The sequence below is a fragment of the Aplidium turbinatum genome, chromosome 4 (genome assembly GCF_918807975.1).
Source record: "Aplidium turbinatum chromosome 4, kaAplTurb1.1, whole genome shotgun sequence".
NCBI classification, from domain to species: Eukaryota; Metazoa; Chordata; class Ascidiacea; order Aplousobranchia; family Polyclinidae; genus Aplidium; species Aplidium turbinatum.
This window is the reverse complement of record NC_137475.1, coordinates 42,699,401-42,987,758: the sequence shown is the minus strand read 5'-3', so window position 1 is coordinate 42,987,758 and position 288,358 is coordinate 42,699,401. Positions and strand designations below refer to the sequence as shown.

Below are 288,358 nucleotides of genomic sequence, written 5' to 3'. Positions count from 1 at the left end.
GAAGCTTGGGTGGAATGTATCGTAATGGGCTCATGAGCTCTGTACAGATGGGCTGTTTATTTGCACAAAATGTGTTCAGTTGTTTTGCTTGTTTTATGGAATGCTATAAATATTTTGCCATTAAGTTAGTTTGTAGTTATTCGAAATAATGTGTTATGTTATACAACACAACACGGAATTCTTTAAAATGATTTTATGAATGATTCAACTAACCCCACCATGTGATTCAACCAACCCCACCATGTGATTCAACCAACCCCGTTGTCTCAAAAAATAGCGCCTTTTTTGAAATTTGCATCAATTTTAACTGCTTTGTAGTGTCTATATAAAACTATTTTCATCTTGTAGAGTGTATGTCCAAGTATCAGCAGACCAATTTTCACCATGATCTGTAGTCTGTGGCGCCCACAAGCGGAATAAAACCTTAAAATGATTCAACCAACCCCACTCTCCCCCACCCCTTAAAAATAATGTAGCATAAAATGTACGCAATTGAAAAGACAAAACACAACAAACTGTCTGTTCACACTTACAACCATTATTTTACACATTTAAAGCGATGGATGAGGTTGACTAGTAGGCTAAGTCTATTTTGGAAAGTGTTTCAGAAAGCCACACGCGTAGCCTAAATTATTTCGTGTCAAACTAACAGTTTGGCACTATCAATTTCAATACGGTCAATTGTTCCCCGCTTATTAAGCCCACATCCAGGCCGGGCAAACTTGGGCTTATTATGCTGGGGACAATTTTTTGCCACTCCTATACAGTGGCGTAGCTAGGGAATGTGCCGCCCGGGGCGAATTCAGATTTTGCCGCCCCCTTCAAGAAAAAGCATGTGAAAAAGAAATTTTTTTAATTGATCGTAATGTGGAATTATTGTAAGTTTTGAACCAGTAGCGTAGCCAGTAATTTTGAAAGGAGGGGTTTTAAGGGCCGGCGGGCGAAGCCTGACGGCGTCCTCGCCAAAGACGACACCCAGCGGCGGAGAGTCTGGGGGGCCTCCCCCAGAAATTTTTGAAAAATTACTTTGGATTTGGTGCATTCTGAGAGCATTTTCAACAAAAATGTGGGTATAAATCCTCTAGTATAAATATTCCTGCAAAATGGTGCTGTCCGGTGGCATAGCAAAAGGATAAGATCATGCTTTCTTGGGAATTTTTCGGTAACTTAATAAAGCTAAGTCTCTATGTTTTCTTGTTGCTAATTCCTGGCTGAGATATTTGAATGTTTGGTATTGGCAAAACTCGCTCTTTTAATGGAGTTTTGTTTAAAATTAGGCAAACTTTGTTTTAGAGACATAGAGACTGAAAGCATCATTCTCAATATCGTGACGTCACATGCGTGCCAAAGGGGGGGTTGTAACCCCCAAACCTCTCCTCCCCCTTGGCTACGCCACTGTTTTGAACGTTGCCATTCTGTTTGCTTTTATTTTCCGTGTACTTTCGCATTATAAACAAAACAAAAAAAACGTCCTGTCTAAAAGTGCCGCCCCCCAGACGTGCCGCCCGGGGCGCAACTTTGTAAAAGGTACCATAAAAAAATCCCCTCTGAGCAACAAAGGAAAACGTATATTCTAGCTCAGTTTAGTCATTCGTTCCCCATCGGCTGGCTTGGCGCATTGGGTTAGGGCGGTGGTAGTAATTATATAGTAATTACATTGACGTGGGTTTGATTCCCATCACAGCTGTTGCTCTTTTTTCTTCTGTAATTACCAAACCAAGTTGAAAGGGGATTTTATAATGGTACCTTTTCAAAAGTTGCGCCCGGGGCGGTCCGCCCCCCCCCCGCCCCCTAGCTACGCCACTGCTCCTATACCTTCAGTAATTCCGGAATGGACCAAATTGGGTACAATAAGGAGATGGACCTGTTAACCGTGGGCTTAATAAGCCGTGACTAGGCTACTAGGCCTACTATTGAAAGTATAAATTTTCTTGTACAAAATTGTATGCAAATTAACACCTCAAAGAGTAGCCTATATAACTGTATTTATTTTTGCCAAATAAGTCATATTGATACTAAGTTTAAACTATATTGCGACTAGAGTTGTAAACGCACAAAAACGAACCGTTTTTTTTTTTTAAAAACGTGTTTTTTTTCAAAAAAAAATTGGGCCAAAAAAAACACTCGTTTTTTTTTTCATATTTTTCTGAAAAAGTTGCGAATTTTTTACAATTTGCAGTTTAGTTTCATTACAGTGCTCTTGAAAAACGTTAAACTAGTAAAAATGGTTTTATGGTTGTGCTAAAATTCCTAAGTGTTTGTGCTTGGCAGCAGCATAGCCTATGTTCAGGGGCGCCGGAACGATTTTTGACTGGGGGGGCAAGATTACGAAAAAAGGGCACTTTTGTTTACTAAAAGGCCAATTTTTTTTCAAGTTTTAAGATAAGACATAGCGATAATGCTAATCTATTAGCTCACTATGTATTGAGTAATGATAGCCTACCGGTGTCCGGTATACAAAGAAGGGCATTATGCTATGTTATCATGATGTAACCTACTGTCAAGCCTTAAAGCAGCCTGCAGCCATGGCCGCTAAGTAGTGCTTGAATGACCGCCGGTGCTACCTCCTCAATCGGCCAAGTTTGGCCGTCGGTCTCTTCTAGCCAATTATTTAATTTCGCAATAGAATGATCGTGGATTAACTGTGGAAAATATGTAGTATCAAAGAGTGGCGCAAAATTAGGTCAGCGCGTCATAATCGCCACTGTTGCATTGTGCGGGAATATTGATGGAATATATCCATCTGCGATCACCAGATATAAGTCTTGTTTGTAATTCCCGACGTTTATTTTAACAAAGTCTTAATCCAAAATGCTAATTTACATCGGCTGGCAATATTGTCGTTTTTATGTCGATTCGATGTTGTCGGACATTGAATCGTTGTTAAAAAGGAGAACTAGGTTAGTTGACATCCAAGGGGAAAACATTTTTGGATCATATTATGCAAAAATTATGCTTCTTTTAGTAATGTCCTTCACATCATTGAAATACTTATTTTATTACCTTGCCGTCATCGTCAACATATGTCGAAAGTTGTTTTTCGTTGCTAAAAAAAATTCTAGGGGAGTGGCGAACTTTAAAATCAGCCACATTGGAGACACTCGTGCGAGTGTCGTTAGATAGTCCCGCAGTACTGGATTACAATCTATTGCGTGGTGCAACGATTCTATTGTAGGACGTCGCCCAGGCCTAGACTTCAACAACGCTAAGTGATCATTTTAGCACTGTTGCAAGTTTAATTCTATTTACTTGTGCTATCGTTATTTTTTTTTTGTATTTTGGTCTCCAAGCACGCAGATTTGGCCGCCGAGAAGGAGCACCCGGTAGGCCACGATGGCTGCCGGAAAAAAACGAGTTTTAAGGCCTGTAGCCTACTGTGTTGCAAAATTTTGTGCCGTAAATATTATTTTGAAGCAAAAATGAAAGATTATAATTAGGCTAAAAGCGAATAGCAGAAATTGTTATAATGCAAAATGTGCAGTAGCTTACTTGACTTTAAAAAGGCACCATTGCCCCCCTGCCCCTCCATCTGCAGAAAAACTGAGGGCAGGGGGGCATCCGCCCCCCCGCTTCCGGCGCCCCTGCGCTATGTTTTTTGCATAGTCCTACGTTGTTTCGCTTTCTTCTTCATTCTCATGCATGTTTGTGGCAGTAGACCTGACAAACATTGAATTAATGCAATTTGATACATGACATAATGTAGATGTGTTAACTTCTTTTTCCTTTTAAGGAAGTTAGCCTACGATGTTAGTAGGCCTATACCGGGACTGGTTATTCTTGTACACACTCAATGGGTTGACGAATTTTTGGCAAAAACAAGATGGCAGTACTCAGAACACACCAGTGACGTTCGGTGGCTTAAACCATTGGGAAAGCAACTTGGAAATATGCTGCAGCAAGGTAGTAGGCACGAAGGGCGTAACCGTCGGGCGAAGCCCGAAGGCGTGTTGCCGAAGGCAACACTTCCAGCGGGGGTCTGGGGGGCCTCCCCCAGAAATTTTTGAAAAACACTTCCAATTTGGTGCGCTCTGAGAGCACTTCCAAAACAAATAAAAAATAAAAATCTGTCAAATTGTGCTTCGCCTATGTCGTGATCATACATCCATTTAATGTTTAGAAGTCATGAACAATCTTAATTTAAACGTTGCAGGACCAAAATCCTGTGTTAGACATGGAATAATAGTTGTCTAAATGTTTAATTCGTCATGAATGTTCATTCTCAGATATTCAGTTAAGCCTACACTACAAAAACTAACACTTAGGCCTAAACATTACAACCGCAAGCAATTTGTACAAAAAGCTGGATAAGTTTGCCTCCTGCGTATAGAAGCTTAACAAACTAAATATTGCATCCGCACCTGAACGTTCATTGGCGAAGTAACGTTATATCAACGCTGTAAAAAGGGCAAAGGCATGACTATGAAAGCTAGTACAGTAGGCTAAAGTACATGGCGAGGAGACATCAAAAAACAGCAACAAGCTTTTTAGCATTGTGATGCTGTGCGTGTACCGTGACGAGATACCATTCTGACGAGTTAGTCTAGTCGCTCTAGCGAATGTACGCATTGACGTCACTGGGAAAGCACAACTAACCTACCATAACCATAACACATCTGATTGGCTAAGCAGCTGGTGACGTTTTGCAAAACGGGTGAAGATTGGTTAAAACGAAGGCGTTTTTTGACATTTTTGAATCTGGGAAAGCAAGTTTGATAGTTGCTAGGGACGGTACATTACGGGACGCGCAACTCCGTTGTTCCTTCAACATTAGAAGGGTCAATTGCTAATTTGACATTTTTTTTACGCTTTGCTGCTGGCTTGCTTTCAACTAAAAACCTTAAATTACTTTACAACCAACTTCACTCTTCTTATATAACCCATAAAAAGTAAAATATTTTGTAAATTACAAAAAAACGTAACCCTTCTAGTGTTGCGGATAAGCCAAAAGCGGATGAAGTTTCGCATCCCTATGATCTACAATCCCTAGATAGTTGCTTACCTGGAGCCTCAGTGATTGTTTCTGACAGAAGCGTTTGCGTCAATTGGCATTTATAGGCAAGACATGCGGTTTGGTGAGGACTTAGACTACTCACAAGCGTTACGAGTAATTCTAGTCACGAATACAGTAATTTTCAATTTAAAATAGACGTGATAAAAATAATAAGTTAAACCTAGAATTCAGTCATTATATTTTGCATAGTTTTTGCTAAGGTAAGCACTGCTTTCCTTGCTTTCCCTCACCGATCGTCACTGGCTGGCGCAAACAATTCAAGCATTTGCCAGCTTTTACAATAACATCTCTCCGATCTTTAGGTGTCAAGCGCAAAGAATCTTTACAATTAGACAAAAAATGATATTCAACTTGACCACGTGACGAACAATAAAAACATGCCGGTATGTCACTACGTCTGGTCACACCACCGCGCGGTGCGCCAACAGCAGTCGAGTACTGCGAACTCCCTGAAATCACATTATCATGGGGTTTTACCGACGTCTGCCTAACCGGACATGAAGGCAATTTTCCTTTGCCAAACTTTTTAAAATGCTGCGACTCCCCAGAATCGCCCATTAGCATAATGCTAAAATCATTCGACTTGCGCGTTTCTTCCCGTACTACAAATTCAAACAAACTCTGAAAAGTAGGCTCATCAGTGCCATCATACTGATCACCTAAAAAGTCAAGATAACGTTGCTTAGCGTCAAACGGGAGTCGCTTAGCCAAATCCAAAACAAAACGTCCTTCTAATTTATCACGCTGACCATAAGCTTGCGCGTAAAGCAGACACTGCGACAATTCATCTTTAAACTCTTTCAAATCACTGGAAGAGATCGAAGTTAATTTGCTACCATAGCGATACTTTCTAATTTCCGGTTCGGCGAAAAGACCTTCACGAACTCCAAAATGTTGGGACAAGCGAGCTAACGACATTTCTATCCTGTCTTCCCCTGACAAGCCAGGAGTGTCAGAAACCAAATTAGCAATCGTTTGCGCAGCTGTCCTAACACAAGCTGCTTGTAACAAAGTTGTTCCAGACAATTGTTCATCTAATCAAACGTCATATAAAAACCGTTCAGGTCTACTGAATCTTAGCGTATTACGTCATGGAATTTTTCCTAAAAATGATGCAAAATTGCACCATCGTTCGTAAGACTTGTGTCAAACCTGTTTGAACATGAAACATTGCATCACCAATTTTGAACACCTGTTAGAATTGCGTGACAATGTCTTTCATTATTGCGTCACAGTTACTGTTTACGTGAGTTTGAGATATCGCAAATTATTCTAGTCATTTTAAAATTGTTGCTTGAAAAGGTTGGTGCTTGGATTATTATTTGATTATTATTATTATATATATTTGATTAGGCTTGTCAGCTGGACGAAAATTTCCGTCTTTTATCCAAGTAATCTGTTCTGTAGTGACAAGTTTTTAGTGGTGTATCGCGTTTCACCCCATTTTCGACAGCTTTGAGGCTATTTTTACAGAAATACAATTCTCGAATAGACATTTCCTGAAGAGTGTTTCTTTTCAGTCATTACATACAGACGAACGGATCTGGGAATCTTATGTTACAATTTTCCCACGAAGAGATTATGGTTTACCGCTGTGACCAAAAGTCAAACGAGTTCCTTTAAAGGGCGAAGCTGCCATCAAGGCCGTAACACGATTTTTAAAGAAGATAAATGGCATATTATTACCATCGTAACCAATCAAGGCCGCCTTATCGAAAAACGTCCTACTATTTGGTACCGTATTCAAAAAAGCAATCCTGCTGCTGAGAACTCGATTTAGCGGAGAAGACAAGCTGTATCCCTTAAGGGGCTGAGGGGACTCAGTCACATGCACAGCCCGATCACGATCCTCACAAACGTTAAAATCAGTAGATGCGACTCGCCTCTCACAACCACTGAAATTACGTGTAGCTGGGCGATCAAAAACAAAATTATTGTAACATAAGATTTTCGGATCCGTTCGTCTGTATGCAATGACCGAAAAAGAAACACTCCTTTGAAACGTCTATTCAAAAAGTGTATTTCTGTAAATTTAGCCCGCGGCTATCGAAAATGGGGTGCAACACGGTACACCACTAAAAACTTGTCACTACAATCCAATCTACTTAGATAAAAGAGGGAAATTTTGTCCAGCTAGCAAGCAATAAGCAAAACAGTTAAATATGCGACCAACTTCCAAGTAACAATTTTAAGAATGATCAGAATACATGGCAATATCTCAAACGTACATAAGCAGTTAATGTGACGCAATAATGAAAGGAATTGTGAAGCAATTCTCAACAGATGTTCAAAGGCGTTGATGCAATGTTTCATCAGGTCTTACGAACGATGGTGCAATCTTGCATCATTTTTTAGGAAAAATTCCATGACGTAATACGCTAAGATTCAGTAGACCTGAACGGTTTTATATGACGTTTGATTTGAAAATTGTCCGTAACAATCTAAGAACAATCTAACAATCTAACTTTTTTTGCGTGATCTTGATGTTGAAGAATAAGATCAGTTTAAAATTGAAGTTTACTTTCAAGATAGAAGCAGTTTTTTAAAACTTGTATTGTATAAAGCAGGTGGCAATTACTAATATTAAGTCACTATAAATGTGATATGTGTCCAAGAAAAGTCGATTTGAATAATTAATGATTCGGTCAGTGCTGCCATTTCAAAATTTAAAAAGTTTTCAGAGATGGTTATAATAAATAAGTCAACTTCTGCATATATTTTATGTTGATGTATCATAAAAAAGAAAATAATTCAACTTTGTTCACAATTCTGTTTTTGTGAATTCTAAAAAAACCTTTGCCTTCATTGACTCAATTTTAGATGTTTAGGCTAAAAGGTTTTGAATGGCGGTGCTAAGCAAATTGGATTCAGTAGCCAACTTTGGTCATGTAAAGTGGTTAATTGCAAAAAATAAACCAGATTAATAATTGTTTAAACTTTAAAGACAAAAAAACAAGACAAAAAAACAAAAAGACAAAAAAACAAAATGCATGACTATCTCCAAACAAAGTCCTGAACCCCACTTTGTACTTCACCAGGGAGGCAACACAATTGAACAGGTGTCTTCTTTCAACTATCTTGGTTCTCTCTTAACAGCGGACGCACGATGTAGGAAAGAGATACGAAGAAGAATAGGCCTAGCTAAAGACGCTTTTAATAGACTACGACCTATTCTATTGGATCGCAAGCTTTCTATTCTTCTGAAGGTGCGACTTCTCAAAGTGTTAGTGTGGTCTGTTCTCCAGTATGGTTGTGAAACATGGACTTTCAACACAGAAACCAGGCGTAACATTGAAGCAGCAGAAATGTGGTTTTACAGAAGAATGCTCAGGATTTCATATACTGATCACATCACAAATGCAGAAGTTTTGAACCAAGTACATCAAGATAAGGAACTATTGAACAACATAACTCAAAGGCAACTCAAATTTCTCGGTCACATTATCAGAAAGGAAGATTTCGAAAATCTCTGTCTAAGCGGCCGCCTTCTCGGGAAACGTGCTCGTGGCAGACAAAGAACAACATTTATATCCAATTTCAATACATCAATCAGCCAACCAAGAACACTTTGGGACACTGCGCGACAAAGGGAACACTGGAAAAAATTTACGAACTGAGCATCTAGTTCATCAAAGGCCGCATCGGCTATGATACTGTTGATGATGAAACTTTAAAGTCTGAGTATAAACGAATAGCATATATTAACTTTAAGAACATGTGCTACTTCTTTTTTGCATAGTTTTTTAATTTTTTTTTGGAGCGATTTATCTGATCTCAGACCTCTTAACGTTTTTGATACGGTAGCGCAAACTGTATGCGGACAACAGTATCAAAGTTGCCAGATGGGTAAATGGTGCAATAAACATTGATATAATTCGCTGAAAGTTGAAAATACTTATAGTAATAATAATAATAACCGTGTTTTTATTTGCGCCTATTGCGATAACATAGGCTACAGTAGGCCTACACTGCGATTACATATGCGATACAACAGACGACAGGTAGCAGCGAAGTGACATATAGTCTTCGAGTCAACTGCTCCCCTTATTTTGGCTTGCCATTAAGTGTCTTTGCTGAGACACAGCCGCGTGCTCTTGAGCGGTGTCGAAGTCACGTCCTTTCGAACGTCGCGCAGACGTAACATAATAAATAAAACATTCCCATGTAAACCAGACAAAAATTTGATGAAAAATTATGGTAGTTCAAAGATGTTTTTTTTAATTAAAAAGCATGAAACTAATAGCAAATTTTGTGACTTCTTCAGTAGCCTACTGTCATTACCCTCGGCCTTGGGTGTGACGTTGTAATTCTACGCAAACTACGACAACGATTCATGGGCCTAATATAGGCTAGCAACAATCACTATAACTTATTACAATTCTTAGGCCAGCGATCGAGAAGTTAAAAGCCACAGTTAGCAATAGGCTACCAATTACCTTTACCCAGGTTGCTTGTAATAAAATTCAGATTTTTTGCAACATTATTGATCAAAAACTTCAATTTTTCAATTTAGAAAAAGGGATCTTGATCTTCATGATCTTGATCTTCAAGATTACGTATTTGGTATTCCTGGTGATCTGATCTTGATCTTTTAGATCACCAAAGCTGGTGATCTTGCCCATCTCTGACTATCAGTTCAATTTGTTTTTATTTCTGACCATCACAACGAAAAAGCAATATAAAACAAACATAGCAGAGGTCTAGAAAAAAGTAGAAGCGACAAAACGCGGACGTTATAACGTGCATGATACCAAAGTAGGACAACAGTTTAAAATATGAATGCTATAGGTAAAACTATCTGGACAAAAGGATAACCTTCGCCAACAGCCAATTAAAAACATTATTTGCACTTGCAAAAGTTCATTAACAACATAAAGTCCAAGGCAAAATTCCCACCGAACATACAAAGACTGTCTTCAGCATACAAAAACAAAAACGTCGCACGAAAAATGACGCATGTTTGTTTCCTTTTACTATTCACGATAGGAATACAATTTCTGGTGTGAATGGTAAAAAGAAACATATATTGCAGATTTAAGTAATTCATGATGAGGGCAAACCATGGGACAAACCAGTAGCGCAGCCAGGAATATTGAAAGGGGAGGGGGTTTTCGCCTAAGACGACAGCCAGCGGGAGGGGGTCTGGGGGGCCTCCCCCAGAAAATTTTGAAAAATTACATTGAATTTGGTGCACTCTATGAGCATTTTCAACAAAAATGTGGGTATGAATATTCCTGAAAAAGGGTAGGCTACTGTCCGGTGGCATAGCAAAAGGATAAAATCATGTTTTCTTCGGCATTTTTCGGAAATAAATATAGGCTAAGTCTTTATGTTTTCTTGTTTCTAATTCCTGGCTGAGATGTTTGGTATTGGCAAAACTCGCTTTTTTAATGCAGATTTGTTTAAAATTAGCCTATGCAAATCGTTTGTAGACTGAAAGCATCATTCTCAATATCGTGACGTCACGCACGTGCCAAAGTGGGGGTTGCAACCCCCAAAACCCCCCTTGGCTACGCCACTGGGACAACCGTACGTGTCGAAATTGTTTGAGTTGATTATTTTTTTTAGTTATATTATATTTCTTTGTAATAAAACGTGCTAAACCCGGTAAAGTTACTCTGTTTTGTTTGTCTGTGTTTGAAAAGGACTATAGCTTATGTAAAGTCGAAAGCGTTAGCTATTTTAATTTTTTTTATAATATTAAATGTTGTGGTGTTGCTAGGCATTAATGGTTTATTAATTTATATGTTCTGCAGGAGGAAAAGCAGAAGTGCCACTGTACCGATTTTATTGTGACTGCTTGCCCTCCAACTATTTCCAAAAAATAATTCACGCGTCAATGATTTGGGTCAAAGGTTACAATGTCGGAAACCAACCACGTTGAAGAATGAACATTGAATTCACAGTTTACGATTTCAAATATTTTAAAAGTTTGATCAGTTAGCTGGAAAATTGACAAGTATTTGTATTTTTGCAGTTGGTGTAGGCAATATGAATAAGATTTACATTGGAAATTTACCACAAGACGTTACGCAAACTTCTCTTTGTGAAGTTTTTAATTCAAATCATATTGAACTTACAAACGTTGTTGTTAATCAAAAAGGATTTGCATTTGCCGACTGCAAAGACGCAGCAACAGTTGATAGGGCAATTGAGCATTTGAACGGGCATATGTTTAATGGAAAGGAAATGAGTGTGGAACATTCTGTGCCACGAGGATCAAGAAGCAGGAAAATTCAGGTCCGTAATATTCCATCTCATCTCAACTGGGAAGAACTTGACAAAGTGCTTGCAGAGTTTGGCACAGTGGTTACTTGTGAACAAGTTTCAACTGAATCAGATACTGCAACTGTAAAAGTCACTTACAGCACTAGGGCAGAAGCACAAGCAGCAATTAATGACTTGAATGGTAAAACAGTAGAAGGTGGTGTTCTAAAAGTTGCATTACTTCCAGATCCATCAGATACCGGTATGTCACGTCCTTCTCGAGGTAATCGAAATAATGCAGGTTACAATGGTCCATTCAACCCAGGACAAAGTCGACCAAAGAACATACGTGAATTACCTACTCGTATGCTGGTGCCCAGTCAATATGTTGGGGCTATTATTGGCAAAGGTGGTGAATCAATTCGTAATATCACTAACAATAGTCAAGCTCGTATTGATGTTCATCGAAAAGATAATGTTGGAAGTAATGAAAAATCCATAACTATCAATGGTACACCAGAAGCATGTGGTAAAGCTGTAGCTGCTATTCATGAAATTGTAAGAGAAGAAGATCGCAATGCTCGTATGGCTAATGGCACTGGGAATGATGATGAAGTTCCACTAAAAATTCTTGCTCATAACTCATTGATTGGGCGATTAATTGGAAAAGAAGGTCGAAATTTAAAAGCAGTCCAAGATAAAGTTGATGCCAAAATTGCAATTTCCAACAGTATAGCAGATATGCACAATTACAATGCTGAAAGAACAATTGCTATTCAAGGTGACAATGAAAAATGTGCAAAAGCAATGGTGCTTTTAATGGAAAAACTTCGTTCTTGTTATGAGAATGACATGTTGGCTGCTCACCAACAACCTCAGCAATATCCTGGTTTAAATCAGGTTAACATGTTTCAAGGGGGATATGGTCCATCAATGCATGATTCCATGTATGGCATGTCTGGAAACTATAATAGTTCAGGTTATCGTGGGCAAGGAAACTTTGGCCCTGAGCAGCAGTCTTCAAACAGTGAATCCTGTACATTGTACATTCCGTCTGATGCTGTTGGGGCAATGATAGGAAGCAAAGGTACACACATACGTAACATATCACGTATTGCTAATGCTTCAATTAAGATCATTCCTCCTGAAGAAGGTGATGATGAAAAACAGAGGCGGGTTACCATCATTGGCAATCCAGAAGGTCAATGGAGATCTCAGTTTTGCATTTTTGATAAATTAAAACAAGAAGGATTCTTCAGTGGAGATGATGAACGTCTGACATCAGAAATGACCATTCCTGCTTCAATTGTTGGACGAGTTATTGGAAAAGGAGGGAATAATGTGCGTGAACTTCAACGTCTTACAAGTTCAGAAGTTGTTATTCCACGTCAAAGTGAGACAGAAGGTATGAATGAGGTTCCAGTCAAAATTGTTGGCCATTTTTTTGCCATTCAGTCTGCTCAGCGCAAAATTAGAGAGCTTCTTGCTAAGACAAAAGAATCTGAAAGATCTGCCAAGCTACATGATCGTCAAAACTTGATTCCTGCTGGCCACTAAATGGCAATTTTGAACAGCATTTCTATACATAAATTTCTTTCCGCCACTGCATTGCATAAAAACAATTGATGACTGCATGAAAACAGTACTGGTATTAATGTGATGGCAGTAATGAATTACGTTTATTGAAATGGTGCTTTTATGTTCAACTTTTGCTGTCCGTTTAAGTACTAATCTGAAGTACCGTCAAATATTTAGTTTTTGAGCCAGAATTATTTTCAAAAGAAGTTTTGCATGCTCATTGTGTTAATTATTGTGTATGAAATGATACACAAATAACAGATCTAAAGCAGTGTGGCACAGATTAGTTATAAGCTGGTATATATATTTGTTTAAGTTTTAATCTTTTTCTGAAACATGGAATGGCAACATTTAAAGGGGTTTATTTTAAGGTATTGTTCCTACCTCTGTTACTTTAAATGTTTGCATTGTGGGAAGAGGATTGCTGTGCAGTTGCAGTATGTAACTTTTTTTTTATGTTAAATTTATACTTTTTTATAAAGCTGATAGTTTTAACGCTGCCCATTTTGTGTATATACATGTTTATTTGTATTTGGAACTCTGTAAACTGGATATTGTTTGACCCTGTTTCGTTATGGCTTGTTGACTGAACCTTCAACTCGTATCTGTTAACTTCAGAGAAACAAAAGAAACTACATCTTATGTTGATTGTTGAGTAATACATTGCAGTATAATTACACCTATGTTATAGAAACATCAGTATATATCATACTTGCTTGCTGTTATGCTAACATTTCGGATAAAAAATCAAGCTGTCTGCTAGCTTGCAAAGAGTGACATTTCTTGGTGATAATGGTCGAGTGGAAGTTTGGTGAATTTCACATTTTGTTTTGTAAGTTTTATGTTTGAGACAAAACTTAAAAAGCTTAGCACAAGTGTATTTTTCTGATTTCGTCAAATGTCTGAATGTTTGGCAGATTCTTGTAAATACTTTTAATTGCAGTCATTGATGTTTGCTTAAAAATTGTTTTGTGTATCAGTTCAGTAGGGTTAACAGTTTATGTAAGGTGTTGCTAATTTGCTGCTTTAAATATGCAATGCTGTGACAAGAATGAAAACATGTATTGAAACACTGAGAAGATGATGCAATCCTGGAAGGAGGGAAGGAAGAAAAGGTTTCAGGATGATGAGTGTTGCTGATATTCATCAAAGAAGGTCAGGTTTATAAACATTTTGTAAAAATAATGGATCTTTGCTGAAAATCTTCAAACTTGTAGAAGCTTGGAAACAAACTGTTTCAGCTGTCTGAACTTCTAGCGGCAAAACCATCTGGTTTGGTTTTGAATCTTTATCCTCGGAGTGACGAAGTCTTGGTAGGTTATTCTAGGTAGTTCCGCATACTTCTAGAGGCTTTTGACGTAGGGCCGGTTGCCCGGTTACCGAGATTGACAGAGTGAAGTTTTCCGATAGTTGAAATGTTGTCGGAAAATTATTTCATCAATTGGGTGCCACTGAATGGAGAGCAGTCCTTAGAATGCATTGCTGAAGTGCACACCCCGAGAGACGAACCAGCACCGCTTGATCAACCAACTGAGATATCGGGGTGGACGACACTGATATTGTGACATTGCTCTAAAACTTGACATTTGTTCAATTGGTAACAAGCATATTTTGACACTTTTGAAAAAAATATCAGAGGTGCTGGGTGGATACATGAATGTCTTACCATTGTTGCGTTTAACTTACACAATTATATATTGTAGCTATAAATACAGAATATAAAATATTTATGTTTTATTGTAGATGGATTTACAAAAATCTCATCATTGGAACAACATTCGCAGCGAAGAAATAATGAATAATCTTGAAGATTATCGAAAGAACTTGTTAGGAAGAACTGTTACTTGTAATAGGCTGTTGTGAGTGTTTTCCAATATTGCGTCCTTACTGATAATCGTACATCCATTTTAATTGAAGTGGAAGAAAGCGATAATTAATTCTTAAGCATACTAAGACTTATAGCCTCCTTTACAGTGTACACATTTGCAATTTTATAATAAAGTGCTTGTGTAATAAACATTCAAATTTATGCAAATGTAAGAAAATACATGGAAACAGGGTAAGAGTTGATTGATGGTTGGCAAGTATTTCGGACCTAAATTTAAGCAAGTAGTCTGTATGTATAATGTTAGTCTAGAGACCTACTTTGAGGTGTTTTTGCTGATCAGTTCCCATGCAAACATCACATGATATTTCAACAGCCTCTTACACAAAGGTACTGTACTTCGATCTTAATCAAAACAACGCATCTGATCGCATGAGTCCACGTTTGTATGAAAACTACTTCATCTTAAATAAAGTAGTAACAATGGTAGTTGGTTTTGATCATTGAACTGACAAAGCCTTGATAGGTTATCTTGGTAGTTTCGCTTACTTGTAGAGGCTCTTGACGCAGGGACGGTTATCGAGATTGACAGTGAAGTTTCCGATTGTTGCCAGGAATTGATATTTTAATTCAGCTGTTTGTAGGTGGTGGCGCTATTGTGTATCTTTAAAATAATATTTTTTTTTGCCTCAAAGAAGCCTGGTCTTATCCCGAAACATCAGAGTCGACCAATACATGTTATTCGCTTTAAAACATCAGCGCATTGATTTGAAGAATAGCAACACACATGAATCGCCATGACGGCCTAACAGGGTTGTACCTGACAAGATTGAACCGCAAGATAAATGTTAAAACTTTGGGCGAAAAATATTGCTTGAGAGTAGCAGACCGGCGCTCTTCAAGAGTTGTGGGTTCGATGACTGCAGAAAGAACGCCCCACCAGATATTGTCACCACTGTGACATCAGACGTGGAGAGATAAAATTTATTTGCGTTACAGTTTTTCACCAAGCGTATAGAACAGTACAGAGATTAGGATAAGTGAACACAAACAACTTTCAGTATTGACCGAACTGAAAACAACGAGAAAGTTTACATGCAAACACACATGTAATTTTATAAAAAAAACACTGATGGAAAGGAATTTTGAATTTCATGCTTTGAATGAAACGCAGCAATGAGTTTCATTGTACAAGATAAGGCCCGCAAAATTTTTTCAGGTAATACGTATTGCTTTGTTTGTCGTATCCAGGCTTACACCCGGTGGGTGAAGATTTAAATTAACGGGAAGGCAAGGCAGCCAATATCGTGTCCACCTTCAGGCATGCCTTTAAGTGTCCAGTCAGACACAGCCGCACTTGCTTTCAAATGATAAACACTCTTCAAAACACACAGCTATACATATGCCGATATTCTATGCACAGTAAGGAATATATTACTTTTCTTTGTACACTGATGATTATGTACAGACCGGTTCGCGTTAACTTGGTAAAAATAGTAAATTGAAACAAGTTTTACAATGTACAATTTGTACATCTATACAAAAATATAAATAACAAATCAACCAAAAGAAAACTTTCCTCAACCAATGCAAATTAAGATCACGCAAGTTACATTTGTACACTGTACAGGCTGGTTCACCTTGGTAAAAGTATTATTAAATTTCTGACTTGAAACAAATTAGCCTGCAGTGTACATTTATATAAATATAATACACAATATAACAAATCATCCAAAAGAAAACTTTTCTCAACCAATGCAAATAAAATGAAACATATTTCGGCTTCCTCGAACAGAGAGGATGTAGCTAATCACTGAAAAATCAACCATACCAGTTGGGTCATTCAAGACGTAAGTTTCAGTGAAGGCATCTTTGCTTAAGGGTAGGCTACAATTAAAGGCAAAATTTTATGAGTATAGCTGACGATACTCTCCATCGCCGTATTGTACGTCACATCAATTTTATAACAACCCAACCAACAAAACCCGTCGCTGTTAGTAACAATTTAAAGGCGGTAACTTTTCCAGCTGGGAAGGCATATCGCGTTGTTTGGTAAAACTCACCGCATATTGTAATTGAACAAAGTAACAAAACGTGAGGTAAAAGTTAACATAGTGTGGAAAATAAAAAAAACGTCAGTCTTGAAAGCTTCTTTTTATTGCAACACGCGGATAGGCTTCTCGCAGCTGTTGCACAATGTCGACAGTGAAACAGAAACAAAAGGATAGATCGAGGAACTCCAGATTAGGGCAGCGACTCAACAAGTTTTCAATCGAACGCACAGTGACTAACCGCGTCCCAAGAATGTCCAGTTGGCTAAAAGAGAAATTTTAAACTCCCGTGAGAAAGCGTTGTGTTACGGCGACCGCTGGATAGTTCACTCTGCATTTTTCTTCAAGGAGGCCAAGCATTCACACCGAAACCTCATGGTATAGGGCTAGGCTATAGGCAACATTATTACGGTAGGCACTTTAACGTATTCCACTGCACCAACGCAGTCATGCGTGACATGACATCACTGATGTTTGAGGTAGGCACTTTAACGTATCACTCTTCGAATTCATAACGCAATCCATGCGTAACGTATATGACATTACTGGTGTTTTAGTCACAATTTTTCTCATAAACTCCATTGATTGCAGTCACTACGATCCTTCGTGCACTCAGTTCAGTTGCAGAAGAAAAAAATAGTATTAGCAGAGGGTGGGAATCGAACCCATGCAATCGAAATTACTACTCCTTTGCCCTAACCCATTAGGAAACGCTGGTTGTGGCGATGCATTCAGTTAAACTTCTTTGTATCAAAATCTTTCGATAAAGACGACCAGATAATCACGTGTTGAGTCATGTCACGCATGATAGCGCTACCAACATCAGCGATGTCGTATGTCACGCATGGTTGCGGTTACCCTTTCTAGAAGTGTAATGCGTTAAAGTGCCTACCGATGTTTGAAACCACCTGATTGCAGCCAAAGATTCTATTTATACTCAGTTCAATTACAGAAAATAAAAGAGTAAAGACAGGAGGTGGGAATAGAACCTAGTAAACAAAAATTACAACTGCACCAAGTCGGCTATAGCGTAAATATTTGTACGCTAAAAGTATCATCTGGCAAAAAACGGACTTTTCGATCATGGAAAAACGAATTCCAGACTCTGCTCCACTGACTCCTGTCGAAAACCGAGAATCCGGCTCCTTGTTTCTCCAAAACTCCAGCTCCTGTGCACCTCTAGTTACCGCCAATTGCATAGGTTTCCAGATATTTATGAGGCCTGAGGCTTTCCTGAGGTTACGTCTTCATGTAGGACGGACCGCAGGAATCCTTAATAACTCAGCCATTTTGCTACCGGTACCCAATTTGGCTTAGCTAGGCTATAGCTTTAATTTTGAAAAAAAATTGTAGGCTATAACAAATGTTCGTATAAGTAGAAACAAATTTGTATTTAGATACAGATATAGGCTATATAATTATCAAATTACATAACTGAAAATTAGATAAAGTTATCAAAAATAATAACATTTTTTTATTGCTCGAATGTTATCTTTTAAAAGTTTGAGCAAAACCTCACAAATCAGCCTTACCGAAGTTTGGGGCATAGTTGTGCAAATAGATCAATTTCTGTATCGGATATTGTGCGATTCGTTGTAAGAAACAACTTAGTTAGATTGGGACAAGATTTTGCCAAGTTGGTAAAACAACCGCTTGAGCTCTGCAGCGTGCTACACCTGTAAAGATATACAGTATTTTGGTTATAGGCAAATTGTTCGTAAGCAATTGTTCGTAAAGCAATTGTTCGTAATCAATTGTTCGTAAAACAATTGTTCGTAAACAGTTTTTCGTAAAATGAAATCCGTAAAACAATTCTTCGTAAAGCATTTCTTCGTATACATCAAATTTTAACTGCATGCACAAAAAAATGCTTTAGGAAGAATTGTTTTACGAAGAATTAATTTTACGAACAATTGTTTTACGAACAATTGCCTACGAACAATTGCTTTACGAACAATTGCTTACGAACAATTTGTCGGACACCAGTATTTTGGTGAACAGAGGTTGTCCTGAACAGAGTGGATACGTTCGGATATCAATAGTTTTTACTCCTTTCAAAAAATAAAAAATTGTAATTTCTAAAAGTGATATTGTGTTTTTATATGAGAACGTAGTGGGCACAGCATAAAATTTGAACCAACGGAATAGGCTACCAATGCCCCGATAAAGTTTATTTGAGAAGCATTGATACCATAAAGCACAAACTGACAAAACAACCCTGTCCTATAACTAGGCATGTTGATTTGTTTGTTTGTTTTTCATATCTTTATCCTGCATTGCGGGAAAGCGGACTTGAGCGCTATGCATCGGTGTGCGCCTTCCGACGTACACCTGACCCACGCTGCAGCCGACAGCAATGTCTGTTTCCGGTTGTCTATGACTTAAATTTGGTATTACCCATTACTCGACATCGATTACTGGGTAGGGGAAGACGGGGCAAAGCGGGACATCGCGATTTCTCACGTTTTGTATTCTTTGGCTCCCTCTAACCGGAAGCACTAATTAGGCAACTATAAACTGTATTTGCTGTGAAAAAATGGCGACTGGCAGAGCACAACGCGTGTCGTGAGGAAGTAAAATGTGTTTTGGCATGGTTTGTTATAAGAGATGGAAAAGTAGCTACCACATTCGTTAGCATAAGCGAATTTGTTGGTAGCTTTGTTTTTATCTTAGACATTGAGACAGTATTTGTTGGTAACAAAAGCAACTTTTACCTAAAACTTTACAGGTTTCAGCAGAGATGTTATTTTCTAAAGGCTATACTCTGGGGCAAAGTGGGACAGCTGTAGCCTATTAGGGCAAACTGGGACAGTGCATTAGGGCAACATGAGACTCTAGAAGTCTAGATTATATCTGTGGTTCTTTTGTTGATTGAATTTTTGTTTATAACTCTTTTAGCCTTCAAGATTGTAAAATATTTATCAGCATTCATTTATATTGTACCGGTAGGCCTACACAATTTAATTCTGACAATGGTTCGTCGCTATAAGAGAAAAAATGAAATAGGTAAATGGACGGATAGGCTATCAATATTAAGAATTCAATAGAAGATGTGAAAAGCAAGAAGTTGTCTTTGAGAGAAGCGGCTAAACAGTACCAAATCATGCAAAAATGAAGTGTCCCGCTTTGCCCCACGGCTGGGGCAAAGCGGGACATTTAAAAAAAAATTCTTTTTTGATTTGTACTATAACAGTAGAAAGATTCCGCTTGATCTTCGAACCAAATATGCTGACCAACTAAGGCTTTCGATTAAAAAAGAAATTAACTAAATCCAACCATCACTGCTGCTGAAATTACGTTTTTACGAAAAGTGTCCCGCTTTGCCCCGTCTTCCCCTAGAGACAATTATCGTAAAGTTTCTTGCCCAGAAAAACAACAGCAAGTGCGGGTGGCTGGAGTCGAACATGCAGGCTCTCGACTGCGAGCCAACGCGCTAACCACTCGGCCAATTCCCGGGACACAGGCTTTGTAGCCTAGTATGGCTTGTGTATTGCTGCGTGTTTTAGATGCATTGTACGTACATGGTAGGCCTATTTATGTATTTATCTTAAAGTTAAAAAAATATATCCCTCTGAAAATAGGTCCCTTTTAGTGTCGAAAATGAAAACCGTTCTGTATTAAATGCGCATTTGTTGCACAATTACAAACCAATACGCACGTTTCAATGAAAATATACTGTTACTGTACAAGGCAAATCTATTTGAATATTGTTTGACTTCAATTTTATATTATTAATTGATTCTATTTGAATAAGTTCCTTCCGTTGATCCTATTGAGGTGAAACAGGCTGTTAAGATTTTTAATGAACTAGTAACTAACTTTGATGTGAGGCGGATCTAGGAATTTACAAAAAGTTTGGCCTGAGCAGTGCAATTGCATGTTTGACACTCAGTAGGTTAGTTACCAGCCAACGTCTAATTCTTCTAGGTATTTGCATTTAGACGCCAGTGCATTCAACCCGTGGCTGGTAAGGCTTCTAGCTCGCCAAGTGTCCAATGCTTTTAAGTTTACACAATGCTGTGACAACTCCAGAAGTACCCTGCACAATAACATATAAAAAATTAGCCCATAAATTGATGTGTAGTAAGGCTAGAATAAGGACACAATAAGAAAGGATACTTCAACGTTTTTCGTGCGCAATGAGTCAGTTCTAGAATTAGCAGAAACCTATTTCATAATTTAAAAAGAATGTTCCATATGACTTTGTTTGGATATGAAAACTACCAACCATAAGAATAGTATGAGAATCTGTGTCTGGGAGCAGGGACGTAGCCAACGGGGGCATAAGGGAGTAATCGCCCCGCCCCCGAAAATGGGTTTTTAATGCTATTGTAACGTTTTAATGACATTTGTATTACATGATGACGTTTCGTAATTTAAACAAACTGTTTATTTCAAGTGTTACAATGTGTGCTCCCCCACCAGTTGCCTTAAACGGCACCGGCTGTGATGATGACATATGACGACGATTGCGTGCTCAAATAAAATATCATTTTGATTCTTTTTGTTAACTTTGTTTCAAACAAAAGAAACGAGTTACCTGTCGAAGTTACGTATTTCGTTGCAGCTTCCCAAGTTGAGACAGGTGAGGTCTGGGTTGGTGTGGATGACGCATATGATGCCGGCATCGTCAACCTGGTAGGGACATGTATGAAATCATGCTTGGATGAAACCACGAGGTAACAAAACATATTGATCATAGTCCACCATTTATTGGACCTGGTCCCGGGATAATTTTATCGGGCCGTAACCTTCCTAAGGGACCTGGGAACTTGAAGAAACCAGCGCGTATTTTTTGGATGTGGTGTGTTTTTCTAGGTCTAGGGTTCGTCTTGGTCTGGGGCTCGAAGATCTCGTTGGTACCGGACCCAAATTATCCTCTCAACGGCCGCGTTTGTCATAATCCACTACTTTATGACTGGGCGTGTAAAGCTTTCACATTGTGCGTCTGCATCGCTGTACCGTCTTGTGTGGTACCGGTAACAATCAAGTAAACATTTGTCCTACGAAAATATAGTATAAGTTAGCCATTATAGCAAGCAATAAAACATGAAAAAGTTTACCTTGGATCGGTATAAGTTGAGTGTCTTCAGTTTCCTAAGACGGTGGAGAATTCTGATGCCTTCAGCAGTAGTTTTGTCGCAGGACTGCAGATCAAGGTGAGCCACATTGGAAGCAACATCAACGATGGTGGACAGGACAGAGTCGGTGACGCTCGGGGACGACGCAAGGTTGAGATACGTCAGATTTTGAAAGTTGCACAATTTAAAAAAAGAACCCAATTGCTCCGAAGTGACAATGTCACCTCCTCCCAGCCACTTCAAGTTGAGCGTTTGAATATTTCCATTGGGTACACAGTCGAAATTGCATCGAGAAAGGATGCTATCAAGTGCATTGTTATTTATAACATGCCAATGTGAATGCAGGTCAATGCGGATTAGTTGAGAAGGGTCATGGCTATGCAACCGAAACAACTTGCAGACACATGCCACTTTACAGAAGTCGGGGAATGGCAAGTAGCTAAATATTTTGCTGATTATCTCTGGAGGCAAGCAACTGAAGTGTCCGTTAGGATGCATTTCTTCAGAAACTTTCTCGTCACTTGACGTTTCATAGGCATCAGTGATGATTTCAGATCGCCTTAGCCTATAATCCACTTTAGACTCCGCATAGGCCAAATCTTCGGAGCTTGAGTTGGGAGTAATAGGAGGAGAGAGTGTCAAACTGCTCATGGATACCGTAGGGGGATCCACAGGAGATGAAGAACTGTACTGAAACGTTCCTGAATAAACATAGGAATACATTGAAACATTCGAATAAAAACAAAGCACTGTAGTTTAAGTTATAATTGTTTAAAGAATAAAAAGGGCATATTTCCTGGCTGTGCTGACGTGTTTCTGAGGCGTGTCATTTATTGCTGGGCATGTAGATTTTAACACTTTTTGCACATTGGCAAAGTTAGTCGTGTAGACTGACGAAACGTAGAAAATACAATATTTTGTGATAGCTTGTCTTATAGCAGCCAGAAGAAGGTAAAAATATCTCAGGTTAGTAAATAATAAAATCAGAAAACAAGCTCGTCAACGTAACCGAGAAGCAAATAAGAATGAATTTTAAAAGTGATGATACCGCAAGTCATAACATAAGCTTCCGTCGAGTTAGATTTACCACAATCTGCACTTGCAACGAGCCATGACTTGTGAGAGTCGTGAAAGAAAGCATCAAGCATCCACTAACCTGTCAACTCAACCGCATCCAGTTCTGTGTAATAATCAAGATGCGTGTGACAAAACTCTAATCTGATTATCCGGCTGAGGTGGTTGATTTCTCGAAGTATCGGCGCGAACATCCTCGCCTCTGTGGGCACATTAGACTGCGTTGTTGGGCAACTCCATAGCACCTCCCAGTGGGTATATTTATCAACCATAGGAAGTGGAATTGCCTTTCCACTGATGGAAGGATCACAACCTTCTGAGTTTTCTTCTTCGCTTCAAAGAAATACAACTTTGGTAGATAAATTACTTTGTCCAACCAAGAACATAAAAAAAAACAAAAACAACATAGTATTTATCATGTTAAAAAATAGTTACCTGTAGAAAATTACAGCTTTTTAAAACGATATTTTTTGACTAGTAACAGCTTTACCATTGTTAGAATTCAAAGAGCTTTTATTGATTACAAAACATTTACTTAAACCAAGAAAAGTCTCTGAAAAAGCATTCAGTAAATATCTAGAGTAGGCTATCTCATATATGATTGGGGATGTCTTGAAGTTTACACTTGTAGTTGATATATTGTTGCCTATGAGCTGTACTATGGACTTGGTGCTGCTGAATAGAGATTGGAGAGCTATCCTTGAATGGTCTTGCCCAATAAAACACTCCGAGGGCCGAGTCACTTTTTGTTTGATGAAAAAACATATAGGGTGTAAATTTTGGTGGTTACTAGGAAAAGTTATTCATACATATTCAACATAAGATGCTACAAAGTGATGCAAACAGGAAATTACATGCGGCTGTGATGCGGGAATTGTGTGGTAAGAACAAGCAGCCAAGCGCATCAGTGCTTGGGACTGTGCGTCATTTAACGTGTTAATCACAACACTGTGATGTCAAAACTATTAGTCAACGTGGACTGTTGAAAAGTTGATATCATACCACATCAGAATACAGAGAATGCGTCTTTCATCAATTGGGGCAAAAAAGTAAACGCTAACAGTAAAATCTTTGAATTTTTAAAAACATAAAAAATGGTGGTAAAACTTGGTTCACATTTCAAATGAGCAATTTGACAGTTTGTGTACTGTACAATTGCAACGTTTTTGATTTAAAAACAAATGAGTACCGGTATCATCTTGTTTAAGATTCGTACCCAACACTGCATTGTTAAAAATAGTTTCCATGTGAAGTGGTGCAAAACAACACGGTCGTGTGATGATTGCATGTTTGTCATGCTTAGTAATAACTCATATCACACACCTTCTGTAGGTCTACCTCTCAGGGCTATTTCAAAGATAGCACGCTAAGTTCCATTAAAAATATAAATAACCTCCCCAACCTGTGGAACTTTGTCATTGGACATACATATTACGTTTGGCCAGTAGAGTTGACAGGGCGTTCAAAAGGCACATTTAGACCCGGGCTTTGGATTACTTTATGAGCTCACCAATCTTTCTAAGCGTCTGGAAAATCAAGAAATCACCTTGTATTCTTTGAATGTAGTATGTTTTTCTTTGAAGTATCTTAGTTTGGGGCCTGAGGATTTTATTGGTACCGGCTCAAGTTTTCCTTTTAGCGGCCCTGCATTTGGCACTTCATTTTTCAAACCATGGCATTTGTTTTTTTTTCACCTAAAGCTTTTAAACTTTCAAAAAAATTATGAGATTATCCAATCACAATGTGAACCAAATTTTAGAATGATGCTTTTATAGTTCGGTTCTTGAACAATTCGAAATTTAAAAGTGTTAGTCTTTTTTTGCGCAACTCAATGCACACGCATATCTACAGTAAAAGAAAATACATTAACCTTTACTTCTCATCCAAATTCAAATATTAGTGATTTTTTACTGCTTTCAAAACCAAGGAAGTCTTACTTAAATACACTAGGGTGATTATGATGGTGACAAGCATACATTACATTGTCGACTACAACCAACTTGATAGATGAAAAATGGTGAAAAGGAAGGTAGTTTATATCTCACAGTACTTTTGTCTAACTCTCTTCAGTAACTTGTTATCAAAACAAATAATTTCATGTTAGACAGAGAGTACTTGTCGCATAAACTACCTTAACACCATCTTTAAACTTTGAACCACCAACTATGTAACTTTTAAGCAAGGTTTTTTAAATAATTATTTGAAACAGTAGCAGCGGACATACATATTGATGGAAATCGATGATGTCATCATCATTACTCGAGGTTGATTATCTTGGTTGATATATATTGATTGTTGCTGAATAGGTCCCTAGGTTAAGTTCAGTGGTTACGCGTCCAGCTCAAGACCATGCGACGCAAGTTCGACTCTCGGGGTGTGCGCTTGAGCAACGCATTTTCAGGACTGCTCTCCATTCAGCGGCACCTAGTTAATGGAATAATTCCCTGGCAACAGCACTTCAGCAATCGGAAAACTTCACTCTGCCAATCTCGGCAACCGGCCCTGTATCAAGAGCCTCTTGTAGGCGAAACTACCAAGAATAACCAAGCAAGGCTTTGTCAGTCCGAGGATAAAGATTCAAAACCAACCAACCACTTGTCTTCTAAACAAAGGAATGGCAAGATCAAACGGTGCTGGTTTGGCTCTGTGGTGTACCTACAATTGAGCAAAACACTATAAAATCAGCTCTGCATCCTGCAGAACCTAATGGAAGAGGTAATTTGCAGACAAATAAACTTAAACAACAAGTAGAAGTTTTATTCTCTCAATCTCTGTACTTGGGCCTGTGTCAGTAGTTTTAAAGCAGTGGTTCCCAACCTTTTTTTGGCTGTTACCCTAATCTCCACCCTGAAGTGAGCCAATTACCCCAACGATCAATTTTCAAAAACAAAAATGTTTATTGCTATGTATTTCAAAGGGCTAACTATGACAATCAAAATGCAATACAATACTGAATATAAGATAACAATGCATGGTAAACATTCAATGCGAAGGTCAGGCCTGGACTTCAGGCGCCAGCTTTGTGATCCTGGGCTTTGTGGTAGGCTACTGAGGACAATTCTTGTGTCGCTTTCGACATTCTGGCAATTGCGCTTCTTTGTCTTCCTTCCCAAGACAGTTAAAAATCCTTGTTCACAGTGATACGTTGTTGAAAAAGATGTCAGGATATTTAATGCCCGTGTCGCTAATGTTGGTGCGTCCTGGAGTCTGCTAAACCAGAAGGTTTCTAAGCCTTTCCCATTGAAATCAAGTTTCAACGCTTTGTTCATTCGGAGAGTGATAAATTCTTCTTAGGCCGAAAAGTCGTCATCATCCACCTGGCTGTCATCACATGTGAAGGGCTCAGTGCACCATTGAAAACTAGCCGTGTTCAAATTTGGAAAGTAGTTGTCCATCTTCTTGGCTAGCTGGCCTAAGTGGTCAGCTATGTCCTTCTTCAACGCCGCTGTCAACTCAAGTCCATTGCCTCCGAGATACATGTCAAACGTCTAAAACTGTGCTTCTTCCAACTCGCTTGTTCCACAATTTAACCTTTGCGATAAATGCTGCTCCGGCTACTTTGGTGTCAATCACAGTTACATTCTTGCCTTGAATTAAAAGATTGCCTTTGTTCGATTCACCAAAGATATCAGCCAGGTAGCACAGCTAGGAAATCCACTGTTGGTTAGAGAAGTATTCAGTCAAGTCGGACTTCTTTTCTATCAGAAAAACATGGACAGCCTCACGAAGTTCGACCAGGCGGGTTATCCTTTGCCATGAGACAGCCATCATGCTTCTGTGTGGTACAGTAATACTTCGTATATTTCTCCCATCTTCTTGCACAGTTCCTTGTAAAGACGACTGTTCCATTCCTTCGTTTTTATAAAGTTTACAACCTCCGGTCTCGTTACCCGCCGAAAACAGGCAAATTACCCCCCGGGGGTAATTTACCCCCAGGTTGGGAAACACTGTTTTAAAGCTTCCACAAGTATGCAAAACTGTAGAGATTCAACCTCCAAAGCGCCAATGGAAAATAAACCGTCTTGTCATCAATCAAGCGTGGCCCAAAAAGTAAATAACAAAAACAATAGCCATATACTACCTCAAATTTTGTTGCTTTGGAAACTCTTGACAAAGGGCTAAAATACGAACAACTGCTCCTGGATTGTACGTTTCATATATGGCAATAGACCAAGGATAAACAGGTTGGTCAAATATTACATCCACATAATCTTGACTAAGAAATCCTGAAGACCTAAGAACAACAAACATATATACTTTTAGTTTTACTTGCCCTAGTTGCAACTGGCATAATTATGCAATTTGATAGTTCATCCATGCAATTGTGCATTGTGGAATTGATAGAAGGATCATATTAACAAACAGGGCAAAACACCCAGTTTTATCAAACAGCTGTTATATGCCTTTGACACAGCATGAAATAGTTGTTTAAGGATTTAAAATGGAACACAGAGGGGGGGATGTCGGACAATAGCTTTTTTGTACTCTGGTAACTTGTGAGGATTAAGGATTGTAACCATTAAAGTTCTCATCCAGATTTTCAGAATTTTGAGGTGGTGCAAGCAGGAAGAAAGGAATCTATGTAACCAGGACAATATAGTAATTCATAATATAAGAATACACAAAAGATAGCTTACTTTGGTCTATTGTCAGTTTTGCATGTAACAGTTTGACATCGATCCCACCAAGGGCCATAAGTCCGCATCACTGCTGCTTGTGTGTAATCACCATACTTTGGAAATATCCGAGGCTCGCCAATTATGTTGCTAACAGAATAGGAAAAGCTTCGTGGGTTTTCTCCTCCATATTGAGAGCTATAATCAATAACTCCAACAGCGTATTGCTTGATGTATCGAGGCATACCTTCCTTCATACTACAATTTTGATGAACATATAGAGTATAGGCACATTACTAATAACTATACAATAATACTATTATTGATAATTGTGATTATTTCATCTTTAGTTCCTATGATCTGTTATACAAAATCTTGAAATTGGCTAAGTCTGAATAACAGAATAAATGGGTTATTAAATATGACTTTTTGAAAGAAACACCTGATAACAACCATTCACAACACAGTCGGCTGCATAGCCGAGTGGTGAGAGCACTGGAACGGCAATCGAAAGTGCGCCGGTTTGACACCGCTCAAGGGCATGTGGCTGTGTCTTGGGCAGGACACTTAAAGGCATGCCTTAAGGTAGACATAAAGATTGGCTTCCTTGCCTTCGCGTCCACTTAATCTAAATCTTCAACCACCAGGTGTAAGCCTGGATACGACAAACAAACAAACCCTGTTTAATTGATAAGCATCCAATTTAGGATTCCAGTCACAGACTTGTGACAAAATCTTTTACATCAAATTTTTCACATCCATGTTTGCCAGCCAATTTTTGCACTAAAATAAACTTTAGGAAGCTCGCACTAAACACTAATTGCTTATAACAACTAAATCTGAAAACACCAATGGTAAGTCATCAGCTGCAAAACTCTACTTCAACTATATGTCTAAGTGGGTAATCCGTACAAATCCTCAGGCAAACCCACCCTCAAAAGCCTTTCCACAGCACAAATTGTTCCAACAATATTAGGGGGGAAGTTTACTGGGGTGCTTTTTTACCAAAGTGGAATTATTTTTTTAATGTAGATACTTTATGGGAATATTTTCCGGAGGGATAACCTATTTATTTACATTTATCTAACTGCAACGGAATTGGTATTTTGAAGTTTACCAGCAGTTTTATCATCACAATATTACTGACATATGTCGCTATGTGAAATTGTCCTGTAAAAGCATTATAATTATAACCATGCTGAATTTCTTAATACTGTAGTCTTATGCAAAATATCCATTCTTGCTATTTGCTTTCAAGTTCTGAAACTACAGAAACTAGCTAGCATAAACAGAACATATTTATCTCTCATATGTTATCTTGCTAAACACTTCCTTTGTGAGTTGTCCAATCATCTTACTTTAACGCCGTAAGCTAAGTGGCATCACTCTATTGAAAAAACTTTATAAATTGCTTGTAAACAGTTAGGCACCACATATGAGATGTGCACACCATATGACACATTGAAAAAGTTGTTCCGGTACCGGAATGGCCCGTTTCGGTGAGTCCGATTCGGTGAGTCCGATTCGGTAAGTCCGATTTGGTAAGTCCGATTCGGTGAGTCCGATCCCTTAACGAGGGATTTTTTCAATTTTTTTTTAAAAATTATTGGGTACTGTAGCCTAATTATCATTGCCGTTTTAGAGTTAGGGGTTTGGGTTAGAGGTTAGGAACTCACCGAATCAGACTCACCGAACCGGACTCACTAAATAGTAGCAGACCCTTCCGGTACCGTACTCAAGAAAAGTCATTCAATTTTTTCACTTTCAATGTTCAAGAAAAAGAAAAGAAACGCTTTGTACTTAGTCACCAGCAATAAATTTAGTGGGTGGTGAGATTAAAACTCTTAGCATAAATCGGATCTAAAAACTAGGCATAAAAGTAAACCATTTGTTAGATTAAAACAACCTTTGTAAAGTTTTCTTACATTTTTCTTGATATTAGATAGGCTAATCAACTTCAAGAAATTGAGGACTACACACTACAGAGAAACAGATTAATTTGATAACATCACTTTTTTAACCTTTGTCCGGTGTCATAATTTGACAGCGCTAACAGACAGCATAAGTACAATTGTACTTTTATATATGTTGCATCAAAATCAGCAGTTTTCTGCCTGATTTTTATTGGTCCAAACGTTTCAATACATTACACTCAGACATATCCTATCATGACTGTTGGTAGTCATAGGCGCCGGGTTTTGAAAATTGCCGGGGGGGCAAACTTTCCAGCCGACTGATTGCTTACATTCAAAATGCTGATGTTTGTTTGTCGGCATTGATGTTTGTTTGCGTCTATCTGCCATTGTATATCGCCAAGCTTTATAATGTAGGTTCAGGCCTCGAAATTCACGGCGGACATGTCCGTCGTCACAGCATGTGATGTCCGCGGGAAGTACCATCTAGATCGGTCATATTTGTCCGCCGAGAAATAACACAGGAACTAGCGATACAAATCGTTATTGCATAGCACGAACAATTGTTGCAATAATATATTTTCCAGCGCATTCTAGCGCGCATCTAGAAAATGTGAATACTGTACCCCTTAGCTTCCATTCAAGGAGTAAAACTTTCAATTTTTACGTTGCTTCAACGATTGATGACATTGAATGAAGCAGCGTAACAAAGGTGAATTCTTCGCTAAGAATCGATAGGAGTACAGGTACTTCTACACTAATCTGTTAATCACGCGCAATTTAGTTCAAGTTTTACGTCACATATTGTCTGGCTTTGATCTCCGAGTAATAATGATACGGCAAGTTTGGTTACTAAATTAGATTATACGAGTAGGCTATTACAGCAAGATGCAACACAATTTGTTAAGTTTTGGTATTACAGTAAGGAAGAAAAGACCCAAGGAAAATTCACTTTCGCTCACATGACACGCAAAAATAAACTTAAAGAATAAAGCCTGTGAAACTTTGCACAGCAGAAAATAGTAGCGTTGGTGTAGAAATTTTCCGACTCCTGCCCAGAGTATTGTGACGCAATAAGCCACACGACCTCATTCAGGGGAAGTTAATCAGTTATGTGACGTATTGACCAGCTACACGGCGCTTTGACTCTTCAAGCGCAAGTCGTTGGTCTGATGAAAGCCTTTCAGAGTGACTTTTCTGATTTTTTAAAAAGCCTTCTAAAACCGTAGTTACAGCTACCGCAAAATGACTTGAGACCTACCTTATTTTTAAAGAAAAACACAGGTTTATTTGTTATGAACGCTTTTATTGAAAATAGTCACTTTTGTTAATATTTTGTCATATTGCCCTTGTTTTTGATAACCATTTGCAAGCGTTTGGGCATAGAGACGCTTAAATTTCTAAAATAATCCGGTGTCATTTCCAGGCACCACAGTTTTTTCAGCTCTTCTTTAAGAGTATCCAGGTTAGGAGTTTTTTTTCGGTCATTGTTCTCTTCATTTTGTGCCAGCAATTTTCGATGGGATTTAAATCCGGGCTGTTGCCAGTCCATTCAAGAACATTTATCTGTTGCTGTTCAAGGAATCTTGTTACTTTTTTGGCTTTGTGGCAAGGTGCACTATCATGCATGAACACCTTGAAGCCATGAATGGGGAAGAAAATGAGCATATGCTCCTCCAAAACTTGCATATAGAGATCAGCGTTCATTTTTTTGTTTTTTGGAAGAAAGTGCAGGCCTCCCCTTCCCTTGTCTCCAGAAAAACTTCTCCACAGCATGACTGACTGTGGGTGTTTAACAGTCGGAACCGTATATCGAGGATCAAAACGATCAGATGATCTTGGACGCCGCACCATAGTAGACCCCATCTTAAAGACCTGGAAGTTGCTCTCATCAGAGAACATTTCTTTTCTCCATTGTTCAGTGGTCCAATGGGCATATTTCTTGGCAAATGCTAGCCGTTGTTTTTTCATCCGCTCATTGATAATCCACCTCCGAAAACTTTTACTTTAGATTCTCTTATGCTTTCAAATTAACTATGATTCTCCCAGAACTTCCTTGAATTCTCATCACTATTTTATTCTAATAAAATGCCCAAAGCAATTCTACAGTAACATTGTCTTGCTAATAGCCCATTGTGTACATATTATACATCATAATTGATTTGAGTGAAACAATTGCCTTTTATGCAATACACAATGGTTTAATACTTATTGCAATTAAAAACGTGTGAAAATGATCGAGGTCTCAAGTCATTTTGCGGTAGCTGTATAGTTCTGAAATGGCGAAGAATTATTATCAAGATAAAGTGATTAAGCATGACGATCGACGGCTAAAACTGGTGTGTCCGCCGTGAGACTTAATTTGTCCGCCGAGATAGCTGCTCAGACCGGACACGTTTGTCCGCCGTCAACAAAAACGAATTTCGAGGCCTGTAGGCTACTTCGAATTATATCCTAGTCACTTTGAACTTTAGCTCTTAATACGGGTAGATACTAAACTGAGCAAACTGCACCTCGTTATTGACACTCCCAAGAAAAACAAAGTGGAAGAAATCAAGAAAAACGTTTTTCAATCATTGTTACTATGCTTCAACGGCACCATGCTGGCGTTTATCAGCTACCGTACTTCTGTTTTTTTTTGTTACCTTAGGAGCAGCGCTCTTGTTGCAACAAGTAGATCTTTTAATTGAGATTGATCCGCAATGAAGGTCAGACTAACGCAAATTTGAACTTACAAACATTTGCTTTAGGATTTTTTTTAAATAATTTGCGGGGGGGGCAGCCACCCCGAGCTAAATTCACGGGGGGGGCGCCGCCCCTCCGCCCCCCCGGAGTCGGCGCCTATGTTGGTAGTTGCTATGTCCGCCGAGGTCGGAAACAATGTAAAGCTAGGAAAACTGTGTGGGTTGGTTCAGAATCTTTTTCCTCGAACAGACAAAGCCATTGGTTATTCCTGGTAGATTAGCATACTTGTACCTAGATTGCCAGAGTGGAGTTTCTGATTTTTGAAACATCTTGTTTGCGTCCAACCTCAGACAAAATTAACATGAAAAACGTTTGTTATTTATGAATCTAAAAGATTTCTAAATTATTTTTAAAATTGTAAATTGTGTTGTATTCAGTTTAATTATTTTTTCGACTGGAGAATAAACAAAAATATACACAACACAATAAACAAAAATTCTGTTGTTATAACAAAATAATTCCCTCAAAAATATTACCGATATGTATTTTTTTCTTGCATTAATTCTATACAAAATGTGTGAAGATACAATGTTTCACCTGTTAAGAGAGTAAAAACAACTCAGTCCATTATCTTGGGAACATAAACTGATTTTTTTTGTGAAATTTGGCCTACGCAATCTATTTAAAAAATGTAGAGATGTCACGAAACTTCAGGTTAATACGGCTTCCAGTAAAAATGTTATCACAATTTAAAATGAAAGAGTTACAATTGGACCTATGCTGCTGTACTATGCCGAGGATAAAGATTCAATAAATCAATCAACCAACAGTCTGATTGGGCTACGTCCGTGATGGTTTCTGACTGTTTTGACAAATTTGACTAGCCTACTTAAAACACAATCAACCCCTTCCTAGAATGGTAGGCTGTCAACTCAGCCTTCTTTTAAAAAAAAATCAATGGTTTAACCCAGGGCTACTCAACTGGCGAACCGCAGTCCGAATCCGGACTTTCTGGGTGTTGAAGGTGGACCTTAGTCTTCTGGAAGAATAACCTCATTGCCACATTTAGGGCCTCTTTAAACAGATTTCCATTAGGGAAAAGCAATTTTTTGTGATTTATATCCAAGGAGCTGGGGGCTTCGCCCCCAGATCCCCCAACGCTTTGCCGTCTGCTCTGATGTGCGATCCACACAGCTACACTACAAAGAAACCCAATACATTTTTCCTTTTTTTATTTCTTTGTTTGTGTCAGACAAAAATCCAAGTCACGTTACATAGCCTACTACCTGAAAAGTGTTTCGGTGCTCGTAGACTACTGGTTGTTTAATTTTTGTGGTTGCATATGAAATATTCACCGGACCGCAAAAACATTCAACTTGTCAAAATGGACCTTTGCTAACATTAGTTGAGTAGCCCTGGTTTAACCAGTTTGTTTTCATTCAATGTTTTTTGGTGATTAAGCTACAGTACTTTTTTCACTCTTGCTACAGCTGTAGGCTATCAAAAGGTTTTTCAGCTGTTTTGATGTAAAACAACGTTTTACACACTTAACACAATTGGTTCTTGTCGCTTGTGCGTCGAGAATTCGGCACGAAACCTTCTTGCCAATTCATTTCAGTCCATGACCTGCTGCTCCTTCTTTGCAGCAATCGCCTTTTACCAGCAAATCAGCTGGTGTTATTGTTTTTTGGAAACGTCACGGCAACAAAGAAAGGAGATCGTGTTGCCGCCCCAATTTTTTTCGAATGAATCGAACTGCGAACTTCCGAAATTCATGCGTGGCATAAAAAGTCCAAAATTTTCGATTCAAAGTTGTCTTTTAAACGGAAAAGATGTTCAAAATGAAACCTTACTGGAATTCTGAATCCGTTAAAGCAGCCACCGGCGAGCCTGCATAAAGCAATAATAATAATTTATTTGCATCAGACAAAGCTGTCCATATCCAAAACAAAACAACAAAATAATACACAAACTGCAAATGCACAAATAACGAACAACAACAACGAAATAACATCAAAAAATAACAAAATAATACACAAACTGCAAATGCACAAAATCTCAATAAATAGGCTATCTACTGTTACAAGTTTACAGACAATGGTACGGTAGCGTTACAAGAACTGAAAGTATTGAGAACGATAAAAACAATCAATCAATCAATCAATCAATCAATCAATGTTTTATTTGTCAGTAACAGGAACATAGGTACATGTTTGAAATATGCAATATACACAGTACAAAAGTTACACAAGTTCCCATACCGACAGGGAGACAACGAGACGACCATACGGTCTACTAGTCAATTGCCACCCTACGGAAATTACGATTTTGCCATTTAAAATAAGCTTACAAGAGAAAAATAATAATTGAAACGTTCCCGCGCTTCAACAACAGCATACGCACAAAAAAAAAACATATTGATGATAACGTAGGCCAAAACACAAAATTCCATGAAGCAAGCAGAGAATTATAAAGTTTCCGAAGCAACTGACAAGTTGGTTTCCATAACATATCACTTACGATGCACTGTAGCTTTGTAAAATTAACGTTTTGATCTCTTTTTTGAAACAATGAAATGATAAGTTTTTTAGCCTGCTTGGAACCTCTGACCAGAGCATTGGTCCCAATACCTGCATGGACTTCTTGCCAAATTCTGTGTTTGATCTGTTTATAAAATAATTGTTGCCTGTTTGATATCTTGTGTTATGCTGATGAATAGATGAAGCATTTGTAAATAAATCACAATACGTAGATGGATACTCATTCATATGAACTTTGTACATATGTTTTTTTATTTCAATGTTATGTATGTCTTTTAGTTTCAAGATGTTCATTTTGAAAAATAAAAAATTAGTGTGAGCATAGTAATTTTGTTTCGTAATTATTCTTATAACCTTTTTTTGTAATTTTATTAATGGATCCAGTGCACTGTCACAGGCCTTTCCCCAGCTTGAAATACAATATTGCAAATGACAGTAAATCAAAGCGTGATACACATCTTTTAAAGTGTCTGTGTTGACATAATTTCTGAGTTTAAGCAACGCCCATGAACCTTTTGCTACTTTTCCGCAAATTTTATCTATGTGATATTTCCATGTTAATTTGTTATCTATGTAAACGCCAAGGTATTTTATTTGATCTTTTTGTTGAATGCTTGTGTTACCAATGTTAATGTTAAAATGTAATCAGATGACATGGCAGCCATCAAAACTAGTTAATAGCATACATAGAATTATTATAAAATACACAAACATATTTATTTTCAGAGATCGATTTTGATCTGATGGATTATCTTGAGAGAGAGTGAAAGCTGATATTTTGTCTGTTTCAATAATAGCATGGTACCATGGCCGTAGGAGAGTAAAACATTTTAGGAGGGCGAACAAATTTGCCCAAATTTTGTCTTTGCAAATATACGGTAGGCCTACTTTCAAAAACGCAACGTACTCTCAACGATCAGTCTCGGATGTGATGTACTGGTCTAAAATACAGCTACATTTTGGAAATGGATTTCCATAAGAATTACTGTATATTATAATGCTTAACATTTAATACAACTAACATTTAGTGGCAGGTGATGAGTTGTAAAAGTGGGGTGATGTGTTTTTTGAAGATGAGAAAAACAGTGGGGGTATGGCAGACCTCACCCAGAAATTTTTGAAAAAATGCATTTAATTTGCTGTATTCTGAGCATATTTTCAGCTTTAAGTTTTAATGAAAGTTAAGATAATACTTTCTGTGAGCCAGATGCCGCCACAAAAAGCCATATATGGCTCGTGAGTTATGGGTTCTCGACCCCTGGTCTAATAACTCCACAGTTATCAACTAGACAGTGTACGAAAACACAGGCAATAAAACATTAAACTTAGGTAAACAAGGCCAATTTAACTTTGATCTACACTCATAGACCTGATTGATTGATTGAATCTTTATCCTCGGACTGGGAAAGCTTCTTGCAGAGCTTAATCCTGGCAGTTTTGCATACTTGTAGAGGCTTTGAATCACTGACGCAGGCCCGGTCACCGAGATTGACAGCTAGTAAAGTTTCCGATTGTTGAAGTCTTGTTGCCGGGGAACTATTCCATCCATTAGATGCCGCTGAATGGAGAGCAGTTCTTAACGTGCGTTGCTCAAGCGCACACCCCGAGAGTCGAACCAGCGCCGCTTGATCTTGAAGCTTCTTCGTTCCAGAAGTGACGCGCTAACCAATTGAGCTATCGGGGCGGATTGAGCTATATGAACTATCCTGCCTGTGTTTCAATTGCCATAAATAAACAATCAACTGGAATTTTTCTTGCATCAAACTTGCACCTTTGTACTAGACTACGGTACTTTTAATATATATGTATATATAATTGATGTAATATTACAATGAAATTATAGTCAGTGTTCTTTCAGTACCATAGTTACGTAATTGGACATTTTTGCAAATAACTGCATTAGTAGAATATGGACAAAAAATCAAAATACCTAAACATGTTTTCGATGCTAAAACAGAAACCTCATAAGGTTACCAATAGGCCTATTAAGCAGGCTTTTGAATCCTATGCTTGAGGAAATGTGGCCTACATGCTAGTGAATAAGCTTATCTCTGCTCGCCAATTGTGCTCCTTTATACTGTATATACTTCTTTTCTGCCAATGTTAAATCCCGGGACTTGAACTACGGATGGGGAATCGAAAAAAATTATATACTGAGTTTTTCGCAGCAGGAGCAGGGTTAGTCTGCAACTGCGGAAGACTGTCATACGATAAGCACATTTTGTTCTGGACAGTACCTATCTTTTTTTGCGCTTGTTTGTAGCATTCAAGTAGGCGAAACATAATAGTTTCAGTTTAGGTAGAATAAACTGAAATAAATATGTTTTCTCTAAGGCAGGGCTACTCAACTAGCGGACTGCGGTCCGAATCCGGACCTTCTGGGTGTTGATGATGGACCTCGAGCTTCTTGAAGATGAAGAATAACCTCATTGCCATGTTTCAGGACCTTTTTAAACAGATTTCTACTTGAAAAAAACAAAATTTTCTGTGATTATCTTAGTAGCTAAGCCATCAATACCCTTGAACACTTTGACACAAATTCAAGTCGAGAACCCTGGCTCCAGGCTTTCTTTTTTGCAGCTGGGAAACGCATGTTGTTGGTTCAATTCTTGGAGTATGCTAGAGCTATGCAATTTAGAGAGCTGTTATTGAAGCAAAGTGCTTATCCACTGGGCTGTCATGGCAGACTATTTTAAGATCACAGCGAGTAGCGTAGTTGGTGGTTGACACACCTTCAACGACCTGGGTTCAAAGCTCACTGTTGCTGGAAAGCTTCTTATCTAATTTTACTTTTAGTATAATATTTCTTTCTAATTACTGTCTTATAGCCAGTAAAAATTAAATTTTAGTTTTGTTCATTTGTTTAATTCTACATGATATGTATCGGTACTGCATGCTTTTATTTCTGTTATCTCCATATTAAAAGAGAGAATATCAATATTTTTTGCACTGCATGGTGTCTTCAGCATACATGCATTACTTAGGTGACTCTTTTTGTTTATATATATTATATATATGCATTATGCAATAAGCATGTTATGCCAAACTTGTTTATGAAATTGGTTTGCAAATTGCAGACACGTGGTTTCATAACATTGGGTAGTAGTCCTTTACTGATTAATTTTTAGGAAATGACTGTATGTAGTAAACTTGTTTCTGATGAAACAACTGTGAGCCTTTTTCACATTGCTTCATGTACGTGCTATGAAGCTTCTCATACTTATGAACCAAGTTGCATCAAAGCTATTTTTGGGTTGTTCAAAATTACATTTGCCAAATCTGCAAAAATGTACATTTTGTTTTATCTGGTAGGTACCGGTAGCCAATGTGTTTGTTTCTAGAAAATTGTTATGATTATTGAAGCGTAATTTAGCCAATTTTCTGCAAAGTTTTTTGCATTTACAACGCTTATTTACGCTTTTATGTACCGGCACTATTAGTGTGAGTCATATACGAAAATTGAATGAAACTGGCTTACGTTATGTCATAAATGTAGCCACTTTTGATTTTGCATTGCTTATGTATTAAAGTGCTTGAAAATACTTGTGAAACCTTGTTAAAGAAAAATTATACTTCTTAGTTTTATTTTGAAATGGCATTTGATTAGTCTATAACAAGGCTAAATTTAACTTATGAGTCTGCTGGTTGCAATTGTAGATCATGTTAACATAAAGCCAATATTTTTTTAAAGTTGTGTTTCCGTGCCTGTTTTGGATAAATAAATCATTGATTGATTCAATGTGCTGTGATTGAAGTGAAATTTCATGCATAATTTTTTGATTTTTTCTAACATTTATTCAACTATTTATATTCATTTATTGACGTTTTAGGCTACATCTTTGTTGCAAAAGCCTTGGAAAGAATGGAAAACATACAAACAAATAAGAAAACTTTGCATGAATATCCTGAGATCAAGTCTCTTTTTGTCTTCTCATGGTGCAATGGTTATGGCAGAAACTTGTGTTACTTGGTCTGTAATGTATTTCAAAACTTTTCTATATTGTAACATTATGGTAACTTGATTGAGGGAATCCTTATCGTCAGACAAAAGTCCTTTTTGAAAGGTTAATCTTGGTAGCTATTTACATAGGTCAGGTCACTGAGACGGACAGAGTGAAGTTCCCGCTTCTTTTGGCAGCATTGAGAACTGCAAATTATTTTATTTACTAATTGCTGCTCAATCGAAAACTGGCCTTGAAATGCGTTGGTTGAGCACACAGCATGAGAGTTGTACCAGCCCATTGCTTCATTATTTTTGTTTAGGAAGTCAGGCACTTATGCTATTTTTCCAACTTAAAATGTTGAAAATAATTTCTTTCAGTAATTTAAGAACTCCACAGTTCGAAAGCAGACAACAAATTGTTGGCCTATGATGGGATGACATATCATTATTCAATTTGCTATCTGTTATTTCTCTGTCTTTGGTTTTGAAAAATATTATTGCTTTTCTCCCAAAGTTATACTGTAATTTCATGTTTGAGAATGACGTCTAAACAGAGTGGATTTTTGCTTTGCACATTTATAATACTTAAAATTGTTTAAATTTATGCGTTTTGATTTTTTAGCCATGCCTTAGGAGGAGTTTATCGTTTTCATGGATTAACAAATGGTTTTCTAACTGGGTACTTTTTGCTTGATCTGGAAACTAATTCAAGGTATTTCTTGTGGTTTTGTGCTTATTTTTATTCAAATGTGATTTGACATATGACATTTTGTAACTTTTTCAGAAAGGATTTAATTGCTCTAGCAACTGCAATATGGGTGAGAGTTTATTTTTGATTTGATTGCAAATCTTGTTTGATTTTCCATAATGCTTGATCTGAATGGCCTAAACGAGTGTTGGGTAAATATTGTGCATGATCTAATTCGGCAAGTCAATGCAAGAGAATATTGGTTTATGAAAGCAGCGATGGTTTGATATTGATGCTAATTGATTTATGTTAGGCCAATGATTTGCTTTTAATTTGCTTATTTTGAAAAAATTTTTTTAGCACAATATTTCATTTTTTTAGGCAGCTGAAACTTTATTTAGAATGGCTGTATTCAGAAAGTGGGTACAACCACTGCCGAATGGAGAGGTAAATATGCTTCTATAAGATGTAGTCATGCTCTGCATTTATTGTTAACTCTGCACCTACATTCTTATAAACTTGTTTGTGCAGGTAGCTGTGTTCTGCATTGCAACTTCAGGTCTCATGGCTTTGTACAGGTAAGAGGCATAAACTGCCGATTTATTTAATTTGTTTCATCATCCTTTTATTAGGTTTTATAGTGTTTTTGATGAGCTATAAAAATGATAATTTATGTGTTTTAAGTTAACATGTGTTAAGTGAGGGCATGGTAGCGGTGGAACTGTAGAAACAGATGTGGCAATATTGGAAATACTGAAAGTAAATAATTTGCACTGGTGACTTTGTTTATTGGCATCAAGGCTAATGTAATAAAAGAAGTACTCTAAGAAAGATTGCAAACTAAAATTTAAAACTAATCTGTTGATAGTAAATATTGCTTCATTTAGTTTACGAAAATAAAAGTTTATTTATTGGCTGGTTGTGGTACTTTAAAATCTTTTTATTGACAGAAAATCTGAAAAACTTTCCAAATCCATGCAAAGTTTCCTTCAAATTTTTCTTGGAAATTGTGAACGAAGAGAACAGGTGGTTGACGATGTCACTAAAAAATATTTCCGGTTCCTTCCAAAAATTTTTCAGTATTTGTTAAACAGGTAAGCTTAAAAAACACTGAATGGATCAGTTACAATTTGTCATTACACAGAGCGCTATGGTATACGTAGCCAACTGGGTCTATGACAATTCGGAGACAACCCATTTTGGAGACGATCGTTTTGATGCGGACTTTGTCAAAAATTCTGTTTTGATGTTGCTTCTGTTTATTTGGAGAAATTCTAGGAATTAGTTGGGTAGGCTGCAAAAAATATTACAATTTTCGGTAAGCAACCGAAACGTTTTTGAAAATTAATCAATATTCTACACGGTAGTTTTCTATTGGTTGCAAACAGGCAGCATATTTGTAATCTGCAGGTTGCTACCGCAGATGGGCTGTTTTGACCAATTAGAAGGCAGGATTTAACGCGGCTGACGTGTTCATAAGCTGGTACGGTAAATTTTCCAAACAGTGTTTATCATCTTGTATTTCTTTGGTGAATTGCCGCCTGAGCAAGCAGTCTTTGAGGCAATTGTTCTGGTTTCAAAATGTCTCACCCAGCAAAATGTCTCATTCTTGCAAATTTTATTAGATGTTTCTTGACTAAACACAACTACACATTGACAATCATTTGCTAAATCGTGTTATGCAAACAGATTGCTTGTTGGCTTAGGTTTTATTTTTTATGGATAACCTTTAGCTGTGGTTTACAGCCTTGATCACTCAATTCACACAAGCAAGATTTTTCCAAATGTTATTGGTACTGCTGAAACAACCATAGGCACTCTTTGAATCGTTTTACCGTTTTTCGTTGGCTGTTGTTCGGGTATATTCATATGTGTTCAGTGTAGGAGAATTTAAGTAATATACTTTTAAATTTATTCAATCATGATAAGCTGGAATTGCTTTAAAGAAAAACTTTGTGATCAATATTAATCAATTGTTTATTTTATCAACAACAAAAAACACAAAAGAGACAAAAAACAATAATACATAGGCTACGATGTTTAAGTAAAGCGTATAATTTATATGTTTAGATTGCAACTCTGTCATCCCAGCCATCGCACCTGCCTTCACAATCATTCGTGTGCGCATTATGTGTTAGAGGTGAAGGGTTTGTATTATAACGTAGAAGTTTTTGGCCCTTGGATGCATGTTTTTACCTATTTTTATGTTTTTGCATTGCCCCCTCTTAGTCATTATGAAAGAAGTAATTTAAGAACACCACATAGCAAACTGTAAACAAATGTAAAATGGTCAAAATGATGATAGATCTTGTACATTATGACGTGATCATTCTGGTCAACTTAAAAAATAAGTTAGTAATGCGTAAAACAATTACAAAAAATATGTTCAGATTTTTATCACCTGTTTTATTCCAGGGTTTCACTAGAAATGCCCTATTGGGGTGTGGAGCGGATTTGATTCTTCAGTTGATGCAAATACTTCGTGGAAGAAAGAAACCTGCATCTTTTCTTCAAAAAATTTCTTTGACATTTTTTTTTGGAGGATATTCAGCACTTTTTCGAGTACGACAGTAAAATTATAGGTAGAAGTAACGCAGTCGAACGGTGGCTGCATGGCGTATACTACATGTCACGTCTTAGCCTACCTTTTATTTATTTACCTTGTTGACGGCATTGGATACACAGGATTTCAGCAGTGGATTTAAGGGGTAGAAATTACTTACGTACTCCTGAAGAACTAAGAAAGCAATGCAACATACCAAAGTACCCAAATAACTCATTCAATTAGTAAACAATTAAGTTGATTTATATCAGTGTATGAGTTGTGAGATAAAATGTGCCTTGTACACTAGGGGAAGGTTGGGCCATCAGTAAAATTTTTCTATGTTCGTGAAAGAAAAAATGTTGAAAACCTAACTTCAATTTTCAACTAGCATTTGTAACTCAATATTCTACGCAAGCCCAGTTTTGATGAATTTGGTCAAATACAAAGTGTAAGTCTCGATCAAAAAAGATTATTATGCCTCAAAAACAGAACAAGATTAAATTTTCCAAATGCTATCTTGGGGCAAGCCCCCCACGAGCCTACTATTATGTTATTTGGACATCAACCCTTATATTATCCATGTTCTCTTGCAAATTTTACTTCATTGAAGCTTTGCTGTCCCCCAAAAATTTTTTCCTGATCCGCTACAAAGTAATCACATGAAACCTGTAAAGAAATTCTGAGTGTCTTCGACCTTGAGACCAAAACCTGGCAGCTGTTCAATAGCATCTCTATTTATGCGATTGACTCATTGCAAATTCTAGAGTGCTAAAGGATAGACTCTCTAAGAGTGCTAAAGGATAGATAGACTAAAAGGATAGACTCTCTGCTCTAAAGGCTCAAACGACGGCGAAGCAAGTTGTACCAATGACCTTTTGAGCTAACCAAAAATGTAAATGCTTATTAAAACGCGCAAGCTTTGACATCACTGGATATATCATACGTTCCCAGGCTTGTAACTGTTTACTGAGGTGGATGAGGAACAAGGATTCCCCAGCAATCCATGGAGCAGTTGCCGGAGCTGTGGCAGGGATCTCATCTTGGTTTTATAAAAGTTCAACTATATCTCTCTACTTCCTCTTCAAGTTGCTTGAGGTAAGGCTCCTGGCCAAGAGGCATCTCAAACTCCATTATTGGAACATCAGAACCACATCGTTCGCGTTTCCACATAGAGTTTGATGAAGGGCCAAGTCTAAGTGATGATGTAATTCGCCCTCTCGAGAATGTTGTTTCTTGATTAAATTGTCATGAAACTACCACAATACCACATGGTAGCTCATATTAACAAAGCAAGTCAAGTATGAAATTCTTAAATTTGTACCGATTAATAATAATAAGCATGTCATATTTTGTGAAAGCCGGGTATCATTCTTAACATCAGATGGTAACCTAGTATAGTCACCAGAAGAACGCAAGTCATTTTATTTGTCATATGACTGGTGAACAGTCTCTGTATTTATGTTTTGTTGCTTGTAGCACTGGTAACTATGTATCTTAATTCACCCAGACAGAAAAATCCGTCATTTTTATCTTGATTCAACGTCTGTTTAAATGTTTAATCTAAAAATGACAGATTTTGCGTCTGTTTAGAAGCATTTATCTTAATTTGCATGCAAGATGTACATAATGCGCAATATTTAATTTAAGAATGGGTTGTTATTTCTTTATAATATTGTTCATTCTAGGTATTAGCTCACAAGGCAGTTCATGACGGTGTTATAGCTGGTTGGAAGCAAGGATATCGGTATCTTTACGCGATTTCATTGGCTATTATCTTGCACTCGGTGGGTGTGGCGTTTCTTGCTACAATGTTTGTATTTTTTTTGTGGTTGTCACAATGGTAGAAAATAACGTGAAATGTCATTACGTTATTTCAATTTTGAATAGCCGATTGTTTTTTGTTATTATTGCATCGTTGCTCATGTCAGCATGGGTGAACAAGTACTGGTATAACGTATATATATATAATACAGTAGTGCCCGTTTATTATTTAAGCATTTGGGCATGCAAGTGAGTACAAATTTGTTCCAACATAAATATTTCAGTATACGAAGAAGATTTTAGCACAAAATAACTATATTTCAGGTATATTTTGAGCCTCATAATACAGCACCAAAGTTCATGAAGTTGTCAAATGACTTGTGCGATGGAAGGTGAGAAAAGTGTTGATATAATTGTCTTGTGGAATTATTGACTTGTAAACAACGGGCTAATGGTTATTATTGTAGTATATGTAATAATTGTTAACCTACTAGAGTAGAATTCACAGCCAGTAAATCAATGCTCTTTACTCTAAGTTCAGATCGACTATACATTTGCATTACATTTCAATGCATTAAAGGAGATTAACTTTCAGGACTTTAATTCTAGAAGTACTGGATATAATATGCTTCACCCGTTTTGAAGTAAATGTTTTTCTTCACAAGGGCTTCGTTTAACCGGCGTCAGTAATATGTAAAGCAATGTACTATGTAACCTACTTTCCAGGAAAATATAACTTTGAAGCGCCATTGTGTAGACTTAGCCTAATGTTGCATTGCTGTTCGACTTTCATGTGATGTATCTTGGGAGTAGGCTATACAAAGTAATGAAAATATACATCGCATTTTCATGTGACCTTATCTACAACATTTAAATTTGTGTTAGCATTTGTTCATAATTATCAATTCTCTGTAACTAAACCAAAAATGTGCCTTTTCTCACACCTTATCTGCTTAATCGTAGGCTATGCTATCTAACATTCTAAAGTCTAAACTCTCTGCAGCGTTTAGTGATACATAATATTACATTGCTGGGACGCAAACTATTTGTCATATACTTTCATGTTATTGCAGACTAAACAAGGTATTTCGAAAACTGGTGGATGTTTTTGGCACCAGTGCCTCGGCAGCGCGACCCGATTTCATTCCAACTTTGGATCGACGTTTCGTGCGAACACCGCGTGTCATCGATATTCTTACTGCACATGGAAAGCTCAAATAACTTTGTAGGTTCACGCAATTAATGGTATTGCATTCAATTTTATTTGAAATTGTGTAGATGGCGAGTTCATGTCAGCAGAATATGTTTCTGCAGTTGGGTTTTGTGCAATGCTCGTGTAGTTTTCGTAATGGACTTTTGCTGCGAAATTTTAGCCTTTGTGTTTTGTACTACATAGCGTTCGCTCTAGCGTTCAGAAAAAAGCTGAGTGCCCACTGCAACAGCCAATATTCCATTGACGCCTTTGAACAAATTAGGCTACCATAAACTTGTGTGAGTACTTAAGCATTTGTCAGTGCAACACACAGACCTTACCACATTGTTTATGCTTTTGATTGCTTTTTTTAAACTTTGTGTATAAACCACACACCAATCATAAAGATTATTATTCATAATGTTTTTGCTATTCGGCCTATGCAATGTGTTTGTAATGTCTATATGACCGAGAGTTAGATATTTTTGCGTTTTAATCCTACTTTTAGCCTAGGCTATTTCTTTTGTAAATGGATTTCACATCTCCAAAGCCAAATTTTGTGAGTTATTCTATTTAATTGAATTATCGTATCTGATAATATTTAGCCTACTAATTGTTTTACAAAAACTTTTTATGCCTCATCACTGTAACGGTATGCATTGTCTTTATCGTTCCTCTTGTATCATCATCACAACTGCAGTAGATTTTCGCTGATTTCGTGTCGGGAATTTGGCGACGTGCTTGTCGTTTTCACTGTTAATTTAGCCACAGGTTACTGTTACGTATTTGTGGTCGCGTGCTTACATTTGGAGTTTTTTTGCGTCATTTAATTTGTGCCGTACGGAGTACCATGTTCTCGCCACTAAACCCTGGGCTTTTAAGTTTTAATAGACCAAATATTTATTGTCTAAAACGGAATTATGGAGCTATGATTAGAAGAATAGCCTATGCGATGAATAGCCTACAAATAGCCAGATGGTGCTTAACCAACCGAGCCATCGTGGCGGATCATAAAACTAACTAAATACAACACAAGAAACATAGCCTACAGAGATTAGGCTACCAAAATTTCTGAGTAGGCCTAAACATTTCTAAATCCATGTGAAATTTTTTTTTTATGAAGTTATAGCCTACAACTAACTTTTACCCCGATAGCTCAGTTGGTTAAGCGCCTGACTTTGCAAACGAAGAAACTGCAAGATCAGTAGCGCTGGTTTGACTCTGGGGTTGTGCGCTTGAGCAACGCATTTCCAGGACTGCTCTTTATTCAACGGCACCTGGTAGATGGAATAATTCACAGACAACAACACTTCAGCAATCGGAAACTTCACTTTGTCATGGCCAAACTCGGTGACCGGCCTGCGTAATGGTTCAAAGCCTCTACATGTAGGGCTATGCAAATTTTCTAGGATTAAGCTATCAAAGAAGCTTTCTCAGGCCAAGAATGTAAATACTACCTTTGCAACACTTTGCCCAAAAGTTTTTATAAACATCTGGCAACATACCTAAACATTTTTTGTTGGCAACTTGGGACGCGAAGCTATAGAGTTGAATTAAAATAGAATTTGCGAACGGCTTTTTTCTTGTACGGTATTTCATATTATGCCAGAGATTTGGTTTACTCACACCACTGTAATAACTTCAATTTCTTGTTAAGCTAGCTTAGTTTAGTACCCTACAACATGTTTATTGGAAGTTTATATTATTACCTTGCAGTAGCGCACCCAGAAAAAAATTTAGGGGGGGGCTAATTTAAAAATGTTGGCCGAGTGATTTGCGACAATAGTGACAGTAGGCCAATGCCCATCCCTTTGATTAATATTTAAAGACACTCACGGCCCACAACCCACCGGTTACCGATACATCAGGATTCGTTCTCTCAATCAGATTAGAAGTTGGCGTAGTGAACTCCATGCCATTAGAACCATCAGCACTCTCATCCCTACGTCCACTCTCACAATCTTCTATAGACCTCGACTTTTTCGTCATGTAGGCTATGACAAAATAGAATTAGCTTTCCGTTTGCCAACACAAATAAGTGCGATAACAACAACTAGCACGAAAACAGTTTGAAACAAAACACTAATTTGTAAACAGTAAATTTGATGTGGACATTTTTCCTACCGTACTTACAAAACATTCAAAATTAGTTCGTATTTTCAATTGAAGTCCCAGACGCCTTTGTCTCTCTGCTCAAATGTCATATACGGTACAGATTTACACGTCCGTGTGATTCGGCATTGACGTACGGTACATCGGTATGTCTATTGTCCAGTCCACCAGACATTTGACCACGAACGTACGGGAGCATCTCAATTTTAGGGACTCTTAACGTTAAGCTTGAAAACGTTAAAGCAAGAAAAACGTTAGTCAACGTTAAGAAAAATGCCACCAAAGACTGTGCGCGAACGGGCTACTTGTTCACTTTTCTTTCTTCGGTCTCAGTTTTCAACGACTTGCAAAATGAAGAGAAACAATAATGGTGCACTTTTGTTTTATTAATTCAGTTTCTTCTCTCTCGTGATAAGCAAAAAATGAATAACCGTCCTGTAACTCAACCAACTTAAAACTGATGCATTTTTCTCAACCTAGTCAAAAAATGAAACGTGTAACTTACAAAAAATGTGAGATCATCTGAAGGCAAGCGCGAGACTAATTTAGTTTCTCGCGCGGGCTTGCGGTGATCGAAGCCAAACGTCACACCAGCCCTCCCCCAGATGAACCATGTGATATTCCAAACAAAAATGGTGAATTGACAAAACATATGTGATGTGCACAAATGAAATCACTGGATGAACAGAAGAGATGACCATGGTACTTTTGCACGAAAGAACAAAGTACTTCCATTACATATCACTTTTTTTTTTTGCTACGGACAAATTGGTTTTTTGGGCGGATTACATAAATCACTTTTGAGAACGTTTTTTGTCCTGCGAATCAGCAAGAAATTGATGTTTAATTAACACATGCTAAAAGATACAGTATTTCTATCAAAACCCATGACTTTAAATAATCACTAAAAAGTAACAATCTCATATTACAAAAATAATGATGAACTACATGAGCTTTTGCAAAAAACGCAAAAACCTTCAGACAACATAAGAGTACACTAAGTCAACATGAAATCTAACTACACAATTCTTACTTTAGCTAACATGCTATGCAAAGGACGCAGAACACAATGTAAAACAAAAACCAACGCAATATATATAACTACTGTGACACAAAATAGCACTGACATCAAAAAGCATCTTCAATCATTGAAGTGAATCCTTTTTCAAAAAAGAAAACTATTTTCTCTGAACTTTACTTTGTTAAAATGTGTATTTGTGTCAGTGCGTACATATAACAATGAATTTTTCAACAAAATCTAATCACAAAGCATCAGTTTTGATCCGCAACATGCAAGTTGGATGACATTGCTTTATGTAGAAGATTTCCATTTGAAACTAGCATAAATATTGCCATAACATCTCCAATTACAGTACAGTATGGTAAACATTTTAAAGCATAAATCTAAAATAAATCACATGCATATCCATCAAAACCATCAGGAATGGTTATAAAAGACATTTGAGGCCTGAACTCTTGAATTTTAAAGAAAAAACTAAACAAATTTATCAACTCTTGATTACCAATAGAATGAATAAAGATAGAATGTTTCGTTGTTATCGGGGTTTACCAGACAAATTGATCCACCAACTAAGAACGGCCATGCAACCTTCCTGCAGAAAGAGAAAACGAAATCAAAGAGACTGTCGAAGACAACCCTCGAATGTTTTTATTTGTCAGCTTAGATCTCATCGGCCACGAATCCATTCTTTCTGGATGTGCCACAGCGATCTGGAATTATAAATCTGACTGGTGTGATGCCGCCAGGATTGCTATTCCTTACTTCCTGCCAGTATATCGCAATCGATCGCAGTTCTGTTATAAACTGAAATCACGTGAAAAGGATCACGTCGGGGTCACCAATGTGCGCGAACGGGCTACTTGTTCACTTTTCTTTCTTCGGTCTCAGTTTTCAACGACTTGCAAAATGAAGAGAAACAATAATGGTGCACTTTTGTTTTATTAATTCAGTTTCTTCTCTCTCGTGATAAGCAAAAAATGAATAACCGTCCTGTAACTCAACCAACTTAAAACTGATGCATTTTTCTCAACCTAGTCAAAAAATGAAACGTGTAACTTACAAAAAATGTGAGATCATCTGAAGGCAACCGCGAGACTAATTTAGTTTCTCGCGCGGGCTTGCGGTGATCGAAGCCAAACGTCACAAGACCAGGGGTGCCGGAAGCGGGGGGCAGGGGAGGCGGATGCACCCCCTGCCCTCAATTTTTCTGTGAATGGGGGGCAATGGTGCCCTTATAAGGTCATGTAAGACTGCACATTTTGCAATATAACAAGTTCTGCTATTCGCTTTTAGCCTAATTATAATCTTTCGCTTTTGCCTCAAAATAATATTCACGGCACAAAATTCTGCACCACAGTACGTAGGTTACATCATTATAACGTAGCATGAAGCCCTTCTTTGTATACCGGACACTTGTATCATTACTCGAATACTCGATAGTGAGCTGATAGATGAGCATTATCGCTATATCTTATCTCAAAACTTTAAAAAATTGGCCTTTTAGCAACAAAAGTGCCCTTTTTTCATAATGCTGCCCCCCAGTCAAAAATCGTTCCGGCGCCCCTGCCAAAGACCTTATCATGGAGTGTTCTTTTTGCACAGATCAAAAATTCTCTGCTGACTCATTTAAACTTTACGCAAAGGCAAATCCCAATTTGACACCAAAATCCAGGAAGCACTGTTAAGGCTACAACCAGGCGCGGATCTAGGAGTTTTTTTTGGGGGGGGCCAGAAAATTTGAAAATGAATTAAAAAGTAAGAAAAAACAGATATGAACAACCAGTAGCGTAGCCAGGAATTTGGGGGATTTGACGCCAGCGGCGGGGGGTCTGGGGGGCCTTCCCCAGAAAATTTTGAAAAATTACTTTGAATTTGGTGCATTCTGAGAGCATTTTCAACAAAAATATGGGTATAAATATTCCTGTGAAATGGTGCTGTCCGGTGGCATAACAAAAGGATAAGATCATGTTTTCTTCGGCATTTTTTCGGTAATAAAGCTAAGTCTCTATGTTTTCTTGTTGGTAATTCCTGGCTGAGATGTTTGAATGTTTGGTATTGGCAAAACTCGCTCTTTTAATGCAGTTTCGTTTAAAATTAGGCAAGCTTTGTTTTAGAGACATGGAGACTGAAAGCATCATTCTCAATATCGTGACCTCACACGCGTGCCAAAGGGGGGTTGTAAGTCCGCTGTGAGACTAATATCAGCTGTTTAGAAGCATATCAAACCATTCAATAATTTCTCACAAAATTTCGGGGGGGGCCCGGGCCCCTTGGGCCCCCCCCATAAATCCGCGCCTGGCTACAACCCAAATTTAAACAAACAATTATTTGCTGGAGGCGCGTCCATTCTCCTTAACATTTACTTGATGTAGCCTATCACGTTCCCTGTGATGCAAATTTTTTGTAGTTATTTATGTAGCCTAGTTGTCTTTTCCTAATGTAAATTTACCTTCAAGAAGTTGAAATTTATTGCATTTTGTAATTATTTTCATATTCCTGATGAGGGCTTAAAGTTAAGTCGAAAACGTTCGACTGTTAAAACTATTTGTGAAATGTAAAATATAAGGCATATGAAGCTAATAAGGCCCGGCCAGTAATAAGGCCCACCCCCTGGATCTCCGTTGTTACAAATCTTTTAAACAAAATTGGGAGCTCTGATTGCTGCTATGGTGAATTGAGACTAACTGGTAAAGTTTCACAGCCTAAAGTTGAGAACTTTTTGAGTTACGGAAAGTTGAAGTTTGGGGGGACTGAAATTGAGTGGTTTTATTAATTTTCACATATTTTAGACTGTTCTGCAGTTAACAAACCGCTTTGACTTCCTTTTTTTTTGGATTTTATGTGAAAGATATGTGCATGCTGATGCAGTAAAACCAATAAATTTAAACTTTTTTTCTAATTAAAGCAAGACTGATAATGATGATCAGACTAGGCTAATTTTGGTAATGAGGCCCCTGGGGTAACGTTGTGCACCCCTGGTTAAGAAAGTGAGGGTTAAAGACTTGAGTGGCCTAAACAATTCTTGTTACACCATTAATCCAATTTGTTATTGCAATGGAAATATCATAATTTCAGAATCAAAATACTTTATCATCCCCACCATATCTAAAAACACCATGTCGCTTTTTAAAAAATGGAGCATGGGGCGGGGGAGGGAATAATTGTCACTGTGTATTTAATTATGGCAGTGGCTATTTGACCGGCTCCGGTCTTTGAATCTGAAACACTATTTGACCGGTCATGACGTCACTACATAAGCACTTTTTTCTTTTCTCTTTCAAAGCAAAAGACGTGAAGCGCCGAAATAAGTTCTAAATTCAACACGTTTTCTTCAACTCAGTCTGTGGCGCGTAGGTTACGTCTCCGACTGCCATTCTAGAGGGGATGAGTTCGATACTATCCGGAAGCATTCTTTTTTTTCATTTTTTTATCTAAATTTTGACCCGAAGCGCATTTTTGTGGTCAATTTTTAATTTGAGTAGCCTACAGCCCATTTTTTTATGTCTTTTCAAATGTGAGTAATAAAGTTAGAGTTTTTTTAATTTGCTGGAATTTGAGAATTTCTTTTGGTAATTTTCCGATCGTCATAAGTGACCGTGTTTGCCGAACGACCAATTACATTTTTGCTCTCAAGTTAGTTATATACAATACTTTTTTAAAAAATGGTTTTACCTTTACCATTTTTTTTAAAAGGTCACTTATGGTCGTTCGGCAAACACGGTTTGAAAAGATATAAAAAAAATGGGCTGTAGGCTACTCAAATTAAAAATTGACCACAAAAATGCGCTTTGGGTCAAAATTTAGATAAAAAAAAAATGAAAAAAAAGAATGCTTCCGGATAGTATCGAACTCATCCCCTCTAGAATGGCAGTCGGAGACGTAACCTACGCGCCACAGACTGAGTTGAAGAAAACGTGTTGAATTTAGAACTTATTTCGGCGCTTCACGTCTTTTGCTTTGAAAGAGAAAAAGAAAAAAGTGCTTATGTAGTGACGTCATGACCGGTCAAATAGTGTTTCAGATTCAAAGACCGGAGCCGGTCAAATAGCCACTGCCTTTAATTATTAGTTATGTGCCTGTGTTGTAGATTAGAATTTGTTTTGTGGTGTTGTGATAGTGAAAATACACCTTTTCCATCACTTTTGGTGCTAATTCAAACCGGGCCTTATTCACAACACGTGCATCTAATAAGGCCCGCTTGAGATTTTTTTTATTTTTTTAATATTTTACAACCCCTTTTACTTAGAAACTTGTTTCATAGATATGTTGTTTAGATAGACCCAAAGTATCCTCATTCCAAGTTTCGTTCAAAATTATGCAGTATTTAGAAAAATATTGAGGTTTGAAAATTAGCGGGCCTTATTAGCTGCAGGTGCCTTAGTGTTATAATGCTCAGCCCTGTTGTATTGTTGTGTCTTATTCATGTCTAACCTGTGAGCAAAAGGTATAAATGGGGAACATACAAAAGTCAAAAACTTCATTTTTTGTGGCGGGTTTTGGGGGAGCGGTTTGAGCCCCCATAGCCCCATGCTGGGTGCGCTACTGTTACCTTGAAATCCCCACCCCAGTGCATGGTTTTGTGATAGGTTCAATCAATCATTTTATTTTTCGTCATTACCGCGTCCGGGACGAAAAAGATACTAACTACTGTACAAAAATCGATATAAACCTACCAGCACGTTAACGAACGGGAAAAGGTGGCAAAACCTTGAAAGGTTTAAAACGTGCCTGAATGAAAAATTATGTAGCCTAGTAGGTGTAGCAGACGCTGCTTTCAGCATATCCACCCATACACAGCCATCAGTGGGATGGCAACATTCCTGGGCGAAGTCGGCAAGGAATGATAGGACACGAGGTCGACTACGCTGCTGTATTGTTGCTAATTCAAACTCAGAAGATCGATGCTTGCTCACAACGTAATTGTTTATAGGTTTTAATCTTCGATCCAGCAACACAGAAAGTAAAGGAAAACACCAGAATCATTAAAGCTCCACCACCAACAACTTGATTACAAATAGAATCAGTAACAACAACGAAACTGATATATTGCTTTAGAATTACCAAGACTGATTTCTTGATACTGGTTTTAAGTTCTGATTTTAGATATTGCATTCAACTGATTTTCATATTGAAAGAACCGACTTTTCATATTGAACAAAAACTCAACAAACTGATTTTACATATTGCAAAACTCGACAAAAGACTGATTTTCACATAGCAAAAGACTCTTAGCAACACACTCTGATAATTCTGATCGCTCTGATAACTCATAGCGCAAAACTTAACACACTCTGATTTAAAATCATGAGCTAAACTCCTTTAAGAAGGTTTTAGTGTGGGATTGCGAGTTTTACATACGATCACACAACGCAACACGACTGCAAATCTACCTAACGATGAACCAAGGTAGGAATTCGGCATAGTGAAGTTGATTACTGAAGTTGCATTCCCGATTACTGGATTGAATTCCCGAGACGTGCAGTTATGCGCTCAAGGCGGAGCCTTCTGGACAAATCTAGTGACGTGTGACGTCAGAGACGACAGAGCTCTCTAGCGCTACATAGGCTATATATCAGTAGTTAGCACGGCCACAAAACCCAAAAAAAAACAAATAGCAAAAAATAAAACAAAAACAGAGAGAAGCACACATGTAGTAATGAATGACAGGTTTATGCATATCTGACAAATTGTGCATTTAAGATGGTACACCTTTTGTGGTAACTGTGGCTATATTCAGTCGCCTGAAGCAGACTTTGCATCAACATGGGTCATTTGCTTCCACGAGTCACGATTTTAAATTAGCTTACCCGGTGTCGCCAAATTGACAAGCCCATGCCTAGTGGAGGTTGCCATGCCATCGTCTTGGTGGTCTGCCTCTTTTTTTTATTGACTTTTCTTTCCATGCAGATTTTACTGACTTTGCATTTTGATCTTTTAGTATGGCTGAACAGTTTCAGAACTTTTGATTTTCTTTTGCCTTCGTACGGCATTAAGTAGGCTACTGTATTTTGTGAACGGTAAAGACGTTTCTTGTGAACAGATAACAGCTGCTATTTTGAGCTTGGTACCATACTGGTATTGAGCTAAAACCTCAATTGCTAAGGTAACAGGGATCAGTTGTCAGTAGATGTTACAGAAAATATATTTCGCACTTATTCAGTGCATCGTCAGTTCTGATAAAGGGCAGTTAAAACCTACAAGTAATGTTTTAAACAACATTACAGTGACGCAATAATGCCAAAACATGAGCGTAAAAAATTGAAAAAGCAAAAGCGTAAATATTGAAAAAATGCTGAATGAAAACTAAACCAAGCCGGCAGTAAAGTAAATTACGTATCAAATATAAATTATAAACTAGAAATGATGAAAGAGCGATGAGCAAAGCCTGCAAATGTAGCGTTGTGACAAATTACGGCAAAGAAAATAAATTATATGCGGAACACGGCAGTCAAAGGCAGTGATAAACAAACTAAGTACAGCGATAAATAATTAAATGGAGCGTCTTGGAAAACACAAAATGTAGCGTTGTGGAAAAAAGAGTAGGCAAAGACGGCAGTGAATAATAAGGCAGTAAAATATTGAAAAAATACCAAAAATGTAGTGGAGCGTCAAAAAATTAAACTTGTGGCAGAATTAATTTTTGGATATTTATTTTGGCATGTATCCTATGTATCCACTTATCTTCACAAGCATCTAGATTATCAATATTGGGTTGTTCAACAAATGTGACATTGTAGCATTGGGAAAGTTGTGGTTCAGTACTTAGATCATGAAATATAGCAAAATCTTTTAATAACGCAGCCCTGTCATTATTAGAGGAAAAATCGAAAGTGTTCCAAGTTGCACGATGGCCTGACCAGCGAACCGAAAATTTATTAACCGTCTGTCCAACATATTGTTCATGGCAAAGTAAACATGTTGCTACATAAATCCCATAATTGCTGCAATTGAGTTCCTGTTTTAACTTAAAAAGTCTTTGCGGAGTGCTCAATGTCGTTTTATGTGAAACCATTGACAAACGATGATGACCATGGTTACCACACAACGCACAGCGACCACAAGGGGCAGAATAACCTCTTTGTAGAACAGAAGATTGGATTTTTTTTGATAGATCTTTGTAGTTTGTAACATAATTTCCAATTGTTTTTGGCCTTGTGTATGTGATCATGACATCAGGTTTAAGTTCCTTTTCTTTTTCACTCATTTTTAATAAAGCTGGGAAAGCAGTAGCCCACACAGTCTTGCTGTTTTTCTTTTAAAGAAAAACAGCAAGACTGTGTGGGCTACTGCTTTCCCAGCTTTATTAAAAATGAGTGAAAAAGAAAAGGAACTTAAACCTGATGTCATGATCACATACACAAGGCCAAAAACAATTGGAAATTATGTTACAAACTACAAAGATCTATCAAAAAAAATCCAATCTTCTGTTCTACAAAGAGGTTATTCTGCCCCTTGTGGTCGCTGTGCGTTGTGTGGTAACCATGGTCATCATCGTTTGTCAATGGTTTCACATAAAACGACATTGAGCACTCCGCAAAGACTTTTTAAGTTAAAACAGGAACTCAATTGCAGCAATTATGGGATTTATGTAGCAACATGTTTACTTTGCCATGAACAATATGTTGGACAGACGGTTAATAAATTTTCGGTTCGCTGGTCAGGCCATCGTGCAACTTGGAACACTTTCGATTTTTCCTCTAATAATGACAGGGCTGCGTTATTAAAACATTTTGCTATATTTCATGATCTAAGTACTGAACCACAACTTTCCCAATGCTACAATGTCACATTTGTTGAACAACCCAATATTGATAATCTAGATGCTTGTGAAGATAAGTGGATACATAGGATACATGCCAAAATAAATATCCAAAAATTAATTCTGCCACAAGTTTAATTTTTTGACGCTCCACTACATTTTTGGTATTTTTTCAATATTTTACTGCCTTATTATTCACTGCCGTCTTTGCCTACTCTTTTTTCCACAACGCTACATTTTGTGTTTTCCAAGACGCTCCATTTAATTATTTATCGCTGTACTTAGTTTGTTTATCACTGCCTTTGACTGCCGTGTTCCGCATATAATTTATTTTCTTTGCCGTAATTTGTCACAACGCTACATTTGCAGGCTTTGCTCATCGCTCTTTCATCATTTCTAGTTTATAATTTATATTTGATACGTAATTTACTTTACTGCCGGCTTGGTTTAGTTTTCATTCAGCATTTTTTCAATATTTACGCTTTTGCTTTTTCAATTTTTTACGCTCATGTTTTGGCATTATTGCGTCACTGTAATGTTGTTTAAAACATTACTTGTAGGTTTTAACTGCCCTTTATCAGAACTGACGATGCACTGAATAAGTGCGAAATATATTTTCTGTAACATCTACTGACAACTGATCCCTGTTACCTTAGCAATTGAGGTTTTAGCTTTCTAGATATGGAACAGGGATCGTTTCAGAATAAGACTAGGTCAGAAAGCGAGGCAGACTCCGACGAAGCTCAGCATCAGCCAAGAGCAGTTAGATACTGGTATTGATTTACAATAAACGATGGAAAACCATGTTGTACGGTAGTAGTTCTCACCAGCTTCAATGAACAGATAATGCACAAATGCTGTGATTTTAGACGAAAACAGTCTCATAGGTTTTTTAGACATTGTTTTTTTTTTTATGCTAAGAGGTGATAAAAAGCTTCAAGAAAAAAGCAAAAAAAGCTCTTGTTCAAAATAAAAAATTGATTTTTTTATGGCTTGGTAGCATTTTACTACGGTACTTAAAAACCTCTATCAGATAGGATTAATTAGCCTAGATCAGACAGAGGCCAAGAAAACATGATTCATTCATGCTGATCAAATATAATCTTCATTGTTTCAGGTCCATTTTAGTAGTGGTGAAGATGCCAGTTAAGTCAGTGCTTTTTGTTTGTTATGGAAACACATGTAGATCTCCCATGGCGCAGGCTTGTTTCATGGAGCTGCTTTCTAAAGCCAATGCCTTAACAAGTTGTTATGTGGACAGTGCAGGAACATCTGAAGCCCAGATTGGAAGTGCACCAAATGAGATTGGTCAACGACGCATGAAGTTTCATGATGTATATCACCATGTTGAAAGCCACCGGGCTAGGAAGATAACTATGGAAGATTTCGAAACGTTTGATATTATTCTGGTAATGGATGAGAATAATATGAGAAACTTGAAGAGAATGCAAGACGGCCAAACATTAAAAGCCAAAATTGAATTTCTTGGTTCCTATGATGAAAATGATGTTGTGAGCATTGAAGACCCATATGGCTCTAGTGATGAGGTTTATGAAAAGGTATATCAACAATGCTTAAGATGTTGCCAAAATGTTTTAAAACAAGTTTTGTCTGCAACTTAAGTCACAGTTATCAATATCAGTGGTGTTATAACTGGTACGAATTCACCAAGCTTGACATATTTCTTTTTTAAAATGGTTTAGAAAATTATTTGGAGAATCACTGTTTTTATCAATAGGGTGCACACTGCACAAATGAAAGCAGCTGACTCTGACTGGACAGTGTTGCCAGATTTTTTGAAAAAAAGAGCCCAAAAATGCGCCAAAGCGATTTAAAAGTAGCCCAATTTGCCGTCGTGACGTCGGCGCAAGCTTTCTAGGGGGGTTTTGGAGCATGCCCCCAAGAGCCATGGACAAACCAACATCTTTGTCCATCATGCTGATTGTGTGGATACAAAATGCATAGGCCTACACTGTTACAACATACAAGAAGTAGAATGTTCAATATTGAATCAAGCATTGTTCAATAGAAAAAAACTTAGACGGGACAAAGCTATACAGACTTCCTACAAATTCCTATTTTCAAATTCAAGATACAAATGGTTCCATAGTAGATGCTAACGCATAGCATAAGCCCGTCAACTCAGATGAACTACTAAGAACCAAGACCCGACAAAATTCTATCATCAACTGCTGAAGCTTCATTTTCATTGTCACGATTTCTTTCTATCTCTTACCAGGAAAAAGACTTGGAAAGATTCAATGACGTAGTTTAATGGGTTATAACCGAAAAGCAGTCAATTAAATGTTGAATAATTCTACTAGCGAAATGATAATCTGACTTCTTGAAGAACTTTAACGAACGGCTTCTCAAATAACTCTAATTTCTGCATCAACTACCAATCCACAACTCATAGCACAACTCTCATAACCAACTCAATAATAATCATCATAATAATAATAATACTCATTACACAAACTACACCACTATTTATATAGTTGGTTGTTCAGTCCAGTAACTTCGAGAAGGTAATGTAGTGTTGCATCACACGAACTCATCGTCGGTCACGTAGCATCGAGCGGCATAAACAAGCAAGTTTAAAGAAATCTAAAGAATGTCACGTAGGGGTAGAGGACTGTTACATAATACAGATTTCGTAATCAGAGGTCCATTCGTAAACAACCTTGTGACATCATGATAAACGATATTGGCAATTGTGAAAACAACAGAACGTTCCAGATACAGAATGATCTAGAATTACGTTGCAGAACAACGACTTCACAATTAGAGGTTACTACCGGTCATTGACCGATAATAACATACCGCCCAAGAATTCCATAATGAAAACAGCACATTCTGTCAAGACGCAAAGCAGCCTGACGTGAGGCCTTGCACATTGATTGTGACATACGCCCCCCCTTAGAATATTGTTGTAAACAATATAACAACACAATCAATACAAAACATATTACAAAACAATTAATTACTCAATAATCAATTCTCATAAGTCCATCGTTGCATGATCTACCAACGATAGCTTTTCTCAAAACAATAGTCACGTTTACTGTGAAAGTTTTCATCGTCCTCAATGTCTTCAGTGCATCGGCGAGCAAGATGACCCATTTTCCTACATCGGAAACACCTCCTCTCCGGACAGTCCTTGGCGAGATGACCTTCTTTATGACAGTTGTAGCAAGCCTTTTCATCAAAAGGGCAGCTCCTGGCTATGTGTCCAATCTCCCCACATCGGTAGCAGTGGTTGTCACGGCAACGTCTGTTTTCCGAATGTCCGCCGTCAGCAACGCACTCCCTGGCGAAGTGTCCGCGTCTACCGCATCTATAGCAAACTCCAAATGGTCGTCGCCTGCCTCTTCTCCTCGGTTCTTTGCGCTCATTGTATCCATGACCGTGAGATTTTCGTTGATTATCTGCAGAACAATCTCGAGCAAAGTGACCATTCTTGCCACAAGAATAACAAGTAACTTCAGAATTTCTCTCAATAACATTTCCGATTATAAGATCAACTAAAGAGTTTTGTAAACATAACGCTTTCACAGTCCCACTACAATACGGAGTTTCGATATATATCTCCGCTAACGATCCTTGGATTGAAGTGTTATTTATCGACATCACAATTCCAGTTTTTCCTGTTAATTGACTGTCTTTAACCAAATCTCTCCTCACTATTATACCAGTAGAACCAGAATCACGTAAAACTTTTACCTTTTTGTTTCCAACTTTTCCATCTACTACTGGCAGGTAATCTTCAGGTATTATTTTTCCGCAAACATCTTCATCCGGTTTCTCCTCGTCAAGCGTGGGTTCAGGAATCATTAACGCACAACCGCATCGATAAACGTCCGTGTCTTTATCTTTTCCAGACTGATTAGGTAAGGAAAACGACTTATCCTTGCATTCCTTCGCTTCGTGTCCTTGCCTATTGCAACGATTGCACCACTTCCTCGATTCCTGATGATTTCTAGTAGTCTTTCTCCGGCAGTTAACAGACTTATGACCTAGGCCATTAAAATTAAAACAACGTACTTCTCTTGGAACAGCACCTCCTTTAGAATTATTTGTTTGCTCCTCGTCATTATCGCATGACAGCGTTTCTTCAGTCGACAACTTCTCATCATGAGCAACTAAATACTGTTCTGCCACACTGGCTATTTCTTCTAGAGTCTTTGGACTTCTCTCCATTAGATAAATAGACAGATCTTTTGAACATAAATCTGTGAATTGTTCCTTAACTATAAGGTTTGCCAATCCGTCCAATGATTGGTCGGCCCCCGAAAGTTCAAACCATTTTAACAAAAGGTTTCTTAAACGTTCAATAAATTGACCTGGGCTTTCGTGTTGTTCAGGCTTTGCCTCACGGAATCTTTGACGGTATCCATGCTCAGTAAAATTGTATCGCTTTAACAGAGCTAACTTTAATCTGTCGTAGTTCATGGCTTCTTCTTGCGAAAGTCTTGAATATACATCAAGAGCTTGTCCCGATAATAACATGCTTAGCTGGGTAGCCCACGTCGACTTCTCTAATTTGGCTATTGTAGCATATCTTTCAAATCTTAACAAATAACTATCCAACTCATCTCTTTCTTCAACAAATGATGGCAAATCTGGACGTCTAACTTGCGCCACAATAACATCTCGAGCATTATCATTAGTAGAATTAGATCGCTCACCAATGTCCAGCTTTTGTCTTTCTAATTCAAGTTTTAACTTTTCCAATTCATATTGCGCTCTTCTTTCTTCAGCTTCTGCTTCGCACTGCGCTTGTTTCTCTTCAGCTTCTCGTTGAGCTTGTTTTTCTTCAGCTTCAGCTTTGCGCTGCGCTTGTTTCTCTTCAGCTTCTCGTTGAGCTTGTTTTTCTTCAGCTTCGCGCTGCGCCCGCTTCTCCTCTGCTTTGCGTTGCGCCCGCTTCTCCTCTGCTTCAGCTTCAAGTTGTGCTCGCTTTTCCTCAGCTTCAAGTTCTGCTTTCCTTATTTCACGAGCAGCTCTTCTATCTTCTCTTTCGTCAGCTTCTTGCTGAGCTTTTTGGGCCATTATCTTGTGATACTCTTCCATCACAAACTGAGACTTTTCATTGTCACTCAGCCCCATTCGTTCAGCCATGCTCCGTAAGTCTTCAATCATCTCATGTTTGACGGCATCCGCCATTTTGACAGCTTGTTGTTAATTTATTATTCTTTCAATAAATCTTTCGGTATTCTTCGGTTTTTCGGTTTTCCCGGACGAGCCCCCAAAATGTCACGATTTCTTTCTATCTCTTACCAGGAAAAAGACTTGGAAAGATTCAATGACGTAGTTTAATGGGTTATAACCGAAAAGCAGTCAATTAAATGTTGAATAATTCTACTAGCGAAATGATAATCTGACTTCTTGAAGAACTTTAACGAACGGCTTCTCAAATAACTCTAATTTCTGCATCAACTACCAATCCACAACTCATAGCACAACTCTCATAACCAACTCAATAATAATCATCATAATAATAATAATACTCATTACACAAACTACACCACTATTTATATAGTTGGTTGTTCAGTCCAGTAACTTCGAGAAGGTAACGTAGTGTTGCATCACACGAACTCATCGTCGGTCACGTAGCATCGAGCGGCATAAACAAGCAAGTTTAAAGAAATCTAAAGAATGTCACGTAGGGGTAGAGGACTGTTACATAATACAGATTTCGTAATCAGAGGTCCATTCGTAAACAACCTTGTGACATCATGACAAACAATATTGGCAATTGTGAAAACAACAGAACGTTCCAGATACAGAATGATCTAGAATTACGTTGCAGAACAACGACTTCACAATTAGAGGTTACTACCGGTCATTGACCGATAATAACATACCGCCCAAGAATTCCATAATGAAAACAGCACATTCTGTCAAGACGCAAAGCAGCCCGACGCGAGGCCTTGCACATTGATTGTGACATTCATAAATAGAGCTGTCATACTTCAGCACTGATGACCGGGGATCAAACAGCATTTTTCCAATTGTTGCAGCAGAGTTCTGATCCTCAAAATCGCTGACAAAAGTTGAAGTCCCATACGATTTTGCAGTTTGGTTTTGATTGCAGAAACTCTCGAAAAGGCTCGCTCAACCAATGCATTTCTGATTGGTATACATTGTTAGTGCCAATTGAGCAACTTCTCTAAATTTATACTCCCCTGCACTGCAGCATTTCTAAACTCGTACACCTTGGTACAAAAAGTAGCCTACAACAATCTATCATTGTTTTTTTATCATATATACAAGGAAGACCAGTTTACATTCAGTAAATTTCTCCACTGACATTCAATTTTTCTAACTTTAATTTATAGCTTAGACACCAATAAAAGCTTCAAAAATTAAACCAAGAAAAATTAAACACTAAACCAAGATCATAACTATAATTTCCGATATTCGATACAAGTGCAATTTCGCTTTCGCCACTCGCCAGCCAGTCCTTCCGTTTTCCCGGATGAAAGTGAATACAGCATTAATGTAACAACAGTCAAAGCTGCTCATGGTCAGCGGTAAAATCAATCCTCATGCCGAATCATAAAAATAACAGCATTTTTTCCGTAATAAACCGAAACTTTACCAACATTTTCAAAGGCTTGTCGGATTCTACCAATTATTCAATTCTGCCAACTCAAAATTCACTGCCAAACAACTTAAAATTCTGCTAAATTTAAGCGCCGTATTGCGCCAAATAAGAGACTGAAAGTAGCCCAAAAAAGCGCAAGTCGCAAACCAACATTTTTTGGCGCCAAGCCCAACTAAAAGTAGCCCAATTGCAGATAAATCGCCCAATCTGACAACACTGTGACTGGATAGTCTATATCATCTTTCCGTGTCTTTAGCTGTTTGTTGTGTTGCATATGGTTCATGATACTGTATGTTGTCATAATCAACATAAATTTAATATTATTCTGTTGTCTGTTTGTTGTCCTGATGTCTTGTTATATGACCTGCCCAGTGCCCATGACCATTTTAATTTTTTGATAGTTATTTCAATATATAATCACAATATCCTATAATTTTGTTTGATTTCGAATCCATTTAGCATTTATTTGTCTTGCCATGTTAGACCCAATATAATCCGTTCTTGTGCTCGTTGATCAAGGATTAATGCAAAGAACACATGGACAAACTATAATATGCAGTGTATTAATATTGCATGCATGTTGCATGGACTCTCTTCCATTTGATTTCATACATATCAACACAATTTTTTTGAGAAGTATCATCCTGGTTGAGCTGCAAATAGTGATTGAACATTTTACAGTTTACACCCTTCCAGGAATGTCTAATTTCTGCAAAAGTATTTTTTCAATGTTGTAATATGTCAAATTGACTATAAAAAATTTGGCTAATAAGGACATTTGATTGATTACTCAATGGTAAAAAGTAATTGGCATTCTTGATTGTTTTAATCTGTATGCATTTTATAGATGATCCTGTCACTCCTTTTATGATATATATATTTTTTATGATTTTTTTACTGGACTTTCATTGTTTTTCCAATGTTCCAAGTCCGACCAACCCTCACAATATGCAGCTCCCAGAATGAAATTTCCTTACAGCCAGATCAGTTTTCCCTCGCATTTGTTATGTTTTTTTACTTTTTGGTTTGTTGTTTTACAATATTGGTACATTATTTTAAAGTTAATTACAAGAGTGACAAATGATAGAAAATGTGTTTTGAATGTGTTCTTGTTTATCAGAAGCAGTAGGTTTGAAGCAATGAGTAAAATATGATTATAAATAAATGACTCTGAAATGCCAGTACAAAGTAAGCCACTCCCACCTGAAAAGTTGTTGAGTTATTTTGATTCCATTCCATATACCTGTCATGAACTTGGACATACGTGGGATCCTAACTGTGCCCGATCGTTGCTGTATGCTTTCAAGGATTCTTTGATCAATGCATTGAAAATCTATATTCCCTTTTACATGGTGAGTGGTTCAATTGTATGGTCACCTGAAAAGTTAAAGCTTGAAATGTCACTTGTAATAAAAAAATTGGTGAATTTTTGAATTGTGTAGATTTTAAACTTCCCACCACGTTGCAGTATGGGAACACCCGTGTTTCATATTTTGGCTAGGTACTTAAAAGCTTTGGTAGAGAGTTTGCATTTTTGAACTATAGACGAGCAAAACAAAGTAACCTTAGCGGGTTTAACATATTGTATTACACACTAAACAAAATATATAACATATTAACATAATGACTTAAACGTTTTCGACAAGTACATGTGTCCTCATCAGGAATTAAATCTGCAATATATACATACATAAAATGAAAAATTGTAAGATAAATTTGACTTTGCACTATAACTGTAATGACATAACTGTAACAACACCCACCGTATATTTTAGTTGTAATCATTCTTGTATCATTTGTTCAGTTTGTGCTTTTCTGTCCATAGTGTCATTACAGTTATAGTGCAAAGTCAAATTTATCTTACAATTTTTCATTTTATGTATATTGCAGATTTAATTACTGATGAGGACACATGTACGGGTCGAAAACGTTTGAGTCATTTCATTATATTATTTATTTTGTTTTGTATGTAATACATTATGTTAATTCCGCTAAGGTTACTTTGTTTTGCTTGGGTATGGTACTTAAAAGCATTGAGACGAAAATTTTCAACTAACAAGTTTTAAAGGTGTATTTTTATTCAATTGGTATTGATTTCATGAATAAGTTTTTTTAGATTACAATTTGCTTGTTTTTGTACTTTAATTGAGGCTTTAAGTTAAATTTTCACTATGGGTAAATAACTTGATTTGACAAAGAATTAGATGTTAATTTCTTTGTGCTAGTAAATTTTCAAAAAATTCTGTTGCAATGTTTCAGTGTTTAAATGTATTTTTAGGTTACATCTTTACCAAAACTACGACGAAGAAAAAATCAAAACCCTAAAGAATTAAAAAGACTTCTTATTAGAATTTTACAATCAAGTATATTTCTGAGTATTCATGGCACTTCATCCCTTGGAGGGTTTTGCATTATAAGGTTTGTTATCTTTCTTGTTATATTGTAAATTTAAGCGGCATATTTTTGGTTAATAATTATTTAGGTGCAGACGCATAGGACATGGAGACATGCGGGGTAGGTGCCCTATTGTGGCATCTCGCGGTGAAGTGCTGCCTCACTTTTGTACCAGACGATTTTGGCACTGTTAGACATGGCTTTGTTTGTTCAGTTGACTGTGCATACTTTTTTTACAACTAGTAAGACAAAATCCTTTCTACATTTGTGACAATAATGTTGTTGGTCTTGGTTGTTTTATGTATGTTATATCACCAAGCTTTCATTATTGTACTGCAGGCACTTACTGGGAAGGTTCTATGGTTGGCATGCACTTGTTATTGGCCTTGTTTTGGGATATTTTGGACTTGATATGGAGACAAAATCAAGGTTTGTTATAGCAGTACCAGTAGTTACTAGTTAGTTGTGTGAAGGATTGATGTGGACAATGATTTTTAGTTTGCTCATTTTTTTTTGTAGAAAAGGATTAATCACCGTAGCAACATCAATATGGGTAAGTTTTTTTGCGCTATGTGCTGAATGGGAGTGATTATATTTAAATAAACTGATTGCGCTAGCCTCAGCGTCAACAAAAAGTTGACGCCGTCAAATTGACGGCATCAACGTACAACACTGGTCTTTGGTAAGACACTTAAAGGCATGCCTGAAGGTTGTCACGAAGATTGGCTTCCTTGCCTTCCCGTCCACTTATTTTAAATCTTCAATCACCGGGCGTGAGCCTGGATACGACAAACAAAAAAAATGGTACATGATTAATTGATTATTAATAACTCAATAATTTGAGAAGTAAACTTACTGCTGTCCAAAACAAAGTTTGTTATTAGCTTCGACACCTCTTGGTAGGTTAACCCATAGCCTACTCACCAGAAGAACATGAAGGATTTAATGATGTGGATGTCTTGTGAACAGTGTCATTCTATATTAAAAGTACTCTGTTACAAAGAAAAATACAAGTGTCATTTTGTTTTGATCGTGAATATTGTTTTTCGTTGTGATAGTCAGAAATAAAACAAACTGAACTGAACAATATCACATGTATCTAAATTAACAAATTAAACATTTGTTCTGCAGGCTTCTGAAGCTTTGGTTAACATGGCAATATCAAGGCAGTTGGCAAGGCCAGTACCAAATACGGAGGTGAAAACTTTTTCCCTGCTTTGAAAGCGAATTTAATCGTAGCACTGTAGTTCGTGAGAATATATTTCAAAATCACTTAAAATTTTTTTATTGTTATTTACAAATTTAATGCTTTCATTTTTTTTTCATTATTTTTATGGACAAATGCAATTGATAAGAAAGTAATTCGAGCATTGTTATTGGCGTTTTGTGACATGTTGGGATATGAGTTTTTGTTCAATCAAACTATATTTAGGTGATGATATTTTGCCTGGCTAGCGCTGGTCTTATGGCGTTGTACAGGTGAGAGATTGGTTCCAAGTTACTTAATAACTTTTAAACTTGTTTATTTCTATAAAGCCAAAATGAACTTTCCATGAATCTTTTCAGGTGGTTTCCTAATTGGAGTCGATGTATAAGTTGTAAGGGTTTACCAACGTTTGATTACCCAACAGATCCCCCCCCCCCCCCCCCGGGTTTTCACAGCCATACATAGCCAGTCATGTCGTTTGGACATATTACTTTGTTTTTTCTTTATACTCTTTCAATTGTCTTTTATTATCGGCGTATGAGCAGATCTTTCCAGGCTAGATTGGAGGGCAGGAAATCATCAGCCACACAACAAATTATTTTTGCTTTTTTAATACACAGATTGAGATGATCATAATGCTTACTCTAAATCAGGGGTCACCAACCTTTTTTGCATGCGGGCCACTTTGGCACTAAGGAGAGCTGTGGCGGGCCGCACTAATAAAATTTTAGGTAGGTTGACTCTTATGTTAGAAAAGAACGCATTTCGTACCCAGTATCCAGCGTTACATGTTGTTCATATTTATGTTAGAATACCGCAGCAACAAAATTAATCGAACAAGGCTACTGCCAGGCCAAGCTCCTTTTACAACACTTTTGACTTTTTTAACAATGCCTAATAAACGAGGCCACTTGTTTTGCGCACTTATAGCGAGGCGAGCGGTTTCATCAGAATATTCATCGCCAAGCAAGAGTGGTGTTGTCACTTCGCTTCACAAAAGATATCTTGCAATTAACAATTTCAGTAAACAAGGAAATGTTTGACACATCGCAATACAGGCAACAATAGTGACCTGCAAACATATCAGCGAAAAATAGGCTCCAATAACAGAGAAAAAGAAACCAGGCACCATGAAACAAACGCTTGTGGAAATCACCGAAAAATCGTAATTCATGAACAGTCTTCCCTCTAAAAAAGCAATGAGTTGGTTTTTCATCCTTTTTGTGAGAGTTTATAAAACCGTCTTTCTTTTATTATAGACAACTGTCATTTGCGGTGCTGATCAGCGTGGCAAGAATTTGTTGATTAACAACATTTTGCTGTACTTGCTTCGGCAGTACATATACTAAAATTGGAACGATACAGAGAAGATTAGCATGGTCCCTGCGCAAGGATGACACGCAAAATCGTGAAGCGTTCCATATTTCTTTAAAAAAAAAACATTTTGCAGTACTAAGCTAAATATTTTCATAATACAATCAGAAAAAGTCTTTAAATTTATATATAATATTTTGCCAATTTGTCATAAATTAACTTATTTAAACAGCTTGAATCAATGGGCCACAAACACAACAGTTAAAACGAACGATTTTATACGAATGGCAAATGACAGAGAAGTTTGGAAGACCATGATCGCCAACGTTTGTATCAGATCAGGCACATAATCATCATCATCATCATAAATTGAGTTGGCGGTGGGCTCTTCAATTGGAACGATACAGAGAAGATTAGCATGGTCCCTGCGCAAGGATGACACGCAAAATCGTGAAGCGTTCCATATTTCTTTAAAAAAAAAACATTTTGCAGTACTAAGCTAAATATTTTCATAATACAATCAGAAAAAGTCTTTAAATTTATATATAATATTTTGCCAATTTATCATAATACAATCAGAAAAAGTCTTTAAATTTATATATAATATTTTGCCAATTTATCATAAATTAACTTATTTAAACAGCTTGAAGCAATGGGCCACAAACACAACAGTTAAAACGAACGATTTTATACGAATGGCAAATGACAGAGAAGTTTGGAAGACCATGATCGCCAACGTCTGTATCAGATCAGGCACATAATCATCATCATAAATTGAATTGGCACACCGACCTATTTTGCCAACAAAAACTTGCATAAAGAAAACACTTTTCGTGAAACACAATAACGGTGAAACGCACACTAGTGTTTACATGACATTTGCAAACTTAAAATAAGCAACCCTATGCTCACAGACAATTTCGAAAACAGACGTTTTAATCAACCACTGGGACAGTATGGCTGGACATCGCATTGGAATAACTTTAAGCAACCCCCACCTAAAACTATAATCTGATTGGTCGGTCGGTGGAATCATATGCAAAGCGAAAATATGCTTCCCGGAAAGTATTTTTTGCCTTCGTGCTCTTTAGCTCCTCAAGAAAAGTGTTTTTGGTTATACTTGTACGCTGATACCTTCCGCGGGCCGCAGCGATACAGCGTGGCGGGCCGCATGCGGCCCGCGGGCCGCCAGTTGGTGACCTCTGCTCTAAATGATTCCTGTTTGTTTGCTGAAATGCTTTCCTCTCCTTGCAGAACTCCTGGCAGTTTATCTGAAGGTTCTCGGTGGGCTCTTCAACTGTTTCTGGGAAGTTGTGAAGCTGACAAGAAGGAAGTTGATGTGATCACTTCCACATGGTCGTCTTGTTGTCCGAAGTTCCCTCAGTCGTTTTCATCATCACTCCACAGGTGAAACATGTGCAGTGATCCGTGGCGAAGCTACGCCTTGAGTTTTATGGACATATCCAAAGGCGGTAGGGTTATGGGGTGGAAATACAGTATATATAGGCTATTAGTATTTCAATTAAAAAATCTGATTTAGCTTTTGTAGTTTGAATTCTTTTAAAAGTGAAGTTTTTTTGCACCACACAAATTAATCGCGGCTGATTTCTCGCATGTTAGAAACCATGAAACTGCGTGAGACATATTGAATTAAGTAGGGCTGTCATATGTCCTCTTTTAAGAGAATGTCCTCTTTTTTGAAGAAAAATAAATTGTCCTCCGAGGACACCCAAAAATGCTCAAATGTCCTCTTTTTTTGCATTTTTAGTTTTCTTGCTCATATTTTCAACAGGATTTCATTGTTATGTGACTTTTTGGCAATTTCCTACCATTTCTGTACCAATGCAACATTCTGATTAATAGATTTGAAAAAAAAACATTGACTTACTATTTGCTCTGCTGTTCTAAACAATCTTAGACGTTCATTGAAACATACTACACGACTTTGCGATTGTCTTAAGTAGCGAAATAGTGGTCAGCAATGAGTGCGAGTGGAAATGCAAATCCACTTGTGAGGAAATTTCCTCATTTGAGGAGATCTGATCAACAAATTTATGAAAAAGAAAAATTGGGACAAACTAAAAAAAAATTGTAAAAATAAAAAAATGAGTAAATCACAAAGAAATAAAACATTAAAAAACGCAAAAACTTGCAAAAAAGTTTGACATATTTACATTTAAAGGTTCTCATAGTTTCACAATAAATTATTATTTTACCTAGATCTAATTTGTCTTGATTCAGCGCTTGTAAACGTTGCTGATTACCAACTTAATAGTTTGGCTAATTTGTCAAGTAAAGCAAATCGAAAAAATAATCCAAAGTGCACTATGCATAACATATAGCCTATTGCAAAATAAATCGTGGCATGGATACTTGCAACTTATGTGGGTGCAAATGTAGATGACTTTAATCTATGATGCAGCCACAATGGTACAAGGAAAGAAACAGCCTTTTAGTTGAGTCTGTCCTTAGCATCTCATTTACGGCCGTGTACAACTGCAATTACATTTCGTGCAAGTAATTTTATGATTTTGTTAAAGCTGATCTTTTTTTTATAAACAAAAGTTAAGGTATGGCTATGATGGCTATAGCTGCAGATACTGCCTGATTTGTCACATTTTTATGACATTATCACATCACATTTTTATTTTATCGCACAAATCTAACAAATCGGCTTTCGAGAAACAAACAAACTTGTCTGTTTTTTTGTGTCAGTTTTTTTTGCTGTAACTTTTGCTGCATAGGGTTATAATTATCCAAAAAGATGTCAAAATTCTTCATACGTAACATTTTACTTGTATTTTATCCGCTGGCAAAACTTGTCCTCTTTTTAAAATATGCGATGAAAATATGGTAGGCCTAAATTAAGACTTTATTGGTACACTACACAGTCTCATTCAATATGTATGCTTGGTGGTCTTGCTGTATATATTTCAGCAACGTAACTATTATATTGGTCTCTATTTCCAGGTCCATGGTCAATAGTTACTTAATAGCCTCATTCTGGTAATTCGTATCGTTACAAATTTTTGTAGCTCATGAAAAAGGTTGCATCGATTTGCGTTTTATCGATTCATCGCTGTTTACATCGAAAAACGAAATCTAAAGAAATTTATTGTTACTCAAGAGCAGTCAAATCACGTAACGCTATGCGTGGTATCTGGCGGCTCGAGTACGAAATTTTCCTAGACAAAAATTTGCTAATTTTACATAGTTTCAACATCTAACCCCGTTGAAATAATGTAAACATGACAACTTTAATGTTTATTGATATTTGATAAAAGCTGTTGACTTTTTAATGGAGATGAGGCTCATTGACATTTATGTCTCTTGATTAGATTGATGCGGCCACATCCATGCCACCGCCTTTGCCGCCATCAGCAGCAGTCGTGCTTGTCTTACACAATTGAGGTAATTGTTCTTTTCAGTTCACTTTATTTCCTTTGTTGGAATGAAATAAGAACAATGACATTGTTTAAATAGAGTGCAGGAACCAAACTAAAAAAAGGAAAATGTAGCAAAACCACAATGTTTTGAGACGTGCACACTACAGATGCTGAAGACCCGCAGTGTATGCAAAGCAATTTTGACGCGACCACCAAACCTAACAATTGTTTTAACGTCTGCAAACGTTGAATTAATGTACAAATTACAGATTTTGCTGTCTGGGTAGGTATAGCCCACTATTGTATAACCACAGGTATAGCAGCCAGTATATATTGATTTGCTGTTAGGGAACCTGTAGCTTTACGCTGCTTATCGTGAATGTGGTTGACACTGCTTGATATATTTTATATGAAATTGCCTTATTAAAGGTTTGTTGCTTTCTTGGATTAAGAATGTCGATGGAAGACCAATCTTAAGTAGTAACTCTGACCGGACACTCCATTCAGCGACAAAGACCACTCTCAACGGGTTGCAAACCTCTGAAGTTATTTGACGTTTATTGCTCAAAATTATCAATGTCGAAATGATGCATTAATTTTTAAGCTTTCGAAGCAATTATGATACTTTATATTGGAATTTGGATTCTTTATATTTTTGACAAACAATGCAATACAACCAATTGGTACCAATTAGCACAAATGATGATGATATTTTTAAGGGTTTTTGCCGGAATTTCCTGATGGGTTTCGGAATCGACTTCGTGTTCCATCTCCTTTTCAGATTTCGTGGGCGGGTGAAAAGCTCACCGTCTCAACATTATTCACTGTCCTTGTTTCTTGGGAGCTACTCAGCACTGTTTAGGGTGAGTTTGTAAATTGATATGGCAACCCTGTTAACATCATAGAAATTTTAGTCACCAGCGCGTTATTATATTAACTCCCTCTTTTTACTTTTTATTTGCTCTCACACTTTCTTGCTCCTTCTTTTCTCCCACTTTTCTTTCTCCTTACTTGCTCTCACTGTATTTATTTCACATTTGCTTTCATTTTAATTTTATCATTGAAAAGGGCTGGCCTCAAAACTTAAAATTGCAAAATTTCAAACAACAGAAACTAAAGACAAGGAAAAAGAGGAGTGACGCAGGATTTGTTAAAAAAAAACAAAAAAAAATAACGACACGGCGATGGATGGAAAAGCACTAGCCTACTTGAAAATAAAAAGTTTGGTTGAAAAAATGCGACATTTTCGACTTTCCTTTCAGTTCCTTCTAATAAGATTATGGGTTTTCAATATTATTTATGGTGTGATATTGGCGAAGACAAGGAGCTAAATAAGAAACTTTTGTAGTAGATTTGTATCTTTTTTTATTTCCAAAATATGCACTGGCCTCCCTGCTGAGGGTACGGGAGAGCGGTCACCATAGCTCTGGAGATGACAGAGGTCGGCCTTCAGTGGCATTGGAGGTCACAAGTGCATCGGTTGCGTGATGGAGATATATCTTACGTTCTCAGGGTTGTAACTGTTTACTGAGGTGGATGAGGAACAAGGATTCCCCAGCAATCCATGGAGCAGTTGCCGGAGCTGTGGCAGGGATCTCATCTTGGTTTTATAAAAGTTCAACTATATCTCTCTACTTCCTCTTCAAGCTGCTTGAGGTGAGGTCATAAATAAAATTTGAATAAAAATGCAATCATTCTTTCTATTGCCTTTATTAATCAGATTCATACAAACCAGGAGGTGATTTCCCTTTATTGAGAGGTTAGAACCGGTTGCCTTTTCATCTCGTTCTAACGCTGTCAGACATTGGATCCGCAAAGAACTACAACTTTTCCAGCGGGGTTGACATATTCGTATTTAATGCCTTTCAAGATACTGTACATGGGCCAAGTGTTTTCTATGAAATAAGTTATGCGAATTAGATCCAGTAGTTTTGCTCTACACCGGGATCTAACCACAAGGGTCGCATTATGCGTGATGAATGTAGGGCTTTTTGATGCAAGTATTTTAGGTATGTCAGTCCACTAGCTATGTTACCAAATCATCCAGTAGGCGACAACTCCTCTATCGTGCATGTTTCATGTTCATCGCAGCACAAGAGCCGTTACCAGGCAAAACAATGTGATGCTTAATATTTCGTTATTAACTTATATTATACATTTTAACATCGTTATCAAATTGTACTTGTTAGGTCCTTGTCCACAAAGGGGTGAAAAAGAAGATGCTGCCTCACATCAACAAAGGATACAATTATATATACTCAATTTCATTGGCTATCTTGTTGAATGCGGTGAGTTAATTATCAGCTGAAGCTTGTGTCCCTGTTTTGGCAACTTTTCAGGAAAAATAAGCTTGGGTCATATTCTGACTGGATTTTCAACGTTATTTTTTCAATACGTCATTTTGAGGCGACACCTAGCGAATTTTGACAGTATCTCGAGAATGGTAAGAGCTGAAACTTGTACCAAAATGACCGGAAGAGTCCACACACTGTTGGCTGATATTTAACCACGGATATCTAAAGGAGAGGTATCTCTAGATATCCCTGTATTTAACCTATCTTTCCGAATACTGTACTGGTTTTATCTTTAGTAAGGTGTCTGTCACCTGATTTTTAATACCGCCTGTTTCGAATTTTAAGGCGCTCCTGGAACCGCACAACTTGCCGCCAAGATTCTGGAAACTTCTCTGCGAGCTCAGCAGTGGAAGGTAAGAACCCAGCCAGTGAAAACCGTCCGTGTCACGATGTTTTTTTGAAGGATTTTACACGTTGAACAATTAAAAACGTTTGACCCACCACTTGAGGTGGACCACTGGACTTTCTAATCCAGCGTTTCCCCCTTGCAGCGCACCAAGAATATATTAAAAAATTCACAGCACACTTACTGTAAAAACAAATCTGTTTTAATTTTTTTTAACGCGATGGGTGTGCCTGTTTTTGGGAGCAAATAAGATTGAAACGAGGCTCCGTCGTTTCCAAGCACACCCGCATTTCGTAGTTAATTTCTGTCAGAGCCACGAAGATGCAAATGGCAAGATTTTTTGACTTTGCACCGATTAATTATTGAATAGGATTTGTAAACAGATGGCTATTCGTATTACAAATAAGTTTTTGGCCTATTTTCTAAAATTCGAAAAAGTTCCGCTGTACACAGTTTGAGAAACAAATATTGCTTTTGGGATTTATCGTGATGATTTATCACGGATTTATCACGATAAATCCCAAAAGCAATATTTGTTTCTCAAACTGTGTACAGCGGAACTTTTTCGAATTTTAGAAAATAGGCCAAAAACTTATTTGTAATACGAATAGCCATCTGTTTACAAATCCTATTCAATAATTAATCGGTGCAAAGTCAAAAAATTAATCTCTTGTCTTGTGACTTGAGAGCAAACTATACCCTCCTACTGGTTTACCTCATCTTGCTATGGAAATGTGCCTTTTATCAAGTCTGAAGGCAAAAGAAATTTCGGGCAGGCAGTTCAATTTTAAACGGAGACCTCTTTATAAGAACCCAGTCAATAAATGCGGCACATGTAGTTACCTTTCATTGAAGTAACCATTTATTGCGAAAGCATTGTTACATTATAATTGCATAACAATTCCTAGGTTTCGTCTTCTCTTTCGCAAGCTTCTCGACGTGTACGGCACTGGCGCATCTACAATCGACCCAGGCTTCGTTCCCACAATGCACCGCGGTTTCGTACGAACACCAGGATTGGCTGAAATACTTTCAGACCACCGGAAGCTCCTCTGACTAATCCCCGCTGGTAACCATCTCAAACCACTGCCTCAACGCCTCGCTGAGTGTCTCGGGGAGAGCGTTGATGTTTCGAATGATGACGTAGAAGGGGAATGGGAAGTCGGACATGTACGATCTTATTTCAATCTGTGGATGAAAAAGGTCATCAGTGCGATGCCGTCATACAAAACAATTTCACAAGTGTAGATACAAACGATATGCAAGACTAGGAAACCGCAGCACCAAGCTAAAACAGGTCGTTTGTATCATGTTGTTGAAAGCAAAACTTGGCCAATAAAAGAGCATGGAAATATTTTTTCTATAATAGGCTATCTTACTGCACTCGTTTTTGTATTTATCTGTTGCACACAAGAATTATTCGTTGAATTTACTTTTCCCGATTCTTTGAAGACAGGAACCTTGATGTCCAATATGGAATCCTTCACTGTGGGGTTATCGAGGATAACGAAGGCGAGGAATATTCGGGCGTTCTTCGCTGCACGCACGGCGGCTTCAACTCTTTCCTTCCCTTCGATGTAGAGACCTCGACCGTCTGCAAGTTCAATGTTGATGCTGTTTATTTGCATTGTTAATTCTATTTAAATTCATTATTTATTCATCCTCTCATCTGATATCCGCACGAATAATAAAATTATTCAAAACATTTAATCTGTTTACTTCATCTGGATTTGTGTCTCATTCATATGAACAATTCGTGCCACCAATTGCTAATTACCTTCAATAATTTTTTAATAAAATCTATTTCTTCATCCCCTCACCTGATATTATCAGCAGCAGTTGCGACAGTCGTGGGTCGGCAGATGACGTGTAGTTTGATTGGGCAGTTTTAAGGAACTTGACACAGGTGTCCAACAGCTGCATGAAGACACAAAGCATCAGCGTATGTGGCACTTACTCTGGATGATGAGTTACCAAGCACATTATTAAACTGAAAATAGATCTGACTATGCTTTTGCTAAGTCAGAGTAAGATTCAGCATCATTTTTAAAAATCCTTGTTTTGACCGGATAGGGTATCGAACCGACTCCGGGGCGGGCGCTCTAACCACTTAGCCGAATGTATGACAAAGCAAAGAGGCGATCCAGAATCGTTTGGTTAAGGTTTAAGTCCAATTCAACGGCTCACCCGAGCCACTTTGGTTTGCTCCTGTTCGAATGAACATTGTTGCAGAACAGAAGCGCCGGACTGGTCAGTGAATGGCTGCGCGAAGTCGTGCAGGAGATGAGTGTCTTCACCGAAGTTGCACACGGCGAGTTGGCCGGCTTCTAACGTCGTCAGAGCAGTGGATATCACAGCGAGAGATTCAAAAGCAAGCTGAAGAAAAACATACAAATGTTAGGACTGTTGCCTTCAGAAGCCACGTGAAGAATTTGAAAATAGTTTTACTAACCGCAAAAATGCAACGGATAGCAAATTCGTGGCACGAGCTAGCTAGACGTTGATATGCTTCTAATTCACAGGAAAGGATCGGAAAATATAAACTAATGATATTTACCTGCTTGGTATGGTTGTCCGCCATACTAGAAGAGTCGTCAATTGCTACCATGATCTGGTACTCCCGCTTGCTAGGCTTCGACCTCCGCAGCCAGATCTTGTCCTTTCTGAAACCGCTTGCGATGTACGGGATTACCTGAAATCAACGCGGTCAATAAGCCAGGCAGACAACCTAAGCGGTTGTTCAAATACCATACGAGGCCATTTTCTGGCTCCCTCCCCATCTAACGCAACGCGATTTTGACATCGCACCCAGATGTGTGAACAGCTCCTAAGCTGTTGTTAATAATGTTTTTCATACTGCGACATAATGAGACTATGGCACGGAACAGCAAACGAGCGCTTTCGTGGCGTCGTTCTTCACTATCACAAAGGATGGCTTGCTTAAGAATGGTGGCAACCAACTAATTTAGTTGAGTCCAGGCTTACGCCAGGTGGTTTAAGGTTAACTGGACCGGAGCAGTGTTCCCTCTAAGGTGCGCAATTGCGCAGTAACACTGGATCATTTGCGCAGTGAAAGTTTCTTCTTGCGCACTTGCAACGCTATAAACTTAAAATAAATAAAAAATTCACTCGCCACTCTGCAAACGCAACCTTAAATCATAATGCGCAAAAAAACATATTTTGAGAAGGACCGATCTTCCTGGCGTCAGCATTACCCGACTACTCACTATAGAACAGCGAGCATTGTGTTTCGCTAACCATACCAGTGTAGCCTCCACACTAGCCATCAAGACTTTTTCCCAAAAACGTGTGTTTCTCGGCAGTCGAGGGTAGCATTGCCGAGACCTGACGCCAGGCAGATCGCTCCTTCTCAACTGTGCAGTGTGCATATCCTTGGCGACAGTTGAAGTCACTGGTACCTTTATCATGTTAAACCGCTGTCAAGAACCCTCTGTCAACACTAGTGGTCACTGGTACCTTTCTCATGTTAAGCCGCTTCCCACTCCTGAAGTCCCCTTTCAACTTCGCGGCTTGTGTCGGTTCCAGGATCAATCGGAGCTGTTCGCTAAGCTGCTGTGAGAGAGGCTGTGTGACACTTTGGTACTGGTGCCACATGGCTTCTGCTGCGGCAGGCTGTAAGAGAATCGTCATAAAAATGACATCTGATTTTTGCTGCCACGTTCCAGAGAGCTTGGAAAGTTTGATTAAAAGCATGCGTGACAAAAGATTATTATCAAACAAGTAATCTTTTGTTTTAGATTGCAAGTGCTATTGCACATTCTAAGGACATTCCGTTCAATCAAGTTAGTGATGAAATAGATTCGTTGATTAGTCTCGAATACGGTATGAAGATTTTATTTGGTAAATTCTTCTGAACCAGAACACACCAACGCATTCCGACTGACTTACATCAGCTTGAGAAGCAGACCGCAAATGTTCCTCCATTTCGAGACGTATCTTTGACACTTCTTCAGGAGTTAACGCCATGAATTCCATCCCAGGCTCCCATTCAGCAACTAAGTAAATAGATATAACAGGAATAAGCTTCACCACTTCTAAAAGATTTTGTTATGACTTGACAGGGAATCAAACTTATGTCTCTTGAGGCAGGTGCGGACGCTCTAACTGTTCTGAACCAGCTCGGTGGCGTAGTAGTTAGTGTGCCAGCCTCCAGTTTGGTAGACGTGTGTTTGATATGCCCAAGACCTTATAAAAATGCTACTACACCTAGATCTTGTTTAGCACTCAGCATTGTGGATTGATTTAGGCAAGGCAGTGTTAATGTATCGGTTGTGCTTGTGGCGGCACGCTGATAATAATCCAACTCGCAAGGCGGCAGCAGCATGGACTACAAGAACCAAACAGCGCTATATGAAAGCGTTTGCTTCTTTCCTCTTATTCACGCAAATATAAACTGAAACTTGCATTATAAAGAAATTCACCATTTTTGTCTTAGCATCAGACCGAGGATTATTCTTGGTTATATGGTAGTTATTATTATAAGAATAATTATTATTTTTTATAAGTATCATGCAGAATATTTTGCAGTTATATCAATTTTCATTTCACTGAAATTGTATCGCTGTTCAACGCATAAAATATGTGGTAGTCAATGCATACAGCAGTAACTCAATTCTGCATCTCACCGTTGGAATGAACGGAAGACATTGGCAAATCTTTCTCTTCGACTTCCTCATTGATGGCGCGAGCAGAGTCCTTCGCCGGTTCTTCCTCGTCGACGTCACCAGCAATCATGGTGTCCGTCTAAGAAAATACTTTCACTTCACACGTCGTCTCAGCGTCAACTCTTACCGAATTTATTTCGTCAATACAGACTACACGCCGGTGATGTAGGCTATATTTTTATTGTTAAATAAATTCAATCGTCAGAGTTTCTTAAAAATATACTGAACAAGAGCAATAGTGCACTAAAGAAGGCGCGAAACCTAATTTACGCTCCAAATTGCAAGTAAATTTGTAGCCCCTACTGCTTTATTCATTGACTGCAAGAGCCAAGCAAAAAAATCCGTTGCCTTGTAGCTCAACAAGTAAAGAAAGCACTACAAAACACATTGTACTAACATTAAACCAACGCACCATATTTCCATTGACGTCACAGGCCGGCTCCTCGTTAGCTGCGTCGACCTCCATTGATGACGCCACATGATCGTCGGCTTTTCCATTCAGCTCGTCATTCACCGGGATTTCCTGGTGTGATGACGACACAATAAAAATAATACGCCATAGCAAAGTGACGCCACAATTGAGTTTCAAAGCGACATTTTGTACTGATTTCAACGAAGACGATATAAACAACGCAAAATTCTGAAGGTGAGCATGAGCGTGTTATAGAATATAGAGGACACAAATTCCTTTTTACTTTGGTAATTGGAAGTCATGCTGCTATAATCAAGTTGTAAAAGTGACTTTGGTTCCGTATCTATAATCCTGCTATCAAAAAAGTTTCGTACCTCTTCTTCATTGTCGTCATCCGCAATAGGCTGTTGGCTAATTTGTTCATCTGTGGCAGCATCTCTTGTTTGAGTGTCATACCTACAAGTATTTAACATGATAAACCACAGGTCATATACCAAGTTTTTATCGTTGAAACTTGTACCTGGTGATAAAGATTCAACTAAAAAGACGACGCTCTTGGTAAGAGTCGAACTTTCGAACCACGCCCTGACGGACTCAGGGTTACCAGTTCCGCAATTTTTGCGCGAAATTGGGCTAGTTTTGGTTTGAAGCGGCGGAAAAATGTTGGCAGTTAGCGGTTGTAATGGTTGTTTTCGTTTTATTTCTAACCAAATTTCACAAAAAATACCATTTCTAGCTAAAAATTTAGTTTTTTGACTTCAACTGGGTGCGCCATGTGTATTACATTAGCGATGAATGAACTACTTACTCTTTGACGTTTTCGGTGATATGTTGATATATCTCCGCGTTCTCGCTTTCTCTGTGTTCAGTTTCATCCGCTTCTTTGATCTCGTCTAAAAGCTTCAGCCGCTTTGGAAGGCAACTCTGCAAGAGATAGCAAACTTGAAAACCACAGAATAGCGCGGCATCTGGCACAAAAGCTCACGAACAAACTTCTTTGTTATTCACGACCACGTTTGATGACGTCACAATGCTCACCGTGGCATCTCCGAGTGTTCGTTTCGAGTCGCTTTGACCAACTTTGTTTTCGTTTTCCGACTGCCGATTTTTGTCTTGGTTGTTGTCGATCACGCTTTGCGTGGTTAAATTTGCTGAGTCATGGCCTTTCTGGTCGGTAGAGGGCGCTGTTCCAGTCGTTTGCTCATCTTTACCTTTCAAAACAAAACTTATATGCAATTGATTGAGTTTCGCTTTTAGCAGCATGATCGTTGCTTACTTCACAGTGTAGATTTTAACGACCTGTTTTAGCCTGATGCTGCGAGTTCGCTGTGGCAATATCGAATTGCACTAGCTTTTGGAACACAGTTCCCTAGTTCGATATTGCCGCAGCGAACTCGCAGCATCAGGCTAAAACAGATCGTTAAAATCTACACTGTGAATAAAACTTATATGACCAGACATGCTATAGCATGTTGTTCATTCCCATAGTCTGCTTACACTGTAAAATTGCATTTAAAAATTTGTAAATAAATATGTCTTACCTTCGTCTTTGGTCTCTTGAGTGGTTTGCTCGTTGGCGTTCTCGCACTGGACAACATCATCTTCAGTGGGGAGGTCTTTAGATCTAACAAGGACACGATCTTAAACTTGTAGCTTTGGCATAAAAGTTTCAACCTTCCACTCGAACTGGAGTGTGATTCATACATTATGCCATAAACAATAAACATGATCAGCATTAGTTTTATCTCTCTGTTTTCAAAATTTACATTAAGTGTACTTCGGGAAGGCAAGGAAGACTATCTTTGTTTTTCCTTCAAGCAAGTTACAAACATAGAAAGTGTCTTTCCATGACACAGTAAGTGTCGAACCCACACCCTAACAAGTATGAGCCAGATGCTCTCCCAGCTCCACCACTCAACCTCATTTACCTTGACGTCTTGTCACGAACTTCCTCCTCTTCAGCTGTGTCTTCCTCCTGAGAAAGCTGAGTTCCAGATGCGGAAGGTTGATCCGGCTCCTTCTATTGGATGATCAAAATATTCGTTTCAAAAGTTCAACAAAAAAGCCGCAAACAAGACGCTTGTATAAGAACAATACATGTTTTGGGAATTACCAAATAAACACAAATACGCATTTTGTGGGTAGAACAATATTAAAACTATCAGGATTAAATTTCCAAAGAGGCTTTCTCAGCTAGAGGATGTATACAATCAGTCCAAACCTTAATAAACCTTTATTGGTGTTGATAACCTACTTTATACATGTACGCACAAATTATTATGGCAAGTAATGGATAACAGTGGGAGATCCTTGTATCTTGTGGCAGCGGAAATCCAGCATAAAGATTTCAAGAAAATCCTTTTAATAATCTAAAGAAGAAAAAGAAATGCTTCACCTGTTGTTTTTCTTCAGTCTCATCATCTTCTTTTTCTTCTTCACTTTCTTTCTTCTCGTTTTCTTGAGTTGCTTTTACCTCTTCCTCCTCATCTCCTTTTTCATCATCTTCTTCTTCCTGAGTCTCTTTGTTTTCAGGATTGGTTTCATTTATCTCGGGCTCCTCCACATCATCACTGTCGTCCTTTCCTTCATCCGACTGATCTTCAATATTTGGATCTTCATCCAGCTCAGTGCCGATGTCATGAGCTTGAAACATAATTTCGTTTAGCAGCCAAGAACTCGCATTAAAATGTTGGCCAGAAACAAGACGTTTGTGTCAAATAGTTCTCATCCATGTTTGTTTATGCTGGCTCTTATTACCATTTATAACTAGCCATAACGTAACAACACGGAAATTGGCAGGTAAAATAAAGACGCAAATCTATAAATTTATACCAGTTTATTTCAGTGGTCTTGCTTGTGCTTTTATGCAAGCTACTTTTTTCAGTGATTATACCAGTTTACTATCATGATATCCGTGGAAGAAATTTACCATCTGTTTCCATTGAATCCTGAACTTCTTCAGATGCCTCTTCTTCATTTTCATTCTCGACTTCTTCTGTTAACAAGATGCATTCGTTTCAAAGCTAAGCCATGCAGGTATGTACTGACCATATTTGGCACAGAAAAGATTATGTTTCCTTTCGCATTTATGAAATCATATTCGCCTACCTCACTACTGGTTTATGACGTAACAATGAAACGTACCTTCTTTTTGTTCATCGTCATTATCTTTCGCTTCGTTTTCGCCGTCCCTTTCAACGTCGTCGGGAAAGTCGAGGGGTTCTGGGGGTTCTTGGGGCTCTTTTTCGTGGGTGTCATCACTACATACATTGTTGATTTTACAATTAACCACTGTTGAAACAGATTACTACAGAAAATCAGCAACATTCATCCATTTATGGCTGGTTTTCTAAATATTAAAAGGAATGAAACGAGACATCCGCAACATAATGACAGTAACAAGTCTGGAGACAACATTGTCTTCACAAATAAACTTCAAATAGCATTACTGCATTATAGCATGGGTTAAAGAAACTTTTTGTCGGGAATGAAGAAAATTGATATAAGAACAAGAAAAGATCGAGCACTATCTGGAGGTGGCAGCGGTGGTGTTATGATGAACAATGTCGCATAATCATAATCACATTTACTCATAGAATAGAAAATCATAACTGGGTTAAATACCGGAAGTGACGTACCGTTCATTGGGATCAAATTCGCTCTGGTCCTCCATGTTTTCTGGCGTTTTTTTTTCCTTTTCCTCTTCATCGTTTCCTTCACCTACCTCGTCATCTTTGGCGGCGAGCTCACTTTGATCCTGAACAGTCACAAGTTAGAAAAAAAATTGGTTCAATGGCCAGTAAATGCTGACAGATTCAAAACTTGCGTTATTTTTTAACATAAATTGACTTGAAGGTTTCGTAAACTGTTCCACTCCAAAATTTGGTATGATGGGATTCCCTAAAAAGGTTAAAAATACTCACAGCATCCATCCCCGCTCCTTTCTCCTCTTTCGTGTCTTTACTTTCTTCCTCATCTTCATCATCTGATCCCCACATCCTTTCATCCAATTTCTCAGTGTCCTCTTCTTTTCCGAGGTCTCCCATCTGCTTATCCAGATCCTGAAATTCCAAACAACGCAAATGTAGAAGTGGTCTATGTAAGCTAGCTCATTCAGCTTCAACCACAAAGTTTTAACTTTTAATAATAAAATAAGAATCCAGCAACTACAAAAATACGACAAAAACAGCGAAAGCTTGATTAAAAAACAATTGCAGCTAAAACAGTTACCATTCACTTTACCATAACTAACACGGAGGAAAATTCCAAGTAGCGATCTTGCTTCACACCACATCACAAATGGTATCAATAGAAGATGATGTTACTGATGTTGATTTCATTTTACCAATTGGTATGACTTTGCAAACGCCTTTAAAGGAGGAGCTCGTCTTGGTTAGATTATGCTTGGTCTTAAAATTAATTTTATTACAAATTTTGTTTTAAAAACCACCTAAAAACACTTTAAAGATTATTAAGCTACCTCCTCTTCATCATCCTCCTCCTCATCACTTTCATTCTTCTCTTCCATTGGAGCGTCATCTTGAAATTTTGCATCAAAGTCATTCGACATTTCGATTGCGTTGTCCTCAGGAGCAACATCTTCATCTTTTTGCTCCTGTGGTTCAGATCCAGGGGCATCCTCAACCTGGACACGGAGGATCATAAATTAAACAATCATCATCATTAAAATCTTTAGGAATGATTATAACCATTGCTAAACATTTTAATGATGATGATTGTTTATTTCATTAATAGCGACGACAGCGTCAGTCGACAAAATGACACGACATCCATCGACAACTCATTACTATGCCCTGACAAAACATTTCAAGGACCTTGAAATTGGACACCAGGCCCCGAAGTTGGCTTCCTTGTCTTTCTGTCCACATAAACAACATCTTTAAGTAGTGCACTGGATGGCAACAAGTAGGCATGATAAGACATTTACTGAGCTAACAATGTAAGAAGATTAACAGCACTTCATAATAAATAGACCACAGCACCTGATTTTCCTCCTCGATTTGATCACTGACGTCTTTCGATCCCTCCCCTTCTCCTATACCGGCATCTTCAACTTCTTTCAATTCTCCTTTGTCGCCTGAACAGACAACTTACATCAACCGATCAGCCTCTGCTGTAACATCCATTATATCAAGTTAACGACTTGGCCTCATAAGAATGGTTAACTGGCGCTATGAAGGGCTCCAGTTCAACACCTCCAGAGAGCACGCTATCTTACTATTTGGTAAGACATTTAATGGCAGGCTCGAAGGTGGAACCTAAGAATAACTTTTTCACCTTCACGTCCACTTAATATGAAATCTTTAGAACCAAGAATGAGCCTCTGGTCTCGGTAAAACAAACTATTTTTTACAACGTAGACTAGATCCACAATGAACACCATGAAAACAAGCAGTGGAAGGAGGTGACAACTAAAGCAAACATGGAATTATACCAGAAATCAAAAGCATCAGTACCATGATAACAACGCTCAAGTACGATCCAACAGCACTTCTAACATTGCTTAAACAAACTCGACCACAATGGCCATTTTCTATTTCCATATCACAACAATACTCAATGATTTCGCTACCATAATAACATGGCAGCTTATGTGAGTCTATAACATTTTGTGATACAAGAAAATAATTCGTTTTCCGATCCCCAGTTTTGAGAGACGCTCTTCATTGGCGTGGTCAGTCAGCAAAGTACAGTACCTGCTAGCTCTTCCTCAAACTCCGCCGGTGGACAAAAACCTTTGCTGGCGACCTCTGCGAAGATGCTGGATAGGACAAAAGTCAGCTTGCAGGTGGAGCGGTGGATGAGGGAAGTGGAGAGCAAAGCATCAGAAGCAAGAGCCTCATACTCCTCAAGGATCGGGAGGAGCGAATAAATAGCCAACGACAAAACCTGAATAATATGTTGTTACACACGCTTGCCAGCATAAAGTGTCAGCCTTTCTGACCGAGGGTTGAGTGCGTCTGACAGGCAATTAAAAGGACATGAGTTTGAAACCCACACAGGGCACGAGGTTGTATATTCGTAAAACACTGAAGACGTTCGTAAAGGTGGACACGAAAATTGGCTTCCTTGCTATTATGTTCACTTAATCTAAACCTTCAACAACGAGGTATAAGCCTTGATAAGACAAAAGAGCATAACAGGTTTCCACAATGCTATAAATTGAAAAACTGTAGTTTCTGAAAGACTGAAGCCGAATGAAGGAAACTGGTCACCGAGCTATCGTTAATGCCAAAGAATTCGTATACTTACAACCTTATCCTCTCATCTCCAAATGTTTGCTGAGTATGGAAATCACTCTTACCTTTAATCCAAAAACCACATACAACAAAACAGCGTTATCGTTGCTCTATAACTCTCCCTTACCGGTTTGCTCTTTTCACATCCCGATATTTTCTTGATGCAGTCAACCACATCCAACAAGCACTCTTTAACTTTTCCTACGTTCAAGTGTCTGAAGTTGTCGTCAGCGCGCCCGTTGATATGCCAGACAAAATGGCTCTCGTACAAACCGTCGTCGGTCAAACTGAAATCCTGAATGGAAAATTGAAAAATATTGAATAAAATCTCTTTCTCTCCAATAGTCCGTCCGGTTAGCTCAGTGGTTACGCGCCCGATTCAAGATCAAGCGGCGCTGGTTCAGTTCTCAGGGTGTGCGCTTGAGCAACGCATTCTAAGGACTGCTCTCCATTCCAGTGGATAGAATAATTTCCCGGCATCAACACTTTAACAACCATCAAAATTCTACTCTGTCAATCTCGGTAACCGGACCTGCGTCACTGATTCAAAGCCCTACAAGTATGCGAAACTGCCACGATCAATCAATCAATCAATTATTGGGAAGAAAGGACAGGCTTTGATAAACCTGTTTGTCCACTGCACTGAATACCCAGTGCTTGTAATATTTCACAGACACATTGATACAGAGCTTTGGAAACTTTGACGTAGCCGGCTGGATTCCTCCCGAAGCCTGCGTTATTGAGAGGTTATTAGCGGACATGCGTTGTTTCCAGTTGCCACAACCATCCAGATGATGATTACGTTTGATAGATTGGCGATCATAGTTTCTAGGTCTCTGTCAATTAAGGGTCTGCTACTATTCGGCGAGTCCAATTTGGCGAGTGCCCTATTCGGCGATTTTTCGATTTTTTTTTTTTAAATATCGGGTACCGTAGCCTAATTATCATTGTCGTTTTTACATTGTTTTAACGTCGCTAAACGTTCAAATAACCCCCTAACCCTTAACCCCCCAATCCTTAACCCTCTAACCCTTAACCCCCTAACCCTTAACCCCTAACCCTTAACCCCCTAACCCTTAACCTCCTAACCCTTAACCTCCTAACCCTTAACCCTTAACCCCCTAACCCTTAACCCCCTAACCTCTAACCCCAACCCTTAACCCTAAAACGGCAATGATAATTACTAGGCTACGGTACCCGATAATTTAAAAAAAAAATTCAAAAAATCGCCGAATAGGGAACTCGCAGAAAAGGGCTCTCGCAGACTCGCCGAAACGGGCCATTCCGGTCAATTAACATGCGTATATGACACCAAAAAAGAATGCATATTGCTTATATTCAAATTTTGGTTTAAAAAAAATTGACCACTATTAAGAACACAAATTATGCCAATGAAGAATAAACTCACATCCATTCCTTCTAAGTTTTTCACCAAGTTTTGCACAGCCAGCATCACTTGAGACAGGAGGCTATTCAATTGATGAAGTGTTACGTCCTGCGATACCAAGGCATCTTGAGTCTCTGTTAAAACATACAACATTAGTGGAAAGACTTCTTCCTGGCCATCAGCACTTGAATATTGCGTTTCGCTAATCATATCGATGTAGCTTTCACTCTAGTCGTAAGACTTCCCATCCGCAATGTGTTCGAAAGTGTAATGAAAGACAATAACGATAGACACAATGTTGTTGATAAAAACTTTGCACTGCGCTGTTGAATATAAAGATATTAAAAAATCCACAATTTTAAATTAAAACTGAAATTGTCTTCGTACTTTTTACGCTTGAGATATGCTGGTAGCATGACTCAACGGTTTTTCTTCCTTGTAAAACATCAGCGATCAAAGGAGAATGAGTCAGCGGATTTTCTGAATGATGAGTAGATGACAGGTCGGCGTTGAAAAGTGACGTCATATCAGCGCAGAACTTAGCGGATGCTTCGCGAAGGTTCCCTATGCTGTCATAGATAGTACTGACGATTGAAGGCAAAAGGAAAACTCCTGTAACGATATGAAAAGGTTCCTTATCAAATAACAGTAAAAATGTGCATACAGATATGAGTCAAGTCAAGATACAAGATACACTCAGTGCATAATCACAAAGAAACAAACACATTTTCCATGTAAGATATTTTGTTAATCCAATTTCTCCACTTCAGTGGATCCAGCACCCATCAAAATCGCATTGTTGCGTGATATGTTAAAACTAAAACAATCCAGACCACAGCTCTAACGCGTACAAAAACACATTGCATTTCTCAAGGTACCCCGTTTCAGCTCCCCTCCTCTTTCGCAAGACTGCTCGATTCTTTGCAGCAGCACGGTTCTTATCTTCTCTGTGACGTCAATTTCTTTTTGAATCGAAGTGAAAATACCTGTCCATACGTCATCGCTTCTCGAACACGTGGCGACTCTTGGAAGAAGAGGTGAAGGCGGGAGGACGATTTCTGGTCCGTCTGGATGGACAATGGACATGATAACATTAACATACAGATCAACAATGAAGACATGCCAGATAGATTAAAATTGACATACCAGTAAACGTGCAGTTCAGCAGCAAATCGAAAGACAATTTCGTATTAGTAAACAAACCTAAGAATCATAAGTAAACAAAATGTAATATCGATTTATCCTCAGAATTAGCAGAACGCAAATCTATATTGAGTTCTTACTCTCTGGTAGCTCGCTTGGAGCAGTCCTACATAACTCCTGGAACTTGGTCAGTGAGCTACGCCATTGATCAGCTGCCTTCTTGCTTGATAAGAGACAGTCGTATGCTTCTTCTTGAAGTGGAAGAGAAGGATCTAATAATTAAACGACAAATAACTGGGTTAAAACAGCACGCCAGGAAATTGAAACTTGCTTTCCAACTACTGTATGAAGGCGGTGACAAGATCAACAAGATAGTTGAGAAAATTTCAAAACAACCCTGAAAAAAAGCCACAAGAATACCAATTATGCTCTCATAAGTGGATTACTCGTTAAAAAAATACGAACGAGAAACCTGAAGCGACAGAGTCGGCACTACTAGGTGACCGCACGGTGGCGCACGAAATCGTATCTACGAAACGTGAATTCCTTTAGAACAAGAAGTTCTATCAAACAAAGGACTTAAGTGCACAATGCCAATGCTTGATTGTGCATTACAAATAAAAATGTTTATCTAGACAATAACTCAACGCCATTTGCAACCATTTCACTTGTAAAAGGTAAAGGTGGTCCCGGTTTGACCCCATCGGTCTAACACTACCAAGACAGGCATGGGTGCGCCTCAACCGTCTCCGTACGGGCGTCGGGCTTTTCCGCTCAACCATGCACCAATGGGGAATGGCCTCTTCCTCCTCCTGTGAATGTGGTGCCGAGGAACAGACCGCAGACCACATCATCAATGACTGCTCCATCTTCAAGCCACCTAATGGAGTGGAAGGTCTGCGTGTCATGGATGACGAAACCAAAGACTGGCTGCTCTCTAGTAGCCTTCCAGTGTAGTCCGGGAACATCGTGAATCTGGGGTGGTAAAAGGATAGACCCTCGGCCCCAGACGCTCACACGACGACGAGGTAAAGGTGGTACTGGTCCCATACTTGATTCAAGTGTCTGGTATAAAAAGACAAGGCTCGGCACTAAGGAGAGTAGAGTAGCCAGTTCCTTTCTCTTGGCCGCCTTTCCTGTAGCAATTATGCCCACCCAATTTATTACACCCTAGGTAGATGTGAGCGATGATTTTAACAACCGGCTGAAGCCGGGAGTCGGACCAGGATTGCATAGTTGGAAAGCCAACGCCTTACCCGTTGTGCCATCCCACCGCCACCACCACCGAAAAACACGTAATTGCAGGTAACACTGTTCTGATAGAGAAGTAAAAGAGTTGGGGTTAAATAATAACTTTCGCACCTTCGCACCCCAAGCACTGGCGCAAATTAGATATTGTTTCCTTCAGCAATGTTCCAACTTCTCTGAGGTCGGTGACATTCTGTCGCTGCTTGATAGCAACGCTGAGCAGGTGGCTGGAGAAACCACTGATGCGGCTGTTGTTCGCACCGCCTACTTCCTATTGAAACAGCAAATAAACGTAACAACACATTAAACAACCGTTAAGAAACAAACTCAATGGCAAGTTGACTTTATTTCATCACAAACACATAAATTGTAGTCGAACAGTGAAAAAAATTTAGGCGTTCATGTGTACAATATCGTCTCTTCAGAAAATTTAGCAAAACACATCTTCTACTGCTTAGAGATAAGAGTGAGAGAGAGATGTTTTTTTGCCCTTCCAACACGAGAAAGCTTAGCCGAGACTCGATAAAGATCGGTCTGTTGAAATACACATGACTAGAAAGCGAAATTGTAATTAAAAATGTAATAGCAAACATTAACGTCATAATACAAAAGTATGGAAACCACATTTTTGGAAGTTTAACGATCCATTTTCGTCTGTTGAAGTTTAACCTTGGTGAGAAAATGCAGCCCTGGTAAGTGATTGAGAATGTGAATGGAATTCATTTGCCAACCGTGCGCCTCTAACCTTGTTTGGCGTCACAAGTGCAGACATCAGGGATGACCATCTTGAAATCATCTTGTAAAAGTATCTCTCGCCAGACAGGATGGAATCGGATGTGACGTCATCGAGATCTGCAGATGCCGCGTCTGTGGCAGCTTCCACAGCGCGCGGCGACGGCGATAACATGATCTCTTTAGACTGGAAAGTTTTCGACCATACCAGGCCCTTCCGGTAAGACAACCCTGCAAAGTATGGAAACCGGAATTTATTACGCTCCACTGTCTTCGTTTAAGCGCCAGTGGGCTATTTCAAATTACTCAATGCGAAGTCACATACGATGATGCGCGCGTACCTAAGAGTCGCAACAGTTTGAAGAGATCCGACAGAGCTCGACGCTTTCTCGCCTGGATGTGCTTCGCTTCTGACAATCGCTTCTTCTGCAACTCCTCGTCACGTGATGTGGGCGTGGCAGGCTCCAGTGTTCGGATAATCTTAAAGTTTTCAATGATGTTCGCTGCAAAAATAAAATCTCTGCATAAAACAGACTCTAAAAAGAGGACCAGCATCTATATTCTATAACTTCTCGGTCAATCAGATCTTTTTTACGTCGATTTAAAATCTGCACACGTTCAATCAAAGTGAAAAATACTGATTTGCAAGCAATAGCTGTAAGCATATTAGTATTGGAAAAAGGTCTAATAATGAAAAAGTTTCAAAGCTGTGGCACCAAAATTTACGCAATGGACTCATTTCAAACCAACAGTTAAGCGTAATTTTCTATTCAGCAGTCAATGATTATAAGAAACGCATTTCGTGTTAAAGAAACATAACAAATGCACCAAAAATCAACAAAATACTTACATGTGTTCTCTTCAAAAGTAATCAGCAGTTGAGGCATAAAAGTATTCGTTTCATGCAACAGAGATTTTCGATGTTGGTTCAGTTTAGACAAGATTGTTGGCAATCTTTGAACTTCACTCGCTTTTGTATCAGAAATGCCAGAAAAAAAGTCACGGATTATACGCGGCAAGTTTTCACTTGGTTTTGAAGCAGATACCATCAAATCGTCGCAGAGGCCCTTCCAGCGTTCACACATCACCAGGCCTTGTGACTGTTCCCCCTATTGAAAGCACAACATGCATGAATTGAACCAATGTGAAACTAACTAAAGTCACTCAACAACACATGATTAGTTCTGGAACGGTCGATGGTAGCCCAGGCACCATGGAAATCACCGCTGTTGAAGAACAAGAACGAAAGCCAAGAGAATTATCCAACAATTTAATAACAAAGAAAATCGTTATTGCGTTCATTGTGGTCATGTACTACGCTCATCTTTGATGGCCAAGTATTCCGCTTAATACGAAATAAAAAAATAACAAACGTAAGTTTGGAGTGCTTGATTTGAATAGCAATGAAACAATGAGAAGGCAATTTCAGACGCAAACCTCCGAAAGTGATGTAAATCCTACAGGAGAGGTGACGAGAACATTCAAGCTGACAGCTTCCAGGAGGGCAGAGGAGAACTTCTTGACGAATTTAAAGAGTGTGCGGTGAGTCCTAAACAAAAGAAGTGGCTCATCACATTAAGGGGTTAAAAAATCAATCGGTTTGAAAGATGTAGGCCAGAAGTAATGTGCGGTAAGTCGTAAATAAAAGAATGTACTCATCACATTGCTTTCATGACAACATCTTTCCTCGCATTTAGTCCAGATCACTGTCTCAATAGTCAAAAAGTGTTCTTCAACCCTTCACCTCAAGAAAAGGATTCATACCAAGGCTACTCGACTGGCGGACCGCGGTCCGAATCCGGACCTTCTAGGTGATGAAGGTGGACCTTCAGCTTTTGGAAGAATAACCTCATTGTCACGTTTCAGGGCTTCTTTAATAGATTTCTACTGGGAGGAAGTATTTTTTACTGTAATTACCCTAGTTGCTGGGGGGCTTCGACTCCCCAACAGTTTCTCAGAAATCCAATTCGAGTTACATTTTACCTACAAAAGTGGTTTGGTACAGATAGTTTAACTTTCGTGGTTGCGTGCCGCTAAAAATATTCAACTTGTCAAACTGGACCTTTGTTAAGATTAGTTGAGTAACCCTGGATTCATAAGAAGAAAGCACCTACTTGTTGACGGACTCCCGCACGGCGTAGAAATTGATGTCATTCCACTTCGCGATTTTGATGAAGTTTTTCAATTCTTTCTCAATTGGATTTCGTAAAGCTTCAATTCGGTCCCGGTTTGACTTAACAAATTGCGTGTAGTAACCATGCAGGTTGAACAGCGCGGCACTGAGAAGGTCTGAAATGTAAAAGAAGTTTGAAATTTGCAATAATTCGGCAAATTTCAATCTCAGCTGGTTACCGACTTCCGCTTTTTACGCTTCAGTCGTTGAAAGTATAGCAGTGTACAAGTGTTGAAGAATGAATACAGAAAATTTTAATAATTCATTATCGGTTAAATCATGATTTAAACCAACAAAAACTTTTCTCAATAGAATCAAAGCAATAATCACGATAAAAACGCGACTGGAATTTAATAGAAATTCAAAGATGAGCGAGCTTTGCTCAATATTCTTGTTGAAAGCCACTAGAAAGAAGACCTCACCAGACAGCAAATCAACGTGATCAAAATTATATTTCCTGAAGTAATTTCGAAACACATACTGGCTAAATTTGCCACAAACCGAAGTCGCGCAACCATAATAGCCTCACCTTTTCCACGCCCCTTGAGCAGACAATGACGATGGAAGACTTCAAGAAGCCTCGTGCGCCCCTCGTATTGTCCAATGTTGGATGATTCCACAAACTTTTGCAAGGAAGTGATTACGTCACACACCAACGCCCGGTAATCCTCTGCAAGATGGTGTAAAGTTCACATTTTAAATAATATTTGGGTGATCAAATGTATAATAATAATATACGTATAAAAACATAACTCAAGGGCAACTCAAATTTCTCGGTCACATCATCAGAAAAGAAGCGTTCGAAGATCTCTGTCTAAGCGGTCGCCTTTCGGGAAACGTGCTCGTGGCAGACAACGAACAACATTTCTATCTAATCTTCAACAAATAAATCAATCAGCCAACCAGGAACACTTTGGAACACTGCACGGCATAGGGAACGCTGGAAAAGTTGACGAACTGAGCATCTAGCTGTAGTTCATTAAAAGCCGCATCGGTTGGCACTGTAGTAGTAGTATTGTAACTACATATTATATTATGACATGTTGTGTATACGGTCGATTCATTCCCATTGTACTTACTGCACTGATGAGGTTTTTAGGCCGAAAGGATGTACCATTGTCTGCGGTTCTATGTATGTTTCATATAACAAACACAACTACTGTGGTAGAGCATCGTACTGTCAAATCAAAAGTTGATAAAAACAAACTATTGGAAAGTTATTTAATGAGCAGTGTACAGAAGTGACAATTACCACCGAATAGTTATCGTTTCAACAAACAGCCTGTCATTGTTTGCTGTTAGTTTTGATATTGTGAGAAATGGTTTTAACGCTCCCAAGTGGCTATTGCACTTTGCATAAAAATTAAAAAAAACAGCTGAAAATACTGTATGTGATGAAGCTTTAGTAGCATGAAATAAGTAATATATTCAACAGCTAGTCAACAAGCAATTACTTGTTGTAGCGTCCGTAGCCGGTCGTTTGGTCGACAGACATTTGGTCGACAGTCATTTGGTCGACAGACATTTGGTCGACAGGACGTTTAGTCGACAAACATTTGATCGACAGACATTTGGTCGACAGGACATTTGGTCGACAGGACATTTGGTCGACAAGACATTTGGTCGACAGGATATTTGGTTAGGGTTAGAGTTGGGGTTAAGGTTAGGGTTAGAGTTAGGGTTAGTTAACCCTAACCCTAAAATGAATCATTCTGTCGACAAAATGTCCAGTCGACCAAATGTCCTGTCGACCACATGTCTTGTCGACCAAATGTCTGTCGACCAAACGTTCTGTCGACCAAATGTCTGTCGACCAAATGACGGTCGACCAAATGACCGGGTACCGTAGCATCAAGTGAACGGGAAGCAACTCTCCAATCATGTCTATCTTAAAGCAGGCCACTGAGTGTCGTGCCAAAGCGGCGTGCTTGCTATAGATGTCGAATCGACGCTTTTCTCAGCGTCGTGCATGGAGCTGGCAAACTACCGATCAGCATACAAGTATCAGCGGAATTCACAAGCAATATATACCTTCGTTCGATTTTGAAAGACAATCTTCGATCAATTGGTAAAGGTAAAACCACCACTTTGTTGTGTCATTCGATGCTTTCAGCTGAGCGTCATCCAATAATTTGTTCCAACTTTTCAATTCCAGACGTCGCCAATCCAGGATGAGATGCGTCACAGCTTCCAAGTGGTTGGCCAACGACACATGATGACTGGCATTCACTTCCCATTCCTAACAAGAAGTTTACCAAAATCCATGATTTGTACAAAAACTTTTTCCGGTATAAAAGAGCAAACGATATCTTAAGATCTCTTAAATACCAACACTATTTGTGCTTTCTATCTAAGTACTAAATCTATCATTTGGAAGCAAATTTATCGTCTGCAAACGTTGAATCAATGCAAGAACCGATTTTGCTGGTTGGGCATCAAAAATAGATTTGCATAAAAAGCAATGTACAAAGACATGAATGTATCATCCCACCTGTGCCTTGGCAAGTAGAAGCTCTAATCCAGTGACGAACTTCATAAGAGGATAAGTAACGGAGAAAGACATAATCCTGTCTATGACGGTGATGAGGATGTTAAGGACAGGGTGGTCAGGCCATTCTGTCAACAACGTGTCCGTGACTGTTGCTCGCATCTCTTCCAAGACCACCAAGCATCTTCCAATTTCAGCAGGTGATCCCTCCGTGTATATGTTCATTGTTTCTCTTTGGATATCTGAATGTTGTGCAAAGCATCAGTTAAATATTACATCACATCTCTCAGTAATGATGACATCACATACGTGTTTGTTTTTATTAAATCTTGAGTTGCAATAAAACTAAACCTTTGTATCATTTAGTTTTGTCTTCTTACTCAAAGCTGTTTGCAGAACTCGGAGAACAAATCAGTTCTTTTTCGACGTTGATTCATCGTCTATGGGCGCTGTGTTGATGTAACTCAGGCAGCTCGCAAATCAGTTCTTTTCAACATTTATTCAACGTGTACCCAGACAGCAAAATTTGTAATTTTTACATTGATTCAACGTCTGCAGAACAATAGCGGATTTTGCTGTCTGTGTATAGACATTATATGCAAGAAATAGTGATTTGTAAGCCGGTTGGGAATATTATCATTCGCTTGTACTTTGTTGGCTGCGTGGACGAGTGGTGAAAACGTTCGAAAGGATGTGGGTTCGACACCGCTCCAAAGCACGCGGCTGTGTCGGCAAAGACACGTAATGGCATGCAAAAATAAAAGGAGTAGCTGACTCGAAGACTATATGTCCCTTCGCTGTTTTCTGTTGTATCTCATTTGTGATCGCAGTGTATACTGTATGTCGTCGCAATGGACGCAAAATAAAACTTGATTATTATTCTTGTGTATTATTAATACCTTGAGAGTTGTCCGAGCCAAGAAACTCTTCCAGTTTGGAGCAGACAACCAGATGGCTCCTCATGAGAGCATGCTCAACTTCTCCTCCATACAATGATCCAAAAACGGGAGCCATGTGAGTTGATGTCATGTAGTGAGAATACAGCATCGGCAGACTGGTCTTTTTTGATGTGGGGGCCGCATCTAAAACTAAATGCAATACAGTGAATGGTGTTCTAAAAATGTAGCAAATCCCCAAACTAAATCTAAACAACCTTCGTAAGTTCGCTTGAAAAATTGAGAGCTTGATTGAAAATTTCGAAAGAATTTTTACAGTTGAACCATAGAGAAATAAAACATAGTAACTTTAGCGGGTTTAGCATACTTTGTTTCACACAAAATATAACATAATTAAAATAAAATAAACTCAAACGTTTTCGACACGTACGTGTGTCCTCGTCAGGAATTAAATCTGCAATACATAAAATGAAAAATCGTAAGATAAATTTGACCATGCACTGTAACTGTAACGACACTCTGGACTGAAAGCACAAACTGAACAAATGATACGAGAATGATTGCGAGTAAATTATGCGGTGGGAAACAGATCACGTGAGGTGTAGACTACAGGCATTTAATCTTGTGTCTGTTATCTCGTGCTCGTTTGGTGAGTTCTGTTGATCAGTTGTTTCAGAAAGAAATCAAGAAATTAAAAAACATGTTTTATTTAAATGGATATCCTTCTCACTTTTTCAATAAAGTCTTAAAGGGATACTAAAGGAAAAACTTGGCTTGGCGATTTTCCACGTTCTTTGTGTTAAACAGGCTACCATAAAACGATTTTCAATAAAATTTTACCCCATTGCGGTCTGACCACCATTGCGCGCGTGCTTTTGTCAGAGCTTTCAAAACGAAATTGACCTGAGCAGCGAAGCGTGCGACCGTACAGTTACGTCACTAAAGACAGTAATCAGCTAATCACGGTAATCAGCTAATCACGCAATAATTGTTACTGCGGGCGATTTGACTGTAGGCTATGTATGCATGTACATCAAAACAACACATTTCAACATCAAAACATCAGACAGTTTGCTCAAAACATCAGATGTGGTAACATGGCTTTTGTTATTGCTGTCTTTAGTGACGTATTCTCGAGCAGTGTTTGCACTTTTTGGTCATTTTGAAAAAATGAAAATAAATGAAACATTGGACTTGGGCCTTACCAGCGCTATTGAAAACAAATTTTTTTCGGTAATTTTTTTTGAAATGTATTCTTGAATGTTCAGTTTACTCATTTTAATGCTTAATTCCGGTTTGAAATTTTGATTTAGTAGGCCTTTAACCACTTTCATGGCTGATGAACCAAAAGACACGCCTGAAGAAGTAGATTTTAGTAATTTTATTAATATACCCTTTCTAGGAAAAGATTCAACAATTTTTGCGAAAAACCTAGCTAAACTTATAAAAAAGAAATTTTCATGTGACATTCGAAAATGGAGAAAAGGGATTAAAACAATTGCTGCGCGGAAACAATCGGCCACCCCCACTAGTGGGGAACAAATCGACGATGGATTATGATGATGATTCATCCTGTGTATAAAACATTTAAAGTGCACCAATATTTTCAACTGAAGTCGCCTACCCCCTTTGCTCTTCAAATGTTGTGTATAAATTTAGTTGTTTGCGTGACGCAAACCAGACATACATTGGTATGTCAATCAGACATTTGTTGACAAGGGCCGGGGAGCACTTAAACCCAAACCTAACAACTAAAAGTGCAATTAAAGAGCACATCGCCTCTTGTGAAACGTGCACTGACAATGTCTCGATCGACCAATATAAAATCATCTCTCGAGGCAGATCTGATTTTCAGACTAAGATCGTGGAAGCCTTAAGAATCAAACGTAACAATCCATCTCTCAACCGGCAGTTATTCGCCTGTGGCTCATCGTTCCTTTTGTGTGTGTTCTAATTGTTTTGTCCAATTCCTGTAGTCTACACCTCACGTGATCTGTTTCCCACCGCATAATTTACTCGCAATCATTCTCGTATCATTTGTTCAGTTTGTGCTTTCAGTCCAGAGTGTCGTTACAGTTACAGTGCATAGTCAAATTTATCTTACGATTTTTCATTTTATGTATTGCAGATTTAATTCCTGATGAGGACACACGTACGTGTCGAAAATGTTTGAGTTTATTTTATTTTAATTATGTTATATTTTGTGTGAAATAAAGTATGCTAAACCCGCTAAAGTTACTATGTTTTATTTCTCTATGGTTCAACAAAGCAAACTCTCTACCAAAGCTTTAATTTTTACAGTGTTGAAAAAAAGCAAGTTTTCTGCGTTTATTGAGATGACAAAGGATTTGAAAGCATGTTGATTTTCAAAGTCTAAGACATCTGTAAAAAAATATGATTTAGTTCATAACCCACTTAGTTTTCGTTTCTTGGCAGCTTTCTTTTGCTTTTTGGTCAAAGGCTTGGAAGTGGGTCGACGAGCATCCAGTGCTTTGGAAGGTAAATTTGCGACAACGTCTGAGTGGATCAATGCGGTCAAGTCAAACAACTGGGCAGACAACTCAACTTCAGCGTTTTCCTTTGCGATTGGAAGATCTTCTTTTTTCACGGGAATGTCGTTCAAGTCATTTGAATCAATAAGATCCGCAATATCCTGATGAAAATAATAAGCATATTACATCGGATAAAACAACATTTGTTCAAGATAAAAATCACACTCATCCAAATCACAAAAGACATCTATCCTCCGCCTTTGAAGTGGTATTACAGTCACAGTTATAGATAAGCGGCGACGAATCAGAACAATTTCATGATATTTGAATGGCTCAATCAAAACTCCCCCTTTTGGTTCCAAACTTGAACACTAAACCTCCCCCGAAACGGAAGTCGGTCGTTTTAACGTTTGTTTCATACGTTGGTGCACGGCGACCTCTCCTGCATGTCAGTGTAGTAGCGCAGAGGAGCAAATACATAATCACATAACTTCTTGTTGCTACAGCTACTCCCCTCCTAATTGGATCACCAACGTAAGACAACACCGACGAAAGCATTGATGAAAACAAATGTGCATCCCTACCTCTTGGAAGGTGGGAAACATAGAGTTGAATTCTTCCTCGATTTCCTCTTCTTCATTATGTTCGTGACTTTGTGCCTTGTACTTGTACAGACTCGCCTTCTCCGCCTCCCTGCAATGCAATGGCTGCACGTGAGAAATAGTCGCGCAAACGTCTTTTATTGAAAAAATGACAAGATTTCGGAAAAACACAGAATACGGAAAAATGCTTCAAAAGAGTGAAAATATCATCCAAAGTTGTGTTTGAAAATGCCACGACACTTAATGTCGTAAAGGAATTTGCTTTAACTTCTGCATCACCGCGATTGAAGGAAATATCTTCTCAAAAACAAGAGTAGAGGAGAGCGTCAAGAACAACACTTTCTTAAACGCTTTTCTGTATTTGTACCGCAAATAATTCATTCAAATTAGTCATTAAGCACTGAAAAACTACAAATAATGATGTCCAAACTGTACCAGACCAGGACACTAAATGGAGTAAGGTTGCCAGTTCCTTTCCTTGAGCAAATACATCGACAGAATCTACTACAAGTTAATGGTGAACGATGCTCTTTCAACGGCTAGCTTTAGCCCAGTGTCGAACCAGGTCCGCATGATTTCCAGCCAAGCTTATAAATCGATGATCAAACAGCCACTCCGAAACACAGTCACATACTTTTGGTCGATGGCTTCTTGCCGCTTGTTCCACAATCCCACGACAGTTTCCACGAGAGCAGACACGGAGCGGTAGTCGAATCGCTCGTTGTTGTTGATGACCACGTCGTGAAGGAAGAGAAGTGCAGTTGATAAAATGCTGAGGGGAAAAATATGCCACAATTCAAACCTAAGTTTCAAGCCTGGTAATTTGAACGATAACGTAACTCTAGTCGGCTTTTAATTGTCAAATTGGAATTATCCCTACACGATAAACGTCCTACGGTGAAGTAAATGTTTCCTGAACAGTTGAATTCGGCTATACTGTAATTACATTTTGCTTTAGTGATACATTTTCGAAGGTCCTTTCAGGTGTCACTATAAGCGAGCAGTTGATTATCAAATATTCAATTGTATAAGCACATTTTTGCAAAGATCATGCTCTGAAGTAACGAAAATAATAACGAAAGGCAGCACAGCAATAGCTGCACTAACCATGGTATAACCCACACAGCAAGTTCTTCTTTTTTACATTGGCTCAATGTCTGCACACGACGATTCGATGTAAAAATGACTGGTTGTGCTAGCAGGAAAGCAGGCTACGGTAACCATGACAGCGAAATTCGTCATTTTCACATTGATTTAACGTCTGCAGAGGTTGAATCAATGTAAAAATGACAGGTTTTGCTGTCTGAGAAGTGACTCACGCGTCGATCATTCTGTCCGCTTTGATACCCTCGTCGTTGGTGGCTATAATAAATAAACAAGTTTAAAAAACATATGTCTAACTTCGATTTCAGACAATCGCATACTGGTTTGATGCAAGGGTTCTCCCCAAGGAGGATAAGTTCGCCTCTGAGGTTAAACTTGATAAAGAAAAGTCGGACTACGTGATGGATGCGCAAAGTCTGATGACAAAAAAAGCTGATGCGAGCAACAGTTCAGACAGTAGTCAAGGATAAACGAGTAGTGACAAGTGTAGAAATTCACATTAATATTTCAAATTTCTCTCAATTTCATGTTTCATCATTAATGTCTCCGCAAAGAAATGGTACGGTCTACGACGCGTGATAATGAGTCACAAGAAAACCTTGATCGATATATTATTAATAATTATATATTATTTATAATATATCAATAATAACATTAATGGCAACGTTAAACTTCAAAAGTCACGACTGATTTTTCCGCCTCATGTAAAACTTCAATTAATGATTTCTCTTTTCTCAAACCGGAAAAGAAACTACAATCCTTCGCGAAGTATTTACCTTCTCCAGTTAGAGACTTGACTAAAGCAATAAACTTTTCGATATCGGAAAGATTGAAGTCGCCATTGATGAACCTGGACAAAAACTCCTCGATTGTGGTGTTTGCTGCTGCTTTCGTCAGTGTTGTCATCTTGTTTTGTTGAATTTGATGAAAGCTTAAAATTTCTGAAGTTTTGCGAAGTAAGCTCAACCCGAATCGGATCTAAGAAGAAAATAGTTTGTCTGTAAAAACATCGTTCAAACATTAAAGTCCGCTTAGGTCACAGCAGAAACTACAAATACAACAAGCCTCAGCACAACACGGACCATTTCAAATGATGGATTAACGGTTGGCGGCAAACTAGCGATGGGCACCTATTGATTATGTTTTGAAACAACTCTACACGTGACACTGGCGACTACAATGATGAAACCCGGCAATCATATTTATCGTATCCGAACTAACACGGTGGTTGAAGATTAAGATTAAATGGACGGAAAGGCAAGGAAGCCAATCTTCGTGTCCACCTTCAGGCATGCCTTTAAGTGTCCTGCCAAAGACACAACCGCATGCTCATGAGCGGTGTCGAACCGGCGCCCTATCGAGCGTGGTGCCAAGGCTCCCACCACTCGGCTATGCAAGCAACAGCAAATCCTTTGAATTTCAAACAGTCTATGGCTTTTCTCCAAAACTAGAACTTCCATTGCATTCACTTTCACAATTTGCCACCTGAGCTACAGCATCCTGCATCGGTTTCACAAAGTCCGGATAAGCTGAGTACTTCTCCTCCAGGACTCGAGCGAACGCGGAAAAGGAATGCTGGACTTTTTCTTCTGTTTTCGCGGCCGCATCTCTGAAGTTCTAAACATTGACAAAAGCGATAAAATTCAGAAGTTAATATCCAAAACCACAAAAAACAATCAGTGCGATAAGTTGCAGTTTAAATTGGAATCAGTGCTGCTACACCGAAATCGTTTGAATACTTTCAACTGATGTTGCTTATTAGTTCTATAAATCTGCGGTGCAAACTAGAAAACATTCAATATGAAGAAAAAAAAACTGACGTCAGTGGCGCGGTGGTGCAATATTTGCACGAACGTGCAGTGACGCTATACCAAGTGGGCGCAGTGGACGCCAAACTACTGCACATGTAATAAATGCCATGCACGTTTCCGTATGGTACTTGCAACCTTAACGCAAAAAACAGAATAGTCAATAGCGAAAAAACAGAAAAATTCCAACATTTTTCAAATCGTCTTCAGCTAACTCCATCGGTCCGGAATTAAAATTACAGATACTCATGAACAAACTCGCGATGATTTCATGAAACAAAGAGCGACAGAGACGATCTAATCGCTATTATAGAACGCGATAAAACCGCGGCTACTTACCTTTGCTTTAAGTTGTTTAACAAGATCGCTCAGTGATGACTGACCAGCTGCGGTTGACATAAAGTTCAAGCATTCTCTCGAAAGCTGATAGAACTGAAAAATAATTTTATAGTTACACAAGTTGTGGTCAAAGTGAATCAAAATCAAACGAGAGTTTTGAAACTGCAACGACCTCTTACTGTAATTTCGCTGAAGGCAGCACTAGACAGCTACATTCTTTAAACTGTAAGCTTAACCGGCAACAAAACTTAAATTTACAGCATTTGAAACTAACCTGAGTTCCAGTGGGACGATAAGCAGTTTTGCTTTGACCCTTCTTGATTTTCCTCTCCAGCTGGCCAACGTGTTGTATTGATGCGTCAATACGAGGATGACAGAAGCCACTTAGGACGACTCGGTCTGTCGTCACAAGGTCATGACCTTTAAGGTTTCTCTCAGACATATTTCGAATCTCCAAATCACAATGCCCTTGCTCACACTGAATCAAGAGAAATGAAGTTAGTCTTGGAAACAATATCAATAAATGTATTTAACTCTAATCAATTCGTGGGTAATGTCGTTTTGCAATGCTTTTTGTTCGAAAAAAAGTAAGACTGTGAGATACTAAAATACTTCGAAAGGAACTGCTTTGACGCAAAGTTCTTTGCCTTGGGTTCGTTGATTTTGTTCTAGTGTTCAAACGAGACGTATTTCGAAAAGTTTCAAAATAAAACCAATTAATCATAGCCTACTTCGAATGATTTTTCTTGAAAAATTCTATTTCGAGTGACCCAAGCATCTAACAAGCATCGAACACGGATTTTATGAAAACATAACATTGTGCCCATACCGAGTATTGAACAAGCACCCATCAGAGCGTCAGGAAAACCCCATGAAATGTAGTTATCACAGATAATAAAATACGTCCTATGAGGCGGTAGGGTGGTGTCAGTTTACGCGTTTTCGAAAATTCTATTACACAATACTATTGAAAAACTCACCTCCGCAGATAGAAACTCTACTTTGGTCCTTTGTCTTTCAATAGGATCGACTGAGCCTCTTGGAGACACAAGGAGCATTTGGAAGTACCCGCTCCAAACCCATGCCTCTCCCATCAAGCGCCAACAATCCAGCACCCAGTGCTTTCTGTCGCATGCATTTCCGTTCTGACACATTACAAACATCGTCACTCAGGTTAATAGGAATGGAAGCTTCGATTGCACTTGCGTTAATTAGCCCTCAAGGATTGGTTAAACCAAGATTTATTGACGTCTCATCGTCTTCCAAAGTAAGAACGATGTAACTTTATGATTAACAACCACTGGGAATTATACAAGTTAAAAAGAACATTGCTTCAATACTACCACAGTTGGAAGTCTGCAGTGCTGATATTTTGCGAGTTCTGGCACTGCAGCACCAGCGTTATCGAGGGTGTCCCTTCATACTGTAGCCTTTGAGAGTCTGGGTACCACAGTTTTTCCAGACAGATCGTTTGTTGTTTGAGAACCAGAAACAAACTCAGTGCCTTAGTCGTATGAACAGCGTTTGGCGCTGCTTGGTGTATGACTACATTCGACCCTCGACCAAGTTACGCCAAATGTTGCAGTATTTGGATCATTATCGATAGCTCAGTAGAAAGAATAACTATCGAGTATAAATTTTTCTCTATTACTAACGTTGTATTTATGTTTCTTACCTCTGCGTCATCAACATTTTGAATCGCTTCCAGCGTCTTGATGACAAGTTGTGAACATTTAGTGAAAGTTGACGTCACAGAATCGAGCCAGACTGATTGAACCTCAACAGCTTCGTTGCTTTCACTTATTATCTTAGCGGCGGTGGCGAGTTCGGTGCAGAGGCGACGCAACCTTGGGTCTACGTTCTCAGAGAACTGCGAAAGATCGTCAGAAAGCTTCTGACAAGCAGTGGCGAACTTTCTGTTTTTGATTAGAGAAAATTTCCCACCAGATTTTTTGCATGCAATCAAAAGAGATTGAAATGATTTAAGCAAACCCACTAAAGAGTTCAGCAATTGTGGAGAGAAGACACAATTACCGCTACCGATTTGTGTCAAAAGAGCTGTATTGTACCACAAGATTTTAGAGAGATTTTTCAACTGGGAAACTTTTTCCGACACATCTCTCAAAGGAATTTTCAAATCGCTCCACAGGTAAAGCTCGTTCAAGTGAGCAAGCGACAGACACTGAGATAGTGTCTTTGGCTCAGCACCGCCATACAACACTGAGGTGACATTCTCAGTAACATGTGGCTTCACAAGGTTACCTATTCCATCTGGTACTTCAGAAAACTGTAGCTTTGAAAGAACATCCGCATTGTCAGAAGGGTCATGCTGTAGGCGATAGTAAGGCCAATTCAAACACTTGGACAAAAGGTATGTTCTCAGAGTGAATGAATCCATAGAGGATTTTTGAAGGAAAGAACTTTTAATGAAAAGTCTTCTCTGTTCCATGACAGCAACGTCGGTGTAATCAGAAAACAAGTTATCAGCGACACTGTCGCTTGAAAAAGCGTTCAGTTCTGACAACAGCAATACAAAGTCAGCTAGAGGCCATAATTGAAGCCTGTGGTCAGGTATGGAAAAGGTGTCATGCACGGCCAAAGAGTCTTTGCCAGTGTTTTTATGAACTGTAATATTTGCTTGTTCAAGCAAATTGATTGTCTTCAAAGATAGGTTGATGCCATTGCCGTAGAAGGCATCAGACAAAGTTTGTATTTCAAGAAGAGAAGGACTTTCAACATCCATGTCCTCAACACCAGATGCTTCGTGATCATTCACGCCGGTGGGTTGCCAAAGATCCGACTGTGTTTTAACCAATTTAGCCACAATCGTGAAAACTTCGCTCCACTTCAACACAGTTTTAGATCTGTCACGAATAATCGCTACAGCGAAATTGGTAAGATCTGTGAGCAACGCCAGACCACAGCAGCGAACCAAACAAGTTACTTCGTCTTGAAAAACTTTCACTGAATCTCCGATGAGTAATGTACGGATCTTGTTTTGAGTCTTATATTCGTCTTCAAAATGTCCATCAATTTGTAAACTTTTGTCCAAGTTCTCAAGAATATCTTGGACTTTTCTCCATAGATCGGACTCGGCCATGACCAAACTGTGCACAAATGAATTCATTTCCTTCTTCAGGTGCAAGTACCAATTTGTGAAGTACGACAAAGTAAATTTACACTCCATGAGTTGCCTGTAAAGTAAACAAGTTACTGGTTAAATGTATTACCGGGATGAATTCATAACAAGCCAGTTAAAAACTAAATACACTCAGTTAACTTTAATCTAAATTGGTTTGTGGTAGCAAAAAAAAATGATGACGCCATCATCATCATCCAAATTCGGTTTCGTCCCAACTAGTGGGGGTGTCCGATTCTTTCCTTGCAGCGATTGCCTTCGCTCCTATTCTCCATGTCGTTCTGTCCGTCGTATCGTCTTCCTTTCGTTTATCTGACTCATTCTTCACCTGCTCCTTCCATGTTCCCTTTGGACGTCTCCGTTTCCTCTTCCCACCTACCTTAAGTCTATGCCTCTCGAAGAAAACTTCCCTCCTTAGTGCATATTATATTCGCCGCATTGCACACACGCGCACACAAACAAACACACACACGAAGCAAACGTTTTTGCAACGAGAAAAGTGGCAATAGCGATGTGAGCATGACGTCCATTGATGTTGTAGGAAAAATAGTACTTTAATCAGAACAGGACACTGGAGTGCAGAAATGTGAGCTACCAAGTCTAATGAGGGACAGGGGAGTTTGAAAAGTTATGTTAACGGTGTCCGGGTAGCGAAATATTTTTTCCCACGAGATTTCTGTCTCATTTACATATTTTGGTAAAAGTTTGTATTAAAACCGTGTGAATGCAACATTCTCTCGTTGGCACGGTTGGTTCAGTGGTATCATCCTCTGCCTAGTAATCGTGAGAACGAGGGTTCGACGCCCGTCGAAGTCAAACTTTTTTTTTTCTTTAAATTAATTTTTGCGGTGCACAAGAGCTTTTCAAAAAAGTAGGGTTAGGGAAAGCTTATATTTTATTATCATTACAGAATTTTATTGGCAAATAGTTATTTCGCAATCTGAATCAACCAATCTATCAAACACTTTCGGAAAATCTTACTTTTAAAGTGACTAAATCAATGAGACAGAAATCTCGTGGGAAAAAAAATTTCGCGTCCGGGTACGCTCGAAGGTACGATGAACTCACACAGAATGAGTGGGATAGGCACTCTGTTACTTACTTCCAAATGTAAGAAATTCTTCTGAGGTTTCCCTCGCAAAGCACAAAGGTGTTCTCATCAGTTACTTGAGCTTCGTCAGACGACAAGATATCATATAGCACGTTGTTCCTAAATATGAGATGTTTTTCAAATACAAACTACGTTTCAGATTGCGTATTATAGACAGGCAACTCAAAAAGACATGATTAAGTTTGGTTGAGGCGAACATTATTACGTATTTCCCAGCGAGATTTGATTGGTTGAAAGTTCACTATTTATCCTCGGACTGAGAAAACTTAATCACTTCAACTACGACATTTGACACTATTAACCAGGGCGATAGGGTCTGCGTTAATGGTTCAAATCCATTACAAGTATTAAAGCCATCAGGGTTAAGCTTATCAAAAAACGTTTAACTCCGATGATTAATACAGTACTTCCTTAATCAATGATGATGATATATAATAATATAATCAATCGACTTTCAAAATCCTCCTGACAGCAAAATCCGCCATTTTTAAATTGATTCAACGTCTGCAGACGTAAAAATGTAATGCAAAGAATGTAAAAATGACCGATTTTGTTGTCTGGGCTTTAGTAGGAAAGTATGGAAGCCACAACGCAGACTACTCACCACGTTCTGTACAAAGGCAAGAGGAAGACAAGGGAGGCGTGGGGAAGATCATTGATGATCAACTTCCCGGAGGAGTATCCGCTGGACAGTTGGAACATAGTGGAGGATTTTTGGTACCTGTTGAAAGTGCGACATAAAGTATGTCTGTGACAGAAAAATCCACTGCAAGACCACTGTTGTGACGCAACTACTTTTTTTAGTTCAAAATTAACTGTAAATTATATTTCAGTCTGAATAAATACCGAAAAAAACATTAAATAAAAATTGAAACTTTAGAACAAAAAGTTTAGAAAACAGTCAACAAAAAGTTTCCGGAATTTATACATTTAAAAAATTACATCAAATTTAGTTACTATTCGCTAACAACCTCTACAGTAACACCCTGTTTCACCTTTGTTTGAAACCATCAGAAGGTCCTTATTTTTTAGGACCTTCTGATGTTCCCCCTTTTACGTTGAAACTGGCTGCAGAGGTTTTAGAAAGTAGTAACTATCACTGATGTAATGGTCTCTGCTTGGCATTGAGCACTTTTTGTAGTATTAATAGTATTTATTGTTTAGTTATTAAAAGAAATAATATGAAGTGTCCTTTCACCCTTTCTTTTTTCGAGAGAAGGACAAACTTTTCTGATCTTCTTCAGCCTTCAAGAGGAGGTTCACTACATGCAACATGATCTTCCTACAAGTTGACGCACCAGCACTGCCAGGGGTGGAACCTAGAAAACCACAAGATGCTAATGAGATGAAACCAAATGGCTCTTCTAGAGGAAAGTGAGTTGTGGTTATTAGCTTACTTATTGGTTGTATGGCAGAGTGATGCGGGAATCCAACCGATGCCAAACACTGGGTTCGACACCCGCCAAAAGCATGGTTGGTTCTTGGCAAGACATTCAATGGAGGCTGCTTGACTAGAAGACCTTCCAGGTCACTTCGCAGCCACCCGTTGCAGTAACCACACATTCTACGTGATCGTTTGCATTGTTTAACTTTGCTTAATGAGTGTGTGTATTTATACTCGCAACAAAAATAAACACCAACCAATCAATAACATGTTTGAAGTTGGACACATAGGATTTTCATGCAATTCTGTCCAATAAATATTTTACTATTAACCAATGCCAAGCATTAACTTGGGTGTCAACAGAGATCAGTTTCCTAATGGGAATACAAGTGCCACTAAGTTTGCAAACTTACAAATGATGAAACCTACTGGGCATGTTATGTTGGCTGTTAGATGCCTACTCTGAGTCTATTCTAACAGTCTATTCTATTCTATTTTAATACGAGTCTACCAGTCTAGTCTAATACTACACGATGCTTAAAAATTGTTAGGTAGAACAAAATACATTCATCTCGCAATGAGACTTTACCAGTTTTCTGCAGAGCCTGAAGATTCCACCGGAGGTCCCAAGATAGATCCGCATGAGAAGCCTATGACATCATAAAACAAAATGTTATTGAAGCATAAACACAACAGGTTTGAATATAAACTAACCAACTGTATGCTTACAGCGTAATGAAACAGCAAACTTAAGTTTATTCATCAACCTTGCTATTCCTTGCTGCTTTCTTTCTTGTCTGGAGATGTTGGAGTTAACTTACAGCGCTTGATAGCAGCACAGACCAACTGCAGTACCTGGATGAACTTACGGGACTGCTACTACCTCATACACAAGACAATTAAGTTACAAAGTTAGTGCTTAAATACTTGTCACAATAAACTGAACTGAGAGCACTTCAGCATTGAGCATCTTTCACAAATTTTCATTGCATTTGGATCACAGCAAGCTTTTTAAGGCAAGCAAATGAACAATATCGAATTGGGGTGCCCAAAGTTTTGCAGCCATTTTGCAAGTTTTGGAGGACCGCAATCACCGCATTGAAGTTTTCACTCATGCTGTCCTTGAAATTCTGCCTCAGCTTCAAGATTATACATTGTGCAGCCCAGAGGGGTGTCATAGATCGTGTTCCCGCGGCCCGTATTTTGGACAACGCTGATATAGAATGTTCTCTTGTATCCACGAATGAACACAACTAGGAATCCCAACATTAGGTTGATATGAAAAAAAAAATCCATGATGACAACATCCAGAATTCAAGACACATGCCACTCACACCAACATCCGACGACGCTTTCCACAGTCGGCTGGCGAAGACAGCGTCGATGACGTTTGCGAACAACTCCACGTAGCGAGTGGCGGCTGAGGAAACACACAGAAGTTTGAAAGGAAACATGAACAGACAACAACTTTCCAGGTTTATGCATAGACAACACATGAGCGCACCATTATGTCAAGAATGTGTAATAGTTTGGGGAAGATAAACACTGAGGGTCTATGGTTAAAAAAATCACCTCTCTACTAAAATTGTATGATAAACAGTAAACACTGAAACCATTAATGGTATGATGCCATTACCATTTATGGGCGTTGGAATCGGGAACTAAACAAAACATTGTGACAAACAATAGTTAGATTATTCACACAATATGGCTGCACTATGAAAACATAAATACCATTGTTTTCAATCATCATCGACGGAAGAATTCGTGCCATGGCCGAGGTTCGGAGGTGTCGGTCGTTCTTTGTCGCTAACTCGATTAAGACGCGGAAGAAGGAGGCCAGACTGGCGGGGAAACTGCTACAACTACAATAAAATAAATATAAATTAGTGGAGTGCAAGATGCAGGGGAAGCAATTACCCACGCACATGCCTAACCAAGTACTTCGGTGTTGTGACAAGTATGTTGTTTTCGCTGCAGAACCACACTGTGCAAACCGTTTTGTTTTCAAACTAAAAAAAGAAATCAAACCTTTTGAGGTTTTCCAAAATTTTAAACTGCTGCATGATGACTGATAGAGTGGGCCTCAAGACAAAATCCTTCACAGATGGAGACCGTACATAAGGGGCGGCTTTTCCCTGATCTTCAATGTGCTCCTGTGACGTAACAAAATCAAATTTTGCTTTATTGCACATTACATTCTCGTACACTTGTTGTTAGAAAAAAAAAACTATTACAAAAACAACCGGTTTAAAAAATGCCCAGCGGAGAGAAGTTGTCTTTTTACATTAACGTAACAAGAATAGATTATGATACTTGGGCGAACGGCTTGAAAAAAATACTTAATCCTCCCAACCAAATCGAAGACAATACTCTTGCTCAGTAGGAAGCACAATATAAACATAGCTCAGTATGTTTTGTTACTTATATCTCCCACCCTTGAAGCGTGCAGGCCATATCGCAATTGTTCAAGCAGGTCTTGGGCAGAACTCATAGCGTCCAACTTGGCAGCAAAGTTACCTGCAATAAAAGTGACGTGGAGAATAGAAATAAGTTTCCGTTCTTTTCCTTAAGACATAAGAGTGGTGTGATTGAAAAGTTAATGAAATCCTCTAAGCCAAGCATTTACAACTAACAACAACCCCTGTCGATAGAATGTTGACCAGTCACCTAAACTAACCTAAGAGCAAGGGGAAATATTTATTGCTTGTCATTGATAGAAAATCTTTATCTCAATGTGAGATTATAAAGCATCGAGACAGGAGCAAATCAATAAATAATAAAATAATAGTGGAACTACAAACACAAGAATAAAATACGTATAGTCGTATACAGTAGGTCTTGAATATCAGTTCAATATCAGAATAGTCGTGAAACTTCTCATTTCCTTTTTCAAGTCAAACCCACCTTCAAATCGCAACGACGTGTCACAAGCTTCCCTTTCATTAGAGGTCGTACATGCTGCTTGGTTGATGAGTTTAACTTCACTCCATGTTAACCCTTGCCAGCTGCTTTGTACATCGAAACTATCGAGTACATCATTGCCAGTGTGCAGATGTACTTCCACACACCTGTTTCGCATTGCCCGAGAAAGTTCTCCATGAAACGGATCCAAAGAAAATATTAATCTAGAAAAATAGTTGTTTTGTATCATATGGACAAAGAATAGATTCCTCTTCACATAAATACATGATATTGATGTGTGGCAACCCTTGCATTCCACACCACCACCTGCTTCCAGATATCCCGCGAACCGTCTTCAGTAACCATGGGTGTTGCAGTAGTGTGGAACAGATACCCAAAAATGGAAAATACCCCAACACCAACAGGGTAAGGATTTGGCCGAGTTCAACGATACAGCAAGAGCTTGCGTGATGCTCTGGGCTAAGGCCGGGTGACACACGATAATGAAAAATGGTCCATTAGTTTTTCAAAGCCCCGAGGAACAAATCAAAAAGCTAAAATTTCCTGACAGTAATATGTCAAATACGTGAACAAGCCAGACCAGTTTTCGAATTCTTAAGTCTGATTCGACTTGAAAATTTGAAAACTGGTTTAACTTGATTCGTCTAACCCAGCTAAAACCACATCAATTCGAAATAAATGTGTTATAAAACTGGAACGCCGGTCTATCGTTCAAATACAACTCAAGCTCTCAGCTGTCACAAACCTGAAATCTTTGTGTGGTTTAATTTCAGAAACATTTCCGTCGATAACTCCTCTTTCAGTGACAGTGAGAGTCCCATTGGGCTCCAATAATGCATTGAGTCTGTCCAGGACCGACGCAGAGCAGAAGTTGGCACCGTCAACAAGAAGCCAGTCTCCTTCTTTCAATGCCTTCACCAGAATACTATCAGACCATTCGTATGTTCCTTTCATGCCCTTCCGAAGATGAAGCTTCTTTATGTCTATCATAACATCTGAAAAGTGAACACGGCGAGATTGAGGCTTTTTAGTCTTTTTAAAAAGTTCAAGATCAAGTGGTTTCATTCGTCAATCGTCATGGGTGAGATCGCTCTGCACGTCTTTTTATAATTAAACTACAATTGCAAGCTGTTTTGAACTGTAACTATTACTAGGTTTTGTGAAGGGTTCGAACAAAGCTTTTCAGTATTAGTCTAAGTATCTGATTGGTTGTCACAACCGAGTTGCCTGTAAAAAAAACGTTTTGTCTGTAGATGGAGGCAGGGTTTCATATAAACAATAACACATTTGAAACGGGAGAAATGTTCATAACAAATATCCGTAAAAATCCCAAAAATGAAACAACGTTAATTATAACCAGAACGAGCCCCTTAATCACTACACAATGCAAAGTCGCTTAACCATTCTGCTAGCTCATCATTACACTCAACCACATGCACACAAAAATGTCTTTATTCAATCGAGCTCTTCTATAAGCAACCTTGATATACTTAATAAAAACTCAACATGCACAAATGGGGAATGGCTCCATCCGCGATTTGTGACTGTGGCAAGGAGGAACAAACCGCAGACCACACCATCTGCAACTGCGCCATTTACCATGCGCCAAATGGTGTGCTTGGTATGCCTGAACTGGATGGAAAGCAATCGGAGAATAAACATTAAACTCTCACGACCGGTAGCTTCACCTTGCAATTGATGGGAAGTGGTTTGATGCACAATTGCAGTTTTTGCCAATTCAATAGCGGAAGATAACTCCCTTTCTATTTGAAGATGGGGGTCATTTTGAGAGCTTTCGGTCATCTTCGACTCTATCATCTCCGTATATTTCCACATCCTTTCAACAGCCTATTTAATGTAAACACAGATTTAAATCAATGGTTTCCTTTCGTTTTATACACCAAAAGACTCTGCACATTTTATCTTGGTCACACGAAGCAATTTACCAACATATTTCCTTTAAAAATGTCTCTTTTTTAGCTACGTAAGATCTTATTCGAGTCAGAGTACGGCACCAAGAAAGCGCTTTTACGGTGACGAAAACTTTTTATCGAAATAGCAAAAGTTACTGAACATATCTGATTTCACTGATCAAATAAAATTACAAATTTTTAGCATCGACGTACTGCAAGTAAATGTTGGACTGCTGTCAGTTTCTTTTCGGAGTCAGCAGCGACAAACTGGTCTTGGCAAGCCGCTAGAAGAATTCTGTAAATACATCATCAGTAGCGTTGATGACTAGACCTAAACAACTTAAACTTTTCTATATGCAAACAAGCATCAGGCTACGATTGAGAAGACGTGCACCACCACTAATGCCTGCAATAATAATGCAAACATAAGCAATAAAGAGGTAAAGCAAAATACGCAGCTTCAAAAAGCATTTAATCAAATACTGGAAAGCTTAATTTATAAAGCTTCATTTGCTGCTGTGGCAATAGTACTCACTTGATAGCTTTGTCCACTAAATCCAAAAAAGTTTTACTGATGTCAGACTGTTCGTAACCACCTAGTAATTCGATGGTGTCCATCGTGCTGTTAGTAGATAAAATTCGTAGTCTCCGTCCAGCCAGGCTGGCGACAAGCTTCACAAGCAGGGATTTCCCCGATTTGGGTCCACCAGTGAGAATACACGGCCAATTCTGGAAAAAGAATAATAACTTTGTTGAAACTTGAAGACTGCATAGCCGAGTGGTGAGAGCACTGGCACAACACTCGAAATGGCGCCGGTTCGACACCGCTCAAGAGCATATGATTGTGTCTTTGGTAAAATACTTAAAGGCACGCCGTCGAATGCAGAGTGGCGCCACTTCGTTTATAGCCCTTGATTTCTCTCATGTATGAACAATGGGCTGCTCTAAAAACAAACGCACACGGCCCTTCTTAGGGCTATGGCCTGCTGAAGTGAAAATTATGTTTCAATCTCCAATACTTAATCAAACAAATAGACTATTTAGTTAATAGAGATTGGGCCAAGGCCTGGTAGAAGCAATTTAGATTAAGTGTAAAAAGGCAATGCAGTCTATCTTCTTATCCACATGCATGAGATATGCAAACACGAAAAAAAATTTAACAGGGAAAACGATGTTTTCAAAAAACTTGAAGGAAAAAAATTTCAATAAACATGAATGAATTCTCTATGTAAAATATCGAATGCATCAAATTTCAACAGTCAAATGTATTAACACGAATAGCTACGGGCCTAGTTTGAAAACTATGTTGCTCACATAGCTATCTCGTTATGCAAGTGTGATCTATTGTGTCGAAAATCATTCAGAGTAACGCATATTTGCGATCGACACAACGTTGTAAAAAAAACAGAATGTATTTACGCAAATCTAGTACAACCAACAACATCTGGTATACAGCAGTAAAAAAGCGGAATCATCACTCAAATAAATGCTAACCTTGTTTAAAGCAGCAACCAAGGACTCTGCAGGTTGGAGCAAACTTGGAGTGATTGGGTTGGCAAGCGAGTTCGATGGATGGTAGTGGTGTCGTCGTGCCATTACAGTGTTACCAATCTAAAAAGAACAAAATAAACATTGTTTTTAAAGCAATGCAGGGGAAGTGATAGCACAACCATACCTCGTAAGTTTCGTAACGGAAACGAGTAACCCACACAGCAAAACCCGTCATTTTTACAATGTAAAAATGACAAGTTTTGCTGCCTGGGAAAGCAAGCGTTCTGTTAGCAATAATAATTCTAAAAAATCTTGTTTACAATGATTCAAGAAATCGGTAATTTTGAAAGTATCCGGCTGACGTGATGAAGACAATTCATTACCACTCACCAGGATATGGTTTGAATCCATGTGAAAATATCTAGTCGGGTAATAAGCCACTTGTCCAAAAACTTCATGAAAGAGAGAAAGCATCTTGAAAAAAAAAGGTCAGAATTGACGTGTTGTCCAGCTGAGTAACCGCTTGTTGTCTACTAGATAGAACTTCCAACATAATCAAAACAATAAATAATTTCAGGCAAGACATGAACTAACTATGGTGAACAGGCCACCTGCTAAAGTCGCGAAGCATACCTACGTTGCACAACATACCTTTTCTTTGTCAGAACGACACCTCAATCGTTCGCAGTAAACCAAATAAACGTATCTGCTGACATCTATCGGCTGGTTCATATTAAAATCATCATCCACGAGGAGGCACCATCGGGTCATATCACGCAAGTTAAATTCCCAAGGTGCGCCTCTGTGACCCCATTTCTTTTCAGTGGTAATTTGTTCATATACCTGATAAATATAAGCAACAGTAAATAAACCGGCGAGTATGCAATAGTTGAAAAACACTGTCCGCTTAAATACCCCAGCAACCATTCACCAAGCTATGCAAACATAAAAAAGTGAAATAAAAAAAAATAATGTTAAAAGGACATCTTTCTGTGTGGTCTTGCAAAACGTTCTATAAATTTGCCTTAAAAACTTGGTAAGCAACATAGATTACATGAAATAAAACTTCTGACTCCTGTGGTACAGAGTTTAAAAGCATTCATAGTGCAAAATGTTGCCATACAACAACATTCAGAATGGTCCTGCAACATAACCTGCATGTTGAAGCAAAAACTGCAGAAGCAAATTAAGATATTTGACTGTAACGTTGCAATAAACTTGCTGACCTTCTGATTGAATTTCACCATGTTTTGCAAGATGCACTGCGGTATTTGTGGAAACGAAGCCGTGAGGATGAAGAGCAAATCATCTCTAGAAAGATTGTCCACATGAACCTGGGCACAAAAATAAAATGTAGAATAATGTGTTTTTATATATCCATCGCAGATATGCGTTGTTGCGCAGCGCTTTACAAAGCACACACTGTTAGTGCAGCCGCATATAGGCGCAGCCGAGTACTTTATTGCCTTGAATCTATTCCTTTTGCCCAGTGCCAAGCAGAAACAAGACTCAGTACCACTTTTAAAAAGTCTTCGGTATGACCCGACAGAGTTTCGAACCCAGGCCTACAGATTCAGAGGTGGACACACCAACCACTAAGCCATCGCACACAGCATTAAAAAATCTACTGGAAAAGTGTGAACTAATACACAAAATTAGAAATAGATTTTTACAAACTCTCACATAATTAAAACCATACAAATACAGAAACAAGCAAAGTGCATTTTTCATGTTTCATGCAAAACAACACTGGCTCGATGACGTATAGCGGAAAACGTTTGCCGGTTTATTTTGTTTTGTAACATGGAAAATAGTGACGTTGCTTGGTACAGTTTCCTTATGTTTCAACAAAGTAAATACTCTAACAAAGTTGAATCACACAATTGGTCTCGCGCTGATGAGACAGACTGTTCAAAACGTGTTTTTGTTCAAAGAAGTAGACCAGCGATCGGAATGGCCCGTTTCGGTGAGTCCGATCCCTTAACGGGGGATTTTTTCAATTTTTTTTTAAATTATTGGGTACCGTAGCCTAATTATCATTGCCGTTTTAGGGTTAGGGGTTAGAGGTTAGGAACTCACCGAATCGGACTAACCGATACAAATCTAATACTAATCTAATAGGACTAATCGGACCCACCGAATCGGACAAATCGGACTAAGCGATACCATAAATCAGCCAGATGCAGATTTCCACACACCTCGTATGGAAATACAACTAAGCAAATAAACAAACTGACACGAATTAAACAATAAACTGTGTTTATGTCTCATAGCATAGTGGCACTGCAAACGGAGAAAAACTTATGGTGCAATTTCATTCAGGTACAATACAACCGCCCAGTAAATTAGACTGTTTTTAGGTTGAGTCGATGATCGCAAACGTCAAAACTGTTCAAAAAAAGGGACTGATTTGTTGTGTGGAAAAGTACTATTGTACAACTTGGTACCGTTTGCAAAGTAGCAGTTCACAAAACACACCTCAGCGTATTTTTTTTTTACAAAAAACCGAGTAATTTTGAATGACATTGGACATTTAAGTATTAAGCGATGATTAACTTCCTATGCAAGTCTCCACATGACGTATTTCAAACCATTGTCGTCATTCATTGAACAGTCACAAAGGCACTGCGGCGATATTTCATTGCACACATTTTCATTGCGTAACGTTGCCTCAAAAATGATTGGAGTTTTGATCGCAACAAATACTCCTCAAAAACTTCCTTTTGGGGAACAATAACTTATTAAAGATATTCTACAATTCCAATCAAATTGATTGGAAAACTATTAATCAAATTAAGAGAAATTGAGAAAAAGTATTTTTCAAGCGAGTTTATTGAAGTAACCACCATAACGTTACTCCAGAAGCACAATACGATTCTTGCACGACGACTACATAAAGCGAAGCAATAATAAAATTATTTCTTATTCAACTAATAAGAGTTGGATGCGCAAACAGTAGATCATCCACAGATTAAGCAAATCTACCGATTCAAAAGAATAATATAATACTGTATTTTTCGCGTATGTACCAATCCGTACTCCGCTGATTAAAACCGCCGTTACTGATCCACAGTTTAAGTTTGCAGGAACTGATTCTCCACTAATCAGGTTGTTAGCTTAATCGGCCGCTAACAAGATCCGCTGTTGGTGAATCTAACTACCAGAATTTGAGCACAGCTTTAATCCATTGTGTAAAAATTGTAGTCAGAAAAACAAAATAAATCTTTTCTTTATGTAGCATTTTGCATTTATTTTGTTTGAGAGATTGCAGCAAGAAATAAAATGTGAAAACAGGAAGAAATGAAAGTGTTCAAAACAGCTTCAGCTGTTACGTTTTATAATTTTATGCTTGCATGGAGTATCTCACAAGCTTTCACTGACAGACTAAACAAAAAAGAAAAGGAAACTAAAAATCAAAGCAGACAATGTATTTTTGGTGTGTGTTTGTGTCAAAGAACCTTCCAGAAAGAGGGTTTAGTTTTGCAATTAGACTGTTCTGCAAGACAAATAAAAAGACTGGACGTATTTTCTTTTCAATACCAAACAGAAAAGTGGAGTTTTTATCTAGAAAATACATCCGATCCTGGAGTTTCTTCACAACGACAAACAAACTCATCTGCTGTACCTCATCATATCGGACTTAATTTAAAGATGAATAGCTTGTGGACGATTAGAAACGAATTTTACGAAATGGATGAGGACACGGCAGAAAATATCGAGTCATTGGAACTTTCTTATAACAAGTAAGGGTGTTATCAATTCACAGTTACGCTTTTTGTTTTTCTGTTTTAGGATGTACGTCTCTCACGTTGGTATACCAGTATGCACTATAAAGCCAACTTTGTTGTGACCGGCATACCACATGTCATACAACTGTAATGTATACAACTGTTTTTATCTTCAATGCTATTGAAAACAGTCTAGTTTTAGTTTTCGAAACGTTAGGTGGAGATGTGTTTAGTATCTATCTAGAGTCTAGACTTTGGGCTTTTTTAAATTTTCATTATAATCATCACTATCATTAATTGCATGTTCCACAGACTTTATTTTGAACTGGGTGAAAATGTGCCCAACCGAAGGTGCTCGGTTTGACACCCCACCCAAGCACTTGGTTGTGGCATTGACACAAGACACAATTCATCTAAATCTTCCTCCTACTGGATTCTACTCTAGATTTAAGCGTGGACGCGTCAACCGAGAGATGTAGCTCGAAGATAGTGAAAGTGTCATAATAATTGTTGCCAACATTTCATACACTTAACCTTGTTTGCAGTATCAAGCAAATCGGGACGAATGCATTTGCACCTCTGCGCAGACTCAGACACCTATCGTTGCGATACAACAGAATAGCAACAATACCAAATCTTTCCACATTATCAAACCTACGAATTGTGGATTTTCGAAACAATTTCTTTTTGAAAGCAGTACCCGGCCATTACATGCCAAGGTCAATAACCCATTTGTATCTCGCCAATATTCCATTGAATCACCTCAGCAGGTAAATTTGATTTTCAACCGTTTTTGATAAGTACATAAATTGGGTGGTGTCGTAATCTGTCGTAATTCGTAACTGTTGCATCGCATCTGTGATCGCAATGTACTGTATGTTATCGCAATGGGCGCAAATAAAAGCATGATTGTTATTATTATTATTCATGAAACAAAAACAAAATGACTTCACAGTGTAAACACCATTGGTTTTCCGTATTTTACAACATTTTACATCATACAGAGTCGTTCAGCTAAGCAAAAGAAAGGCATAACATCAATCTTAGTTGCATTGTCGGCTGCATACCCGAGTGGTGAGAGCCCTGGAACGGCAATCGAAAGGGCGCAGGTTCGACACCGCTCAAGAGCATGCGGCTGTGTCTTTGGCAGGACACTTAAAGGCATGCCTGAAAGTGGACACGAAGATTGGCTTCCTTGCCTTCCCGTCCACTTAGTCTTAATCTAAATCTCCAACCACCGGGTGTAAGCTTGCATACGACAAAAAAAAATCCTAGTTAAAAAATTAATTCTGGCAATTAAAGTACTTGGTGCCCAAACTCCACTATGTCCACATGTTTAGTTGAAAATAGCCTGCAAGTGCACTGCTTATTAGTTGTTTAAAGATGGCTTCTTTTCGCTATGATTCAGAGAACTTCTTCAAGGCCAAAGAAATATGAAGGTTTTGGATGTATCCAGCGGTCTGGCAACACAAATGAGACACCGGACATTAGCTGACGACGCTTTTGATGACATGCACAATCTTACTATTCTCGACATGTCTTTCACGAACTGGTGGAAACATACTATTAGTGCAAAGCACTTTAAAAGTTTGAACAGTTTAAAGATATTGAAAGCAAGAGGGTAAGGTTTGTTTGCAATAAAGGTTTTGAAACATTTAAAAACTCATTTTTCTAAAATACCGAAAATTTTGGTCTTGTTCGTAAATTTGTTCAAAACTTCGCTTTCTGTCGGAAATTTTAGTTCGTAAAAAAACGGCTTCTGGAACGAAACCAAGCAAATCTTTTCCTTCTATTTTAGATGCTACCTCAGGTCATTTCACCCTTTTATGAATGACTCCCAATATGCCTCACTTACGTTGGAAGAAATCGATTTGTCAGGGAATCGTTTCAACACAGAAAATTTAACAAGTGGACATTTTCCCAAACTCCAGAGACTGTACTTGAACTTCACTATAATTAAAATCCTTCCAAAAGATGCACTGCAGGTATGAAGAGTACGAGCAATATATTACCACCGGGCACGACAACGTTCTAAGCTGGCCATGCAGTCGTTTCGGAATGCTTTTTCAATATTTCGATGTTTTTCATTTTGTTTGTCTTTAAAGATTTGTCTTTTCACAGCCAACTCACACAATTTCACTTTTCATAAAACTCGGCTATTTTTCGGTAACAGCAAACTTCAAGCGACTACCTACGCTGCTGTTGAGGCAGGTGGTATCTTCGTCGCAGAAATTTTTGAACTCCTCGCAAGTAACTGTATTGTATTTTATGGGTGCTTCAATATTTTCAGAACATGCCACTATTGCAAGAACTACACATTAGTGGTGTGAGGCTGTCCACTTCAAGCGTACACACTTTGAACAACCATCCAACCATAAGGTAAAAACAAAAATTTTGCACAAACTATTTTTTGTGAACTATGTAATATTTCAAATAGTAGCTTTTAAAGCTTTACTGTTTGATAACTTATAACCAATGACCAACTGCCGCAATTGCGCCATTTAATGGTATGTAACAGCAATTACGTGTTGCCACACCGAAAGCAAAATGAAAAGTTACTTTTCCAAAATATGACAGCTAATTTCACAAGTGTAGATAGAACGATCTATTCCATCCTAATGCTGCGGGTTCGATGTGTTTCGAAAGCTAGTGCGAACCGCTACTACCACAGAGAATTCGCAGCATTAGGCTGAAACAGGCCGTTTGCATCAACAGTTGCGGAATAAGTAACGATCATGCTACTGAAAATGAAACCCAATCTATTATGTATATGACAGCTAATTAGAACATTAAAACCGAAACAAATTCAGTCATTTAACTTTTTTAAAACTATGGTATTTGCATGGTTAGATCCATACGCGCCGACTTCCGGGGGGGGGGGGGGGGGGGGGGCCGCGACCTGTTTATGACGCCATCGCCTTTCTCGCCCCCAAGGTTTTTTGAAAAGTCGGTGCCTATGGTTAGATCAATAAACCCAACCCTCTAAGACAAGTTGATGATATTGGAATAACATTTGTTTAGATATTTGGACTTGAGCCACAACAAGCTAATGAACTTTCCAGAATTGTCATCAATACTACATGGCATCAATGTGAAAGGAAATAAACTAAAGGTGATCCGCCGACGGATATTCTTCCGCGCAAACTCCTTGTCATCTTTGGATCTCTCTGGTATGCGGTGGTGAAGCAATTCAGTGCTCAATGGCTTGAGTTAGGAGGAGATTTCATTAAGCTTTTGTGGTTTTCAGGTGTTTCAAACTTCATGACTTGTTTCATAAACTTTATTTCAAGGAAGTTTGTTGAATTTTTTCAGACCAACAAATCACAACTATAGAAGAGTACTCGTTCCTTGATGATGTGACCAACCAAACAAAAAAACTGAGTTATTTGAACCTAAGAAGAAATAACATACAATCTGTTTCATACAACCAGTTGATTGGGCTAGAAAATCTGGTGGAACTTGATTTAGACGGTGAGGGTTGATTGTACTGGCAATTAATGGATAACGGTTACCCGAATTTATAGTAGGAAAGGTAAAGGTGTTCCCATACTTGATTCAAGTGTTGAGTATGAAAAGATAAGGTTCTCATTGTACTAAGCTTTCCACACTAAGAAGAGTAGGGCGGCCAGTTCCTTTCTCTCGGCCGTCTTTCCTGCAGCTATTATGCCCAGCCCACCCAATTTATTACACTCTGGGTAGAGGTGAGCGGTGTTTTTAACAAGCAGCTGAAGCCGGGAGTCGAACCAGGTTTGCATAATTGGAAAGACAACGCCTTATCCGTTGCGCAATCCCACCGCCACTTTGTAGCACATTATAAAAATTCCAACTGTGTTTAAATCTGACGTTATTAGAAGAGTGGTATGTCTTAAAATATTGTACTTTTCTAATCACGATACATTTCAGGAAACTCGGTTCATTATCTAGAAAGGTTTTCCTTGCCAAAACTTGAGATTTTAAAACTTTCCAACAATATGATCCACGAAGTCAATGTAGAAACTTTCAGCACTTTGCAATATCTCAAACACCTCGATATATCTAGCAATGAAATATCTCACATAGACCCAGCTATAGGTAAGTCATAAATTCATGGTTAATGATAATAAATACATCGAACGTTTTCAGCTTACTTGGAGCCCTCATCAGGAATCTAAATTAACAATAAACAAGTAAGATATAAAAGATAAACGCGAAAGGAAAAGATCACAACCAAGAAAACATACAAAAGGAGCGGCAAAAACACAATTTGAAGAGCATCTGAAAATAAGACTTTTTGTCCTTGAAAGTGGACTTTTACCGACTGGACGTAGCAAAAATACATCACCGAAGGAGCAATTGTGTGTTCTTACGTATCCATACCAACCATATGTACAATACATATTTAATAACTAACAAAATCTCTACTGGTACTGTAGCAACATATATTTTGCATTGCATTTATCACATCTTGATGTGCATTTTTTCTAAGCATGTGTAATATTTTGGGGGTATGGTATAGCCATGGAAGCTCCATGAAATCTAAAAAGTACGATTTATTTTTTACAGAATAAAACTGCTTTTAAACTCTGTGATAAATGAAGCGAATTTGCTCCCTATGTTTCTGCAAAAACTGACTAAACTTATTTTCCGTTTTGATTATTTTTTACTTTGACATGCTAACGAAAAATCGATAAGCAAATGCTATTCAAAAAACAAATGCTTGATTTTCCAGAAATAAAAACAGAAACATATTGTATTTATTTTACCAAAATAAATTGTATTTGATTATCTCACAGACCTCCATGCTCTGCAGTACCTAAACCTTACTGGAAACAACCTCACGTTAGACAGAGGTTTTCCTAGGATGAGAAGTCTCCAATATCTCTCATTAGACCACAACAATGTAACAGAGATGACTGTGCAAACACTTGGAAACTGCTGTCTCTCACTACGGATTCTAAAGACAGCACACAACAATATAAACACGATTGCGAACGGCAGTTTTCAGTACCTGCGCAATTTATCGGAGCTCGATATGAGTTTTAATCAATTTGCCTCTCCCAGTTATCACGTAAGTTGCATTCACGACTACAGCCACAAGTCAACAAGGTATAACGTGTTCTAGAGAGACCCCGACTAGTTACACTGTGCTGTTACGTGAGAGAAAAAGGTCAGAAATAATCGAGTGAAATAGAGTCTTGTCTACCTAATTTTCGTACTTCCCTGGGCCATTACAGTGGACCAATGCACAACGAGCTCTGAGTCTTAATATACTTATGTTCTGGTAGAAAATAGTATTGTTAGCAATATAATCCATATATCGCATTACTACATGTATGACAAATAAAACGTGTTTACATCGCAGCTTGATTATCGTTTGCAGGCTTTTCAAGACCTTCAAAACTTGGAAAAACTTAAACTCATGTATGGAAAACTGAAAGCATTCCTCGGAGTGCCACTTCAAAACCTAAAACATCTTGATTTTTTTAAAAACAAACTGGATTCTTTGGGAAATATTCGCATATGTGATTTGGCACCAAGCATTGAGTATTTAGACCTGAGCTCCAATGACATAACATATATACAGGTAACATCGTGAGTTTTATTGAATTAAAACTGTGAGTTTTATTGAATTACATTAAAAGGAGAAAATTTGATTTAAAACTGGACCACCAGAGCAGTTCATATAAACGTTGTTTCTCAAAGCCATTACGTTACTGAAAAGACGACAATGGACTGCACACATCAGCCAGTTCATATCACACATACCACATATCAACTCAACTTCTGCAGTACAAAAATAGGACTGCCAGTACAAAAGTGCCAATGTGATGGTATACAGTGCGTAAACTTCCCGTTTCTACATTTTAAAATGTGAAATATATCTTCAGCCGGGGATGCTAGATGGTCTAGCTCATCTGAAAATCATCAACCTAAAGTACAACAACTTTCAATGTCCTTGCAATGATGATAATAGTATGTACGCAAATTCCTATCACTATGCAAAGGAATGGCTGATAAGTTTTGCTCATTCAGAACAGGCAGACAAGTCAATGCTCATGGTAAGTGTGATTCTGAAATATTCCAGCGACATTCTAATGTTTGGGTTATAAATGAGAGTTGCAAAGTATGAAAGAATGACCTTTAAACTTTAACGCCTTTGTCGGTAACACAGAATTACGTTCAGTGCTTGAACGACAATATTATAGACTTTGTCCATAACAAAATCCTATCCATGTAAACCTTTTGAAAATAAAAAGCTTCCCAAACATGGATGACGTCATACTACCCAGCCCTAATATTATTTTCCTGCTTGCAGGAAATAGAAGCGGAAAAAGTCAGCCCGGTACCAGCATATTTCTGCACAAAAGAAAACTCTGTAATGATGCCATTCTTCGACGAGCCATGTCAGCAAAACGCGATTGATATTTTGAAAAAGTTTTTTGAAGTAAGTATCGAAGTAGGGAAAAAATCACAGTCGATCTGGTTGTGTCATATGTATAAACTAAAAATGACGCATAATAACAAATTGTTTGCAATACACAAACCTTTAAGACCTCAAATTTACCCAAAATATTCTTTCGCTATTGAACCACCGAACAGAAGCTTGTTAGGACCATCAAAAGGCTGCAAAATCACTGACACATTCTATTGACAGCCAATTTATCTTTCTTCAGTAGCTACACCACCTTCAATTTCCACCTTTTTAGCCATTACTTTAGATAGGGAGCGGACAATAGACATGCTATTGTGATTCAGAAATGAAAATTGAAAAAGCCCAATTGAAAATATAGTTCAAGACAACGGTACTTCTGGTTTGAGACTACCATCTTGAAACAATGGTTAACTTCGTTTAAGATCTTTTTCTTTTAATTCAAGCGATTGGTGTTTATTCTAACAATGTTTCTGTACTGCAGGTAACGAATCTTGAAGGATATGAAGAATATATATCCTCAATAATCAACGGAACGACTGGAGACGAAGAAGTGAGTTAGCAACAATGTCTCAACTAGAAGTATTTTATTTTAAATCGATGGAAACTCTTTATCTTGGTTTTGTTACAAAAAGAGGAAGTTAGTTTGTTGTAAATTCGAAACTTAGTGCATTGCTTCATTATTCAGGGCTCCAATTATTCGAAAAAATATATTTCAAAATGCTTTGTTTTGACAAAAAATTATCGTGATGATTTCAACTTAATCAATTTTCTTCACAAAAAATTTTGTTTCGGTTCGGCCAAAACTATTTCCTTCCAAGAACCCTTTAAAATATGTTATGCAATTCAATATAAACTTGCATATTGCGAAGTGTTTAAGTCGCCCCATAGTTTAAACGGGGTGTTAACACGCTAAAAAAGATGTAGAAAATCAGCAAAATAAAAACAGAAACACGAAATTGTTATTTGTACCTCAATGACGAACAAAATCTGTCTCATGGTTCCATGATTATGGGCATGCCCGAGTAATAGATGCCTGTGAGTTTCTTACCGCTAGCACCAAGTATAAATTTTTAATTAGTTTATTGCCATTGAAATATCTCAGACATATACCACATATTGATCTCATGATAAAGTTCAAAAACCTTTTTTTTTTTTTAATTTTCTCACCTTAATTCTGTCTGTTTCGATTATTACTTTTTAAACTTGTCTCTCACTAGCTCTGTTAACAGCCAATCTGTTTACAGGGCTCCTCTCAAGATTATGATTACGGAGACTACGAAGAGTATCTTCTGCAAATCTAAACAAATTCTGCAACGATGGCGTGTAAGGTACCCACAGGAGGGCGCTGAACAAGGCTCCAGAAACATTGTTGAAGGCCGCTCCCTTGCTGATGGTTACCCCGATCAAGTGTCAATGAGGTGTTCTTGAGTCGGCCCATCAACAATCTCTATTAATAGACAAGCGGCCGAACAGCGGACGCGTGCTACACGGGTTGCTAATGGCTGTCTCAAATACAAGCAATAGATGTACTGGACCAGCTCTGACTGGTATTTGTCATTTCTTTATCATAGTTTCGGGTCAAAGGTCATGATGTTACAAGTCTGCAGAACTAACACATTTACTGTACTTGTGTATTCATAACCTACCCTTTAAACACAGTTTCACAAATGCGTGTCACGAACGGATGAGTGCTACTATAGTTTTCTTTTGTCAATGCTTTCAAAAAGGGATGATTACTTTTAAAATACATAACTTTGTTACCTCGTTTAAATACTGCCTCCAGATAGTCCGAAGACCTGTTTCGGTTTATAAGTCAACACTCAGGATAGGGTTGTGAGGGCCTTACTCGACACATAATAGAGATATTAGATTGCAAAAAAATATCAAGCCGGCATAGATTGTTCCAAAATTAACCGTTCCTTGTTATATCAATGAGCTGCAATATTGCAGATTCGTATCTGGTTCATTTATTACAATTCTGGTGATCAACAGTGCAATGTCTCTCCGTGTGAACGACACATTTACGATCAGATATCAGAAATGGCCACCTCAGTAAGAAGGTAAATAACCCTTCAAGTAATCACGCAACGCGGCTATGTGACATGGTAGAAAGAGCGTTCAGCCAATCGAATAAAAAATAAGTTATTATCAAAACGGAGAGCGTGCCACATCTCACCAGTACAAGCAATATTACCATCGGTAAACCAACGAAAGCACAAAATAAATCTGATTCTTGGAAAAACTCAGCCAGACTGCAAGTAGAACTTTGCAAAGTCTGTAAGATGTGACAAATCACACTGTATCTACCACGGCGGCAAAAATCCGTCATTTTTAAATTGATTCAACGTCTGCAAACGTTAAATCAATGTACAAATAACTGATCTTCCTGTCTGGGTAGGTGCAGTATAACCACAGGTATAGTAGCCATAGTCTGCTATAATAGAGGCTAAGGGTCAGGTTCTTGGCCATTACCTGCGTAAATCGGTTCAGGAAACTTTTGGGAAGCCCCTTCCTTCCGCCGCCTTCCTGCAAAGGATTTTGGCAGGCGAATATCTTGGTCTGCCTCCGATCAACCATGAAGGAGCGGCCAAGCTCAGGGACGAAGAGCTCCCCACGATGATCGAAAACACTGTTGAGACTCTCCAAGACCGATTGTGAGGCGAGGTTCAGCTGAAACAGGTTTTATTGGTTGAAGCAACAACGTCCGATATGAAGAAACTGGTGACGTCATAATGACGACACGCGAGGTTTCCAACCCTTTCCATGACACATTGATATTGGTTCTAAAATTGAGAAACCTAGTAGTTGCTCAAGGGTAAACAGTAAAAGCATGAAACGGAAATTTTTACTACCATGAATACATAAAAGGTTTAAATGTAAATAAATTTACCTCATCGAGAACAACCCAATTGCCGGCCTTCATTGCGGCAAGCAGAGGGCCATCTCGCCAGGAAAACTCGCCGCCTTTGCCATTCTCAACTGGAAGGTCTGCACCAAACAGATCAGAAGCATCCTGAAATGTTTTAAAGTCATTGGTTGAGGGATGTCAAGCTGAGGTGAATGTAACCCTGTGGAGACAAATGTTGTCTACCAGGAGAATAATTCGCTGAAACTGGAAAGATAGTGTGTGTCATACATGCACTGATTCTAATTTAAAAATAGCTGATAGGCGTAAATTAGTCTTAACAAGATGGTAAGGAGTTAAAGAAAGTAAAAAGGTTGGGAATCCTTGGAAGAGCCGAACCAGCGTTTCCAGTTTTCTAAACTTAAAAGGAAGCTACAAACAGTCCCGGCTTTACAATTCATCGAGTTTTTCTAGATTTCCATTTTAAAGATAGGAAGCAACTTGAAAACTAAAATCTGCAGTACGTGTACGAGCACTTAGAGCAAGTTATTAACCGTCAATCGTTTTAAAACTATGCCTACACATAATTAATAAGACAAGACATTCCTCGCAACAACGCAAAGTGATTCTGAAGCAGGCAAACGTTTTAATTGACTGTTTGATCTTTTACGCTAACATAATGCCTAACCAACAGGAAGATGGGATAAACACATAGCCCTCTTCAGTTACTGTTACAGGCTTCGTACACGTGCGCCATTTTTTTGTGACTGGAGGCAACATTTTGCTGAATCAGCAGTTTTTGTCTGGAATCGTTTTAAGAGTTTAAGTTAGGCCGCTGTATAAAGAAGGTCATGGATAAACACTAAACATTTCTGAGATTGAAGTAGAAAAACAAATCGGATGGAGTTTCATTTGGGAACAAAAAGATCGTCAGCTACAGTGACCACTGTCCAAGTAAGACAGAGTGTGTTGCACGAAAAACCTTCTCAAATTTAGTCCGCCCGATAGCTCAGTGGTTACGCGCCCGGCTCAAGATCACGCGGCGCAGGTTCGACTCTCGGGGGTGCGCTTGAGCAACGCATTTCAGGACTGCTCTCTATTCAGCGGCACCTAGTAAATGGAATAATTCCCTGGCAACAACACTTTAACAATCGGAAAACTTCACTCTACCAATCTCGGTAACCGCCCCTACGTCAAGAGCCTCTACATGCATGCGAAGCTACCAGGAATAACCAATCAAGGCTTTGTCAGTCCTAGGATAAAGATTCAAAAACCAAACCAAATTACCGTTTGTTCGGACAGATTAATGCGCACGAGATTATAACCGGCAGCTTCAGCGATGGCGGCAACCAGGCTAGTCTTCCCTCCGCCGGGAGAACCTTCCAGAAGAACGGGCCGAGATAGTTGCAAAGCCCGGAGAACGCGCATCGCGTTAACAGAAGTGGTGTGCGCGTTGAACGAAAACGACTCATTAGCAGAACTTTGCTCCGAACCTGAAAAGTAAACAAAACAGTATTAGCTTCAAATTATTGGTTACCCATTTAAGTCAGACATTTCTGCCTGAAATGCAATTATCTTTTTCCAACCCCGATGAAACAACATGCAAGACATTTCGTTGCTGTTTCGACGAGCAGATCTCTTCGCGTCCTTTTATTTTGCAGTGTTTCTAAATCAAAATTTTGATCTATTTTCGTTCACTAACACAAAATGGAGGTACTCGGTTTCTAGAAATTGGTCCATTCTTTTCTATCTATCCTATTTTGACCATATAACCAAGGTTCTTATTATGACAAAACCACTTTTTAAATATGTTAGTTGGAAACGCTGAATTTGACAGAATATTCAGAACCAGGTCAATCAAAAGGCCACGTCAGCTGTGAGGCATACGACGACGATTGTGCGCTTACCTGCTGCTATGGTAAAGGGAGCGATTCCAAACTCTTCTTTGTTTCTGATAATCTGCTTTTCTGTGTCACTCTTTCCAGTGATCTCACTCTCGACCCACGACCGAGAGTAGTCGGACATCAATGAGATCTGATTAGAGGATACGAGCTGAGAGACGATGAACTTTAAACATTCCGAATGGGATTGCAGACTCTGCGAGGCAAAAGATCCGGACAAACCTAAAGACAAACAACTTAGCGAGAAACAATAAAATAATCAACAATACCAAAAAGTGACGAATGCCAAGCAGAGCAAATTATGTTAAATATAGTTAGTAATCTCTAAAAACCTTATTTAATAAGAGCCTTCTGAAGATCCCCAGAGTGAAACAAGCTTAGCAACAATGTGGATTTGAAGCCTAGCAACAACGAAGGCTACATTTAGAGTCTCTAAATGTAGCCTTTGTTGTCTAAATCGTAAGTTTAAATTTTAGACTAACAACCACTCACCGGAACCAAGGCCATCGATGTACACCAGGCATGCCGCATGAACGTAAGTTGAAGGAAGATCAAGACGATGACATGACGTGCTCATGAACCGTGACCACGTGATCAAATCTCGAACGGATATCACAAATCTAAAAAACACAACAACTCTAATATAATAGATTTGTGGAGCTAAAGCAAATAACAATTATTGAAAACACTGCAACAGACAGTATGCACCAGAGCTGCCCACTGTTCACTCCGACCAAAGTAGAATAGATTATGTAAGTGAATTCCTTGCAATATCCAAACAACACAACATCCTGTAACATATTAATGGAGCCTCAAGAGGTACCAAGACGTTTATGGCTGCATTTTTTCATATCAACCTTTTAAGATGGTGATCTCAAAACATCACTCACCGTTTTCCAAATACTGTAGATTTGAACCAAGTGACAAAACCAACGACCAATGCAGAGTATGTCTTTGCATTATCAGGAGTTATCGGTGTGCACTGCAATGGAATCATAAAGGTACCACTCTAAAGTTGTCATAAGCAGCTCAAAATCGTATAAACAGTAAACACACACCTTAATCTAGTAAACAAAGCTTTGAAAACTGAACAAAAAACACAATTTTTTTCTCCATCTCTTATTCCACATTCTCGATAAATCTGATGCAAAAAGAAATTATAGCAATGTGTCTTGAAAGAGTATAAATCGCTACTGGATACGCTTTCTGGTAAAAACTTCAGTTTTATTCTACAAGCCGGTAACTTTACTTTGGATCACTGGTACTTACCCCAGGTGGGGTTAGTTGAAGGTTGTGCTGAACAATCGCTGTTAGGTCGTCCTCCCTGTGGGCAACACTGCACCAGATCTCGGTCATTCGGTTCCGTAAGGCTGGTGATAACTGGAGGAAAACAAGCTCTTTATGCATTACATAATTATGTAATAATAGTAAATATAACATGTACGAACTAGAATGATAAATAAATGGTAGAAATGGTTTAGAAATAAAATAAAAACTAGCTAAAATGGTAGATAAATGGTAAAAATAGTCAGTAAATATAATATTATACCAAATAAAATGATAGCAGATGATAAAAATAGCAAATAGATATTAGATATATGATAAAAGCAACACTGTACTAATGTGGCACAAGACGTAGAAAGAAATTAGCTGATTGCAATTTAAGATCTTTTGGTAGGTAGCGTATTGTCACACGAACGATCGATACCGGCTTGGTGACATGAAAAACAATTTATCAATAATAATTACATAGTTCAAATAAAGTATGCAGCATAATGAGAAATGCTTTGGGAATTTTTTCACACATTGTTAGCAATAATTGCGTTTCAACCGAACTCACCTCTTTTTTACCATAATCCCCTCCAGGATTCATTGTAGCCAGAAACTGAAATCCGGTTTTAGCTGCCACAAACTGGCTTTCGTTGGGTTCTTTGTCCATAGTCTGTGTTCACGCAAGAATTAGTGTAAACGATTTGAAAACACAACAACCAGTTTAAAAAGGACAGTTAAAAAAGTTTAGTTAGCACACAAAGCTTCAAAAAATATGTGAAATGTTACCGTGCGCGGACATTTTGCCGAAAGGACTAAGGTTGTAAACAATAGACTAAAACACATTGTGGAGAATATCGATACATATAACACAAAAATGAGTTTCGGCAAAATGTCCGTTCAGCAAAATGTCCTTTCGGCAAAATTTCGGGGTACCAATGTTACAAAGTGTCTCAATTAGCAAAATCCATCCGTTTTACAAGCTGTGGAACAAGGGTCTCAAACACACGTCCCGCGAGGACTCTTGAAGCGGCCCGCGGTGCATTTTCAAACGTTGAAATGGTTAACAATCACAGTACATATTTTTTCTATGGATTAAGAAAATAAAATTCACTCTTAAATTGCTCAAAAAATCCGAAAATGACCATCAAACTTCAAACGAATTTTCAGCACTACTGTCGCGTCATTTGATTGCGTGCGAGAAACTATTGTGTCGTTATCACAATAGTAGCCTTGGTGTTTGCTGAAGTCAGTTCTTTCAGGGTTTAGTTTTTTCCGCGCTTTTGAAAGTTGATTGCTAGAGTTTTACTCTCCAGGTCCATCGTTTCGTTTGCGTTCTTTTTCGTTTGCGTTTTTTCTTGCGTTTGTACAGTGTTTTATCCTCTCTTTGTTCTTGCTACTTTTTCTTGCAATCTAACGTTCTTAGTGCGTTCTTTTTATTGCGTTTTAACTGGGTTATTTTGTTTATTGACTTCTAATTGTGTATTGCTGCCCTCGGATTAACTTACAAGTGTTCATTTGGCCCTCGGAGCAAGTTGAGTTTGAGACCGTTGCTGTAGAATATAGACTCAACCTCTGCAAACTTTCAATATAAAAACAGCGAGCTACACTAACTGGGATAAGACTGTGTTTTTTGTTTGCAAAATTAAGATTTAAAAGACAGTGGTGACAAAATTAATGTTCATATGTTTTCCATCAGACAACATGAATTGTGCGTACCAGCGAAGCTTTGTCAGGAATAACAAGCGTCCGTTCGGGTTCCAAGACGCTGTTCAGCCTTTCCAAGACCGAATCATCAGCCAGGGATATCTCATCCACTAGAATATGGCTTCCCTCCAACATGTTTGTCACTAACGGTCCATCCACCCATTCAAACAGTTTCAAAGACTTTTCGTCGGAACAGCTTCCATTCTCCTCTGTGACGTCACAATGGCGTGCCTACGACATAAAGCAATGATGTAAGTGCAATCAGCTCACAGTATATTTTTTGAATAGCTGTGAGAAACAATCGGGAAAAAGAATCTTTTAATATAGTGATATGTACATTTTTATAAATGCAATTTAAGAAAAGCAACGCTAGTTGTATGTGTTTCTCGGCAGTCGTTGCATGATCAATTAAAGGAAGAACTCCAGAACAACTAAGATAAAGCAATTTAGACTAAATATTCAATAGCAACACTAAAAATTTTAATGGCATAATGTAATAGGCTAAGAGGTTTAAGTAGGTTAGGTGACCACATAGACTAGTGCTAAAGAATCATGCGTTAAACTATTCATGCGGAAGCATAAAAAACACTTAGCTACATTAATGGGAGTGCTGTTCCGAACGAATTATATTTCTGATTATCATTTCTATCTTAAACGCCCCTTCGTCATTTCAACAGACCAACCTATCTTGTTTAAAAAAATTCATTTCCTTTTATCAAGTTCAGCAATAGCGTAAAGAAGGAAACTTAAAATCAAAAGTTAAGGAGCGTGTATCTACCTACAGTAAGCTATAGGGTAACTAAGCAGAGTTCACAGAAACTGGTCAGCAAGCCAAGTTTTACTCACAGGTCGCAAACCACCAATAAAATCAGCCGCTTCCGTGTTGGCGTGGCAGTTGATGATTGAGAGCTTCCGTTTCAAAATTGCAGATATCATCTGACAAGCGGTAGTTTTGCCACCACCGGTGTCGCCAATGAGCAATACCGGTTCGTCGAATCGTAGAGCGCGTTCAAGCGTAACAAACAGTCTGAATTAAGGAAGTGAAAATATGCCATTATCAGTTAACCTTTTCATCAGAGTTAGAAAAATTGCACTGGTTGCAACAATTGGGAGATGTTGCCTGAATTACTGCCTCATAAGCAAGAAGAAGCAAAATCTAGCCCTCTAACATTCATTTGACGTCTCCCATACATTGAATCAATGAAAAAGAGGACTTTGTGAAATAGGTGCAATACCAAACGAGCTTACCAACAATATTCGTGTTAAAATACTAAGAATGAATGCAAATAAAATTTATTGAAAGTAAATCTGCAATCCCAAAAGTGTATGTTTATCACACGTCATTGATTTACAATGCTTTGCAACAGCACCTCGGCTCAATATGGCATCAAGTCAAAAGATTTTGTTATGTTTACATGCTTCGCTTGCCCGTTTAAGAAAGTATCGTGACGCAATCTAAATAAAAAATGGAAAGAAAATTCTACAGTTAATAGTCACCTTCTCATTGGTTGAGTCCAAACCACGTGATTAAATTCAGCAGGAAGATCGCCAACGATTTGCTTCACCGCCTCGACACTGAACAGCCGATGATGGTCTATGGAACGGCCGAAGTGCTTTTGCAGCACTTCTTCAATCACCTATGACAACTTTCTATTTGAATAAGATAAAGAAACCGCCTTTACGCAAGCTAAAGCTTTATGAATAAATGATACAAGTTTCCGAACTTGACTGATTTTGTGTAATTGTTATGTACTAACGAAGACATATTTTTAAAGCATCCAAATGATCATCGCAATTGGCGGCAGCTTTTAATAAGAGCTGAAACAAAGTTTTAATTATTTCATTTGAAAAAATAATATCTGCATTGCTCACGAATAAAATAGCCTTCACATTTGTTGTTCACGGGAACAACACCGGATTAAAACTGGATTACTACGACAACTAGTGTCATTTCCGTTACCTTTTCTTCTTCTTCCTTCCGCACTTTTCCAGCAAGCAACAAGAAACCATCGTCCACTAGGTGCTGCTCCCAATCATAAAATTCACTCGGTTCAATCTGAGAACAATATCGACTGTCAAGGAATCTGATTGGCTTTTACATTTCCATAACGCAACAACGAACCCGATCGATGTTTTCACAAGCTCTGTCAGCTTCAGACTAAACACTCGCACAAATTTCTTTCTCTAATTATTGGGCGATTGCTTCAAAACATTATCTCGATTGGAAAATGAAAATCGGTTTTAAAACTGTTCAAAAACAGAGAAGAATGGATAAGAGGTTGACGTGAACGAACTGCAACCGCTATCACTTTTTATTATCAGCATACTTTCATTTGCAGTTCTATGTTCTGTACTTCAGAAGTGGATTCTTACCGAGTGCAAACAACCCAATTCAGTCAAGGCTCGTTGTTATGACGTCATACCTGGTGTCTTCTGTGTCTTTCCGCCCATCTGAACAAATCTCTCAAGGTCATGAAGCCGTGCTTTCCAGAAAACAATCCCGACGCTCTTCTGCGTGCCTTGGAATAAAAAGTTAGCAATCATGTTGTCAAATACAAACTCAATACGTCGAAAACTTGCTAGAGCGGGCAGCTCAGTTAGTTTTATACAGATTGAAACCTCAAGTCAACAGCCAACAGCATACCAAGTTACGACAGACAGTTGTAAGAAATAAAAACCTTCCAACAGGGCATCGCATAGTGAGAACTTTAGATGGTCGCTATTCGTTAATAATATCATCATTATTATCACTATTTGTCGTGGAAGCAAACTTTTTTAGTAGAAAGCATAAAATTACTTCTTTATTGTACAATGTACAATTGTACATACACGTTTTCAATATAACTGATATTGGCAATATTTACGCTGAAAGTATGAGCAAAAGTGTTCTGCGTTATTAATAACATGCAATTTCACAAACAATTTACTGGAGAATTACTAGAATTACGAGATATTACTGGAGAAAAGAAAGCCAAACTTGAAGCGCTAAAACTCTTGGTGATACATGCAGACTTTCTATCTTACGAAGAACACCTACTTGTAATTCTAACATCACTTTGACCATTTTAGAGCAGTGGGTAGGTGCAAGGTCACATCGCTTGTGCAGAATCGTTCTCAGTTCATCGGTTGGGATCTCGTTGAAGTGGAGTTCAACGAAACGGTTTCGGAATGCTCTAGAGAGCACTTTACGTCCACCGTACAAGCCTGGAGGATTCTGAGTCGCAAAAAGCATAAATCTGCAAAAGTACATTGAAAACCATTAAATTCAAGTAACAAAAATCCTGCTTAAGTCTAATAAAGTATCAGAAACATGTCACCTCTGTCAGGGTGCGCGACACCTCATGCTGTTTCCATTAGCGGCCCAGAAGCAATTCATTGATGTATACAGTATACACATAACACGATTACACATTTATCACGCAATTGGGTATAAAAAAACGACGCCATGGAAGTAAATTTGCCCCGACAGCTAATTTCAATTTCGAAAACCTACATGTATCAAACGTTTGTTTTCCTGCCTCGTCGCATGCATAATTTTGATGGGTGCGTGTGCTTTAACTTGTTTGGGTTATACCCATGAATAACTAAATTGTTTGGGTACTCCTATGAGGTACATTTGTTTTGAGTTACCATCATTGGATAAGTTGTTCTTAAAGCAAAATTTAGTGTCAGAAGATATGGGTGACCTGGAATGGGCTTGCACCACTTCTTGAGTTTCTGTAATGAACAATTCCCTGTTGTCATCCAGAACACGATTCAAAGCTTCCAAGATATCGGTGGGCGCCAGGTTTAATTCGTCCAATATGACCCAGTAACCCTCTCGCATGGCTGTTACCAAAGGCCCGTCTTGGAAGACCAGTTTTCCTACAAAAGAAAAGCGCATGTTTACTTTAAGAATTAGCAAATAAAACGCTGGAAGAATCCATTCAGCCTCCTCATTGTCAACGGAGGCTACAAGAGGTTAAGACAAATCTCTAAACGGAACAAAAGTCGAAGTTTTATATATTTGTTAAAATGTAACTTAATGATTGTAGCTTGTCAGGAAGTGCAAATTTTGGTTTGTATCAGCTACTTGAAAGGAAATATGTTCATCAGAAAAAAATGACCAAAATAAATAAAAAAATGACCGAATTTTTTCAAGTCATTTCGGACAAATGACCGAAAAGTCTCAGCGAAAAAAAAACCAGGTCCCGAACAGAATGGGGATTCCAAACTGAGCAGTGCATACCAACAATCAGCTGAAGCCGGAAGTCGAACAAGGATTGCATGATTGGAAAGCGAGCGCCTTATCTGCTGCGCTACCCCATCGCCTAAAAAACTAAGAATCTTACCACTGCTGTCAGATGCATAGCTTCCAACGTATTCCTGGAGGTCGGTGTGTTCGTGGTTGTTTATCCGAATCACTTTGTTACCCGTGGCAGACGCCAGGTACTTTATCAAACTCGTTTTACCGGTCGATGTTTCGCCCTGGATCAGGATCGGGTATTTTCCATATGCCACTGGACTACAAATATTAATCATCAAAGTTAGCTCACTAGCAGGGTTCTATAGGTTCATAGCTGGAGTCCACAGGGTTTTTCGAAAGGTTCAAAGAGCTCGATGAAAGCTCAATAATATTACGAAGCACAACGAGAAACAGACGAAGTCGAATGAGTTGTCGCAAAAATAATTTGTAGTAATAAAATTCCTGGCAAACGCCAAAAAGTTATAAAATCTTTTTTAACAAAAAGAGTTAGGAAACACCGTCTATGTTACTTAGGAGACACCGTCTGACTTACTAACGAACCAGTGGTTTTCAAACCCGTTTCGGATCTGAGCGGGAAGTTTTAGAAAATTAATGAGCCTAATTAAGAAAATGCACAGACTGTAATAAAACTACCGAGGTACAAAACTACAGAGCTTGTGTTGAAAAGTAAAAGCGCCTAAAGTAGTTTGTGTTTTATACTTCCTTGGATGGTCGATTCTTTCCACAGCCCCTCGTAGATTACTGACACAGTCACAAAAATTTTACGAAACACAACATTCATCCTAAAACCAACCACAATCGCATATAAAAGTAATGAATACCTGGAAAGGTCCCGTAGATTGTCTTGAACCGACTCAGTGATGATGTAGTGAGGCATGCGGTGCGGTTGTGACTGGCCGCATCGTATGTGATGACCTTCGACGGTCACACAAGGGTAGTCAGGTTTTGGCAGCGTTTGAGATAATATCGATCTAAACGACAATAATGTGGTCATGAGACTGGTAGTGTACATGAAGGTAGGATTAGCAACCAGATAACATAACCTGTTCTGTCGACTGTTATAACGCTACATGCGTAATGTTCTAAAAAAAAAATTTGTTTTCAATTCGAAACAAGTTTTGTTTCTATGCAAATTCGAATATATTCAACCTCAACAATCAACTAACTTCAGATTTTTCTTTCCAACCACGTAATTAGTGATCAGGTCAATGACAAGAGGATGTGACGAGCGATCTAGCGCGGTCAGGAATGACAAACAGAATCCCTCATACAAAGCTTTCTCCAATGGAACGTTGGAATTATCCACTACGTAGCGCAAGGATCTGTGAAAACAGAGCTTTGTGACTCCTTTTAGAAAATGTAGAATAATCTCTTTTATGAATGAATTCTTCAGCTTTCTGAAAGCAAAACAAAATAAAAACGGAAACTCATAGGTTTACTGCCAATCTCTGTCACCGAATCTGCGACAGTAGTTCAAAGATTCGAAACAACAGTATTTTTTTTCAAAAAAGAAAAATTTTCCAAAATATTAATCACTAAAGGCAAAGTCTTATATCGCAAAACTACACTACTGTTTAGTCATTAACAATTATTAATTATGTAGTCATTAACGATCATTAATTATGTAGTCATTACCAATTAGTCATTAATACTACTGTGTAATCATTACGTCAGTAACAATTATCTACCTGTTATGAAGTGCAGATCCGGCTGTACAGTGTACAGTTACAGTGTTAGTGAAGCTTTGAGTTTGACGGTTTTTAAATAAAAATGTATAATGAATATTAAAAGAGATAGGCTACATTTCGTAGAACACTGAAGAACCTGCAAAGAGTCCTCAAAGAATAATGAGGTTTCCGTCCAGCTCCGTCCACCAGTTTCTGGTTGGCAAGCTTCCGGACTTCACTGTAGAAAGTCACAATCCCACTGACAGCAGAGGTCCCTCCGATCTGGAGAGGAAAATAGTAGTAAACATGCAACAGTCAGACAGCAAAATCCGCCATTATTACATTAATTCAACGTCTGCAGACGTTGAATTCATGCAAAAATCGACTGATTTGCTCTCTAGGTTCTCGTGCGTTGGATATCACAAGTTGATTTAGCAGGAAAACCACGTTATAATTAAGGAAAATACTGCTTCGTGAACCTAGCAAAAGTAAAAAATAAATAAAATGATAAATATAAATAATATAAGTATATACTATAATATATACTATATACTATAATATATATAATAACTATAATATATATAATAACTATATATAATAACTATAATATATACTATATACTATAATATATGTAATAACTATAATATATATAATAACTATAATATAAATATACGTAATATAAGTCTAAACAAAAGAAATGATGATGTTAACTGTCTACTCTACAATAGGGCGGATATAACGGCCCAATGCACAGAAAAGGGTTTGAGGCGTAAGGTGTTAGCGAAAATCAAAAAGATGTCACCCTTGTTTTTTTGTACCCAGTAGCTACCCAGACAGCAAAAGCCGTCATTTTTACATTGATTCAACGTCTGCGGACGTTGCTGTCCGGGTAAAGATAACATTAACATAGAGAAATCAATATTAATAATAAACAATGTTAGGAAATGAAATTGTAGTGTCAAGTGACAACATATAGAACAAATTGATAACTACAAATCAGTGAAGCATCAACTTCAAAATATTCCATCAGATGACACATGATTGTACAACCGTGGACGTTATCTAATGATTGTACATTGTACAACCGTGGGCGTTATTTCAAGAAGAAACAAGAGTTATACAAGCAAAAGAGAAAGTTTACTTTCAAATTCCACTCACAAAACAGCCAGTTCACTGATTTTATTCCATGTGCAGAGAAGCCAACAAAAGTTAAGAAGCTTTACTGCGTGTCCAGCTATCAAGGGTTCTGTGATTTTTGTTACAAACTTTATGTTTTCTGCAAATGAGTGGAACAGCAGTTAAAACTATATGCACTTTGGCACATTGCGAGATGGTGGATGCGTTTGCTTGGGACTAGCTCATCTGTGAAGAAGCTCATCATCTAGAAGCAAGCTGCAATAGATACATGCAAGAAATCGTGTGGTATTATACCGTTCGCTTCTTCAAATAGTAATCCACGATGGTGGATATGTCACCAGCCTCTGTGGGTTCGTCCACAAATATTTCGGTGAATCGATTTTGGACGCCCTCGGACAGGTTCCGCTTCCCGACATCCGTTGCTGGATTCATTGCGGCGAAAAGCCTGAAAGGAACGCTCCGGTCAATTTTATGACAACTGGATAACAAAAGTTTTTTGGTTAATTGATTTCATATTGGTTTATTTATAAAAGATATAGAGTAGATAGCACAATGCATTTCAGCGTGAAGCGACACCTAAACATGCCAGTCCTTCTGACAGAGAGACAACGAACCAACAATACGGTCTTCAAGTTAGTTACCACCCAAAAGAAATAAAACGACAACAAGTTGGCAAAAACAACATGAACGCGCTATGGAAAAGGTTTACGCAAAAATAATGCAAACGAGTCATGGATTTATCAACCAGACATAAAGTATCCATAATGCACAGAAATAATGAGCAACCAAACCTGAATTCTTTGTGTCTTATTATAGGTTTGGCATCTCCACGTTCCATCAAAACAATGGACCCGGATTCCGATTCGAGTAGTCCGCTCAAGCATTCAAGTGTGTCCGACCCTGCCAGGTTGATCTCATCCAGTAAAAGCCAGTCTCCGTTCTCAATGCATTGAGACAGTTTACCTGGATTGACATCAACAATTGTAAGAAATATTACGCAAATTAGGAGAACTCACCAAAGCCTGGAAAAAGTGTACTGCATATTTTCACACCTGAAGTGTAGTAAATAAGAGAGTTTTAAAAATCCTTTTAACTTTAAATTCTCTCTATATTGAAACAGCCACTAAAACCATAAAGTCTTTGACAAAGCAAGAAACAAAAAGTTTCACTTGTTGAGGATTTTATCGAATTCATGCGAAATCTTTATAACCCTTCCGATTTAACTTTATTGTGATTGAGCAATGAGCATCCAGTGCTAGACATAAACAAACTTGCTTCAGAAAACAATAAACTCATCCAACCTTCGACAAAGTTAAAAGCAATGGGAGAGTCAGTTTTCAGTTTTAACCGAAGGTCTTCGAGTGTGATGGTAAATTGCTTCCACAATCGCAACTGCTTCTTGTCGGCCCTCTGCAAAAGTTGTTGGTGAATCGTTCCATACAAAACAGTTCCTACTTCTTGACGATAGATGCACAAATAGTTTTGTTGTGCAATCACGCCAATCAGAGAAACTCTCACAAAAAATTTCTGATGCTCCTACTTTAGGGTGAAATAGTCAGCAAAGCTGTCTTGTAGAGTAGGGTACAGTTACTTGGTTAGAGTAGTTTGCAGTAGTTTCCTAAACTACGAAACGCGATCAATACAGTAGAGTAGAAACCAAGATAGATGGATGGGATATTAACACCAGTCCACTTGACCACCAAACAAAGTTACCTTGTCACTCGAGAGTCTTTTCAAAGCTGCCTTGCAACTGTGCATCATAAGCTGCCATAAGTCATTGTATCTAAACAGGAAAATATTATAGGAATCTGGTGTCGGTCCCGTGTTTCGCCAGGACAGCAGGAATTGGTTAAGGTTTCAGCACTTCAGCATTGACTTCCAGCGCACCAGAGCGGAGACAGTCAAAAGACAAAACACAATTCAACTGGGGTTACATATAATAATTAAAATGTGAATTCTGAATTTTACAACTTGTATAGTTGTATATTGCAAACATTGGTGACAATATTTTCATAAATCAGATTTTCATAATCAAACACCCCCAGTAAACCAGCTATCTCCAGTTTAAATCTTTATTTTGTTATACAACATCACCGATCATTTATCAGAAACACGTTGTCGTTTTATAATATTTCCCTTTCAGCATTAAATGTAAAGATTTTCGATGTACCTTTTATTTGCAAAGCAGGTTTGTATGTGAGTGAGGAATTTGACGTTTTGTTGCTGGATAAACGTTTTCGAAAATAATTTCTCAAATTCTTCCCTCACAGGCGCAATCAAGTGGAGAAGTTGAGCAGGTTTGTATCCGCCGAGGAGGTCGCTAGAGCTCGATTGTTGGGACATGTTAACAACATGAAGTTGGCGACCTAAAAATTAAAAAATTAAAAATTAAGTTAAAAATTAGTTAAAAATTAAAAGCTAAATAAATGAACCAGCTTGAAATGCTGCAAACGAGAAGTAGTTGACGATGTAGAGGATCCAATTCTACATTTGTCGCTTGGCCTTCGAAACTTTCTTTTTTTTCATAAATTTTGTGGAGTTCGCCTACTTCCAATCCGCTTGCGATGATTGAGCAAACAGTAAATGTGAGTGCAACTCAACAGTATAAAAGCCAACATGGCAGCAAGCTTGGCAACACTGTTAGAAAATGAAACGTTGCTAGGACTCTTGCAATCGGATGTCAAAGCTCTTGTCTTAAAATGTCGAAACAGAAGCCGTTGTATTGATGGTACAACACCAAGCTAATACTACAATAATTGTGAAATAATAAACGAAATTGACCTGTCTCTTGAGCAAGATATTGCAAAGCTGACGTTTTCCCGACACCGGTCTCCCCGACCAGTAGGGCAGGTTCACAAGCTTTGACACAAGTCGCTATTCGTTCCAATAGAATACTCGCATGCCTGCAGCAAAATATTGGCAAGGTCATACGTCAGCCATACTTACGTCATCATCCTCAGCTGCGTTACTACAGTTTGGCGTTCAGTTCAGTTTATTTTTGTTTTGTTGGCGAAAAAGAAAAGAACAAAAATATACAAAAACATAATAAACACAAATAATTCGCACAACAAGGATGGCAGCGAAAGACCAAAAGGTCACCAAAGTCAGCTGCCACCCAAACATTTAAACAAAAGACCCAAAATTAAGAATATTAACACATATAGCACAATACCAACAATTTAGATAATACATTAACAGTGGAGTAACACAGGGCAACATAAAAAAAAAACTGTGCAGAGAAATAAGCAGATGATATGTTTCAGGAGTGATCATTGTACAAATTCTTTAATAAACATTTATATATAAATTTAAAAGCATTATAAGACATTTCCTGTATTTCTTTTGGTATTTGATTCTATAGTTTCACTCCATTAAAACATAGCATCTTCTTACCAGAATTTGACGTTGCAGAAGGCAAATATAAATCATTCTTTTGGTTCTGACGGGTTTTATGATGGCGAATTTCGTTTACAAAAACAAAGCAGCCAGCAAAGGCACGGGGCAGCATTTTGTGCACATATTTGTACATAAATTTTGCAGTCTCTAATTTAATAATATCGTCAATTCTGGGCACATTAAATTGGTGATAAAGAACAGTTGTATTTGTTGACCTCGGCAAAAATAAGCAGGATCGGGATCAAAAATGGCGATATTCTGTATGAGTTGTATTGACAGTTTACATTGAAATTTTTTGCATTCAATGATAATGACCGGTGGAAAAAGTCTTTGTAATCATTATCATTCATGAAACTGTACAAAATAATGCACGCTTCTCAGCACTTGTTCATGTCAGGGCTAGGCTGTCCTTTTATTTTACTTAAACATTACAGTCTGTCGTTGTTTGGTCGTCACATAGACGAATGATGGGACAAATTAGTTGGCAAATAATGTCAGCGATATTCGATTGCAACCGAACAAAACTATCACGTAGCAAAAAATATTTGCAGTACATCAAATGATATTGTTGACTTAAAATAGTAATATTCGACTGCCGAAGAGCAATAGGTTTACAGAAATTTAGCAACGCATGACACACATTTGCACAGTACTTGGATCAGGCAGATTACCTCAGTTAGAAACTAGCAATCGGCAGCATAATTTACCTTGTGGATGCAAAGGGTTGTTTTTTTCTGTTCCAGCCACTTTTTTCAGCAATCTTAATCCGGGATATGGAAGAACGGCCAACAGTAAAAGAGTGTTTCCCAATAGCAATGTCAGGCTTATAAGACTCACAATAGTACTCGGCCTGAAATATGTTCAATCATTAATTCATTTGATACACCCGTAAAGTGGCAACGAAGTATGAAAAGTTTATGCATCATTTGTTGAATATCACATCAGTGGAATTTGACGCCAAAGTATTGTGAAAGATGCAACCAAGTTTTCACAGCAACAGTTCGTTGTGATATGGCACAAGCAAAAGTTCTTTCATAGCTGAGTGGTGACAGCCCTTGCTCAATGTTCGAAAGGGCGCCGGTTCGACACCGCTCAAGAGCATGCGACCGTGTCTTTTGGCAGGACATTTACAGGCAAGCCTGAAGGTGGACATGAAGATTGGCTTCCTGTCTTCCCCCTCCACTGAATCTAAATCTTCAACTATCGGATGTAAGCAGGGGTGAAAAATATTTGACTACGTTTCAAACAAGTCAACAGACTAAAAGAAAACCCAATCACCTTATCACTGGAAATATTCAGTTGCGTCACAATCTCCTCGACCATGAGCAACCTTGCGTTGGGTTTCGCGCAAGACGCGACAAAACAATCAATGGCGGACATTGCGACCGCCGTGCTCATGTCCGAAAGGCCGAACGAGGTGATGAAGCGTGACACGCGATGAGACCACTTCAGCAAATCCCTGGTGATGCACAAACGGTGAATATCGCTTATTGTCAAACAAATTCATTCGCTATGAAACCGATTTGTTTAAGTTTATTATCTTTATGAATTAACCTAGGGAGCAAAATCTATTATTTTTACATTGATTCAACGTCTTTCTCAACATTGATTCAACATTTTGATGTCTGGGAATATACTTAAACAAATCGGTTTCATATTTAATAAAGCCTAGAATTAGATAAAAAGTAGGGGACTAGGGGTAGAACTTCACAAATAACATTGACTAACATTCAGAATGATTGGCGTAATTATAACAGCATTTCTATAGCGCAACATCCACAGTGCAAACCATGCTCATGGCGCTGCACAAGACGGATAAATGTTTAATATAAATGCATAATATGTGGCTAAATTGGTCGAAAAAAATATAAAATATCTCAGCAAATTAATATAAACTGTTATCATGCTTTTTTACGTTTCATACGAAATGACGGTGAATATTCACATTGATCTGAGGGTGCATATTACAATTGATGTATGAAACGTCAGAAAAGTATTCACAATTTAAATTATGTTTCTCGGCAGCTGATTGTAGAAATAATTGACAACGATAGACACCGTGTTTCCCCTATGAGGCTGGGCTCGTCAGTATCGCACCACTATTCATGTCACGGTATACGACCGTCGCTTTTACCAGTCAGTTTAACTCTTATCTTGCATAATTCACAGCGCATTGTATGTTTTCACAATGGGCATAAAAAGTAATAATCACGTACGTATTACACTTACAGTAATTTCGTTGGATAAACACCGTTGTATCTGCTAGAACTGAAGTTTCACTTATTGAGCAATTTTAAAGTATTCAGACAAGAAATGAAGTTGAAACAAAACAGTATATGCTATAGTTTACCTTGTTGAAGGCTTTCGTCGGGTAGCACCATATTTCAGAGTGCTTTTATTTTCTTTCAAGTTTTGATAGATGATGAGAAGTTTATCTACAACTAAACTTAGGTTTGGGAATTTCAGGATAATTATCTGGAAAAAAATTACAAAATTATTGCCAATTCATTATTGACAGGGAAAAGACAAATTTTTATAAGTCCATTTTGTATCTTAGACTCATATACATCAACCCACTACAGCCAGAAAAAAAAAACATAACCAAACATCTGTACTGAGCAGACATGATATGATTTAAACCTGTTTCAAGTCAGCCTCGCAAATAGCGTCCATGGTTAGGGTCCTTGCGTGTTTCAGTAGCATATTTACGCCACTGCTGCTACTGGGGGAGTGAGAGGTGTTGGTTCGTCTGGTCATGAACAGACGAAACTCTGATGACACACTGATGCCTTCATTGAAGTGGCCGGGTATGCTCAATTGACGGGACTCAATCAATGGAAGCAATAAGGAAATCTGAAGACAAATGATGTATACAAGTAATGAGCAAACACATACATAAATCTTAAAATTTTTAAAGACAAAATATCAACTTAAAATTGAAAACATAGAGCAATGTGGAGGACTGTAATTTGCACTGGTGACCCCCACTTGGTGGAAATAAAGCCAAAAGATAAACTAAAAAAAAAATTAAATGAAAAACCAAAATATGTTCTTGACCAGTTCCAGCTATCGCGGTCAACACTGATAGCAGGTTTTATCAGATAAAAAATATTACAAGATGGTTTATTTTCATATTCAGCGAGTACATTTTCACTTTTATATCTTGTCTGCTTTTTATACCAATAGGTGATTGACTTACAACATCCATAGGAGCTCGATCTATATCCTCCATCAACATCCAGTGACCCTTTCTACAAGCCTGTACTAGTAAGCCAGGTTGCCAAAGAAATTCACCTGCAGCAATACAGAGTTATAGAGTTACCGGTAAGGATCGTATCTCTTAACTTGGGGTTAATTATTAGGGTGGGTCGAAATTTGGACTTTTTCTCCGATTTCATTGCTACAAACTTTCTTTCCTGCGAATAGTCATAAAACGACATTCCTGAAAGTTTGAGCTTGATCAGACATCGTCTTCATTTCTAAAAATCGCGATTTATCAAGGTACCTGAAGCGATTTTTTCGAGGCTTGAAAATGCATTATTTTTAATAGGGAGTTGTTTTCATGAGATTTGAAAACGTCATAACTTACTTAATTCTTATTGTAAAAAGATGATTTATGCGTCAACAGATTCAATACAATTAGGAGAATCTAATTCATTGTGTACTGATTCCGGAAAATGATGACGTCATCAATGACGCCATTAAACAGTAATTTGCAAATAACGATAAAACTAATAATCCTACATGCTTCATCTCTAAGTTATTTGATAATGAATTGATGTACTTTCTAAACATAAACATCATGCTGATACTTGATGACGTAATTGATGACGTCATATACATTATTAAATTACATTTCAGTATGATGGCTTCTGGAAAATATTGCGTGTTTGTGATAGATAATGGATCGTTATCAATTAGTTTTGATTGGATTGATTTTAAATAACAATATTGCTCTTCAAAGATTTGTTCCACACTGCCTTTCCGGGTGTGCAAAATAGGCATTCTTTTTAACATATTTCAAGGCAATGTCTCGAATTTTATCAGGCAAAAGTGAACAGCACTGCAATGATGTAAGGATATTCTTAGGTCCGTCTTTGTACAATGGTTCACATTTTATATTGAACCAACATGGGGCATATTGAATGACTATGTGCGCAACAATTATTTTCAAGTTTTCTGCAATGTTACTTGGCAATTTGTGATCACTGATGTATAGTTTGTGGCAACGTGAAACGAAAGTTAGCCACCACGAATGATTTAATGGACCAATCTTTGCGTACATCAGTTTAGAATTAGATGAAACATATCCCTTCCTAATGGCATTGGTAATCTCGTACAGATACCTTTGATCAGTCGATAGATCTTTTACTATGTGCTCCGGTAGCAAACGATTTCCTGGCCCCATCTTCATAGGCACAAATAAAGGGTTGACTTCTTCAAATTCAACTCTACTCAGAAGCTTCCCTATTGGCCCTTTACATGGTCTGTCACCACTGGTAGGTCCATCTAATGTAGCGAAGGCGTGTCGAAGGGGTAACTCATTGGCGTGCAACATGCATATAAACCAACTCACACGATGACCAAGGCGTTGTTCCAGTCCAGTTATCACACCTGATTTAAATCCAGTGTTTACATTCACGGAATCACACCCAACTCCTTTGACACAATGCACCATATTATATTTTTTGATACAGTCCATGAGAGCATTTGTAATATCTTCAGCTGTTCTTGATATTGGACTGACAGCAGTTAAATACTGATTTCCAGGTTTCTGAACAGCACTGTAGTGTTCTACGCGAACAAAATCTTGCCACCTGTTCTTGATGCTATCTTAACAGTTTCATCTTAATAATGTAGATGACGTCATCAAGTACCAGCATGATGTTTATGTTTGGAAAGTACATCAATTCATTATCAAATAACTTAGAGATGAAGCATGTAGGATTATCAGTTTTATCGTTATTTGCAAATTACTGTTTAATGACGTCATTGATGACGTTATCATTTTCCGGATTCAGTACGCAATGAATTAGATTATCCTAATTATATTGAATCTGTTGACGCACAAATCATCTTTTTACAATAAGAATTAAGTAAGTTATGACGTTTTCAAATCTCATGAAAACAACTCCCTATTAAAAACAATGCATTTTCAAGCCAAACCTCGAAAAAATCGCTTCAGGTACCTTTATAAATCGCGATTTTTAGAAATGAAGACGATGTCCGATCAAGCTCAAACTTTCAGGAATGTCGTTTTATGACTATTCGCAGGAAAGAAAGTTTGTAGCAATGAAATCGGAGAAAAAGTCCAAATTTCGACCCACCCTATTAATTATGCTTGTGTAAAAAAAAAAAGGGTGTGCCGACAAACATCAGTCGGATTGGCCAATGATGCAAGAGAAGGATCCACAACTGGTTGTAACTACAGTTTGATAGATAACTTATCACAAAATAATAAAGTTCGTTTTTTGTTGAACCTTGTCGTCTATTCCAACATCTCTATAACAACCATCATCAACTACAAAAAATGGGAAGAAAACCTTTGTTGGTTGACCATGACCAATTGACCATGTAAGGTCAATAACACACTACAACAAGCTTCACCTGATGAATAAGTTATGGCACATCACAGAACTGCAGTACATCTGTGTGCCTACCTGGAATATTTGTGCACACGTATGTTCCTGTTAATGTCTTACTGTCGGTGTCGTCACTGAGTTGGACTTTTGAAATAAACGGAGGACTGGAGTGGCCTAAAAATAAACCTTATTACAACTATAAGCTCTTACCAAAAGATGTTTTAATAACACGCTGTCACTATAGAAATAACACATAGAAAGTTAAGATATGTAACAAATCTGCTAAATGAAAACCAAAGACAATTTTACGATGCTCTGAAGTGCAGTTCAAAAAATGGAATAAACGCAAACAAGAACTGCATTTGTCATTTTATGGCAAAGACTTGGATTATACAGAAAAGGCAAACGGCAATCTTTGTAACAACTTTCCAACATGAAAGTGTCTGGCCAATATACAACTTTGCCAAAGGTCAGTGTCAATCAGAGGTTCAAGCGTTGAATGTGCACTGTCGAACACTTCGTGAAGGGAAAAAAATCTTTTGATGTATTAAAAATATTTGTTTAACAAAGCAACCTGTGATCGTTGCCAGATGTTCCACAAGTGCAGTTTTTCCACAGCCCACCGGTCCTGCAAAATATCAAAATTACAATTTTAGTTGTATTTCTTCGTTGTTTTCACGCATCGATTCATTGATTCACTCGTATAACGATGTCTATGTTTTTGAAACCTTCTTTTTTGTCACATTTCATTCTTGAAACTACGCACTTTTTCAAATGCACCAATATGGCAAATTTTGTACACCAACTTAGCATTAGGAATATAATATAGCAATAAATGCTATTACTACTGTACAGCGAAAATAATTCTAAATAAATTATGTCAAGAGGTTAGATTGTTGTACAAATGTCAGCATTCGATGAAAGTAAACTAGCAGTAAAGCATTGTAAGTAATAAAATCATGGAATTACTAAAGTTATTAGATGTTAAACTTGAATGAATGCATAAGTTACCAAGAATTACCTTCCAACAGCACAGATTTTCCTTCACTAACAGCAACCGCAACGGACTGTACTTTTGGTTGCAAAACCTCAGTAACAACAAAATCCGAACTAAAATTTTCTGAAATACAAATTACTGCCATTAAAATCAATCTATAGTTTAAGTTCGGCTAATCATCCAAGCACAAAAACTTTAGATAGCCTACCTGCTTCACTATTTCCGCTTTTTTGCAGCAAAACTCCACAAGCTGCAACAAGTTTAGGGGACAGATCTGAAGACACAATGGCCCCTTGTGTGTGTGATTGTTTCTTTTCACTTATTTTCACAGTACACCTTGCCTCTTGATCCTTCTCTCCAACGTTTGGAATCTGGCAGTCCAACCTAAATTGAATGCAATTAGGTGCAAAATAGCAAAAAATTTCACATATGAAAACATCACAAGCATTAGAAGGAAGATCATAAGAAAGTTTTAAATTAAATCATTTCTACATACGGACCGTGCGTCCCACCCCAGGTTACATGACTAATTGACTATCTTAACCAGGTGTTAAAGAAGAGTTAAACTTTGGACATTTTCACAAAATCCTTATTTAACGCCAAGCATGTTTTGCTGTCAAACAGTTTGATGCTGAAGTTTTCCACTTTCCAGCAGTGATAAACTTAATCTTGATAAAATTTCTACAATCAAATCTTTTTTTTAAATCACTGCCCAACTTGCAAATAAGAGAAAAAACCTTTTTATTATTGTAAAAACCTATTGTAAAAAAAAGTCGAAGGTGTCCTATTTCGCACACAGCTGTTGTGACAAGTTAATTGCTCTCCAAATGAATATTTCTGAGCGTTTATTCCACTACAGATATAACAACTAAATTAATTCGGTCAATCTTGGTAGTGCTGCACAATAATGATCCCAAAAGTTTGTGTATACGCCATTTTTCGTTTCCTCGAATCGGTAGGCTATCAGTATCAGTTTCATTTGTGTCTGCAAGAAATATGTGGGTGAATTCAGTTTTAGTCTCATTCTTTTCATGAATGAGACTAAAACTGAATTCACCCACATATTTCTTGCAGACACAAATGAAACTGATACTGATAGCCTACCGATTCGAGGAAACGAAAAATGGCGTATACACAAACTTTTGGGATCATTATTGTGCAGCACTGCCGATGTCAAATCCCGCTGCAATTTAGGCAATGTCGCTTTCAGATCACACTGGAAACTATGGAGTAAGAGATCGAGAATCCCATTACAGTTGCGACTAAGATTGTACAACGCGTACTGCATCCCAATTATGATCTACAACTGTAATAGCTGGTCTGTTACCAAAGGAAGTCTTGATTGGATGCCTGCCATCGAAGACATTTACGTGTCATAACTGGTCATACTTGGCCAAACAGTCTTATCTCGAACAAAAATCTCTACAAAATATGCAACAGTGAACCATTGTCTTGCAAGATCTCCACCATGAGATGGAACATGTTTGGACACATCCTGAGACTTCACCAGGACTCACCTCCCCAGAAAGCCCTTGAATTTGCAATAATTGGCAGCAAAAAGTACCAAGGCCGAACCGGACGTCACCGTACCAATTTATTACAACTGCTGAGATCTGACATCAGTAAAGCTGGCCTGGGATCCCTGCTCAGCACACCACATCTCCATCGATTGCAAAACATCGCAAAGGACAAAACCGAATGGAGATCCTATCAACCTTGTTGAAAGACTGATCGAAGCCAGCGGATGCCAAACGATTTGGCTACACTGGCGGCGGAGACAGTTACAATAATAATAATCTTGGTAACCTAAAAATATTCATTTTTTGTTGAATTTTTCTTCAAACCCAATGACGTTGATTCATGCCATTATGAAAGTACTTTACACTGTACACTGTACAGTGTACGTACATAAACAAAAGTAACAATATATACATTAACTGGTTGTGTTCTGAATTGTGCAAGTTCTCTGTGGCATCTTTGCACAATCCAATTCCACATGCAAGTATTTTCTTCAAGTACCAGCATCCATTTGTGCCAACAGCTTCACTTTCGTTTTGCAGACAGCCGACCAACACTGACCATTGCCAATGAAATGATAGCAGAGATGGGTAAAACTGCAAATAAAAAATAAAATGTATAGTGGGAATAATTCATAAATACATCATAAACAACAATGAATCTCTGTAATATTATTCAGACATCTATTCATAAGATTGCTCTATATTTGGCCTTTACTGACTTTTTTGTTGTACGAATATACGGTAACATTAAACTTTAGCTAAGCTTGTCTGATCGCATGCAAAAGTATATGTAATATTGCACCACCAACATGTTGTGGCAATCATAAACAGAACATTGATATTAACAGATTATAAAACTTCTACTGTAATAGTTAAAATGACAATGATGCCTTTCACCATGATAAGATTGTACGTCGCTTCCAAAACATCTCCAAAATGTTGAGGTATCATTTTTTTTCTTTTCTTCAAAACTTTCTTATTAGATTTTAATAGGTGACACAACCTTTTAAAAGGAGCTCCGTGTTTTTCCAGATAAGCAACTGTAAACCTGGCAACAAAAACAAAATTAGATATTTTTGTGCAATAATTTCACGCATATTGACTACTTTAAATTATTGAAGACTTACTGTGCAACACAAGGCAAAGACAAAGAACATAACCATGACAGAACAATGCAGATTTGTTCATGTTTCGATATCCTATCATCCTCAGTCAACTTTGGATTTTCCAATTCTGAAGCACACCTGGAAATACAGATTAATAAAGTAAAACATTGCATGAAACTGTACCTATGTCCTATACACAGTATATATAGACATTAGACAAGCATTAAGCAATCATATGCCAGTGTAACAAAAGCACCAGTAGTCCAGTACCACTATCGTCATCTCCAATAATACTAACACATATAAAATTCATATGGACATCGCATATCAACCAACAGCATACAAGCCTTTGAAAAATATTCAATGATTCTATTCACTTACAAAAGTTTTATCTACCCCCAAATAAAACATGTTACCATAATATAAAGCATCACATTTTAAGGAGATTTTTTGTAAAATGTTTATAGTTTAGGAGCACCTGTGCAGCAAGTCCACAGTTAGTGGTCCAAAGGTTTTACAGATAAGTAAACAAGACATCTTGCTACTAACAAGAAGTACTGAAGATAATGATGAAAGAAGATTCTTCCGATCATCAGATGTCCAAATCTATAAAGCATATGATATTGAGCCTCTGGAACAGATGTCACGAACACAATTATAATGATCACATCTCAGTATTTGTAGTTGAAGAGTAGAGCAAAAAATATGCGAGACACATTTTAAGATAACCTGTAGTGACTGGGTGTGATTGAAATAAATGTTGCATGGGGAAATAAAAGAAATGACTTTTGTGATGAACATCTACTGCTTTACTTTGAAGTCCAGGTCATAAAAATGAATAAGCCTAACCTAGCCTCGCCTCCTGTTGTTTTGCAACAATAAGCAAAATTAGCAAGATTTGAAAAAGTGATGAAGGCTATTTCAAGTATATATATATAGTCTATGTTTTAAATCAAATATAGTTATTACTATCTGAAGCCTTTACAAATTGTTTCACCTAACGGATCATCAGAAGGTCTTATTCAAATAGAATCATTCTATTTGAATAAGACCTTCTGATGATCCGTTAGGTGAAACAATTTGTAAAGGCTTCAGATAGTAATAACTATATTTGATTTAATTCGCTCTGCTTTGCCTTTTTGCTTGGCATTGAGCACTTTTTGTAGTATTAATAGTTTTCATTGTTTTAGTCTATGTTTTAGGTTTACATTATACATACAACATTCTGGTGCAGCAGTCCTGTCACAGAGACACAGCCCAGCTGACTCAATGCAGTACACATATTACAGTGAGACTATTTGGCACAAATTCTACTTCATCCATTAAGCATATCTTGCCTTGTACTGATAGTTTATAGTTAGTACAGATATTTTCATTTACCAGTGTTAAATTCCCATTATAAGTTTTTTCAAGCAACACTTGTGTCATAAACTCATCATGAAACAGTTATTCAATATATATTTGAAACAAAAAGATACAAGCCATGAACCAATAAAAAGTTAACCTATGGGAAATAGGAATTCTAGCCACTAATATAATTATATGCCAAATCGGTAGGACATACTAAACAGTTAAAGTTAAAAATCACTTTAACAGGGCACTTCTGATGGAATATCAATTCAGCACCGAACTTAATAAATTGTTTGAAAAATGTACTTAACTTGTAGAAAACCTATTATACATCTTTAGAAAGAGTATGGAAATTGCATTCAAAATATGGCACTTAAATAGATGAAAAACGCTTCTGTGAAAACAATGTTAATGAAATTATGCAAACATTTTTCCTTTTTTTTTTTCATTTTTACCATTGGTAAAAAATGTAATAAGTCTTAAGGGAGAACTTATAGCATTCCTAACTTTTTGCTGGCATTGTCACCTTCCTTTATCCATATAATGATGAGAGATGTGTTTTTAAAAAAATAAATGAATTTTGAGCTGATGTGCCGTACTGCCGTACTAGAAAAACTTCAGTTCATATATTTGCAATTGCTTTTTAATTTTAAGTGAAACTACACAAAAATCCTCTTATAGATCACTTTTCCAGTATATTGATTAATATGCCTGCAAAATTTCATGCCATTCTGACAAGAATTAAATGAGCAGTTGTAAATTGAGTAGTTGAAAACATTAAAAAATGAGTTTCGAAAAAACAGCATTTGAAAAACACCCATTAAAACACAAGCTACATTACTCACATTTATTACTGATTTGTCCTGAAATGTTTCAAGTTACGGTATGTAGTACTGTAGTAGGCTAGCATCTATTATTTGCTGTTGCACAATGCACAGCTAATAGAAGAATTAAAATGTCATTCTTGGCCTGGTACATTTTTTGCTTTTATATTAATATTTTCCTTATTAATTAGTTATATTAATTTTGAAGGAAGTTAAAATTAATGATTGTAAGCAAACAGATTGTTCTAGCAACTTTTTCATTGAAGAAATTCAAGAGTTCTTTATTTCTAAGTAAGTTTTGACACACAAAGACATTGAATAGAGTCAAAACTTTTCATATGTAGAATCCTGATAAAATTTGCTACTTTTTAGGTACGGTACAAAATGTTTTTTTTTTTATAAAAAATATTTCCATCAGGAGTGTCCCCTTAACCTACCTGTTTAGCTAAATATTTAGACAGAGATTTTCTCGCCAATCCATCTTGTTTACAGACTTTCTGCAATTGTTCTCGAATTTCCATGTAAAAATCCTCCATGATTGTTTTCTTAGTAATACGTCATATCATAACAAAGTTATTAAAATTTAAAGAAACCAACTGTGGTAATAGTGTGAGATAAAATAAGCATGATTTAAAAACTTACAATTAAAAAAAGACAGAAGTTAAAGTTATATGTAGTAGCCATAACTAAAAGCTATGGTTTCCGTAATAATCCATATGTCACTTGAGTCGAGCATATGTCATGCGTTCAAGCATATATTTTTGCAAAGTGTAAGCTTGGGCATGTACCATAATCACACAAAATTGGCACTAACCACTAATAACTGGCACCACTGGTAACCTGCACAGTGCTTCCACTTCTGACAATTGATAAATCCTCTTCAATTTCCTTTTTTGTCCTGAAAAATCCCTTTTTCCTCAGTCGGAAATCTTTCAAAATTTCCTTTGTAGGCGAGGTTATTTTTAACGTTATTTAGGTTAAAAAAGGTGCTAATACAACTTTAAAGTTATTATATATAATCTCTGTTTTATTCAGTAGCACCGGTATGTTGAAGCAACGTTGTTATATTAGAACAGTAGGCTGCACAAAAGCAGCCCATATTTTACAATAACATGGTTTACTTCCTTTGTTCACTGTCCAGCCAAAAAACTGCTTGTCAGTTAGTCGGTTCTGGGACATTTACCACCTGGAGTCCTGGACATCATTTACCAATTACCACTCTCATCTTTCCTACCCAGACTCCTAATCTATCCCTAACAGCAAAAATGTACAGGTGATAAATGTCCAGTAACGAATTATCCATCCATTAACAAATTTATTTTTGTGTTTAGTTTAGTTTTCCTTGATGCGCTAAGCCGCCAACTTAACACTATTGGCTAGGCTATCTCTTTTTTCTCCTTGTCAGTAACGCCTTCACAATCATTTGAGACTGACGAAAAACTCCAGGATACTAGGCCTATTCATGATACTGACTCAGTCTGACTGTGTACCAGTGGCGTAGCCAAGGGGGGGGTTTTGGGGGTTACAACCCCCCCTTTGGCACTTGTATGACGTCACGATATTGAGAATGATGCTTTCAGTCTAATAAAAAATTGCCTAGTTTTAAACAAAATTGCATTAAAAGAGCGAGTTTTGCCAATACCAAACATTCAAACATCTCAGCCAGGAATTAGCAACAAGAAAACACAGAGACTTAGCTTTATTTCCGAAAAATGCCGAAGAAAACATGATCTTATCCTTTTGCTATGCTACCAGACAGCACCATTTTACAGGAATATTCGTACTCACATTTTTGTTGAAAATGCTCTCAGAATGCACCAAATTCAAAGTAATTTTTCAAAATTTTCTGGGGGAGGCCCCCCAGACCCCCCGCCGCTGGGTGGTCAAACCCCCCCCTTTCAAAATTCCTGGCTACGCTACTGCTGTGTACACTATCTATACGGTACATGTTGACGTTGTATACATACTACAGTACATAGCCTCTATTATTATCACACTATCAGTTAGCATAGGCAAAAACTAACTTTTCTAAACATATCACTAGCCTAAGCTTATCATACCTGACTGTACGTCGAACCTCAGTGAACTTTGTCATTGCTACTCAACTTCAACTGTAAATCAACGGATTAGGCTACCTAATTTTAACTCAAAGAATTGAGAACTAACTCTCTCACTACAGTCTGCAATCACGTCCAATTCCCAAAGTGGCGATAAAAGAAATCAAGCGATAGAAAGGCGAGGATGGGAAAAAGTGTAAGCGGGGTTCCGGATGGCGAGTGACGATGGAAACCAGCTGATCATCGTTATTCCAGTCGTTTTTAGAACTTTAGAAAGGGAATATGAATAAAATTTTCTTTAAAATTGCTAAAAAGAACAAATCCCTTTATAAGACAAAATTTCCTTGTAAAATTGTTAAAAATCCCTAAAAAATCCTTTTTTTCTTCAAATCCCTTTTTTATCCTTCGAAGCGTTGAAAAATCCCGATTTCGGGATAAAATCCTTCAAAGTGGAAGCACTGAACCTGCAACTAGAACTACACTTAGTACACTACAGTGTTGTGCGGATATTGAAATTTGATAATCCAATCCAATCCGAAATTTTTTAGAAATATCCGAATCCAATCCTGATCCAAAAATAATAGGAAAAGCAATATCCAATCCATATCCGAATATCTGAAAACTAGCATTACTTATAGCAGACATATTATATATATGTTACAATAACATTTTTTTCTTACCCTACCATCCTTGTCTCAATTGCAGCATAATGAATTTATAATGATATTAAAGTAGCACTTAGCCTACCAGTAATCAATCTGAAACACAACAATAAACGACAATAACAAAACAAAGAAAATAGCAGTGTAAGCATGCACATTGCACAGTTGCACACGCTAATCAAAAGCATACTACTGTTTTTGAATATAATCATACAATTGTCATAATAAGATCAGTGTATAATAAATTGTCACTAATCACATGCTCACTTCCATGAACCATACAGAAATGTAAGTCGTTCAGAAAACTATTCTTCCTCAGACCTAAACACAGAGTTGAGTACAAGTAAAGCATCAACAGTTGATAATGTGAATATAATCTAAAATGTCAAGTCAAAAGTATAATAGTAGGTACTGGACAGCAACAGGAGATCTACTATGGCAAACTTTTTAGCTTCTGCTGGGCACCGGCCAGCACTTTCTAGTACCGAGGTAGGCTACTTTCATCAACCTCTAAGCGTGGCGTGCCTGCCTTTGCTTAGTTTCTGGTTTGCTTCTGCTGACTGCGAGTACCGTACATCAGTATCAGACTAGTGCTGCCAGATCTACGGAGGCTAGCTTCCCTGAAACGAAGAACAGCAACTACATGGAATTTCCTATGTCATTCAATTTATTAAAACTTAACTACACAAAGTTAAACAGATTCGGATAATCCGGCTCCGGATCCAGCTTGGGAAAAATTGAAACCAATCCAATCCGGATCCGAAAAATTTCTTCAAATCCGGCAGGATCAGACTCCAAAAATCCGGATCCTGAACAACACTGGTACACTACCACAGTCCACACGTGAGAATTGGGGATTTCCCGTGTAAGAAATTATCGCGCTTGTTTCATAGAAAAAACAAGGTTTGGTTTTTGAATCTTTATCCTCTGACTGACAAAGCCTTGGTAGGTTACTCCTGGTAGTTTTGCATACTTGTAGAGGCTTTTGACGCAAGACCGGTTGCCGAGATTGAAGTTTTCCGATTATTGAAGTGTTGCTGGGGAATTATTCCATTCATTAGGTGCCGGTGAATAGAGAGCAGTCCTGAGAATGCGTTGCTCAAGCGCACTATCCAAGAGTCGAACCAGCGCCGCTTGATCTTGAAGCTTTTTTGTTCACGAAGCCACACGCTTACCAAGTAAGCTATTGGAGCGGACAAGCTGATACCAATCAGCAGGGCCTCTGAGAGAAATTTTCACTAGGGGTACGAAGAGTCATCCTGGGCCCTCTTTGTCTAGGTTAAAACGCGGGATGTTTGCATAGGCGTATTGCACACCATACAGCAATTTATTGCAGAATTGGACATATTTCTCCTAAATGTAGCCTATAATTATTCCTGATGACACTATGTCGTGTCGAAAATGTTGGATTTAGTAGTTTTTTCTATGTGTTTAATAAAAAATGTTAAATCTGTTAACGTTAGCCTACTGAGTGTTATATGTATACAACAAGTCAAGCTCTGTACTGTTTTGAGTTACAGCATCGATTTATGAAAAAGGTTGTTTTGATGTAAAATATATTTGTAAGGTATCATATAAAATCAACAAATAGGGTAGGCTATTTAAAAAATGAATGACATAAACATGATGCAAAGAAGGTGGATGACGTAGGATAGTGTGTCAATTTTATGTGAGCAAACATTTTAATTTAATAGTTCAAACATTTTTCGCTAAATTTCATTTTAATTTTTTTTTTTTGTCGGAATGCAAAAGAAATGATATTGTGGAATAAAATACAAAATTCTCTAAATAAACAGAAGGCGTCGTTGGATTTTCAAAAAATCGACGAATAAGGAACTCGCCGAAACGGGCCATTCCGATGGAGAGCAGTCCTGAAATGCGTTGCTCAAGCGCACACTCCGAGAGTCGAACCAGTGCTGCGCTATCTTGAGCCGGGCGCGTAACCACTGAGCTATCGGGGCGGACAGCCGGACATGCAACCTCATCACGATATCTTCATCAATGGAAACGGAAGCTCAGCGAATTTGTAGAAAAAGAAACAATAGAAATAAACATACAAAATATACTCAATAACTCAATACGTTATTTAAAGCATAAGAAACACAATCATCAGTGAGATACGCCATCATTGCTTTAAAAAAAATACACACGGAATCAATATCCTGTTCATTGATGTAGTACAAAGTCTATGTCTTTCAAACGTAAAAAAAGAACCATTGGTCGCGATTATTGGTAAAAATGTAGAGAACACATGATAAAATTTATCAGACCTACAGCAGCATAGTTTATATTTACCTTTGCAACGAATTCTTTTTTTCCTCAACTAACTGAATGTGACAGATTAATACACCACATAACTTACTTGAAAAAATCACATCTTTGCAAAACAATTTTAATCGAATAACACAGCAACAAATAACGAGAAATTTGAGTTGGGCATTATGATCGTTTGCGTTGTAGTTACATTTGTTTATAGCACCGCTCTTGCTTTTAACGCAGTTATACGGTTAGACCAATTAGACATTTAGTCATATACCAGCAAAGAACCATGAGACAAGAGTTTCCTTAGAAAATTGTGTACTAATTTTCAGGTAGATAAGAAACCTTGGAAAATTATTGCAGATATAGAAAAGAAATAAAACGTTATTAAATGTGGACTGTAATCAGAACTTCTTACAAACTGAAAAGTTCCGTATGTGACATGACCTCGTACATTAATGACATTAGGCGACTGAACACTGAAACCTTTCGCTAAACGTGATTAAAATTAGCGTTCAAGACTTACAATAGGCAGTTTGCAACGAGAAATGTACGAAAAAAATAGACAAAGTTGCTGTTTAAACATTGTTTGCTCAGAACAGTCATATATATTGACAACAATTGTCATACAGATACAGGAGAATTTCAGTAATTTTAACTTCAAAGAGTCAACAGGTACGATACGTTTTCAGCAAACAGGCTTTGTTTATCAGTGTCACCTGCAACTGAAATTTTTCGAAGTTTGGATGATTTTGGTTTGAATACAACTGAATCTGTGAAAACGTCACTTAAAAATAACCACAGACAATCTGAATCAATTTTGATTAAATGAGTGAAAAGTAAAAGCGCCGCCTCTTGAAGTTCCTTTGGATGACGATTGTTCAAATATCCTAAACACGCAATCGCAGTAGCTTCGGTGTCTTTAAAACTAACTTGAGAATGCAACAACAATGGACCGAGTTTGGTTAGCAAGGTTCGTTGCAATTTGAAAGACATGAAGTGACTATGGATGGCTTTCACAGAACCTACGATCGGAGGCGGGGCATGCTCTTTCAGGAACTCAAGGAGTCTTGGCAACACATCCTTTGTAAAACGACGCTTCATAAAACTTCTGCTAAATTCTCCCATGCAACAAATAATATCAAAAGCTTTAGACACAACTTGTAGCTCTGGATCAGTACATCTTGTTATGACAGGATCCCACAGTTTATGAACTAATGGCAGTAAAACATCATCGTCTTTGGACACTTGTTGGATTCCTTGGTTCACAATCTCCATCACCATCAGACGAATCTGAGGATTCTTATTAGACATTAAATGACAAGCATGGTTTAAGATTTGCTCCGCAACTTTAATTTGAGGGAGAACCTCCTTCTTCGTTTGGTCACTGGTTGAACTTTGATCAGTAACATTGTCATCCTGAAAATTGTCAGGGAAAACTTCTTCATCCTCTAACGTTAAATTAGCAATGTTTAAGGTTTTTTGATATGCATCAAGACAGTCCTCGATTTCTTGAACCTGTTTGGTCTTGTCTACTTCTCCAATGGATTCTTCAATTACTTCATCAGGTTTACGACGCTTAAACCACGCATTGATAGCCTTCACAATGGATAGAAGAACGGGTAAAAATGTAAGCAAGCGTTGAGACTCCAAATGATGGTGATCCATTGTTGCCAATATTTCATCAATCGTATCACGCACCAAAGGAAATACAGTCACATCACTGTGCGACAACATTGCTTGCAAGACAGCAGGACTTTTTGGGTACAAGTCCAAATGGCGTAAATGTATTGAAATAGTACTAACGAGGTAGTCAGCATTGTCATTGATCAAATGAGCTATAGCGTCATAATTGCATGATGATGATATGACTTTTAAAGCATTTAATGCACAACTAGATACCAAGTGATTGTTGTCATTCATTTTTTCAAGAACAGGGTACAAAGATTTTATTAGCTTTTCACGAAAAGCTTCACATAAGATTGAAGAAAAAGTTGAAATAGCTTCCAAATGCAAACAGGTTAAGACTACATTTAAATTTATACTTCTCAGGTTGGTAGTGACGGTATTGTTTTTAACAGAAAGTTCTGAATAATTCAAATTACTGTGTAATCTTTTAGCATAATACCCAGATAAGTGTACTAAGTCAGGACTAGTGCATAGATACCAGTTTTCAGGTGAAGTATAAATATCTAATAAATTGTCTACTTGATCACAGATTACATTGTTTTCACTCTTCAGCGAAAAGCCAAGTAATATCTCATTGATTACCAGAACCACTCCAGTGCAGTTACTTTTGCTTTCATACTTTGTCAACAAGAATTCTGAAATCACATCAAAGTCTCCATGAGTGCCAAGTAATTTACATATTTTTCTCAGCACTTCATAAATTTGACCATTTTGAAAATGTACAAAAGACTTGCGAAATATCCCATGCTTGCATTGGCCATGAAAGAACGATGAAATTGCAGTGTCATAATCTTCTGTTTCAGGTGAAATCTCTTCAATGTTGTGCACGTTTGAACAATCAACTTTAAAGCATGTCAAAATAGCTTTTAAAAGGTTACTTAGATGTGCAGATGAACAAAAAATAACTGGTAGCTTTAGTTTCAAAACATCAATGTAACCCAATAACAGATATAGATGAGACAGTTTTTCATCATCTGAACTTTTAGCGATGATGTGTGGTAAGGCAGAACACAAATCAAATAACTGGTTTTCCAAAATGTCAACAACGTCATTATGTTTGTGCAACAACAAAGAAAAATCTTCTATTTGCTGCCTGCTTTGCTTTGAAACATTTTCGTCATTGCCATGCAAAAGTTTGATGGGTATCTTTAGCAAGGTCCCAATACTACCTTTTAGTGCATTCTTACAACAGTGCATGAGCAATACGTGGCTAAAATTTAGGAGAGTCATTTTCACACGGCAATCAGCATGGTCAGTGGCATTTAACATATGGTTGATAATTACATCAAGCTTAGGAGCAATTTCTTTAACCCATTTTTCATTACGCTCAACTTTAAAAGACAACAAACGTTCTTCAACTGAGAAGGTGTTGATTAGTTTTAACATATTAGGATCATTAGCAAGTTCAATTTCTTGGTCTCCAACTGAAAGTTTTAACAGTTTTGCTATAGCAGAAATAGCTGTACATTTCATAGCTTGTCCTTGTGTAATATCACCAGATGCCACTTTTACAAGAGAAGATAGGATTCCAGGCAGAAATGCCAACATAAAGTTACCCATTATAACAATCAACACATTCTTTTCTGTAACCAAGTCCAAATAAGAAGGCATACACAAGCACTCTATAAATGAAATTGCTGCTTTCTTAAGAGTTCGGTTCTTTTCTTTGTCTATGATAGACAAGCAAATGGAAACCATGTGGCCAACAAAAGGAACACTGTTTGTTTGGTAAAGCTTCATCCACAAAAGTGATGAGGATACATTAATTAAGTGTATCATAGCTTTAACTATAGATAATTTCACATGTTCACTGCCATAAGGTAGTATTTGGCCATTCTCTGCTGTTGTTATTAGTTCAACTAAAATGTTGAAAATGTCTCTAAATAAACTCCATTCATTCAATGATACTTTGGATAAAATATATCCCAAACAGTCAACGGTTGCAATAATTACATCTTCTTTAGGTTTCTGCTTTTGAATAAGAATCACTCTTAAAGGAAATAAAAGATATTCATGCAATTCTTGAATTGATACTTCAGCAGATTTTTCAAGCAATGCATAAAGATTTGCTACGGAAAATTTATCCTTGTTTTGACTAACTTCAATGCAAGCAGGTTTGAAAACCAAAAATGCTCTTCTTGCTTCGGCACTCATTTTCTTCAACAAATGTGCATTTTAAATACAATTCTAAAACACATACAAAAAAATTGAAAATGAAAACTATTAATACTACAAAAAGTGCTCAATGCTAAGCAAAAAGGCAAAGCAGAGCGAATTAAATCAAATATAGTTATTACTATCTGAAGCCTTTACAAATTGTTTCACCTAACGGATCATCAGAAGGTCTGAAAAACATGCAGAAAAAGTAATGAACCGATAATTCCTGAAAAGAAATTAAATATTACAACTGTAATTTAATCTGCAAAAAAAAACCTTTAAACCTGTACTTCCTGAAAAGATATTAAATATTATAACCGTAATCCAATCTGCAGAAAAAAAACCTCAGAATTACTAAGGGCTGCCTCCATCCACTACTACAAAGTTTCAATTAATTTGTCCAACTGGAAACCAAGCAACTTGATGGCAACATCTATGACATCACAAAAAAGCAAAATGCAGTTTTGATGATCAATGCAACCTGTAGTAACCTGAACAAAATAAATAAAAATTGTTTTTTTAAAAAACCTGTAAAAATTAAATGAGATTTATAACCTGTAAGAATCAAATGAAATTTAATTTTTTCAAAATTATAACCTGTGAAAATCACAAGGAATTGTGATGATGTAACCTGTAGTAACCTGAACAAATGAAATGAAATCTGTTTTTAAAACCTGTAAAAATTAAATGAGATTTATAACCTGTAAAAATCAAATGAAAATTTTTTAAAAATAACCTGTGAAAATCAAAAGGAATTTATTTTATTTTGAAGTACTTGAGTTTAAATTTTTTTCTATGACGACATTTACCCACCAGTTCGGAACGCTTGTTCAAAAGATGGCCACTATCAGCCTTCAGAATGGCCAGCTTTTCAGCCAAACATAGGCCACAATTATTACGACCACCTCCACTATAAGGCCGAGCACAGCTGTGGATGGACCAAGTTATTTTAGGATCAACACCCTTGTCCTTTAGGTCCCAAACTGCCTTAGATAGTTCGGTGCTGTTTCGTTTAGACCTATCCAATGAAGGTACATTTATGGTTGAAAAAGCGTTTTTTAAAAGTAGTTTCACAACAACCAATGTAATTAAGAACCTTCGGGCCAGTGGCTTTATAAACAACGGCCTTGTGCAAGCATTGCCCATTCAAAGGACAATCTGGCTTCACCCTACAATTGCAACCAGGCTGTGATGGTTCATTATCAGCCTGCAATATTGCTTTATTGTGGGAGGATATGATGCTTGCAACATTCGGAGTACAACTGTAGCTCAGCTTAATAGTATTACGGTTGAATATTTTGTGCAATCTATGATGGGGCGGAAAGTGTATGGAAACAAGTTTGAAAAGTTCTTTACCAATATTGCTATCAACCTGCAAGCTGAAAGGAGGGTTAAACCATAAAATTTTCCGACTCTATTTCCTAGATGTTTGTAAGTTATTAGCAGGGTTGTAGCAAACTCTCTCCGCAAAACCACTTTTCAATAGGGCATCATTATAAACAGATGCGGTCTTATCAAATTCATTTTGGCCAAACGATGTGGCGGACAATCGCTTCTTGCAATCATAGTCGGGATTTGTCTCTAATGTTGGGTGGGTGATTGGACTGGGCATGGATGTAAATTGGATCATTATTGGGTTTTCGATAAGGCAAGAATTTACCAGATAGCAAATTCAAAGTGACGTCAAGAAAGTCAGTTTCAATTAGGTTAAGCCATGTTGTTTAAATAATTGAATGACATTTTTTCTCAAACGATCAACTTTAGGGCCAGATAAATTACGCAAAATAGCCAGACCATCATCACGATATAACCCAAGCATGTCTCTGTCAACAATAGCAGAAAGTTTGTTCAAAAGAAACAAGCCGACCAACTCACAAATCTCAGCACCATCAAATGAGCCCAGTGTAACATCGAACAAACCATCTTTCTTAGCCCAAGTTTCACCACCATCAAAAAGGAACGATTTCCTAGCATGGAAAATTGTTTGCATGATACAATCATCCAAATCCATAAATGGTTTGGCAAACTCAATTGCTTTACACAAAAGTTCCTCCGTAATGGATGGGTAAAAATCAACAATGTCAAATTTTAAAAAGGTGCATTGACATTTAGATGGAATAGCCTTAAACCAGGATAACACAGAGTCTGTGTTTTTCCATTGATTCAGTCGTGATGCATCACGAATGGTTACATTAATAGAGTCCAAGTATACCGTAGTTTACTTATACGGCCAATCTGGGACTTGGAAGGGTTAATCAACCTGCATTTAGGGTACGATGTAAAGTTAGGTTTATGATCTTTTAGTGTAATAAACGCTGGGTTGCTTGATACTTTTTCAACCCGATCATCAACCTTTAACGCCTTGGCAATCTTTTTAGCCTCAGTATTGATTGTGTCACTGATAGCAGGATTCACCTTTTTGTATTTGGCCGATACATAATCATTAAATAATTTTTTGTAATCCTGGGTTTTAACTTTGTATAAGTTGGTGGCTTTATCTGCTGATATCAACAGATCCGTAAAGTTATTGATGTTCTTAATGTCATTAGTTAGTTTTCTCTGAAAAGAACTGTAAATGGGTTTGAACTTAATATTATGAACCATCTCGTATAAACTAATAATTGGGTGCAAGGTGCAATTTGTTGACCAGGGTGGCGGATTCTATACTTGCACCTTACCTAGTGAAAAACTTGTATTGAGAAATAAGGTGTTCTTCTTCTTATTTTGCATGAACCGTTGTTTTTTTTTGGACTACATTTCATTAGGGTCAAATGTCCGGGCATTCTTTGAGCATCCACTTGATTGTAGAGTCCTCCAGCATTGACAAGCCAACTGCCCTTGGAGAAGTAAACGTCGGGCAATGGTAGAGGATGTGATCTGCTGTGTGTTCCTCTGCACCACAGTTGCATGCCGCAGATGTTGATACAGGGATATCTAAAGAAGGGGATACGAAGGCTTTTATTACGTCTGACAATAGAAGGTAGGGGCAGTGGAATACCGGGACGACTCACTTTAATGATTTTTCTTGCAAAATGGACAGCTGGAGGGTTACTAAGAAGTTCAAAAATTAGCAGAACTGCACAACGTTTTCTTTGATTTTAGGTAAATTCATTCTCATCAAATGAATTGCTATATTTGGTTAAAATTTTGGGTGGTAGAAAATCTGCAAAACCTTACTGCAGCAGTGTGAGGCTACGTACCGTTACCACTGTAGCATGAAGTCTACCCCTGCATTATCATAATTTGAATACTATTAAATAAACATGATATTACATATTTTTATACATTCGTTTTGGCGATACAAACTTTGTACACACGTGGGCAGGTCATATAAACTGCACCTGAGTATGCGACATTATGGCAGTAGACCTCAAGCTGTAGTTGCATCAAATTTTGTCATAACATTGTGACCCTCCAGTTGTCCACCTGAATTTTGAGTAAGCAATCCCCTACTTCTACCATCCCTAATAGAAGGGCTTTTGTTTACCGTAAATAATCTGTGTTTATCGTAAAATTACAATTGGCACCGATAGTAGTTTAATAAATCTTGTTATGATAACTTGCATTGCGCTATTAACATCAGGCCTGGATATTCACAGCATGCTCGTGGTTACTTGTTAATTCAACTACCCATATACTTGCTTTACATCTAGCCTCCTGCAAAGGCTTTGTTATAAAAAACAGCTTACTGGTAACTTTTCAACTGTCTTTGTGAACAAGTATTCTTTAAATATACTCTACGTAACATTTGCTAAATGTCTTCTGTAGCTTATTGTACCAGCTGCACTACAAAACTTTCTATAATTTTAAGAAGAACCACATGTTTAAAGCACTACAAACTACCGCCCTAGTAGTATCATGAGAATAAGGCAATTGCTGCGAGCCTTCATATCCCCTTCTCTAAATATCCCTGTGTTGATAGGCCCCATTTGTGAATCAAGGAAGCGAAGCGCCCAAACAAACAGTTTTTATTGCTAAGGAAATATTTTGTATCAATCAATCAATCAATCAATCAATGTTTTATTTGTCAGTAACAGGAACATAGGTACATGTTTGAAATATGCAATATACACAGTACAAAAGTTACACAGGTTCCCATACCGACAGGGAGACAACGAGACGACCATACGGTCTACTAGTCAATTGCCACCCTACGGAAATTACGATTTTGCCATTTAAAATAAGCTTACAAGAGAAAAATAATAATTGAAACGTTCCCGCGCTTCAATAACAGCATACGCACAAAAAAAACATATTGATGATAACGTAGGCCAAAACACAAAATTCCATGAAGCAAGCAGAGAATAATAAAGTTGTATGTCCTGTAGCAACCAAAGAAATGTATATAATTAGGTGCCTGATAAACACGCAAACTCCATGTTTTGAAAAATAAATGAAGCTGGTAAGTAACCTGGAACCTGGTTCAAGTGGTACCACTACCAGGAGCTAAGGAAGGTGATCAAGAGGAGATAAAAGTCCCTAGATGGGGTAGTTATGTGGGAGCAATTTGATTAAGCAGAGGCTATAAATACCATAAATGATAATCATGTGTTAATTGGCCGGAAATGTTTATCGCTTCTGCTACCTCTGTCAGGCCAAACTTTCCCCAGAAGAGCGAACCATTGCCGATTACATTTTAATTCTCCAGCCGAGCGATTTGGAAATTTTTCTAAAATGAGGAACAATTTATCTGGCAACACTGAAATATTGTGCATTAGTGCGTAAAACAACTACAATTTGTAGTTGAGTCCAGAGACTGTGGTTGAGTGATTATTTTTTCTCACCCCATTCGGGGATTGATTGAAGTGGCAAGTTTACGATTGGGTGATAATTTTTTTTCTGTATAGCTTACTGTGCGTAAGCTACTGTAGCAAATACAAATAATAAAAACAAAGTTAGGTTTCTATTTATTTGCTAATTTATTTTGATTATTTTCTTTGCTTGGTGACCCAGGTAACAAGTGTAGCGATCCATTATTTCAACATATAAGTTTTCCTGCCTTTTACTAAAGTTTCTGTAATTTTCCATGCAACTGCTCCCAAAGAAAATAGAAAAAAGGGCGCACACAATAAAATGGTTTGTTTCATGGGCGTCTGCACATAGGGGCAAATGGGGTCAACTGACCCCCCCTGGAAAATTGTTGGATGAAAAATGAAAAAGCGAGAACATGCAAAAATAGGCATGAATTCACTGAAGCTGTTCGTAACATTGAATCATACAGAAAAGAACAATCAGCCACCAATTTAGTTAATCAGTTTCTGAATAAAAAGTGAAGTCGACGTGGGTCTTTGCCAAATTTTTCGATGACTTTTTGGATGAACGAATTTTTGTCCGAGTTTATTCGGCTTCTGTGGACACTCATCATACACAGCCCAGATAGCCTGTCGTCAGACATGGTTGATCTGAGCCATGTTTTGACCCGGCTCATTGTGCTGAATGATCTTTCTACCGTACAAGTAGTGGCGGGGAGGGTCAGTAGCCTAATGTTATCATCGCTTGACGTAGGCTACAGCTGGAAAAAGTTCCATATTTTTTACCAAGTCCAAAAATTCCAATTCTTCCTGGTCTCGGACTGAGGAAATTTTCCTTTTATGGTTAGGCTATGTCATACTCATACCACGACATGGCGTCGTGCTGAAAATTGTCAAAGTTGTAGAATAGGTGTATGGTTTTGACCAGGGCATTGTAGTCTGAACGGTCAAATTCCTCCATCTGCGCTGGATGCAGTCGGTATAACATGAATGACGGCATGTTTGTTCGTCTCTGAGAAGCGGTTTTTCAGAGACTGGATTAAAGAGTCCATGTAGGCTAAGGAACGTAAATGGAGCGGCGATAGTATTCCTCACTGGTGCCACCAGTAGCCTATTTGCTCTGAATACTTGACGGACACATTGCCGTGGGACAGATATGGTGACACAGATTTCTTCGGCTGACTTCAATGCCGCTGTATAAATGTTTTCTGCAAAACGTGTTTCTGCATTTTGCAGATGATCACAAAACATTGATACGAGCTTGTCAATGTGCTTCTTGACACCTAACATGTTCAGTTGGACTGCCTTGAAGGGCTTGGGTGACAGACTCCAAAACCTATAGCGTTACTACAAAAGTAGCGGATTAGGCATCTTCGTTTCGGACTCTCTCTAAAAAAAATTTATTATAGTCTTCACTTTTCCAATAGTGTTCCGTACATCCAAAACTGCATTCAGATCGTTGACCACGAGGTTAAGGCGATGAGCTGAACATTGGACAAAATAAAATACTGCCAACGGATGCTCGCTTCTAATACGTGCCTGCGTACTCCATTTTCTTTGCTTGCCATAGTGGAGCATCAATCGCGTATCCTTGACCATGTAGTTTATTTAAATTTAGACCGGAGGCTACTTATTACACTGATTTATTATTGTCCCTGCAATCGTTTCTGTGTCCATTTCGTTCAGTGACGCAAAACCAAGAAACTCTTCTTAAATGACGAGATTTTTTCGTCGAAAAACCTCACTCCAATAGCCAGTTGCTCTTTTCCTGAAATGTCAGCGGTCTCATCCGCTAAGATTGAGAAGCCAACGGAATTGTTTGCTTCAGTAACAATTTCATCTCTAACCGTTTCTTCACACAAACTTATCATCTCGTTTTGTATAGGCCTACGAGCCGATGTATACTTAGCATTGTCACTTGCGTGCTCCATGTGATCTTTCAAAATTCCATCACCAGCTTCAATTATAAAACTTAATAAATCATTCAGATTACCGTACTTGGAATCCTTGACGGTGAAAGTAAACCCACCTTGACCCCTCCTAACCGAAAACCTGCGGACGCCCATGGTTTGTTCGTCCTTTGACCAGAGCTCTATCAAATCGGACGAGCTCACATCAAACCAGCCCAGTTAGACCAGTTCAGCTCTCAGAAAACATTAAATTGATTGTTTAGTTAAAAATGTAATGATTTGTAATAATGTTTCCCTGTTCCGTAATATTTTGTCAATGGAGCAAGGCATTCCGCTAATTTAGGTATGTGGGCATGATAATAATTGATCAATCCTAAATAACCTCGAAGTTGTTTGATGGATTTCGGTAAGGGAAACTTGTTTATAGCATCAATTTTAAACTTATATGTTGAAATAATGGATCGCTACACAAGCACCGGAAATTAATGAGAGAAATAAATTTATTTGCCGATCAGATTCTATAGTGGTACGGTACGGTACACAATAAGCTGACACCACAATAACACACTATTCATAAACATGGAGAAGCGTATAAGTACGGTCATTGTTGAAAATATTTAATCTGATAATTGTGATTAGGCATACGAAGCCGAGCAACGTGATCAAGTTTAACATCTTCAAGTTTATTACATTTACATAAACATAAAACTACGCAACAAATTAAGTATCGAACGTTTTCGACATCACAAGATGTCCTCTTCAGGAATAATATACATACAAATTAACTACATCTGAAAAAAATACAATGGTTAACTAAATCTATAAACATAAAACGTCATAAAAAGTCACTTGTAGATAAAACGTCACAATTCACTTTTGAACAGACAATTGTATGCTTGCGGCTCGTCTTTCTTGCTCTCTGTATTTTAAAATTAGTTTTTTCGCACCTTGCTTTTCTACCATATCATGTGATCTGTTTAACACCTTTTGATGCAGTTACCTTTGATTCTCGTGGAGCCTATGTCGTTGAGTTTGAGCTAGTCAGAAGTACTGTGCAGTTTTTGTCTTTTTCTGTTTGTAGATTTAGTTAGGCTAACCATTGTATTTTTTTCAGATGTAGTTAATTTGTATGTATATTATTCCTGAAGAGGACATCTTGTGATGTCGAAAACATTCGATACTTAATTTGTTGCGTAGTTTTATGTTTATGTAAATGTAATAAACTTGAAGATGTTAAACTTGATCACGTTGCTCGGCTTCGTATGCCTATGGTTCAACAAGACAAACTCTCTACCGAAGCTCTAATTGTGATTAGGCTACTTTTGTAATCCTGTAGCCTGTAGGCCTAGGCCTACTGAGAATGTTTTCGCTTGTGCTATTTATTCGCTTGAACTCTCTTATAAGTTCTTGTTCGTAAATGGTCGCACTGAAGTTTAAGCCACCGAACGTCACTGATTATTTGGGTAGCCCTGGCTTATAGATTATAGCAGACCAGCCGATGAAACCCCACAAAGTCTTACATTCAATTGTTACTTTTGATAGGACCACATTACGGTTGATTTTACAGTGTTGTTTTTGGTCTGGTTTGGTTTTTGAATCTTATCTTCGGACTGACAAAGCCTTGATAGGTTATTCCTGGTAGTTTCGCATACTTGTAGAGGCTTTTGACGCAGGGCCGTTTACCGAGATTGACAGAGTGAAGTTTTCCGATTGTTGAAGTGTTGTTGCCGGGAAATTATTCCATTTACTGGGTGTCGCTGAATGGAGAGCAGTCCTGAAAGGCCATTGCCCAAGCGCACACCCCGAGAGTCGAACCAGCGCTGCGTGACCTGGAGCCGGGCGCGTAACCACTGAGCTAACGGGGCGTACCAACTAAGGTGTTAAACACCCTGTTTTTCACGTAGCAAGTTTAGCACTTTAGCAGTCTAGCTATTGCCTGTTGTTGGCAATTTTACCTTTGCTTTATGGCCTAATAACACATAGCCTACGTCATTTCATTAGACTAAGCAAAATCAACGCTAAATTAATGTCGATATTTAAAACATGAAAGTGTTTGATAATTTGATTTCTCAGAAAGAATAGGCGTGTCATTATTGAGCTAATTTTTGAAAGTGCTGAATGCACATGTTTATACTCGCAGTCTACTCGTGAGCGTCATAATATGGCGGAAGTGACGTAGATATACAGTATCCTTCCTTCTGAATCAAAGCCGCCTGCAGTCTACTGACTGCAATTGAGGTTTTTATGAAAGGTCTTCAGCTGCCAATGAAATTTATCAATAGATTTCGTAAGAACTTCATACACATGGTGGCATAGCTCAAAAGTAGGCTTCACCAGCAAGGTGGACTAGCCACTTTTGTAAGATATAAATCTGGGTTGTACAAATCTGTGATGTCATGGACATAGGCCAAGCCAAATCGTTGGCAAGAAGTTTTTTGCAACTAGTCATGTCGCGAGGTTTGGCAAAAAGAACAGAATGAAATGATAATAAGTTAATTTGATACAGAATATCCTAAACGCTGTGTGAGAATGACAAATCTGCAATAGATTTGGTTCTAAATAAAAGTGTTGACAAGTGTTAGTAAGATCTCTTGGGTAAATGTGTTATTCTAGTTCAGGTAGGCTGTTACCGGGAATAAAGGAATGTTAAAACCACCGCACAATCAGCTTGATATTACATATTACAAAAATTTTGCTGCGCATTATCATGAATAAAAAAAATTAGAACATCTCTTTCTCATATGCAAAATTGAAAGCGAAGCGTGCCCACTGCCCAAGACAGACAAAGATTAACCTACTTAAACCAACAAACCGACAAAATCAAAACCAACATACACCTAATAGCCTACACACAGCAAAAGACAGAGAATCCTGAAAATTTTTATACAACAGGCAGTGCAGTGCTTGGAATTAAGTAGCCTACGACAATGAAAGAACAAGAAAGCTATTACCCCAGGTCACGTCCTACCAAGCCTTGAAAAACTATCAATCTATGTCTCTGAAAGGAAGAGTGGCCGATTGCTGAAGGTTTAAGCCACGTTTCAAAGGTTTTTGCTCTTTGCTATGAGCTAAACGCATCAAGACGTGTTCCCCTTACGACCATCAGCACTCTTGATAACGCACCATGGCCGATCTTCATAGCAACTGTCCATACAAATCTTCAATATATCAGCTAAAGTTATGTAGGCTAATAAAGTTATAGCCTATAGGCTATATGTTTATTTGTTTTGTAACATTTTTTATTTTTTTTATTTTCCCTTTATATCTTAAATTTTTCTGAAGGTGTTGCGACCGTGCCAAATTTTTTTCAACTCAATAACTTACTTCGATCACAAGCACGTTTTAACGTTCGCGTTTTGTCGCTTCTACCTTTTTCTTGACCTTTGCTATGTTGATGTGTATTGTTTTGATATGATGGTCAGAAATAAAAAAAACAACTGAACTGAACTGAACTGAACTGATGCTGGTAAGATGCACACTTTATGCATCGAGCAGGGTTTTGAAACATGATTAATTACTGCGCAGGTAGCTTAGGTTCAATAGCTTGGCTTCTCATTCACTCAATTAACCCAAATATGTCACTCCCTAAAAAAAGGCCAATCCCGACACAATTTTCATATTGCGGCTATAAATATCACCTACAAAGTTGAGTCATTTTTTTATGTTATATAAATAGACTAAGAAAACTTCCAGCTCTGCTACAGAAAGCCTGCTAGGTTAGGCGACTGTCAAACGACCACCATTTCGATTTTTTCGAAATGAGTCAGATGAGATTGAGAATAAAGGTTAGATGAGTGTATCGATTATAATTTGCTTTGTAGACTGTTGCTGACACTTAATATAGGCTAGTACGCAATTAAAAAAGTTATTTTTTCCTTGAGATGTTCCGGTATTGCAATGTGAGACGTTGCTAATGCAAGTGGTGTTCAGTTCAGTAGGCTATAGTCCTAAGAAGGTTCGTAGGCATTTCTCCTAGGGCAGGGTACTGTTGCCCTAGGATGAGCGAGAAATGAGAGAAATTAAGGGCTATACTCGGAGACGCCACTTCGCCATTGACGGCATGCCTCCAAGTGTCTTGCCAAAGACCCTATCACATGCTATTAAGCGGTGTCGAACCGGCGCCCTATCGAACGTCAAACCAGGATTTTCACCATTCGGCTGTGCACTTGTGCAGCAGACTGATGAACCGAAGTTGCTCCCACGCAAGTGTTGTAGCAAATTGCAATGGAAATAAATCCGACTTTTTCTTGGAAATGCTGTAGTGGAAAGATTGTAACAATCATGCATGGATCAAGGCTTCTAAGCTATTTAGACTATTCATTTTCAATCTCTTTGTCAGCTTTGAAATGGCATATAATTTGATTTACTCCAACAAATGCCAGACCTTGGTCTGGCGGCCTCAACTGATAAAGAAATGTACCGCTAAATCTTGTTGAAACATTAAAAGACTCTGTGAAGAAAGGGGCGTTCTTCCCGGCTATCAGCACAAGGCTGAGCACTCACTAGTACAGCGAGCAGCTGCGATTCGCCAACCATAACGGTGTAGCTTCCACGCTAGCCATTCAGACCATCCAATCAACAATATGTTTCTCGGCAGCCGATTTGTAGCAAGAAAGGCCGGTTTCTTAAAGTCTTCGACCTGGCTATGTTTGTTTGTACTCTTGCGAATAAAACAGTTCAACACTTGACAGCGATAGACACGTGTTTCGCCCATGTGTTAAACTGTTTTATTTGCATCAACAGCGCACGGGTACAAATAATTGACACGGCGAGAGAGCACAAACAAACATAGCCAGGTCAAAGACTTTCAGAAACCGGCCTGCCACACCCCGCGGCGGCGGGGAGCGGCGTGATTTATGGGGTGACGATGCACCCGGAGGGTTAAGTCCACCAGCTTAGGTCGCGAGGGCCAGGCTGGGGAGTCGAGGTACCTGTGGAGGGAGAGTGTGGATCGAAAAACTTGGGCTAATCAGTATCGCACCGTATTCTGCCACAAATTTATTCGACCACCGCTTTACCAGTCAGTTTAACTCTTATCTTTGTGGAAACAAAGAAAGAGCCAACAAAACCTGCAGGCGCCAGGGCAGAGGACATTGTGAAGAAAGGGGCGTTCTTTGAGCCCAGCCTCATGGGCGAAACACGTGTCTATCTCTGTCAATTCTTGCTACAAATCGGCTGCCGAGAAACATATTGTTGATTGGATGGTCTGAATGGCTAGCGTGGAAGCTACACCGTTATGGTTGGCGAATCGCAGCTGCTCGCTGTACTAGTGAGTGCTCAGCCTTGTGCTGATAGCCGGGAAGAACGCCCCTTTCTTCACAATGTCCTCTGCCCTGGCGCCTGCTGGTTTTGTTGGCTCTTTCTTTGTTTCCACAAAGATAAGAGTTAAACTGACTGGTAAAGCGGTGGTCGAATAAATTTGTGGCAGGATACGGTGCGATACTGATGAGCCCAGCCTCATGGGCGAAACACGTGTCTATCGCTGTCAATTCTTGCTACAAATCGGCTGCCGAGAAACATATTAAAAGACTCCTTGAAAATATAAACTCAATATTTTGCCAAAACCAATCAGTCTCCGTTGCAGCTACGTTTGTAGGCTACAAGCCTGCATGGTGTCTTGCGCAAAGCCTGTCGTTTCTGTGGGAATCAGCGCTTCCACTTTTGTAGTAATTACCACAATTGTGGAATTTTCATCATGCTTGTGGTAATGAAAAATTTGTGGTAAAAATGTGGTAATATGGAAATTTTGTGTGGAAATGTTGCCAAAATGTGGAAATTATAAATTTTGAAAATTTGACATAAAATACTATCAATAAATAAGAGCATTTAAACTGTTGTCCTCCAAAATTGAACAGATACCGGTATGCAAAAAACTACTTATAATAACATGTGACTATAGTATGTTCCGCTGTTTTCGGTTTGATTTTGGAATGCGTCCTGACTTTTGACTTTGAAGGTAGGGTGACCATGTGATCATATTCATAGTCAAGATGTCTTTCAGATTCTAGCTGCGGTGTCAAGTACAGTACTTTGCAGTGGCGTAGCCAGGAGGGGGGTTTGGGGGTTACAACCCCACCTTTGGCATGCATGTGACGTCACGATATTGAGAATGATGCTTTCAGTCTCTATGTCTCTAAAACAAAGTTTGCCTAATTTTAAACGAAACTGCATTAAAGAGCGAGTTTTGCGAATACTAAACATTCAAATATCTCAGCCAGGAATTAGCAACAAGAAAACATAGAGACTTAGCTTTATTACCGAAAAATGCCCAAGAAACCATGATCTTATTCTTTTGCTATGCCACCAGACAGCACCATTTTACAGGATTATTTATACCCACATTTTTGTTGAAAATGCTCTCAGAATGCACCAAATTTAAATTAATTTTTCAAAATTTTCTGGGGAGGCCCCCCAGACCCCTCGCCGCTGGGTGTCGCCTTTGGCGAAGAGGCCGGCGGGCGAAGCCCGGCGGCCGTCAAAAACCCCCTTTCAAAATTCCTGGCTAAGCTGCTGGTACTTTGCTTTCTTATTTTGGACTTTCTGTTAATAAACTGAGTAGTTGTTTTAGGCCTTATTTTACACTATATAGTGTAAATATAACCAAATAATAGCGTTGCCGGATAAGGAATTCTGTCGTAATTTGAGAAAAGTTTAAAGCTGTTGAAAACAAAAACTTGCATTTTAGAAAATTTTTTAGTTCTGGGTAAAGATCAAAACCCTAACCTTATTCCTAAGTCTTACCTTAAACCCCTTACTAACTTTAATCCTATCTCTGACAACACCTGATAGTAACTATGGCAACAAGTGGGTAAAAATAGCCAGCACTGTGTTAATGTAAAAGTAAGTCGAAATACGATTAAGATCGGGTAAAAAATCACAGTAAAAAATGTGGTAATCTGAGGACAAATGTGGTAATACAAGTGGTAATCTAGCTTTGTAAAAGTGGAAGCACTGGTGGGAATGCAAAATCAAAACGACGTTTGATTTATATGCATAACCTAGCATCCTAGCTTACAGTAGGCTATAGCCTCGGTAGGCCTACATTCAAGGGTACAATGGCTTGCAAACTTAATAGCTACACTTACAGCAAACCAATCTTGTTGAGGGCGGCTGCTTGACTAGAAGACCTTCCAGGTCACTTAGCAGCCACCCGTTGCAGTAACCACACATTCTACGTGATCGTTTGTATTATTTGACATTGCTTAATGAATGGATTTATACTCGCAACAAAAATAAATACCAATCAATCAAATTGTAACTGAGTTAATCCTTTTGGAAATATTTTGCTTTAAACATATGAGTTTTAGGTCGAAAAAGCGGCCAGTGGGATTATTTTATCCACGTCAGACCTGTAGTCTATAATTCTATTGATCAGAGACGCATCTAACTGGAGGAAATAATGGAGAAAATATTTTTTTAATTGGCCTGAATAACTGACGCACGCCCATACAGCACACGCGTTTGTTTAAAACAAATCGTCGTATTTCAGCTGAAGAAATTACAAGAAAACTTGTACCCAATACACAATGCACATTGGAATTGCTGTATCATGAAATCATCTAAAGCTGTCCTTCTGCAAAGTGCCATTGCTGTCTTTGGGGTTTTTCATCTTTCATCTCAAAATATTTCCGTCTTCCATTCCTTCCCAAATCTTATTGATCAGATAGAATTCTTTTTGCAAATTCTCCTACTGTGACGTTGTCGTTTAATGGATTTGTTTCAAAGTTACCAGTCGTTGTTTTACTTTTAATAACAATCTGCAAAGCCGTTGTCAATTTTGGCTTTATCTGTTAATTTTGGTTTTATCTTTTTTTTTAGTCAAGAAACAAATAGGTTAAACGTCAACAATTAGAAAAGAAACAATTAAAATCGATTGAATGGCTCCGGGACGGACCCTAAAATCCTCCTGGACCAGGATCCAAAAGTTCCCCCACGAATCTTCCTACCAAGGTTACGGTGCATGTTTTTTAACCTTTCGAAAATAGGTTTATAAAAACTAGGGGTAGCTACCATCCCTAATAAAAATATTCGACAAATCTTTAGGATTTATAATTGCAAATCTCAAAAGCACCAGAGAAGCTTAGCCATGTTAAGAATATAGGTCTACTGTGCTATATGTTTGCACAGGACTAAGTGGCCCACTGACATTAAAAAAAAATTTGCGTCATTCAGCAAAGAGCTACTTTAAGAATATTGAGGTCACGTTGTTGTTGCTTACGTATTATCCAGAACCGAGCACGATTTTGCTGCCAGTTCGGTTGAAGAAAACTGCCCAGGCTGACGCCATTTTTTGTTGAAGCATGACACAACTCACATTAAGCCTGCTGCACCCTACATTAACTGTAGCACCCACAATATCTGCTGTGGTGAATTCGTCACTTTATCTACTTGATAAAAACGTAGTCATTCGTTTTAACTAGTAGGCCTAATGTTAGGTCGTGATAGATTGAAAGACAATGGGTTGAGAAAAAGAATTAAAACTTGATTTGATAGAAAACTGGTTTATCAGAAGATGGTTGCTTTTAGCATGTGGGGAGGAAATTTAGCAATCAGAAAACAGGTGATTTTTGAAAGGCTGACATAAATCTTGTTAGTAAAACAATTAAAAAGAGGTAGTCTAGGTTGAAAAGATGTATCTAAGATGATTAAACAAATAACCTCTGCATATCAGCTCAAAAAATTGCAAATTAGATACTGTTTCTATTACCGGTAGCCTATCTTACATATTGTATCCTACTTCGAAGTGTGAGGCTGAAAAGGAAATTGTGTGGAGACGTAACCCTAGTTTGCCTACCACAGCTGATATAGTTGCATACGGTAGCTTACACGAAAAACGTAAGCCTTATGTTTTTCTTTCAGGACTTAACAAAATATTAGCTTGTAGTTTAAGTATCTTTCTATATGTTGGCAAAAGAAAAGAAATGTGCATGAAATGACAAATTTATGGAGCTACTTCTAATATACAACACCAGACTGTAAACAAAATCGGTGGCAATATCTTTGCAGTTGGTAAGTGTAAAACAATTGCGTTTGTATCTATCCCCCAAACAGTAGCGTACCTAGAGTATGGCAGGCATGGCTCGAGCCATGGGCGCCACATTGATATGGGCGCAAAAATCGGTTGGTAAAAATTAAAATTTGTGACTTACACTGTCTTCAAAATCTAATTTGCGCCCAATACAATACAAACGTCAAAAAGGAGTCTTTCTTTTACTGTAGTAATTGTTAAACAATGGAATTGTGTCGTTCATTTTTATAAGAACTAATAAATCTAATCTGTTGTAGGCCTATGACTTCAGTTTGGCCTGACCATAGCACTCATTCTGTTCTAGGAAGAAATTAGCATTAAAGTATTATTGAGCCTATAAGCATGATTATATGAAATTTTGAGACCAAGAATTAGGCTACAGGTATGATTTAATTTTACGTGCTGTGCTGGCCTGCCTAGCACTTAGCAGTCTGCCGTTTTGACGCTGATTCACAACTTCACAGGCTGTGGTTTATAAATATACGGTACCGTACTTTTACCTGACTTTTTCAAGTTATCAAACGGATAAAATGAACACAATTCGTAGTAGAACACACCAGTGTTAGGATTGAAAATGATTCGCTACGGTATCAGTTTCTTCAATCTCTAACTTAGTTAGCATACAACCCAACGGTCACAAAACCCGCCGACATGCCAACAAATGTCGGCGACAAATTAAATTAATTAATATTAGTTTTTGAAAAAAAATATTCATAAAAGACTTGCAATATTTAACTTCAATTTGTTAAAAAGGGCGCACATTTGAACTTTGCCATGGGCGCCATTTTGCATAGGTACGCCACTGCCCCCAAACAAACTAAATATAAAAAATGCCTTGTTTCTTATTGCTTTTATCTTGCTCCAAAAATGTGACCAGCATGCCAGAATACTTTGCAGAAAATCCGTGAATATAAAAAGGTTGAGAGCCACTGGTCTACAGTCAAAAAATGGTGCATTGAATATATTTGAGCTTTAGAATAGGCTAATTATACTGTATTTCAGTCATTTATTATTAACGTTTTACATATATTTGTTGTTTTGTTCAGATGCTCGCTGTTCTATAGTGAGTAGTCAGGTAGTGCTGACGCCAGGAAGATCGCTCCTTCTCAGCAGATGAATTAAGTTATTTTCCTGATGAGGGCAGAAAGTTTTGCGAAAAAGTTCTATTATACTGTTATATTTGAAAAATTAATTCTTTACTTAACCTTACAGGAACAAGTTATGACAAGTTTTCCTTTATTTATATTTGAAAAATTAATTCTTTACTTAACCTTACAGGAACAAGTTATGACAAGTTTTCCTTTATTTTAAAGATTCTTTTAAAGATGGCGCAAACAAGTTTATTAAGCCATTCCCCTCTTCATCGAAAAGTGTCCCCTGACATTTCAGTTACAAACTACGACGACGAGGACTCAACAACAGAATCGTCGGATAAAAATGCGTCGCGACGATCAACCTTAGTCCCCCCTTCAATTGACCAAAAAGGAAACCTGAGCGAGAGCGACAGGTAAGATCAAGAGCTTTCTGGTTTATATTATTGTTTCTTTTGCAATAGGTAGCAACTCCAATCAATGTTTGATCACTGCGATTAAAGATTTTTTTCGTTTAATATTTCATTAAAGCTGTGTTTCATTCTCTTTTTTTTTTCTTGATGAGGCCTACCGTTTGGTACCTTAGTTGGTTCATAGAGTATAGTATATACCGTTGGGTTTGCAGGAATATCCTGTAGAGTTATATACTGTACCAAACATCTTTTTTAAAATGCTATTAAATCTCAGTTGGTTTAGCAGAGGGCATTAAAAAATTGTGATGTGAATACTATACACTCTGCTGAATTGAAACTGTCTGTCTCCTAAAGATGCGAGGGCAGCTTCTTGTCCGTTTAACGCTATTGAAAAATATACAAAATGCCATGTTGACAATTTATCGTGGTCTGTGGCGATCAGGATACTGTAGCGTACCGTACATGGTTGCAATTACAGTAATGGTTAATAGCATCATATGATTTGTTATCAATTTATCTAGCACAAAAGTAAAATTACAGCATTATTTCTACTTACAGTAGATACAGTTTGCTGATTTATTTTAAATTACAAATAAAATTATTTTTAATACGAAACTATGATATTATATTTTAGTGGTGCTTTGCTCTTGCGAAATGTCAACAAATATGATTTTGCGATGCAGAATGTGGATGTTGTTACAGATATTACACGGCTTCATCAGGAGAAGATTACGATGATGATGATGATGAAGGATTGTGCATTCGATTAGATAGTGACGATGATGACAATCAAAGTTAGTTAATTTTATTTTTTTGTTTGATAATAATTTTTAATTGCATTGTTACCAAAACCAATCAAGGGCACCCGGATGTTGAAAAAACATCGCATATATTTTTTTTCTAATAAAATTTTTTTAGTGGTGTTTTGTTTGAGGCCTGAGAGTGTCATTGGTACCAAGCCCACACTGGCCTTTCGTCGGGTCTGCCTTTTGCTCTGTGTAATTGTAGGCTACAACAACAATCACACAACATCATACACAACGTAAACATGTATACAACGACACAGGTAAATAGACAATGGGGTGTGACATTGATCATTTTGTTTTCATTATTCACTCATTAAACTAACACAAATTGTATGAAACTAACGTAGTGTGGCGGAGTGGTTCCATTCTTCTCGCTGCATTATTTCACATAGTTAGTTTTGAATTTTTTTTAATGTAGCATCTGGTGACATTATTCTCTACTTCTGTAGCCTATTTGTGGCTTTATCGTTACCCGAATTTTGAAGCATTGGTAACAATTAATTAAAGACTCAATGGTGCATTTAAGCTTGATAAACAACATGTTTTGCTGCAAATGAAAAATAACCTTAAACACCAATAGAAAGGTAAAGGTGAGTCCTATACTTGAATCCAAACATCGGGGAATGAGAAGATAAGGTTCTCATTATACTAAGCCTTCGGCACTAAAGAGAGTAGGGTGGCCAGTTCCTTTCTCTCGGCCGCCTTTACTTCAGCAACTACGCCCACCCAATTTATTACACCCTGGGTAGAGATGAGCGGTGTTTTTTAACAACCAGCTTTAAGCTGGGAGTCGAACCAAGATTACATGATTGGGAAGCGAGCGCCTTATCCGCTGCGCCATCCCACCGCTAAATAAACTATTAACACCAATACTAATGGTTTCGGGCTCTCAAAATCATATCGAGTCGGCGGTGCAAAGGTGTCCTTTAACCCCCCTGTCAACGCTACCGGCTATAAGTTTAAGTAAAATATTCAGAGAATAGGCTAATGTCGAAATAACACGTTATTTCAAACACACTACTCGCCAAGTAACCTATATACCAAAACTTGTGTCATCTCGTTAAACGTTGAGACGAAGCAGATGTTTTGCATAAATCTTGTTGTCATACATGCAATGTATAGTTTTATAACTTAGCTTATATAACTTAGCTTTTTATAACTCGTTGACTTAGCGTTGACTTAGCGTTGACTTAGCGTTGACTTAGCGTTGACTTAGCCGTATTGATCAGCTGATATTCGATGAATTGTCATAGTTGTTGGTAAACTGTTTCATGAAACCAACAATAAAATAAATAACTGGAAGTACAATCACTAAAGTACCGTAATTTTAGCAAGTACAGCATACTGCCTGTGTTTAATCGATTTTATGTTATATGCATAATTATACAAGCTAACAAACAAGAGTTAGCTTTTTGCTGACTACTATGCTTTTTTCGACAACTTTTGAGTGATTGTTACATTACATTTCCTTGTGCTATTGATTCGAATGTATAATTCTCTGCTTTCCTACTTTGACAGGTCTTTCAGGAATGCGGATAAACCTGAAAACCTTACAAGCAGTTTCTTCAATGCTTGCCCATTATAATCCTATCATTCAGGTAACTGGTGATAGGAAAACCGAAAATAATGATAATAATAACATATTGATAGGAATCATTTTATATTGCATCTGTTGTTCAAAAACTACAATGCAATTTGCAGATGAAACGCAACAACAAAATACTAACTTATATAGCCAAATGTAACCTAATTAAAGGACATCTATGCTGCTAATGGCCGGTGGACCAAGCTAAGGTTTCCTACGCACGGAGGCAAGAACATTTTTGCAATACAGATGACTCCAGAACATGATCCGTCCAGATCGCATTGGATATTGAATTAGAAAGGCATTCAAATGTAAAAAAGCAAAATTTATAATGGTTATTTTATATAGGCTACTGTAATTAACTTATAAGCTACGCTACTATCCATACTTTTCCGCACCGACAGCAACACATTAATCATTATGAGTATATCTGAGCAATAAATTAATAGCAGTTTTTTTCTCACATGCACCATGAGTTAGTTCTAAATGGCCATTTTAAAACTATAAATGTGAATTTGTATTTTCACAACAGAGTGACGCTTTTGGAAATCCTATGTTTGTTGCTCCTCCACCCCCTTCAGAGGATGACTACACAACAGAAGAGGAAGCGCCAGAAGCCGCTACCACTTCGGCAAGTTGTTCACTGTCAAATCGAAATTATGAAACCCACAGACAAGTCAGCAACCAATCAACAAGTAAGTAACTGAGATTTTAGACAAATTTACAGAAAGCCATTCATCTTTCATGTGCCGATAGTGAGTTCACATTCATCGTAACTTAATAGGGCTTTTTTTGCCAAATTGCGCTTGAGCAACGCACGTTAAGGACTGCTCTCCATTCAGCGGCATCTAATGGATGGAATAATTCCCGGCAACAAGATTTCAACCATCGGAAATTTCACTCTGTCAATCTCGGAAACCGGACCTGCGTCAGTGATTCAGAGCCTCTAGTCTAGAAGTATACGAAACTGCCAGGATTAAGTAGGCCTACTGCAAGAAGTTTTCTTAGTCCGAGGATAAAGATTCAATCAATCAAATGAATGAGAGCAGAATTGACTAGATTACTTTTTTAAGTAAAGGCTAGGCCCACCGCCAATAACTGTGGTTAGCGTCAGGAAGGGCATCCGGCTGGAAAATCTTTGCTCCAAAATATTATTATTTATGATGAAGTTGCTGAAAAGGTTTGAGACAAAAATAAAAATCTTAAATATATGCCAACTCATTCTCACTGCTTTCGGTGAAAAAAATATCGATTTTTAACATTCTTGGCATAAGACTTAAAATCCAATTTCGGACCTCCCACCAGTGAAAGAGTCACGCTTCAATCATCCACTGAACTGGACTTTAGTTTCCGACCGGGTAACGCGCACTAAACAAAATCTCACAAAAAAACTGCCTTTCTTCACCATACAGTATTCTAATTCGTCTTGTGACTTGAAGCATACACTAAAGATTATAAGAACACAATTACTGTAACTATAAACTGCAGTGGGCTGTTGAGTTTACCACTGAACGCTTCGAATGTGATTTTTTTATTGTTTGGAAACCTGAAAATGTCAAAATTAAATGGATTTTTTAAAACGTTTTAGCTTATAACCAGCAATGCAGTCCCATTTTGCATTGATTTAACGTTTGGAGCTGTTGAAGCAATGTACAAAAGAGCTGAGTTTTGTCTGGTTTGTAGCCTGCAACCCACACCAATCATTGTTTACGCTGTGGAGTGTGATTGACAGCAAAATCTTAAGAACAGGCACAGGAGGTTATTGATGAGGCGTGCACGTCGCTGAAATATAATAATCCTGTTATACTTATTGCGACGTCCAAGGATGAGGCCAAGGGCAGAAACAGAAACTACCTATCACTTTTTTCTTCTCATAGGAGTCTGATGACGTATTGTTGTCATTGATAAAACGTAACATGTCGTTGGAAAGCAAATAATAAAACTCGTCAGTTCATAATAAAACTCGTGCATCAGTACACTTTGGTTGGTTGGTTTTGAATCTTTATCCTCGGACTGACAAAGCCTTGATTGGTTATTCCTGGTAGTTTCGCATACTTGTGCAGGCTCTTGACGCAGGGCTGGCTACCGAGATTGACAGAGTGAAGTTTTCCGGTTGTTGAAGTGTTGTTGCCGGGAAATTATTCCATCAATTTGAATTCAGGTGTCGCTGAATGGAGAACAGTCCTTAGAATGCGTTGCTCAAGCGCACAACCCGAGAGTCGAACCAGCGCCGCTTGATATCGAAGCTTCTTCCTTTACGAAGTCACGCGCTAACCAACTGAGCTATCCGGGCAGACTGTGTGTGTGTATACAGGTTTACGGCCAACGTCAAGATGAAAAGCTTTTTATTCTGGAGCTAAACACTTCTATGATAAATTAATTTTAATGTTATTTTAATATTAATTTTATATTATGATATTTATGTTAATATTAATTTTATTGTACGAAATTTTCAGCAACCGGTGACGACGACTACCACTGCGCTATTCAAGAACTAGAAGATGTTTTGATTGCACAAGATAAAACATTGTTTTCCGATGCTATGACAGAACTAACCGATGTCATGGAAAAAATGACTAAATTTCCAGAGGACAACAAGGAATGACGTTTTAACAAGATCGTGCGCAGATGCATTCCATAGTGGAATACTTTCTGAATTGCTTATCCACGACCTACTAGAACACGGCCAAATATGTTGCTATTTGAGGAAATTTCTAAGAGTCTGAATTGTTACAATCATAGCTATGATAAACCTGTCATCTTCCCATTACCAGAAGTAAGTAAAATAAGCAATATTTGCACCTAGACATATGTTTGGCTTGTTTAATCGGAGATTAGGTATGTACGTTGAGCACAATTTACACAATAATAATAATGTAATATGTAAGACTTTTCAACTGCACCCTGGAGGTAGTATCGTTTGGTGTAATTGCATGTTCCATTTAAAATATCAAGGATTTTTTAGGGATTTTATGTTGTAAGCTGTTCAGTGTTCATTTGATGTGTCAATTTAAATTGTAATTTGTTTGTTCTTCGCCAAGTTTAGTTTTGCAAGTAAAATATGGCTATTGGCGAAAGATCCTGCTTTATAAAAAAAAACCTAACGACTGTATGGTCTGTATGATGAGACTACCGCCTGGATGCAGTTGGAAAGTGTTACATATTTTACATTATTATTGCAAAAATTGTGCTTAACATACATATCTAATCTCTGGCAAAACAAGCCAAAAATATGTCTAGATGCAAATGTTGCTTGTTTTTACATACGTCTGCAAGTGGGAAAAGACAGGTTTATCATGGTTATGATTGTAACAATTCAGACTCTTAGAAATTTTCCCAAATAGCAACATATTTGGCCGTGTTTTAGTAGGCCGTGGCTTATCTTATTCGAGCATGATCAAGTTGCTATAACAAAGTTAAGCACTACTCAAGTCTTTATTTTCAAGTCACAACTAGGCTTATTAGCTAATTTTATTCTTCTGCTAGCTTATATTCCTTTCGGAGTCACTGTCCCAATTTCCGACCTCCAACCACCTCAGTCAAACGCCAGTTTGTCAGTCATTCCGAGAATAGCTATGTCGTTGTGACACAGTCTTGTCATCTTTATTTGGAAAGGCCACGTCACCTGCATCTAAAACCTTCCAGATTATTGATATTATAGCCGATTTTCTCCTTGTCACCAGGCTCTTTCCTTTTGTCAAGGGTTGAAGGCAATGAAACGCTTTTCTGCTTTGGGATATTTTAATTGCAGTTTTGAATTTTTATCTTATTATAATAGATTTTGTTAGAAATTTGCGACTAGGAAGCAATGTCTTAGCACATTTCTGCGTTTTATCGATTTTATGTTACATCAGCCAGCAAATTTATATTGTTTTTTACTAGGGTTGGGCAAACAACATCACTTTTTTTACAAGGAGTGTTTTTTATGGCCATTTTTCACGCTGATCACGAATCCGTTGAAATTATTGACTTAGGATGATGTCTTAGGTTGGTAAAATGCAAAAATTCAAAACGGCCGCCAAATTCACGCATTTTTCACATAAAATTTGATAATTATGTCTTATTAGGTCATGTAATATGTCATTTTTTATGTTTTCAGGGTCACTGATATCGAATATAAGGTCAAAACAGTGATACATAATGGCTTTATACAGTTATAGCTAAAACTGTGTATTTTTTATTGAAAAATACTTACTTTTTATTTTCAGAACCATTTTTGAGTTGATTAATTTACTATATCCTTTGTTTTTGATGTTGTACGTTTTTCGTGTCGTTACAGATAATCAACAGTGATGTCTGAAACTAGTTATACACTTAATACACAAAGTGACTTTGTGAAAAAAACGTTGTATGGGATAGTTTACCATGAGGAACCTGAAATAAAGACGTTGAGTAAATTACCCGATGGAAGATACATCCTCGGTCGCATGTTAAATGTATGCAAAACAAAGAAAGGACAGAAACAACTGACACTAGTAGATAGCAGCAAAATAGTTGCAACTGAACTTTGCAAAGATTGGGTGGAAAAGAATGTATACCCAGAGCATGAAAGCGTGGTATCCAAAAAAATCAAACATGACTATGAACTTCTGAGAAATTTGTGCAAACAAGCTAACAATACAAGGTACAAGAAAACGGATGCGTGGATTAGTAAAGTAATGAGTTTTAATGAGAGAATGACTAAAAATGCATACAATGTTCGAACAAAAAACAGCGACTATCAAGCGAAATTAGAAAAGCAGTTTGGAGTAAAAATGACTCCAGAAGATGAAGAATTCTACTGTGATAACTGCTTTGGAAGTTATAAAGCTATTTGTCTATCTACTGTTTCAAGTTCCTGGCGAAAACAAAAGCACCGACAAGATACACGCCAATTATCAGCTGAGAAGAATAGAGAAGAAATAAAATCTTCTACAATGCGAGAAATGGAGGGTAGAAAGTTGCAGTATGAGGAATCATTGTCTCTGGCTGATGGCGATAATCAATCAGTCATGATCAGCGGTGAGCAGAAACAAGATGTGGGTTTTTCAATGGATAATCTGAACTTTCGTACGTCTTCATCTTCTTCCATCACTACCCGTAGTAAGAATTCGTCCAGTTTACCTGATACTCTGGACAGTGTCAATGACTTCTACAGTGATCGTTTCCCAAAAGTCAAGGTCAGAGAAAGTCGCAATAAACTCAACGAAAAAATAGTGCGATGTACAGTGCAATGTTTCTCGGATTATAAAGTGAGTGCTGCGGATTTAGCCGGTATAATAGTACAAACTGCTAACTTGATATTTGATCAAAACTGGGAGTTGAGCACTGAAGGAAATGAAGAAGATGATGATGAATCGGATTCTGAAAGCCAAGAACTAATCTCTTCGCTTCCAAGCGGAAGCTCCGAAGCCGAGACACTTGCACAAAAACGACGAAAATGTACCAAAGATTTGACCTTCGTTTTCCCAAGTAGGAGAACTCTCAACAGATATTTGGAGGATGCCTCACATATGAATTTGGAGATGGTCGCTAATATACTTCTAGAGAAAGGAGACAGTGTTGTAACTGTCGGCCTCGATGACACTACTAAAGCGGCCGGCCATCGGTTGTATGATGTAAAGGCCGACCACATTACAATATCGGGACCCAGTCGAGACAGATGTACCATGACTACTGGTTACACAGAGAATCTAAGTCACGCAGGAGCAGATGGCGCTGCAGCATACGAGTACAAGCTTAAATGCTTGGCAGCATTGTCAAATTCAACCGTTGATGAAATCAAGGGTGCCATTGATTTTTGGATGTCCGACAGAGCAGGTGACTGTACCACGCTCTTGCAACATCTAGGTATTGAAGCGGAGAAGATGATAAAATGCTGTGCCCATGTAATTTTGGGAATTGACCATGCTTGCGATAAGGTTTTTCGTAATATAGAGCAAAAGATTGGTGTTCAGAAGTTGCTACACGTATCTGCTGGTGAGAAAGTATTCACATCTCCCAGCACCAGCGTCCATACTTTGGCACAGATAGCAATCGCCAAATTGTTGTCGCCTAGCCACGCTGCACATTCAATATCACTTTATAATGATTATAAAAATTGGATGGATGCTCAGGGGATTAAACACGACGGTTTCAAAGGCTTTACTGGAAATCGTTTTGGGCGTATCGCGGAAATAGCCAGGGAATACTTGAGTCGCCGTCAGTCAATATTAGATTTCTTCGACGCTATTGTTGATCCTAATGCCAACAAACTAGTACTCGCAGTTTCCACGTACATCCAAAACGATTGGTTCTTGTGTTGTGCTGAAGTTTACCGAATGCTTGGTGATGAGCTGATTATGCCGCTGATGGGACTGCTTGGTATTGATAAACGTGAAGATGAAACGGGTAGTGAGAGAACTTGGGAAGGTGTCAGGTCGTTTTTCGATAAGAAAACACCAGAAATTAGAGCCAAGCAAGAGGAGTGCATAAACGCGGAGAGGGGTCAAGTCCGATTGTATGGTGCTATACTGAATGAAGTTCTAGATGCAATGGACAGACAGTTGTCCGAGATGAACTTTTTTGCAGGTCAAAGTAGTGACGACGTCAAATTGAAACATGCACCATTGACAAATTTAGGATGCGAATCCGAATTCGCCAAACTTGATAACCGTATAACTTTCAGTGGTGGATCGACGACAGTGAGAACTCATTCAAGGAAGAATGTAGTTTCAACGGATAAATTTCTCATAGATTCGTCGTTTACAGATCTCAGTGAAGATGAGAAGTTGAAGAAGTGGAAATGGGCAAGGTGCTCAGAAGAAGTTACCCAGGCGAAAAAGCTTGAACTAGACTTTATTGTTAAGTTAAAAACAAGTCAACAACTTGCGCTTCTGAAGAAGCAAGAAGCGAAGAAGAAAATGTCCAAAGTGCTACTGGTACTTGAAGAGTGTAAGAAGCATGGAGGTCCGGCGACTCCAAATACCCTTGACTCTCTTAATAGACTTAATGAATCCCAACTGCTCAAAGAAATTGGTTACCTTAGATCGACAGTGGCGCCCGATACACGCCAAAAGCGTAGAGTTAAATGTGCCGACGGTATAAAAACATTCACGTTTGAGAAGTTCAGTGTAGACGAACTGAAAACATCCATCAGAAATGCTATCAAGCCAGAAGACAATGTTTCTGTTGATGTCGATATCCTGCTGAAAAATATCCTTTGAAATGCAAAGGACTCTTGTACAAACAAAGTTGTTGACATGCTGGTATCCAGATGTTGAAGTGAAAATTAAAGTAGCTTATGGAAATTTATATCGTAATTTTTTCCTTTGAAATTATGGTTCTGCTCACATTTTTGTGCAGATTTTATCGCAATATGTATCTGGAGCGATCCAGTTGACATGTACGAGTTTAAAAACATGATTATCGATATCAGTGACCCTGAAAACAGAAGAAATGACATATTACATGACCTAGTAAGACATAATTATCAAATTTTAGCTGAAAAATGTGTAAATTTGGCAGCCATTTTGAATTTTACCAACCTAAAACATCATCATAGATCAAAAATTTCAACGGATTCGTGATCAGCGTCAAAAATGGCCATAAAAAACACTCCTTTTAATGGGACAACAGAGAAAAAGTCTATGTGTGCCCAACCCTATTTTTACATTGATTTAGCGCACAAACTTTAAAGGTAGCCTATATAAAAAAGCATTAGTTTTTTTACCGACTAGGATCTAGGCCCCAATCGTACCGCAATGTAGCTGAAGAGGGAATTTTAGAGTTCATAAACCACAATTTCCTTTCTGGCCACACCACTGCTAAACGGATTCGTTCTTTGGATTTGTTGACGTTCTTTTTCTTGATCAATAAATCGGTGTCACATCTGCTGTGTAGGCTACATTAGAGATTATGGCTCGCCATATTGTTTCTATTCACAAGCTCTTGGTTCCGTTGCCAAGCTGTTGCTGACAAATAAGACAACATTTTTTTATTTTTCATTGATCATGGTTAAAGTAGGATAAAGCGCACAGATTGTGTTTAAAAACAGTTTTTTTTAGGGATGAACTTTGTGAAGCATAGTTTAATCCAAAGGTATCCTAAATGCGTCCAGAGGAAACACTATTTGGGGCCCTCGTCTGGGCTCGCAATATATATTTTTAAACCTTAGGCCAAATTTTAAAGACAAAATTGAGTTAAATTTTAATGCGGCCCGCCAAGACTCAAGAAAAACGAAATATAGAATGTAACTATAGAATTTTGGGCACTCCTAGATTAATTATTTGACCAACAACGAAGCTAGCCATTTTGCAATGAAAGCTTTTTAAAAACTTGGTGAGGTGAAAAAACAGCAGGTACAATGGTACATGATACATCACCACCTCAATTGATGCATCATGTACCTGCTGCTTTTAAAAAATATCTGTTTTATTGATAAATATCAAATATTTGAAATTGTGCACATCAACCTCGGAATGAAGGTTTGCTTTTACAATTATACAACAGGAAAGACAATTATGCACTTGAGCAACGCGTTTTGAAGACAGCATTCCATTCAACGGCACCCAGTAGATCGAACAACTTACAAACAACAATACGTCAACAAACCGAAACCTTACTCCGTCAATCTTAGTAACTGAGGCTGAGTCTATGATTCAAAACATCTCTGATCTGTTTGCTGTTTGTATGTTGTGCATGATGTATAGTCGTCTACATCGCAGTTTTTGCGCACCGAGTCTATACAAGTATGCGAAACTATCAGGATTAAGCTTTCCCGGTCTGAGGTTTCCCTGGGATAAAGACTCTCATAATCCATCGATCGTTTGCAACATAGAAGGATCAAATATTCAAATACTGACTAATTTACTTCACAATGTAGATTCAAACGATCTGTTATTGCCTGATGCTGCGGGTTGTTTTTGGCAATATCAAATTACACTAGCTTTCGGAACACAGTTCCCTAGTCATGTGCTATGACGAGTAATAATAATAATGTTATGGTTTTATTTATTGTCGCTCTACAACAGCTAAGGTCTTTTAGCGACAGGGCTCATTTTTAATTTATATCAGGTTTACGATGTTATCACATTATTACCCGACTCATTCTCACTGCGCTATGCAGGATAGAACACAATCGGTACCGTTTTTAAAGTCTTCGGTTTGACCCGACCTGGAATCGATCTCAGATCTACCAGCACCAGAGCCGAAGGCGAAGCCACTCGGCCACTGAGCTGGTTTTATGACGAATGGTGTTGAAGTCAGTGAGTGGTTCTTTAAAGTGGCTCTTTGGTTTAGCTTGAGGCTGCCGGCTGTTGAGTTTCTGTGCTGTTAGGCGTTATTGCTGTGAGGTTTTGTTGGATCAGTTGATTAGTAGATTAGGTGACGTAGTTCTTCCCTTTCGGTGCGGTTGTTGATTTTAGGATTTTGTCTGCTTATGAATATGGCCTCTTTGAAACGTAATTGTACCGCGTCATTTTCTCTTGCAATAATTTTAAATTCAAAGTCTGCGTGGCATTGTTGTTGGTGATCAAATACCGAACTTTTATCCGAGCTGAGATGTTCTTTGAGGCGGGAATGGAGTGGGCGGATCGTGCTGCCCATGTAGCTTTCCCTGCATTTTTTGCATATAATCTTATAGACACAGTTCTAGATGTTGCACATGTCGTCGTTCCGTAGTTGGCAGTTTTGCATCCGGCAGGGTTCGGGTTTTTGTGGTTTTTTAAGTGCGTTTCGGAGGGTTCATTCACTCATTCAACTACTGAATAATTTATTATGACTAACAAACGACGATGCAAAAACGATTTTATAATATTTGCTGTATATCAAATTTACACAAGAGTCAACGCAAATAAATAGTTCACAGAATTGAAAAAACAATTATACTATATAAATAATAACAAATATCGCAAAAGTCTTAGGGCTACTTGTCCTATCCAGTTATTGCTTTTTCACTTCATTCGCTCTTCAATCTCACACTGTCTGCTCTCTGTAGTTGTTGCAATGTGCACTGCGAAGAAACATCGCTTACCTTTGGTGGTAAACAATTCTCGGCCACAATGGCTCAAGTAACAAAACATATGTGATTATTTTAACACAGCAACCACGGCAATGGAAACACGATATCCAAAGTCTACTTTATACATCAAATTAGGTGACTGCTTGCTTCGAGATATAACACTGCAAGAACATTTAAACGGATAGGCAACAAAACAAATTGAAGTTAAGAAAAAGAAACAAACAATAGGCTACGCGTTTTGTTAAACATAAAACAACGAAAACCACCAGAATATTTTTAGCACAGCAGTTAAAAGCAAGACATGACAGCACAGATGTGTAACAGTCTCCCATGTAACGCGCTTCCCATTATGAAAACATAAAAGTTCTTGATTTAGCACAAGAAAGCAAGGACAATAGAAATGTTAAAACAGTGTTTCCACTGATTTTCGTAGTCATGATATTGATGCGACATCAACAAAGCGTCGATGCTCAAATAACGAATTTTGTTTTTCAGTATTACGACAACAGCCTCTTGGATAAATAATCTCGCCTTTTCTGGCCCTTTTTATTTTTTCTCCGACTTGAAAACAAGGCCTCAAATCTATTATATTTGGTAGAACAGTATAATCGATTTATCGTTTGCACTATTTCTGTAGGCCTATATACTAGGTCTACTCCTCGATTGCGATTTTCGTTCACTAACGTTCATAGTCAAGAAGATGAACTCCTCGGAAAGACTTAGTGTTGGACTTTTCATCGAGTTCAACATCACAACTTTCTTGATACTTTTCCACATGATTGTGAACTACATTCGGACAAGCCTTTTTGACATAAATGACAAGTTGGCAAGGCTAGAATTAGGCGTTTCCCTATTTTGCATTTTATATTAGTCTTTGAAATTTGTTCATGCAGCGGGGAGATCGTAAACACTTGAGCAAGTGGGTCTGCTTCATCATTTTCTTGCTCGCGTATTTAATATATTTCTGCAGATCCTTATTAATCTCTGTAAACAGGTCTTCTAGCTTTCTTTGGATAAACATAGCATTTGCAAAACCCTTTTTTATCATTCCATTTAAAACGTAGGCTAAAAATGTTTAATGGAAAAAGAAGGCGGGTATTCTTTGAAGAAATGGAGAAATATTTAGACTTGAATTGCCCACGGTTTTGTGTCAGTGTCTTCTTCTTCCTTGGAATGGTGAGAATACTGAAATATGATCTCGTTATTAATAGAGAAAATGTAGCCTAATACAAATGATAAAAACAAAAATTCCTACGTGTAGAAATTAAACTTATCTTCAACAAGCGCTTTAAAAACTACACTTGTTTCATCTTCATAGCTTATAAATGAAAAAAATTAATTTATTTTTTAATTCAATATTAAAATATCTCAATGTAAATTTAAAAAATTCTAAGCACAAATCATTGATGACGTCAATGGAGGATCTTTTAAACGGCCTATTAAAGTATCTGTCAGATTGATATTCAAGAGTCAGTTTGAGTAACGTTCATCTGCGATTAGTAGGCCTAATCGGAAATTCTATTTAAGGTATTCTTCTTCTTCAATTGCCTTGCCTGAACCAGGCATCGACGGCCTCAGATGAATAATTAGACCAAGTATTACGGTTGGTGTTTAAGAAAAATAGTTAGTGCCCGGAATGAAATGATCTGTTGTGATCTGCTGTGGGAAGTAGAGGCTACCGTTGACAAGGGAGGTCTAGATGGTACTTATCGACCCGGGATAATATTAAAAGCCCGGAAGGAGTCCGGGAAGCAACTTTCCAAAAGGTACCATTAAAAAATCCCCTTTGAAGTTTGTTTGGTAATTGCAAAAGAAAAAATAGCAATATCAGTGTTGGAAATCAAACCTATGTCAATGAAATGACTACCACCGCCCTAACCCTCTGCGCCAAGCCAGCCGATGGCAAACCGACAACTTAATTTAGCTAGTATTTGCGTTTTTCTTTTGTTGCTCAAAGGGGATTTGTTGATGATACCTTTTGGAAAGTTGCGTCCGGGAACTTGAAGAAACCACCGCGCATTCTTTAGATATGGTGTGTTTTTCTTAGAAGTGTCTTGTTTTGAGCTTGAGAATATCATTAGTACACGCCCCTAATTATCCTGTCAACGGCCCTGGCTGTGGGTTCAACCCAAAGTGTGTGGTTAATCGCAACAACCACTCTAAAGCTTCAACAGCACAATAGCCTATATGGATATGAAATTGTAAACCTGTGAAGTGAATCCATCTCCACAAGCCATTCTGATTCTTTCAGCGGTAGCCGGAGAATCAATTTGAAACCAACCAGAAAGGCCAGAATCTTTTCGGGCAAAGCTGATTGCGTGTTTGATAGCAAAGAAAGCAGATGCAGCTAAGCAAACTGATGGTTCACCAACACCCTGAAGAAACAATGTGATTGTGATAAAAGCTTGGTTCAATGTTTCACAAGGTTATGTATGATGTGCTTTGAATGGCTGCAGCAAGACTTTGCTATCACAGTGGGAGAGCTCATCAAGGATTTACTCTGGGTCCGTATCTTCACAAAAAAAGAGTCTACACAAAACAGATCATCGTAGAAAAAAGAGATCAACCCAAAAGGACAAAAACATAATAGTTTTAATACAAAGTGCAGGGCTTATTTGTGATATGTTATTGCTATTTGTACAACAAATGTCGCTACAAGTTTTTGTTTGCATGTTTTTGAGACAACATTGTATTTGCAATGGTTGGTTTTGAATTTTTATCCTTGGACTGACAAAGCCTTGATAGGTAGTTTCGGTAGTTCTCGATATTCCTGGAATGCCAAGTGGGAACGAAATTAGGTTGGTTGGTTTTGAATCTTTATTCTCGGACTGACAAAGCTTTGATAGGTTGTTCCTGGTAGTGTCGCATGCTTGTAGAGGCTCTTGACACAGGGCCGGTTACCGAGATTGACAGAATGAAGTTTTCCGATTGTTGAAGTGTTTCTGCCGGGAAATTATTCCATTCATTAGGTGCGCTGAATGGAGAGCAGTCCTGAAATGTGTTGCTCAAGCGCACACCACGAGAGTCGAACCAGCTCCGTGTGATCTTGAGCAGGGCGCGTAACTACTGAGCTAACAGGGGGATAAAAACGGTATGTTTATCATTACATGAGTGTGTTGAAGAGTTTGACGGTATGATTAAAAATTATCATGAAACTGCTTTGCTGCTATTTTAATGGTAGGCTAGTGTCATCATTTTAATACGCTAATGAAACAAACAAAGTGATTTAAATGATATTTCATCACTACCCCTACGATGTTTTTTGGTATTCATTTGATTTTTTTGTTGAGTTTTTCTGAATAAAAACTTTAAAATTACCTTCGATGAGAAAATAGCTTTCGGATTTTCTGACTTTTCTACGAAATGTACATGGAACTGGCGAGGGCAATCCCCAAAGCCAGGAATTTTGTAGGCTCCCGGGCCACGTGTTATCAAACTTCCACTTGGGGAGTAAAGTGGTTGCTCCAATGTGTACATTCCGTAAATTTGAAGAAACCCTCCTTCAACCTAAAATACATGGACAAAAACATTGGTGCCTCTATTTCAACCGCTAATGGATAAATTATTATAAACATTGACTTTGAAGGCAGATGAGAAGAAAACATAAAGAAGTCCAAACCGAGCATAGAAAGAACAGGTGAAGGATAAGGCAGACAAGGTCAGACTGAATGAAGAAGATGCGATGGATAGAATAACAGGAAAAATAAGGGATGAAGACAAGTGCTGAAAGAAACGTATCGGCCTCCTCCACTAATGGGGAATTTACCGAACTTGGACAGCGAATCATGATCAAACATCGGGAGCTAAAATAGCACATTTCCTTTAGCCCATTATAGCTAGGTTACGTTCTTAACTGACCAGAACTACTAATAATTATTGTTTATCCAGCGTTCATTTTAAGGGCGATATGTTGGTTTTTTCCTATAAATATATTCATTTTTAATACTCTTTCTTAATAGGCTACACTACTTAAATCGTCAAAACGTTAACTCATCATTTGTCGGCAGCCGTGGCCGAGTGGTTAGCGCGTTGGGCTCGCAGTCGAGAGCCTGCGTGTTCGACTCCAGCCACCCGCACTTGCTGTTGTTTCTCTGGGCAAGAAACTTTACGATAATTGCCTCTACCCAGTGATCGATTTCGAGTAATGGGTAGTACCAAATTTAAGTCATAAGTAGAGTAGACAACCGGAAACAGACATTGCAGTCGGGTGCAGCGTGGGTCAGGTGTATGTCGGAAGGCGTACACCGATGCATAGCGCTCAAGTCCGCTTTCCGCAATGCAGGATAAAGATAAATAAACAAACAAACAAGACAACTTCCAATTCTTAGTCCAATAAAACTTTAACAATCTCAACAAATCACCTGTCCAACATCAATTGTTGGGTTTAGACTTTTTCCTACATCCATTACTATATCGGTCCGCAAAAGAGTGTGGTCACCAGTCAAGCAATCAATTTCTACTTCTGACACGGCAACACCGCAAGCAAGGTAAGCGAAAGGTTTACCGGAAATTTTTCCGCTTTCAAAGTCCCATGTTCCATCCAAGTCAGGTGTCCTAGAATATGCGATATCTGTCAGCTCAAAATAAGACTGCCAACTGTTGTATCAACATTAACACAGTTATATGCAGTTAATTGGTAAACTGTAGAATCTGCCTCTCATGCGGTGCCAGGGTCAGAAATGTATTTCCAGACTGCAAAATCAGTCATTTTTACATTGATTCGACGTCTGCGACGTTGAATTAATGTAAAAATGACGGATTTTGCAGTCTATGCAAGAACTCATGGTTCATCTTCGTGGAAAGTTCTCTAAAGGTTGTAGAAGCTTAAGATAAATCCTCTTATACGTCGCATTCAATTGTGGAAAGAAAGATAATCGCAGACAGTTGTCTCAGCATTGCTTGTAGTTACCAAGCCCTCTCCCTTTTACATTGATTCGGCATTTGTGTAAAGACTTACAGTCTACGTCTGTAGAAAGTAAGTTTTTTTTTTACGGACGTTGAATCAACGTAAAAATGACAGATTTTGTTGGGTAGGTGTGGACTTTTTTTAAATTGTTCAGGTTTGTTCCATTAAAGCTAACGGACCACTTTTAGCATAAAGTGTTTTGTTGTTCTGTATTGCTTCCACGTAGTTTTGAACCGGTGGAGACAAAATGATGTTTCATTGCCGAATGTTATGTCCTTAAGAGAGAAATTGTTGTGTTTCAGGAAGAGATCCTTAAAACTCCCTCCTCTTATGAGTAAAGAGGAGGAAGTTTTAAGGATCTCATCCTGGATTAAGGAATCCAACAAAACATATATCCAACTTTTTAGGCTTCGAAGGATCTCTTTTTAAAATATTATAATTGTTTAAAGCCTAAAAAGCTGGATATATGTTTAACATTAAATTTAACGAAACATATATCCAGATTTTTAGGCTTCACGTATTTAACAACAAATCATGGACCGGACTCAACTTGACGACACTGGGCGAGTTGGCTCAAAATCGCCACTCTTGGAAGCAAATAACCCATGTTGATGCGCAATCTGCTGCAGGCGGAGATGACGACTGATGATGATTCAATAATTAATTAACATTAAATTTAACAAATGTTGCTTGGTTCGCAGTTCTAATACATGAAAGCAATCTTCTCATTGAAGCTTTTTATTTTTAACCAAACAAACAGACAAAAAATAAATGAATCCAACTATCACAAACAAAACGAAACGAGTAAAATAAATTACTTGTAGAAGCCGTTTGCCGACAAGCTAACTCTGTCTTGGTAGGCTTTCATTACAAGCTCCGTCCAACTTAAATCTGGATTTGCTTCTTTGATTGGTCTGAGACGATTCATGATGCGTTCGCATGCGACCTAGGCAAACACAGGTGCAAGCTATTAAAGGTGTTGCTTGACAAAAAAAACAACACAGAAACAAATGCGTCGATCGAATTCTAAACATGCCTCGCTGGTTTGAAATCTGGCTACGACGCACGTTAAACACATTATTAACGCTTGTTTAAATTATTCTAGGCCTAGCCTTTTTAATAGTAACCTAACGTTCAATGGCTGACTAAGGAACAACCTTTACTTTTCACTAACACCAACAATACGACAATGACACGATACAAACTGCTGAGTTCCAAGTTGGCGAAAGTGTGCCTAATCACGATCGTTTTTGAACATTAGCCGCAAGCTTCTAAGGTACCTGATAAAGGAAAATTACCTTCACGGCAGCTCCATTCAAATCCGAAGCTGTACTTCCTGAAGTGGCGGTTGTATTGGGAACTGTGTTGGTGCTGGTTTCAGAAATGTGGACGAGGGAAATAGGAATCTCAAGACATTGACTAGCAACCTGAAAATACAAAGAAAAAAAGAATAATTGTCAGGGAGTGACACCTTCTTTTTTATTGTGGCGATGAGCAACAGATTGCTAACCATACCGTCCAGATTGCCGACCAGGGAGTATACTTTTGGCGAAAGCATCATCTTACACCCAACAATTTGAGAAAAAGGAAATAACGTTGACAAGGGGTCTAGTGGGTACTTTTTAATTAGGGTCAAGGTGATTTAAGGGGCCCGGAATCAAGAAATCATCGCGTATTCATTGGATGTAACGGTTTTCATAGCAATGTTTTGATTTGTGGCCCGAGGATCTCATTGTTACTGGGTATAAATTATCCTCTCAACTGCACTGGAAAGAGGATCGCGTATGTTTGATAAAGAGACCAAAAATTTTGCTTTTCAGTAGCTTCTTAGAGCAGCCGCAGAAACGTGCCAACACCGGGTCTTAAAAAGATGGACTCTTGGCCTCAAAGACTTATCAGACCACAACAAAAAATAGTGGTTTTCTTTAAAACTTGATTGTCATTTTGAGATGTGTAGCCTAGATCTGAGTAAAGTTCGCAAGTACCACTTCAGTTTGTTGCCATTCTGACCATTACAACGAAAAATAATATAATATGCCAAACATAACAGGGGTAGAAGAAAAAGGTAGAAGCGACAGCCAATATTTCTAAAACGTTTTACCTGTATCATTTTTGTGTGCAGTCCTTGACCCATCTCAGTGCCTCCGTGGGTGAGCAAAACTGAACCATCTCGATAAATGTGGACCAGTGCTCCTGCTTGGTTTAAAAATTTTGCAGGAAAATAACCAATTCCATGTTGCGTCGAAGTGCAACAAATGCCCCTCTTTCGCCACCTAAAGGGATGTGCAAGGCAAAGATAGCATTCTAACAAAATTGGAACCCAATATACAACGGAGATTGCTTTTACATATTAATAGGTCGTCACACCACTCGGCATACGACAACTCAGCAAGTGCTTCAACTCAGCAAGTACATTTTAGCTAATGCCAAGTCAGCAAATGAGATTTACTTGCTCAGTTCGAACTTGCTTGGTCATCGCTTGTTAAACTCATTTTGCTGACTTGTGACATTCCCAGTTTCGACTTGCTCAGCTGTTAGTTGCTCATCGTCAATTGCCCAAATTCAGCCACTTTGCTAGCTCAAATGTTGTTACTATGCTTTGCTAGCTCAAATGTTGCTAGCTCAGTTGTCACTTGCTCAAATACCATTTGCCGAGTTCACAGCTGCTGACTTACAACAGTCAGACTCTTTGTATATATGAGTTGGAAATCACTAGCTGCTAAACCTTAACACAGAAATATTGCACAGCAAACCTGCTCTTTGCATTGAAACTTTCAACGGCAGTCTTTCTTTCTTTGAAGTTAGATTTTTCCATGCATTCCTTCCAACATCGATGGAGAGGAAAGTTTTCCAGAGTTTGCCCATAAAATGTGTCATCGCTTTCGTTGAGCAAGTTTTGCTGTCGAAGCTGAACACAATAAAATGATGTCAATCGTTTGAATTTTCCAAATCGGTTTCATCTTTTCAAGCTTTTGGATTTTTCTAACCCTGTTTACTGCATGAAGTTGTTAGGCTACAACACAGAAATGCAAACAACTTAGGAGCAAAATGGTTAAATCGGGTCAAAGATCCCAGCCTATCTTATCTTAGTGAACCAATATAGAACGTTACAAAGTGAATTTTAAATAATCTAATTAAATGAACTGTAGACATGAGCTACAAACGAAAAATAAATTACCAAAAAGCGTCTTTTAAAATTATTTCAACTAGCTTCGAAAGGCAATTCATTTAAAAGAGGATTCGATTGAAGTGAAAAATCACTTTAACCACAGCAATGCAAATGATTGAGATACAAACAGAAACAACTAGGGATCTCTTAAAACAAACACTTAATATCAGTTTGTAACATGTTGTCAGTTATCTTCCAACCAACGGATGAATGAAGTAATGCGAACGGACTGTTATTATCAATCTTTGTATATTAAATAATAGGAGATGTTCTACTGGTGCAAATTGAGCTCAACTATCACAAGATGTATACAGTGACAATTTGCTTTTATTCCGACGTTTCGTCAATCAGACACGACTGACTTCTTCAAGGGGCTAGACCAGGTAGTGACTACCTGTCTAGCATGGCAAAACACAGGACCATGTTGTTGAAACCAACTAAACACGCAAAATGAAAATTCAACTCTAGACAAAATTATCGCGCGCAAAGTTTGAATTAAGTTAGAAAAAAGGAAAGATTTAAATTTTAACAATTAACAACCCAGACAAAAATCTGTCATTCTTACATCTACCCAACGTCCGCAGACGTTGAATCAATGTAAAAATGATGGATTCTGCTGTCAGGGAAGAAACTGAAATACTGACAAGAGAGGAGGATGAACGGCATGAGTCATGATGAAACGAGTTTAAAAACGCACTACTGCACAGTTTTACAATCAGCGTGAAACCAATTTAAAAAACGTAAAATAACCACTTACAATAGTTTTTTGTAGATAGCAGGAAAAGAGATGCCATCATTGCGATTCATTACATGAGGCTTTTGATTGATGAACCAACTTTCAGAAAACATTCGCTTTCTATAATCACTTTCAACTTTTAGAATTTTAGAATTGCTCCAAGTTATTCTATGGTCTGAAGTTATGGCATGCATGCAAGGAGCAGAATGACAGATTTTTGTCTGGGTTGTTAATTGTTAAAATTTAAATCTTTCCTTTTTTCTAACTTAATTCAAACTTTGCGCGCGATAATTTTGTCTAGAGTTGAATTTTCATTTTGCGTGTTTAGTTGGTTTCAACAACATGGTCCTGTGTTTTGCCATGCTAGACAGGTAGTCACTACCTGGTCTAGCCCCTTGAAGAAGTCAGTCGTGTCTGATTGACGAAACGTCGGAATAAAAGCAAATTGTCACTGTATACATCTTGTGATAGTTGAGCTCAATTTGCACCAGTAGAACATCTCCTATTATTTAATTTAATGCCTGGTGAACAGCCTCATTCAATTTTCAGAATCTTTGTATATGGTACATAATGACACAGCTCTTCGGAGTTCAGCACGGTAGTTGCTTTGTTTTAGTTTTTATGTGTGCATGTAATATGGACCATCTTGAATATGATGAAAATACAAATAAATAAATTAAAAGTGGTTCTCTGTGTTGTTCTCATGTCCTATATATCTGCAATTTTTGTATTATTTTGTTATTTTAAATATGGGCTGCTTTATCTAAACTTAAAGGAATGCGACATTTGACGGTTTATTTGTGTGTTTCATTTTTTTAAGTGATTTCACAACTTCGGATGTTTGTGATGCGTAATCCAGACAGCGACTTAATCTGTTAAAACTTCACCGGATCTGGTCAAAATCTGTAACAGTTTAAGTCATGGCGTAATATAGTAAGCCACGGTTTAAGTAGATATCAGGAAAAGTATTTTGTTGTGGTCAAAACAAAATGAAACGAACCTGTTCTGGAGGCATTTTGAGGAAGGCTGCAACTTGGTCCATCAGGTCTTCGGCTGCCAGGATGGCTTGTGGCCTTCCAAACCCGCGAAAAGCTGTGTTTGAAGGGACGTTGGTACGGCATGCATAGCCTGTCATCTTCACGTTCGGAATCCTGAAACATAAACTTAATGCTTTGATTGTTTATGAGAACTTTAATGCTTGACTGAGGTAGTCTGTCTATAAGTTTAATCCTGGATGTTTAGCATACTTGCAGTTGAATGCTCTGAACCATTGACACAGGCTTGATCACTGTGATTGACATATGAATAATACATCACAGAAAGGAAAAGGAAGCTGTTGTGATAAATATTTCGGCATAGTTTAACGACATAGGCTGAAAATTAAAGGCAAAAAATTATGATGCATTATGTTAAAATTATGAGGAAAAATGCAACAAAAGAATTTCAAATTGGACTTTGTCTCACTTTTATGCATGTACTCTAAAAGGTCGTCGTTTATATTATAGTGTTCATATTTTTCTCAAATTTTTGATGCTTTTGTATCTGCTTTACGCGGATCCCCGATTGACTTTACGTTGATACGGGTTTAAAGTAATCGCCTCTTTTTTTTAAATAATTAGTTAGAAGTAGCTTGCATCCGCTAGTTCGGATCATGTAATTGTAACAGGAGGCTGGCTTGACTGGTCCCAGGCTTTGGCGTATGTCAGCTTGACTGACCCCATTGTTTGTTGTTTACATTTAAATACTTCGCCGAATGCTTAATATTCTCGTACTTTTTATTGTTGCAACTATAGTTTGTCACTTTAGCCTATGACCTAATTACCTTCATAATTTGCATAAAAATTGTCATTATTACTGCTCGTAGACTAATTTGTTTCTTAGCAACCAAATAACATTTTTAGTCATTTTTTTAAAGTGATCTGGTGTAAATTTTACTGTACTATGCTGTTGATAAAAGTTGTACTGAAGAGGGTTAAATACCCGAAATCGCGCGATATGCAACATAAGAATTTCTAACTGGAAAAATGCAACAAAAGAATTTCAAATTGGACTTTGTCTTACTTTTATGCATGTACTCTAAAAGGTCGTCGTTTATATTATAGTGTTCATATTTTTCTCAAAAAATTATGGATTTGATTTAATAGATTTGACATTGCAGTGATTTTTCGTAACGCGTCAACTTTTTCATTCAGCAATGTGGTCGTCGGTTGAGCGGAGTGACGAGACCCTTGCTGGTTCGACGTTCAAAAGGCCAACGGTTCGTCACCGCTCAAGAGCATGCGGTTGTGTCTTTGACAAAACACTTAAAACCAGCATGTGGAAGTGGATAAAAAGATTAACTTCTCGTCCACTTAAACAAAATGTTCAACCACCTGGCGTAAGCCTGGATAGGACAAAAAGCAGTCCATTTTCACATTGATTCAGGGTGTATACACTGAGCATTAGGTGGAAAGGTTAGACCTTATTCATTATGTTTAAGATGTTTCTACAAATACAGTACATCAAAGTAGCTTCTTATACGTTACTTAGTTTAGGCCTTACCTTAATACATTGACTGAGCTTTTGGGTAAGTGTACAAGCTCAATTTAAGTTGTAAGTGACAGAGAGAATTATGACAAAAACAACCAAACCAACCACAATCAATTTTCTTTTCTTGACCGGTTTCAGATGAATTATCATCGAACTAAACAGTAGTTCGATGAATTGTCTTTTTATTCCATTATAGAGTGGGCCACAGTGGGCACTGTGCAACAAACAGGTGCACAATGCTCTGCTGAAGAATGGACAAGCGGTTATGGCTGCTGTGCTCAATGTGTCATCCTTCGCCGTCAGTTTGGGATTGCCTGACCCAACGATGTTGTGGAACAAGAAGACAGGTTTGTTACGTTGTGAGGTTGCAGTCACAATTCATTCATTGTTGGTTGAGAATGCACAATTGTTACAATTTACAATTCATACATTGTTATTTGAAAATGCACATCTGACAGCAAGCGAACCTGTAATTGCTTTCAGCGTGCAACATACCGATCATCAGCACAGATAAAGAAACATCCAGGGTATTTCCAGAGTTACAGTAATGTTGGTTGATGATAGAAACCAACTTACCAGTTTTCATAAATCCAACCTAAAAATATCTTGTCATTTTAATTACTCTAGTGTAGACAGTCCCATATTCGGTTGGTACCGTCGAGAATAAGGTAAAATCCCCACTACAGATAAAATCCCCAATACACGACGACACTAACTGGCCATATTTACTTTAGCCACTGCATCCACCCAAATTATTGCACACTGGATGGATGGTCAATGTCTTACAAGACCCGCCACAGGCGAGAGTCCATCCACGCAACCACGACCTAGTTTACAAATCAATCAAGCACTATATAATGGCCGATTTCGGTTCTCACTCCAGACAGGTCATTAAAAAAAATTGAGAAATTTTTTTGTAAACCAAATTTTTGAACTTTTTGAGCCTCAAACACAAACAATTTAGGAGCAAAATAGTTGGAACGTCTGGTTTATCTAATAAAAAATATAGAGCCTAAAATGTAGATACTAAAGTCATGTTCAGCAAACGTTTTGAAAATTAAACTGTCTTCATCTTCAGTGCAATGTAATGTTATAAATTTACAGCACTGAAGATGAAGACAGTTTAGTTTTCAAAACGTTTGCTGAACATGACTTTAGTATCTACATTTTGGGCTCTATATTTTCATTATGTCTACTAGTCTTCCGACCTTGTACTTCACTAAAAAAGGATTCCTTCCTCCAGTCATAAGCATGTCTTCTTGTCTTGAGAGCATACAACGGATTGGCTTTCCGCATCTGCACAAAATGTTACTAAATAGTTTTTTTTTATATGAACAGTAGCTTACGGCATATCAGCTTTATATTCATAAAATTGCTTGATCCAGAGATGGTTTGATCATGCAATATCCCTAAAAAACTCAGATTTAGGTAATCAAGTAAAAATGTAAGTTGTTTAGTTACTTTTTGAAAATCTATCGGGGCCTGTGGGCCCGTCCTTTTTTTTTTTTAAAGAACACTAATTTGGCCTGTTTATTTTTGTCTGCAGACGTTAAATCAGTGTAAAAATGACGGATTTTGCTGTCTGGGAGGTTATATCGTCGGCAACATTTTATTCAAAATCTAGACTTTTTAGAGTCCCAAGTTTGCACATCCTTGATATAATACATTGACTCAAAATTTTTTGAAATATTATAACCTAATCCTTCGCATGGCTTAATACTTTTACCTGTGAGCTGCCACGACGGCTGGGTAAGTGAAAACGTGAAATCTGAGCTCTTTTCCTCCGAAACCCCCTCCCATTCTTTTCACCCTTACATTTACTTTGTTAGCCGCAACACCAAGAATTTTTGCAGCCTGAGGGACAAAACGTACGTTGTAAATAAGTAGATAACACAAATGGGCTAGCCTACTGGTATGTTTCAGAAAACATTGTTACCTAGAATAAAATGCAAACTAGTCTAGTAAAACCTCAAAATGCAGTTAAAATACTTCTTCGAGCATTGTTCATTCTCCGGAAATCAAAAATCGTTACTAACAAAGAAATTAAAACCACAACAAATAATGAAGAAATCTAATTAAGTGAAAGATTTGTTGTGCTTTTTAAAAAAAGACGAACCAGTGTTCCTAAAGACCAATGTTTCGCGAATTGCCGTATAAATTAAGCTGCTCTATTGAAACATTTTAAAAGGTTGGTTTATATCGAAAATAAAACATTAAGAACCTAGCGATTGGGAGTCAGTTGAAACACTTGCTAATGAGTATTTATTTCAACAGCTTTTATTCTATTTCAATAATGATTCTATTTAACTGGATAAGATCTTATTGCTCGAAGCCTTCTTTAGTCCAATATGATTAAACTCTTTAATTTATATGATAATAGTTATTGTTGATTTATGTGATACTCTATTAAAGCACTTTAAAGGGTTAATTTTTATCGAACATAAGGCATTAAAAATCCGGTGATTGGGAGTCAGCTGGAACATTTGCAAACGCTTATGAGGAAACAATTATATAAGTAACAACAAACACAGCAGGAACAATACATTAAATAAATATAAAAACTTGGAAAGTCACTTACATCGTGTTGAAGCATAGTAGGGCTTTGGGTAGAAGCATAAATTTCCATCTCCCCATCTTCACCTTTAGGAACAACCAAGCAAGCTTGTGTTTCCATGTAGAAGTGTTCCTGGCCTCCGATCCTAAAATAATTCTATTCGGGCTCGGTGGCTTAGTGGTTTGTGCACCTGCCTCTGAATCGGTAGGCATGGGTTCGATACCCTGTCCGGTCATACCAAAGACTTTTATGAAAAGGTACTCTTATTCCTGCTAGGCACTGAGCACTGGAATGGATTCGGAGAATATGTACTCCGTTGCGCCTATATACGGCTGCACTGACACTGTCTACTTTGTACAGTAAAGCGCTGAGGAGCAACGCATATCTGCGATGAACAGAGCGCTATATATCAGCAAGCATTATATTTTAAATGTTAAACTAGGAACCTTAAACTTTATCTCATAATTAAGTGATAAAAGTTTTAGCTGGAAATACTCTTAAACCACAAAGACCATGCAGAGACGTAAACCAACGATACGTAATTAATACAGCATAGCTTTCACACCACTTGAAACACTTAAGTTAAAAAACATAGACTATGAGTGACTTTCAAACGTCTCAATTATGATCCCAATATGACAATCGCACTTTCCAGTCGTTGCTGCCAGCAGCTGCTGGAATTGTTTACCTAGTCGTGCAAAGGGAGCGGAAAATTTAAATGAATAAAAAAATTTTACTGTATGCAGCCTATATGCAATCTTGGTGTTTGTGAATCAACAATCATAATTTAAAAAAAAGCAAGAATACCTGATTTCTCCTTCTATGACATGGTCACATTTTTCCATTGCCTCTTCTGCATCACCGGAAACTATATTCAAGATAGGCTTGTAGTAGGACTGGTGTTTTATGGCATCCTAAGACGTTTAAGTGTGTTGTAGATTTACAGTATTTTGTTGAAGTAACGTGGCATATCACTATCATGTTGCTGGTATGTAGTCTATCTGAGTCATGAAACAAGTATAGATGTACAGGCACAGACGAGCTAAGCCACAACGCTGCTTAACAACATCCGTAAAAGATAGAAAAAAATCTTGGGGCTGAGCAACATAGGCCTTCTGCTTTTAGTGGCAATCAATCAATCAATCAATGCAGAACGTACGCGTGAAAAACAGCGTCTTAATCTCTTTAAAAACGCACCGTTCGTCTTCATGCTCCAACGGACACCACTTATTTAATTATTAAATTTAGAAAATACCTAAAACTACAGTATTTTTTGCTTGTTTTTTAAAAAGCAAAGTAAGTTACATGGTTTACGTGTATGCGAGTTTTTCAACGATTTTTATGTAACCTCAGAATGTAAATCTTCTTTTAAGCATGGAAATACACTTCTACCTCTATTGTGATGATAGCTGGATGAATATCTTCGTAGTTTATCTTCACAAGCCGTGCCGCTGTGTTGGCGTGCACTTGAGTGTCTGCCACAACAACACCAATCACTTGGCCAACACAGGTAACCTGTGTTAAAAAATGTTTTACTGGGATGCCCTACCATTAGTATTCCAAATAATAAGTTTAGTGCAGCAGATCATAACCATAAGAAGGGCCATAGGCATTTCTCTCTAGAGCAACGTACTGTTCACATTTCTCAATCATGAGAAAAATCAAGGGCTATAGTGGAAAGGGCGCTACTTCTCAATCGATGGCACGCCAGTGTCTTGCCAAAGACACAGTCACATGCTTTTGAGCGGTGTCGAGCCGGCGCTCTTTCGAACGTCGAACCAGGGCTCACAACACTCTTTTATGCAGACGACGTGATATAATGAATTATTAGAACATTAACTACATGAAACTGTCTTCTCTTAGCCAGCATCAAGCAGTTATTACGGTGTAGCAGTCCAAGAGTTACTGCAGGCCAAAAGTTACCAGGGTTGCCAAATATTTCATTTAAATTTTATTTAATTTTGTTTTGAAAAATAAATAAATTTTTAACCTCTCAAAAGGTCAGATTAATAATTATAAGTATTTTGTAATGTTAACTGAAAAGCTTGCATTAGTTTGAGAGCAATGAATCCATTACACTTAGTTAAAGCAATTGCCGCTTTTTATCGTTTGCGAAAACGCCGGGCACCCCTGGTAACTTCTGGACTGACAGGAATTTCCAGACTGCAACGCCGCAGAAGCAGTCCAAAAGTTACTGCTATTGTAAGTGGGTGTGCTTTTTCGAAATTTGTTTGGGAAAACTTGTAAATGGATTGAAAGTTTTGCAGTTAAAACTGTTTTTTAACTGCAATTAAAATTCTGCAGCTTATACTTCACTTGATTAGTAAATTAAACCCTATGCAAGTAGCCTATGCGAAAGATCAATCCCAAGAATAAATATTCTCACCACGAAACCATTATTCTTGACTTTAAGTTTCGTGCCACGTGTTTTCGATGGGAATCCAACGGAAATTCATTGGAATTTCAAAGTGCTCAACACTTTCGTAAAAGTTAAAGCCTTCCCCACGTGTGAGACTGTGATATTTACTGAAGGTTGACGGAGTTTTGACTACCGGTTGGCCTAGCCTACATGTAGCCTAAGTTACTTTATTTTTTTTTAAAAACGGTAGTTATGAAAAACCAGACCAAAAATAGGCTCAGTGCTTCATTCACTAGAAAGCTTTGATTTTAACTTTCATGAAATACATAAAATATAGTCAAAGACTATGTTCGTCAACTACAACTCAAGACAAGCGGCTAACAAGTCAGCCATCAAATGCAAAATTTGCACGATCTATTAAGGCCTGTAGCCTATTAGATGCAATGAAATGGTGGATAAGTCTTCAAGTTCAACATGTTTGCAATGTTAAAATCATGAATACAAATCTGCTTCAAGTGTCAAATCTGACAACCCTGTTTTAGTAACTTCTTGACTGGCAGTAACTTTCAGACCGCGTATAAGCGGTCCAGAAGTTACGGTAACTTTCAGACCGCAGTAACTCCTGGACCGTTACAACGGTAAACCACGATGAACCCATGCTTCAAGTACAGTTATGTTTGCAATGTAAAATAGAGGTGCATTCCAATTACATCTCAAGTCACACTGCAATATTTCATATGCTACACCGGTCTTAACAACATTTTTTGGTCAAAATAAAAAAAAATATTCTGATCTTACTGAAGTTTCAAAATGATGAAAAAGTAAATTAGACAGGAGACAAATGGTTGAAACGATTTTCTTTCGAATATTCGCAAGCTTGAATAATAATAATTGGTAAATATTTGAAGTACTTCCATTTCTTCTTCTTCTTCATCGTGTGTCACACGGCCGTAGCTCAAAGCAACACAGAACTTCCATAAATCGTGAGCCAGTTAATAAAAGTAAACAATCAAAAACACGATCACCTAAAGCCACTACTTGTAAGAAACATAAAATGCTCTTTTATCAAACTTACAATATTTTCAGCAAACGTTGGCCCCAGCCTAAATAACTCATTGCAAGCAGGCACGTCATGATAGTCCACCCAAGTCACAAAGCCTGGAGATGCTTTAGCGAGTTCGACGTTGACGCTTTTGATATGAGCGTGAGCTCTTGCACTTGTTACAAAGCCCATGAAAAGTTCATCTGAAATGATGGAATATATTTCAATCAACAATATCGCTGTTTGAGCTTCAATTTTATTACTTCCCTACACATATTAACCTCTATTTTTAAAATCAAGTATTATAGAAAAAAAGCTTAGACACGACAAAATACAAAATATTTATAAAAAGAAATTTTCATATGTTCATATGTCAATGTTCATAGAGTTTGGTGAACAGGGGAAGGGGTATTTATAGGTATTTCTTTGTAACTTCAAATAACATAGAACAGCTTCATGATCAGAAAAGTAAAAAAGTTTTCTTAAAAAAAATAACGGGACTAGCTGGCTTGCTGTAAGTTTGTAAAACTTTAACATTTCGCTCCAAAATAAAACCTTCGCATGGAATAGCTTCTTGATGTAGCACAACAGTAACGTCTTTAAAAAAAGAACAGGTCTTGCTGGTTTGCTGGCATGAAAAGTAAAGTTTATAAATTTTGTTTCAAAATGAAATTTTTGACAAAACTCCACAAACACATACAGTAGTGTTGACAGGAGAAGGGGTCCAGAGGGTACTTTTGACCCCAGGCCCAGATTTATTTTAGGGGCCTGCAACCCTTTCCAAGGGACCCGGGAACGAAGAAAGTACCGGGTATTCTTTGAACGTAGCGCGTTTTTCTTGTAGTGTCTTGATTTAAGGACTAAAGGATCTCATTTGGTATCAAGCCCAAATTATCCTCTTAACGTACCTGAGCACAGAACATTGAGAGAAAGAATTTGTACCTGCAAGTGGTGGCATATCATCGAGGTAGATGGCTTCTCCAGTGGCTTGCTTCTCAGCGGCAACGTGAACTATAGGTCTCCCTACAACTTCATGTTTGGGTTGGTTTGCTGGAATCTGTTCAAGTCAGTTGTTTTTATTTCTGGCCATACCAGCGAAAACAATGTATGCCAACATAGCAAAGGTGTAGAAAAAAAGTAAAATCGACGAAATGCAAGAAACGTGCTTGAGATCAAAATGAGTTATCAAGGTGAAAAATTTGGCACGTTTCCAACACCTTTAAAAAATAAAAAAATTAAAAGAAAAGCATCAATACAACTCGTTTGGCGTGTGAGATGCTGCATGTGAAAAACTATTGATCCGCAGTTTAACTGTTCCAGTGTCAACTTAGAATGAGATAGCTTCCTGCCTAGTTATTTTCTTATCTTAATCGTAGTTATGAAAGCAATAGCTTACTTCTTGCCAAGTTTGAGTAGCTTCAAATTCATGATGATGTCCTCCATGTGGTACCATTGTGGACCTTTCTGCTTCACTAATGCGTTCCTATACATTTACAAATAGTTTATTGATTTTCAATGTGAATAAGATTAATACTCGTAACTGGTAAGTTAGATAAAGAGGTTTGGTAAAAGCAGGTTGCAGTGGGATGAAAGGCCCGGGGCACCTGCACCCTCTGCCCCCCCCCCTGAATCCGGGCCTGCTTGTTATTAAAGTTAATCTTGGCTATTCTTGCCTCAATAACTCCATGCTTTGCCAAACAATCCTTCACGTAAATGAAGAACTTGAAGAAGAAACTGGCAGCGAGAGCCTCCCGATACTCCACCATTCCTCCAGGAGCATCAAACGTTAAAGGAAGATCTTCTCTTAATGATTTAATCGCATCATCCAGTAGACTTTCATCCCACTCTCTAAAGAACAGAAGATAACCGTTGTTTACGTAGACAATTTCTATCACGTTTTTATATCCATAACCCGACTCAACCAAGTTTATATTTTATTTTACAGTAATAGTTGCTATTTTTGTAGTTATAAAATAAGCCACTGGTATTTTATGTTGACAAAAATTACAGCGATTTCTTCATTGTAGCAATTTTTAAATTATAATCTCTCTCAAACATATAGGTTATAAGAAACATGGAACACCATTTTTTCAATTTACATAATTTATTTTCGGAAAGCGTTACAACTAAATCGGTTTGGCAAATATTGAAAGCAGTAAGTTAATATTTGATACGTTTACACTTGATGGATTCACTGGCCAACAAAAAAAACTTTTTTTCGAGTGCCGAAGATATTTTAACGGTTTCTGGGCAATTTTGGGCCACTGAATCCGAAAATAACATCCTTTTCTTTAAATTGGCTCCATTTTTTGAGATATCAATATTTTCAAATTTTGGTCTAGATGAGCTAGATGATTAAGGGGTCATTTCATTATAATAGGAACATTGGTTGGCACCACCTAATTTTTTGTTGGCTTCAAACATGCTTCTCACTTTTCTGAGAAGAATGGTGCAAATTTGATGAAAATTAGATAAGCGGTTCTCGAGTTATAAGTGAAATAACCCTTAGCCACTAGGTGGCTTCATAGATAAGGAGCAAAAGAAAAACGGCAATATCTCAAGAACCGCTCAACATATTTGGATAATTTTTAACTCTACCCCATGTTTTCTGGGGTGGGCTATCTGTTTATGAACAGTAAAACAAGTTTTGGCTTCTACCTTTTGAGATAAAAAGAAATTGACCTCTTGTCGTTCTTCACCACTAAAACCATGAGTAAAACCAAAACCACGACCTGTGTCTCACTGTATGCAAGTGCCTGTGCCTGAATTTAGTGATTTACTTGACATAGCCATGGGATATGATGAAAGAAAGAGGTAGAAAGCTCTGCAAGTGACAGCGGTGGAAATGTGTTTGAAAGTAATTCAGCTATTCCAGAGACATTCAAACAGGAGAAGCTGAGTGATCTCATCAGGCATCTCAACCTATCCAAATAAGCAGCAGAAATTACAGCATCCCGACTCAAAGACAAAAATTGTCTTGGAACCAGAGCTTCCATAATATTTTATTTGCGAGTGAAAAGGAATTGCTTTCATATTTTTGCCAGCAAGATGAATCTGTTTACTGTAAAGACATCGCAGGGCTTCTGCTGTAAATGAGAGTACCGCATTATAGAGCTCAAGAGTGGAGCTTGATCATAGACAGTTCAAAAGGAAGTTTAAAGTGTGTATTGTTACATAACGGTAACATATATCCATCTCTCCCAATTGGCCATTCAACAAAACTAAAAGAAGAATACAATAACATTAAAAGGATATTACAGAAACTGGATTACGACTCTCACCAATCATTAATTTGTGTAGACTTGAAAGTGGTAATTTTTTTGCTTGGCCAGCAAAACAAAATATCCATGTTTCATCTACTTGTGGGACAGCCAAGCTCGTAATAATCACTGGGTGAAAAAAAGGTGGCCACATGCAGATTCCATGAGAGTTGTTGAAGGTAACATCATCAATGGGCCTTTAGTTGACTGAGAGAAAATCATCATTCCACCATTACACATCACACTTGGTTTGATGAAGCAGTTTATAAAAGCCTTGCCTATGACTGGCGACTGCTTTTTAATAATTATGTTTGCAGAGCATTTCCTGATTTGACCATCGAAAAGCTGAAAACAGGTATTTTTTATGGCCCTCAGATCCGCAAACTCATAAAAGATACACGTTTTGTGCAGTCTATGACAGACAAGAAGTCTGTTGCATGGCAATCGTTTGATTTAGTTACACAGAAATTCCTTGGGAACAAAAAAGCTGAAAATTACCAAAAATTGGTAAAAGATATGCTTTCCAAGTTCAAAGATTTAGGTGTGAAGATGAGTATCAAGGTTCACTATCTCTTCAGCCACTTAGATCGTTTTCCTGCGAACCTTGGTGACCTAAGTGAAGAGCACGGAGAAAGGTTCCACCAGGACATTAAGGTCATAGAAGAGCGGTACAAGGGCAGGTGGGATGCCTATTGCCTACATGATGGCTGACTACTGTTGGAGTCTTCAACGTGACTGTTTGGCCACATCACATTCAGAAAGTCTTACAAAAGAAAATTTGTAAACATCGACAAATCTTTTCGCATCATATAAATGATTAATGTGCTTTAACAATTTACGAAATGTAGACTACTTCGATTGATACTAAAAGTAGTGTTTGTGCTTTGACGCCACCTGTTTTTGCAAACAGAAAATCTGTTACTTACTGCTAATATTGTTTAATTTTTTGAATTTTTGCTTGATTTTCACATAAAACATGATTTGCCTATGGAAGGCTCTCTGCAATAACATTGGTCATATTTCACAGAATCACATCAAAAATGTAAAAATAAGGTATGGACATGCTTGTAAAAGACAGACAAGGTCTCATCAAAGTTATAGCATAAAGAAAATACTAATGTCAAAATTTGCATATTTTTAGCACTTTTTGGAGTACAACCATGGAATATCTCAAAAATTAGAGCCAATTCGTAAAAACCAAGGCCATTTTCGAATTCAGCGGCATCAAAATACCTTAAAACCGTTAAAACTTTCTTAGCACCAAAATGTGTGTTGACCAGTGTTATAAATGCAATGATATTCAGATGGCTTGGCCCAAAAGCTGCTTTTCAGTAATACAGTATACAACAGACAGAAATAAATTGACTAAAATTCCATCACCGGGAAAGCACGTCTTTCGTTTTGTTCCTGTTCATAGTCGTCAACTGTGTTTTTTTGTTGTTGAAACAATATTACGCAAGTTGCTTTAAAAATCGAATGAGTCAGTTCACCATCATTTAAAAATATGTCACGTTTTTCTGGTAGCATAATGATGTAGCCTAGATGGTATACCGTACATTAAAATAAGTTTTCTTTTACCTGTTGATCATGTTTTTCATAGTTTTTTCTGGCATCACAGTCGTAGCTGCCATGCCTCCGAATGCTGCGACAAACTTCTTGACTTTCCTTGTGTCTGAGTAGAACTGAACTTTCATGGCGGCATTAACTATAGCAATGTCATCTTCTCTCCTCTTGGACTGCATGTAAGCTTTCATGTATTCGTTCTAAACAAGAAACAAATTGATAGACGGATAGCCTACAATCAAAAGAAACGCTTGTTCTGTATACGTCGCAAAATTCTGCAGGAATGACTCAATATTTTACGTTTTATCAGTTTGTTTTGTTTTTCACGTACTAAACACGTAAATTAAAATTAGGCACCAACAAATGAAAGCTTTATTTTAACACTTAACTACATTACGGTATCACTTTTATCGCTATGACTTATAACTACAATCAATAAGTAAATTAAAGTTTAAGCCAAGTTGGGCTAAGTCTACCAAATCGAGTTATATTATCAATTTCACCTTTAAACATAACGGAAGATGCACTGATGACAAAACTTCTCCTTCTTTTACACACGTTTTCCGGTAACTTGGAAAGAAAGACTGATCCATGATGACTTTTCGTTCTCCTCGAGAATACGACACGAAAGAAGCCTCGCTCTCACAAGCCATGAATATGGGGTTTAGATCGGAGATAGGGCTGGCAGTCATAATATTTCCACCAATTACCTTAGATAAAATATCATTGACAAATAGCGTTCATTATATGCATTGGTCATAACTTTTTTCTTCTCATTCAAACTGTTCAAGAGCATGTGGCTGTGTCATTTGCAAAACACTTGAAGGTATGCCTGAAGGTAGACATGAAGATTGGTTCTCTTATCTTCCGTCCACTTAATCTAAATCTTCAACCACAGAGGGTAAGCCTGGAAAAATTCTAAGCAGACTGTTGCCCAATAACTACAGTAGTTTGACTAACCGCTACGCTTCTGATCTGATTTCCTGCAAACCAGTGAAGCATGTCCAAGATTGCATCCAGTGGTTGAGTCACGTGACGGTCATTTGTTGATATCAGTTCTTTAAATTTACTTTGTACGTCAGCAAGTGTGCAAGCTGCTCCTATGGTTACACCTAAAAAATAATAAGAGGCGGTGATAACACTGGTAAAAACTTTGAGTCTAAACTGGTATATATATATTCCGCTTCATTACAGAAACGATCAAGAAGAAGGAAAAGTCATCTGGTTTAATCTTCCATACGACATCAATGTGAAACTTATTAGTGGAAAACAGCTTCAGTTTATTGTAAAGAAAAACTTAAGATCAAAAAATAAATTTCTGAAACAATTTCACTCTTAAAATTAATTCCTAACCCATGAATTTACCTGAGTTGTTAACCGATATTCGAGACAATTCTTGCACCCCAACTGATGTGATCATAGTGGGAAAACAACGACCTTTGACCCATGTTTCTATTCCAATCTCAGTGTTGCCAACTACCAACGGAGCATCTGGATACTTTTCTTTCAAACTTGTTAGTTGGTCAAGCGTAACTGGTCTATACCAAGTAACCGTCTCTCCAACGAACTTCAGCGGTTTTTGAACAGTTTGCTGTTTTCTTGAAATCTTAAAAAACGCAGTTTCGACATTTAAAGGTTGCCAAATAGGTCTATAAATGTTTTTGATCTAAAACAAGAGACTAGCTGCTAAACGTTTGAACGATCCTGACATTAATTTGTTTTGTCACGTTTTGGAATAAAGATCTTAGCTTAACAAAGAAGATTGATCATTTCTCAGGCAGAATTGTGGGGGTAATAGCTATTGCTTTAACATTTTTATGAGCATATATGTAGGCTACGGTTTTAAAGTTAATAAGAGGCCAAAAAATAAGTTACGGTACATTTCATGTGTGAAGTTTCTTTGAAGATATGTGATGTATTACAGCAATGATTTGCACAATGTAACTAAATCGATCAACCTATTTCACTACTAATCAAATTCTTTTTCCACGCAGTCCAAATTCGTCTTATTTCCAGCTCGGTGGCTTAATGCGTCCGCCTCTGAATCGATAGGCATGGGTTCAACACCCTATCGGGTCATACCAAAGACTTTTAAAAAATGGTACTTAATCTAATTCCTGCTTGGCGCTGAGCAACGGAATGGATTCGGGTAATAATGTACTCAGTTGCGCCTCTATACGACTGAATTGGCACTGTCTGAATTGACAGCGCTGAGGAGCAACGCATTCTGCGATGGATACAGAGCTACTGTATATAAAACAAACATTATTATTTCTTGCAGAAATGACTTTCGAACCCTATTAATTTGCAACCTTGCCTTGCTCTAAATTCTTCTGTAATTCCCTTACAATTGAAGTCTTCGTAGCCCAAATTCCATGTTTCCGCGCCCAAACTTGTGTGGTGATGCTTGTGGTTTGAGAACCGTCCCAGACAGCAAAATCCGTCATTTTAACATTGATTTAAAGTCTGCAGAGGTTGGTCTACTTACAAGCAGCTCTGGTGGAAAGATGACTTCTTGAGTAGGATCGTACTTGTTGAAACCTGTTTGATCCGGTGTGTCAACCAATTCGCCGTTTTCTAAAAATAACCACAGATAACGTTTAGGTTAGATGCAACAACGCGGTTTTGAAGTCAGCCTAACTACCAAATTATTGAATTACAGTGATAACGTTATTTAGACATGAAGCATGATTGGTTTTGAATCTTTATCTTCGGACTGACAAAGCCTTGATGGGTTATTCCTGGTAGTTTCGCATACTTGTAGAGGCTTTTTGACGCAAGATCAGTTACCGAGATTGACAGAGTGAAGTTTTCCGACTGTTGAAGTCTTGTCGCCGGGAATTATTCCATCCATTAGGTGCCGCTGAATGGAGAGCAGTCATTAGAATGCGTTGCTCAAGCGCACACCTCGAGACTCGAACCAGCGCCGCTTGATCTTGAAGCTTCTTCGTTCACGAAGTCACGCGCTAAACAACTGAACTATCAGAGCGAACCTATTTTGAAGCGGTAATAGCTATCTACAGTAGGTGATAGTCTTTCCGAAAGTCTTCAACAAACTCCCACCCTTGAGAGAAGAGAGTGGTGCTGCCTAAATAGAGCCCGCTGCGGAGTCGGGAGAAATAAAAGCAACCTTTTCCGATGAAAGATGACTCCAGACCCTACGTGTGATTGCGGCCTAGACAATCAGACGATGAAGCACATCCTCACCAACTGCCCCCTTAGCCCTTCATGTGATGACAACGACCTCAAGCACATCACAAACAATGCTCTTACCTGGCTCCGACACAGGCGTGACAAGCTATGAATGAATGAAGTACGGTAGGTGATAAGAGGTACGCTGTCAGGTAGCATAGAAATAGTAGACATAAGATTTCATAGATTGCGGTAATAATTAATTATGCGCATACTTGTTGTGAACGCATTCGTCGAAAACACAATCGTAAATATAACAGGCTATTAACAGACTGTCTCGTAAAGGTTTTAGGTCATTATTCAAACTAAAAATGTTTTGAAACTTTTTAGAAATGAAATCTGGTTTCGTTTTAAAGCAAACTTTGCTCGTTTTTATGACACTGCACAATATTTTATTGTTAATAAGATATTCCTGAAAGAAAGATTTTTAACACATAGCTCAACTTACGTTCAGAATGGATAGAGTTTTTTTCTTTGTTTCTGCAGCAATTTTCTCCGGCAAGGCAACCGTAAGAAGGATTTGTGAAAGTTTGGAAAGCTGAAAGAGTTCATACTGATCTTACTTAGCTGAAAACTGCAAAAATAAAATGCTACTTCCAATCTTATATCAGCTTCAAGTAGCCTACAGTTTTCAAACAAAAATATCTTCGAAACTGAAACATTGTAAACAAGATGATGATATCTACAGTTTACAGTTTTTAAATTGGTTAAATTTAAAAATATTAAAAAATATTAAAAATATTATAATAATTAACTATTTTTCATCGTTTCAGAAAGGGACTCATGTTGTCAACCTCCTCGTGGTGAGTCCCCGAAACTGAGCAAAAATCAGATTAATGAAAGCAAACAGAGACGCATCAATGCATCGCAGGGCTAGTAAAAAGACAAATTCTCGGCTCCAGAGGACAAAGAAAGCAACTTTATCAGGTACAAGCTCAACATTCTCCAGCTTAATATTAAAGGCATTATGACATGCAGAATCGGTGTCGTAGAAAGAATAGCTCAACAACAAAATGCCCACGTCACAAACGTTTCATAACCACCCTTCTGTATTTTTTGCTAAGTTGATAAAATAGTTTTTAGTTTCTGTATTTTTAACCCATTTACGGCCGGTGTCCTTTTAAAAGGACATCGTATTGAATGCATCAGTATTGCATCATCTTATTTTGATTGAATCATTTTGGACTTGCTAGTAGTTATTTAGGGTCTGTTTTGGAAGGTGTTGATAAATATTTACGAACAACGTACTTTTTCTGAATTCTGTGAAAGTTTGAAAATTGTTGAAAAATGAGAAGAGCCCGATGAAGTGAAGTGAGGAGGAACATGCACGTTTTATTGCCTATTGGTAATAGATATGAATTATGTTTCTTCATAGCTTGACACTCTATAATATTGTGCTTCCTACTACACTCTAATTTGTGTAAAGTTTTGCTTCTTTTATTTGTTTATTTTGCTTTATATTTATTGTTGCCTTTTAAAAGGACACCGGCCACATGGCCACATTTTTTTGGTTGTTTGTAACACTGTCAAAGAATATTGAACATCGTGTAAAAGCAGCAGATTGTGCCTATGGAAGACTTAACCATCGTGTTTTCAACAATCATGCTATATCTATCCGCACAAAAATTATGGTCCTCCGGGCAGTCGTTCTATCCACCCTTCTCTATGTTTGTGAAACCTGGACATTATACCGCCGTGACATCAAACGTCTTGAAAATTTTCAGCAGAGGAAACTGGGTCAAATGCATAGGCACTCGTTGGGAAGATTGTCTCACCAAAGATGCAATCCTTGATCGCGCTAGGTTGCCCAGTTCAGAAGCCACCATATTGCAACATTGCCTTCGCTGGCCAGGACATGTCATGAGAAGGGACAACGAAGAGGGACAACTAGAGACAAGAAACCCTCCCCCCCCAGAAGACCACAAATGAGATACAAAAATCAGCTGAAAGTCTCCCTCAACCATGCAAACATTGATCTAGATTCATGGGAAAACCTTGCTAGTGACAGATTACTCCGGAGAAAAAGATCTAAGAAAGACACGGAAATTTTCGAAAAAAAAAGATACAAAAAGCCCAAGAAAAACGAACACTAAAAAAGGTAAAACTGCCACGTCCCTCCCTCCATACAATCCATACCCCTCATACAATGTGACTTTTTCCCACGTCTTTTCCATTATACACTGGCCTCCAAAGCCATATATGACATCACCATTCAAAGCCAAATTTGATTTGATGACGAAACCAATGCTCGGTCACGAGCTGGAGCCGACGACTGTCAGTGGCGTATCGCTATGGTTTGTGCCGCCCGCGACGGACCATGATTTTGCACCCCTGAACGCGTAAAGTAGGAACCAGATAAATAGAATTCGAGCCAAATCCGTTTCAAAAAATATTTTTACTATGCTTTTTTGTTTAGGTTTAAAAATATTCTGCCGCCACAAGCTTCCGCCCGGGGGGGGGGGACTGCCTAATGGGGGGCACCCTCCCACTAGCTACGCCGATGGTTATCGTGAATATAATATGTTCATACAATAACTTTGAAACGTCCTTCAAGAAAGATCTGACAAATTTCTACCGAAACGAACACCTTCTTATGTTAAGGTAACGCGAGATTTACATTTGACTATGTGGCCGGTGTCCTTTTAAAAGGCAAACAAAAAAAATGCATCAAAAAAGCAAAAATCATTAAATTTTTTTAAACTAATTCAAAAGTTATGACAATACAACTTTGTGGCTGAAATATTTCCTAAAAAGAGCAATGGGAACTTGTGGCGGCTTTTAATGGGTAAAGTTTCTGTATGTATAAATAGTTTCTGTATTTTTTGCTAAGTTGATAAAATATTGCTAAGTTGATAAAATAGTTTGGAAACAGTACATTTTATTTCATAGGCCTAATTTCTCAATTTTTTTCTAATGGTATTCTAAGTAAAACAAGTTTTTCGACATGCAACAGAAAGGAAATGAATCGGCTACAATAGAATCTTATCCATTGGTGCCTAACTGCTACTTAAATTTTTATTTAAAAATTGGCAGACAACGGGCTTCACGTGCAAAAATGCCATATTTTATTTCATACTTTCTCAATTTTTTTTCCATGTAAATGAGCCATCATCACATCTGACAAAATCCGGTCGTTTGACTTTGCTTAAAGGTTAAATCAATGTCAAAAGGACAGATTTTTCTAATTTAGTAACAGGTTGGTAAAACGTGCGGTGAGTAAAAACTTGCAGTCTTTGATATAACACGTTTGCGTTGTGCAAGTAATTTTGTTCCTTCCTTAGATCTATAAAACGGCGAGCTTCGTCACGAAACCAAACCCGCTGATCTTCGTCGCAAAGAAGCCATTCTGTCTCTCGGTCGACGGACATTGAAAATCAACTATTTTCTCTATTCCAAGATATCTGCTTCCACAAGAGAGCGCCCCCTCGTCTGAAATCAAGACACCCATTCATGCCGGCCGCTCAACTTCTGATCAACGAAGCTGATAGACAAAACATCTCTGCGGCTAATTGGGCAGACCATAAATGGAACTCTCAATGGAAGTCAAACATCATTAGACTCAACCGCCACCAGACTCCATTTGTTCATACATGATACCAACACCCGACCCACCAGCCTGACACTAGAAAGACAGGCATGGGTGCGCCTCAATCGTCTCCGTACGGGCGTCGGGATTTTCCGCTCAACCATGCACCAATGGGGAATGACTTCTCTCCTCTCGTGAATGTGGGGCCAAGGAACAGACTGCAGACCACATCATCAACGATTGCACCATCTTCAAGCCACCTAATGGAGTGGGAAGGTTTGCGTATCTTGAATGATGAAACCAAAGACTGGCTGCTCTCTAGTAGTCTTCCAGCTTAGTCCGGGGACATCGTGAATCTGGAGTGGTAAAAGAATAGACCCTCGGCCCCATAGTCTCACAGGACGACGACGACGATTTATAAAACAAGCTTTTTCTAAAAAGTTTGAGATCTATAGCCCATTTTTGGGTATCGATATAGCCCACGAGTTTGAATCTCATCAATGGTTGCGATAGAGACGTCGGGTTTTGTCGTTTCTACTATTTTCTAGATCTCTGCTATGTTTGGCATGTATTGTTTTTTTCGTTGTGATGGTCAGAAATAAAAACAAACTGAACTGAGAGACTTCAAGTAATTTTTTCTTGTGTTAAATGTAGAAGTGTTTAGGGAAAAATAAATGAAACCTATGAATCATACTCACTGATTGATGTACAGCAGTTGAAAGTGCTTAAGAGCTAAAGTTTTAAAAAGTTGCAAAAAGATACCAAGAGGAGACATAAAGCTGATTTAAAAACAGTAAAAAATTACTTCTGTTTTTCACTAAAAGTTTTGTTGAATATGATATTTATTGCATACATGTGATAGGCTATGTAATGAAAGGTGATCATCATATTTCAAACTTTCACCAGCTATACAGCTGCAAAAGTACGTCCAAGCAAAACCTTAGGCTTGTTATGATCTCTATATTATTATTATTATTAATCGACAGCTTTATAATGAAACTCTCCTAATTATTAAAACTGATCAAAGGCAAACGAAATCAAGGAAGATCAGTTGAAATCATGCGAAGGATTCGATCTCTTACAAAACACATCCGTAAGAACTGTGACAGTTGGCTGAAAATCGCCAATTATGGAGACTTTTTATTGACGTTATTTTGCACCCAACTGGTGCAAAACAAATTATTATCATTATCAATCAACTATTTGGATTATTAAAACCTGCAATAATGGGACGATATCCAGTACAACGGCACAGATTTCCTTGGAGACACATATCAATATCTTCTGATGTTGGAACTGGATTGTTGCGTAGCAAAGCATACATCGACATAACTATTCCTGGTGTGCAAAATCCACATTGCGATCCATGAAACTTGGCAAGCCTTTCCTGAAAAACATTTTTTGACATAATTTTCAAACATCAATAAAAAGGCACAAACCTTGGTAAATGTTTACAAAATAAATCGCTTTTTTCTCTTGATTCAGTTCAATCACATTTAGCTACTACAATAAAATTGTAGCAAGCCTCTTCCTTTGTTTCCTACTGATTGGTAGTCAATGATTGTGATGTAACAACCTGTAACGATGAAGTAAAAAGCGTCACTCACAGGTAATTAGTAGACTGCAGCATCACCATTCAACAAGGGTTGGTATTTTTTAATTTTGAGAATCAATTGTGACTTAATAAATACCTGAACTGCATGCAGCTTTGTCTTGGTGCTTCCAATTCCTTCGACTGTTGTAATCGCACATTCATGCATCGTAACAATGGGCGCTAAGCACGAATTTACAGGAAGATGTCTGAAACAGAACCAGTTCAACGCTTTACTTTGCTTAGCCAGTTAGTCTAGTTCGAAATCTGTTCTCCGCTCAGATAACTTACTTAGATGGTTAAGCGCCTGGCTTCCAAACGAAGAAACTTCAAGATCAAACGGCGCTAGTTCGATTCTCGGGGTAAATATGCATTTTGAAGGACAGCTCTCAATTCGGTGGCACATAGTGAATGTTATGATGGAATGCACAACACTTCAACAAGCAGAAACTTCAGTCTGTTAATCTTGGCAAGCGGCCTACGTCAGTGGTTCAAAGCCTCCTGTAGCCTACAACTAGTCAACTACGTACCGTACCAGTATGCAAAACTGCCAGGACCGAATTCTCAAAGAAGCTTTATCAGTCCGAGGATAAAGATTCAGTTAATCAATCAAATAGAAAACTTTTTTATAGGTTCTAGTCTTGGCTTTCTTGGTTTAATTCCATTTTGAACAATCAACCAAGCAACACGAAGGAATTCATCAAACTATCGCCTAAAAAAAAGCGTTTTCGGCTATACATTTACCTTTCTCAACATCTCAAAAACTTATTCACATTGCACATTACATTACAATAATAATAAGAAGTTAAAATATGTTAAACGCATTGACGTCACTCAGTTTGATATGTCCTACCAAAAAATACATTACGTAAATAAAACGTTAACATTTAGTTAAAAACGTTTAACAGATGAGGCCCCTTTGGCATACAGCTGCCTGTCAAGGGTAGTAACTGTATTTATTGTCACTTTTTGTGACGTAAAAACTTGACTAAGTGCATTCTTCTGAACCCGCTACTAATTTTATGGAAGTTTATTCGATAAGGCCCAACAAAACAGAAGAGTGTATTTAGTAGATCGAATATCTTGCGCTACAAGATAGAGGCAGACTCTGTCCATCAAAATGTGCTGGATTGTGAAGAATGATTTATTTTGTACTGTAAACGATAAATGCTATTAATACTACAAAAAGTGCTTGTCACAATCAATGTGCAAGGGCTCGCGTCGGGCTGCTTTGCGTCTTGACAGAATGTGCTGTTTTCATTATGGAATTTTGAGCGATGTGTTATTATCGGGTATTGACCTGAAGTAACCTTTGAATGAGAAATCTGTAACGCATTTCCAGAATCGTCTGTAAGCATGCAAATCTGGAATGTTCTGTTGTTTTTCATAATTTTTGAGCGTCGTTTGTCATGACGTCATAAGGATGTTTATCAGTAGATGTCCGATTGCGAAATATTTATTATGTAAGAATCTTATACCCTACGTGACATTCTTTAGACTTGTTTAAGCTTCTGCTTGTTGACATTTACTGCAACTTGACAGAACAATGTGACATTACGTAACCTTCTCGATGTTACTAGACCGAAACAACCTTTTATAAATAGTGGTGTAATTTGCGTAATGATTATTGATGATGATTATTATGAGTTGATTATGAGAGATATGTTATGAGTTGTGGATTGGTAGTTTGGTGCAGAAATTATTGTTGATTGAGAGTTGAAGAAATCGAATACAAGTAGATGAGAATTGGTGCTGATATAAATTGTGTTCGAAATTAGGGTTATTTGAGAAGCCGTTCGTTAAAGTCCTTCAAGAAGTTAGATTATCATTTCACTAGTAGAACCATTCGACATTTAATTGACTGCTTTTCGGTTATAACCCATTAAACTACGTCATTGAACCTTTCCAAGTCTTTTTCCTGGTAAGAGATAGAAAGAAATCGTGACAGTGCTCAATGCTAACCAAAAATGCCAAGCACAGCGAATTACATCAATTTGTTGTATTTTGCACTTTATGTTTATGCTATTTCCGGAAATTGCAGTTGCAAGTTGTAGTTGTTGTTCGTGAGTTAAAAACATGTCCTGAGTTACAAGCAAAGGCTGTTTGAAAACATATGCGTAGTATCAGTAATTGTACAGTTTGGCTTACATCGTAAGACATAAAATGATATTGGGTAGGCTATGCTAATAATGTAGATACTGTGATAACAGTTGGTTTGTTTTTTGTTGTTTTTGAATCTTTATCCTCGAACTGACAAAGCCTTGGTAGGTTATTCTAGGTAGTTTCGCATATTTGTAGAATGTAGAGGCTCTTGACATAGGACCGGTTACCGAGATTGGCAGAGTGAAGTTTTTCGTGGGTTGGGGTTGTTGCCGGGGAATTATTACATTCATAAGGTGTCGCTGAATGGAGAGCAGTCCTAGCATGCGTTGCTCAAGCGCACACCCCGAGAGTCGAACCAGCGCTGCGTGATCTTGAGCTAGGCGCGTAACCACTGAGCTAACGGGGACGGTTAACACGATGCAGGAGACTTTTTCTAATATAAAGTTTTAGATTTTCTTAAACAGTTATAAAGTTTCACCTGACTGCACATGTTTCTGCATCCCACTTTGATACCATCACAGTGCAAGCTCCACAACCTCCTTCCCCACATCCGAGCTTGGTTCCAGTGAATCGCACTAAACAGAAACAAACAAGGTTGTCAAGGAAACAATTTGGGGCAGGTAGACTATTAAAAAAACTCTTCGGCTCTAAACAAAATACCTCTAAAAAACAATAGAATTCCAAAGAATATGTTGTGTTTTCTTCTTTCGTAGCTCCCTCTAAAAAATTTCCGGACTCCTAAGAGAATCCCGGGCCGGGTCTAAAAGTACCCTATTCCTGAACATTTTGGACCCCATTTTGCTGCTAAACAGATAGTTTTATCTGTTTTAGTCTGTTTGATAGTCAGTTGTGCTGACTGTCGAAACGTCGGAAATAAATCTGGTTATCCCTCTCAATATTTTGGGATAAACTAATTTGTGGTTACCAGAAGAACGCAAGATATTATGATAAATGCGTGCTGAACACTGAACAATTATATACCTAGTAAATGACCCTTATTGGCTGGAATAATTCCCCGGCAACAACACTTCAACAATCGGAAAACTTCACTCTGCTAATCTCGGTAACCGGCCCTGCGTCAAGAGCCTCTACAACTATGCAAAACTACCAGGAATAACCAATAAAAGCTTTGTCAGACGAGGATAAAGATTGAAAACCACACCACCACTCCGTAGGCTACGATATTGTCTGTTAATAATGCCACTCACAATCAGTTCGTAAATACACAAGAAGAGACACGGCAGGATCAGCATGCTTTTCAATAACCTGGAAAAAGTAACAAATTCATCTCAGTGAACGTTGTCTCTATTGATTTTGGGTCAAATTTGATTGTTGTATTGTAGTACAAAAAGTATTATTTTAAAGTACGGTAACTTGAATAAAAAATGTACCATCTATTAATTCTTTTTGTGATACTGTGGTCGTTAGGCTACTGTATATGGGATGAAGCCTTCTTTGGTTAAAACAGGATTGTTTATTTAAACATGGTAAGGCTAGTGTTTCACCAATAGCGTTTAAAATTGGCTAGTTCTTTCGGCCAAATTTAACATTTAACGGCTGCTGAAAGTATCGAAAACGCATGGAATATAAAATTAAAAGGGCACAATATTGAATACAGAAGGGTAGACTTTGCAAGACAGTGGAAGATCCAAGGTGGTGATCGATCGCCTTACTAAAACAAAGAACAGTAGCTTTATTAACAATATATTGGCAAGGTCGAATTGATGTACTGTAGACCTAAACATCATTATGTTTTGTTGAAATTGTCTCCCCTGCCAGGTTACTTGCTGGAATGCTGGATTCCATGCTATAATGGAAGGTATGGAACTTGAAAAATCCTGTTTGATAATATTCCATAGCATGTTATGCCAACGTATTCAAACAAACCTTTTTGCCATTGACGAAGAAAACTAAATCATCACTCGGCCGTGACCAGATATCATCTACGGTTTTAACCATCTTTGATCAGAACTCAGCTAGTTTTACTCTCAAAACGCAAGAGCACTAATCCTGCAAAACAATATTCTGTATGGCAGCAACACTACGACTGGAGTAGAAGGATTTCGTTCCAGCTACTTCCAATCACCTGCGGACTGAACATTCACTTTCCAGTACTGTATAGTTCATTTATACTCTGTCAATCTCGTTAACTGGCTCTGCGTCAAAAGCCTCTACAAGTATGCGAAACTTTGAGGAATAACCTATCAAGGCTTTGTCAGTCCGAGAAACATTCAAAACTAACCAACCAACCATGCTACAGCGAGCATACTTTCCTTTTACTAGCTATTAATTATTATATTGTAGCTTCCACGCCAGCTTCGAGACGACTACAAAATCAACAATGTAGCAATGCACTGTGCAGCAATAAGACACCAGTTTCTAACTTCAGCTTTCTGATTATATTAGTGCACTGTCCTAGTGATTACCCGGCCTAGTGGTGATGGCTGAGAAAAAAAATGCCTTTTTCTTAATGCCTTGTATAATACAGGATTGTTTTATGTCACATGAACAGCTGTATATAAAACATTTAAAGTGCACCAATATTTTCAACTGAAGTCGCATACCCCCTTTGCTCTTTCTTCAAATATTGTGCATAAGTTTAGTTGTTTGCGTGACGCAAACCAGACATACATTGGCAGTGGCGTACGCAGGGGGGGGGCCATTGGGCCATGCCCCCCCCCCTTAAAAATGTTTTAGTAGTTAACGACGTAGATTAAGGCATTTAATATGTTTTGCATTGCTCTGTCAAAGCAATTACTGTAACAATGTTGTTTTATAGACTAAGCCAATACGAAATACATGGCCCAATCCACCTACCCCACCCCAGGTATGCCAATGTAGCATAGTGTTCTGTAAGCCTATCATAGTGATTAGTGAGAGAGAAATGGATAAAGTCTAAACTAAAACCATACTGGGATATCATAAAGACGTCTGGGATATCAATGGCCAGTGGCATAGCCAAAGGGGGGGGGGGCCTTGGGGGTTACAACCCCACTTTGGCACGCGTGTGACGTCACGATATTGAGAATGATGCTTTCAGCTTCTTTATGCTTGGGAATGATGGTTTCAGTCTAAAAAAACTTGCCTAATTTTAAACAAAACTGCATTAAAGAGCGAGTTTTGCCAATACCAAACATTCAAACATCTCAGCCAGGAATTAACAACAAGAAAACATAGAGACTTAGCTTTATTTCCGAAAAATGCCGAAGAAAACATGATCTTATCCTTTTGCTATGCCACCTGACAGCACCATTTTACAGGAATATTCATATCCACATTTTTGTTGAAAATGCTCTCAGAATGCACCAAATTCAAAGTAATTTTTCAAAATTTTCTTGGGGAGGCCCCCCAGACCCCCCGCCGCTGGGTGTCGTCTTAAGCGAAAACGCCCCTTTCAAAATTCCTGGCTACGCTACTCTCAATGCCCCCCCCCCCCTTGAGAAAATCCTGCGTACGCCACTGTACATTGGTATGTCAACCAGACATTTGTTGACAAGGGCCGGGGAGCACTTACACCTAAACTTAATAACCAAAAGTGCAATTAAAGAGCACATCGTAACGTCCACTGACAATGTCTCGATCGACCAGTTTAAAATCATCTCTGGAGACAGATCTGAATTTCAGACTAAGATCATAGAATGTAATAATCCGTCTATACTCTATATCAACAGGCAGTTATTCGCCTGTGGCTCATCGTTCCTTTTGTGCGTGTTCAATTGTTTGTCACAAGCCTGTACTTTACAATCATGCCTGTACTTTACACATCATGTGATCTGTTTCCCGCCGTATAATTTACTCGTCATCATTCTTGTATCACTTGTTCAGTTTGTGCTTTTCCGTCTGGAGTGTCCTTACAGTTATAGTGCATTGTCAGATTTATCTTATAATTTTCATTTTATGTATATTGCAGATTTTAGTAATTCCTGATGAGGATTGAGGACACACGTACGTGTCGAAAACGTTTAAGTTGATTTTTTAATTAGGCCTATGCTATATCTCTGTAATAAAACATGTAAACCCGCTAAAGTTCTTATTACTGTCAGCAGAGGGTCGCAAGTGTACCGCAAAAGCGTGGCGATTTCAATGTTGCAGCATCCTTGGCATCTTTCTGTGCTTATAAATTTGCGTCAAACATTTCACCTTGATACTAATGTCAACGATGAAGCCACTGTAAAGTGTAAATATGTTCACACAGACCGAAACATCTATCAAGAAACGTATTGAAAACTTGCATTAGTGTCAACTATAGCTGGCACCTGGCAGACCTTGTGAAAACAAGCGGCCTATGACCACTTTTAGCTTTTTGAATAGTGTAACGACCTTGCACAGTCAGGACTTTCAGGTTTTCCTGTACGTGCAGTAGCGTGCTGTTTAGGCCATATTGTTACATAATAAACATATTGTTATATAAATAAATATATTGTTACATAAACACGAAAGGAGCATTGCGTGACATTCTTTATGTAGAAAAGATGGCTATGAAGCATTGTGATGCACCTAGTGGAGTAAACAGGATTTTGCAAGGGGAGGCCAATAAAAATGACTTTCGAATCGAAACAAAAACAAATTTAAAAAATGCTTTTTTGCTTGTAATAACCGGTAGGTTATACAGCATTCTGCATTGAATAAGGTTAGCCTAGCATGCTCAGCTTGCATTGACCATTGACGATATTTTTTAGTTTGCAACAGCTAGTTAATTTATTTGGATTAATTTTGCATTGAAAACAAACAATATGATATAACACTCTTGACGTCGTAGATAACGTTTTACGTAGACGACGTAGTTGGCTAAATGGCTTAGTAAACCCAATGAACTACGCGTATTGGGGGTGCCTTCAGTGACGTTGCCGACTGGTTTCGTCTTCGGCTCTGGTAGGTCTTAGATCGATTCCAGGTCGGGTCAAACCAAAAACTTTGAAAACTGTACCGATTGTATTCTTGCTTGCATAACGCAGTGAGAATGTCAGGTAATAATGTGATGACATTGGAAACCGGATATAAAAATAAAAATGGGCCCTGTCGCAAAAAGACTTTAGCTGTTGTAGAGCGACAATAAATAAAACCATAACATTGTTATTCTAGAATAAGTATTGATCAATAACCTGCTGTCTCAAAAGAATTAACTTGAACATATACAGCCTTATAAAAAGATTTAACTCTGATACATGAATTTTTTTTAGTTGGGAAACCGAGCTTTTGTGCGACACCCTTTGAAATTTTAAACGACGCACCAGGCCGCCGCTTCGAACTGCTTGAAAATCACTGTAATACTGCACTATAGTGTGCACAAATAAAGCTCAAAATAATTCTAAATGTTGTAGTTTTTCATTCGTATTTCAAATTTGAAAACTTTCACGGACCTCCTGAAAACGCTTTGCGGCCCAAGGGGTCCGCGGACCCCGGTTGAGAACCACTGGTCTGGACCAATCTCAAACAATAACAAGCTTGCACTTACTGCACAATCACAACGGCGCTGAAAAACACTCTCAGTAAGAGTAGTAAGCCTATAGTAGGGTAGGCTGGGCATTTTTTTTTCCTTCCCCACGGTTATGGCGCCATTGAGAATATGGGGGAGGTAAAATATGTACACAACATCCAATGCACAACATCCAATGCATGATGCAAAGATGAAATTTCGATTAAAAATAATTTCATCTGCATACGGTAATTTTAAAATATTATCTTATATGTTGAATTCTAATTAAGCTCATCCAAAGAAAATATTGGCTGAAAGAATTGGTTTAAATTTAACATGGACGATTTTAGGCTACATAGCCTACCACAGTAAGATACTGCTATGCAGCCTATATCTTCACATTTGTGTATACCGTAGGCAGTGTTGGGCGCGATAACTCATTTTTCAGTTAAGCGATAACGATAATCGATAAACGAAAAATGCCTAAAGCGATAACGATAAACGATAAATCAAAAAAAAGTTAAGCGATAACGATAAGCGATAAATTATCGCCGATAATGTCCGACAACGATAATTTTTTTTCTTGATTAGCGCTGCCCCATCCCATGCAGCACGAACTGTTTTCATCAACATGACGAAAAATCGAACATAATATGCTGTAAAGGGACAAAACTTTTTGTAAGTTATGCATGAATAGAATCGAATATGCATGAATAGAATCTGGGTCACAGCATAAGGAAAGGCGAACTTGAAGATTTATCTGTGGAAAAATAATAGGAAAACGGTCAAGAGTAGCTCAAAGATTCACATTTTTGCACAATTTTCAACCACAAATCAAAAACCCTACTAAAATTTGGCAAGACGCACGAGATCGATCAAACTGGAACATCATTGTACATCGAGGGCTGTATCAGCCATGATACATACAGAGAGAGAGAATCGCAACAGCGGCAGTAGGTATCGAATCTTCAACTTCTTGATCCAGAATCAAACCAATGAGGTAACCGCCCTGCTTATAATTATACCTTCAGATACCGTACCAGTTGGATGATTTTATCAATTGAGTTACACTGCCGCTTACGTGCAGTAGGAAAAATAATTAAATCAAATGAAAATACCATAAAAAATTCCAAACTTTGTATTTTGCTTTCTGCTTAAAGGGCTGTTTACAGCAAAGTCAGCAATAATTGAAAAAATTCCAAAAAACGCAAAATGCTTGAAAATTTATCAGTAATCTTGAGCGTTATTGGTAGTAAAAATGTGCATACTGTGAAATCCATCAAGCTTGTCAAATTAGTCGTGTTTGTTTAAGAACAATAACATAATTATCGTAATTTACTGATAATTTCAGATAATTTTTTTTGATTTCTTTGTGAACACCATCATTAAAGCAATGGCAGAACGCTGAGTTGTTGAGATAAGAATTACAATATAGGCACTGTATTAGCGGGCATAAAAATATTTGATTGAGGTAGGCTATGTCGCATAGGTAAATGAGAAAGGTTATACTGTATTTAGCATAATTTTACCACGCAACTCGATGCGCCTATTGTCATGCAAAAACTACTACAAGATGCAAAAAATGTGATGTCGGTCTGCATGTCAAATGCTTCAAGCAATATCATATTCCGCAATGACTTGTTTTAGTGATATTGTGTTACTTTGCTAATTTTCATCTTCATATTTTTTGAACTTTCATTTTAATAAAATGCTCGATGACAATAATGACATGACAAAACATGAACAAGACATTTCCCATTTATCACTTTGAGCGATAAGTAAAATGTAATAACGTTTACTTATCGCGGCAAAGACGCATCATATGACGCATCAAGAAAAGACGTTGAGTAAATAAGAAGCACCTGAGGCAAACAACTGTGTATTGAGGCGAGGATTGTATGATTTTATTAGCAAAGCCTCGTGGATTTTAGTGTCGAAATCGGTGGAACATTTACGCATAATTCTATGCATAATTTCTTGATACGTCATATGATGCGTCTTTGCCTCGCGTAATTTAAACGCCATGTGATGTGCCTTTCTCCTATGCTCTGCCGTTTCATTTTGCATTTCGTTTTTCAATTCAGTGTTTAGATCAGTTATTCATTTTCATTGTAGATATGATAAGCAGTTAGTTTTTGTTACTTGATAAGGGCTAACGTGTGTATGGCCAAAAACGTTTGTAGCTTATAGTTTATGTTCAATTTTAATGGATTATGTTAAATGCCGTGTGGTTGCTTGGTTGTATATGTCTGTGGTTGAAGAAAGTGACCTCTTAACCAAAATTGTAGCCTATTATAAAGTCCTGACGTGACAAAAAAAAATTATAGTAAAATGTAGCTCGTTTTTCCAATCTTTGGTAAATATTTGTTTAAAGGAGTTTTCTTTATCAATGCACAAACGATCGAAATGTGAAGAAATGCTTTTCAAAACTTGTCGATCTTAAAACTTTACTAAATTGACTCCATCTAAGCTTATTCGTCTGCATGCCTTGCTATATAGCCTAACAACGCCTCATCATCACCGAGTTTTGCTTTTAACGTGCAGGTCTTAGGCCACGGGGCATTTCTACATTCGTAGGCCTATGCCCCAAGCCCCACTCCATATGACTGGCTAGCTTGCACGCATGGCAGATTGCACATCGGGCCTCCACTTATCACAGTCACAAGGTTCGGATCTACATAAATTCCACTCTCGTCTGTCAGTATTTTCTATTTCCAACGCAGCCTAACTTCGGCCGACCAAACTGCATATCTTTTTGTAATTTGTGGATTGCATGTTAGCAAATAGCTTCACTGCGCTGTTGGATCTTTCTGCACGTCGATACCAACGGAGCCTTTACTTTTCTTTTTGCAACGTATAGCTAAAATAAAAATTTGAAGTTTCAGCAAGCAATGTCACCTCAAGTAACAAGAAAAAGAACAAAACTCGGTCAACCGTAACGAATCAGATTATGAACCTCTTCAAAAGATTGTCGTAAAGTTAAGGCCGGCAAATATTATGATTAAAAAATGAGCTGGTAGCCTGCACCGTTTGTAGCATTGAGTAACAAGTCTTATAATAACTTCAAATGTGTGTATTTTTTGACCATAGTTCTTATATGAAAGCGATTCAGCATTAAATCATCTTTCTAATGAGGATAAAAGATCAATTTTAAACGATTTCAAATTTTTGGCCTATGGGACCTGCTGCCATTATGAAAAAATGGCCAAAACTTACTATTCCCAAAGAAGAATCATAGGGCTTTTTTTTTGGTGATTCCACATCGCCAATCGAACCTCCTGACAAAGTTTCAGCTTAATATTATTTTTTTTCCGGGTCAAATCATTCAGCGACTGCCTATGTAGCGTAATAACAGGTTATCAAAAGTGAGAAAAACTAACTGGAAAAGGTGATCTGGTACAATGACACTTCCTCAAATGGGCGATCGACCTAACACAGAAAGCAATCATTAAGAAAACAAATCAATAGTTTTTTCTCAAGTCTAAACCTTAAACCATTTGACCAGGTAACACTCACAAGTCACAATAGCATTTCAATAAAAAATTTAAATATAATTTATGTTGTGGAACCGGATTTCTTCCATTAGGAGTCATCAGCACAACTGAATCGAAACAAAAATATTACAGGAGCAGGGAAATATCAGCACAAATATTCCAAAAGATTTTTTTACATATTAAATAAATAAAGGTCACTGAATGCTTAAAACCTTCATTTCTTTACTTTATTCTTTTTCATTTCTTTTTTTTCTTCATGGTATTGCTAAATAGGCCAAATACAAAAAATATTGCAACAATCAAATACGGTAACTTACTAAAACTGTCCGTACACGCAGCAGTAAAAAGTAGAATAACTGAGATGAATTTTACAAGTACGATTAAGAAATGCTTATGACGGTGCAATCTAGAACAAACGCTAATTCTAGAATCGTGCAATCTAGAACAAACGCAATATATAGTCCGGCAGCCCGTGACGTATTTGTAACATCATAAGGTACAAAAGGTTTGAGTGTTTTATCAACCTTGCCCCACTGTGGGATGTTCAGAAACCCAGATCCGAGGTTTCACTGCTGGGGCGTTTGGGGGCTACGACCCGGTGAAAAACCCATTTTGGGGGTCAAAAAAACATCATAAGGTACAAGAACAAAACCTATGCCAGATTTTATGCCTTCACTTGTAGACTTTGGAACAAGTCGATCTGGGTGCCCCAAGTGGGGCATTCCCGAATAAGGAGCCCTCAAAGTTGGGGCAAAATACGTAAAAATAACATCATAAGGTACAAAGATGGAACTTCTTTCATCAGTTGGGGCATGTTCCACTGACTACGAAACAACCTTTCTTATGGCCCCAAAGTGGGGCTTAACCTCATTTTGGGGGTAAAACCCCTAAAATTCACAAAATTAACATTATAAGGTACATGGATGAAACCAAGTGTAGGTGATAGTACCTGACTTACGGATTTCAGAACATTAATATTTGGTTGCCCCAGGTGGGGCATTCCCGAATAAGGAGCCCCAAAGTTGGGGAAAAATACGTAAAAATAACATCATAAGGTACAAAGATGGAACTTGTATCATCAGTTAAGGCATGTTCCACTGAGTTCGAAACAACTTTTCTTATGGCCCCAAGGTGGGGCTTAACTTCATTTTGGGGGTAAAACCCCTAAAATTCACAAAATTAACATCATAAGGTACATGGATGGAACCAAGTGTAGGTGATAGTGCCTCACTTACGGATTTCAGAATATTAAAATTTGGTCGCCTCAGGTGGGGCATTTCCGAATAAGGAGCCCCCAAAGTTGGGGCAAAATACGTAAAAATAACATCACAAGGTACAAAGATGGAACTTGTATCATCAGTTGGGGCATGTTCCACTGAGTTCGAAACAACTTTTCTTATGGCTCCAAGGTGGGGCTTAACCTCATTTTGGGGGTATAACCCCTAAAATTCACAAAATTAACATCATAAGGTATAAAACCAAGTGTCTCTCGTATATATTTCAAAACGTCTGCAAATATTTTGGAAAATCAACGAAGCATGTAAGATATAATATCTACACAGCATAACATTTGCTTATTAGGTTAAAATTTATCACTATGAAAATAGATATTGTACGCAAGGATGGATTGGCGGCTAATCATTAGCCTACTGGGAATTCGAGAACGTACCCGGTTGGCCGGTCAGAGGGTTACTGTCCTGTTTTATGTACAGAAGAGAATTTTATTTGAAATATAATAGTCGTAGCGCTATATCCTTATTCTTTGTTTAAATTACACTGACAATGATTCAAGTTACAAATCGAAGCTTGCTATACAAATACGTAGCCTACAATGTCTAATTTTATAGCCTACATCATTTTACGGTGAAAGACTTTTTCTGAAATAAAATAAATTGTTTGTGAAACGAGCATTTTTATGCTAAATCTGTTTTGATAGAAGTGGACCGTGAAAATGGAAGTGGAAATGACCAAAAAGTGCAAACACTGCTCGAGAATACGTCACTATCGACAGCAATAACAAAAACCTCGTTACCACATCTGATGTTTTAACATCAGATCTGAGGTTTTGAGCAAACTGTCTGATGTTTTGATGTTGAAATCTGATGTTTTGATGTACATACATACATAGCCTACAGTTAAATCGCCGGCAGTAACAACTGTTGTGTGATCAGCTGATTGCTAGTCTTTTGTGACGTAGACTGTACAGTCGCACGCTTCGCTGCTCAGGCCCATTCTGGTTTTGAAAGCTCTGACAAAAGTACGCGCGGAATGCTGATCAGACCGCAATGGGGCAAAATTTTACTGAAAATCGTTTTATGGTAGCAAGTTAAACACAAAGAACGTGGAAAATCGCCAAGTCAGGTTTTTCTTTTAGTATCCCTTTGTTTAAGGGATCCTTCGGCCAGAATACCAGCTTCTCTTAGGATGTATGGACCACCTGAACCATCCAAGTACTTACTCATAGCTTTAAAGAACGCCATGCAAATGTGGAAACCACCCAGTAATATGCAGGAGTTATATGAACAAACGGTCATATTTTAGACTTTCTTGCTCTTGAATTGTGAGGGCATGTTTTGCAATGGCCAGATCGTATGTAACACACATGTAGGAGAAGGTCGGGACCTATGATCATGGTGGGAGCCATAAACCACCCCCCTTTTTTTAATATAAAGTATTCTTTTTGCATTTTTTGACGTAATTATGTTTTTTATGCTTGGATAACTTTCCCACAATCCCTTGGTCAAAATTTTACTGAAAAATGAAGGTGCAAAGAGGTCAAAATTTTACTGAAAAATGAAGGTGCAATTTATACTGTAGGTTTTGTGTTAAAAAAGTAAATTTTTTTGACTGAATGTGTTTTAAAATAACTCATTTGTTATGCAAGAAATGTTCATGAACTTTTTTGTAATGGTTAGGTAATGTATTTATGATGAGATTAAGCTGAAAGTTTTTTAGATAGCAAAATTAGTTTTTTTCAGTTGTTGTTTCATTTCTGAAACATCAGGTAGGGAGCCTTGAGTCACCTTGTGTTGGGACCTGCAAGTCATGACAAGTGCCTGTGATAGTAAATGTTAAAGTGTCATATGACATCATTTTTTTGCTTTTCACACCTTTCCATTATGATATATCACAATTCTGACTTTTGTTTCGTTTGCAACTATTAATTATGCTATTTCACATCAAAATTCTGACAACTCATCCCAAGGAATCATTTGAAAATTCTCCATCGCTTATTTCAAAATTTAAAGCTTGGAAGCTGGCTACTACAAGCTGGCTACTACATTTTTTGGCTTATAGCAATTGTGGCTTATCGCTCCCGACACGTGTCTTATCGCTCCCCACATGTGGGGTGCGATAAAACGCTTGTGGCGTGCTTATGTTTTTGAGCGTAAATAAAACATTTGCTGAAATAATAACTTGTGCTTTTGCTGTAGAGTAGGTAACACTACAAGGCATTGCAAAACCAATTTTTAGAGAAAAATATTGAGAAACGTAGAAGATATGCATCTAAAAGAAAAAAGTGGCTTGCAGGTCCCGACCTTCCCCTACTCTTGCTGGCATTCATCTGCGATCTGCAAAGATCTTCTCATTGTTTCAGCAACCACTTGTAGACTGGTGGGAGACTGGTTGATCTGCGGAAGGTACGAGATCTTCTGTTTTTGAAAGTTATCTTTGAATACTTTGGCATATTCCATCCGACCCACATAGGTGTCCTTGGAATACCCAAGGCAAGGGACACCATCCACAATGAATCAATCGTAGGAAAGTTTTGCAAATCCTTCTGCGTTTGAATTCTCTTTTCATCCTTTTCAATAATACTAAACCTTACATTTCTAATGGCGCAGGTTAACTGGCAGTCAGTATGAGAATTTCAGAAACACCACGTGGAGTTCTCTACGCGCTATTATCGTCTTCGGCTCTTGTACGATATAAATATAACCACAAGAGTAGCATATCATTATGTTGTCATACAGAGTAACAGTTAATAGTCTATGACGAAAGCCTGCCTGTTGCGCGAAATCATTATCACATTTTATGCTATTGTACACTACAGTCTTCAACCGGTGAAATATTAAATTATAGCGCAGTTGCTTATTATGGAATTATGACTTTCGCACCCGGTATCAGTCTTTGTGCTAGGAAAAATCCTCAGCTGAAGCAAAAAAAATTTGACGTTTTGCAAACACTTGGTTTCATCCAAATAGGCTACAACCTTGAATTTAGGGGTTGTATATCCTAAAATGAGGTTAAGCCCCACCTTGAAGACATAAGAAAAAAATTTTCGAACTCGGTGGAACGAGTCCCAACTGATGATACAAGTTCCATCTTTTTAGCCTACCTTATGATGTTATTTTTACGTATTTTGCCCCAACTTTGGGGGCTCCTTATTTGGGAATGCTCCACCTGGGGCGACCAAATTTTTTAATGTTCTGAAATCCGTAAGTGAGGTACTATCACCTACACTTGGTTTCGTCCATGTACCTTATGATGTTAATTTTGTGAATTCTAGGGTATACCCCCAAAATGAGGTTAAGCCCCACCTTGGGGCCATAAGAAAAGTTGTTTCGAACTCAGTGGAACATGCCCTAACTGATGATACAAGTTCCATCTTTGTACCTTATGATGTTATTTTTACGTATTTTTCCCCAACTTTGGGGCTCCTTATTCGGGAATGCTCCACCTGGGGCGACCAAATTTTAATGTTCTGAAGTCTGTAAGTCAGGTACTATCACCTACACTTGGTTTCATCCATGTACCTTATGATGTTAATTTTGTGAATTTTAGGGGTTTTACCCCCAAAATGAGGTTAAGCTCCACTTTGGGGCCATAAGAAAGGTTGTTTCGTAGTCAGTGGAACATGCCCCAACTGATGAAAGAAGTTCCATCTTTGTACCTTATGATGTTATTTTTACGTATTTTTCCCCAACTTTGAGGGCTCCTTATTCGGGAATGCCCCACTTGGGGCACCCAGATCGACTTGTTCCAAAGTCTACAAGTGAAGGCATAAAATCTGGCATAGGTTTTGTTCTTGTACCTTATGATGTTTTTTTGACCCCCAAAATGAGTTTTTCACCGGGTCGTAGCCCCCAAACGCCCCAGCAGTGAAACCTCGGATCTGGGTTTCTGAACATCCCACAGTGGGGCAAGGTTGATAAAACACTCAAACCTTTTGTAGCCTACTTTATGATGTTACAAATACGTCACGGGCTGCCGGACTAATAGAACATTGAACCTGGTCAAATGGTTTGAGGTTTAGACTTGAAAAAAAAAACTATTGATTTGTTTTCTTAATAGCAGGTTACTTACAACTTGTCGGCTGCATTGACGAGTGGTGAGACAGTGCCAGTCTTAGGGTATTTCGGGCCCTGGGCGGAATATGCTTTGCGGGCCCCAATGACAATTGATCCAATTCAGTAGCGCAGCTAGGTACTTTGAAAGGGGAGGGGCGGTGGTGGCGGCGTGATCGCCGAAGGCGACAATCAGCGGCGGGGGGTCTGGGGGCCTCCCCCAGAAAATTTTGAAAAATTACTGTGAACTTGGGACATTCTGAGAGCATGTTCAACAAAAATTTAGGTATGAATATTACTGTAAAATGGTGCTGTCCGGTGGCATAGCAAAAGGATAAGATTATGCTTTCTTTGGCATTTTTCGGAAATAAAGCTATGTCTCTATGTTGAGTCTGGATGCAACCTATTTCGTTCCCTGAAATCGTGTAACAAAATTAAATTTCGACCTATTTCGTCCCCTGAAAAGATCGAGAAATTTTGAAATGTTTGCGACAACTCCAATCAGCGTCTTCGGCTATGTCGTGTTTTTTTCTCGATCTTTTCAGGGTACGAAATGTTCAGGTGACGAAATAGGTAGAATTCGTTGAGTCTGTATGTTTTCTTACTGCTAATTCCTTTGTTGAATTTACTTGTTGAATTTTTCCATTGAAAATGACAAAATTACTGCATTTTCTGAGTAAATTGTGGGCCCCCTAATTTGCGGGCCCTGTGCGATCGCACGGTTTGCACATCCCAAAGACCGGCAGTGGGTGAGAGCCCTGGAAAGATGTTCGAAAGAGCGCCGGTTTGACACTGCTCAAGAGCATGCGAATGAATGCTCAAGAGCGTGTCTTTGGCAAGACTCTTAAAAGCATGCCTGAAGGTGGACACGAAGACTGGCTTCCTTGCCTTCTCGTCCACTCAAACAAAATCTTCAATCACCGGGCAATTTTTACCTAGATACGACAAACTTACAACACACCCTGCATACATGAAAATCTTTTATTAAAATCTATGAAAAAAAAAGAAAGAGACATCACAAATCACAAAAGAGCAGGGACGTGCAGTCAGGGGAGGCAGGTGAGGCAGTGCCTCACCTGCCAACATCTGGCAAAGCAAAAGTTATATCAAAGAAATGGTTATCACAGAATAAATATTTTTTGTTAAAAAGTAGTAAATATTGCACGTTTTTAGGTGCTTTAGTTTGTGTAAATTGCTGTAGTCGTGCCCCCTTTCCCCCAAATTTTACGTTTCTACACCCAAACTGTGTTTTAATTTGTTTCTGTTTCTGTGGCGATATTCCTATCGAGCGTTCATGTGATCAAAATCGTTGAAATACGCAAGGAGAGGCAACGCCAGCTTTGCCTCACTTCAGATCAGAAAACTTCCATACACTGCACTATGCGTGCCTTTTTCTTTCGCAAAGTCGTCAGAAATCATCATGAACGATTTAGCTACGATTTGAGGCGCGCCTCAAATGTGACGTCACAGCTATGAAACCTTTTTCGTCAAGCTGGAGTGCCCGCGAGCCTACGTGGTATGTAACTTCTTGCAGCGTAAAGGATCGTTTCTTATAAAATGTAAATAAAATGGAGGAAGATTTAGTATCAAATCTGAGAGATTTTTAAAAACTAAACTTTCAATCCAAAGTTGAAGTCATAAATAAAGGAAGACCTGTTCCAAATTTATAAGGTTTGCATCAGACGACTGAACAAAAAAAAATAACTTGCAACTTTCAAAGAGATTGGTACTCAAAAAAGAAGTGGCTGTGTGGCTATGCTTTAAAATTTGCCTTTTCTGCTTTCCCGTCTCTTATTTTCAATATCTAGTGATAATGTTTGGAGTAAAGAAGGGTCTCTACAACAAAGTCACAGATGTTTTAGTCCAAAAGGATAGGCGCATGGATTTTATTTTTAATAAATGTGAAAGCATGCTGCTAATTTTTTTGATTAGTAAGTTATGACACCGTTTTTGTTGTTAGAAAATTTTATTGTAAAAGTGACTTGAAAAAAGTAGTGCCTCACCATCTAGGAACCTCACCGCACGTCACTGCAAAAGAGACATCACAAAAGAGACATCAGAAATTATAAAAAGGTATTTCTGTAACAGGACAATTGCAGCAGTGGCAACATTTTGCATGAGGCGTCGATAAGTGAAAGTGAACAAACGCGATGACGTCATTGGCTATTCTGTCATGCTTGAGTGTCTTCTTTGTCAATAAGTGCTTTGATTTCTCTGTAAAGGAAATTCAACCTTTAAAAAAAACCGTAAAATTAAACATGAAAAATCATAGCTGGAAGTTGATTGCGTGCAGTGAATTAGACGCAGACATTCACATTTAGATGCAGGTAAAAAAAATGTAGGCTACAAGGCATCATTTGAGATGTTTGGAAAAAACATGACTAGATATAGCCTACGATAAATATGCACAGTGGCGCACGCAGCAACTTTTCATGAGGGGTTTCAAAGAAATTGCATGAGGCCATGTTAAACTATGGTAACTTACATTTACTTCCACGAAAGAAACAAAAGTGACAGGTCCTATGACAGGTCACAAATTATGGATCTGTGATTGCGATGAGGGCTACAAGGCGGTCGAGTAAGCTTCACTAACACTAGCCTACGTTCATTCGTTACAAATTTGTACATCGGTTTGTTAGGGGTTATGCAATGTAAATTATAAATTAAATCCACTGTTCACAAACATTGCACACGGTAGACGTTTGTGTAAGTTACGTTAAGATTGGAGTTAAATTAAGATTAAAACGCATAAGACTGCTCTCCACTCAGCGGCACCTAGTGGATGGAATAATTTACAGACACTTCATCAATCGAAAATTTCACTCTGCCAATCTCAGTGACCGATCTTGCGTCAGTGGTTCAAAGTCTCAACAAGTATGCGAAACTGCCAGGATTAAGCTTTCTCAATCCGAGGATAAACATTTTCACAAGCAATAACTTTTTTGAAAGCCCTTGAATTTGCAATAATTGGCAGCAAAAAGTACCAAGGCCGAACCGGACGTCACCGTACCAACTTATTACAACTGCTGAGATCTGACATCAGAAAAGCTGGCCTGGGATCCCTGCTCAGCACACCACATCTCCATCGATTGCAAAACATCGCAAAGGACGAAACAGAATGGAGATCCTATCAACCTTGTTGAAAGACTGATCGAAGCCAGCGGATGCCAAACGATTTGGCTACACTGGCGGCGGAGACAGTTACAATAATAATAACTTTTTTAAAGTTTATGGTATTTGTAGAAAATCTAACATCAGACTGATAATAATGAACGTTCGATAGAAATATGAAATCGACACAAACCGAATGTCTTTGGCGCTGATACTGCGGGACTCAAAGTCTGATAAATGGTCGGAGAGTTCCTGTGAAAGCAAAATTAAAGTTATTGCCCCAACAAATATAAAGTGTGACAGAAATAAATTAATTCATTTAACAAGATCTGGATCGAATTTCTATTGAAACCTGAACCTGAACACAACCCGATGCGAAAAGTCCGGCCTGGAATACAATCTTGGTACAAGCAGTGCTGTGTTAAACCTTTTGTGGGCCCCGGGGCCAGAATAATTTTGGGCCCCCTATCGTCAAACAGACCTATAGTATTGTGTATATATATTTTTACTGCACCGATATGGAAATGTGGTTCACTTCAATAAACTTTCTCACCAGTTTAGATAACAACACAAATGTAAGTAAACACTAACACAGGTCTACCATTTCTTAGCTACACCTTTGCTCGGAATGAAAGCTAAAAGTGTTAAAAATTTCTAATAAATAAATACTGGAAATAGAGTATGGTCACGACGCGTAAATACCACTGTACCGCGCGGAATTTTGACTGTTTGAACTTTGCGTCGCGGTACCGCGATAAAATCTGAGGATAAAACTAAAACTGAAGAAATTATTAATTTTTATTCAGATTTGGTCTGGTAACATTATTGTTTTTCACCATTTTTATGGTTTATCTGGCAACACTACTTGTTCAGTCAACCATTGTAAAAACATTGTGATTGTAAAGTTTAATTTGTAAACAAAAGCAGTGTGAAGAGTTTTGAGAATCAGGTGTAATTATTTTTATTTAACATTATTTCATTCCAAGGCAAAGCTTTCATTATTTTATGCAGGCATTCAAGTTAATTAATGTTTTTAGGGTATGGTAGCCTAGGTTAGTGGCAAGAATACACAGGTCACTTGCGATAAGAATGATTTTTGTTTTGGATCAAAGCAATTTCAGTAGGCCACCGTACAACATGTGATATGCCAGGTCTATATGGTATTTGAAGATAAGAGCAATTTCATGTGCATATGTTTAAAAAAAAGTAAATATAGAAGAAGGTTTCTGCTAAAAGTACCCACAGCATTTAATAAAAGGCTACTCAGATGAGCTATCAAAGGTAGATACTAAGTGCTGCAAGTTACTCAATCTCCTAAATAGGCCTTAAATTTTTTCCAAAATTTGCTTTCATTTAATAAATTCTCTTGCATTTGCTCTGCACTTGTGCAAGTGCACTCTTATTTTTTGTGGTGCAGGAGCAGTGTACGGGGAGACATGTGCAGTGCGGCAGCGGACAGATTTTCCTGCTCGCGACATCACTCGTCAAAGATATTTAAAATGACGGTATTTTAAATGTTAAAAATAAAATGACAATTAAACTATCAGAAATGTTATTTTGCCAACACCTCACAATTTTTAAAAACAAAACACTTTTATTGATGAAAATAAATTGAATTATAGGCTATATGTGAATTGTGAATTCACAAAGGGCCCAACTCCACTTTTTTCATTTCACTTTTTGTGCTTTCTGATTTCTTTCGATGAAAACAAATTGGATATGCGAATTCACAAAGGGGCCTCCAGTTTTTTTTCATTTCACTATTTGTGCTTTCCAATGTCTTCTAAATGATACTTTAAAAAAAAAGGCCAAATGTTTCAAACATATCGGTAAACATATAAAAAATACCCTATCAATATTTCCTTTGATTTTGAAATGGGCCCAACTACAGCAATTACACTTTAACTTCTCCATTGTTTCTGCACAGAATCTTCACCAAGTGAATTTTTACGTATGATGCTTCTAATCAGTATGCTTAAGCATGTAATCATAATCGAAGTTTTACCACAAAAGTAAATAACCAAAATAATTAAAACGGGTGTGTGAAAACACTTTGTGGCAATTGGGCCCTTCTTGGATTCACATATTCAATTGCATCTCACCTGTTATATGTTAAATACACTTCTGCAGACCACGATACTAACTTTATCGCATTTTAACTTGCTTTTAAGATAGTAGTGGTGTTTTTAGAGATGTTTCAGTGTAGTAAAGGGCCCAAATTTGAGATGTTTTAGTATAATTAGACCTAAATCGTCCTAATTGACAAGTAGCCTACACGCAGTAAACTTTAGCAACTCAAAAAAAACTTTACTGAAGCGCGAAAGTCTATTATTTGTGGGCCCCCTGAGATGGTGGGCCCGGGGGCCGGGCCCCCCTTGGCCCCCCCCTTAACACAGCACTGGGTACAAGTCTCAGAGAAACTAAACGGAAGAACTTGAGCTTCAATACTACCTTACACTTGCCCCCTATGGGGCCCTATAGAGGCTCGATATTTATTTTATTTCAACACAGCTTCAAGCTAAGTTACCAGTGGGGAATTTCCACCAACGGTTTTATAATCTTGACAACAAAATCAGGTATTTCCCAGACAGCAAATCAACCGTTTTTTTACAATGATTCAACATCTGCAGGCGTTGGATCAATGTAAGAAACGATTGATTTGCTGTCAGGGTCACAACAACCTAAGACTATCAGCGGTGCAAATTCACATCTCACCTGCTTGTGTTGCATCAAGTAGGCAGTTTGCTGCTGAAGCTTCTGCATCTCGAGTTCGGTATCTTTGATGGCATGCTGGATATTCCTATGAAGGGGCTTTGGTACGAATGAAGACCTAAAAACAGAGCTTGGGTATATATGGAAAATGTTAATTTCTATCCGGAACAACTTAACGTCTATCAGGAACAAGTTAATTTCTATCCGGAACAACTTAACTTCTATCAGGAACAAGTTAATTTCTATCCGGAACAACTTAACTTCTATCAGGAACAAGTTAATTTCTATCCGGAACAACTTAACTTCTATCAGGAACAAGTTAATTTCTATCCGGAACAACTTAAATTCTATCAGGAACAAGTTAATTTCTATCCGGAACAACTTAACTTCTATCAGGAACAAGCTAATATCTATTCGGTACAAGTTAATTCTGGAATTAGAATGTTAAATTTGGAAATTTAGTTGCTGGATTCGGACACTTCCGCCAACGTTGCAATTGGTTTATTTAAAGCCAAGGGTTCATCACAGGGGTAAGGTAACTCTCAAATACTAATCTATTAAATTTTAAAAATGTGAATCGGCCAAGCTGGAAAGATAGATTGAACGATATACTGTATAATATGGTATAAAAGGGATATTACATTGCGGGACGCGCAGCTGCGCTTTTCCAGCCACATTTGAAGCCATTAGCCACGTTAATTGCCAATTTTGTACCCCTTGCTACAACCTTGCTTTTCACAAAAAGCTGAATTACATAAAAACCAACTTCATTACTTTTATTTAATCAATAGAAAGTACAATAGTTTGTAAATTAAAAAAAAACATAGCCCTTCTAGTGTGCTGGATAAGCTAAAACCGAATGTTGTTTCGCATCCCCATGATCTAAAATCTCTAGATACATAAGTTACAAAGTATGATTTGAAAAAAGCTGCTATGAATGATTTATCTTTAAAAGATTGGAAAGAGCTACAGGGCACCAGCCAGATCCATGTCATCATGGGACGTAAGAAACCGAGGCAATAAGCTTGAAAAGGAACCAACACAAAGAATTGCGCTAGCTCTCGCAAGGCTACAAAGCAATGCGAAAATCTATTTTAAAAATTGATTTAAGAAACAAAAACAAGCAAGTCAAACTGATTAAACATCTTCCCTCAACTACAGAAAAAATACATAAAATAATTCAAGCGTTTTTGACACAAGGCTAAATTTTTGGTATCAATAAATGTTTTTAATCAGGCTGTGTTGTTGCTTGGTTTTTGCATTGTTTATGTGTACCGGCACGACAACGTAAACTCTTTAAAAAAACTCTCTGGCTAAACAGATATTACTAAACTATAAAAGTAAAGTCTAAAACAGATATTTCAAGATGAAATACTCCTTCTTACTTTAGCAACGTTTTCTGTTCATTCAAAGTGTCTATTCGATCCCAAATATTCACTCGTAGCGTCTGAAAAAGCAAAATCAGTCAACATAAAAAAGACAATTTGATAAAATACACCACTTCGCTACTCAAGCCAATTACAAACAACTTTAACTGGCAAGACCTGATCAGCTCTTTGGTCGCGTGGTGATCGCCTTCGGCTCTAGAGCCAGTAGACCTTATAGACAAATTTCATTCATCAAGGGAGTAAATTTATTACGTCAGGAAAGATGATTGCATAATAAATAGCTAAAGATGATCCGAAAATAGTTGGAGAACAATTACAATGTTGGCAAAGGAGAGGTAACTACACGATGAGTAGGCTGCCAAATTCTCATCTAAAAATAGCTAGTAGCGTTGGCAAAGGGTTAAATGAATGTAAAAAGGTTGTCAAGCATTCATGTAGATGAGAACGACCAAAAACAGTTCCTTTGCCACAAGTCTGATTGTATAGAAACAACCAACTCATACCTTTAACTGATTTTCCGTTGTGACCTTAGAAGAGGGCAAATTGGTCTCAGTCTCATTGGATGGGATCGTCTCAGACTTCACCGTATCGGGTGGAAGCTGAATCTTACGCCGCACAGGCAACATCCTGGAAGGATTTAATGTTTGTCAGAGATCAATAACTAAAAGGATGTGGTGGGTGACTAGATGACCGCTTATGGTCTTTCGCTACCTTCCTAATTGCGCCATAATCTAAACAGCTGTAACTTACAATGCATTGTTTTTACTTTTCATTTACTGCAGCCGACTATGGTGAGAGCGCTGGAACGGCAACTGAAAGGCACCGGTACGACACCGCTCATGAGCATGCAACTGTGTCCTTGGCAGGACACCTAAAGACGTGCCTGAAGGTTGTCCCGAAAATTGGCTTCCTTGCTACCGTCCACTTAATCTAAATCTTCAACCACCAGGTTTAAGCCTGGATACGACAAACAAAAATTACTCCCTTGTTTTCTTTTTTATAAATGGCGCTATAGAAACAAAATAAATTGACGTGACTTGAACCTCTGTCAGTAAAAATACATCAATGATTGGTGATGTTACAATGTAATGGTGCTTAAAGTAACGATTGTCAAAGCTATTCCTGCCAGCTATAAAGTATCAATTTGAAATTCCTCGACTGAAGTCATGAAATTCTATGCTGGGGAGAAATTTCTTGCTGGGATATCTTGGGAACCACTACCTTAAAGTACTGTTTGCCAAAGCTATTCTTGCCAGGCCAACAACTCGTGAAAGCCATAAATCCACGAGTGTGCAGTGACACCGGTAAACAACAAGTTAACGGACAGGTTTAATGTAGAATAACAGCAACCCTTCTTTACGTCGTTACAACTACAATGGATGACATAAATGATTAAACTAGTACCGCACTAAGCATAATTCACTTTATGTATTTACAGGGCCGTTGAAAGAATATTTTGGGCCCGGTACAAATGACATGCTTGGGTCCCAAATCAAGGCATTTACAAGAAAAAATTACTGTATCCAAAGAATACGCTGTGGTATCTTTATGTTTCCCGGCCCCCTGAAAAGATTTCAGGCCCCTTAAATTATCCCTGGGTCCAAAATTACCTTCTGGACACCCCTGTCAATGTTACTGTGTATTTATCCTCGGCTATGTTACTGTGTATTTATCCTATTTAGCATCGTGCTGCAATGGTGCAGGGACACTGGTGGAGTCCATCGTAGCCTACATAATACTTGCATTTTTTATGATGTTCACGAATTAATGCAGTACTCCAAATAGCCTTCAAGTAACTAATTAGATGTTGCTTGTTGCAAGAATTTGAGAAGACTTCGGTCTTTGAATACTCTTGTGAAAACAAATACAGGGTGGCCCAAAAAGATGCGTACCCATGTTTTATTCGATTTTTTCACATTTGGAACACATCTTGGGAAAGCCATAAATTGACTAAAAATTGACAGAAAAAGCTAAAACTCTGGTCGATGGTCTTCCATCAACTGAATAATGTGTGGTTGTAATTTGAAATAAATAGCTTTTCAAACAAATTCACAATTGAAATTTTTATGGGTACGAATCTTTTTGGGTCACCCTACTTAAATCCACCTGCGAATATTATCTTCGTCCTCTTCTTCTTGCAATCTCCGCTCTTCTTCAATCCTCCTCTCTTCCGCAGCAATCCGTTCGTGAAGATCAAGATTTCTAAACGTAAAACTTTTAGCAAGACACAAAAAGGGCTCTCGCTACTCAGTTATGTAGCTGACATATTGTTGCTATATGTGCAATAGCAAGCAGTTGTAGAAAATGCTCGTTAAAAAATAAGTCGAAAATAGCATGCTTGACAGACTTCTTTCTGATGACAGAGCGATGGGAATGCATAGAATGTATCACTGATGTTGACCAGCCTACATGGCAGAGATGAAGGTGTCTGACCGACGCCATAAAGTTGTTACTTCGACTCCCACAAAGTGACTTTGTCTTAGCAGGACACTTAACAACAAGCTTGGCGATGAACATGAAGATTGACTTGCTTGACGTAACGTCAACTATTGCAGAATCTTCAGCGTAAAGGGAACGAACGAATTTTGTCAGTTATGTAATTCACTATCAAAAAAACTGGACTATCAAACCTATAAACTATTAATGTAGACAATAGTAGCCTATATATAAGTCTACATTAAGCTTGTGTGCGACTCATATTGCGAAACATTGATATCCACCTCAGTAACGCTGTCCGGCATAAATTTTCAAGGCTCTCAACGTCTAGATGAAGACTTTCGGCTTTTGAGGCTCTTTGTTCATTGGTGAGGTCTTCCATTGTATTAAGACAGCGAGCCAGTTCCCCTCGATTCGTGGTCTTCATCGAGTCCAGAAGATGTGTTAGGTAACTGTCGTATTCCTCTTTTATTTCACATAAAAGGCTCCCAAAGATACTGGAGTCCATCATCAAGTCGCGCCAAACTTCGGAGTAAAGCTGACACAACATAATTTTACACGGATATAAAAATAGAATCCCTAAAAAAATTCTTAGCATGACATTGTTACATCATTCAATATGAGTCACAAAAAGTAAGAACATAATAATTATCAGAAAGAACGCTACATTTTGAGATAACTATGTCACTCTTGTTTTTCAAACAGGCTTTATGCATTGTTTGTAGACTAAGTCAAATATAGTTATTACTATCTGAATCCTTAACAGCCTGTTTCACCTAAAGGAGGATCATCAGAAGGTCCTAACATCATCTTCAAGTACCGATCTTTACTTGGAATTGCAATGTTTTTCAAAGAATAACCGAAGTTAATCTATGTATAGCGACACAATCATTAAAAACACTACTTCATCATTCTCAAGTTTGCTTCTCATCATTACCATCGCATGCTATGTAGTGTCAAGCTAGAGAAGTAGTCGCCATATTTCGGTTGCAAATCGTTTGCCTTGCCCCTGTGGAGGGATTTCGGATGACAGTTTGTGTGCTCACTGGTTACCGAATAAGGGCTGTAAGCTTGCGTGACGTCACAACCCATAAAAAATGTTTCTTAAAATAACCTTCTTCATTTAATGTAATGAAGTACCTGCAGACGTTCAAAGCTAGGTCCTGGTTGTGGTTTGTTTGACTGCAAAGTGACAAGTCGGCTAACCAGTTTGTTTTCCAAATGTTCCACCGCTTTGTGGCCGTCTCGAACATTCTTTTCCAAAAGTTCAGACCTAGACAAACCATTACAAAACTATTTCTAACCGTCAATTATCATATCATGTGCATTAAATGGACCATGTGGTCTGAATCATCTACCACAATCTAAAAATGGACCATGTCCTGGACGATGAAGCCAAAGACTATCACTAGGCGCTCTGCAGTAGCCTCTTCTTGTAGTCTGACACTTTTCCGAACCAGTCTGTAGTCTGAACATCTTCAACATGGGGTAGAGGCCACCGGCCTAAAAGGTTCATCCAATCTTGAATAGCTTAATTACTTTACCTAAAGTTCTAAACCACCTTCTTTTGCATGAATGTTATAGTAGAAGTATACAATTATGCATAAAATTTTTATAGCCGCCTAAGTGTAGTTTTTGAAAATTAATTTAATTAAGTATTAAATAATATTTACTGACCTTTTTAACACTGACTCCTCAAAGTCCATCATTTTTTGGAATTGGTCTTTACGTGTTATTCCAGCTAGGTGAGTTGTTAAAAACTTCTTGCGTTCGCCTGAAAATCGAGCGGGGTCTTGCTCCATCTGCATGGATGGCGGGATACCGATGGTGCTATCTAGAGCTGGTAACATGATTTCGGGCATCTTCAATTCTTCGACGCAAATCTGTGTATTAATGTCATTGTTTGGCAATTCTGCATTAGGATTTAGAAACATTACAAGATTATTTTGTATCTGAAGCCAAATTAACATTTAAAAACAAGTGCTGCACTTTGTTATTAAAACATCCAAGTGGACTTTCACAAAAAAAACATTTTTCGCAAATTTTAAATATTTACAAACTTAACAACTTTTGCGTGCGATCTAGTGTTTATTTTTATAACTTTCGGAAAATTTGCAACAATATTATACATCAAAATAGAAAAAAACTTAAAATGCTATAGCCTATGATAATAAACAGCACATCACATCGTACCCTTGAAGTTTGAGTTTGATTTAGAGAAGGAAGGGTTTTCTTCAGGGGTGGTTCAGGTTTAGTTTCATTTGGAGGTGGATGTTTAATGTACGGGAAGGGCTGGTCTTGCACTATCATGAGCTCTTCTATTTCACCAATCAAGCGGCTTTCAAGTTTTTCTTCTGAGGTTGATGGCTGTATCTAAAAACATTAAATGTGGTTATAAATTACAGTATAACATAACTAACACTTCCATATAAACGATAGACACACTGCCAACTAGACTACTACTTGGAATGACAAATTCTAACTAGAAAGAGATAAGCCTTTGTATCCTTGTAGTGTACTCTGGTTCAAACATGAAAGTGTTTGAGCATATTTAACTTTTAATTTTTTTTAGTTACGAAACCGAACCTTTGTGCGATGCCCTTTGAAATTTCAAAAGACGCACCAGGGCGTTGCAATGCATAATTTAAGAACCGCTGTAATTTACAAATAAAGCACAAATAATTCTTAAATTCCAAAACAAAACTTTGTTATTAAACTTTTCATCAAATCTTCTTATGATCTCATGATACAATTAAGATGTGTAGTGTGATAAAATATTTAAAACAATGTAGATAGTATCTCACTAAATCAGAAAAATCAGTTAGATTAAGAGTTATTAACTTGTGTGGCAAAAGCTCTATTAATAAAACTGATTTTTTTGATTTAATGTGATACTGTCTTCTTTGTTTTAATTTTTAAATGTCGTAGTACAGGGGTCACCAACCTTTTTTGTATGCGGGCCACTTTGGCAGGCCGCACTAATAAAATTTTTAGGTAGGTTGACTCTTATGCTAGAAAAGAACGCATTTCGTACCCAGTATCCAGCGTTACATGTTGTTCATGTTAGAATACCCCAGCAACAAAATTAATCGAGCAACGCTACTGCCAGGCCAAGCTCCTTTTACAACACTTTTGACTTTTTTAACAATGCCTAATAAACGAGGCCACTTGTTTTGCGCACTTATAGCGAGGCGAGCGGTTTCATCAGAATATTCATCGCCAAGCAAGAGTGGTGTTGTCACTTCGCTTCACAAAAGATATCTTGCAATTAACAACTTCAGTAAACAAGGAAATGTTGGACACATCGCAATACAGGCAACAAAAGTGACCTGCAAACATATCAGCGAAAAATAGGCTCTAATAATAGGGAAAAAGAAACCAGGCACCATGAAACAAACGCTTGTGAAAATCACCGAAAAATCGTAATTCATGAACAGTCTTCCCTCTAAAAAAGCAATGAGTTGGTTTTTCATCCTTTTTGTGAGAGTCTATAAAACCGCCTTTCTTTTATTATAGACAACTGTCACTTGCGATGCTTATCAGCGTGGCAAGAATTTGTTGATTAACAACATTTTGCAGTACTTGCTTCGGCAGTACATAATACATATACTAAAATTGGAACGATACAGAAAAGATTAGCATGGCCCCTGCGCAAGGATGACACGCAAAATCGTGAAGCGTTCTATATTTCTTAAAAAAAAAAAAAAAACATTTTGCAGTACTAAGCTTAATATTTTCATAATACAATCAGAAAAAGTATTTAAATTTATATAATATAATACTTTGCCAATTTATTATAAATTAAGTTGGCACACCGACCTATTTTACCAACAAAAACTTGCATAGGCCTAAAAATAACACTGCTCGTGAAACACAATAACGGTGAAACGCACACTAGTGTTTACATGACACTTGCAAACTTAAAATATGCAACCCTATGCTCAGTTTCTCACAGACATTTTCCAAATTCAAAAACAGACGTTTTAATCAACCACTGGGACAGTGTGGCTGGACAATGGACATCGTATTGGAATAACTTTAAGCAACCCCCACCTACAACTATAATCTGATTGGTCGGTCGGTGGAATCGTATGCAAAGCGAAAATATGCTTCCCGGAAAGTATTTTTTGCCTTCGTGCTCTTTAACTCCTCAAGAAAAGTATTTTTGGTTACCGTATACTTGTACGCTGATACCTACTGCGGGCCGCAGCGATACAGCGTGGCGCCATTTGGTGACCCCTGTTGTAGTATATCAATCATGCTGAAAATTCAAAAATTTTTATATGCCCCCTGAAACCACTTCACAAATCCCCGGTTTAGAACCACTGTTGTAAACAAGTAGAGATTGGGCAATTATATAAGTAATATAAGTATCATGTAATGGTTTAGTTTCATATTATGAAAAGTAAATAAGAATTTTCTTAAATTTTGCTGCAGGTAACTTAGTAGTACGGTAACATATTTGTTATAGAAGGCATACCGGGGATTGGAAAGTTTCTTGGTTATTGCTAGGTTGTTTCACACCAATTATTCCAGCAGAACCAAAGCTGAAATCCATCAAGGCATTTGTCATCTTGTCAAGGATATTTTTGTCATCTTTTGTGGCTGGAAGATGTGGTTTCAGTAATTTCTTACTTGCACTTTTCCAGTGTTGTTTTTTATTTTCTTCTGCAGGTATCACCAGCCTTCAAAAAAAAACATGCACAGTCATTAAGATACAGTAATAAATATATATTGTACATTTATTTAAATAAATTGAAGAAAAAACAAATTTATAATAATAATAATAATGTTAGTTTTTATATAGCGCTGTATCCATCGCAAAATGCGTTGCTCCACAGCGCTTTACAAAGCAGACAGTATCAATGCAGCCGTATAGAGGCGCAACTGTACATTATTACCCGAATCCACTCCATTGCTCAGTGCCAAGCAGAAATTAGATTCAGTACCATTTTTTAAAAAGTTCTTGGTATGACCCGACAAGGTATCGAACCCATGCCTACCGCTTCAGAGGCGGGCGCACTAACCACTAAGCCAGGGGTCCGCAAATAGTGGGTCGCGACCCAAATTTGGGTCACGAGACCATTTGCAGTGGGTCGCAAAACAGTTTAAACTTACCATAAATATAACTTGTATGGCAAAAATAAATACAATCATATAGTTTTTGATACGTGCTGAGTTTCGTACAATTTGGTAGGCTACAAGAAAATTTATACATTCGATTGCAGTGCAGTAGTTAATCCCACGGTTATATAGCCTGGAAGACACCTTGAGGCAGGCCATGAAAACTCTCTCAGCTTATCTCCAGAGCTGGCGACTAAAACTCAGCGAAACCAAAGCATTGGCGGCAGCTTTCCACCTACACAATCGGGAAGCTGATCGTGAGCTACAATGGAAAACTTCTGGACTTCTGCCCCGAACCAAAATATCTTGGGGTGGCACTAGACAGATCGTACACATACAGCAACCATTTGGTGTCACTGCGCAAGAAAATGACATCCCGCGCTGCACTACTCAAGCGCCTGGCAGGCTCCAGCTGGGAGGCGAGTGCTGACACTTTGCGTATAGCAGCCTTAGCCCTTGTCTACTCTTCAGCAGAGTACTGTGCACCTGTTTGGTGCCGCAGTACTCACTGCCATAACATCGACACTGCCGTAAACAGCGCCCTGTGCACAGTGACCGGATGCCTGCGTCCCACACCATTGGACAATTTTGCCATTCTCGTTGGCACCAACCTGTTGAGCTTCGTCGCAAAGAAGCCACTCTGTTTTTTGGCCGACAGGCACTAGAGCCTAACCACCTTCTCCACCACAAGATCTCTGCTCCCCCAAACCAGCAGTAGCACCCCCTTCGACTGAAATCAAGACATCCATTCATACCAGTCGCTCAACTTCTGATCAACGGAGCAGATGCACTTCATCTCTGCGGCTACTTGGGCGGACTATAAATGGAATTCTGAAGGTAAGTCAAGTACCACCAGACTCCATTCGTTCATTCACGACGCCGACACATGCCCCATCGGCCCACACTACAAAGACAAGCATGAGTGCGCCTCAACTGTCTTCGTACGGGCGTCGGCCTTTTCCGCTCAACCATATGCACCAATGGGATTGGGGAATCGGCCTCTTCCTCCTTTTGTGAATGTGGTGCTGAGGAACAGACCGCAGACCACATCATCAATGATTGTACCATCTTCAAGCCACCTAACGGAGTGGAAGGTCTGCGTGTCATGGATGATGAAACTAAAAACTGGCTACTCTGTAGTAGCCTTCCAGTGTAGTCCGGGAACATCTTGAATCTGGGGCGGTAAAAGAATAGAGTAGACCCTCGGCCCAAGAGGCTTGCACGACGACGACGAAGCACACGATTAATAAGTCCACCCGCTTATTAAGCCCAATTTGGTCCATTCCGGAGTTACTGAAGGTATAGGAGTGGTAGAAAATTGTCCTCCACTTAAAAGGCCAAAATTGTCCGGTCCCGATGTGGCCTTAATAAGCGGGGACGACCGTATTGGAATTGATATTAATTTGCAAAGTGTTTTGCGCATTCCGAAACGTTTGGGTCGCGAAGATTTCGAACGATTGCTTTTTGGGTTGCACCAAAAAGTATTTGCGGACCCCTGCACTAAGCCACCGAGCCAATTTGCATAAAATCATTGATGATTACATTTGTGACTTCAAGTTTAGGTGATTGCTTTTCATGGTACCATGCATTACTATACATTTTTTTAAATCCAATAAAGTTTGCAAAAACAAGCTTGGCTTAAAAACAGCCATGTTAAGATAGTTAGGCTATAAACACAGTAAGCTACATATTAAAAAAAACATTAACAGTATTGATAAATTTCAATACTAAACAAGCAAAAATAATAGCCTACTCTGCAGTTGTCTGTAGCCTACAGAGTAAATCAATCACAGAACACTCACTTTCTTTGATTCAAATGTCCAGTTGTATATGTTTTTATATCGTCTTTATGGGCATTGCTTGTTCTCTCAACCAGCTTGTGCAAATCAACTGGTTTTCTAAAAGGCGCAGACTGGTTGCATGTGGTCATGATTAGTAACTCAGAGGGACTGTTATAATACCTTTTCAATAAGTTGAGATTCAATAACACCGAATTTCAAAACCTGCTGGTGGGAAAGTACGGTAGGCTACTGAGCCTACTAAAAAATTAAAATACAAGCTTCACCATCCAATGAAACAAAATATATTTATTAATCCAAGCGTTTATTCAACTTCCTGCACTTTGATTTCACTTATATGCAAATGTCTGTTTTGTTTAAATAAGTTATGCCAATTCTACAGCACTGCGGTGTTGAGGCCACAGTTTTACTAGTTTCCAAGCAACATTTCTAAAAATCATGTTGCCAACTTCAATATTACAAATTTGCATATGTGCAATTGTGCATTATCTGGGAGCAAAACAAGGAGTTAAATTAAAAAATATAAAAATATGTCCAATAACATAGCAGGGTCTATTAAAACCTGGAAGCAAAAAACATACATGTTGAAATGGAATAAAGACTAGTGTTGTATTCCTGGTAAGCAAAATTTGGCACAGTAGCAACACTTTTCCTCAAGACAGATTATTGCAAACTATCTGTGAAATAAAACTTCATGTTCAAGCTAACTAAAAAGTGACAAAACGCCTATGGAAAAAAAAAATTAAAACAATTGTCATCAATTAAGTTTCTTTTAAACTTGAGACATTTAACAACCACAATCTCATAAATGTCAACCTAGGAGCTTACAGAAAAGAACTCAAACATTTACTCTTTTGCGCCATCACTACCAGAGAAGGTCAAAGTTTAGGTAATTATGGAAACTACTGACGCTGCATCGGGGTTTGCATCAAAACTTTCGAAGTTGTTACTTATTTATTGTGCTGTAGGCTACCGTGGATTAAGCCCAGTTCAGTATGCAATAGCCCTGAGAAGAGCCGTAGGCAGTTCTGTCGAGAGCAGCGTATTGCTTATAAACATGAGAGAAATCTAGGAGCAATAATAATGGACGGCATGCCTTTAAGTGTCTTGCTAAAAACATAGCCACATGCTCTTGAGCGGTATCAAACCAGTGCCCTATCAAACGTCGAACCAGGGCTCTCACCACTCGTCTATGCAGCCGGTAGGTTAACTCCAGCGGTTCTCTATGCAATCTATTGTACAAGTAGATACAGTATAGCTCAGTTCGTTAGCTCGTCACTTCTGAAACAAAAAAGCTTCAAGATCAAGAGGCGCTGGTTCGACTCTCAGGTTGTGCGCTTGAACAACGCACATTAAGGACTGCTTTCCATTTAGCAGCACCTAATTGATGAAATAATTCTTTGGCAACAAGACTTCAACAATCGGAAACTTTACTCTGTCAGTCTCGGTGACCGGGCCTGCGTCAGTGATTCAAAGTCTGCGAACAAGTATGCGAAACTGCCAGGATTAAGCTCTGCAAGAAGCTTTCCCATTCCGAGGATAAAGATTCAATCAATCAATCAATTGGTTATTTGTAAGATAAAACTTCAGATTTTTTTCGACATAATTGTTCAACAAAACTCAATCTGAACGTTCTAGCTTTTCCTCAGCATGTCAAAAACCGTTAAACAATGGCATTTTACTAACAGAATGTGGTGTGCTACTTCTTTAAAAGCAACAATTTTTAAACCAGAAGCAAGTGAAATCCTTATCACATGATCATTTTAAAGATACAAAAAATACTTCCAGTCCATTTAAAAATTGCTTTACAGACTTGCTACTCAATAGGGTATATTTTGGAATCAAAGATTTTGAAATTGGTTTGGTTTTGAATCTTTGTCTTCGGACTGACAAAGCCTTAATAGGTTATCGTAGTCTTGGTAGTTTCACATAGGCCTACTTGTAGAGGGTTTTGACGCAGGGCCGGTTGCTGAGATTGGTAGATTGAAGTGTTTTCGATTGTGGAAATGTTGTTGCCGGACAATTATTTCATCCACTAGGTGCCACTAAATGGAGAGCAGTTCTTGAAATGCGTTGCTCAAGCTTACACCCCAAGAGCCTAACCAGCGCTGCTTGATCTTGAGTCGGGCTTAAGGATTTTGAGACTTTTTGTGGAATAGACTTTTCTTAACTTTAATACCATCATGGTTTTTTCGTGCTACATTGATAAAAGTTATGGGCTATATTTAATATAGTATTTTTGTACAATGTATCAATTTTGAATCTATTCTGAAATAAACTTAGTAGGTCGATACGTTTAGTCCTGTTAGACTATTAAACTATTTGTCCTATTCCTAGGCTCATAAGTGCAAAATCTTCAACTTGTATATTTTATGCTCAAATTAATATGATACATCAAATGCCATTAAGTTAATATACCGGTAATTTAAACTTGAATACTGAAAAGTTTGGGTGTTCATCAGGATTATTATCTTTTCTAGTAGTATGAAAACAACATCTATGTTTCTGCTTTTACTTGTGCATCTATCAGATAGGCGTTGCAACCACTGCTAGTGCTAGAAAAGATACTGCAAACTTATAAGAGAAATGATTAAATACATGTCAATGTTTTAGAATTTTTAAATGTTTAAATTGTTCTTTAATTGATTTATTTTTCACATATATATATAAGGAATGCTTTTTGATGTTTAATTTCATTTATTCGGCATAATTTACATTCAGTTTACTTATATACCGGTATATAATTATTAGATATAGATACTGGAGGCAGTGGTTCTCAAACGTTTTCCATGTAATGCACTTGTAAAATTTTGTTTGAATTTGGTGATGCATCAACAATGAATTTATAAGACCTGTGCGTGCATATTACAAACGTTTTTGTTTCATAATGTATTAAGAAAAGTTTTTTTTCTTAGAAATTGTGTGTTTGTTAGCTGGAGTATTTTTATATATATCTATATAAATCTTTTTTATTAAAAATACTTTCAAGGATATTTGAATTTTGAATAGTTACCGGTATTTTAAATCTTTCTACTTTTACCATGTATTTTTTTTACTGGTAAAATTAACAAATTTATTCAAAAATTGACCAACTTGAACATTTTTCGAATTTTTTTTTTGGTTATAGGTCTTTTAAGCAATCAGCTCAAGCTTAGAGAGTTAGAGTTTTAATTTTTTGCTTAAAAACAGCTTTTCATTGTTTTATGGTACAACACATAATGGTAGACCTACTAGACCTCAGCTAGGTTTAGCAAGTGTTGTTCTTACTGTGATGTTTAAAATAAGAACAAACTGAAGTGTATTTTCAGATTTCAATTTTGCATTATGATCAAACATTATAGGCTCCTGTTACTCTGAACTGAATAGCTGAGTTAACTCGATTCATTTTCCAAGTATGTAACACTCCCATTTGAAAAGGATATCTCAATAGGGGTGGGAGGTTTTAAGAGGCATGGAAAAATATGATAACTTAGGTATGGTCGGGGAAGGCTCGTATGGCATGGTCATGAAATGCAAGCATAAAGAAAGCGGCCAGATTGTGGCAATCAAAAAATTTCTTGAAAGTGAAGATGACAAAATGGTAAAGAAAATAGCCATGCGTGAAGTTCGAATGCTGCGGGTAAGATTTGTAACAGTTTTATTTATTTTTATAAATATACCAAAGACAGGCAAGACACAACAATAACACAGGGTTGAGCATTACAACAGTATATGGTATAAAAAAGCAAACTCTCTCCCGAAGCTATATTTTATAAATATGTTAACGTAGGTGAATTATTAATAGTATACATACAGTACAGTGCTTCTCAATCTTGCTTTGATTGAGACCAAATTATTACAATGCAAAGACTGATTCTTCTGTAATTATGTGTTGAGATTAAATGAGTAGAGTTTTACTCTCCCTGATAGCTATTTTCAAGAGAAAAATATTAAATAAAAGCAGTTTTAATTCATTATTATTCGATATTTCTTTGAAAATTTCCCTGTAGTCCTTTGTTTTTAGAAATGAATTTTTCATTCCTTATATTGTTTTGACTCTAGGTTGTGGACAAAAAACCGATGCAGTGATTGACATTACATACTCGTATTTGTGTGTTCAATTTTCTCACAAATATACTTTTATTAGATACCGGTATTATTATTAATTTATTTTGTGTGTAAAAAAGTATGTTAAACCTGCTAAGGTTACTCTGTTTTATTTTTCTATGGTTCAACAAAGCAAACTCTCTATCAAAGCTTTATTATTAATTTGTCATAATAATACAAGGCTCTGAAAAAATTACTAATCAGTAAAAGTCAAATAGGTTGAACAGCACTGGTTGAATGCTTTTAGAAGATTGCAATAACAAAATTCAACAAATCTATACTTTACTTAATGTCTGTTTAAAAACAACTTCCATTTAGGTTTATATCTTACTTGTACACTTTTTCTAACATGGCAGTAGATTTAAATCCAGTACAGCTCGTTTTTATCAACTATGGTATCTTGCATGTTCAATAATAAAGTATGGTAGGCTACTGGGATATTCTACAATAAATTCTGCAATAGAAGTATGGACGTGGCTATTTTTCCACAACCAGGTGTTGCCAGAGTTAGGATTAAAGTTAGGAGGGGTTAAGGTAAGGGTTAGAGTTAGAAATAAAATTAGGGTTTTGATCTTTGCCTAGGAATAATTTTTTTTTCCAAAATACAAATTTTTGTTTTAAATAGCTTTAAACTTTTTTCAAATTAGGGCAGAATTCCTTCTCTGGCAACACCATTTAGGCTATTATTATTACACTATATAGTGTAAATATAGCCACAGCCTAGAAGTATATGTCACAAGCTAAAGCATTATGACAATTTTATTCTTTTCTGGGACATTTTTCTGGGATTTGTAGTCAAGGTTGTACATTATGTATAATAGGCTAAGTGAAAATGAGCCACATAGCAACATTTTCAACTTCTTGTGATAGCATCTCTTATTGATTATAACTTATGTTCATTTTAAGATAAAAGTATAGCCACTGCTTTTTGTCATTGTCTTTATATTGTTGTTAGCTGTGTGATTGAAAATTGATTGCATTTACTTTTCATTTGATTAAAACCTTCTAACATGAGACTGAAACCATGGGTACAGCAAATAAAAAAACAATATTCTGACAATTCATATGTTTTGTATTTTTTCCCAGAAACTACGACATGAGAATTTGGTAAATTTGATTGAGGTTTTTCGACGACGAAAGAGACTTTATCTTGTTTTTGAATTTGTTGATCATACTGTGCTGGATGACCTCGAAAAATACCCCAATGGATTAAGCGAAATGTCTGTAAGAAAAATTCTTTGGCAAGTTCTGAGAGGTGTTGAGTTTTGCCATGGTCACAATGTAAGTGTGTGCTTATTATACAGTATATTGAACTGGATGTGGGACTATACTAAAATAAACTTGATTGACTGAAGTGTTGGAATGTAGTGAATTGGACCTTTTCAGTTATCTTCATTTGAATTTGGAAAAATTTGTTATAAGTTTATAAGTTTTTATTTTTCTGTTGCAGCTTCTCACTTTTTGGCATGCCCAGAACTCATACTTATTTTTATTAAAAATACCCAATGAGTGCTTTGAATAAATAATTTTGTATTCATTGCAGGTGTGTATTGGTATCAGTGTTTTGTCAAGCCACCAAACAAATTGTTACTAAAGCTAAAACATATTGTAACCTTGGATATTAGTTGTGCATATGACAATCATTTCTGATTTTTCTAAGATCGTTTCAATAAAAATGGGCACATAATTTTAAGTGTGTGACATCCAAATATTGTTCTGAGTGTCTGACACTTGAAATGTTCGTTTGTATCCAGTGTAGTAGCTGAGCGACTTGATATATTTGTCCAATGACTTGAGGGCAAATCCACCTGAGGCTATGTGTGGAACCTGGCTTTTCAGACCAAGTTCTCTGTCTACACTTATACCTACTAAGTTTCAAGACAAGTACCTCCATTGTTTTGTCTATACGGCCAGTGCTCTACTTTGTTATGTGCCTGCAAGAGATATTATGATTGGAGATCTTTCAGCTATTTTGATTTTTCAGATTATTCACAGAGATATAAAGCCGGAGAATATACTTAATTCAAGAAGTGGTGTCATTAAACTTTGTGACTTTGGGTTTGCTCGAACTCTAGCTGCACCTGGGGAAGTTTATACTGATTATGTCGCCACACGGTGGTATCGGGCTCCGGAGCTGCTGGTTGGAGACACCAAATATGGAAGGTAATATTTTGAAAGATAGGATGATTGTTGTATGGTAGATTTCGCCTGCAATAAAATGAATCGTTTAATAGTGCGACTATTTCTTCTATCATATTCATCTACTTTACAATGTAATATAAACACCACTGCATGACGCAATTGAGGAGTATTTTATTCCTTCAGTGAAGCCACCCAACAGTATATTAGGGTTAGGTTTAAAGAAAGTTGATCAACTGATGTACAGACAGTAAAAGTGTAGTGAAAGAATTGGAGAGCAGTAGGCCTACCGTTTATGAAAAAGCTTTTAGTGACACATAGTATATGTACACAGTAACCACACAGTACACATGGCCTATTGACCAAGAAAATGTACTAAAGGGAGTATAACAGTTTATTCACAGTACTGACACTACTTAATGAAACAGAGCAGTGGATATGTGGGCGATAGGCTGTTTGGTTGGGGAAATGCTTCAAGGGGATCCAATATTTCCAGGCAAATCAGATATAGACCAGTTGAGCAAAATTCTTAAATGTGTAGGTAAGTGTGCTCTTAGTACCTGCATTCTTATTTATAAACCAAAATTTAGCAGTTTTAGTTACTTTTCGGTCATTGATGCATGGTTTATTTTTTCTTGTTTTTATTCTTTATTATTTTGCATGTTCTTTCTTTTTATAACAAATCACAGGGCGGTGGACATATGGGCGGTCGGTTGTTTAATCACAGAGATGCTCACTGGGGATCCCTTGTTTCCTGGAGACTCAGACATCGATCAACTATATCACATTATTAAATGTTTTGGTGAGTTCAATAATTTGCAAGAGTAACACATATTTTTATGTAAGTGTTGTCATACATTTGTTTAATCATTTAACGTTGTGTTGTAGTAGATTTATTCATTGATGAAATACTCATTGAAATTATGAACCATATGACTTTACAATGTTGGATTTACTATCCTTTTAATAGGGTCAATCAATGCCCAATATTGTGCTTATTCATGTAATAGTTTCTATGCATTACTTGTCAAGCTATGCTTCATCTTGGCCTACAAAGTTAAAAATGAATGAAAATGCCTAAAAATACAGCGGTAACTTTTGTTGTGTGTTTCTGTAATGGTCACTGTTCATACCAGAAAGCGTTTTACGTCATTTTGTGATGATAATTAAGGCTTGCCACGAAGATATTCCACTTTCTCTCTTATGCTCTATTGTGTTGTGATGGCCTGTTGTCATATGATACATTGTCGTGCCTCATTTTGTCGCGAATGAATTACAATGGATAGATCTGAGGCCATATGTTGTGTTACCATCACTGAGATAAACAATGTAGTTCCAGCTTTTAGTTTCACAGTAGTGAGTTGTATGCGCCCAATGTCTTCTCACTGTGTTTCTAACTACATTGAAGCTCAGTTGCTCATAAAAATTGAATTATTAAACAAATCTCAATACTTTTTATTTATTTCATTCAACCATTTTTTTACTGTTTTTCTTTTTCCTCAACAGATTCATTATGTTTATCCAGCTGTGATCTCTTATATGCACTCCCTCTATTCTGTTCTGTCTTTTGTTTTTTAGTCTTTTTGTGTAGGCTGCTGTGTTTTACTGTTTTTATGTAGATGTTTTTCAACAAATATTTGTGATATTGTTAAAGAACTGAACAATTGTTATGTAACTTGGCTATCTATGCTTTACAACGCAATGGAGTGTTGTGACCGCACCAAATCTTTCACTTAGTATCTTGTTTGGTCATGAGTACGTCCAAACATTCACTTTTGTCGTTTCTCATCTTTTCTGAACCTATGATGTGTTATTACAACTAGGCTAATTGTATCCGGGTTATGTCCGGAGTTTAAATTTTCTTTAAATTCTCTTAATTTTCTATTTAGTTAGAGACTGGAAGACAATTTTTGTGTAGGCAAGTTTACAGACAGTTGGGCTCATCAAAATTGTTTAGTTTAAGCTTAAATTTGTTAATCAATGAGAAAAATGAATAAAATTGAAACAGTAACCTCTCAAGTACATGTAGCTCCACACAAAGTGAAATTTGTATGACTTTTGAGTTACATGTACTTTAGAGGTTACTGTTATTTCTTTATTCACTTGTTGATTTATGCATATCAGTTTGTAGCTTCTGTGGACCCTTCTCTTGTATCATGGGCCATTCCTATAGATGTTTGCCGGTACCCCCCTTATTTTTTTTGAAAGAAAAAATATTTCTATTCATTAATTTTTTTTGTCAGCGAATACAATTATCAGAATTACCATAGAACTCTTAAGCAACACTTGTATGGAAGATTTCCTTTTCAAGAAACATTTTTTATTATTTTATTCTTTTACTTGTCATTTATTTTGTTCTTTATCTTTTCTTTGTTTTTGAAAGTAGTAACTTTGTTTTGTTGTGCCTGACAATGCATGTTGGCACGTCGTAGCGCGGTGGATTTCCCTCTCTACGCATTTTCTTTTCAAAGTTAATTTAACTCTATTTTGTTCATCAACAGGTAATTTGTGTCCAAGGCACAAGGAAATATTTCAAAGAAATCCTCTTTTTGCTGGAATGCGCCTTCCAGACGTGAGAGATATTGAACCTTTAGAAAGAAAATTCCCTAAGTTTTCTGCAGAAGTATTAGATCTAATGAAGGTATTTGTCACTGTCTTTTACATGCAGCATTGTTAGCAATACCGTACGTAGTTAAACTTGGCTAGTTTTTGTGAAATATCACGAAAGAAAGACAACTCTTCCAAGATAGCTTTCAGTTAGTTTTAAATGATCTGTTCTGTTACTGAACATTATAACTGAATCAATTATTTTATAACCATCGTCATGTACAGCGTCCAAGAGCACAGTTTGCATTGTGAATGTGACGCTATAGAAATGCTGTTGTCATTTTCGTGATCGTCTGTCACACGGCTGCAACTCAGAGCATCATGCAAGTTCTATCGTTGAATTCGGCTAAATCTTAGTATCTTGCGATAACTTGATATAGAAGGAATTTAAAGCGACTAACGTTGAGAGTGCTTACCTAGTCAACTTGTGTCTTGCAAGCAATGTCTTCGACTGGACCCGAACGACCGCCCATCATCGTCTTTGTTACTGAGGCATGAGTTCTTCAAAAAAGATGGATTTGAAGAAAGAGTAAGGATTTCTTAGATCACCGGCATGTTGTGTTTACTTCTTATTTTACAATTTTGTAGAAAGGTGACTTTCTTCAACCATAGGCAGATAACGCCAAGCAACCACACGGCATTTAACATCATACATTAGAGTGAACATAAAACTATAAACTACGAACGTTTTCGGCCTCATTTTATAGTTTTTACTCTTGGTTACGTTGAAACGATGTAAAATGGAAACTATTGTTAAGTAGATTGGTGCTCTGTCACTTGGCTGACCCCTCCATACTTGCTTTGTGTGACAGCCTATGGTTTAAGCACATCCCTAATTTGTGTACACACCCGGTGTAAGGCATGCACATGACCCGGATACACAGAATATTTTGTTAACAGTTTTTTTTTAATTTTGCTCATTGTCCTTTAGGTAATCCCTGAGCTTCGTGCTAGGATATTGAAAGACACAGCGAACAACCTGCTTGCTAGGAAGGAAGCCAATGAAAAGAAGGCTCAAGAAAAAGAAAAGAAACAAAAGAAAATTAAGGTTCGTGGTCTTGCAAAGGTGACGTCACCGCTGGTTGAGAAAAATATTGACCGAGAAAAGCTTTGCCTTCATTTTTAAAACAAAACTTTCAGTAGGTTTTATGAAAAAACTTGAAGATTTTTACTAAGGTTAAGTCAAAGGCAATGCAGTAAGCAGCCTCCTCATGGGCAGAGAAACTGTGCGCTCGTAAACAGAACGCACGGTGATTGAAATCGTTTACTTTGTACTTGTAATCTGTCAGTTGCAAGACCCACATGTTTATGGACAGTACGGATCTCTGCTAAAAACCATGTAAATAAATCTTTCTCATATGATCGTAATATTTTCAAGAAAATAAAAACTAAAATTTTCCCCTTATAGTAACAATCTGTTAAAGAAGGCTTTCCCCGCTTCGATGGCAAGTAGGCTAGCTTTTAATTTTCAATCCTTGCAGTCATTACAAAAAAACTTTTGGTTGCAGTACCATTGCGTTTAGAATCTAATTCTAAACTTCAGATCTTGTTGTAAAGTTTCCAACTAACGCTGTTTCAGTCGTTCTTTTGCAATCTGTCTCTAAAGCCATGAAATCTTGGCTCTCAGAAACTAAAAAAGTGACGTAATGAGTGATAGCCTAAGTGTGATTATGATACTGGTGATATCTCTCTGCAAAACATGTGAAACCTTCCCTGTAAATCATTACAATCGTTTTATCAAAACGTTGATAAACTTCTACAAATATTTTTCAGGAATCAAATAATTCGATGGACAGCAAGGACTCGTCAACGAATGTGCTGAACAAAATGTCCCCTGACCATAAAGCCATTGCGGTGAGCTTGCTTGTGTGATCTTGTGCACCTTAGATCATGTGCAAAGTTGTTTGTTTACGACTTCATCAGTTTGCAACAACAAGAAAAAACATTTCTTAAATCAAATCCCAATTTCAAGATGAATAATGACATGATATCTGTATTCTGTATGGTAGAAAATACTTTTTTTCTGATCTAGGCGTACGCCTGGTAGTCGAAATTTTATAGCAGGCAGGAAGGTAAGCAAGCCAATCTTCGTGCCCAGCGTCAGCTATGCCTTGCCAAAGACACAGCCGCATGGTTTTGAGTAGTGTCAAACCGGTGCCCTTTTGAATGTCAAACCAAAGTTCTCACCACGTTCTCACCACATCCTTTTCAATGGCATATCCTACACCACAATTATTTAATCAATGACCTTTTGCTTGTTTTCCGGCAGCTTATTGTAGCAAGACTTGGCAGCGATAGGTACCGTGATTCGCTTATTAGGCTGGGCTCGTCAGTATTGCACGACAAATATTTTTGTGGCATGAATTAATGGTGCGATACTGACGAGCCCAGCCTCATGGGCGAAACACGTGTTTATCGCTGTCAATTTTTGCTGCAATCGGCTTCCGAGAAACATATAGTTGATTGAATGGTCTAAATGGCTAGCGTGGAAGCTACATCATTATTGCTCGCTGTACTAGTGAGTACTCAGCCTTATGCTGATTGCTGATAGCCAGAAAGTACGCTCCTTTCTTCACAACCCTTTGCTTATTGGTTCAATCTATTGTCCAGCCATAACAATAGATTTATAAAAGTAGCTACCACTGAAACAACGTGAGCTACTTAGGCAAGTCTTTGTGGCTGTGCTGTAACTTGTCGACAATGCTGTTGCATTGAATATTTGAATAATGCTAAAATTGTTTCCAGAGCAACTCACCTAAGAAGCAAGATACTCCATCTCCTAAAAAGGACAACCTGCCCAAATCCATTATGAAGACCCCGACCAACGTTGGTGCTCAGTCTGGTGACAAAAAGCAACGTAAAGAAGCTGACAAAGTAGGTCATGTGTGATTGTGAGAAGATTTATACAACCTCTTTGAGAGGTTAATCCTGCCAGTTTTGCATACTTGTAATGTAGAGGCTTTGAATCACTGACGCATGCCCGGTTACCAAGATTGGCAATGAAGTTTCGGTCTGCTGTCGAAGCGTCGTTTGTGACGTATCCCGATCCACTCACAAGCTACAACTGAATGGATATCTTATCTATAGTTTACGTTTGTCCTTTCGCTGCACTTTTTAACTATGTAGAACCAGAGCAAGAAATTTAATGGAGCATCAATGCATCATGCAAGTTATTTGTATTATTCTGATATTTATTATTATATGGAAGCCATTATTGTTGATCTTATCTTTTTTGTTCATTGAACCGGATGTTCTGAGACCAAACTTAATATACATATTACACATTTATTGTTTGTTTTTAAAGTTGTGTAACATTTGGACTGAACGAGTTTTTAATACTTGATGTTTAGTGCAATGGTTTTTAACCTTCTTTCGTGTTCACATCACTTCGAAATCAGCAGCAAATATGCATTTGTCTTCAGGAAGCCAAACAGTCGGTTATCATCAGCAAACGACTCCCATCCGTTGACCAGCCTAAACGACTCAATGAATCCTCGCCAGTCACCACGCCTCGGAGTAAAACTCCTAAAAACTCACCCAAAACGCAAGTTAAAAAATCCAACACTCCTAGTTTGACAAAAAAGTCGAGTTTAGAGGACTCAGCACCTTCATTTCTGCGAGACTCCAACGACGGCTCAAAAGTCCCAGTGACCAACGGAATTCTCAAAAACGCCCAGGCTAAAAAGTTGTCGACAAAGAAAGAATCACTTGCAGATTCAGCAGAAAAACCCTTTCAGAGCGCATCCGAGCAGAAAAAGACTAAACCCAAAGCCTCTCTTACGGTGAAGAAGACATCGTCAGACACTCTCATAAAACAGAACGAACCTCTTGACACGAAAAAACCTCAAAGTGATGCGGATAAATCATATAACACCAAAAGCATCCCAGACACAGACCGTAAACACCACCACCATCACCACCACCGTAAAGAAGGCGGGAAAAAGTCTCCTAAAGATACTGACAGTACGCCCCATCAGGGTTTTATTCCCCCTATTTCCATGTTTCAAAACCCTTCGAAAAACTCCACCCCCGACCCCATGATCATGATCACCACGTCCAACTCATCATCCCCCCATAACCAACCCATCAGCAAAATGGCGGCCAACTTTTCCGGGCACCCTCCAAGTTTCAGGTGGGTAAGACTACAGTCTCATGAGTAAACGTGTGAAATTTTTGATTTTACTTTCACTTACTGTAAAAAAAAACAACATGTGGATTTGTTAGTGTTGCTGAGTTGTAGGATATGCCATTGAAAAGGATGATTTTGAACCACAATAAAAATAAGTATTTTTGGTGTGCGAAAGTGTGTACTCACAGCCATGTATTGATTCGAGACAGAATTGCAAGAAAGCATGGTTATTTGACTGTGGTAATATTTTGCTTGTGTTGAGAAATCCCTTTATTTTATTATTAATTATAATAAGACTATAGCCATCAACATGCCACATTTAGAAACGTGGACAAGATAAAGAAAGGAAGTACAGTTGCCTCGAAGAAGAATGACATCAGTCCTCAGGTGAGACAGTTTTGCCGTGTTACGAAATAATGATTTTAATTCCCATGCCTCGTTAAATCTCACTGTGGTGTAGTTGCAGTTTATAAAATGCCTTAAGGTTTATGGCTTGATACAGAACGAAGAAATTGAATTCTTGCGGTCAAATTGTTGATAAGGTTTGATGAGATGACTTGGTGAAACTTCTTACTTTGTTCAGCAATATATTAATGAAGTGAATTAAAAGTAGATCAAGTTGACAATCGGTGTTGATGAGGGGCTTAGGTTAAGCCGAAAACGTTCGAATGTTAAACTATTTTGTAAATATGTAAAATATATACTGTTGTAATGCTCAACCCTGTGGTATTGTTGTGTCTTGCCTGTCTTTGGTATAAAAAAGCAAACTCTCTCCCAAAACTATAGATCTGAGATTCCAGTAGACAAATTTAGTTTCCAGTCCAATCTTCCACTTTCAACTGTCCTGTCTTCGGTGGTTGTTGAATTTTCTGCTTTTTGTCTTGCTACGATGATGGAGTTCTGTCGTTCGCAAATAATGTTTTGACTTTGAATGATGCTGAGACCACTATTAAAACATGGAAACTCAAAAAAATCTAGCAACTCATGTGTAATGTAAATATAAAACGATTTACGATAGAAGTCAGACCTCATCAGTCAGACCTCATTACTGTACCAATACATCAAATGTTATAATGTTACTCAAGACTTGATGTTCACGAACATTTGTAAGACAATAAACTTTCAATCCCCGATTTGGTTAGTGACTTGATGAACAGAGTGCCTGGCTCTGAATTTGTAGCCATGGGTCCGATACCCGGTCGATATTTAGGTAAACACCAAATACTCTATAATACTATACAGAATAGTGGATATTCTTCCACTGCTCACTCAACGTTAAAGGGATGGAATTACCTGTAGGTTAATAATGTGTTGCATGCGCTCCTATATGCAAGTGAGCTGAAACTGTTGCCTTTAAGGCCAACTATTTCTGGTTGGGTCAAACCGAAGACTTGAAAACGCTACCGTTACGTTCTTTCTTGCTTAACACAGTCAAGATCAGTCGGGTAATAATGTGATGGCATCGTAAACTCCATATAAAATTAAAAATGGGCTCTGTTGCTTTGAAACCTTATCAACTGCAGAGCATCAATAAACAAACCATAGCTTTATTATTATGGGTAATCATGGCCACCTTGAGATGCGGCCTGATTTGTCACATTTCGCAGATTTTGATTACAGCTACTGCTAGTGCTTGACTGACATTTTTTGAGATGTTTTTACTTTTTGCGGTTTCCTAATGACAAAAAACTTTTTTGTTGCCTTGGGGAAGCAGTAGCAAATGAGAAAAAGTAAGTTGAAAAACGCAAAATCAGACTGTTATTGAAAATTAACAGTCTGACTAAAATCTTCGAAATCAAATTTTCTTTGTTTTTCAACATGCGAGGATGTTAAAACCTATTGTGTCATCTGGGGAAAAGAATAAAGAAAGCGTAAAAATCTAATTTTTAGAAAAACTTATTTAAACGTTCGCCCAAAATTAGAAAAACCTGAAAATTTCTGCAAAATGTGACAAATCAGGCCGTATCTTTAGGTGGCCATGGGGTAATAAAGTGGTTCTGATTACTCTTAAAACTCCGTTCTGGCTTCTCGATGTTGGGAGAATTGCAGATTTAAATTTTACTTGGATCCATGTTTAAGGATGCAGCCAAACGAATAAAATCAGTAAATGAAAACTTAGTTGCCAAACCTGCTTGTTTTATTTGCTAACATTATTATTATCTCAGGGTTCCTTCGATCGACAAATGTATCCTGATAAGACGTCTCATTTTGAAAAGATGATGTTATCCATGTCAGGTGCAACATCCATCACACATCCGGCTGTAAAGAAGACCAATGCACCATCCACGCAAGGAGGCATCAATCCTCCTGGACACACCATGGGAAACACCAGTAAGTTTTAGGTTTAAGTGCTTAATTTGCTGCAAATACACCTCTATGTCCAATTGCGTACAAAACAATTCGGGTAGAGAGGTTACTTTTTTTAACCATAAATCGAAATAAGTCAACAACAACATAACCTTTGTATGTTTCTCTTGTATTTCGTATTCAATATGACTTTGGTTTTCTTTCAAAAGCTAGATGCTATAAGGGTTAGACGCATAGCCGAAAATGTTTGCTATTTTGTTTTTGTGATGTGAAATGCTATGGTGGTGATGGTGTTGAGGTATGTATGTTTGCGTACAAAACGTCTTTCATTCTTAACGTTTTTACGTCATTGTCTGTGTACCGGTCATATTCAACCAGTCTATCCGGTATCATGCTATCTCTGTTAATTTAATCTTGATTTTCCAGTTGCTCTAACAATTGTTCACATTATCACAAGTAAAAAGTAAAAGTTATTTCGTCGGGCAAGGAACAGATCACGGAAGTTGTGAGAGACAACTAGAAAGCTAGAAACAGAACAATGAGTAGAAAATGAGCACAAAGGAGACAAACCTGATGCATACAGTTGCTTCTATAGTAGCCTAACCTTCTACATAAATAGCAAAAAATATGAACAAATGTTAGGAGGGAATTACAGTCTAGTTTCAGTTTGAACATAAATGTTATAAGATTAAAGTATTGCTAATGCAAACAACCTCTCTGTAGGCTTCTTCGTTTCCTGGTGAACCGTGCTGTATTTTATGAGGATCCAAAGAATGTGATTTTGTTTGAAGTTTTTATTGATATAGACTCTTTGATCATAAAACTCTTTTGACGTTTACCGCACTAGCAAAACATTACGTTATTAAATCGTATATTAACGTGAATATTTTGTATTGGCACCATCGAACATGCGTGTAGCTCATTGTGGATTACTGTTTCTAAGGTAACGAATAACAAATTAACATTAAAACGTCTGGATTTCGTTTTGTATTTTCAAACACCCACAGTAACAGAACCCAACCGCCAAATTATTTTTTACATTGATTCAATGTCTGCAGACGTTAAATCTATGCAAAAAGACATGTTTGCCGGCTAGGAATCTTGTTTCTTTTTCACATCAAAGTATGGGCGAGGTTAAAGAAATGTATGAAAAACGTGCGCCTTCTGGGCTAATGCTACTTTGGCCAACCCAAGCGATGTTGGGGCAGGCCGACAACTGTTTGCCTTGATGGTTGCTTAGTGACGTATGTTTGCTACTGACCACCGCAAATATAAAAACGTAACACTTTGAAGTTAACATACCCAGCGTCAACACAACGCATTTGGCTTGGGCTTGTCGTTTTATTACTTCAAGTTTCACATCCTTTTGTATGAGTTAGGCATAATCGAATTGCAAATCAGTCCTGTTTTACATTAATTCAACGTCTGCAAACGTTGAATTAATGTAAAAAAGGACTGATTTGCCACCGGACAGGCGTTTACACCACCACAATCAGCAGGTACGAGTGGTATGCAGTATTTACGTCATCTTCGGGAAGATAAGTCCAGCAACCTCCCGCTATGGAGTTCCAATGCCGACGATAAATCAACGTCTACTGTCAAGTCATCTTTGGAAACTGGAAATAAACAGTAAGTGGAATTACTTTTAACCGATGTTTCGAAACGTTGATTCAATGCAAAAAAGAACGAATTTCGTTAGCTTGGTTGATGGGCAGCGACCTGCAGATTACAAATACGCGACCGGGGAAGACTCTAGAGATATTTTGTCCTGGTAGCGATTGCAGTGCGTGTAGCTGTTAGGCTTTTGGCGACACAATATTTAAAATTAGCCATTGCTGTGTTTCGCAACGAAATGTTTATGTCATAGTAGCCTGAATGCCCTTGGCAATATTTTTATGAACAGGCCTAGAATCGAACCTAGGTGTGCTTGAACCAGAGGTGGTGTCACTCCACCGGGGAGTAGGTAGCTTGACATAATATTTTACATGGGAAGCAGATTGGAAATTTAATCATGGATGTTTCTGCTTATTACATACCATTTGTGTTTTGGGGTATTTTGCAAATAACAGGCAAAATAGTTATAGCTTTGTTTTTACTTTGATGTTATTGTCATGTTTCTACAGCGAATCGAAGCACCATAAAGGAGCAGAAGATCTCGGAAGATTACGAGAAAAATCCCCCAAACCGAGCAAGCGAGAAGGCAAAGTAAGTGCAATTGCTTTCAAACATTACTGTGGTTATTATTAGGAAATGTTTCGGTCATTGCTGTGTAAACCAATGTTTGATAAATGTTTTGTTTTAGTATCTGAAAAGAAAGGTTTTGATTTTCTCCATAGCTTGTTCGTTTGTTATTGAGAATTTATTTTTCTCTTAACAGCATCGTCATAGCAACGCAGAAGAAAAGTATTCCAGGTTTGTTATTTGTTATTTTTATTGAAATTAACCAGCTAGCTTAATTAATCCACGGACTTATGCAGTTATACACTATGCAATGAAACAGGAACCATGGTATGTTCCCTTGTGGTGTTCGTAGATGACCAATCAATCCGAGCCAGGCTTACCTGCATGACGTTGAACATGATTGGTAAGACCGATCCGTGCAGTGAAGCCTCTGTAGCAGGATGGAGATGAAAAGGAATCCGCTGAATGAGCTGTTTGGTTTATTAACGATTCGGTCTTTGGATTTTTCCATGTCTTGGCAGCCGTCATTTTCTTCTCTGAGTCTACTTCAATACACCGGTATTCGGCAGTCCACCGAGAGTGCCACTACGTTGAATCAATGTGGAAATGACGAGTTTGCTGTTTGGATAAATGTTCTCTGTCAAGTTATTTTTTTGTTCCGATGTGGGTGCCTTTACGCATGCGCAGGAAAACCGCGGCACATATTTCTCCGAGTGACCGGGAAGGCAAGAACGATTCCAAAGTCACGAGACTCCCCGATCTTGGAGCTAGAGCAATGATGACCCAGGAGAGAGACCCCTTCCCGATGTTGAAATTTCCTGGCCCAGATGGTAAGATTTGTTTAATTTTGTTCTTGTGTTTATTAAAAAAGCTAATTCTAAATTGTTTCATGTCTAGTCATTTGTACAGACTGGTCAGGGTGTGCTGTTCTATAGAATGCTGAATGGAAAATAATTCCCTTTTAATGTGACAATTTTGAAGAAGGCAAATGATTCTATACAATTGTTTCGTCAAAGGTATCTTGTAACTATGACGTAAATATAATTTATTTACGTAACAATTGACTACTGCGTAAATTAGTTGGTGTCACTGCGAAACTTGTAGGGGAAGTCATAAACATGGAAGCGCTACAGAAATTCTCACTTCCGCATCTCTGTAGCATAGTGTTAGGACGCCACGTATGTTTGTATGGCCAGAACTTACCCGATTTTGTTTTTATTAATTTGCTATAAGACAGTTATTGCTAAAATATATATTTAACGTTGAAACGACGTTTTATTGCTGTAGTCGCTCCAACTCCGAAGCCGAAGAAGACTAAGAGCAAGCACATTCTAGGCCCAATCCCGGCCATCGACTATGGAGCAACACTGAAGTCAAACCCAAAAAGCAGGGTGCGTATGACCGGAGTCTTTATATGTAGTGTTTTCATGAAACAAAGAAATAAGCAGCAATTGAGACATCGCAACAGTTCGCAATGCATATGACCAAGTAAAGAATACTTTCATCCGGTTTTGTTTCTTCACAATTAGGTTATTTGAAGTTACATATTGCGAAACGAAATTCTCGTTTCGACGCGAAACTCCATTGTTTTTTCCTGAATTTTACTCTTTTGTACTTCACTGGAGTATATGTAGACCTTTACTCGTTAAGAGACTCTGTTTTAGGCTATCTTCTGGACAAAAAGACTCTTAGTCTTTAGTTAAGGTTAATTTAGGGTGTTTCTGTCTAGCGTATGATTTCCTACAATTTAAACAAGTCCGATATGTTGAAGTTAAATGTATTTGACAATAATCAAGGTTACAAAACTCCTTCTCGGGAAATTAAAAATTACTCATCTTGTCTACTCAATTTAGTTCATTGCGACGGGTGTCAGAAAAGCGACATTATCCCGTCGTGAGGTTTATCTTTTGTTTGAGAGTCGTTCCTCTTCTCTTTTCAAAAGGCATGTCCTTTTGGTTTATATACGTTATAAGCACTTTTCAATTCCCCCTTATTTCATAATGCATTGCTTTCTTAACAGTAACATGATGGTGGGATTTATAAAAGCGGAAACTGTCAAGTCGCTTCCTGTCACGATTTCTTTCTATCTGTTACCAGGAAAAAGACTTGGAAAGGTTCAATGACGTAGTTTAATGGGTCAAACCGAAAAGCAGTCAATTAAATGTCGAATGGTTCTACTAGTGAGATGATAATCTAACTTCTTGAAGGACTTTAACGAACGGCTTCTCAAATAACCCTAATTTCGAACACAATTTATATCAGCACCAATTCTCATCTACTTGTATTCGATTACTTCAACTCTCAATCAACAATAATTTCTGCACCAACTACCAATCCGCAACTCATAACACAACTCTCATAATCAACTCATAATAATCATCATAATAATCATTACGCAAATTACACCACTATTTATAAAAGGTTTGTTCGGTCTAATAACTTCGAGAAGGTTACGTAATGTTGCATCACACGAACTCATCGTTCGGTCACGTTGCATTGAGCGGCATAAACAAGCAAGTTTAAAGAAGACTCTAGAACTGCACGTAGCAATCGAATGACCTAGAATACACGTTACATAATACAGATTTCGTAATCAGAGGTTACTTCAGGATAATGACCGATGATAACCTATAGCATAAGAATTTTACAATCAAAACAGCACGCTCGATCGAGATACAAGCGGCCCGTCGTAAGACCTCGCACATTGATTGTGACACTTCCAAAATACGGAAGCGTGACCTAAATTCCGTGAGAGCAGAATTTAGGTTTTGAATTTGTACAGATGTAATGCATTTCACGTGAGAGTGGCGTCTGTTAACAGGAAGCGTGACCTAAGTTCAGTGAGAGCAGATATTAGGTTTTGAATTTGCACAGTTGCAAAACATTTGCAAATCTCATAGGTTTCGGCCAAATGTTTCAATAATTTAAATTTGTTAGTTAAAAACATGATAGCCTACATGTTACATATAGGCTACTGTAGTTTGTATACTATTCAGAACTTACTTGAAAGCAACGAACAAGTATATAAAAGAAGCGCCCGTCCATTACAAAACGTGCTTGTGACAGTCTTTTTCAGTTGCGGAGTGACCCTGATCTCGCTGCGAAAAAAAGCTGAAAATGTTCCGCTTGTCCGTTCCGTAGTCCCAAAATTGTATAATAAGAGTTTCCCACTTGCGCGTTGAAAAACAAGAACCCAGACAGCAAATTAGACGTTGAAATCGTTTGATTAGACGTTTAGATTCAAATTAGACGTTTGATTCAACGTCTGCAGACGTTGAATCAATGCAAAAAACGACTGATTTGCTATCTTGGTTGGTTGGATTGTCTTCACGCCTTTTTTATAATTAGGCTATCTTGTGAACGCCTGTTCTTTTTCAGAGCCCTACCCCACCGGGCATGCTGGAAGCAAATTTTCCATCCGTTCACACTAAAAATTAAACTGAGCAAATGAACAAAGCACTTGAACAAATGCACGATCTCTACATAGACCTTCCGAGGACTAGAATTCACCTCAAGGAATTTTCAACAATATCCTTTCACAAGTCTTCCTTGCCTCAAGATGTTTCATACCTTACGCGACGTGATTCTTTCTTATGCAACTGTGAAACTATAAAGGTGTTCATCGCATATTCGTCCATTTAATGTAGATCAATTTCCTTTCATTCAATTTAGCATTGGGAAATATGCCAATGCTCAAGTTATTGCCTCGGTAACAGCCATGTCCCAACTTATGCCTTTTATAGACTTAGCCAACATGATGTGAAAGCGTCTTAAATGCCCATAAAGGTTGACACCAAGTCTTGCGAATTGTCACAGTGTTATGGTATTTTCATGTAGATTAGATCTAGTTTTAAGCCATAGCACAAATAGTTAAATATACAGGATGATGCTAATCGCCCTTTTCGTCGCTTATATGCAACACCTTTTAGGTAACATGAAATTTTGTCGTACTTCGTGTTTTTGTTGTTTTGACACAAGGTTTTGGTGTACCCTATTGAGACAAACCGGTTATATTTGTAGACTCAAATGAATGGGATTGTTCTATGAGCTATTTTTCAGGTAAAACTAGCATTTATAACAAGTAACGTTGACAGGGGCTACTTTTGGACCCAAGATGATTTTAGGGGCCCGTAACTTTTCCAAGTGGCCAGAAAACTTAGAGACCACGTCGTATTCTTTGAATGTAGTACGTAGAAGTGCGTCGATTTGGGACCCGATAAACTCATTTGTACCGGGCCCAAATTATCCTCTCAACGGACCTACATGCAACTGTCATAAACAGATTTTTAATCAATTTTTCAAAATTGGGATGTCGCTGTGAAACTGTTCAAATATACTGTAGTAGGTCTATGATGATTTTTCCCATTTGATATGTTCTGCCAACCTACACTGTATATAAAAGCGAAATTAAGATTCCGACCAGCTCTCTCCCCATAGCATCTTATAGGAATTGAAAATGAAATGATGGTAAAATAGAAACTTTTTTTGGTTGTTTCTCGGCAGCCGATTGTAGCAAGAATTGACAGCGATAGACACCTTGTTTTGCCCATGAGACTGGGCTCTCTTTTTTTTAACAGTTTGAACTAGCCTAATAGTGCTCTTCTAACAGACATAGCGTTGGTGACATTCTCCCAGGGATATCTAAAGAAGGGGATACGAAGGCTTTTATTACGTCTGACAATAGAAGGGCTTTTGTTTATTGTAAAATGACAATTGGCACCGATAGTAGTTTAATAAATCTTGTTATGATAACTTGCATTGCGCTATTAGCATCAGGCCTGGATACTCACAGCATGCTCATGGTTGCTTGATAATTCAAGTACCTATCGTCCTATATACTTGTTTTACATTTAGCCTACTGCAAAGGCTTTGTTAAGAAAAACAGCTTACTGGTAACTTTTCAACTGTCTTTGTAAACAAGTATTCTTTAAATATGCTCTACGTAACATTTGCTAACTGTCTTCTGTAGCTCATAGTACCAGCTGCACTACAAAGCTTTCTACGATTTTAAAAAGAACCACATGTTTAAAGCACTACCAACTACCGCCCTGGTAGTGTCATGAGAATAACGCAGTCGCTGCGAGCCTTCATATTCCCTTCTCTAGATATCCCTGCATTCTCCAATGAAAGGCGTGTTTTTCTAATATATACCCCAGACAGCAAAATCCGTCATTTTTAGACTGATTCAACGTCTGCAGACAGATTTTGCTGTCTCGGGCGTTAGTGGTATCCTCCAATGAGCAGCCGCAGAGGTAAGCCACCGGATTGTTCCGGTCCAAACCGCTTTTGCCATGCACTGAAATCTAATATTTATGAACCTGACATGACTGACCACACATGACATCTTCCCAGACAGCAAATCAGTCGCCTTTTACGTCTGCAAACGTTGAATCAATGTAAAAAACGACTGATTCGCTGTCTGGTAGGCCCTGTGCTATTTTAACACTGTGCTTCTTTTATCGCATATATGTTTACATGTACCGGTATTGATTTGTGTCTGTACATAGAGTTCCATGCAAAACAAATTTACACTTTTACCCATCTTTTTACTTTACTGAAGTTCTGTTATTTTAGCAAAATACAAAATATTATTCACACTTCTAGTAGCTTCAAATTGAAGTTTTACTGTATTTTCTTAAGTAAAACTTGTCTAGTTTTTCAAACGAGGAAACTTTGCTTTTCAAGCCCCGAAGATGAGTTCGTTGAGCTGATAGTCTTCGTTGTTGGGATATTCTGAACATACGGAAGACTTTTCGACCACAAAAATTTGTTTGTTTACAAAAATTGATTATTAGCTTTTTGGTGCAACGCTCCAAAAGCAATTTCTAGAGCTTACGGGACAGCAACACAACGTACAGGAAATTGCATTTATTAAGACGTGGCTTACACAGAAACATATGACAGACCCACAACGGCCTTAGAAACGAAAGTGACGGCCAATTTTAAAAACACTGATCTGGATTAGAAAGACAAAGAAATTTTGAAGCATTTTTGGTTCGGGTTTCATGCCAACATGAATTTAAACTCTGTCCTTGAAAGAATAAACAGAATCTCTTTTCTGGGCAATGAAGGCGTGACGTAATTCCTCTGCTGTGAGCCTTGACAAAGCAAACAAGTTTTTGAAGTTGGCTACGTAACAATTAGAAATGGAAATAAAATAAACGCATATAGACGGTTGTGAGGATTGTTTTTAATTTAGTTAAAGATATCGAAACGTTTAAATCAGTGGTGCCCAAAGTGAGGCCGTTGGAACAATACCCGCGGCCCCTATCTGGGCACGACAATACATAATACAATCTAAATGGCCAAATTTCAAGGAAGAAGAGGGTGAAACGTTTAATGCGGCTCGCCAAGACCAGCGAAATGCAGCAACAAAACTTTGAGCATCCCTGGTTTAAACAAAAAAACAGAACAAGGCTACTGCTTTTACAAATGAAATAAACCAGTTTGTTGATGAAATAATACAACAAACACATCGCTGATCTACAGTAGATACGTTGACAAAACAAAGAGGCTGGAAGAACAACCGGTCACAGTGTGCGGTCTGCTGCGACCAACAGGATGGTTCGTGGGGCAACATTTTCGCAGCAATGAAGACTGAGTGACTGAATTGAGTAATTGGCAACCTCGCAACCTTAAGCATCCACACGTGCCTCTTTATTACAACTGTCACAATGACAGCGCTCACGGAGCCGACAAAACGAAAAACAAATAACCAAAGTCAAATAAACGAGCAAAGCTTTATCTGACACTCCAACAATAAATAAATAATGCTTGTTAGAAGTGAATGCGCCCACCTATACTGACGTAGGTATGTATCCAGGAATGTTTTACATTTATCTCCTTTTACAGCAATATGCTGGTAACAACTTAGCAGTCAATCGATAGATGAAGTAGAAATTGATAGTCTGATACTGATGTTCTGGTTCGACTCTAAGAGTCTAAGTGATAGAAGCTAGACGCGCTATCCCTAAGAGTCGAAACAAGAACTCTCGACCCACGAAGAGCTTTATAAAGGTCTTCTGATTCCACCGGCATAAACATGCTGTATTGGCCTGCTCAGGTTCAGTACGATAATAGAAAAACATTAATAAAAGATTGCACATAGAAACACCACAGTCATATAACCACAGCTACTGTGAAGTAAAAACAAAAGGGCTTTGTAACCCGGACACAACCCAGATGCAAAGCTTCTCTGTATAATTTATCTATACAGTACAAAAAATGGCAGATAAACAAAATTCGTCATGTTGAAAAGGCAAAATGCACTTAAATAGCTGAAAGAAACAATTTCACAAACAGAACATAAATCAGTCTGTGTGACAAAAACCAGGGGTTCTCAATCTATTGTTTAGTTCTCGTCGATTTTGACAGTAACATTGATACTTACGAATTATTTTCGCATCAAAACCCATGAACTTCTTCTACCTCAATAAACCTTAGAAATAAATTTACCCTCTCTTGATAAACCCTGAACTGCAGTAGGAAAATTCAAGTTGCTGCAATTACGCAATCATGTATCATACAATCAGAGAACCAAAGTTGAGAAATGTAGTAAGACATTGTATCTGTATTTTGCATACGACAGGCAAACGTGACAAGCTTTCACAGCAACAGTCAGTTATTCTGAGCTTGCGACAGTTCTCGTTAGCACCGTGCCTTGTCAAAACGGTCCATGACCCTTAGGTACAAATGGGTGCATACGTTGAGTCAATGTAAAAATGACAGATTTTGCGGTCTGGGTAGATATTACAATGAAATAAGACTTAAAGACAGGGGCCAATCGGAAGCTGAAGACATAACAAACATAGACCCAACAAGATTGTTTCTGTAGGATAGATAGTCATCATTTCCTTTTCTCCCACAACAATAAGGAGTAAATCAATCTCCCACCCAAACAACATTATGATGTCATACTTTGTTGGTGATGAACCGAAATAACAAGATGTAGGTTGCTAGGAACACAGCACAAAGGTCAATTTGTCGTTTTTTATAAGCCAAGTAATCAGGTATGCCATCAGGGCAGCGTGCTGCTACCTGTTCGAAACAAATTTTATTCAGAAGAAGTTCTTTATTGAGAATCTTAAACATGACTTGCTGTCGTTCTTCAACGACTCAATAGCAAGGCGTCAAATGGAATGCATGGTACGGTATAGCAGCGGCACTGGACGAAGCTACACTCACCTGGCTTTACATCAGCAGCCTGAAATTTAAGCAATCTTGTCTATATCAACTATCTCAACGATGTTAATATTGGGGAATCATTTAAAGGCGAGTAGTAAAAACCACAGAGCTAAGAAAATGGGCCAAACCCCGATATCATGTCTTCCCAGCAATCTTTTTCTTACACGACATCAACAAGCACCAGAAGTGAAACCAATGTCTTCACTACGTCACACGACAACCATACCTTCCCAGCAATGATAAAAACAGTAGTTTTCTTCAGGAAATGCTCATGAACCTTGTCCGCAATTACAAAACCTACAAGCTGCACGAAAAACGCAAAAGTGAAATTGCCATCTTCCCATTCCTTGACAAGGCTAGCGTACAGAAAACTGTACATTACGTAGAAACTGCACTACTCCAGTGTTGCGCAAACAATTGAAGACTTGGTAGAGCAAAACCAAATGCAGTTTACCCTGAGAATGGATTCTTGTAACGCAATGAATTATACTGAGTGGTGGACGGAAGACTTCCAACAACAGCACAACCTTTCTGCGAATTGTTAAAACATCAATACAAGCTTGCACTCTGGGAGTTGAAGAATTATTTTAAGCAGAAGGGAAGGCAAGGAAGCAATCTTCGTGTCTCATATTTAACCTTTATCAAACCGTTGAGTGTCCAGCTGAGACGCAGCTACGTGCTTTGCGCTAATGTGACGTCCATCTCTGGGCTCGGCAAATAACAGACGACATATTATGCCTCAAAATTATAAAAACATGAAAAAATTGCTAGCATCATCTTTAAGCAATTCAAAGGTTAAAAATGAGGAAAATAGGAAAGCGTCACGTTTGAAGCACCAGGGTTTCCTACATTTTCTGTTTTGGAGTCATTGATCTGTTTTGTGCGAAAACAAAACGGTAAAATGTGATAAAGTGTAAAACTAAAAAAAAGAATAAAAGTATTTTGCATTAAATAATCTGGTGTTGTGCCATCATTATACCAAGCGCATTCCAAAACATGTTTATAAAACCCTAACACGGTGGTCTGAGCGGTTGTCAGATGCCACCAGAGGTGCCATAGCAATCTCCTTGTTGTTGGAATCTGGTGCGAAATTAGATTTGTCCTCTGCTGCAGTAGCGCACCGATTGTCTGAAACAATAAGAGAACCCGTCAATTATCGCGTCACCATTCGCCCTCATCATATCGTAATGAAACCTCCCAATACGTGTGCCATGTCGTCACAAAGGTTTGTTTATTTCCGAACAATGGCCATTAGAAACGTATCAAGCAAAAACAATAAAAGGAAACGTCGATCTACGAGGCTAGGGATAAACTACATCCGCGTTTGGTTTACCCGCAACACTAGAAGGGTTACGTTTTTCCTGATTTACAAAATAATGTACAAGCCTTAAAGCAGCATGCGGCCATGGCTGCTAAGTAAGACCGCCGGTGCTCCCTTCTCAGTCGGCCAAGTTTGGCCGCCGGTTTCTTCTAGCCAATTATTTAACTTTGCAATAGAATGAGCCTGGATTAACTGTCGAAAATATGTAGTATCAAAGAGTGACGCAGAATTAGGTCAGCGCGTTATAACTTAATCACCACTGTTGTATTGTATTGTGCGGGAACATTTGCTATTGTATATATGGAATATATGCAGCTGCGATCATCAGCTGTACCCGCGCATTCGCAAATGCGTGAACGCATTAGGCCAACGCGCGACGCGCATTCATCCATTGTGTGCGAATGCGCGAGTCGTTAATTACCGTGATGCGAAACCACAAGTCGCAGGTTTGCGATTTTTTGCATGATTATAGAGCAGTACTAGACGAACATAATTGAACAAAAACAAGACGATTTTTCCGCTTATTCAATGTTCTAGAATAAAAATTTTAAAAATCCTTCGCGCATTTGCCTGTTTGACTAAGTCTTGTTGACTAAGTCTTGTTTGTAATTCCCGATGTTTATTTTAACAAAGTGTTAATCTGAAGTGCTAATTTACATGGGCTGGCAATATTATCGTTTTTATGTCGATGCAATGTTGTCGGACATTGAATCGTTGTAAAAAAGGAGAACTAGGTTGACATCCAAGGGGAAAACACGTGTCTTCATAGTTGAGAAATGTTCCCGCCATGGGTTAGTGACTTCACACCCTTAATGGTGACATCATAACGTTATAAATGATCAAATTTTAAGAAAGGCGGTATTCGGTAATGCAGTTGAAACAATTTACTGAGCAGCTGAAACAATTTAGTGTCGTTAGATGGTCCCGCAATACCGGATTACAATCCCGATAAAGCAGTCATTGCGTGGTGCAACGATTCTATTGGAGGACGTCGCCCAGACTTCAACAAACGCTAAGTGATCATTGTAGCAAGTTTAATTCTATCGTTATTTGTATTTTGGCCTTCAAGCGCGCAGATTTGGCCGCCGAGAAGGAACTCCTGGTAGGCCACGATGGCTGCCGGAAAAAAATACGAGTTTTAAGGCCTGATGTACTGCTTGTAGGTTATATGAGGAGTGAAGTTGGTTTTACAGTAGCTTAAGTTTTTTCTGTAGAAAGCAAGCTTCGAAAGGCATAAAAAATTGTAACTTGACAATTGACCCTTCTCATGTTGTTGGAAAAGCGGAGCTGGGCGTCATGTTATGTAATGTTCCCATGCGGAGCGCATAAAGTGGCTGGTGTTATGCTTCGTGCTACAGAAGTTGAAACATAAAATAATTGAACCCAGCGAAGAAGCACATCTGTTGCATTATGTAGAGAAGTTAGGTTTTTTACAACGGTTACTCAACATCTGCGGAAGTCGGATCAATGCAAAAAAGACGAAAAGGCTGGGCTGTTTGCGTGCGTTCCCCAGAGATACAATGGTTTCCTGTTGCAACAAAATAGAGCAGGTGGGAAGGATATTCACTTTAAAATAGCTCACTGGTTGTTTTGTTCACCAACTGTTGCAATAATTTGTCCAGAAAACGACAAGCGTTGGTTTGAGAACCGATTAGCCAAATTTATAAAACGCAGACGTAGATTCAATGTAAAAACAACCACTTTACCAACTGAAAAGGCATGCTGAAACGATGTAGGGCTAAAAATGTCCTTAAAAAACTTTTAAAAGGACACTAGCATATAACACGGAATTTGCATTAACATTTATGAAGTGATGATATCTTGAAACGGTAGACCATTAGATAAGCACGTACCATTGGCACCAGCTGGTTGATTTTGCACGTATATGATGCGGTTGTTCGCTTTCAAGCGACGCCATAAATCAGCGTAAGTCTGAAAAGAGAAACATGTCCAGGATGGAATACAGACAGCATAACAGATGGAAGACAATTCGCTGTTTTTAATAATAATAGCATTCACATGGCGACCTATACACATTAAGTGCGGTGCTTCTAACTTGCATGAATCAGCAAACAGGAAAAGCATCAGTTCAGCTTTGATAAACTCGTCATGATGCAAAATATACACAATTTGTTTTTGAAAAATTGCAGTTGGTTTAACGATGACGACCCATAAACCAAGATATATTCTACAGACTGAAATTGCTCACTTAAAGTGACTTGACTTCTCACAAATTGCAACCTGGGACTAAATTTGAAATTATGCCAACAGCATTGCACAAAGGAGAATAAGCTTAGTGCCCGATTGCATTCTCAGCTTATGTCTGACTTTGGACTCTCGGGAGCAGTCAACAGCATTAGAAACGAAGAAATTCTGATAACAAAAAATTTTAATAGGCTTTATACGCATGACGTCACGTTAAGTCCATACCAAGCCAACAAATCAATCGTTTTTGCATTGATTCCATGTCTGCAGACGTTGAATTAATGCAAAAACGATTAATTTGCTGCTTGGGTTTGGTTTATGGGAAATGATGATGAAGTTGAACAAGGGGTCAGAGTTGCCATTTTAATGCAATTTTATGAACATTAAAAAAAAAGTGGCACATTTTCCAATTAGAGAATCTATGGTTCATTAATTTCTCTATGGTTCAACAAAGCAAACTCTCTACCAAACCAAAGCTTTATCATTTTCCAATTAATCAACAATCAGCTTACCTTGCATTGAACGTACATAAAAACCAGGCTACCAACCATGCCGACAGCTACCACCACCAACTTAGTCCAGAAAGGCCAGTCTAACGTCCCTATACACGAAGTGGCTATTAGGAAATTGTAGGTAATAGCTAACAAAAGGAAAATGTAAACAATTCACTGAGACAATTGACCACAATGAAATCTTTGATGGAATTTGAACCCAAAATTACATATATGACAAGTAAGAGATCATAACCCTTCCACATGGTGATACTTGACTCCTCAAATACAATCTATCTATTTCAAGCAGCTAAACTATTTGGCAAAACTAGTAGCATATGACGTTGCATAGTTAATCGTTAAAACTTTTCAAAAACTTTTACAATGCCAGTACACACTGTGCGCACTGCACATATGCATGACAGTAATAACATTAGGAGAAAAATCAGAACCTTTTAACTGTCAAGAAACCACTCGATTGTGCGCACCCCAGAGCTTGGGCACAGCATTGTACGCATGGCAGGTAGATACGGGGCACTTTACAAAGCAGACAATTTCAGGGCAATCGTGTAAAGACGCAACCAATTACCTTAAATTCAATGCCTCAATGCCGAGTGGTAAGCAAGAATGTGATGCAGCACCATTTTCATAAGATCTTTGGTATTACCTGACAGAGTGACGAACCAACGCATGTCGATTCAAAGGCAGGCACTCTAACCACTACGCCAATGAAGCTGGACATAATTGCCAGCAAAATAAATATATATTTGTCATTTTAATAAATGTAACAACTACCCAGACAGCAAAATCCGTTATTTTTATATTGATTCAAAGTCTGCAGACGTTGAAACAATGTAAAAATGACGGATTTTGTTGTCTGGGATAGTAACATACCGATATTCAATTCATTGATAGTTCTTTCTATAAGAACGTATATGGACCAGACTACGCAAATAATGGCAATGAGGTGGAAAGTAACAGAACAGCAGACCTTTCTTCGTTCAGTCTTTGACATAGACAATTTTTCCCACTGTTATAAAGCAATCATCCAAGGTTACAATCCCATAGTGTTTATTTACAAGCAAAACCACTTCTAACTAAGCACAGTAGAACACAACTAGCTAGCTTTGTGTCAAGAATCATCTTGAATCTTCTTATATCAAGAATATTCCAGACCATGTGATCGGAAAATATATAAACGATATGGCGGCCGCGACATTAATGCTGCTAACATCAGTTCACTTCCTGTTAAGCATCTTGTATGTTCAACATGAGCATAAGGAGATTCAAGCATACAGGAATGGTCCGAATCAAGGTCGAAACGCACTTCGTATTAACATGCAATTTCTTGGTCTTCATTTTGCGGCAAATTAAGCTTTTAATGGCCACAACAATTGTTTTGTGTGAATAGAATTTTCTTGCGACATTTTCACTGCATTTTTTTTTTCCAATAGAGCAAGCATATATATAAAAGTGAATGAGGCTGTTCATCAGGCATATTTACTGTAGAGTAGAATGTACTGTAGTTCAATAACATGACACGTTCTTCTGGCGTAAACTAAGCTAAATCATTACAAGATGTGTAAGGTGATAATCTGCCTTTATTCCGACGTTTCGTCAATCAGACACGACTGTCTTCTTCAGGGGGCTAGATCAGGTAATGACGACCCATCTGGCATGGCAAAACACAAGATCGTGTTGCTGTAAAGCAACTAAACATTTTATAGCAACATGGTCTTGGTTACAGGTACTTACTAGTTACTACCTGATCCACCCCTTAAAGAAGTCAGTCGTGTCTGATTGACAAAACGTAACGCGTAATAAAAGCGGATTATCACCTGAAACAACTTGCGATAGTTTAGCTTAGTTTACACCAGAACAACGTATCATTTTATTGAGCGAGCATATTGTGATGCCTGACAATGAAAACAGAATAAAAAGCTAGCGGACTTCACCAACCTTAATCAGCGGTTTAAGCTTTGTATCCATTGCAAACTGAAATCCACATAATTCACAATGTTTATGACCTGCGAAAAAATGCCTTTGAAACAATGAAAAATGCTTCATGACAGTTGAAACATCAAACTGTGTAGTTTATTATGAAGCTAAAGCGACTAAAACAGGAAAGTAAGGACATGCTTACATTGAGCCTAACAATTGCACTGACTTTGGAGGTAGTCACAAGTTGATAATTTATTTCTAAAGCACAGTCTACTGTCAACTTGACAGCAGACTGTGCTCAAGAAATAAGTTTTTGACCAACTCTTTTTAAATCTAGCAAGCAGGAGAAGCTGGAATTTCAACAGAAAGTTTTTAAAACAACACAAGAAGTTTGTTACCAAACAAGCACTTGATTTTATGAACAAATCGAGTTAAAAGTTGACCCCACCTGAGCTTTTAATCCACCTCTGCAAGCATTCATGGTGGACATATGCTAAGGAACCTTTGCACTTGCAGGGGGCTATCAAACTATCCTTACTCCCGTCTGCCTCGCAATGGCAAATTCGACATAAATCGGCCTAAAAATAAAATTATCAGATAAATTACATAAATGTGTTGCTTGCATGCAAAAAAGTCTTCTACGAAAAAGAACGTTTCTCATCCCGATGATCAGCCACGATCGGCCATTCTCCATTGATTACGATAAAGAAACAGCAATTCTAGGTAGCTACAACAAACATAGGCATTCTTTCTTTAGAAAAAACGCAAATAATACTCCTCAAACTGATACAATTCAGACTTTTACGTGAAGCTTCGAAGCAAAAGGACAAAAAACGCAAGAAATAATTAACATCACCAATTCACAAGTTCACTAATTTCAGTATTTTGTAGAAAAGTGAATGGCAAACCTGCGATGTTGCACAGGTCTGCTAAACCAAAACTGTATCTAAACTAAACTAGATTGTTTCAATGAGTTCACACGAGACTTACATCGGCTATCGAGGCCAACAAACATGAGGAACTTTCGGATTTGTCTGCTTCGGTGTCATTAAGTCTGGTGATCAGGTTAAGTTCTTGACCACAGCTTTCACAAGTGCCACATTTAGCAGGTCCCATCTCGATTTCAACGCATTCATTGTCTTTCATGGTTTGGTCGAGTTCAGCAGGTGAGTTGTCTTCTTTTTTGTTGCTGTAATATACCACGCTCGTTGAACTGTTCCGTGAGTGTTCGCAATGCGTTTCTTTGACATCTTTGGCAGTGACCTTTGGTGACCTCAAACCGGGGTTACTTTCGGTCGATGAGCTGGGAAAAGCTGATGACGTCGACGAGTTTGGTTCGGACAATTTCTGTTTTGAAACAAAAAGAAAACAATCAAAGTAAAGAAACGCTTAATTCAGGATGCATTACATTCATGAGCTACTTCTGTTGTGGATTCTTAAGTAAAGAAAATGTGCATATAAATTTAAAATAACTACGAGTTGTAAAGAGACCTCAAAAATGACGTCACTTTACCGAAAAACTAATAACCGCTTAGACCTAAAGCTTGAAACAGTGGCATATTCGGAGGGGGGGGGGGGGGCGATCACCCATCTTATAACACAGAAAAATAACTTCATTCACGGTGTATTTGCAAGGTCGGATTAATCTAGACCTACACATCATTGTGTTTTGTTGAAATCGCCCCCCACCCCCTTAAGAATATTTGCTGGATCCGTCCCTGGCTTGAAAGTACTGTATGAAACCTCGCTTACCCTTTCAACGGAAGTGCCATTATCTGTTTCTGACTCATCCTCCAAAGGCATATTTCAGAGAGTGGTAAATGTTAGTCTTTAGCACTCCCGATTACAACCAATATTTGGTTCGATTTCAATAGAAAAACACCATTCAGCAGGTGAAAGAGCTTATTAGTTAAATTCAAAGTCTGCAATAAAGATTGAAAATTTTAGACGCTGGGCATTTAGCTATAACATTCTCACCTGCATAGGCTGCACATATTTCACTATGTGTAAGCAACTGAAACAAAAAATATGTTGAAGCTATTTTTTTTTCTTTTTTTTAAAGCTATCTATGTTGAAGCTATCTATTGTTTGTATTCATCATCTAACTACACTGGAATGGCCATGGAGATATCATTTTCCCATTTGTGGTACCTAAACACCAAAAATAGTATTACTGTCAAGTGTCAACCTTGCCAAAGTGCTCAAACTGCAAGCAGTGAGCTTTGCTCAATGCATAGCAAGGTTAATGTTATGAAAACATATAATTTGCATAACATATCATCGATACGGTACGGTATCAACAAACATAAATTTTTTGTCTGTTTACATCAATTTATAACCCAGATGTTGATAAATGCATTGAGCGACCAAAACAAACTGCTGTAATAATGATTCAACATGCCACCAAACTACTGATATTAAGAAATAGAAGTTATTATCCAAATAATAAGAAT

The 288,358-nt window shown here is 37.9% G+C and overlaps 12 protein-coding genes, 2 non-coding genes and 2 pseudogenes across 19 annotated transcripts; 10 read left to right on the top strand and 6 right to left on the bottom strand.

The window, feature by feature from the left end:
- Positions 1 to 10,892: 10,892 nt before the first annotated feature.
- LOC145768541 (insulin-like growth factor 2 mRNA-binding protein 1) lies at positions 10,893 to 13,776 on the top strand. Its single transcript, XM_082580052.1, has one exon. The coding sequence runs from the start codon at positions 11,003 to 11,005 to the stop codon at positions 12,773 to 12,775; it is 1,773 nt and encodes a 590-aa protein (XP_082436178.1). The 5' UTR covers positions 10,893 to 11,002; the 3' UTR covers positions 12,776 to 13,776.
- A 1,806-nt stretch (positions 13,777 to 15,582) lies between these two features.
- LOC145768806 (F-box/LRR-repeat protein 4-like) lies at positions 15,583 to 27,885 on the bottom strand. Of its 2 annotated transcripts, XM_082580404.1 has the most exons (8): positions 27,465 to 27,885; positions 26,909 to 27,061; positions 22,910 to 23,160; positions 21,736 to 22,454; positions 21,213 to 21,307; positions 20,577 to 20,711; positions 18,205 to 18,348; positions 15,583 to 16,937 (listed from the first exon to the last, which is right to left on the bottom strand). In XM_082580404.1, exons 1-8 carry the CDS (start codon positions 27,698 to 27,700, stop codon positions 16,757 to 16,759), a joined length of 1,914 nt encoding a protein of 637 aa, XP_082436530.1. In that variant the 5' UTR covers positions 27,701 to 27,885; the 3' UTR covers positions 15,583 to 16,756. The 2 variants fall into 2 exon arrangements, 1 of the variants encoding a protein (XP_082436530.1); XR_014288979.1 differs by lacking the exon at positions 15,583 to 16,937 and having other exon boundaries at positions 18,212 to 18,348; positions 20,492 to 20,711.
- Positions 27,886 to 37,667: 9,782 nt separating this feature from the next.
- On the top strand, positions 37,668 to 45,617 carry LOC145768692 (transmembrane protein 135-like). 2 transcript variants are annotated; one of them, XM_082580260.1, is made up of 13 exons: positions 37,668 to 37,889; positions 38,412 to 38,551; positions 39,147 to 39,236; positions 39,309 to 39,342; positions 39,594 to 39,659; positions 39,744 to 39,790; positions 40,163 to 40,306; positions 41,283 to 41,352; positions 41,628 to 41,774; positions 42,709 to 42,852; positions 43,443 to 43,541; positions 43,843 to 43,910; positions 44,592 to 45,617. In XM_082580260.1, the coding sequence occupies exons 1-13, from the start codon at positions 37,713 to 37,715 to the stop codon at positions 44,737 to 44,739; spliced, it is 1,374 nt and encodes a 457-aa protein (XP_082436386.1). In that variant the 5' UTR covers positions 37,668 to 37,712; the 3' UTR covers positions 44,740 to 45,617. The 2 variants fall into 2 exon arrangements, with proteins under 2 accessions (XP_082436386.1, XP_082436387.1); XM_082580261.1 differs by lacking the exon at positions 39,594 to 39,659.
- Positions 45,618 to 56,795: 11,178 nt separating this feature from the next.
- LOC145769202 (low molecular weight phosphotyrosine protein phosphatase pseudogene) lies at positions 56,796 to 57,224 on the top strand (annotated as a pseudogene).
- A 6,109-nt stretch (positions 57,225 to 63,333) lies between these two features.
- LOC145768285 (transmembrane protein 135-like) lies at positions 63,334 to 75,021 on the top strand. The gene is made up of 13 exons (XM_082579762.1): positions 63,334 to 63,561; positions 64,488 to 64,627; positions 64,943 to 65,032; positions 65,123 to 65,156; positions 65,735 to 65,800; positions 66,036 to 66,082; positions 68,379 to 68,531; positions 70,463 to 70,535; positions 71,230 to 71,373; positions 72,023 to 72,166; positions 72,700 to 72,798; positions 73,150 to 73,217; positions 74,119 to 75,021. The coding sequence occupies exons 1-13, from the start codon at positions 63,385 to 63,387 to the stop codon at positions 74,264 to 74,266; spliced, it is 1,383 nt and encodes a 460-aa protein (XP_082435888.1). The 5' UTR covers positions 63,334 to 63,384; the 3' UTR covers positions 74,267 to 75,021.
- Positions 67,132 to 67,238, top strand: LOC145769762 (U6 spliceosomal RNA). The gene has a single exon (XR_014289078.1). It is a non-coding gene; the product is annotated as a U6 spliceosomal RNA (small nuclear RNA).
- LOC145769786 (U6 spliceosomal RNA) lies at positions 67,493 to 67,594 on the top strand. The gene has a single exon (XR_014289099.1). It is a non-coding gene; the product is annotated as a U6 spliceosomal RNA (small nuclear RNA).
- On the bottom strand, positions 74,257 to 153,165 carry LOC145769200 (midasin-like). Its single transcript, XM_082580790.1, has 103 exons — positions 153,067 to 153,165; positions 150,934 to 151,061; positions 150,477 to 150,593; positions 150,247 to 150,397; positions 149,762 to 149,943; positions 148,038 to 148,213; positions 147,854 to 147,952; positions 147,407 to 147,460; positions 146,911 to 147,006; positions 144,450 to 144,544; positions 143,891 to 144,103; positions 143,601 to 143,725; positions 142,529 to 142,709; positions 141,958 to 142,100; positions 140,636 to 140,757; positions 140,025 to 140,220; positions 139,568 to 139,637; positions 139,156 to 139,249; positions 138,646 to 138,817; positions 138,149 to 138,299; positions 136,875 to 136,999; positions 136,217 to 136,372; positions 135,872 to 136,021; positions 135,136 to 135,308; positions 134,491 to 134,668; positions 133,842 to 134,040; positions 133,228 to 133,323; positions 132,765 to 132,860; positions 132,302 to 132,441; positions 131,651 to 131,831; positions 130,817 to 131,035; positions 129,669 to 129,770; positions 129,098 to 129,208; positions 128,719 to 128,810; positions 128,321 to 128,448; positions 127,835 to 128,050; positions 127,215 to 127,420; positions 125,973 to 126,095; positions 125,555 to 125,752; positions 114,169 to 114,276; positions 113,594 to 113,785; positions 113,333 to 113,416; positions 112,946 to 113,062; positions 111,987 to 112,180; positions 111,665 to 111,746; positions 111,227 to 111,386; positions 110,284 to 110,533; positions 109,521 to 109,741; positions 109,051 to 109,133; positions 108,645 to 108,769; positions 108,348 to 108,478; positions 107,948 to 108,033; positions 107,179 to 107,263; positions 106,428 to 106,548; positions 105,834 to 105,950; positions 105,221 to 105,328; positions 102,655 to 104,173; positions 101,960 to 102,124; positions 101,254 to 101,457; positions 100,980 to 101,072; positions 100,318 to 100,449; positions 99,609 to 99,810; positions 99,048 to 99,090; positions 98,363 to 98,500; positions 97,711 to 97,819; positions 97,050 to 97,287; positions 94,638 to 94,826; positions 93,742 to 93,980; positions 93,282 to 93,489; positions 91,780 to 91,920; positions 91,192 to 91,366; positions 90,515 to 90,626; positions 89,928 to 90,186; positions 89,419 to 89,580; positions 89,091 to 89,308; positions 88,460 to 88,616; positions 87,238 to 87,369; positions 86,833 to 87,021; positions 86,342 to 86,566; positions 85,976 to 86,088; positions 84,695 to 84,862; positions 84,025 to 84,217; positions 83,311 to 83,405; positions 82,788 to 82,952; positions 82,231 to 82,368; positions 81,946 to 82,064; positions 81,452 to 81,567; positions 81,237 to 81,302; positions 80,703 to 80,950; positions 80,236 to 80,327; positions 79,849 to 79,931; positions 79,346 to 79,518; positions 79,116 to 79,231; positions 78,682 to 78,763; positions 78,308 to 78,418; positions 77,857 to 77,974; positions 77,104 to 77,226; positions 76,688 to 76,833; positions 75,768 to 75,902; positions 75,398 to 75,586; positions 75,031 to 75,127; positions 74,644 to 74,804; positions 74,257 to 74,398 (listed from the first exon to the last, which is right to left on the bottom strand). The coding sequence occupies exons 1-103, from the start codon at positions 153,163 to 153,165 to the stop codon at positions 74,267 to 74,269; spliced, it is 16,245 nt and encodes a 5,414-aa protein (XP_082436916.1). The 3' UTR covers positions 74,257 to 74,266.
- On the top strand, positions 116,624 to 124,841 carry LOC145769603 (podocan-like). The gene is made up of 14 exons (XM_082581267.1): positions 116,624 to 116,685; positions 117,216 to 117,440; positions 118,079 to 118,291; positions 118,469 to 118,655; positions 118,961 to 119,049; positions 119,692 to 119,840; positions 119,983 to 120,141; positions 120,574 to 120,741; positions 121,443 to 121,717; positions 122,030 to 122,233; positions 122,538 to 122,708; positions 122,966 to 123,094; positions 123,564 to 123,632; positions 124,327 to 124,841. Exons 1-14 carry the CDS (start codon positions 116,633 to 116,635, stop codon positions 124,381 to 124,383), a joined length of 2,148 nt encoding a protein of 715 aa, XP_082437393.1. The 5' UTR covers positions 116,624 to 116,632; the 3' UTR covers positions 124,384 to 124,841.
- A 3,728-nt stretch (positions 153,166 to 156,893) lies between the features above and the next one.
- LOC145768642 (TELO2-interacting protein 1 homolog) lies at positions 156,894 to 161,174 on the bottom strand. Its single transcript, XM_082580193.1, has one exon. The coding sequence runs from the start codon at positions 161,073 to 161,075 to the stop codon at positions 158,268 to 158,270; it is 2,808 nt and encodes a 935-aa protein (XP_082436319.1). The 5' UTR covers positions 161,076 to 161,174; the 3' UTR covers positions 156,894 to 158,267.
- Positions 161,175 to 177,027: 15,853 nt separating this feature from the next.
- Positions 177,028 to 183,642, top strand: LOC145768721 (uncharacterized). Its single transcript, XM_082580300.1, has 6 exons — positions 177,028 to 177,123; positions 178,456 to 178,649; positions 179,349 to 179,440; positions 180,971 to 181,050; positions 181,570 to 181,732; positions 183,494 to 183,642. Exons 2-6 carry the CDS (start codon positions 178,468 to 178,470, stop codon positions 183,640 to 183,642), a joined length of 666 nt encoding a protein of 221 aa, XP_082436426.1. The 5' UTR covers positions 177,028 to 177,123; positions 178,456 to 178,467.
- Positions 183,643 to 192,138: 8,496 nt separating this feature from the next.
- Positions 192,139 to 225,505, bottom strand: LOC145769199 (xanthine dehydrogenase/oxidase-like). Its single transcript, XM_082580789.1, has 30 exons — positions 225,434 to 225,505; positions 224,755 to 224,812; positions 224,025 to 224,121; positions 221,544 to 221,652; positions 221,071 to 221,239; positions 216,775 to 216,864; positions 215,623 to 215,711; positions 214,500 to 214,740; positions 214,095 to 214,246; positions 213,638 to 213,844; positions 213,150 to 213,334; positions 209,985 to 210,159; positions 209,708 to 209,794; positions 209,254 to 209,368; positions 208,345 to 208,514; positions 206,303 to 206,425; positions 205,718 to 205,824; positions 204,935 to 205,055; positions 204,083 to 204,210; positions 203,565 to 203,652; positions 202,824 to 202,951; positions 200,828 to 200,978; positions 198,676 to 198,830; positions 198,024 to 198,195; positions 197,221 to 197,349; positions 196,741 to 196,868; positions 195,378 to 195,570; positions 194,335 to 194,523; positions 193,224 to 193,391; positions 192,139 to 192,201 (listed from the first exon to the last, which is right to left on the bottom strand). The coding sequence occupies exons 1-30, from the start codon at positions 225,503 to 225,505 to the stop codon at positions 192,139 to 192,141; spliced, it is 4,059 nt and encodes a 1,352-aa protein (XP_082436915.1).
- Positions 225,506 to 238,717: 13,212 nt separating this feature from the next.
- Positions 238,718 to 254,673, bottom strand: LOC145768783 (uncharacterized protein C6orf118-like). The gene is made up of 12 exons (XM_082580374.1): positions 254,318 to 254,673; positions 251,872 to 252,076; positions 249,585 to 249,764; positions 249,069 to 249,274; positions 248,532 to 248,664; positions 247,676 to 247,929; positions 247,062 to 247,157; positions 245,459 to 245,582; positions 244,953 to 245,014; positions 243,571 to 243,685; positions 241,049 to 241,107; positions 238,718 to 239,958 (listed from the first exon to the last, which is right to left on the bottom strand). The coding sequence occupies exons 1-12, from the start codon at positions 254,443 to 254,445 to the stop codon at positions 239,916 to 239,918; spliced, it is 1,605 nt and encodes a 534-aa protein (XP_082436500.1). The 5' UTR covers positions 254,446 to 254,673; the 3' UTR covers positions 238,718 to 239,915.
- On the top strand, positions 250,970 to 251,083 carry LOC145769754 (U6 spliceosomal RNA; annotated as a pseudogene).
- Positions 254,674 to 257,628: 2,955 nt separating the features above from the next.
- Positions 257,629 to 277,354, top strand: LOC145768481 (uncharacterized). Of its 4 annotated transcripts, none has more exons than XM_082579981.1 (18): positions 257,629 to 257,933; positions 259,487 to 259,681; positions 260,385 to 260,563; positions 261,229 to 261,341; positions 263,041 to 263,180; positions 263,586 to 263,675; positions 264,078 to 264,194; positions 264,920 to 265,000; positions 265,892 to 266,020; positions 266,569 to 267,278; positions 267,599 to 267,662; positions 269,441 to 269,606; positions 271,082 to 271,211; positions 271,706 to 271,787; positions 271,960 to 271,994; positions 272,451 to 272,593; positions 273,051 to 273,154; positions 275,142 to 277,354. In XM_082579981.1, exons 1-18 carry the CDS (start codon positions 257,766 to 257,768, stop codon positions 275,199 to 275,201), a joined length of 2,706 nt encoding a protein of 901 aa, XP_082436107.1. In that variant the 5' UTR covers positions 257,629 to 257,765; the 3' UTR covers positions 275,202 to 277,354. The 4 variants fall into 4 exon arrangements, with proteins under 4 accessions (XP_082436107.1, XP_082436105.1, XP_082436106.1 ...); XM_082579979.1 differs by having other exon boundaries at positions 271,079 to 271,211; XM_082579980.1 differs by lacking the exon at positions 261,229 to 261,341 and adding an exon at positions 260,968 to 261,080 and having other exon boundaries at positions 271,079 to 271,211.
- Positions 277,355 to 277,616: 262 nt separating this feature from the next.
- LOC145768818 (E3 ubiquitin-protein ligase MARCHF8-like) lies at positions 277,617 to 287,819 on the bottom strand. The gene is made up of 8 exons (XM_082580417.1): positions 287,658 to 287,819; positions 286,896 to 287,252; positions 286,354 to 286,483; positions 285,924 to 285,991; positions 284,859 to 284,994; positions 283,986 to 284,074; positions 283,122 to 283,200; positions 277,617 to 281,075 (listed from the first exon to the last, which is right to left on the bottom strand). Exons 1-8 carry the CDS (start codon positions 287,706 to 287,708, stop codon positions 280,948 to 280,950), a joined length of 1,038 nt encoding a protein of 345 aa, XP_082436543.1. The 5' UTR covers positions 287,709 to 287,819; the 3' UTR covers positions 277,617 to 280,947.
- Positions 287,820 to 288,358: the final 539 nt, after the last annotated feature.

Coding starts and splice junctions, on each gene's coding strand:
- LOC145768818 (XM_082580417.1), bottom strand. CDS start 287,708: ATGCCTTTGGAGGATGAGTCAGAAACAGATAATGGCACTTCCGTTGAA. Junction 283,201..283,985: donor TTATGTACGTTCAATGCAAG/GTAAGCTGATTG, acceptor TTCTCTTTTCAG/ACTTACGCTGATTTATGGCG. Junction 281,076..283,121: donor TCAACCAGCTGGTGCCAATG/GTACGTGCTTAT, acceptor TTATTGTTTCAG/ACAATCGGTGCGCTACTGCA.
- LOC145769200 (XM_082580790.1), bottom strand. CDS start 153,165: ATGGAGGATTTTTACATGGAAATTCGAGAACAATTGCAGAAAGTCTGT. Junction 133,324..133,841: donor AAGTGATGTTAGAATTACAA/GTAGGTGTTCTT, acceptor TTTTATTCCAAG/GCACGCAGAAGAGCGTCGGG. Junction 127,421..127,834: donor TCCCTTTACCATAGCAGCAG/GTAAGCGCACAA, acceptor TTTACTTTTCAG/GTTCGGAGCAAAGTTCTGCT.
- LOC145769603 (XM_082581267.1), top strand. CDS start 116,633: ATGGATGAGGACACGGCAGAAAATATCGAGTCATTGGAACTTTCTTAT. Junction 119,841..119,982: donor GTCATCTTTGGATCTCTCTG/GTATGCGGTGGT, acceptor GAATTTTTTCAG/ACCAACAAATCACAACTATA. Junction 122,234..122,537: donor ATGACATAACATATATACAG/GTAACATCGTGA, acceptor ATATATCTTCAG/CCGGGGATGCTAGATGGTCT.
- LOC145768692 (XM_082580260.1), top strand. CDS start 37,713: ATGACTGTATGTAGTAAACTTGTTTCTGATGAAACAACTGTGAGCCTT. Junction 42,853..43,442: donor TCCTCTTCAAGTTGCTTGAG/GTAAGGCTCCTG, acceptor TGTTCATTCTAG/GTATTAGCTCACAAGGCAGT. Junction 43,542..43,842: donor TGGCTATTATCTTGCACTCG/GTGGGTGTGGCG, acceptor ACTATATTTCAG/GTATATTTTGAGCCTCATAA.
- LOC145769199 (XM_082580789.1), bottom strand. CDS start 225,505: ATGGTTAAAACCGTAGATGATATCTGGTCACGGCCGAGTGATGATTTA. Junction 224,122..224,754: donor TGTGTATTTACGAACTGATT/GTGAGTGGCATT, acceptor GTTTCTGTTTAG/TGCGATTCACTGGAACCAAG. Junction 209,369..209,707: donor CTACTCAAACTTGGCAAGAA/GTAAGCTATTGC, acceptor TGACTTGAACAG/ATTCCAGCAAACCAACCCAA.
- LOC145768721 (XM_082580300.1), top strand. CDS start 178,468: ATGGCGCAAACAAGTTTATTAAGCCATTCCCCTCTTCATCGAAAAGTG. Junction 178,650..179,348: donor AACCTGAGCGAGAGCGACAG/GTAAGATCAAGA, acceptor ATGTTGTTACAG/ATATTACACGGCTTCATCAG. Junction 181,733..183,493: donor AGTCAGCAACCAATCAACAA/GTAAGTAACTGA, acceptor CGAAATTTTCAG/CAACCGGTGACGACGACTAC.
- LOC145768285 (XM_082579762.1), top strand. CDS start 63,385: ATGCCAGTACAAAGTAAGCCACTCCCACCTGAAAAGTTGTTGAGTTAT. Junction 65,033..65,122: donor GATATGGAGACAAAATCAAG/GTTTGTTATAGC, acceptor TTTTTTTTGTAG/AAAAGGATTAATCACCGTAG. Junction 73,218..74,118: donor TGCGAGCTCAGCAGTGGAAG/GTAAGAACCCAG, acceptor AACAATTCCTAG/GTTTCGTCTTCTCTTTCGCA.
- LOC145768541 (XM_082580052.1), top strand. CDS start 11,003: ATGAATAAGATTTACATTGGAAATTTACCACAAGACGTTACGCAAACT.
- LOC145768783 (XM_082580374.1), bottom strand. CDS start 254,445: ATGACCACATGCAACCAGTCTGCGCCTTTTAGAAAACCAGTTGATTTG. Junction 248,665..249,068: donor GAGGAGTCAGTGTTAAAAAG/GTCAGTAAATAT, acceptor TGGTTTGTCTAG/GTCTGAACTTTTGGAAAAGA. Junction 239,959..241,048: donor ATCAGCGCCAAAGACATTCG/GTTTGTGTCGAT, acceptor TTTCCTTTACAG/AGAAATCAAAGCACTTATTG.
- LOC145768642 (XM_082580193.1), bottom strand. CDS start 161,075: ATGATACACTTAATTAATGTATCCTCATCACTTTTGTGGATGAAGCTT.
- LOC145768481 (XM_082579979.1), top strand. CDS start 257,766: ATGGAAAAATATGATAACTTAGGTATGGTCGGGGAAGGCTCGTATGGC. Junction 264,195..264,919: donor AGAAACAAAAGAAAATTAAG/GTTCGTGGTCTT, acceptor AATATTTTTCAG/GAATCAAATAATTCGATGGA. Junction 271,788..271,959: donor CGAGCAAGCGAGAAGGCAAA/GTAAGTGCAATT, acceptor TTCTCTTAACAG/CATCGTCATAGCAACGCAGA.
- LOC145768806 (XM_082580404.1), bottom strand. CDS start 27,700: ATGAAGGAAGGTATGCCTCGATACATCAAGCAATACGCTGTTGGAGTT. Junction 23,161..26,908: donor CCAAAGCAACAAAATTTGAG/GTAGTATATGGC, acceptor ATTTCTTTGAAG/CGAAGAAGAAAACTCAGAAG. Junction 22,455..22,909: donor GGATGCGGTTGAGTTGACAG/GTTAGTGGATGC, acceptor ATGTTTATTCAG/GAACGTTTCAGTACAGTTCT.